This window comes from Toxotes jaculatrix, chromosome 15 (genome assembly GCF_017976425.1).
Source record: "Toxotes jaculatrix isolate fToxJac2 chromosome 15, fToxJac2.pri, whole genome shotgun sequence".
NCBI classification, from domain to species: Eukaryota; Metazoa; Chordata; class Actinopteri; family Toxotidae; genus Toxotes; species Toxotes jaculatrix.
The window spans coordinates 17,454,530-17,671,241 of record NC_054408.1 but is presented as its reverse complement, the minus strand read 5'-3'; the positions used below and the strand labels follow the sequence as shown (position 1 = coordinate 17,671,241).

The 216,712-nt window shown below is 39.2% G+C and overlaps 3 protein-coding genes and 1 long non-coding RNA gene across 5 annotated transcripts; all 4 read right to left on the bottom strand.

Moving 5' to 3' along the window:
• Positions 1 to 16,825: 16,825 nt before the first annotated feature.
• Positions 16,826 to 19,103, bottom strand: LOC121194684. Its single transcript, XR_005895404.1, has 3 exons — positions 18,982 to 19,103; positions 17,419 to 17,500; positions 16,826 to 16,910 (listed from the first exon to the last, which is right to left on the bottom strand). It is a non-coding gene; the product is annotated as an uncharacterized LOC121194684 (long non-coding RNA).
• A 7,877-nt stretch (positions 19,104 to 26,980) lies between these two features.
• LOC121194745 (histamine N-methyltransferase A-like) lies at positions 26,981 to 32,062 on the bottom strand. Its single transcript, XM_041057754.1, has 7 exons — positions 32,007 to 32,062; positions 31,690 to 31,832; positions 30,732 to 30,784; positions 30,105 to 30,212; positions 28,348 to 28,478; positions 27,879 to 27,972; positions 26,981 to 27,524 (listed from the first exon to the last, which is right to left on the bottom strand). Exons 2-7 carry the CDS (start codon positions 31,821 to 31,823, stop codon positions 27,172 to 27,174), a joined length of 873 nt encoding a protein of 290 aa, XP_040913688.1. The 5' UTR covers positions 31,824 to 31,832; positions 32,007 to 32,062; the 3' UTR covers positions 26,981 to 27,171.
• A 622-nt stretch (positions 32,063 to 32,684) lies between these two features.
• Positions 32,685 to 40,760, bottom strand: hnmt (histamine N-methyltransferase). Of its 2 annotated transcripts, none has more exons than XM_041057751.1 (7): positions 40,684 to 40,760; positions 39,737 to 39,883; positions 37,965 to 38,017; positions 36,976 to 37,083; positions 35,270 to 35,400; positions 35,007 to 35,100; positions 32,685 to 34,371 (listed from the first exon to the last, which is right to left on the bottom strand). In XM_041057751.1, exons 2-7 carry the CDS (start codon positions 39,871 to 39,873, stop codon positions 34,010 to 34,012), a joined length of 885 nt encoding a protein of 294 aa, XP_040913685.1. In that variant the 5' UTR covers positions 39,874 to 39,883; positions 40,684 to 40,760; the 3' UTR covers positions 32,685 to 34,009. The 2 variants fall into 2 exon arrangements, with proteins under 2 accessions (XP_040913685.1, XP_040913686.1); XM_041057752.1 differs by having other exon boundaries at positions 35,007 to 35,082.
• A 6,111-nt stretch (positions 40,761 to 46,871) lies between these two features.
• thsd7ba (thrombospondin, type I, domain containing 7Ba) lies at positions 46,872 to 165,889 on the bottom strand. Its single transcript, XM_041057347.1, has 29 exons — positions 165,772 to 165,889; positions 161,995 to 162,171; positions 130,953 to 131,814; positions 128,924 to 129,172; positions 127,891 to 128,060; positions 123,420 to 123,578; positions 116,337 to 116,537; positions 104,926 to 105,117; positions 102,754 to 102,985; positions 98,802 to 98,917; positions 97,876 to 98,008; positions 96,671 to 96,774; positions 88,383 to 88,574; positions 80,942 to 81,208; positions 79,724 to 79,902; positions 69,122 to 69,127; positions 66,988 to 67,121; positions 66,081 to 66,234; positions 60,681 to 60,825; positions 60,215 to 60,330; positions 59,039 to 59,156; positions 57,224 to 57,369; positions 56,280 to 56,448; positions 52,657 to 52,830; positions 49,860 to 49,955; positions 48,594 to 48,676; positions 47,765 to 47,960; positions 47,340 to 47,427; positions 46,872 to 47,005 (listed from the first exon to the last, which is right to left on the bottom strand). The coding sequence occupies exons 2-29, from the start codon at positions 162,152 to 162,154 to the stop codon at positions 46,924 to 46,926; spliced, it is 4,923 nt and encodes a 1,640-aa protein (XP_040913281.1). The 5' UTR covers positions 162,155 to 162,171; positions 165,772 to 165,889; the 3' UTR covers positions 46,872 to 46,923.
• Between the last annotated feature and the right edge of the window lie 50,823 nt (positions 165,890 to 216,712).

Genomic DNA, 216,712 nt, shown 5'->3' with positions numbered 1-216,712 from the left:
ATAAGGCACTTGATGCTGATACTTGATACCAAAAAATATATATATATTTTAGATGAAACAATTTAGATTTTAGCATTTACATCATAATTAATACTTTTAGAGGGAAAGAGAGATATGACAAAGGTCACAAATGTTATGTCATGTGGAAAAACTAAATAAGCAAATAAATCAGGCCACTTTTCTAAACATTAACCATGGCAAAATGAGGCTCTGATATCTGAGCAGGCACTGTTGAACAATCAGCGTCTCGTATTTGTAAACAACTTGCTGTCTGCCATGTCAGAAGTGCGGATGATTGGGTGCGAGAGCTGAGGTAGGAATAAGACATCATGACTTGATGACGAGGTGTCTCATTTCTCAAGCAGGGAGCTCATGATAACCTGTCGTTCCTCTGGTCTGCTACACCTGCACACTAACGGGCTGCTGGGACCGGCTTCTTCCTGACAAGCTCCTGTCTTCTCTGCCCTTTCATCTCCTCGCTCCACAAAAGAGAGTTTAGAAGTCTTTTATCTATGCCTGGGGGTACAGTTCCTTGTCTGCCAAGAGAGGAATTCAACCAATTAAGCCTGTGGTACTATGCTTATGAACCATGTATCACAGGAAGGGCTCTAAATGTTTTTCAGTATCTCCCTCTGCATAATTGGCAAACCTCTTGTGAATCACAGAAAACTTAAATAATAAAAAATTTAACACAACCTGTTGTTTTACTGTATGTAAATGTGGCTCCTGTTTTTCAGTCTCAAGGTCATAGTCTGCATTCTCATGACTAAAAAATTGGTTGCTCCCTTGACACCAGAATTTCATTCTTGGAAACAGGAGTAATCGAAAATCATTCCGGTTAGAAGTAACAGAACATTTTTCTCTCATGCCTGACTTTGTTAAGCAGGCTGACAGGTGTAACATCACATAAAGATCTTGCCAACGGGAACATCGTGGAAGCCCAGCAGTCTAGGATGCATGTAACCCTGACCTGCTCGATTCGAGGCTTTGCTCTCTCTCTCTTTGCATTCCCCTGTTACTCTGTACTAATAACTATCCAATGAAGGTGAAATGCTATTTAAATCTTGCCTTAAGTAACATTTTAAAGCTTAAAATATTCCTCTGTGGGATGGTACTTGAAATGCTCTGAGCTCTCTCCACCCCACTCTTTTCTCTCTCTTGTATTCACTCCTTGTATATTGCATTTGCAAAGCACATAGTTGTGTGCTGAAGAGATATCCAGCATGGATGCATTACTGAGAGACTGTCGGTGAGCAATTGCTGATCCTGGGGAGTGATAAAGAAAGCTGGGCTGTCTGAAACCTAAAAAAAAAAAAAAAAGAGGCTGGAGAGAGTCATGGAGCACATAGACCAGGAAGGTCACCAGCTGCCAAAGAAGGGCCAGACCATGTCCAGAATGTCCTCAGCTTCTCCTCTATTTACTGACACTAATGACATTGGGAGCCTGTGGTGGGGGAGTGTATCAGTAGAAGGAAGAAGTATGTTTAGGACAGAGAAAAAAACTGCAGTCTGAGGCAAATGAACACTCGACTGATTCGAAATCGCGACACAGTGATCTTGGCCTTTACACATGAACACCACAAGTGGATTGATTAGAAGATATGCAAACGTGATAATCCGCTGGACATCCTCACTATCGCTACCTTTGCATATGGTCATTTTAAGGACGCGCTTATCTCTGGCACCAGAATTTACCATGCTAATAGATTTATTTCCTTAAAACCCTTGAGAATCAGACCCCCACCTCACCCATCCATTTGCATTTGTTTGGGGATGCACGTCCAAAAGTCACATTTACTGAAGTGAGAATTTTACATTAAAATTGTAGAGCTCGTATAAAGCTTCTTGACTTACTGTCAGAGGCGCCCAGTGTGTTTCATAAATCATTATTTTCAACACGGTTTTAAATTCATCATACCTTCTCTTTCAGTCCTCTGTTTCCTTGGGATTTGACAGACAATTGGATCTGATTTTGGATCTCTGCTCTTGTTCTAGAGACCAGATTTTCAGCAGTGTTTAGTCAGTTGTTTATGTGCAGGCTTCCCCCAATCACACTTCTAGGCAGGTGCATGGCTGCCCTCCACAAATTACGTCCAGGATAATTTCATATTGATTAATGCAGATGCGTTCCTCTTGGCTCTCATACCCTACCTGCAGTCTATTTGGTATAAATTACTGAAGCCATTTTGCTGCACAAAGCCAGCCCTCTCCAATAAGGTGCTGGCTCATGTGTCGACTGGGGCCCCCAAACTACCCCTCTGCCTGCAGGAACCACTAAAGCTTTTAATTGCCTTCTGTGCAAATGGTCCTTATGCACTTGATAAAGTATCTGGAAAGTCAGGCACGGGTTGGTAGAGGCTTAGGGGAGTCTGTGCACTTGCAGTATGTGCGAACGAGATAGAAAGTGTGTGTGAGAGACAGGGAGAGAGAGAAAGATAGAGTGATACAAGTGTATGGATAGAAAGACTTAGTGATGGCTGGTTGGTGAATCCTAGCCATGATATTACAACCTTTACGAGCATGGTGTTAAAGTTACCCTTTATGAGCGCAGTTACCGCTCAGCAAAACACTTGAATAGCCCAGCTAGTGGCCCACAGGATTATTTCCTTCTGTGTACATTCTCTACAGTAGAGTGGCTGATAACCCTGGGTAAAGTGATAAACAATCAAAGTGCGGCTTCAGTGGAAATGATTGCATTCTGCACCCTGCCCCAGAGATGGGGGCCATTATTAACGTGGGTCCTGTCCTGACAATGCTATTTTCTGGAAGGTAATTGCAGATTCAGATCTCTGAGAGAGCCTGACTGAGAGTAAATGCCACCTCTTTAATTATGGTCTCCTCCACGTCTCCTCTATTGAGCCGCGGAGATGTCTATCGCTCCACGGGATCCAGGGCAAAATGACTCTAATGGGAAATGACCAGTGTCTGGGAAGCAAGCTCAGATTAGAAGCGACGTTTCTAATTGATGGCTAAAGAAATCCCTGGCCGGATGACTGGGAAAAGTCACTTTGGAGCAAATGTAATTGGAGTGATTGGAGTTCTAACAAGAATCTGTGGATAATCTCTCCTGATTTAAGCTTGTGCTAACGCAGACAACAAGCTCAACAACAGGCAGTGCAGCATGGACCATTGTAGAAATTCACAAAAGTCAGAGTCAGTTTGACAACCCTTATGCTTCACACTGTATAGGGCCAAGGTGACATACAAAGTTTAACGCAAGGTGACATGTAGGATGACTATGTTTGGGACCATCTGAGACCTCAGTGGAAATTATACACTAATATCTTACAAATGTAACAACAACATTTAAGGGGTTTTAAAGGAGACCTACATCACAAAAAAAGTGTTGTTATAGATATATTATGAACATGCAGCCATTTAGACGTGAATTGTCTAATTTGTATTGACATGAACAGAAACACGGATTGCTCATGGTTTGGTACTGATGTAAAACAGCCACACAAGGAAAAACACATTAAGAGGCAAAGATGGCAAACTAATAAAGGTTTTTGAATTTTACTCATTCACACATGATTAAGTGTGTGAGCTAATATGTATAATGCAATATCATGTATTTGAACTGGAGCTCCATGGTAGAACCATGGCTCTTACTCCATTTCAGACATTTTCATGTAGATCACTTTTATTCAATGCCTCACATTAACTTGAAGTATTGGCTAAACTAAAGTGACACAGAGCAGCTACGTGTATCAGGAATTTCTACTGAAAATTACAACTGAGGTTAATTTTGTAACATGTTCTAATGTATTGGATGGTGAGTTTTGAAAATGTGTTCCAAATGTGTTTGTAGGAGCAAATATTACAAACCACAAAGCAACTATTTTTTTTTTTTTTTTTTCCCACACGATTTTCAATAGTTTACAAGAGGACACTAATTAAACCAGTTAGGGAATACAATGTTTGTGGTTTTCCCATTGGTGTTTGTATGTAAGTAAACAAGGCAAGGTCAGAAAGAGCGAGTCTACCATTAATCTTTGAAGACATGAATGCAAAGGATTTCACAGTCTCTGCATACCACTGCCTCAAATCATTAATGTAGAAAACTATGAAAAGATCTTTGTCTATAATATGGGTTTGATTTATTAATGATAATATTTCAATTCATTTATGATTTCTGTTATTTCTGTTATTATTTTCTTGTATTAGGCATGTATTTATATCTGCAGTAACACCCTGTATAGCTACTGTGTCACTAGACCTTTAAGACAGTCTGCAGGCTGTTGTTTTGTGGATGTTCACCGGCTCTTGTATCCATCACTGCTTTCTGTCAGTGGTAACAAATTTGCTGCTCTTTTCCGACTGTCCGGTCATTAGTTGACATTCTGGTGCAGGGCAACAGGATCTCTGAGGTTCTCCAACTGGTGCGAAATGTTGAAATGACAAAGTAATAACAACATCTGTCTTGTGTCCAGTGGTATTGACGTAACATTACAGGTACCAAATTGTTTGTGTTGTGAAGTGTGTCTCGAAGATACCTCAAGCTTATGACTCTTAAAGCTCCAGACTGTGTCATATTTTCGAGAGCTGTTGGCTGATGGTTGGCTAGCAGACAAATATGAAATGGTGTGACTGGAGTTGACCGGATGACAATGTATGCAATGATATTTGATCGGCTTAAAAGTAATCAATGCAAGATTTTTATGTGAAAACACTGTGGTGGAGAAAAGACTCTCCACCCAGTTAAAAAACAAGCCAAAACTGTTTATACAAATGAAATTCCATTGTCCAACTATGCAATTTATCCATACCCAGCAGTCCTCCTCCAACCTGGAGGTCAGGACATCTTCAAAGGATTACAAGTGAAATCTGAGGAATCGCTAGACAGTTTACAGTTTGCTACACAGATTATCCAATCATAGCAACCGTAGCCAGGCACAGCATTTCTGTCAAGCTTTGGATTTCTCTAAATGCTGAAGTGGTGTACATTGGGCTGTAGTAAGTAGTTAGATACTGCAATCTAAAAAATTTGAAGGAGATATCTTTTTAAAAATGCTAACCAGCTCACTAGCTACGGCAGTGGGAACCTAACTCAGAATTATTTCCAAAACCAAAAAGCATTTTATTATTTAACTACATTACTTTAATGGGTCACATTAAAAAAAGTCACATTCACAATAGTGCATCTGCAGTTGTATTATACTCTCAATGTGCAAAAAATGTGTTTCAAAAATTAGTTGTGTTTGAACAAAACAAAGAAAAAAATTACTATGTGGTCGATGAAGCAATAAGCTATATCACATATGCAGCTGCTGTGGATCACAAGTAGACACTGCTTTATTTTAAGTGGTCACAAGCCAAAGAGGTGAGGAACCACTGTCCAACTGTCTAACCAATAACAATCTGGCCTCCTGAGAAAATGTGACTCACCAACAGTAGTTCAATTGCCTCACTCTTTGCCACTCTTTCATTGTTTTCCTTTAAAGCATCACCCAGGTGGTTGAACATGAGTGTGCTGTTTGCTGACATCACCAGGATCTCTGAAATCCAAGGTCAAAATTTTGAAATTTACCCCTCTCTGCCATTTGTAGAAGTCGATGCCGCGTGTGGCTTTAATCAATCGAAACTGCCCGTCAGCTTCGCTTCCAAAACTGAAATATGTGAACTCTGCTTCTCACATACACATTTTGAAATTATTCACAATTCTACCTGTTCACAAAGGTCAACATTCACGTCTGATTCAGTGAGTATTTACTGACCTTGTCACCTACTTTGTATTGTGTGTGGACAAATGAATTAAGATTCAAGAGCCCCGGTAATGGAAAAGTGTTTTAATTTCCCCCTGACATTAAGATGTTGTGCCTCATAGGCATTTGGTGGCACATTACTCGGCGCCTGCTCTCTGGCTCTGCCATTGCCCCCCATGTTCCACTTAAACACTTCAATCACAGCAAAAGATCAAAGGAGCTGTTAAACTAATCAAGTGGAGACACAAGAGATGAAACTCCCCTTGTATTCAGTGTTTTTCCTATTAGCACTCTCCCTTCCTCTCTCCCCTCCTATAACCCTATTAACGAACACTGTAAATTCAAAGAGGAGGTTTGCTGGCTCAATTGTCTGCAACATATATAGAGCAAACAATGATCCTAAACAAATGGGCGTGTATTCTCTATGAGCTGCATTATTGAACAAGGAGCGAGAATCATCTTGGGAGTGTTCTACCTCTGCAGTGCTTGGGGAACAACAATTTCACTGTCATCCTCTGCAGTCGACACATAGTAGCATGTACTACCTGTATAGTACTGCATAGAATGAACTTCCAGCTGTTACTGGTGACAGCTCCATTAAAACCAAATGCATTTCATTCTGCAACAACCAGTCAGCAATTGAATCAGATCAAAAAAAAAAAAAAAAAAAAAAAAAAATGCATGTACTTTCTAGTATTATTAAATTCTAATGATACAAATAAAACCATAGGCAAAAATGGGAAAAATGAAATGATCATATCTGACAGTAATACATTCATAGAATTCAAATCTATATCTCATCGCAGACAGCAAGCTTAAGAAGTGAAAGGTTTCCTCTGTAAAATAACCTGAGAAGACAAGACCCAAACTGAATCTGAAGCTGTATGGTTTCATAATAAAACACTCAGAGGTTGAAGGACAGTCTATAGCAGTCCTTAAGAGTCCATACGCCAGCTTAATAACACCCTGGTACAGACCCTCTGCCACTTTTCACTAGCTCTGAAAAGGCTGCCATATTGGATAATAACTTGTTATCAAGCACCTGAAAAAGAGGTACGTTTTGTAGAAAAAGGTCAGGGGGTGAGCTTCCTTTTATTTTCTCCCAGAGGAAAACAATCTCAGAGATCTAACACATCTCATTTGCTGTTAATTCAAAAAAAAAGGTTTAATAGAGGTCTGAAGAGGCAGAGAATCCCAACAAACCCAACAAAGCATGTGACCATTTTGCAACCTTAACACAAGTACAATATAAATTAGATCTGGGTTCAGTAATTCTCATAAACTCCTGAGTGTTGTGCTACATTTAATAAAGCAGGAGATGCGTTTTGTATATTACCTCTTTGCTGCAGGCCATTGCTCTTGTGCACAGTAGCACATGATGACATCTTTGAAAACCATTCTCTTTTTGAGAGCTTCATCAAGCCCAGACTTATCATTTGTTTCAAGTGTGACCTATATACTGATATCTTCTGCCAGTGTAAGAATTCATTTTGGTTTAATGCGGAAATGTAATGTACTGGAAAAAAGGGTTAATTTGACAGGTCTTTACGTTTCAATCACTAATTAAGTGGTTTCATTTAGAAGCCTAAACAAAGCAAACAATCAGTGAATATATGCTGTTGAAGAAACAAACATCTGCAGCAGAAATGAAGCAATTAATGGTGAAACGCAGAAACCCATTAGTTTAATGGGCAACAAAATAGAATAGCGCCTAGGGTGTTTATGCCATTGTCCGTTTGTTTGTTTTTACTGATGATAAATGTGCCTGCATTAATAATATGACCACAGTTTTGCTTTGTATTTTTAGTTGGTTTCTTAGCTCTGTTATCATAATTGCAATATTTGTTCTATTATTGAATGGTGTGCCAACGAGATTAATTCATTCATGAAACACTTTAAACAATTACCAAAATATTGCATTCCTAGCTCTCAGGGAAGGCTTTTCAGGACACTGTCTTCCATCCTAAGATAGAGAAGCCTGAGAACAACAATTAAAAGCAGAAAAAAAAAAGTACATAGAAGAAAGAGAAGTTTCAATCTGATTATAGAGGAGGGAAAGTAGCTCCTGACAAGGCACATAAACTCTTTGGAGCTCTGCTTTGAGTCTCCTTCTGCCAGTCCTTTCACAAGGAAGTTAATGATGCTGGCAAGAAGATGAATCACCTCAGACAGCACACAGAGCAGCTCTGACAAGTGAGCACCGGCGAGTCTGACACCTGCAAGTACCAGAAGAAAGACTAATAGTCATGTCAGCTGCTACCTGTAGGAGTTGAGCTATGTCTGTCTGTGCTGAAAGAAACTGTCCCTCTTATCGGAGGTGAAAAGCAGCCTGAGGGATATGGCTGGCTGGACTTTAACAAAACATAAAGTCATGTAGGCCGATGAGAAGAAATGTTGGGTGACTTTTATAATAGGTTTCAAAAGTAGTTTTAGGGAAAATATTTGACTCATGAAAGGTCCGAAAGGTATTTTAATTTAGTTATTTTTTATGCAAAATAGCTCGTTAGTGTGGTAGCAACAATTATGAGCAGCCAAACTCTCATATCTGAGACCCTGTCCTGTAGATTCATTTGCACTTTGCAAAATTAAATCTAAAAGTGACTCTAGATCAGCAGCAAATAAAGTTCATCTCAGAGAAAGCTTGACTCATAACAACTAAATCTGCATTTTGTGCATTAAGAATATTATGTTAAGTATGACAGATGGGTAAACATGGATGAGCTGTAGTTTATCTTCCTTAACCCTTCTTACCCATCAGTCCCTCATTACAAGTCTACAACACACAAGATTCAGTGAAGAGGTGATTGATGAACAATTCAACGAAATGTTGTAAGAGCCAGACACAGAATCCGAAATGCAAAGAAACCTATATGTAAGAGGGCGTTAAAGTCATATTAAATGAAATAGAGTAAATTCATCAAGTGGTTGTCATCATGCTAATTGATGTGGTTCAAAAATACCTACATGTCTATTTAAAGCACTTGGCTGTGTGTAGTTGATTGTGCTACAGTCACACAGTGGAAGCTGTAGTTGGTGGTTAAAGGTAAACAGAGAATGTGACAACTCCAACGACAGCTCAGGAAACAAAAACACAACGTGATAAATCCTTTGCAGTGTGTTGCTACTCCCCACAAATTTACTATTTGATTTAATGTTTCAAACTCAATTGTCATGTCCCCTACATTATTTTCTCTAAGTAGAAAATTTCACAAGGCAAAAGTAGAATTAATCAATTAAATAAAGAATTGTGCTCAGTGATTTCCCATTTTGTTACAGTAAAAATTTTATGTCAAAGATCAAAGATGTGTAGTGACTGATGAAGACTTTGTCCATGATAGTTTAAAAAATGAAAAATAAAGAAGCTTAAGCAACATCAATGTGCATACATCTCCCTAAGGGAGATTAGACATACTTTGTAAAATGAGAGTATAATAGCTTTGACACACAAGTACATGTACAAAATCATAAAGCATATACAGTGAGCAAGAAAATTTGCTCACAGTCTTGTCATCTTCATTTGTGTATAACAAACAAGTGCTAATGAAATTACACAACTAATGATTACATGAGCATTTTAGCTCTATCTATCTATAACATATATACTTAAACTATTAGGTAAAAGTTATCAAGTGGTATTGTTTAAAACCTGTTTGGTCATCTAACTGCTAGCCTTGTCTCATTTCTTTTTAGTAATGCTGCAACATTCCTCCACCTTTCTGTTTTATAGATGTTACTGAGCCATCCTAACAAATATAGCAAAGCTGAAAGACACTTCCGTCAAGGCTGTAAGTTTACAGTACCATGGGCGTGCACAAGCTTCAAGTCGCACTCACAATCTATGTACAGATAAACCTGTTGTATTTTAAAGTACTATAGTGCACAAACATATTCATAGCAGTCATGCAATAAATAGATGCAGAGATCCATTTGTAAGACATAAAACAGTAATACATTTTAAAGGACATATAAGTGGTTAAACAGTGTAAACAACGGTTTGCATGGAATCTTTCTTTAGCAATGGTTATCTAGTTGATCTTAGATAAAGTCTTCAGTTGCCATTGTCATAATGAGTTAAAAAAACCTACCTCAGATGTGTCACGGTGGGGGGCAAGGACTTGGACCCAAACGCAAAAACCCTCAAGACAGGCAGAATGGGAGACCTAAAAGTCTTTTAATTAACCAAAAATCATCCACAAGGGAGAAAAATACTCAAGACACAGGAACATGAATAAACACAGGGACTTGGCATAGTGCAGACTCGAGCATGGACACAGACATGGAAACAGACGAACAAACAAGAACACAAGGAAACAACGAGACTTAAATACACCAGGCAATGGGCAACAGGTGAAACCAATTAGGGCGGGGCAGACAATCACAAATGGAGGGAAACAAGACAAAGACAGGAAGTAGAACAAGACAAGATACACAAGTAGCATGATTTCAAAATAAAACAGGAACTATGAACAAAACTTAACAAACTAAACAAGAGTCCACAAAAGGGTTCCAAACAAAACAAGGGCTCAGAAAACAGATCCCTTAGGGTCTAGTCATGACAAGATGGTCTCATCTAAAATCTGAAGGCTGTGAGGGAAGCTACTGTTGCTGCAGTCAACCCTGCAGTTAGTCACCTGTAGATGCAGAGAAGACTAAAACTGAAATGTGTGATACTGAGAAAATTAATATTTTTGACTCAATGTTAATGATGTCACAAAATTTGTGGTATGGTTATTGCTGCTCTTAAACGGTATTCAGTCTAAATGTGAGTGATGTGAAGTCAAGCAGCTAGATGCACTCACAGTTCATTTTCACTTCAGCTGTAAAAGCTGAATGTGATCAGAAACTTTGTCACGCAACAATCATGAAGTCTTTAAGGCAAAGAAAAAGGCAGCATTTTAAACTACAGTCTGACTCAAAGTTATCCCCGGCAATCTTGTATCATATCATAATATTGATACTATCGATCCATTACATCTCCCTGCTCCAGGTTGAAATACTATATATTAAAGAAAAACAGGGAAATGCTTTTCTTCAGTTCTGTAATATGGTTTTCAGTGTAGAAATCTAACAGTAAATCTGTTCAGTAATTGTTAAATCAAGTTGTCCCTTAGGCTAAGTATAACCTTTTCTATATCAGTGAAACTGAGGTGGACTGATCCAACTTTGGAAACTATTTTGAACTGATACAGTATAATGAAATTTAGCTCCTGGTTCCACATGAAGGTGCAGGTAGCATGAACGACTCATTGTTAATCCCAGCTTCAAACATTTCATTTACAATGATTATCTGTATTCACAACTCAGAGAAATGGTCTCTACCAACTGAAACTAAACCTGTGCAAAACTAAAACTGAACTGAGTTTAAAATCAGGTCAATCAATTACAAATGAAACTCAAATTCTTCCCCAAACTACCCAGCACTTCCTCTCTTCCCCATTAGCAGGAAACATTTGTCAGAGACGCTTGCTCACTCTGCAGTTGAGTTTTATTATGTGATTATATTAATAGTATTAAAGGGTTTGATTATCCAGTCCCAGTCCCTAATTGAACTGGGATGGGTCTTGATGTGGCACCACATGAACAGAGGGCCGGTCTCCCTGGCGACTTTCCTGCTTCAGCACATGACCTAACCACTCTCGTGACCTGACACCTGCCTGCACAACTGTTTCCCATTTGCTGGTTTCCCACTACTAAAAACAGGCAGAATGTTTTTTAGAGAACTTTGTAAGATCATCTTAATACACACAAATGTCTTTTGACTTTACCAGATTTATCGCTCCATCTGTTTTTACTTCCAGACTCTTAGTGGTATTATCACATGACACAGATTTAGGTATAACTATGACACTAAAATTATTTTTTGCATCTGAGCATAACAGATGCACTGCCTCATCCCCAACATTTGGACAAACACACTCAGATATGCAATGTTTGCTTTCAAGCTGCCAAGTCACATGAACAGCAGTTTTTAAAAAGACATATTTTGGAGTCAGCTGGTGGCATTTCCCTTCTTTTTCTTGGGCTTATTGCATAGTTATTTTTGATGTAACCATAACAACAAACAAACAAACAAAATAACCATCTTTAACATCAGCTCTGCAAATATAACATCATGGCTTCACTCACAGAACAAGCTGCTGAGCAGTCTTAGTGAGATTAACAACAACCACTAAAGTTATGGTCTCAAAAACCAGTTACCTGTTTAGGCCAACTATTAGCTTCTTTTCAGTTTTTCTGATGTGACTTCCCAGTTTACTTTTATACAGTATAACAGGCTCAAGCCTGAACCAAATTGTGCCAACAAAAGCATGAAACACATTGTTGAAACCAATCTGTGACAGTCCAGTTTTATTAACATTAGAGGATGTCATCACAGCTAAAATCACAGCCATGTGTTAATGAGAAATTCCTGCGTGTATCATCTTTTTAAAGGGAGCCATTATCAAAAGCGGTAAAACAAATGTGACAGCCTCAAGAGCGTCCTTTCTCCCTGGACCCTCGTAAAGTCCCCACAGGGATGGTGTGATGAACGATTCAAGGCCAGCTCTGGCCCAGGGATGCTCCACTGAACCATGCTTTGATCTATCATCCGGCCTTCCCATATTAATGATGAGGTCACAGCGTTGAGGGTCACGGCATTGCTGATAAAAGCGCAAAGCCTGCTATTTGTTATGAGCCCAACTTGACTGATCATAACTCTTTTGATGAAAGGGGACATGATTTCACACCCCCGTGCTGTCACACCCAAGACATGCCCGTGTTCCTCATAATATAATGTCGTTTGAGAATCGCAGTGAATGAGCCCTATCATAGTCAATGTAGAACTAAATGAAGTGGTTGTCATCATTCATAGGGCAATGATTATGGTCTTCTGGGGACAGTTTGCTGCTTCAGCCCCGCTGATAAAACACATGTACTTAGTGTACACACTGCCACAAGTTTGTGTGAGAATTGCTGCTATAGCTTGTAGGTGTCTGACTGAGGAGACGGCAAAAACAGCTTTGAAAACTGTATGGAACCGCTGTCTCAACATTACTTTTGGAGCTGTATTTACATAGATTTTTTTTGTTTGTTTGTTTTATTTGGAACTGGTTGTAGGATTAAAAAGCATTACAAGATAAATGGTGTTGTATGCTGTACAGATTGTAAAGCCCTTTAAGGGCCCCTTAAATTTGTGATTTAGGAAATTGGACTATATACAGCTCACTTACTACACTACTCTAATTATTTTGTTCTTGTTTGAAGAAAAACATCTGATTCTTGCTTTCAAAGAGAGCGCAACAAAAACTTTCTAATGAAACAACGTAAAGAACATTTCTGGTTTATTCCACTTTGCCCTCAGTTTCATAGTTTTGGGCGTTCAACTTAATAGTAATATTAACGTACTACCCTTCAAGTTAACAGATTGTGGTAACCATATTGCTAAGAAAGAGAAGAAGAAAAGGAAAAAATAAAGGCGAATGATAAAATTTTGCTTAAACTGTCCACTGTTTACAGACCGGTGCCCTGATTCAACTTTGACTATATTTTACTGTAGTTCAGTGTGCAAGCTATTATTACAGTCACAGGCATACTCACTCTCACAAGTCAGTTAAATAATCTGGCTGAACAGTTGGTCTGTTTACAACATGTTCGATCAGCTAGTGTTTCTTGCCCTGACATTTTTGTTGCAATGCTGTTGTTGCCATTACTCTGTGTATAATGTTATATCATGACCAGTTAGTAAATCCTCTGTTGCATCCCTCAACAGAAACTGTAACTGTTCACTTTTCACTGTGCGGTTTGTCTGTGTTTGGCATTTGTTGATTTTCCCTTTACATGTTACATAAATGTGCAGTGCTTCTGACTGATGTTGCAGCAGTTTAAGCACAGATGATCTGGTTTTTTTGGAGTTCTTTCAGAAGTTATATGTTGTTTTAAAAGCTCACATATCAAAGTGCTGTTTGCTTCTAGCTGACAAATGCTGCTAACTGGCATTCAACCTAATCTGACTCACTTTAGTAGCAGCCGCTGATGGAAATGTGATTATGTTGCTTTGGGGTTTAATTCTTTTTTCTTGAAGTGTTTATTTTCTCTATAGATGCACATTCATTAGGGAGCAAAAATGATTGTATCTGCTGTAGAGGAATTGATTAACACAATTTTAGCTTTTCAATATTTGTGGTATAATTGTAAACGCTACACGTGTTGTTGGGTGTGTAGTATCCACCAGTGAGAAGTTGGTTAAATGTACAAATGTATCTCTAACCCACACTGATCAGTCTACTATGCTCGAGTCTACTATGTAAACAACCAGCACACAAAACAATTCACACACTCAACAATGTTACTGGTTACTAGTTTGAACTAGTATTTTGTGTATGTGTATATTTAACTTTCACCACCTACAAATGAACAACATTTCTTAATATTCAGTGCTTCTATAAGAATATATTAGCGTTTCACTGAAAATGAATATATTACACAGCATTTAAACACAGCACAGCGCTAGAAAGTTAAGAATTAGAATAGAAAACAGTCTGTATAAATATCCTCGAGAGCTATTTCAGAATACATTACGTAAGGTGAAGAGTTTCTCACTGACAACCTGCACAATATATGTATGTAATCATGCAAATCTGTGTCACATCCATGACACGGACTGCTTGTGGTCTCATATTTAAAAAAAAAAAAAAAAAGCAAAAAATTGTCCACAAGTGTGCGTATTTGTGCAGGTGTGTGTCCCATGCTGTGATGGGCAGCACTGTACCTGTAGCACCTGCAGCAAGCAGCTCCCTGTGGTCGGCTGTCAATCAGTTCACTGAGTGTCCGTGCCAACTACAGCAGTTTTGATTATTAAATCAACGTATCTAACATTAGATGTTGAGGTTGACTGTATACAGCCTGTTCTAACATATATATATATATTTACAGTTCTCCAGGGTCACGACTCTAAATGACTTCATGAGACTACATTGTGCATACATAAAGTCTACATCAAGTCTTTGCTTACTAAAGAAAACTGTGCAACAACAACACTGAGAGGGAAAAGTCTGACACTTGTGGCAAAGTGGGACCACACCATTTGCACCAATTTACACGTTTTTGTGTTTCTAACCATACTTGTCATCAGTTTGTCTAAACCAAAATTCCGTCATTAATCTCTCATTTTGCAAATGATAACACTTCCTTTTTCATGCATCTCCTCCTTAGTGATATCACTGGTTGTGCCAACTGTAGGGGGTTGGGTCTTTGGTTTAATGTTTAGTATTTGTTTGTCATCACTATTGTTTTCTTCGCAAAAAATGCGAGGAGTATTAAAGGCTTGCTGGTTCTGATATTGTTTACTGGTGTTGTCATTTGATTGTTCAGTAGACCGAAGGGCCTATTAAGGGAAGTGCACTTCATCAGCCAGGGGAGGGATGTTTGTGCAACTGTGTGCTTGTGATCACACCTTACTGTTTGACCTGAGTAATCATTAGCTGAGGCAAGCTTGCAATTCAGTTTTTTTTTGTTTTTTTTTTCCTTTACATTTTTGTTTCATGTGCGTTTTAGGTTGTCCTGAGTAAGTCACTGCTTGCTGGTCTGCCTACTATCACCTTCTGCTATCCTCTGGCCGGGCTTCCTCACACCATTATTCAGCTTTGGTTTGCATTTGTATCACAAGTTCTTTCTGCTATAATATTTAAATGTAAAATAACAGTGCAATTGGTGAAATGAACTTCTTAAGTGTCATGTCATCATCTGCCACTTATCTGGGTCCAGGCCCAGGTCGCGAGGGCGACTCCCGCCCAGTCCACAATGCACCGAATGAACTTCTGAAGTGCCTCTTTAAAATAACAAAGACCCTTAAGAGGAGGATGTGAAGTATTAGACAACTAAATTACGATGTGTTGAGTTATAAGCTTCCTGCACCCTTCCCTTTCCGTGCTCTTCCTGTGTCGGTGGTACAGTAGGTCAGGTCATATTTGAATTCTGGTTTTACTTAGTTTGCTAATGAAATGAAGAATAAAATGGCCTGCTCTGAATGTCAGCAGGGACAATAAATTAAAGCTGTGACATTCAGTAGCACCCTGACCAAAACACGTGTGCCTTCGAATCAAGTGCAAGTCATCGAACAGCTTCATTGCAATTTGTACACATGAACTCACTGCTGTTTGACATCCTCAGCTCTCAATACTATTGCTGTGTCTTGGCTAAACTCAGGACAGAGTACTCTTGAAAAATGCATGTCTTCCATGGAGCTGTTTGACAAAACAGTCCCTTTTCATCATCACACGCTTATGTTTCTGCATGCAAGCTTTACTGAAGGCATCCAGCAGGGCTGATTCAATTGCCCGAGACAACGTTAAAATGCTACCTGCATCGCTTTGTGAAATCAGGAGCTGTCTTCTATCTTACTATCCTTTCCAACTTCCAGTTTCAATATAGACTTTTAATGTGCCATAAAAACATGTGCATTTGTATTAACAGTAAAGTCAGCCATGAGCATGGCACCACTGAAAGCTGTTTTTTTCATCCATTCTCTATATTACCTTTCTTACAGCATAATCTTCATATGGATTAAACCACGTCTATCAGATCTCCCATAAACTGCAACCTATTCTCTCACCCTTAGGGATCTACTGGGGCTCATTGAATAAATCTCAAACATCAGAGCAATCACTATCCAGGCTGAGAGGCATTCCTCTCTGCACTCTCAGTCTAGTAGCCATGTTCCGCTTCATTTGAGCCGACATCCGGCCAGAGAATGATCTGAGCAGCCAGAGGAGTCTTCCCAGCCATTCTGTGGGCGTCTGGACGTCCTGGGCTCCTCTATATTCATTAGCAGGCTAGTCACAGCGGTGCGATGGAGCATATCCTCTCAGCGGTCCGCAGGGACTGTCAGCAGAGTGACGGAGACGGATCGCAGGTGGACCAGTGAGGAGACCTGCCATAGATTAACTCGTCTGCCAGCAGGGGGACTCCGTGGTACCATTTATTTTCAGCCCAACAGATAATTTTTCTAATTAACCTTTAAGTGCATTGCTTTATGTTGCATTCACAGAGTGGAAAGCACCTGACAGACTTTTATTCCTGGGTGTTTACAAAATAAGAAATGTCCTCTCTTTTCAAGTAAAAAAAAAAAAAAAAACACAAGCTCTTCAACTGTATCATCAGCGTCAGCTACTGTAGGTCAGGGGCCTGTGTATATTGTGTACACTCCAAAATGCCATCTTGGTTTTCCTGCAAAATAAAAACAATATATTGATCCAGCACATATATAGAGGGACCTAGACATCACAAATCTGGACTGTCTGTGTTATTTAGCCGGGGGTATAGCAATCAACACTATGTCAGTGTTTCTCTCTATCCACTCCAATCAGAGTAGTTTCACACATTTGATCATTCTAAACAGGTGCTTCAAAGCTCTGAGAGGGAAAACAGTTCTCCACTCAACACTTGTCAACTCCAAACACTTATCATAGAAAAATGATGTTGTTAGCAATGGAATGTGAAATGTGTACTGAAAAAAGACACAAAGACAGGGAGAAAAAACTAGTCAGGCTCAGTCCAACAGTGCCAGCATCTGCCTACCAGCACCTCTAAAACTCGCTAAATAACATGTTATTATTACATAATATGTCATTCATCTCCTTTGTTTAATTCATACAAAAATCAAAGTGTAAAAGCGGAAGTTTCCCATTTTACAGGGGGCAATGTGCAAGACTATTTCTTTGAGAGCAGTAATTACCTGGAGCCTCTGGTTGCCAAGAAACAGTCCAGCCTGTAACCCCCAGTAAAACACTGAATTCCCTGTGTTTCCAGTCTTTGTGCTAAGCAAAAAAAAAAGTAAGTTAGCAAAAAAATACATTTCCCAAAATATCCAAGCATTTATTTCAAGCATTTATGGACCTTTACATATTTATATATCCATACATAGGCTGAAGTGTATTTCAAACTAACCCGAGAGACAGCGTTTATTTGTCCAAATCACCAGACTCCATTTTCAGCATTCTGTGAAAGTTTGTGGATTCGACTTATCTCTGAGAGTATAACCAAGTGGACTCAGGACATTCAGTGTCAAACTTCATATTTACCATCAAATGTGGCCCCCGGGGCAAGAGACTGTCTCCTCTGCAAATAAATCCAACATGGCCATCCCAAGAAGATTTCCCCAAGCCTAGAGAGGTTCATGCTTTAGCTTGAAAAATGTGTAATTCCATAGCCATCTGGCTCGAGAAAAGGAATTTAAGAGCTGTGTGGATGCCAACCCGATGCCACATCTTGGAATGGGCTATTGCTTTCCAAATGGCTCTGGGCTGTGTCCCCTTCCATGTATTTGTGCAATAGCATTAGCTTGTTTTCTGCTGTCTGCCCTCCCCTCTTCCCAAAGTTTAAAAAGTAATCTTTTCTCAGCGCATGGCTGTTTTTTGATAAGGAATCTAAACTAGGCCAAGGACTCAGAGTAAAGTCATTGAACAGTAATTAAAGCACCCGGCGATGCTACAGTTCAAACTGTCTCCACCATGAGCTTTGAGATAGAAATCCATTCAAGGATTTGGAGAGCCATTGTTTCACTTTCCTCGTGAGTAAAATCATTTTCTTGATTTCTTTTTTATTTCTCTGGGAAGCTGAGTCTGTAATTAAGTGAGCTGAGTTATTATCAAGCCACTGGGGAGGACTGGAGAAGTGCTGCTGGATCACCTATAATGTGCAATGTCCACTTATTCAAATGAGTGGTGGTATGCTGGAGACAATGCTACAATGCTGTTGCTAAACCACCAGTACGCAGCAACCTCTGCTTGAAAACAGTGTGAACAGTACTTTTCCAATGTTATTATTTTATCCCAACACAGACCAACAGTCCTGTTAAAAGGTTTCATTTTGTGGGAGTTATATGTGCTCATCAAATAAAAGATATTTACAGAGTCGATTCTGTGATAATGAGCATTTGGTGACTTGCAGATATTTTATATTTTCTATATGTTGCAATGCAACACTTTTGTATAAAGCAATAAAACAGATATATCTGGGTCAGTTTTGTTGCCTAACATAAATACATAACCACTGTGTTTTACTGTTTAAACCACTATCTTTAATTTAGTTGGTTCCCCATCTAAGTCACATTGAGCACATCATAGAAATATTTTATATAAAAATGGTAAATTTTTATATAATATAATCTGCACAATGTGGTCCGTTTCAGAACTCGACCACTGCCATGAAGTTCTGAAAGTCAGGAAAAGAAAAAAAAATAAAAATAAATAGAAATATATGCAGATCTGGAAAACAATGTGTGAACTAATATTCTCACCAATGGGACCACCATAGCCTCGTGAAATTCATAATCACTCTCTGTAAGAAGATGATATTTGGCAGCCACCTCCATCTACTGTAACATCGTGCCTGTAGTCTTTTTGTTTCTTTAGGAGAGCCTCTGGCAGAGCATTTGAAGTTTTTAATCTGCCGCTCCAGAGACTAAGGTCACCTTTCGCAATCCCCCTCACTCTCTCTTTTATTTGCTCTTGCTTAGTTCTGGCAACCCTGCTATTTCACACACTATTAAAAGAAATCTGCTAATACAAGGAGCGAGGTCCTTGGCTTGTGGAATGGAAAATGATGGCATTTCTGAATTCTGTCCCTCTAAAAAGACCCTGGGCGTCTTGTGCAGGGTTTATGACCCTAAGATTAGTCACTTTTTGAGGCTGGATGTACTGCCCTGAGCTATTTCTGCCAGAAACTGATTTTCATATTGATGTGCGACGTTGAGCCCTCTCCAGTCCACATATTGGCTCATGCATCACCTGGACTCTGTAGCTGTCAAGCCTCAGTGATAGCAAGTGAAGCAGACAATTCCTCTGTTAATAAATAAACAAGTGAGACACTGCTAGTACATATTATATTGCTAAGGCTTGAGGCATCTGGCTACGCACCGCACATTTCATTACCATTAATATTGCATGATGTTCAATCTCAATTTTGTCCTGATTTCCTTTCACAAAGCATGATTATGACATTTTATGTATTACTTGCATGCTATCAAGAATGCTAATGAATAACTATACAATAGCACCTCATTCTGAGCTGCCATTACTTTCCCAGTGACTATTGTATTTTGGTCACATTTGTTTTTGATTTGGCTTTTTAAGCATCAGAAAATGGAATAAGAAAATATCGGCACAAACGTAAACCTGTGCCCCACTTGTACTTTTTTAGTTCTTGTTCTGTTTCATGTTTATATACTGTATAAGTAACGTTTGCGTGGACGAACGACTGACACTGCCAACAGCAAGAGTAGGTCAAAAAAAAAAAAACATGGCATATACAGTACTTCATATTACTGGTCTTTTTACCCTTGTCAAAGGAAAAGAAAAAAGAGCAGCTGGGGAATTACATGGAGCAGAGCTTTGCATGTATTACACAGCAGAAGACTAAGGAGAGATTATCCAAGGCCAGATGTGTCTCTCTCCAAGGAAAAAAACATGCCGTCCGCTAAGAAGCAGCCGTATCCTGCCGCTGGTAAGCGTCAAGCAGCAGGGCGTTGGCGGTCGGCTGTCTGGAGCATCACGCCGGCTGTCTCTGAATATGCAAGATTTCAGGTTTAGGAAGCGGTCGCCTTTTAATGTTGTCAACACATCATCCATCATACTTTAGACAAACATTTACCAAGTTGACTGATTGACGGTAATGCAGCATTAGCCTCTGTTTGCTCAGAGGCAAATGTCATGCCTGTTTATGCATTTTCTGAGAGGGTAAAATGTGGAGTTCAAATTTGCCTGTGAATAGACCTGTGAATTTCCCAGCAAGAAGACGAGAATTTGTCGCACTGAGCACGAGAGAGCATGACAGAACTGAACTCCTCTAAAACAGGACTGATATATCACTCTTTATTCCTAATATCAACACACCCACTTTTTTTTCTGGCTTAATTGTCAGGAGAAAACGTTCTTCAAGGAGCATCCCAAGGCAACGATACCCTGTAGTTCATGAGCTATGACTCCAGAGCAAAGAAACCAGCATGCTTCTCTCACCACAGATTGCATTTTATTGAACCAGGGCCTGTCAGCATTTTTTGGTGAGCTGGTAAAATATAATTGTGTCATCCTTTATAAAGCAGTGTTGGGGTGACAGCACCCACAGAAGCTTCATTACTCTGCTTTTTATTGGGGTGTGAAGAAGGGACATTCTCCTAGTGATGAATAACGTCTCTCTCGCATGAAGTCAAGGTAAAACACACTCACAGTGGTGGTGTGCTCCACTGGATGTACATGGATCATTTAAAATGAAATCAATTCAGCTGAAAAATTACAGCTGGTTGCCATAATGGTTTTATCTGACGCCCATCAATACCTGTATTGATTTGCTAGTAGTATCGAACCTTGTGAGAACTGAGAAGGGGAGAAAAAAATGCTGCACACACAAATATCTGAGCATAGCTGGAACAAATGTAGCAAGGTGCAGACTGACATCTGTTAATCCATCATGATATTCTTCATACTGCTCTGTAGCTCCAGATGCAGGGAAACCCAATCTAAATTTAAAACCTAAATCCCACCACATTTTTGATATAACGTCAGACACACACATATATTCAGAACTTGGTTGTCTGCTCATATGTGCTGCAATCATGTTTTCTGCAGGATTTAATTGTTGATTCAAGCAATCCAACAATTCACAAAAAATAGTGTATGCAGAGCAAAAATTGAATACCACCATTTGTGGTTCAGACTTCCATAGAAAATTTGCATAAGAAACACTGAACACAAATTTGCATTGATTCCTGCTGGTAGTCAGCGTTGCAAGGGAACTCCTCAAATTGCCTCTATCTCTATTAGAAGTGAGCCATCCTCAGAGCGACTCCCAGCTTCTAAACGAGCCAGCAAACACCCCCCTTCACCTGCACTGTGATTTATCAAGTTAAACAACTATCTTTATTGTGTTTGGGTTCTCACCAGGGCTGTAAACACCTTTTTTATGGATGGAAAACAGAACCGTTCGACAATTTAGCAGAACATTTCATTAGAATGGGTTTAGTCAGGAACACTGGCGAGGCAAAATAAAACGTAAGGACCCAGGGATCCTGATCATAAGTTATTAAGGCAGAGGGGTCGCTCCGGGGACGCGCACTTTAAATAGAGCTCCAAAAAGTTTCCAACTTCATTTCCTATGCACAATCAAGCTCACACCCATGAGAGGGAGGATATTTAAGAGACAATGAATTGATGTGAGCCAGAAACAGCATTTAATAAAAGCACAAGACGAGATACAAGTTGATTAGTGCACTGAAGAATAATAAAGCCAGAGTAGATCTGCAGGGAAATGTAAGGTCTTATTTTCTTTTTCTCATGACAGGGATTAAGTACAAATATCCCTGCTACTGGTATTAACTTCCAGCAGGATTGCTCTGTCATGATCAGTTTTTTAGTGCAAGTTCTGTATCTGTTCACATAGCTGCAGGAGAGACAGACATCATCCTCAGTAATAACAGTAATAAAACACAGCTGATAACATCTGCAGGGTTCAGCTGATAAGAGTTTTTAAAGACCTCTGCTGATACAGTGAAGTCACAGATAGTCAGTATGGCAATATTCAGTATCTTTAATTTGGCCATTTCAAGCCAGGATAGAATAATTTTATTAGTGTTTACAGATTTACATTCTCATCCTTTGCATGTAGAGAAAGACAGAGAGAGAAACTCTGAATCCTGATAACCAAACCAATATATCAATCTAAGCTTAGTCATTTGAGCATAAAACTTCATGAACAAAAAACAACTGACGTCGCATGAGGTTTTCTTGTTTTTTCTTTCACATCCCACAACAGTAAATGACAAGCACACCCCCAAACACAGCACCATGTGAGGGAAATTGGGGCGTTTGGTGAGGGTAAGCGTCACTGAGTGTAATTAAGGAGGATCTCACCCTCAGGAACTCTCCCGGTTGACAAAGTGAACAAGTGACAGTGACTCTTTTTTATCAAATGAGCAAATATGGGCTTAAAAGAGTATGGCTTAGAGTCAATATCAACTTGTTTCTCAAAATTGTTATCACCGTTTGTCAGGCACATATAAAATTCTTCTGAAGTAGCCTATTTTTCCCTTCAACTTTTCCTCTTGACAGGAGAAGTTTCACAGTTGCAGCACAAAAACAAAAGGCCTAACCTAGAATATATAATTTATGAATTCATTAATGTGACGTGTAATCTGTAATTGATCAACATACTGTGTGAACAGAAGGGGTCAATTAATGGCATTTTTGGTCTGGTTTATCTCTCACACTTCTGGTTCAATATGTGGTATGGAGAAAAAATATGGCGCCACTCTTTATCTGTGGCAATTCTCCATATTCACAAGCACAGGAACAATCCTGGAGATCAGACTATGAGACCGCAAATCACTCGATTAATGAGACAGACAAAGGTAAACTTGATTGGAGCAGAGTCCCCCCATTCCATCCTCTCTGATTTGTGGTTAATCGCATTGGATTGATTTAAGCCTGAGAGTCACTTCTCTGCAGGACAAATCAACATCTGTAAGAGAAAAAGACTGAATTGTGAAACTGGAATTTTCACCCTCCACCATGTTTTGTACTGATTCAATTGACTTTAGACAGAAGTTAAAAGAAGGAAAACAAATCCTTGCAATCATCAATCAAATGGCCATATTCTTCTGGACTGTAGAGGACAGCCCCTATATAACAGCAGCTGCTAAACAGGACTAATTCTCCAGAATGAAATATGCTGCAGAGGCCAGCCATTTACAGCACCGGTATCAGTGCTATATTTCAAGACCCGGCCGCAGCCTCTGCCCATTAAAGTGTGTGTGATGTATTTTAGGGCCAGTTTATGTCCTGCTCTGGTCTCAGAGAGGTCTAAACACGGACATGATGGCTGATAGAAGTCGCCTCTGGCCTGATACTAGCTCTCCGTACTGAGGGGACTAGGGGAGAGGTGCTGTATTAAAGAAGATGGACATCTGAAAAGTCACTTTGGCCAAAGAGTGAATTATCCAGCTTATAAAAAAAATACTAAAAATACCATCATTGTTTTGGTTTTGTAGGTAGTGGTTTAAATGTGCAGATGGTAGCCAGGATTAGGTTTAATCGTTGTACATTCTCATGAAAGATGTTTGATAATTTGGAAATGATAATTTGGAAATGATTTTAACAATGATGAATTTAGAAGAGAAAGTTCACATACGAAGCATAAAGCATTTATTTCTATATGATCTGTCAACACTGAGTACATTGTGGAGAATCAACATGCATTCAACATGTATTTTAAGTGCTATGAATAATATAAATGTTTTGTGCACGTTTTTAATAATATGCCCTCAGCTTTGTGTTACAATGGTGTAGGTGATTTTTTTTTTTTTACTTTTGATACGAAACCTCATTCATTTATTTCATGTAATCCTTTCCTTTATTTATTCGATTCCAGGAGAATTAAGGCACCCTGAAATCAAGTATCTTCTCTACATTAAGCCTCAACACTGAAAGGCAACAAGTAAGCATGCTGTAAAGACAAACCATGCTTACTATATAGGCAAATAGAATAAGCAGCATATACACATGCACCAGATTGTGGGAAATAAGTCAGTACATGAGTAAAGACATAGTAATAATGCTCATACTGTGAACACATGGCCTATTTTAAGTTGAAGTGAAGGTACACTGGTGAGCACCTTAAGGCCAGAGGTTAGAGGTTCAGATCTGGTAGCTGGCCAGATGGACTGAAGAAAGCTTTCTTGAAGAACCTTTTTTTAACCTTTTAACCTGGAACCAAGTCGACATTTTGGCCAAGCTGCAATGTCTGACCTGTATCGTGGTATTTATGTATTTATGGATTCAGTATTGTGCATTGCCTGCACAGTATCATGCTGATGAGGTTCACAGGGAAATGTAAATGTGCATCAGGCTCTCTGAAGAGACATGGCTTGTCTGGCTTGTCATTATGTCACCAGCTAATAAGCACGCCACAGACAGAAAATAAAAACAATTTCCAGCTAACAATATAACAATATCCAGCTGTTAAGCACTTCTATGTATAATCTATTACCTGGAAAACGAGGTGATCTGTTAACATTTCATCACATTTATCTAGCAGAGAACTTCTTCTTTGATAAGCCACCAAATGGCATGTGAAGTAAATAGTTCTTGATGAGCATTAGCGGCAAACAGTGTCTTGAGGTTGATTATCTCAGTGACTAATGCTCTGTCACTCTATGGTATGAGAGGGGCCCAGCAAGGACCCCTGGTAATGGAGCCTGAGCAGGTGCTGAAAGCCCACTGACATCAGGGGGGAGTGCACTGACAAGAATTTCTGATGAATTTCAATTACTGACCTATTAAAGCTAATGAGGTAAATGAGCAGCCAGAACACATTTGCTAGATAGCTTGAGACAAGACCTCAGCAGTTTGACGTGATTTTGTGTGCGTGCAGCCACAGCAGGTAGCGTGGTGTTTGTGCGACTCTTTGTGGAAATGTCTCTGTGTTAACCTGCTGAGTTGGGGTTTGAAATATTGTAGTCAGATAACAAATGATTCTAGAGAAATTATTTTTCCACACATCAGACATGCTGTTTTTGGTTATGGTGAATAAAAGTTGGTGGCTGTAATATCATATCTGAATGTTTGGTAAGTGTGCCATCTACTGGAGATACTGCAACAGAGCACAGACGCAGGCCGGCCTGAATATTCAGATACGTAGCACCATCTGCTGGCTTTATGGTGAACAGCATCATAAGGTTTCAACTCTGTTCTTCCAGGTCTCATTAATAATACTGAACATCTATAAGCATTACATTTGTAATAAAGAAATAAGTGAATTACTCACCTGAATTGTATACAGGTGAGTAATAAACTGTAAACAGTGGGTGTTTTGGTCAGACAACCAAAGGTTCTCAACTTCTGAGAAGACAAACTCTGTATTAACATGATAGAGTGGATACGGTTTCAGACTCTTGCTTTAGATTTCTTTTGACACAATGTACAAGTGAGTAAACATTTTTTGTTTGTTTGTTTTTTAATATCTAAGAGACACAAACTGCAACCTAGCTACCTAGCTAGTAGCCCTATTTATGGTCCCATGGAGTGCATGTGACAAACCTAGACAGGGCTACTACTTAATTGCTACAGACCCTTTTATGTTGATTTTGCAAACTTGTTAGGCAAACAGCTGCTTTCTTACACAACCAGCAGATACAGTGCAACATTAATATTCATTTGGAGCTATTTCTCTGACCACCTGATAAATGTCCAATATTCACTCTCCTTTTGGCTCTGCTTTTAGCCTCCACTAACTCCTGAGGGAAATATCTGGCTTTTTAGAAGTACTGAAAGCTCCCATAGAAAAGCGGCTGTGCGCTGCACTTAAATGGACGAGGGGGCTGTTAACCAGACACACATTTGGAAAACCAGTGAGTCAGTCCTCATGTCACTTCTCTTGTAAAACTGGAAAATGCTGTTTAAAAATGCTTCAGATAATCTTCAGCATAAATCTAGCCATTTGGTCTCTTGTCCAGATCAGCTCTCTAATGCTCTGTCTCCTCCTTATTGTGGTGCACCAAGCCATAATGGACACATTACTGAGGCTGGAGGCCCGCTGGTACTACATTTTTACAAGAGAAAGAAAGAAAGCAGACTAAGTATTTGGGTTTGAAAATGCATGTCTGGTTTATCACCCCACCTTTGTCAAATTGGAGTACATAGCCACTTTCTTGAGCTTTTCCATGTGGCCTTCTGGGACTGGTGCTATCTTTTTAGCTGCTAAATGTGCTACAATGTTTACCTGCTAGTTGCCTCATTTGGTAAGTGAGTAAAAATAAAATTAAAAACCTTTCAAGATAAGAAGGCAAACTTCACAATGAAAGAGAAAAGGAAGAGAAAATATAGAAACAATAACATAAAATAGGGATAGAAATGAATAATAATTAAGAATTAAAGGCATTGTTTTAAAGCTGTTCAAAGTGTCCAGTTCATAGTTCATAGTAGTAAACAACAGATTTTTGGGATTTAATCATAGTAAAGCTGTAGCACAGTAAAGCTGAGGGCCAAAAACACAAATAATGAGCCGCTATAGATCTGAGGGGAACTGCAGACTATGGTTATAACTCTGCAGGTCTATCACTACAAGCAACCACTTTCACATAAAATATAGATTATAGCTGTTTTAACGTGAAAGATCATAAACTTCTTCACGTGTTAGAAAGAGGTTCAACCATGAATGAAATCGATTCAAGACTCCTGCACTGAGTCAGTCAGTTAAGGCTACATCGTTGATTTTCTAAAGACATAAAACTCTGCAAAGCAAACAGACTGTGACACTGATTTTAATAACCAAATAGGGACTGAAATGTTTTCAATGATAATTTTGGAAAACATAAAAATGTTCTGCATACAGCAAACCTTAGCAACAGGCAAACATATTGTTTATCTGCTCAAATGTCAGGGTTAACTGAATGCAAGAGGAGAAATGAGAAAGTGTGGACATTTTCCACAGGACATCATCAAGCATAAACGAGTATGCAGCTCAAATTGCTGTTGAAGAATACCCTGCCATCTTTTTCAGTGCTGCACTTGTTTCTGAGGAGGTCTAACATGCCTGCCCTGATCTCTTGGGTGAAGGACTGGTAGAAGTGATCTTTGGCTGTCATGAAATTCAACAGACGTTCTCCAGTTGCGCTGTTTGGATCGAAGCACTCAGTGATGTCAAAGGCGTTGTGTATGGTGTGCTCCTCGTATTTCAGACCCTGGCTCTTCAGGCATGCAACCACCTCTGCTGATGAACGATACTCTGTGATGGCGTCGACGCAGAGCTCTTTCTTGTAAGTCTTCCACAGAGTGTCCCAGCCACCACCGGCTGGATAGGCGATTAAAAAATAAATTAATTAAAATACTGACAATAACAAAATGTTTATGTTACTTGTTCATCTTGAGGAAGAAATAATTAAGTATAGGTATTGGCCTGGGTAAATTAATTAAAAGGAAGACTGAACTATGTCTTTGCTCTTTAATAAAGATTGTTTTGGGAGGAAGAAGAGTGGGAAGCAATATGGCTTCTGGGAAACAAGGTCAAACTTTTCGTGGTTTAGTCACTTTGTCTCATGGTGTTACAGTAATTATATAAGTATAAATTGCAACAATACAAATGTGGCAGCTTTAAACTGTTGTATGGCAAATTAATTAAAGTGAATTAAAATCCAGTTTTACTTACCTGCTTCAATGATGATCATAAGTCTGCCGTTGTTTTTCAGAAGGCTGTGGTAGAACTTGATAGTTTTACCGAGGTTATCCACATAGTACAGCATCTGTTAAGAAGAGCATTGTGGGGAAACTTTAATTTGAATTTTCACATTGAAGATCGAATATATGCAAATCCACATTTTGAAGTGTTTTCACTCATGGTATGTATGAAAGGGATACTTGTACACTTTTGTTTGGCAGAAAAGGTTCTGCTCCCAAGGAGTTACCCAATGAATTCAAACAGTAGCAAAAGATATAGTGGGAAAATAATTAACTGGGCAGCTTACACAAAGTGAGACGCTGACATTCTGCTGTCGTGTTACTCAGTTTACCTCAGTTAAAGGGGGTAAACCAGGACAGCATGGAGAGAACATACAAAGTCCAGAGACCAGAAAATAAATCCACAATCTACTTGCCATTACAAAGCAAAGTCATTAGACCTGAACCATGTGTATGAAGTCAAATCTCTTCATGTCTCCCTTTGATTTCACTTCCTCCTCATAGTCCTCACTGTTCATGATATGCCAAGCAAATGGGGTCTTCTGAAGGTTTGTGGTCTTAGCTACCAAAGCTAAAAATAGCACATAAAAAAGAGAACAAAGAAACCAGTCAGTAACACTGAGATATATCAATATGTATAAACCCATAATGTACTGACCCAAAAAAATTCAAAATCTTCATTAGCAGATTTCTCAGTGCTATCAGAGAAGAAAATAATCCAGATCTCTTCACTTTTTGCACACTTTCTGATTTAATTTTGAATGGATGAAATTCTTTTTTGCTCATCCATCTACACTCAATAGCCTATAATGACAAAGTGAAAATATGTTTTTAGAAAACAAATTTATTAAAATCAAAACATTTAATCTCTCAGTTACAAAAATATTGAGACCCTAAATTCAAAAGCTTCTCTGACAGTAATTGCAGAGTGTGAGTTTATCCCATTCTTCCTGGCAGATCTTCTCAAGCATTTGTGAACTGCCATCTTCAAGTCTCTCCACAGATGTTCTTTGGGGTTTAAGTCTGGACTTTGGCTGGCCCATTCAAGGACAGTCAGAGACTTGTCCCAGAGACTTGTCCCAAAGCCATCCCCGGTGTTGTCTTGGCTGTATGCCTCGGCTCATTGACATGCTGAAAGGTGAACTGTTGCTCCAGTCTCAGGTCACGTGCACTTTTGATTTCTCTGTATTTGGCTGAATTCATCCTTCCCTCAATTCAGACCAGTCTCCCTGTCCCTGCTGCTAAGAAGCCCTCCCATTAGCATGATGCTGCCACCACCATGCTTCACTGTAGGGGTGGTATTAGCCAGGTGATGAGCACTGCCAGGTGTTCGCCAGAGACAGTGTTTGGAGCTCTGCCCAAAGAGTTCAAGTTTTGTTTCATCTTTTCCCTCATGCTCTCAGAGTCCTTTAAATACCATTTGACAAACTCTGAGCGGGCTGCCATATGCCTTTTACTCAAAGTGGCCCCCATCAAGCCACTCTGCCACAAAGGCCTGATTGATGGACTGCTGCTGAGATGGTTGTCAGACTCTCCCTTCTCTGCAAGGGACTTTGTTAGAGTGACCACTGAGCTCTAGGTCAACTGAAGAATGGCTAAGGTCATTCTTATGTGGTTCCTCAGTTTGGCCAGACAGCCAACTAAGAGTCCTGCTGGCTTGAAACTTGCCTGATCTATGCCTCACCACAATTTTATCACAGAGGGCTACAGACAGTTCTTTTTTGTGGGACCTTATATACACAGGTGTGTACTTTTCTAAATTATGTCCAATCAACTCAAACAACAACAGGTTTCCTCTGACCACAGATTGGAGAACAACAGTAAAAGGCCTGAAAACCTCTCTGATTTTTTATAAATTAAAAAAATGTTTTCATTTTGTCATTATGTGTTATTGAGTATTGATGAGAAAAAATGGCAATTGCACAGTAAAATGTACAAAAAGTGAAGCGGCCTGAATACTTTCTGAAGCCATGGCAGACAGTATCAGATTTGTCCTTTCTTTTAATACAGGGCAGTGTAAACATAGCCTTGCATCTGTGCAGTAGACCTTTCAGATTCTGTGTGCTATTCTGAACTGTGTTTCATGAGAAGATGCTTTTAAAGGCTTTTCTTTTAAGGCAGCTGAAACTGCTAAGGAACAAAAGGAAGAAGGAAAAATACACATATTTCACTGTGTGGTGTTTTGAATTGTTGATACCTTTGAAGTTGGCTGTGAGCTGAGAGCTGCCCTCCACAATGTCAGCAGTGATAGGAACAGCAGGGAATGAGGACTGCAGTAGAGAGAGCATCTGGACATCCAACTCCCCTGGAATAAACCCGGAAGCCTTTAGACTTTGAAATCCCACTGTCTCAGAGTACTGCTGCTTCAGTGTGAAAACCTCAGGCCGCAAAAAGTATCAGAATCAAATACAGCAAACATTTCAGAAACAATCAAAGACTGATTAAAGGTCGTCATGTCAAATACAGTACATTTATCTCAAGTGAGTAGATGCGTGTGACAGTGAGTGAGAGGCAGTGTGTCTTTGGCCCATAGTCTTATCATTACAAGGATTCTGATGTTGCTGCTGTGCAATGATCATTGTAATTTATGACCTGTGTTGATCACTAATAAACCTCAGGACAAACTGCAGTAACTTTGACAGAAGTGTCCTCCTTAAACAAATCGGTGTCCAACAAATGCTGTCCATTATCGTGAATTCTCCTTATTGTGCCCTTATGATGAGCTACATGATCAGTTTAAGAAGATGCCTTTGGGTTCACAGAAAGAAACTGAGCCTAAACTATCACAGAAAACCACTACAACAAGTTGTATTTAACCACATACCTCCACCACTGCCAACGCCAAGAACACTCAGGTCACTTTTACCTGCTCCAATTCTACATCAATACATGACAGAAGAAAAGCAATACAAAATGAATGAAAAGTGAAAATAGTCCAAATAAATAAACTGTGAATTACCTAATAGCACATAACACCTCTATTGAATCTGTGTGTTGCTAGTTTGTTAATTAATACCATCAATATTGCAATTCATTATGAGGTATTCACTGTGAATGTCTTATGTAACAGTTCAGAGAATTTATATTTGTTGTCTTTGTATATGTAATTTATGTAATTACGTAATATTCATTTCATTTGCGCACATCACTTTCTGTTTAACCCATGTGTATTTATAGCGAAACACAATTATAGTTACATAGTAGATAGAAAGCGCACATAACTCCTGATAAAATATGGAAACAGGAAATTACAAGGACTTAACAGTGCATCCTAAAAGCAGACATGGATGGCATTATTAGTGAGAATCACTCAGAACAAACTGGCTTAATCATATTTAAAGCTGTATTTTTTTTGTGCATTTAAAATCCTGCCACAGGCAAAACTCAAAAACAAAAATATTTCATGCCAAAATGGTAAAAAAAATGCACTGTGCAACCTCTGTGTTATCAGGATTATTTGGATGTGGGCACAAGCACAAAAAAATGGACTTTGGGCCAACGAAAATGACATTACAATTGTGTTATCAATACTGCCAGCTTCGTGCCAGCACGAAACCACTGGCAGTTTCATCTCCCTTTGAAAAGACATTCGCCAGCTTTTGAGAGAAGTAGCTGAGACCTCAGTCTGTGAACTAAATGATCCCTTTCCTTCAAAGAAAGCACAAAAACACAGAAAGAAGGCACCCATAACCTCTCTGCTGGGTCTGGGTAAGTAGGTAAAAATAATAAAACAGATGATAAAAGCAAGTTCAGTGTAGCACTCCAACCTTTCTTTGTTTTACCTTTTAAATTCTCCTGGCAGGATGCTGTGAACACACTGGAGAATGGCCTTGTGTTCTCCCGACTGTTCCAGGTAGAACTGAAAGCTTTGGACAGAGCTGCCCTCGTAACACGTCTGCTTTGCTTCTGCAGCCATGACTGATCACTGCAATGCATTACACACAGTGGTCAGAAATTGAATTAAAAAACATGGACTTCTACTGTATTTTTCTAGAGCTGACTGTCCAAAAAGTACATTAGTGTTTTTAAGAAGTTGCCGAGCTGAATTTAAATAACTTAAGTAAACACCTTCAGTGCATTGTAAGCATTTAACAATTACCTTGAACATGCGGAGGATAAGGACACGGAGTTGACTGCTCTCCCACTCTTTTAAGCTGGAGAGTTACAGTGCTCTCCCCTCCCACAACAGGGGCTGTCTCCCTTCCCATGAATGTCTGTTGCATAACCCCTGAAAGATGATCTTTGCCTGAGCTAGCTGCCGCCAGATTCCTATAGCAATCTCATGAGTTTTACCAAATCAGCCTTACGAGTGATCTTTTACAGGAATGCTACATTTCAGAAACATATTTCAAATGCTTAATGGTTAAACTTAGCAGAGCACATTATCATAATGCCTGACAGTAAACATTCAGTATGCTGCACATTTTTTTAACACTTTTACTGTCATTCATATATAAATATATATACACATACACACACACACACACATATTACACAAAGTCCCCATTTTTATGTAATAATCATAGGACGAACCTTGACTACTAAAATAGAAGGCTGAAGTAAACACTGCCTTGGTATTAGAGGCTCCTAAAAAGTAGCAGTTTGATTTTTAGTATTGCCATGGTTACATGGCTGTCATTGTCATTTTGTTTGGTGGTTGAATGTCAGGAAGAAAGATCTTATCTAATATTGACCCTGTCAGGTGTAGACAGGAAGGGAACACCAACACATTAAAGCCCCTGTCAGCAGCTCAGTAGCTTCACTGGAACGTGAGTGCTAATTGCCTTTCTCTGTTTTTTTTTTTCAAAGCACACTTTTCATGAGCTGACCTGGGGAGCTAAACCAGAATTTTCTGTCTCTGTCTTTATCAGATACAGTAAGATAAAGACACACATTAGGGTACAGTGGTCACCGCTTTCCCTAAAAAAGGGGACATTGACAGATCTGGGTTTCCGCTCCACTGCTTGTTGTCAATGTGGTGCAGTCAAAAACAATCTTTAAAAAAAATAACTGCTGCAGCCCCAGATGATCCCATTTTATTGCAGATACCTCTGTGTGTGTGTGTGTGTGTATGTGTGTGTGCCTGTATTTAATGTGTGTGCACAGGCAGCCTAGATATTCAATTTCAAAGACTCCAAGTGATTGTAGTTTTAAATTTTCCCATATTTTTGATTTTTGAAGTAGCTTACTTTTTTATTATAGTTTGTTGTCAAGTTGTGTGTTTGAGTGTGGTTTTTTTTTGTACTTGATAATAGAGGTGGTCAGTGATCTACTCACAGTCATTCAATTTGTCCAGAATCTGTATCCTTCATATGCCCACATTTCAAGGCTTAGTTACAGATGCTGCCCTCAAGATGGTGCCAACACTTCAGCTATACCAGGAATAATCATTCTGGGTGATGACAAACACTCACAGCGGCTGCTGCCATTGTGCCCGTGTTTATATAACCAATGCATTGCATGTGTCACCATGTACATAACTTCCACAACAGCTGCAGTGTATGCAAACTAGAATAGCTCCAGACACTCTCACAGGAGCATTCAGCTTATCTAAAATTAAGAGCTCAATCTCCGTGGAAAACACTAAATGCTCAATTTTCCATTTATTATTATATTTCCAAAGTAATATGATCCAATGAGAGCAGGACTGTGATGGGGTTGGCAGCACAGCCTGCCAACTGTAGCCCATTAAAATTATATGAAGCTACAATTTGAAGCTGATTAAAACTCTGATATTTACATTTGTTAGAAAATCAGAGTGGGTCATGGCAATGCAACAAACTGTGTTAATTACAATTAAGGAATTTTGATTTTGCACAAGCATAGAAGAATTAATATCAAATTAATAAATAATTAACCCCAAATACATGTTCTTAGAAAACCTATAAAATCAAAATCCTCTTAGAGATAGTTCAGGTTGTGTGGAATGTTTGTACCACTGACTATGTAAAACAAGGTATTTCCCACAAATACTAAAAGCTTCTTCATTATATACAGTTGATTATACAATGTAAACTATTGAACGATCATCCTGTTTAAAACTCAACAACTATGTTAGCAATATACTGCAAATTTCATGTTCACTGTACTAACTGACTGTTTTTAAGAGAGCTGATCTATGACTAATGCTCCGAGGTTGTTGTTAAAAATAACTCTGCCGTTGGACTCCACACTACAGTCTGGATGTCGAAGTAGCTCCATGACACCAGCTTTCAGCTCAGGTGAGGCTGTCTTACTGAAGTCCAGTACCTCAGTGAGAAAATCAAGGAGCAGCTCTCCCTTCTCATCCCCTTCAGTGAAACACTCTGTGATATCCATTTCAGATGGCAGCTCGTAGCTCTGGTAGCTCACTCCCTTGGAGTCCAGGACGCTTTTGATGTCTCCAGTGGTCACACACTGACTTATTTCTGTGTTACAAAGCTGGTCTCTGTAAGTCCGCCACAGCTTTCCCCAACCACTCTCCCCTGCAATAGATAATAATAAAACAAGACTATGAGTTGCATCCAAGTTTGCATCTCTGTGAGACTAGGCACACTGGTGCTTTGAGTTAAATACTAACATGCAATGATGATGTTTACATGCAGATGTTTGGCAGGTAATGTTCACCATTGTCACCACCTTAGTTTAGCGTGTTAGCATGTCTAACATTTGCTAATTGCCATTTACTGGATGATTTTAATGTTAGGACATACAGAATTACTAATAACTTTGACCTGTTGGTGGTACAAAAGAAAAACTCAGATGATGACCAAAGTCAGTAGGATTCACTGTCATGAATCCCTGTGCCAAATTTCATGAAAATCCACTCAATAATTGTTTATATATTTCAGTCTGGACCAAAGTGGTGGACCAACCAACTGACAGACCAACATCTCTTGAGCCATGGTGCAAGCAATGGGGGGTGGCTTACCAAAAGAAACAAAGCTATTGCTGAAATATTCTAATTACTGGTTTTCATCCCTGTATTTACTGTGTGTGTGTGTGTGTGTATATGTGTATAAAATATCAACAGGTAGTGACGACATACGGCATAGCTAACAACAACAAATCAGAGAGAAGAGAAAGGTTTAATGATTTAAGATCAGATCCAGCCTCTTACCAGACACTAGGATGATAAGAAGCTTCCCATTCTTATCCAGGAGACTCCTGAAGAAGTTGATGGTAGCTCCAGGATCCTGCACATAGTACAGCATCTGTCGATTTCACCACAGATAATGAGCTGGTAACTAGATTCACAGAGCAACTAATTATAACGCTATGCTAGACAGATGTTCTAATGGGATTAATTGCTGTGGAGCGCCATCCAATGAATATGACCTAGATGTGTCAAAAATATCAAACCGCTGTTTCGACACCACCAACCTGTATCATGTGAATGAAGTCAGCTTTCTTTGTCATCTTTTTCACTTTCCAGTGCTCCTCAAACTCAGAGGCAGTCATCTTGTTCCAGGTAAATTTGATGTAATCTAAACCTGGTTTCTGTGACACCAAAACTGCAGACAGGCAATAAATAGTTACTGTAATTCATGCATCACCATATGTACACAAAAATGTTACTGTCAAAAATCTGAATCTTTACAGCTAGTCTAACATGTCACTATATCACACTTTTTGAGGAAGTATAACATTTTAACTCAGTAAACAACTCCTCTATATTAATTAAAACTCACTATATTATACAGTAAAGTTAACACTGAAATAAATACAAAGGGATTTTACTGTCTGCACAGACTATTTTTTAGGCCACAATATTTGCAAAAGACACTTGTCACATTGTTGGAGAGAATCGGGGTAATTTGCACCTCAGCTATCAAAACAAACAACTCACTTGTTGTATCACACCTCATTAAAAGCAAGGGATACCACTTGGCACCAGCAAGAGCGAGTATATGTCATTTTTCCTTCTGATGAAGAGAAATAAGCTGAGAGAGAACTGCAACACACTAAAATTTCAAAGGCCAAAATTTTACTTTAAACTCCTGGTAGTGCACATACTGCAGTTTATCTTGAACTACTGTTTTTCATGAGAAAATATACAAATAAGATGTAAATTACTGTCTTTAACACCAGTATGTATGACTGACTAACAACTAAACAGTGATTCAATCATATAGCTATTTCATGGACTAATCAACTTTGTAACTTATGATATAAGCATCACAACAGAACCACCATTGACAGCACAGGAAAAAAAAATGAGGACAAGAGTAGTACAAATTTCTAGAAAGGCATTTCAAATTAAACTTAAGATAATTTACACCTGATGAACCGTGCCCTGTCTGCATGAGACTGAGTGCAGTCATAATTTTGAACGCCCTAGCAACACCATACTTGCACTAAAAACTCATGAATCAACTAACAAATTGTTTTGTTTCATCCGTGTCATGCAAACATCTGCAGCCATGACCTTTCCATGAGCTGCTGATTCACTGTACGCAAGTGCGAACAAGTCTTGAAATCACAAAGGATTTCAACATGCTTTTGAAAACACTAATTCTCAAAAATCGCTGTCAACAGCTGAGAGAAAGTCAAACAGAAAGTACAAACTGCACCAACAGGCAACCCAAGAGAAGTGAGGTTGTGCAAGAACATAATGAAGACTGAAGGCTTCAAAGACAGACCTAAAAGGTAGAAGTGAGAAACCTGAGGATCTCCACTTTAACTACAGATTTCTCTGGGATAGTTTTTGAATACATGATGCTTGTGTGAATAATTGGTGGTAACATAACTAAAAGTACGTGAATCTTCTGGTCAGAGAGCAGCAGACTGGGAGCTGGTAGGGATTCAGAGTTTTACACAAAGACACTTCAGAAGGGTGGACACTTGCTGACACAGGACCTTGAGTCTAGAACTAGTGGTTAAAGGACCTCCACCTACTAATACATGAATGACTGTATTACGCAGTAATGCAGTATGCAGTAGTGTGAAAGCCAAGGGCTACTTTAAAAGTTTTTTTTCAGCATTAAAAAGCTTTTTTCACTGATAAATTCAATACTGAAACATATTTTATAGCAGGTTAATATACAGATTCAGTATAAATCTGTGGTGTGCGAGCATAAAGGCTGTACCTCTGTAGTTATGTAGCTGCTGGCTGCTGGGCTCCACCACCTCGTTATCCACAGTCACCCCTGGGTGCTTCATACGGAGCTCGGAGAGCATCTCTAGGTCAATCTCACCTATGGGCAACAATATAGTTTTTATTTTGAAAACCTACCACTTCTTGCAAATAAATAAAAAAAAAAGAAAAAGAAAAATATTTGTACATTGACGCAACCAGCATATCATCACAATGCTCCAGTCCAAATGGTGCTGCAGATTTAAAGGAGGAAAAAACTAATAGCACTTTACAGTTTTGCAAATGATACATTTAATGCTGCAATACCAGGGGAGCGAGTTATCACCACAATATTCCTCTGAATATCATTTAGCCACAGGCAGATGATTTTGTTCTAGGTCTTACTGAAGCTGACAAGTTGCCATGTACAAAGGAGTAAATTTAAGCAAAGAAGCTGGTGTGGACAGATGCTGAATCTCTCTTGATTAGATTGAATAATACCTTACAGGGGAGTCTGTAGTCATTCAAATGAATTTTACAGTCCATTAGAGAATCTGTAACATCGCTCCATTATGATACCAACATGATAGCTCAAGCAAATTAAAAGGATTGGCTTTGACATAGGGGAAGGGTAATAGCACTCACGGGCAAGTAGTGGGTTTGCTCAGGAACAAATTAACCTTGATGTATCATGAGCACTGGAAACAATGTGCAGTAAAACTATAGACTGGTGAGGTCACTTTGTCTGCTGCTGAGGTTAAAGATTAATCTGACAAACTGGACAGATGCATACAAACCCTTGACAGTGATAATAAGGGTTAAAGGTTTTTACTGCTGCGGCCTTAAATGACAGCACAGCAATAGGAACAGTTACAGCAGGCTGATTCAACAACGCCCCCTCACCTTAGCTGTCTGCTGCAGAGGACGCTCAGCTATTTACTGCGTGACACAGAACGTAAGATAAGTTCAGCAGTAAAAGCGTTGTGTAATGTGTGTTCTTACCAGCTCCGCTTCCGACTCCAATGACATTTAGATGGGACTTTCCATCTCCAATGCTGTGGAGAAAGCAGGAAAAAAAACACTTTTAGAGTCTATGGAACAGTCAGGTCTTAAAATTCACATCCTGCAACCTGACAAATGTGGGCCACATTTCTGGGCTTGTAGCCGTCAATTCTGCCTGACGCTTGGGTATGTGAGATGTCCCGATCTAGTGTCTGAAACATCTCCAAATACCAAGGCTTTGATTGTTGCTATGGCATGTTCTGTCACTCACCATCTGATTTTTAACAACACTACTGCACTTTTTAATTTACGTGTGAGTCATATCTCTCCAGATTTCTGCCTGATCTGCTCTGAGGACATTCGCACAGAGCAGAGAGTTTGGTGTGGTTCCCTGCAGCATGACAACTACCTCCTACAGCTTATTTCAACATAGGGAAAAAAAAATGAAGCAAAAGATAAACACTGACTAATTGTCATTCACAGTTGCGCGCGCTTTGTTTAGCAGGTTAATATACGTACATTTGTGTAACAGTACTTACATTTCTGCTTCAGAATTCAGTTTAGTCCTGTTTTCAGCAGTAATGATTAGGACACAGCATGATGGTTGATTTGCACAGGCTATGTCACTTAATTGTTTGTGTGCACTGCTAAGTAGAATAATGACAATAACAATATACACTGATTACTGCAGAACCTATATGTCCTTTATCTGTATTTGGGTCATGGACATTTCTCTTTGAAGTTTGCATGTTTTTTTGATGGTTGCCTGCTAATGGCTAATGAGCGAAAAACTTTCAACTAAAGGTGTGCTATAAAATAATAAGAGGTGGTGTATGCAAATGATCTTCCTTAGTGTTTATCATTATTTATTGTGTTAATCATATTCCACAGGTTAATTTGGGATTAATTATTTTTTTCCCCTAATCTGCCTTCATCTATTCCTTGAATTCACACATACTGCACCTGTTCCATGTTTCCCCTCAGCACTGCTTCAACACTAAGACACTTTCCTGCCTTACAGTAATGTATTAGGCAACAATCATAAGTTATACGTTCTTTAGCATTCGATCCTCACTGAATTTTTCAGGCCTGTACCAATGTTTGAGAGTTCTGGTAATCTGGTAGTGAAATCTTGGCAATTATTCAATTCTCTACACAAACAAAAGCAACAGTCATAAGTTTTTGATAAGGACTCCTTTGTTAAGAACATACAGAGCTGGACATTTATAAAGATGAAAAATAAACTTGTCAGCACCTTCTAGTGGACAAACTATGCAAGGATGTAGTTTCTAAACTAGCTCAGACAAAACAGTATATTGCTTATTTTTGTACCAGTTTCTCGTTATTGGCTGCCATGTACGTCAATATCATTATATTGTCATTTAACTAATATCAGCAGTTATATCAGACTAGATCTAATGTTCACAAACTGCTGCTTTCCAAATAGAGTTTTAGTCTATATGGAAATCATAGTTTTGCCCTTCGTGTTTTAGTACTACTCCTTGAATGGGTTAAGATTGTATGAAGGACCACACTTAATTCCTCCAGATAAGTAAAGCTGTACATTTGCCTTCAGATAGAGGATGAAGACCTCACAGACTCTGTTCTGAAAATATTGAGGAGCTCAACTATACTAATATTTGCACAGTATCTCATTTAAAATGCTATCTACAATTCTATTCGAAAATGTGACATCCAGGTGTACTCTGATATACTCTATTGTCAATAGTGCGACCGTATGAATTCGCTCATATCATGTGTGGTATAAATACCTGGCCAGTATGTCTGGCAGCTTACTGTGGATGAAGTCCTGCATACACTGATGCTCAGAGGAACGCTCCAGAAAAAGCTGGAAGGATTTCTGGTACCTGCTATCATCATTAACCAGACTCTTCAGTGGAGATGCCATGGCAAATTCTCTGACAAAAAAAAAAAAGAAAAAAAAAAAATCAATCAACAGCTAAGAAGGTCAGAACGCCAATCTGAAACATACGTGAGAGCTTTTATATTTGGATTTTTATTTTTATTTTAGCTTAACCACACTTGATGATGCAGCAGTTACTCTTTTTCTAAGTCAAACTTGTTGGCTGTCACGTGTCATTTTAGAAATCACATGGGAGAAAAAAATAGATTTGAGTCAATTTACGTTTTAATTCTGCAACGTTTTGTTATCATACTATACATCACCTACTTTACAAAAAAAAAAAATCTACTTAACGATTACTTTCTCTGAAAAGAACTCAGCATCTAAAAACTCATTTTAATTTTCCAGTCTTTCCACACGCTGTTCTCAAGAGTGTTTGACCCTGTTCCTTCCCCCTCGCTGCAGAAAATCGAAAGGCGAATATCCACCGAGCCCCCGGTGCTTCAGTGTGGTGGACTGCTGCTATTACTCCTTGCCGTAGGAGCGCTGAGGCTGAACGAGTGTCTAGCAGCTGTATGCCGTATCTTTGCAATCATGGCAGAGCTGCCTGTGTGCTGAGAGACATGTCTCCTACAGCAGCAGCGGAAACACAGACAACCCCGCGTTCAGCTGCAAAGCGCTTGTCGCGAGCCCTCGACACGTGCACAGCTGATCAGAAGCGAGATCATTAAGTGCAAACAAGTTGTCGCTCGCCACAACGTCTGTCCGTTTGGCACTGTATTTATTGTGCACGTTGTGTTTAAGCTGTCGACAAAAGGCGACATATATATATAATTTTTTTTTTCTCCCACTTACATGTCGTGCAGAAGTGAGCTCGTCCGAGGAGATCTTGCAGGCTGGAAATAAAACCCTCCCACTGGAGTCACAGCTTCCTCTTCTAGGAGGGCCAAAGGTGGCAGAGAAAATCGCTCAAGAAAAAATAAAAACAACAACAACAACAACAATCCATCCATCAAACACGACACACTAAAGCGAAACCTTGAATCCTCAGTGACCTGAAACTCATTTTTTTAAACCACATGCAGCAGGTTACAGACACGTTGCCTGTTCATAAATATACCAGAAAAGGCTGACTTGATAAACATCTGCACTTTTTCAAAGGACTGCTAAAGTAGCCGGAATCTGAATTTTAAATAGCATTTGAAAGTATTAACAAGGACGATTTAGTCATTGCCCTGCTCTAATACTGTATGACTTGTCTTCCAGACTGACTTCCAGTCTGTGGTGCTGAGGTGACCTTTTAGTTTATGTTTGGATTATGACCTGTGCTTTAATAAAACAGGAAATACCAGAAGGACCATTACAGATACACCGGCACCAAAGGTGAAAAATATTCAGTATGAAAATGAAATGATAATGTGTATATTTGTGGAGTGTTTCCATTGGTTTCCATTTATTTCACCTTTGTATAAAATCAGCTGCTAAAAACTTGCTTGACTTAAGTAATCCATCATGCCACTTTTAATTTTGTCAAAGATACATTATTGTTGCATATCAGCACAGTACAGCCCTGCACTTCTGCATCAATGCACAAAGAAAATGTAACTTTGACGCAAATAAAAGCAGACATAGTATTTATTGTGATTTATTTCAAGTCTCAGGAAACTGATTTTCTCATTGCATCGAGAGAGAGTTCTTTTTTAAAATCAGAGAAACTTTAGTAATGCTTTGATAAGGCCATCAGAAATGTGTGGTGTGCTACAGGATAATTTGTAATATTCTCTAAAAGATTACTACAATAAAGGCAGACTATAAGCAATATGATATATTTTCACAATATAGGAGGTTCAGTTTGGGAAGAAAACAAGACTATATTGTTTAAAGGGAAGAGAAGGAAGGAAATGCCATGTCTTTGGTGTGTCTGTTACAGATTCCCCACTTGTTATAATGTCAGATGGAAAAGAACTAGGCCAAGAACCCAAATTAGACTGTAATTAGGCCACGTACCCCATCTGAAAAGATAATCCAGGGAGGGAATCCTGAGGAGAGTGTCTAGTCAGATATGATTGAGTAGCCTATAGTGGTCTATATGAATACGGGTGGGCCGTGGCTTAGGTGGTGGAGCAGGTTGTCCGGTGATCCCTGGCTCCTCCAAGCCAGCCACTGGGGATGCACAAGCCAGTGCATTGTTAGTGCCGGTCCCAAGCTCAGATAAAAGGGGTTGCATCAGGAAGGGCAATCCAGCATAGAAAACATATTCTGAATCAAAACATGGACCTGTTGTTCTGCCATATTGGAGACCCCCTAACAAGAGAAGCTGAAAAACAATAACAATATCCATTTTTAGACATTTCTCAAGGACCTCAGTGAATCCGCTATGACCCCAGGATGCAGATTGACCTTGATTTGTGCCACAGCTTTTCAGTGACACCTGGAGACTGGGACCATGAGAGAAGAAGAGAAGAAAAACAACGTCAAAGATATTTTGTTTTGCATAAATACATTTCTGCAATCCGCAAATTCAAAAAAATCACCATTGGCCATTACAACTTTTTATGGGACAGTTGAATGTATATCTTAATTTGTTCTGAAATCTTCTGCCAGTAAAAACTGACAGGAAAACAGGGACCAGTACATTGTAATTTTTCTTCCTTTAAGAAAACTCATTTCCATTGCAATGATCTATTATTTGACCTTTTTTGAAAATTAAAACATCAGCTTGTTCAAAAGGCTGCAGTCAGCATATGATAAATAAGTAGGGAACCTAATCTTATTACACCCATTTGTCCTTCATTCATTGGGTCTGAGTTCATGCCAGTCTGAACTTCAAAGTCCTTTTATTGATTACATGAGCTTGCACCATCTTATCTATCTGTTCTCCATGCTCTCAGATCCCATGGCGCTGTTCTTCATGTCATCAGGAAAATAGAGCCTAAATACAAGAAGACAAAAGTCAGTGGGTGGAAAAGTATTTTTCTACCAGGCTTCACATCTTTGGAATGAACTCCCCGTTGCTACAGCTGAAGCACAAAGCCAGGATGACTAAGACATTCTAATTCAGCACCAGATATTTGTTAGTAAATCAAACAACTGTCTCTTTCTCTAATACACACATGCACACACAATGCTCTTGCTATGCAAATAGGACATGGGAGCTAGACAACGTTACTTCTTTTGATTGTACAATTATATAATGCTGTACACAAAGGTCATCTATAACAAGAGTCCATGACCATGTTCACAACTCTGTGAGGCTGTACTTTGGCACAGTGGTGCAAGACTGAACTTAGTTGGGGTGATACAGATGCCATCACAATAAGGTCTACAGGGCACTGGCTGACATCTTGGAAAAGGAGAGACCAAAAAGGACCAGCCCCATTCCATCCCTACAGTTCATCAGGGTGGCATCCTGCAGCCGGCACAATCGTGGGAGATGGGGTGGAAGAAAACTACACTTTCCACAGGCTGTCCATACATCGTTGAGGCCTGGCATAGTCCTACTCCTACCGTCTGAGAAGGTGAAGAGGATCATCCTGATTGCAGTGAAGGTCCAGTGGGAAGACAAACTCAGAGAAGCCTAGGGGAGGAAGGCCACCAAGTACTGAGGTCTGGTACTTTGTCCCCAGCAATGCAGGGACAAAGTTTGACAGGCCTGAGGTTGGCTGTTGGTTGCCAATCCACCAACTGAAGGATGTTGAAATTCAGGGTCAAAATGTCCAAGGAAAGTTAGGCGCCACCTGACAACATCTTCTCCTGGCTGAAAGCTCCAGTCATAAGAAAGTGACTGAGGGTGTTAGCATCAGTGTCGAACAGTAGCAGTGGTAAAGGCTGTAACTGCACTTGCTGTTTGGCCTTCAAGACATTTCATCGTTCAACAAAGAGGCTTCATCTGTTCTATTGATTAATACTGAGTGGAAGGGAGTCTCAGGTGTGTAAATCGATGTATCATAAATTGATGTATCATTAAGGAGTATCCTGGTGGATCAGAGGTCTGCAACCCACAAACAACATGCAACTGTGATTCCAGGTTGAATTCCAGCTGATGACTTCTGCTTCTTCCCACTGAACCGTTCCCTTAGAAGCTGCTTTCTCTAAATTCCCTTAATATAATAATAAAAATTTGTGAATAATTTTTTCTGGAAAATTCAGTGACGGGTTCATTTTGGGAAAACAAAACATCCCCAGCAGAGTGAATGAAATCTGGAAGAATGTCATCACTCTGCTGGGGATGTTTTGCAAACAAGCACATGATACATCAGTAATAAATGATAATGAACATTCATTACTTTAAAAGGTTATGCATTGTTCCTACAAAATATTCATTAAGCTCTCACTCTACTCTGCTAAACCACAGCATACTGAATTTTATTAGAATGATCCAGCTTGCTTGCAACAGATGAATCCTGATTAAAACTAGAGACTGCCGTTGTCAACCTGTTCGCACTGCTTCACTGAAACCTGGAAATATGTCTTGAGAGCTACTAAAATGAGATGAATTGGACATGACAAGATCAGCCCACGTCTTTGCCACAGATCAGATGGCCATGACACAAGCATTTGAATTCAACCTTCTCTTAAGCAGAAGTGACAGTCTTAAATAAATGAATTAGATGGGACAAAAGATTTAAACACTGTTTCCCTCGCAACCTGCGAGCATCCTGGGACTATCGGACTGGGAATCTGACTGGAGGGCAAGATGAATCTTATCAGCTGCTCATCTATTCTGGGCTCTGCCTCGGAGCCTGTATCAGTAATTACAATTTATCAGGACTCCAGAGTCAAGGAGCTGATGAAGATCACAGCAGGACTGGAGCATCTCTCTCAAAAACATTTGACTCAGTTTGAACTCTGAGGATGTGCAGCAAAGAGGAAAACATACAGTGTTTTTTTTTTCACATTGCTTCACAATTTATTTGCATTTTTGTCCAGCTCTCCATGTACACACAATAGTAACACAAATAGCATGGCACTGTAAACAATGAATTAACATACTTTTAGATTTTCTGGGACATATATACCAATATTCCTCTTATCAGGTCTGAGGCTGTTCTTTATTTTATAATGTGAACGTGACCAAATAACTTGTTAATTAGTTGGTCACATTTTTCTAATAATTTAAAATATTTCACAATTTAGTTGTACATTGAACTCACATTACCATATGTCCCTTTATTGGCCAAATATTAGAAAGAAAGAAAAGCTTAAAATGAACTACTCTAAAATGTTTGGCAACTTGTAAAACAGGATCTTTGCAAGGCCACTTGGAGCACTTTCTGCCAAAATGGATCAAGCATGCCTACATACAATCAACTATTGAAATACAGTTGTTACACCATGTAACAACCATATATTCACAACCATTAAGATTATAGAGTTTCTGATAAAATACATTCAGAAGGAGGTCAGGTAACACAAGACCAAATCTTCAGTTTGTGGAGGCAGAAAGAGAAACAGCGTAAACTGTGGTCAGTGTTAAAACCACCAAGTATTAGGAACTTAATTCACCACTGGCTATTATGAATGATGCACAGGAGGATCCATGTCTCAATGATACTAAGGGTAAGAATTTACGATCATCCAAGATGATTTCAGATGAGGCTCTGGCACTGAAAATCATGGCTGCCTTGTGCTGTGACTGGAAACCTGAAAAAAAAAAAGTCTTGGGCAAAATAAAAGAAAAACCATTACTTTTGTGCATGAGCCAGAGAAATAGAAATGAGAAATAGCCCACTAAACTAATATTTGCTCTAAAATATTTGGTATTTGCTGTCTTTCATGTTTTGAGCCCCATTGTAAGGGTGGGAATAAAAACAGGAAGAAAAGCACTCAAAACTGGCAGAAACTAGTCTGCCAACCTTGTATTTAGATATAATTTATTAAATAAATGGTGTAAAATGAAAATGATTTAAGTATGACATCCTTGAGAAAGAAACAAAGCATGTTTACACTCAAATACAAAGAGTGTGTGATCCAGTGGATAATTCTTCCTTTCTTTTCTTGTATTTGTTTTGGTGATCAGTGCTTTCTTTGTTCTTTGATGAAAGTGAAGAGTGTATGAGGTATGATCATTATCATGCTGGTATTTGACAATTTGCATTAAAGGTCTGCCTGTGTTGTTCTCTCATGATTCAGGGTGGAATTTATCACCAAAACAGCCGTTTTAACATAGAATTTACACAATTCTGACATTTTTCCTTAATTTAATTCTCAGTGGCCGAGTGTCTTGTGAGCATCAGGGCGGAGAAGTTACTGCATCGTTGAATCGTTTAACTCAAGGCAAGCCTGCTTTTGGTTTCCACATATACACAACATATGGCATCATCAACAAAACACAATCCAACAGCAACAACTTGCATTACGATTGAAACACTAGAAAAGTCATTTGAAAGGAAAACCAAAAAAAAAAGTGAATCAGCACTAACGTAGTGCATAAAGCATCTTGTTTATTCTCAGAGATTCAAAAAAAGGCTGTCTGTTTACCCAAAAGGCTTGTGACATTTTTCTTTTACAAAGATCCAGCACTGATGAGACAAAGTCAAATGTCAATGTTCCATTGTCCTTTGAAAGTCATGAGTGACTGCTGACTCAAGATGTTTTGTATCCCTCACGACACAAAGATGAGACAAATAACCAGGTGGCCCCTCTGAACTCCAAGGTCAACACCTGTGGATCCACTTTGTCTTTGCTTTTGAGGAGACTTGATGTTTTGTGGGTTGCAAACAGTGCTTCAATTATGTGTTCATATTGCAAGCAGTTAGAAAAAAAAGAAACTAGAGGTCCTTTTGTTTCATCTGTCCAGAGACCTTTCCGGCCCCTTTTCACCTTGATCCGCTTTGGTTCCTCTTTTTCCTGGAGGAAAGATGGCTGCAGCCAAATTCTGCGCTACGTCACCCTTCAGCAGCGATTCAAACGCGAACTTCACTATTTGTCCATTTGCTCCATTTCTGCAATACTGTTGACACTAGAGCAAAAAAGTCACCCAGCTCAAAAAAGTCAGTAATCAGTGGTATGTGACGGACGTGCTTGCTAACAATCTGAACGCACTCAGGAGTCTGTCTGAGGCCGAGCGTGTCCTTGTGAGGTATAGCAGCCTGGTTACATATCCATGTCACCATCGTAGGCCAGGGTCAAGGGCTTCTGAGGTGGAGGAGAAGTCTTAGTGGTTTTGGATGGCTTACTGGAGAGAGAGAGAAAAGAAAAAAAAACCAAAACACAGACAAGAATGAAAAGCTGACAGTGTATCTGACTTAGTAGCACATGGAAGCCCAACTTGATTTCAAAGAATTCCATTATCTGATAGCAGCAGCACACAGCAGACAAAATGTTGTGCAGAATATAACTCATACTTGACTGGGTTCTGTTCAAGGAAAACTGATGGTTAGGAATTTTCTTTGCTTCCCTGCTTCTCAGATTTCAATCTGTTCTCATCTACAGTGTTTCATGCAATGAAAGTTTTGTTCTTTATTTTATGCATAGTGAGGAATCTCTTAAGAGAGTAATATAGCACATACCAGACCAGGAACGATAATGCAATAATGAAGAGTATTAAGATGAATCCAACGGCAGTCACGGCATAAACCCACAGCTTTACTCTTCCATCTGTGCAATAAAAAAGTTTTAATACAAAGTTTTAAATATGTGTATGTCTACATCTATTGTCTGGATATCTTCAAAACTATTTTTTTCACATTTAAAGAAATACAATTGAAAAAAAGCAGGTTTATTCTCTTTTCAAACATACTGCAGACGAGTGACTAGAATCTCTTGAAAGTTTTTTTTCTCTTTACAACATATAATGATAAGCCCAGTGAAAACATCAACCTCGAATGATGGCCACCCCCGGCCTACTGATCCTAGATCTACAGAGGCAGGTTCAAAGGCAGGAATGATCTCAGGCATGCTGGTTGAGCTGTAAAGATGATTTCCATTTCAGTACCTGGGCCAACAGGTCGTAAGGTCCACTCGTTGAAGAGGTCCTGGGCCTGAGACGGCCCGGGTTTTAATCTTCCAGAGTTAGTTTTCACATCAGCTTTCTTGTTGTTGTCCACCCCCGGGGTTCTGGTGCAGTAGTCCAAGAAGCCGTGCATGGTCATCACTTCAGTGTAACCCTTCTCACACCCACACACTCCGCTCTGCAAGGGGGTGGAGTGCAGGCCAAGAAGACCATCATTTATAGCCAACACAAGACAACTGTAATTGTTACTTTCCTGTTGCTAGAAAACACTACAGACAAAACAGTCTGCCATATATAGGGACTACTCTGCTTCACTCTAATAGACTTTCTGCTCGTAATGCAGGTTCATTCACCCCAACCCAACATTAAACTGGTGAGGGGTTATCTTTAAAGGCCTCATCTGCATTAAATAATCTAAAATACTGTTGAATAAAATAATTAAACTGAAAATCCTTCTTAAACGCACCAGTGCTTCATTGTTTTGCATTTTTAAGTGCAGTTACATGAAGGGTACTCTAAGGGGCAGTAAAACTTCAAGCTTTGACTATTATTTCTCATTTTTATTACCTCCTGTGTGCAGCTGCACCCCCCCCCCCCCCCCCTCCCATCTAGGTGTAGTCCCTAACTGAAACAGAGCCCACGTTCATTGGTATTATTGTGATTTTCCTTTAATGGCCTGTTCTTGACAATTAAAAATGTCATCCGTCAAAATCCATTTAACTCTCTACCTACACTGTGGGAGCAGCAGGAAACAGCAAAAACACACTGAGAATAATGGAGATCACAGCTGCCTGATCAAAGTAGTTCTTACCGGTGTGCAGTGTGAGAAGGGTTTAGTGCACGGAGGATGGCAGTGTCTGACTGTGGTCGGCCTTTTCTGTGGGAAACACCCCCCTGGAGAAAGACAACAGGTTCTACTTTCTGTTCCTTTACACACTGATCACTAAATTAATGTACTGTCACACCTGATTAATGGCCTCAGTTGCCTATCATGGTCCCTGATCAATCTGTGAACATTTTAATTCCAACATGGAAAATTGCATGTCAAAATATCAAAGAGTAATGCCTTGGGCTCTTGCCTTCTCTGCAGAGGGAGGTTATTCCTTCTGGGCTCATATTTGTCAGAAACACTTCCTTACAGCGATAAGATCACATTCACCCACTATTTACAGCACATCAAGCTCGCCTAAAGCTTTCGTTCCCACAGCAGTATTACCTTTGTTCTGTTTCTCTACGCCTGCTTTACTTCCCACAAATACAAATGCATGATTATATTTATATGGATTGAAAGCCTCCCAGCTCAGAGTCTGGCTTATTGATTACTTATGTTAAGAGGGAGAGGAGAAATCAATGGAGACTGCACAGAGAATAGGTAGCTCAAATAAGGTGTTAAATTCAACTAGAACAGTATGCTAAAATTATTCTTTGTCTGTTAGTGCCTGTTCACATTTGTGCAAGCGTGAAAGAGATAGAAAGTATGAAGTATGTTCACACTGCAGGCCCTCATGCACAAATCTGAATTGATGCCATCAGATTTATTTAAAGGAGGTAAAGTAACCGATGGTATCTATTGTAGGACATTACCCACATACAGAAAAATGTCATCGTAAACTGAGAAGAACAAGAGCAAAAAATATCACATCTGTACCCCGCTCACGTTTCAATTATCTCCTGAACCAAAGAGGAAAGCCATTCTAAATTTATTTTTAAACCACCTGCTACAACCACCTCTGCAAAAAAAAAAAAAATGCTGTGTGACAGCTTTGTCACATGAATGAAAGAAGATTCACTTACTGTTATGGCAGCATTTAACAAATTCCTTTTTGAGCGATCAAATAATCTGATATTGCAGCACATATCCATGTGATCCAGGCTGAATTGAAAAATGAGACTCCGTGCAGCTTTCTGCTGTTCACACTGATTCAGTTCCGTTGCGGGGGAACAAAAGCAGAACTTTCAGCTGAAGTCTGCAGTATGCCAGATATACATAGATATTCGTATTTATGTAACCATACGGGTCAGTTTGTGCTCCCATCAATGTCTCTGCATGGCCCATCTAGAGTGGCTGGAAACTCACCTGTGACATTGACGCCATCTGAGCGCTGACACCACACTACTCGCTCGTTGTTGCTCCATCCTCCTGTCTTCCACTGGTAACCGTGGCATTTTCCTTCTGTAGCGATGGCAGAGGGGATATTAACCACAACTTCCTCTGCTTCCCTGCTACTTCATCTTATAAGGTAAGACGGATTATGTTTGCAGTGAAGGGAAAAGAGGACCATTTCTGCTGGAGCAGTGGGCTATGAGAAAAGCATTTTCAGAGGAACTGAGATGATAGAGATGGTAGCAATTGGATGGAAATGAATAAAAGACAACTCTTGTGTTTTTTTTTTTCTCTCTTATTTTCCCAGTGCTATAGGGGAAAACTGATTTGAAGAGAGAAAGTCAAAAACACTTGAGTCTGATTTCATGCATTAAAGAAAATACGGTCACATGTGAAGTGCTGAGCTTCATGGCAAGATCACAAATAGAAGAAACACCACAGGAAAGGAGTTACAATTACACATGCAATATAAGCTACACAGGTGTGCAGTACCTGACAGTTACCGTTTTACATTAAAGCATTTTAAGCATCCAATTAATAAGGGAAAAGAGAGTGGGCAAGGCCATATGGTTGGTGGTTGATTAGACAGAGCTATACAGGCACAATCAATCAATCAAAAAGTACAAGGTCATTCTTATTTCTGTACATTTTAATTAATAACACAGAAATACTTATGTCGTTCTTGCCCATATTGAACACATAATTCAAACATTCACAGTGTTGTTGGAAAAACTATGTGAACTCCTCGGCTAATGACATTCAACAAGAGCTAAGTGGAGTCAGGAGTTAGCAAACCTGTCCAATTAATGAAACCAGATTGGAGGTGTGGGTTAGAGCTGCTTTGGCTTTAAAAAAAAAAAAAAAAACACTTTTTTTTTTTTTTTAAGGCATCTGATGATGTGAACCATATCTCACAAAAAAATAGATCCCCACTTACAATCAAAATTTGCCAAAATTGTTGATTTTCATGAAGCTGGAAACGGTTACTGTCTATAGAGGGAGAGAATTTTGATGAGTCTACCATACACAAATAATGGAGCATGGTTGCATGGTGTCCATGGCAGGACACCATGGAGGAAGCCTCTGCTAGCTGTGTGCTTGAAGAGTGCCAAAGAGCACCTTGACACTACACAATGCTACTGGGCAAATGTTTTTTGGACTGATGAAACTAAGGTTGAATTGTTTAGGAAGAACATGCAACGGTGAAAGAAAATCCACCTTTTGGAGTCAGAGCCCAGACCTTAACCCAACAAACATCATGTGGAATGAGCTCAAAAGAGCCATTCACACCAGACATAAGAAGAAGCAGTGGTTTTGTAGAAAAAAATGGTCCAAAATTCTTCTTGAACATTTTGCAGATGTGATCCACAGCTACTGGAAGCTCTTGTTTGAGGTTATTATTGCCAAAGGAGGCTTGACCACTTATTAAATCCAAAGGTTCACTTACTTTTTCCATCAGCACTGTGAATGTTTAATAGGTGTGTTCAATAAAGAAAGAAAGATTACAGTTTGTGTTTCAATCTTAAGCACATTGTCATTGTGCCATTCCAAAGGGTTCACATACTTTTTCTTACCACTGTATTACCTTTTGATGGTTCATCTGCTGACCCTTTAATGATAACCTTTTCATAGTATTTGTAATTTTTAAGCACTAACCATGCTATGACTCAGTTTCAATGATAACTTTTCCATGACCAACACAAAACTGCCACTTACAGCAGAGTTGGCCATTTAGAATGCACAAGTAATATCACCTTCTGGCCTTTTACCTTCATACAAACTGGTTAATGTTCAGTGAAACCCAAAAGAAGCCTTCAGTCCATAATGTCTGCTTTGAGCTGTGGCAGTGAGTGTTCTGTTCATGGTGCGAACACCACACTCATGAATTACCAAGGTAATAGTGCTCCTGCACATGCTGATAAATACTGGAGTGTAATTTCAAGGGCAGCAGGATTAAATAGAAATGTTTCTGTAGCCCTCATGAGCAGATCATAACTTTAATAAACATTTATCTGAAGACAACGTCCATTTCATTGATCCATTTTGAGGATCAGAGGTTTTAGGCAGAGTGACTGAAGCACAAGGTGAAACAAATTCAACAAATTTTTTTTTGTCCATTTATAGTGAAGGTCAACTTCACACACCTAGTTCTTGCTGACGTCCAGCCAGTGGCTTGGGTTCTCACATGGCTACAGTGCTCATTAAGCCTACATTAACTGATTAACTGTCAGCTCAGGAGCAGTGGAAACAAGCTGTTAACACAACACCGACATATTATTACCCTAGCAAACAATTGCTTATTAACACATCCAGCAGTTATGGAGCAACATCAACATTCATTTGGAGTCATGTTTCTGGGCACATGATGAATGTAACTCCATTATTCACACACTTTTAACTCTTTTTTTTGGACTCCAATACATCCTGAGGGAAATATCTGGCTTTTTAGCTGCTAAATGCTCCACTATGTTCAGCAGATACTAGTTAACCTTGTCGTTCTGTTGTGTGGTGCTGAGCGGTTAGTATACAGTGGGTTTATTAGAGCTTTGAAAGCTGTGAGAGTGAAGTAGAACAGTAAAGTTGCAGGTTGGAAAACCAAAACAATGAGCTGAAATATCCTATAAAGCTCTGTACAGTTGAGGGGAACTACTTAATGGTAATTATCACTGGGTTCGTCACAAGCAACCCATGTCATGCATTGTTGATATAAAAATATTGATGTAGCTACTTTAAATAGGGTTAAGGCTTAAGTGTGCATTTTCCTCAGTACCTTTACAGGGCTGGGTCTCAAACACTTGATGTGGGCAGCTGCCCTGGTTCTCCATGACCTGAATGATCACAGCTCTGGAGCGGGCTTGGCGACCGGTGGTCTCAAAGCTTCGCCCCTCCAGGCAGGTCAGCTGGCAAGAGCTCCAAGATGACCACTCAGTCAAATGGCAGTCTCCTGCGGCCCCAGAAAAAAAAAAAAAAAAAGAAAGAAAAAAGACAGGAAAAACATCACTGGTAGGCACATCTTGGTCAATAACACTGAGCCTTTTTTTTCAGATACTTGAGGGTGGTTTATATTCAGCTTGCCAACACTATTTCAGGGATCATTTTATTGGCTTCCCTGCTAGCTCCTGGAACATTTAGAGGAGATCGAAAACAACTTCAGCACACATCTGCGGCTGATAATGTACCAAATGCACAAACAAATTACTCAGACAGCCCAGTGGGTATTCAGGAGTAATAGACCAACCAGAGTTATAAATTATACAATACAAGCTATAATACAGAGCCCAACTGTAAAGTCAACACCCGGTACTGAAATGTTTCTCATAGGAGAAGCAAAATTCATTTGGTTTGGGAAATGTTTTTAGTGGATAAAGTTTAGCTCATGTACTTTGTCAGTCTTCAAATAAAACTTTAACTCTTGCTTCTTAGAAGGTCAAACATTAATATCCATTATATATAATCCTTGATAGGGTCATCTCGTAGTGATAATATCACCCGCTGCCACAGCTCCTCAGCCAGAACAACCCTCTGATTCTCTGCCCTGAACGTCCATTAGTGACTGTCTGAGGATTCACGCATCTCATTATCTTTCATCTTCATACGGATCCACTCTATCAGCTTCTCTCATGCTGCTCCGACTGTGGAAACACGCTGTGGCCAAAAGCCGCAGTGTACAGCAAACAGCAACACACATACACACTGCTGCACATCACATACATGTCGACAACCCCTCCCCTGGCCCCTACACTTCATCTGCCAACAGACACAGGAGCGCACAACACAAATACACACACATCTGCTCTGGCCATCAAACAGTCCTGATCCTGAGCCAAGGCTCACAGCAAAGGCGGTTTGAGTGATGAATCAAAGCGAGAATCAGAGGAGAGCGAGAGACAGATGAGCAAAAGCAAGCACTGCAAGATGGTGCCTCTTCATAGAGAAAGCTACAGCCTCATGTGGCAAGAGCCATGCTAACGGAGATCTGAGTAGTCTGTTTGTCAGATAATGACGATTGTGTTTCTCTTTTAAAAATGAGAAAAATTGAGATATGTTCAACAGTACGATTCCTGTGCAGCTGGTTTGTGCCTAAGGACAATAAAGCTTCATTAGTGATTCTCAAGGTGCGGAGTCTGACAGTGACAAGTGAAGCAGGTCATAGCTGTCAGCTGGCCAGCAGCCCTCCCTCACTTACAGCAAATGCTATATTCACACTGTGCCCTAAAAAGAGATAAAAGAAAAAGAAAAACACACACTTTGGCATCATAGGATGTCAGTCAGCTGTGATCCGCTGGGTTCTTGTTGCTATGGTGATTTTTATAATGATAAGTTTGACCATTTCAATGTGAACAGATACAATTAAAAACCAAGGTAACACTTTATCTTATGGGTCCCTAATTTCCTCACTAAAATCATTAATTAATAGCAGCGTGACAGCTTGATTTCTTGATTCCAATATTTCACTAAATTTGAAAATTTCTAAAATGTCACCTCTATTTCTGAGATACAATACAGCGCATAGGCAGCACCAAGCTGAAACAATATAGCCTATTTTCATTCCTTATTTTTATTTTATTTTAATTTTTTTTTAGCCAAGTTTAGCTACAGGCACCAGTCTGCCAACACTAGTGCTCTCTTTTCATTATCCATCACAGAAAACAGCATGTGGTACTGCAAACCAGTAACAGTGAATGCAGTAGCACTGTTAAAAGTGCAGGGGAAACAAGTTGATCTAGACCTGCTCCTGGCAGACTTTGCCAGCAATGACCGCAGCTGCACTGCTGGACAGATTTAAGCACCTGTATGAACCTGCATCGCCTTTCACTCAAGTTTTATGTGTAATCTGTGTGTAATAAGCATCTGATTAACTTAGTAATTACTCACTAGGACAGGTGATCTGAAATGATGCAGTTTAGTGATGGCAAACCAAAACAAAGATAAAGCTGAATAAAATCATGAGGCATAAATACAATTTTAATGACAGAAAAAAATATAATAAATTTCAAGATATATACAGATGTCAGCAAAACTACAAAAAGGCACAAAGTGCTCTATGTTTAGCTGATTACCAGATATATTTTAGGTATCAATGGGAATAATATTTCAGTATTTAATGTTGTCCACATATATACTGCTCTCATTTTTCATGCAGCTTTCAAACCTACATCGCATGCAGAGAACAAGATGTATTTGTTATTGGGCAGCTAAATAAACCATTTCCTAAACATTTTTTCCTTTTTTTTTTTTTTTTTAAAGATGATGGGCTGAGTACTTAAAGTAGTGTGTCTGGAGGACAATGGACCATCACAGGTAAACCAAATTAAAGCTGGTGAAAGCAAACAAAAGTTGCATTAAACTGTGATGAGGTTCATGACAACAGCAGCTGTTTTAGCTGATACATGGATAACCCGGCAACTCAGGTGATGCATTGCTTTTACATAGCCTCAGTCTTTCACTGCTGGATAACTTTACCACGCTGCCATCATCTTGTAAGGTCACCAATCCAAATTAGTTTTTAATTGTGATGAATGAACGAGAAATTAGGGTAAACCCAATAACCTAACAACAAATAATTGTTTTTTTTCATACACCTCAGGAATATCAGTAAATAAACATAAATGTAATCAAAGCTGTTCCTACTACTATTTTCATTTGATGTTGAACTGTCACCATTGGAAAATCATTGTGCTTACACAGGCATGCAGTCTTTCTCTATGCAGAATTCCTCTATTGCTGCTGTTAATTGCGTGGCTATGATAGGCAGAGTGATTGCTGTCAGCGGCGTGATCATTTATTTGTTTCAGTTAGGATGATTTTTCTCATTTCATTTATTCCTGAGTTGTTACACAATGTAGTGGAAAAATCAATAGTGCTGTCAAGTAATTGATCACAAAATCTCTTTTAGTTACGCAGTCCTGACGTTTGCATACTGCATTAATAAAAAAACTTAACTTTCTTTTATCCAAGTGGACATTGTGTCTTTTCTCTCTGGTCGTTACTGGACATGTCCCACCAGATAATGTAGAGCTAAAAGGGTCATTAGTTAATCTATGAGTTTTACTGATTTTGCAATTATTCTTCAGCAGCTGAAAATGTCAACCAGTTGGGAGAGGGGACAGTGTATTGGCAGACTCCAGCAAATGAGTTGGTATTCAAAAACAAGGTTATTGATTATAGAGTAAGTGGCTCAGGCCAAATAATTATTGACATTGTGAATCCAAAATGACAACTATAATAAATAATTAATGGAATCGTGTAGTTCTGCTCTATTGAAGCCGATAACAAAATTAAAATATACTATATATTTCATGCAATTCCATCAATAATAACCCTTAAAATATGCTTTGTCAATACAGTTGAACAGCAAAGATGTTAATTTAGTTTATATGAGTGCAGCTTTACCTGGGCAGGGAACGAAGCAGGGCTGCTCCATCTCCTGTTGAATCTGCTGCCTCAGTTTGTCTCCACAATGCTGCTCCTCTACAAACTGAGGAGGAGACTCAGGCCCGCTGCCCCAGTGGATGACACATGACAGGTTCCTTCTCCGAAGCCCCTCACCGCACTCTGCACCCTTCACACACACACACACACACACACAAATGTGACCTCGCCAAAATTCACCAACAGATGTTTCGTCACTATATCTTTGGAAAGAAGAAATTCCTCGCAGAAGCATTTATTCGATTTGGTTTGCTATTATGAGCACTTTGTGAGAGAATGCTGACAGTACAGACTGGTGACGACAATGACTGAAACTGATTAGAGTCGGGTGTTGTTCCTTTGTGGGATTAGAGTTAATAACAACTGGCCCACATTGGATTTCATGTGATATAATATCTAACATATGATTTAAAAGTTCCCTGTGGAGTTTTTGACCTCCAGTAGTGATATGGAGCTGTTTCTCTATGATTGGGTTTGCTTTTGGTTTATGTTGTGCATGCGCACGAGGATGCACATGCACGTACGCAGGTGATGCAATACATGGTCCTACCAATGGCGTCACATTAGTCCACTGATCAAAGTGGTAGTAACACACCAAGATAAGCTGCAATGCACCAACAAAGGCACGAAAGATTAGACCTTGAGGATACACACAATGCCTTTTGGTGAGTAATACTAACTGTAAACATTACTTTTGTTTGCTACTAAGAAAGCTCAGGATATCTTTATTAATAGTTAAGAGTTCATTTTCCATTCTGTATAAAAATATCACTTTTATAGTTTTATAGTTTATAGATGAGGTCCGTGAAAGTGTTGTGTTTGGTGCAAGCGAATGTGCAAATGAAACCTACTCATGCAAACATTGCTCCATAGTGCAAATACTAGAGGTAGAAACTTGGTCATACCTCTACAGTGCATGGGGACCAGTCACTCAGCAGCCATTTATAGCAAGGCCTTATGGGACATGGCTTGGTCTGGGTGAGCTGGCTGGGACAGGGACGACCCTCCTCGTGGGCCTCTTGCAGAATTCTCCGCATGCGCACAGTCAGACCTGTAGAACATCAAGGCCAACACATTGTTAGGAAGAAGAATATACCAGAGGAGACTCAAATGGATGGATGTTCAAGCTGAATACTGTTTTTTCTTGCACATGTGAGAAACTTAAAAGGAGTGACATTTTGCAGGTGTAATGTGCAGAGCTCACAGGAGAAAGAATAAAAACTGTGAATAAAGGACAAAGACACTGTGGGATTTATACACTAAACTCAAGAGACAGAAAGGCAACACGACACAAATATAAGATCCCATAAAATAACAGTTAATAAAACAGTTAGCTGCATTTATTTAGAAGTGAAAAGAGGCTGCACCTTCTCTTTAGGAACGGTAATATTAAAAATTACTCTCACGACAAAGAGGAATTAGTGCAACAGCACAAGACATCTGTGTTGCCGTGCCAATTTACGCTAAGATCTAACAGGAAGCTGTTAGAAACTGTTAGATCTAACAGTTTGCTTTGCTCAAAGGAGCCATTTATAATGTGTGACAGGAAATGTTTGGTAAATGGCAACAATAAAAAGAAGTGGCCACATAGCGACTTTGGTAGGTTGCGGAGCAGCTAAGTGTCTGGGTCCTGTGAGGCTCAGTGAAGGCATGGCCCCTCTCAGCCATCAAATAAAGACAGAAATTTTGTGTGTGCGTGTTTCACCAGGGGAGATGCTGAGCTCTGTGGGCCCCAGGCAGACACAGCAAAAGGACATTCAGCTCTGCCATCTCAAAAAATCAAACCGAAAACATTAACGGTCCCTTGGCATCCTGACAAAAAACAAGATTCTTGTATCGTCTGACACAGATACAACGCAAATCCCTCATCAGGGCTGACAGATGTGTTTCACAATGTGTGAGGATGAACTGAGCGAGTGGCAGAAACAGTCACAGCGGCAGTGACAGAGCTGTGAGAGACACAGAGAGAGAGAGAGAGAGAGTCTTGAGTTCAAATCCCCAGCTGAAAGCCTGTGTAAATGTGAGCTTACTGGAATGAGGGGTTAACTGTGAAGAAACAGACAGCTAACGACAAATTAAAATTGATGAACTTAAGAAGATACTCTAGACTCTTTAATTAACAGAATAACAAGCTTTCTCTCTGGGAGTTTGGCTTTGGGAGGCCGAAGAAACAATGTATGCATTCAGGTTGACTTCATTAACTTTTGTATATTGCATGAGGTTATACCCCGACTTTCTCAAAGTGATGCCGGGTCGATGCCACAGGTTGGTATTGCATTTTTGAAATCATGCAGAAGTAAAGTATATATTTTATTTAGGAACACTGAATCATTTATGACATCTGTAAAGGTGAGCAGTACGAATTTAGTTTTAATTAACATGCTATTCTTAAAATGTAACCTCACAAAGCAAAGTCTGTGCCTGTGTTAATGAAAAAACTGGGCTTCATACAGAATGATAATGAAGTGTGAATTTTAATTTATATATTATTGAAAAAAAAAAAACTTAGTACACTGTTTCCCTGTATAATAAGGCTTTGGATTACACATGCTTGTAAATATTTTAATGCATTTAAATGTATTCATGCACAATTCAACATCTTGGTGAAAGCCTGAGCAGAAGGAATAATGAGGCGCTGCACATGTGGTCGCCTGTGTGTCTGTTCGTCAGGTTGGTGCTCCCTTCGGTTTAAGTTAAGTTTGTTTGCTCATAATGTTTACCTTGGCTGCCACAGGTGTGCGAGCATTCCGCCCACGGCGACCAATCAGAGAGTATACAGCTGACAGGACAGTCAACCACGCAGCTCTCCGACAGCCTCCACTTGTTGATCAAACCAAACTGTAGAAAACAAGAGCAGAGAGCTGTGAGGAGGGTTGGCTAATTATTTCAACTAACAAGAAAGAGGGAGAGCCCGCATTTCCATATTTTAAATAGGCAGCAGTTCATTTCGGGACCGTGGATACGCAGCAATTAAACAATTTTACCATTAGTGTTGCTTTCAAATGTTGCTGAGCCGCAATTGTACATTTTTTGAATTTTTATTAGAGGCAATCACATTATTAATGAACATTATATTAAACACAGTGGCGAGAGCATCACAGTCTTCGTCCCAATAAAGCTCCCTTCACTCACTGTAATATGATTCTGGATATACCAGACGTTAAGTGCAGGCTGTAGAACAAGACTGATATCCAGTTTGCAATAACGCCAGTGAGGAATGTTGGAGCCACTACTGTTACTGAATTTACAATAACTTGCAGCATCTTCAAGACCACTATTTACCTGTGCACAAGTATGTCAAGGAAATAAAACTTAATTGTATTTGGCTTAGAAAACTGCTTGGTGAAACACGAAGGTGTTTAGCAGATTAGATACAAAATTTTCCCTTTCAGTCAACAAATTGGTCAGCTTGGCTTTCAATGTATGAGCAAATGGGAACAGGAGTGGAATTGGAATACAGTAGCATAAATCAATACTTTGTACTTCAAGATACTCTCCAGACAATTTAATTTTGAAGTACAATATTTCAACATTTCTGTTAAGGGTCTCTCTGCAATTTGGTGCAAATCACTTCTCGTTCACTCATTCCCATCTGTATTGGTTAAGTTTTCTAAATATACACCACATGAAAAGAAAAAACTGTAAGTCCAGTGCATTTCTGATTTTAAACAAAAATAGCTTGTATTATTATTTGTTTCAAAGGTCAGCCACAGCAAAAACCTTTGCACTATATTCTTTGCTGCACCACTTGTGTGGATTAGACTCATTTAACATTATTAAATCTCTGTAACCACCATAGTGAGAAAACGTTTACACAATAACTGTACAACTGTGAAAATTGGATTTTTCTCAGACAGTAATTGAAAGAACGAGAGGTCTCACAACACAGCGATTACCTGCTCACACTTCTGCAGCTCCACAATCTTGCCATCGCTACGAATACAGTCCAGGAGGCGCAAACGTGAACCCTGACCACAGATGGCATTTTCACTCAGCTGACATGTGCTCCAGTCTGCAGTTCACACACACACACACACACAGACACAGAAACAGAAACAGAAGCAGGGGAAAAAATCTGTACATTAGAGTCACAGTCAGCAGCTTGTATGCCAGATCGCTTACAGAATCACTGTCTATTTTATCCAGCAACATTGTGTAGACTAACCTGTACTACACCCAACCAGCTAAACTCACCCATTTTATTAGCCGACTCTCTACTGTTCTTAAACTTACTTAACACAGGCAAACTTGGTCAAATACAAAAGTCTTGTTTCACATTCATTTAATTAAATACATCCCCACTGGATGTAAACAACTCTGTCATACACTTGCAGCTCAGACCAACTCTATACATCGTCCTACCTGAGACTCTGTACTGGTAGGTGAAGCAGGTGCTATTGAGGATGCAGGGCTCTGACTGGACTAGCTCTGGACAGGCGGAGTTTTCCGAGGCAGGGAGACGGAGGATATGTCTACTCCTGTTCCTTGTTGTGCCTTGGTCACATTGCTGAACAACCATGACAGCACAAAAAAAGATAAAGAAAAGGTCTAGGTTTACTTTTAAGTTAAGAAACCCTTCAGCAGGCCAAAGGAACTGAAACCTGTCTCATGCATTTACCTTAATGACCTAAATATGATGAAATAAAAAAAGTTAGAAGAGTTAGAAAATCCTGTGTTAATATGTGAATATGCTCTAACCTTTTGCTACAACACATGTAGTTTTGTCAGTCTTACTAGTTTTATTTATAAACCGATAAATAAAAATCACTCTGTATTGTAAGATTACAGAGTGAAAACACATGGTGCTTCCAAACCCAAAACAACAAACCCCTTTTTAGAGCAATTAGATTAGACTAGATCCATTCAGTGCCTTTGCAATAGCCTGGGATTATACATTTCCTTGTCAGCTTTTCATATAATTAATTATCTTTTCCTGTACAAGGAGACTAAATGATAAACTCCAGGCAAACATATTCTAAAGCAGTGTAAGTGAATGATTGCTACTGTATGTGATGTACATAACATAGTACATACAGTTATGAAGAAGTTAGCTGGAAAAACCAAATATCCATGATAATGTGTTCTGTGTTTCAGTGGATTTTGAAATGTAGGAGAAATTAAGAGGGAATGTGTCTTTGTAATTAATAAATAGTCATAATTAATGAATCACAACTATTTATTGGTCCCTGACAATAAATAAAAGAAAAATAAAATGAGTGAACTCAAGTTGTTCTCATTGCATCTTCCTTGGACAAAATCTACTCAACATAATGTTTGTGAGGATGTAATTGAAACTATGAACTGCAATTGCTGCTCTTCTACAGTCCTATTCTTGTTTTTAAGACATATATGATATACACCAATCAGCCACAACATTAAAACCGTTTTTTAATGTTGTGGCTGATCGGTGTAAAAGTACTCTGACTTTAAACCAAATGACTTATATGACCCCTTTAAAATCACATTTTGTAATTAAAAAAAAAATGATGTCAAGAAATATGAGAAAATATTAGAATGTATCTGGTAGATTATCTTAAGTCAGCAATGATTTTTGAAATGCGAAAGGGAAAACTGCTATGGGTAGGTTAAAAATACCTTAAAAGAGTAGTTGCTACACAGATCACATGATACAGGTTATGTTTTTAAAGCCATGGGGAGATTTTATGACATTGGAAGGAGATGTTTTTGAGGTAGTAAAGACTGTAAAGACACTTGTTTCAATGTCATTCTCAGTGTATTGATGGGTTGATCTCCAAAATGTAATGCAGATTTACTGACACAAATCTGTACAAACATCATCTTACATTCCGCCATCTGAGGGCCTGGAAAGAACTAGGACATGTGCTCGAATGGAATTAAACATTATTTGATACATATATGGTTAATTGCTGCTGACTGTAAAGTAGGTAGACTGGGAGCAACCAGAATTTACAATCCTATAGACTGTTACATGGCCCATCTGAAGGCAGATAAAGACAAGTGTGATATCAATTAAGAGAGCAATTATTATAGCTGTCAGAATAGAGCATTTACCATATATCTACCGAGGGACAGGGGTAGCATGATGAGAATTTGCACATTGCTCGAGTTAGACCACAGAAGAAAGGAAACTGTGAACAGAGGCGCAAGGAATACGTGAATGTGGAGGAGGAACTGTCAGCTTAGTCTCACAGGAAAAGAGAAAGATTCTTCTGATGAAGGTCTTTGTATTGAGCTGCATTTGGCCCTCTGCTCCTGATACATCAGGAGCTGCACCTCAATCACTGTCACCTCCTAATGAGGGACCTCTGTGTGAGCCTCATGAATCAGCTGCAGTCAATGTACCCTTAATGTTTTCACAACGGTCTCACAGTCACGCTCACACATTTGTATGCTACAGACAACATAAGGTCGTGCAATCTGCCGGCTCAGTTGTGCCTTTGGCTGTTGAGAAATTAGGGCTGAGTTCAGAACAGTTTTCATACCATCTTAACTACTGTAAAATAACACGACCAATAAAAGTCACTAAGTTCACAGAATCAGTAAATTAAACCTGTTCATTTGTAATAAGCTACAAAGTTCTAATAAGTGATAAAACACAATTACAGTTCTGTTTCACTTACTACTTCACCGTTTCACTCGTTCTATGTCAGACAGAATAGCACACAGTCTGGAGATTCTTTGCTGGTGTTGCTCTTTATATATAAATGGAGCCAATCGTGCAATCCTGAATTTAAAAAAAAAAAAAAAGAAAAAAGTCTGTATGCAGACTGGAATAAAAAATAGCAGAACAAGTCACATTAGAACAATTTGTAAAACGGTGTGAAAGATGAACTAAACAGGTAGTAAACAACACTAAACCCAAAACTCTGCGATAACAGTTGAGTATCTCTTCAGAAAAACTGGATAGATTGGTGGACCCATCAGTCTGCTTGTTTGACTTGTGCCCATGCATTTCCTTCCTTTATAAAGACAGCAAAGAACACTTCTCCCTTACTTGGAACACCAACCTAGAGGGAGCAATTACATTTTGGCCACAGGGAGCTATGGCCTCTGTCTTGGAACTGTTGATTCTAATCATAACCATTTCAAAATCTGCCCCAAGCTGTGCTGAAGGAAACAGTTTATGAATAGACATGCTCTTGAATATAAATATGATGTTTGGTAAAGCACAAATGCATCACACGTTTGCTTCTAGAGAATTTGTCCAGATTTTTTGGTATTTGGAAGCTTATTAGCATTAAGCCCAAGTGCACCCTGAAATTCTCTGTTGTTCTAGACCAGTATTGTATCATGATTAAGCCTTACAACTTAAAATTTTGTTACTCAACTGCAAAATATCTTCCAAAGCATATTGTAGTGTTGAAATTTGTTGAATGTGGTTCCTTGCCGTCCAGGTCCAGGTAGCCATTGGTTCTCAGTTCATTTTGAATGTGATCAAAATATAAGACACAATAAAGCTGATGCTCACAAAAAACTGATTCTTAAAACTTGGCCAGCTTAGAGCATTACATTACAAAGGTCTAATTTCAAAGTACTTCAAAGTGAGTTAAAGAAGTGTGCTCAAGACGTTTCTGTGTAAACTATACTTGGCACTGTGTGGTTTATGTCTGTTGCAGAGAGTCTTGAAGCTAAATACAATCCCCCATAATTGCATTTTTATTGGCAAAGTTGGATTTAATATAACTAAAACAACGCTCTCTAAAGGAACATCATTGCCCATCATGCCATTGTGAAAGCATATACACAGTGTAGGGAATCATAACAGTGTTATTACCCAGGACGCTGCCCTTCATCACTATGCAACCTTTGGACCCCACAACACCACTGATCTCATCACATAACTGCACACACTTCACAACATCCTCTTTCCAGCTGAGCACAGGAACAGCCCAGGGCTATACAACTATCTCCAATTACACTGGACCAGCATATTTTAAATTAAGCACCTGTGTTTTTTCTAACATTATCCTTTTGTGAATTAGATTTCTCCTTACACAGCTTTAGGAATTTCCAAGATCTCTCAGTCAACACAGCTGACAGAGAAAGTGTCAAGAATGATTCAGCGAGCGTGTCTTCTCTGATTTGGTTGTTGAATTTTGCAAGGGTTAGGTGAAAGAAAAGAGCTAAATAGTGTGAGAACAGTTCAAAACCTCTGACTTTCCTAATTACAGTGGCATGTTGTAGTTGACAGTTCCTCTGAGCAGAGACTGCAAATCAGCTTAAATGTATGTGTAGGATGTATCAATGTGCAAATTCTTCATTCATTATTCAAATGCTTGCAATTGGCAGATCACTTTATTTATGCAGGTCATAGTACCTAGAATAATTTCAGGCTGATTTTTTTTTCTTGTTTGTAATCATTTAATGCTCAATTGGGTATATAAAAGGCAACATAACATTTTTTTTCCATGTGTAAAAACATCTTGAGCATGAGTTTCTCTGCTTCATAGTGTCCAAGAATAAGTTAATGCAGCCATAAAATTAAAGTCTAAACCACTCAGAATTCAGGAATTTGTCTGAACAAACATACAACTGCAAATCCCACCATCTCTGCTGTGCCACGTGTTGAAGTGTTTCAGGGTGCATTTAACTGTAGAAACAAATCATCTATAACCATTTTATATGGCTGTTACAGTTTAATTGGCTTTCAAGTTAACAGTTTTAAACACTGTTATATCACCAAACACATTAAATGGCTGATTTTTACCGATGTTAAGACTGCTGCCAAAGCTTACACACTAAATGACTGAATTAAACAAAATGTCTGTGGAGAAAACTCAGACTAATTAAGTAATCTCTCTATCTCTGTGCCCCAAACTATTCCTTCTCTGACTCCAATGTTCCAGTCCAATGAACTGTTATGTTTGACAGGAAACCTGTACCATGCCTACACGGCTGTGTGACCAGTTGCCTGTGGCTGCAATCACTGGGGAGCATATGCTACATAGTTCTAGCCTGAGGGCTAACCTTCATTGGAGAGCGAAGGTACACGAGTAAACTCGATTTAATTTGCAATAACCTACATTGCAGAGCAAACGTGATTTCAAACCACACAATGTAATGTAACAGCAAGATGAGCAAACACAGGAGCTCTTTATTTCTAACACCTCCCTGATGTGTAAAAGAGTGTTTTTTTTTTAAATTTAGAATATATTTAGAAGAAGCCTGATTAAACATCATGCTTTTTAAAGCACATTTCAACACTTTGCCTGAATCCATCAAAGAAGAGCTGTACTGGGGAGGCATTGCTTTTGTTTGATTTGTTCATAGTTGATTGAAAACAGCATTGAGGCTGTGAGTGGCATAGGTCTAATATTATTCTCAATAAATTATTATTCTCAAAGAGTCATAAAGCTGTATTATAGTTCTCTAAATTTACAAATAAATCATAACTCATTATTACAATACTACATGTCAAAATGTAAAAAAAAAGGTTCCTATTTTATCAATTATAAGCCTTAAGTATTAAGTATTAAGTAAAAGATGAAAACTGTATGTGAGTTATGCCGTATGTGTATTTCAAATAGTCTTCCAACTACACACACCCACAGATGTCAGACAAATTTTTATCATTATTAAATGAAGAAAAGGAAGACATTTGATCAGTGTATGTCATAACTGATGGATTATCTACCAATCTGTAACTGTTCCTTCTCCTATTAAAGCTTCAAAGCATTTGAAATGTTCACTTACTTGCTATGGATTATGGACATGCTCTCGATCACCTTGCTTGCTACACCACAATCTATCAATTCACCAAGGAAACAGTCGCCAACTTACCAGGGAGTAGTTGCTCCAAGGTCCCCAGGGTGTCACTACACAGTCGTTGGGGCAGGCCAGAAAGCAGACCTGGGCTCTGGGTGGCATTTCCTCCTGATCACAGAGACTGTCCTCCACACTGCTGGCTTCCCCACTCGCTCCCTTCTTCACACACCTAGCAGAACAGCAGATGCAGCTGTATAACTAGTCTCTGGGGCACTGATAACTGGGTCCTTTTTTGAGTTTCAAAACCTATTTCTAAGTTTCTGACTCAAAATAGATCACATTTTTTGCTTTCTCAGGGGAGATTTTGCAGCTCATTTATTTTTAAAGGGCCTCTACAATTTGTCCTCCTTGTTTGGCTTTTCTAAACATTTAGATGTATAAAAGTGAAACATAGGGTTGAAAAGTCTATTTACTGTGCTGTTTTCACACACACACACACACACACACACACACACACACACACACAGAAAGGTAGAATTAGCTGTTTGTTCCAATGACTTGAAATTATCCATATGCACAGTGTAAAAGGAGGAGGAAGACCAATTTTAGATTAATAAAGTATACTAAATAAGACCGTTTCAGTTGCTTTTGACACAGTGACATAGTCTCCCAATGTGGCATTTCTGATTTCTACTTTTTGCATAATCAAATACCAGTACCTGTACATGCTGCTTGCAGAAAAGGTCAACACTTCACAGCTTTCCTCTGTGGCTATTACTACACCACTGAAAATGCACTGCAAAAAATTAGCATTACACTCATTAGCAAGCAGTAGTTTGTTTTAACTGTTTATTTTCCCCTGGCATTGCAAGTGTTAGCACCAGTGGTGAGTGCCAGCTACAGGACGGTTGCCAGTCTGCCTCTCCCAGAGTGCATTGCAATGCCAGACTAGCAGTCTGCCAAGCCTAACCCACTCACTGACCTGATCTTGCGGCTTTGGACTCCCTCCCCGCAGGCTGGCAGGTCATCCACAGTGTTGATGGTACAAATGGACCAGGGCTCCATCCTCCACTCGAACTGGCTGCATTCACTGTGGCACGGCACAGCCTCGTACACCTGGACACGTGCATGTGCAAACACACGCATGAACAGACACACACATACAGAGAGGGACAAGGACACACATGAGGGATAATGGGAAGGAAGCAGCGGAATATGTAACCTGAAAAAAAATTGGCCATTTATATAAATCAGCTCATACGCAAGCCCCTCCCCCAGATACACAAACACTCACACAGACACACTCACACTCAAGGTAGATGTACAGATTAACACAGCTGGTGCGCACACTTGTAGAAAATGTAGAGGATATCAGGGACACTTTCTCCTTTCATCCTGTACAAATGACATGTCTCTAGGTAAAAAAAAGAAAAAACACTATTCCTTGTGGGTTTTCAGTTGCCAAATCTGACAAGAAAAAAAGAAAGAATACTTATTTTCTTCTCAGGTATAAATGCCTGCCTTAGTCTGGAAGTTATACATGTCTACACGTTGCTTTACATGACAAGACTCTCGCTTAAGAACACAAGGTGTGCTGGTATTCTTTTCTTATCGCGTTTATTTTTAACATTAAGGCTTTGTGCTGTTATATAGGCATGCCTAATGCTCCTTTGAGAGGTTCTGAAGTCTATGTATACTACTCCCAATTGAGAGAAGAAACATTTAGTGCTGCCAGAGATGTTGGAGTTTAATTTCAGAATGATGTCCCTTATATTTTCTACATTCAGAGTATGACAGGCTAAAAAGTACAACTTAAAGCTCTGGAATAGACTGTAAGAGAAGAAAGTTCACCTTTCACCACAAAGTAACTGATGGCGACTTAGCATGCTACTGCTGCAGAAAGAGACAAAAAGCTATTTTATTCACACTGAAATAAAACCTTTGCATGATATGGAGAAAACAGCATGGGGTGTGTGCAACAATAATGACCATGGCGATAAGCCCTTCAGCTGAGGATGTAATTGGCTGGATACTGAGACTATTCACCTCTCCCCACTCAACCAGTGACTCTGGCATGTCTGTATAACCAAGGGAGCAGCCAGCGCAATGCTCCTGTAAACACATGTTTACTCTCAATCTATGTAACAGTCTGCCACAGTAAAAGGTATACTCTAGAGGACAATTTGTGGAAAAAGCTATGACAAGCTGTAATGGGTGTCTGTAAAGTGTGTGTGTGTGCGTGTTTGTGAGTGTGTGCAGAGAGAGGGAGGGAGCGCTGAGTATTCCCTCCCCTACGGGCTACACAGATGCCTATTACACACCCTCATCATCTCCCATCTGTCCCTGCAGATGCCCCTGCTGGGTAAACTGGCAACTGCTCTGCTCCCACTTTCTCCAATACCGTAGAAACCCAGTTCCAACATAACAGCTAGTTTTCATCACCAGAAAAACGACTTTCGAGTCACTTTCCACAATACATACACTATTTATTGAGCACTTAACTGCATTTGTTCGGTGAGAAATCATGTGACCACAGCACTTACCAAGTGGATCACTGTACCATAAAACTTAAGCTGTCAGACAGATATTAAATCATTTGTCACGGAGCAGAAAAATACAGCATTTGCTCCAAAGTACATATTAGGTCACACACATTCACAACGAACAATGAATAGGTTATCAGTTAGAGTCATCTGCTACCAGATCTTCTGATTGGTTAAACATTTAGTGTGCACTCTCTATCTTCTCCTCTTTTGTTCCCTTATGGACACTTCTGAAATCAATTTTTTTTCGATAAGCAATTTGAGAATGATATTACCCCTGCTCAATTAGTTTGAGCACACTCTCACCATTCGGCAATATAACAGCGTCCTAGCGTTCTGTAGAAAATGTCAGCCTGAGTCCCTCCAGTTAAGAAGCAGACGGAATATCATCCAAGTGCACTTCACATAAATTATTTCCATCCGTGTAGCGCTCTCTCTCCAATCAAACTATTGTTCCTTCTCTCGACCAAAAGACCAAAGGGGTCACAGGAGTATGTGACGAGGACAGATCTGGCATGCAATTTCTCTTCATTAGCTAAAGCAGAGTATATGTACAGAATGAACAGCACTGACCTGAGCCTGCGTGGATGTCCATATTAGCAGTGCATGACAAGCCAGAAGTTGGGCAGGGGAGAGAAGAACAATGATATGATCATTAGTTTAGATTTTGCCTGCAGTGACAGAAATGTATAGTTTTTTTTGTTTGTTTTTTTTTTTAATCTGTAATTTGATTTAAAAATACTGCATTCTGCTCTGTCCTGCATTAATGAGGGTAAAGGAGGATTAAGCACTTCATCGTTTATAGTAAATCTAGCGGTCCTGGATATTTTGCAAAACTGAATGATTCATAGTGTTGAGAGTTTTAAAGTGCTGCAGTTGGCTGCAACAGCTGTGCAATGGGGAGACCAGCAGCTGAAGGCAACTCTCAGAAATTAATTTGTCTGGAGATGGTCAGAGGGAAGCTGGCATGAATGAGCATATGCTCAGAGACGCTGTGTGCTCTGTCTCTAAACAAGATTACTAAAAGTAACTGTTACTTTGTTGACAAGTAGCTCTTCAGTCTATCCTGAGTCTCCTAAGTAAAAAGCAACATTCAAATAAAATCCCCTGATCTAAGACAGTACAAACATAGGTATCGTTTAGCTGAACTTCTACTGAACTCAAAGAATGCTTGTTTGAAATAAATACTGTATGCTTTATGCAGTGACAAAAAGTCACAGCAAGAGCATGCATCCATGTATATTCTGTAAATCCCTCTTGATGGAAAAAGAGTCACTTTTTCCCTCTTCAATCATTCATTCATGACTCTGCACATCTGAGTGGGATTAAAAGCTCAGCATCAGGGCAAACTCATTTTCATTTGTGGTTAAGAGCCAATAGTTAATGATCACTGCATTTAAAGTCAGAGATTTATAGAAACAAATAATGTTTGTGAGTTGAAATTGCCTTGTGCATGACATGGAAAGTAAATGGCATTATTGTTAATATCTCTCATGCTCTGCTCTGTGAGATAATGGTTGTGGCTTTCATCCAAAAAACTGTACGATGATGCATGTGCATACATATAAAGACAACACACACACACACACACACCCAAACACCAATAAACACATTTCCAAAAGGACATGTGAAGCGCCAATAGGCCCTCCTGCAGGGATGGCATTTTATTGTAAACAGGGAGAAAATTGGACAGGAAGCCTTAAAGCGCTTATAAATCTCTCTAACTGTCATTGTGTAACTACAACTTCAAATAGACGGTGCTATTACTGTCAGCAGGCCCATGGATGAGCTAGAAAACAATAGCTTGTCTGAGAAACAGAGTGGGATCTGCTCCATGTGGTGATGACCTCTCAAATACACTCATGAGATGATAAGTTGAAAATGTGCCAACATATAATGCAGCTATTAGGATGACTGCCTCTCTAACTCATCAGGGTAAGACACCTATTTGTGCTTTTTAGAAAAGACATACAATACTGATGCAAAATGAATCCCTTGTGCTTTCTGAAAACTGAAATTCAAGCTACTGTAAATGATTCAAATGCGAGGATGTAAGATGAATTGCAGCCAAATCTCCTGAGGGCAGCAAGTCTCTGCCATCGGAAAAAAAAACATATTTTAGGCCTAAAAATCAACAACATAATCAGTGACCATGCTTTACTGACACACTGATCCCTTCACACTTTCTGACGATTTAAGACTGGGGGATAACATGGATGATCTCCTGAGGGGAGCACGTCTCTGCCATCAGAAAAGAATGGGATCAAAGCACACATTGTATTCTACTTGTAACTTGAAGTTTTTAAACATGTTATCCCGAAGAGGTGGATGAAAACCTCATTATACCTGTAATAAAGTGGGCTCGTTCCTACCACACATCTATAAATTATCCAGTCATGTTTAGACTCACTTAACCTGCAATTTCAGCTGTAATATTTCCATATTATCAGTATCAAACGAACACCCACACATGGCTTTGATAGACAAGACTATAACTGTTTTAAAATGAATTTCAATCTTTCCTCTGACCACTGAGTTGGCTTTGGTATCGTACTTTGTCTCCCTCTCTCTCCTCCACTGTCTTCCAGTTAGACATCAGTTACATCAATGAAAAAAAAAAGCCTTAGAACATTTATGTCTAACATCCTCCTTAGACCCACCGCTGTGTTGGCGCTACTGCAGGGAAATGGCGTGACTTCCCATAATTACACAAATTATTCGGCCATCAAGTTCTATTTCTAGCTCTGAAATAATCTTCTTTTCTCATTTACTTTGCAATCTATTACCAGGACAGAGCTCAATACGACAGGAATGCAGTAGTAGCAAGAAGTAGCAGAAAGGACAAGCACTTAACCCTACACCAGCTTTTAATAATAACATTGGCCAAAGGTCTTCTTCACATACTTAGAAAAAATTTGGAATGAGCTCAACTGTCATATTAGAGCCTATACCTTTATGTCACAGCTGGAATAAGTTCTGTTTATGATAGAGTCCTGCTTAAAGGAAGAAAAATAAAACACTGGCAAAGCCACAACACAGTTCACAGTCACAACAACAAATTAAGGCCCAATCCAAGCCCTTTCTGTATTTTATTATTATTATTATTTTGGTCTTACATTTCTCCTGTTAACTGTTAATTCTACTGTCTTTCTCTTTGTCTAGTATTGTTTTAACTGTATCTGGATTTTATCCAAATTATTATGGCTGGCACAAGAAATGTGTTGTTAAACAGTGAGAGAAATCGGGAAATAATTTTATCTCCAGTGGAGGTATTGCTAGATATTATGGTGTTAATAATATCAAACTATTAAACAGAATTAATATACAGACAAATTAAATATAAATAAGGGATCTTTTATTGAATTTATGTTGTACAAAAACTAGAACTTGGTGGCTGTATTTCAGGTTATTGGGTTACAAGCTCACAGAAACTGTGCAAAAATCTTGTCCTTAAAAAGTCACCCCAGTTATCAAATGATGAGCCTGTATTTAATATTCACCCAGCCACTCAATACAATTTGTTTTTCTAATTAGCAGATACAAGCTGTGATTAACCTTTGTCTCTGAAGTCAATGCTGTGTTCTGTTCGGGTGGCTAGAGGCTTTAGAGAGGCTCAAAGTGTAGCGTTTCTGGGTGGGAGCACTTCAGACTGCCTTAGCTAATATGCATGGTTTGTAATGCAGGGAGACACCTCGCTTTTTGGGCTGGGCTGGTGGGGCAGGGGGGGTAACACATGCCCAAGCACAGCTCTATGTTAATTACACCTCACTGGCCTTAGGTTGTTTCATCAGCATTTGGCTCCAAAAGTCTTTCGTTCTAATGAAGGAGAGAGCTGAGTTTAGCACCTGGGCGCAGTGAGGTAAAAATGAAGTCTAACATTTTTTTCTCTTTTATCTTTTTATGATGTTTAGTATTCATCAATTCTGTAGACTTGCTATGGGCTGTTATTGGCTACTGATGGAGGGACAGCATGCAAAGGGCATATATATATATATATGTTCAATATAAGAGATCAGTCAAAATTTGAACTCAGCGTTTATTTACTGTAAAACCTGAATGAGGTAATAAGCAAAGAAGTTCATATTGTTCAACAGCAGCTGTACTGCATACAGGTAACAGCAGATAATATATCTGGCGGATACCAGATGTTGAAAGGAAAATTGTGAGCAAAAACGTAGATGCAGTTTAAACACCTGGGTGTTATGGCTGTCTTATAGTTCAGGTGTTATTGTGGCCCACTGAGGTGAGAGGAGGGAGGAGGTGTTTTTTTTTTTTTTTCATATATAGGTGGAGCATCCTGGCACTGAAGGAACTGTCAAAAGCACTTATGGTGCACACAGTTGGTGGAAGGTGTAATAGACTCTACCACCCCCACATACTCTAGGGTAACGAAAAGAGCACCCCAGGACAGAAGTAACCTCCCTCATTAGTTTGCCACTGCCCCAATAGACCACAACGCTGGAGATAACTAATGCTGCCAAAAGCTGTACAGTGGATTTCGGGGTTACTTGCATTCTGCCTTAGTCTAAACTCTAGCTCTTCTTGTGTACAGTTTATCAATCCATGACATCAATACAGGACTGCAGTTACTGGACCACCAGGTGGTCATTCCCCAAGAATGCACCACCAACCATCAAGGGAAACATACTATCTAGTGAAATGAAGTGAGTATATCTACTATATGTGCCATAATGCTAAGCCAGATCAACTTGACAGCAGATAATTTATCAAATTCCTGAAATGACAAGATCAAGACTCTTGGCTTGGGGCAGACAAAATCTCTTCAGTGAAAAGCAGCACTGATAAACAGCAGATGGCCATGAGTTGATTGAGTGTGATCCTAGTCCAGCAGCTAACCCAGAGAAGTTTAACAAGAGCTCAGCTGTTTAGGCCCAATTTATGATATGTGAACTGCAAGGCACACTGTCACACATCTCACTGCATTTGAATTAATTAGGTTTTCCTAATGCTGAGCTAAATATGAAGTGTGTGGAGAAAATCTGAATGTGATGACCTAAAACCCATGCTGTGTTTCACTAGGAGCCAATTAAACAAGCAATATGTCAAAGGATTTAAAGGCAATCTAAAATTATAACCCTCTACTAGTAACCTCAGTTTACCAAGCACAAATTCACCATGATGATATCAGCAACATCTCAATACCTTGAAACTAAGCAAGTGCTGATATGATTAGTCAGAATTTGCTGCTGTTGTAATCAATAGCATGAAGCACCTCAATGTTCTGCCAAGGAAGAAATGCCCCAAAAGAGTGTACATGGGTAGACAGCAGCACCACAAGAGCTTAGCTTGGCACCCATATTAGTGGGCACCATGACGTTGCCCACAAGCAGATCTGTGGGGTAGAAATAAAAAACCCTTCAACAAATAAATGCCTACAATGAACTATATCAACTGCTTTCTACCCCACTCTTCTAAACAGGCAACAGAGCAAAGTTCAAACTTTCCTGAGAAAAGCAGCCAGCAGCATCAGCATGCTCACAGCTTATTGACATTTGCCAAGTACACAAACACCCAGCTGAACCGAGCCAAGACATCCAATCAAGGCATGTAAGCACCAAGAAAGCACCAAATGCTTAATTTTGGTGAAGCAAAACAGTGAGACTGGGAATTCAGCGTTGATCACAGTGATACCTATGGTGAACAAAATATATTTGTGACACTTAAAATGATCCTGAGCCACCAATAGCTCAGGCAGGAAAAACTGACTTCTGCCTTGAAGGGTGTGCTTGTGGGCAGTCACTAATATTGGATTGGTTATTGCCCAGAATTGCAAAATGCTGTCAGGAACAGTGGAATGTGGAGAGCAGACATGATTATATCCTCCATAAATCTGCCCTGGAGTGCATGATCAGACTGCTGGTGTACAAGCTTACTGATTAAAGACTATTTAAGAGCATCAGCAGCAAGAGAAACAGTGTGATGAGAGAAAAACAGCTTCAATCGATGGCAAAAAGTGTATTGTATGTATGTTGTAGGCAGTGGTATACTCCATGTCAGGTGTGAGTCTCACTTGATTTGTCTGTCTGAAGTTCACAGGCTTGCCACGAAGCAGCTCATGCCCTGATGCATTTTTCCACCTATATGTCAGTTATGTTTTTGATTTATGTATTGACATCCCCAGCAGCGACCAAATCTCACTGTCAAAACACAGCATCTCTTTTCATCTGAGACATTTTACACTTTATGATGCACAATTGGGTTTCCACACATGACTATTTATCCAAGACATATATCAATGTTCAAAAGTGATTTGAACCCCTGCACAATATTCCATGTGATACACACGATTCGTGGGTGAAAGGGGCTTAATTATCAAGTACTGGTAATTATCTGATAATCATGTCCTTCTCATCGCTCCTCTGGCTGAGTATTGCTCAAAAGAAGATTTAAAAAACTAAAATCTTAAAACTACTTACCAGAATTACATTAACAATGTAGCAGTTTGCAACTGCATCAAGGCACAAACTGCTACATTGTTAGTTAAAAGAGCCTTTATCCTCAAATAGGAACATATTCTCTGTTTATGTGGCACTGACAACATGAGACAAAAAGCATTGAGGTACTCCTCTGACCTATACATGCAACAAGCGGATTAACACATCAAAAGTACAAATGGGAAACATATTGATTTTGCTGTATTACACATATAGGATGATATAATTCTACAGAAATGAGGGTCTTCCAGTCACACGAGGAAGTGATTTTCTTTAAAGAGAAAAACTGGTGAACTGCTCCTCACAACCCAGTGAGCAAAATAAACAGGATGGTATGTTGAAATGACAAATCTGGCAATCCAATGCAGTCTTACAAGATGGTTTGAAAAACTTTCTGCAGGTATTCCTGCTGCTGATAATCAGTGATTAGTATGCTTTTAGTTGTTCATGTTTTATATAAGGAATTGATATTTAGCATCTAATTTTTGAGGGAGCTCAAAACAACCCCCCCCCCCCCAAAAAAAAAAAAAAAACAACTAATTTTAAAAAAGATAACACAAGTGGAGCAATAAACAATTAGCTCAATATTAATAATCATAAAGTAATATTATGTTATGTATTTTAACAGTTTAGAAAGCCCTTCCTTAGTGTCCACACAAACAAAGACACCTGTCTCTGCAGACGTCTCACACACACTTACAAACCTCTCACCACGTGCACAATGTACAGAAGAAGAGTGTTGGAGGTGGACAGGAAGGATGTTTCTCCATAGGACAGGGCCAGAGTGGCTGGAGCAGGCATTAACTGAATGAGAAATTACTATCTGACTGGCACACTGGCTGGCAGACAGTCAATTCAGACAATTCTGTTGTACTTTATGGAAATAATACATCTACCACTTGATATCTCAGCATTTGGCGGCAAACACTTGTGGGAATTACAATGAAATTCAAATGTCTCCTGTAATTATAGATCCAATTTGTGTGTTTCACTCTCTGGCTGACTTTTGAATGTTTCCATTGGACTCCTGATCCTGACAAAGGGACACTTGGTGGCTACATACATGATACTGTGCAGAAGGTGAAACATCAGGAACATGTTTCTGAAAAGACTTGTAAAAACTAAACCAAGACACCACCATCATTGTTATTACATCCACATGCGTGCTTCTTCAACATTTAGGAAAAAAAAACCTGCTGGGTCACTTACAGCTGCTAAGCTATGATTGGACAATCATTCTTTGGGGCTCCTTGAATACATATATACAATTAGTAATATTCCACTGGAAGATGGCTGTGTCTTCTTTTCCTGCTTGGACACAAGATGCTGAGTGGGCCAACAGATCCACAATGACAGGTTTTCATGATGGTGGTGATGCATGAATTATTTATCTTGATGAACTAGTTCTTAATCACACTACCTCATTAACAGCACACATACAGTTTACTTTACAGCCAAACTCCTACATATTCTTTTTGACAGTGTGGCCATTTTTGCTCATTATTTTCATGGTGGCACTTTCTCTCTCTCTCTCAATCTCCCTCTCTCTCTCTCTCTCTCTCTCTCTCTCTCTCTCTCTCTCTCTCTCTCTCTCTCAATCTCCATCTCTATCTCTCTCCCTATTTTTCTTGCTCACTCAACCATGTGACGAGAGGATGAGTTGTGGTGCACTGTAAATTTCATCCCTGTCAAGCCAGTCGCTTCTGGCTGCGGCTCGAGGGGGAACATCTGCTGGTGGGAGCAAGGCCAGACTTTGGCTAGAGAGTAGTTCACAGTGGGTGACAGGGGAGCAAGTGTTTGTTAGAGAAGAGGGCTGGCCATTAGGAATGAAAACATTCTCAGTCATGCTGAACCCTAACAGAGACTTAATGAAGTATAAGGACCAGATGTAAATATGAAAGCTGAACAGCGAAGTGCACTGGCTTGAAGACAGCTTTTTGAGACCATGTGGAGAAGTCAGTTGTGACCATCCAGTACTATAATAGTTTAGCACAGCAGCTGGAAGAGGTAACCTCATACCTACATGCCTATTGAACTAGAGTAGAGGTTATAGTATCTTTCCACCCACACCTCGGACAGATGCACTTCACTTTAAATGGCCAATTTGATGATGTTAACAATGAGCCCTAGTCCACCCTCAGGATAAATCCATGAGGGCATCGGCAGAAGCGAGCTCCAGTTTCAGTGGCAAAGGTTATTACAGGGCATTACAACAGGGACCATATAGACCTTGTTAGTGGGCACTTAACCATCTGTACACAAATCTCCACTAGAGCACACTGGAATATTTCTCACACAGCCGTGCCTCATCTCCATACTGACCTCTACAATCTAAAGTGTCCTTTCAAGCCCATTCATGCATACAGGCAGAATTCATAAAAGACTTCCCCTCTTTAAACAATGACCCCATGAGAGACATGCTGTCACAAAATATCCAGAGCTACTGATACAACTTGACTATGGAATATCAAAAGCTCCCATCTGTCCACTTCTCCCTCTCCAACCCGCTTCTTTTTGTTACTTAACACTGCCCTGCTTTTATGTCAAGGAAAGGGCATGTCTTGCAAGGCAAATGATTTGTTCAGACTAAAGACACCAGAAAACGAACAGGTCACCCAGGAGTCCCACTGGCTGATGGGTAATAAACCTTGTCATTGAAATGTGAGCAGAATGCAACAAGCCCACTGTGTATTTATGTGACAGCACGGTGCTGCAACACAACCAGGGCTGGAGGAAAATATATTCCAAAAGCATACTAGGGATCTGTTAAAACTCAGGATGTAAACTACTTCATACATCACACTATTGTTCCTAGTAAGAAAATGCTGAATGTTTGTGTAAACATGGAGCAATGTGGACACTTCTAGCATTCAGTAAACTAATCTCTCTACATCTAGCAACAGCCTTTCTCTTACATGTACACGTTGGTGAACACAGGTGGACTCAAAGTATAGATTGCCTTCATCTGCATTCTATTGTATGTGTCCCCTGGAAACAATCAAGTCCTTAAAGTAACTTGAGAACAATGGGCCTTACTCACCAATACCTTCCAAAGTTTTTCTTAAATTTGTTCTTCAGAAAGCTCCCAAGAAAGTCAAGTTAATTGTGACCCTTTATTTATAAATGAGCAATTAATTGCTGTTGATCTTGGACCACAAATCTGTTGTCTGGTACCAGGAGTGGGTCAGGATGCACATCTTCTTGTTGTCGTGTTGGTTGAGATGGTAGTGGTGCACTGCGCTTAATGGCAATATTGTGCAAGACCCAACAAACCATGACTATCCTACAAAGCTAAAACAATGAAAAGATGACCAAAGCAATAAAATGCAGAAAACTACAATAAAATTAGGCTCAGATAGTGTATAGAGTCTCTGTTTATGCAAGAATGAAACACAATTTGTCAACTGTTCTCTTTGTACACACCTTCTCTGGTTTGTAAAGCAGGTTGCTACCTGCTGCGTCCAAACATATCCAGTGCCCTGGCACTGATGAGCTTGATGGCTGAGCGAGTATGTGCATGCTGCTGATTGAAGGACACCTCCTGCTGATTCTGAGGACTGGTGAGTGCTGTTATTAACAAGGGGGCAGTGTATATCCTCAATAGAAGGATATGCCCACTGTTACTGGAATTTATAATTCCTCAAAGATTCGTACAAAGGAGCCATGCATCTCCAACAGCTTCTTTTTTGAGGTCCATACCCACAAAACTGTTTTGTAAAAATGTAGGAGTCATGTGCACCTCCTGGGAGGTAGGAAAACACATTCAGGGGGTGGTTCTGGGAGTCCCAGATGAGTCTCATTTATGGAGCAGTAGGCTTCTGCTTGCCGTTGAGAATTGGGCAAGCTCCCTCTCAAATGTCTCAGTGGCTAAAAAGCCCAAGGTGGAGAGTATCTGCACATGTGAGGTATACAGGACCGTCTACATTAAGACCGTCTGGCATGGCTCCACAGTGCCAAGGACAACTTTTGGTAGCCTAAAGCATCCTGAGAGGTACTTATCACTCTCTGCAAATAGATCTACATGGTCACAGAAGATGCATTTCTGCAACATCTTGAAGCAGCAGCAAATATGCCATTGTGCGAGAAGGCCAATGCTGCAGAAAAAGACTATAAACAGTGTGATCAATCACTGAATACCATGGTTTCCAGTTTACATAACTGATGTGAGCTGAAGTGTTAGTTTAGTGTTCATTTATTTTAAAAGCCATAATGACCATGATGCTGTGCAAAGTAATGAAAATAAGTGGAATACAATAAAACTATAATAACCAATTATTTTGCACATATGTCAGCACTCAAATGTACTCTTGAGTGCGCATAGATTCTGTTCTTACTTAAGTACAAATCCCAAATATGAAAACATTGGTGAATGCCCAAATCTTTATGCAGTGTAACTGCATAAGTGGGTTTTAAGAAGAAATTTCTTCTTAAGAACAGCTGGTGAATGAGGCCCAGTGTAGATGGATGAGGAGAGAAACCCTGTTTGCTCAATTTTACCACGTTTCAGTATGAAAATTCAAATGCATTATTCTAACGTCCAGATACTGTAGATGAGCAAGTGCCGGCTCTGAAGAATACATGCATGAATTAATTTCCACTATAAAGACAGACTCATAACAAAGGCATCAACATACTGTGAAAACAGTTACCTTCCACAATTTGTTTCCCTTTTGTACTGCACAGGATTTCATGTGTATAAAGCCAGTGGTGCAAGTCTTACCTGGTTTTTCAGATCCAGCTTGGGGCATGGGCGTCCCCCATTGAAAGGTTTCTCCCTGAGCCACTTGGACCTGATCTTCAACCCACTGCCACAGGAAGCACTGCAGGCTGACCAGGCTGACCAGTCACTGAGTTTACAGTCCAGGGGGCAAGGGATGTGGCAAGTCTCCATCATGTAGCCTGAAATTGAACATTGGCAGATGAGAGAGGGAGGCCTGATTTAGACTTGGTCAGCGGCTTCAGTGAGGGTCACATTAATAATGTCAGACAGACATGCCGCTGGCCTGCGCTGAGCCAGACCTTGGTCTTGCTCACTGTGACACCGAGAGCTAATTATCTGACTAATGAGTGTCTCATTCCTCCTCTGTGTCCACATGGCTCAGAGGAACAGCTTGAAGGGATTCACACCATTTAATGTTTTTTTGTTTACTAGTTTTGTTTGTTTACTATCTCAAATAACTAAATTACCATTATTCACCCAACTGTCTTTCACACTAAAATGAAATATGCAAATAAATAGGACAATGATATAGCAACTACACATTTCCAATAACCACCACCTACACTTTAACTTCTCTCACCAACAGAAAATTACATCAATGAGAGAGATAGGCTGTCAATCCATCCATCCATTTTCTATACCGCTTAATCCGTCAGGGTCGCGGGGAGCTGGAGTCTATCCCAGCTGACTATGGGCAAGAGGCGGGGTACACCCTGGACTGGTCACCAGTCAATTGCAGGGCTGACACACAAAGACAGACAACCACACACAAACACACTCACACCTACGGGCAATTTAGAGTAGCTAATGCACCTAATGTGCAGGTTATTTGAGATTGTGGAAGGAAGCCGGAGTACCCGGAGGAAACCCAAGCTGGCACAGGGAGAACATGCAAACTCCGCACAGAAGAGCCCAGACCGAGGTTCAAACCTGGAACCCTCTTGCTATAAAGCGACAGTGCTAACCACTGCACCACCGTGCCGCCCTAGGCTGTCAATCATGATTAATTATGATATAACAAACTAAATGACCCCCATTTCCAACAAGAAATCGGCTCACATGAACACACTGTCAGGTTCAATGAATGAAGAGAAGCAAAATGCAAATTATGTTTGATCACCAGGCTAATCCTACTGTATGTTTTGAGACAGCAAAGAGCCAATATGTTAAGCTGGTTAAAATTTCAAAATTCATGCCATATATTTCTGTTAGTCCTACCTGAGTCTGTACAGAGCGTAGGGTTCAGCAGGTGTCCCTGCTGGTCAATGCAGGCCACAGCTCTGTAGCGCAGACCTTGGCCACACTCCTTTACCTCCCGGTGGCTCATCCAGCCCTGCAGGGACCCTGGAACTGAAGGATCAGGAAGGATGCAAGCAGACCAGTTCCCATAGGGCTGGGACAAAAACTCATCACAGGAACAAGGCTTTGTCTCCTCCAACGGGTACAACTTCTCATTCAGGCAGTACTCCTTCTTTTTGCTGCGACCTGCGAGAGGAAACGGACAAAACAAAGGCAAGTTACTGTACACTGGGTGGGTAAGAAACGCTGCCTGAATCGAGCTTAAAGCAAACTTTTTTTTTCCAGTGTTGGAAATAGAGACAGATTCTGGATACAGAAATGGGTTTATTGTTTGATTTAAACATCAGTGAGAGAGAAAAAAAACACTTTGGTGAGCACAGATGGGTATAGTTTGATGAACACATTAAAACATGTTCATCGCACTGCTATGGCAAAGAGGGAAACCTGATCAAATATAAATACAAGTAAAAATTACACTGAAGACTTTTGCTCATTTCTTATTTACCACATACAGGCACCAGCAGTGATGTTATATTTAACACTGTATTCTCCATAAGTGTAAAACACATCTGCATATCTTTCTAGACTTCATCATTATCATCCTATTTGGTGACTTTTCCCCTCATGCTATCTAACATTATCTGCAACATCTCAACTGTAACTGTAAAAATATACTGTAAAAATGAAGTAAAGACAGCATCAGTCTAGCCCACTGTAAAATGTGCCATTATGCAGTTACATGTTGTAATGCTGCATTAACAGAGAGAATATGATAAGATAGCTGTTGGTATATGCTATTTCTTTATCCAGTGATTTAAAGTCACTTCAAGACAGTCCTGTCATTTCAAAAATGATCTGAGATACAGTGAGTAAAGAAAGTTCTTGCCTGCCATTTAAACACATTAATATTAACAAATGTGACATTTTCAGTAACAAAAGCAACGCAACAAAAAGCTAGGCTGTTTTCAACATTTTCCTATCACTTCTAAAAGGCAAGTGATCATATAAACAAAAGATTTTCCCCAGGACAACAACTCAATGTGAATACCAGTGAATAATGTATTTTTTATGACTAAAATGTCTTTGGTCCTTGCCTATCACTTGGCAGCTCGTGTTAATCTGATCTTTCTTATAGTTTGATTTAATTTTCTCTGGAGAAAATAAATGCAACAAGTTAATAGCCAATCATTAGAAACCGCTTCATGAACAGCAGCAAGGAAGCACTTTTCCTTGTGTGTACTCAAAAGGCACTCTGAACAACACCAGGGAATGAATAGCACTATTTACAAGCATATTAAACTTTAATTTTTGCGTTTTATTTTGAAGCTCCTTAAGGGAACTGTGTACGTTAAATATCTGTCTACAACTATATAAGCTCTAAAGGTTAGAACTTTTTTTTTTTATAATTTAGAAACAACATATGTGTAAGTGTTGTTTCTATATTATACAACACATTTTTAATATTTGTAATATTTTGTATGTCATTTGCATGCACAATATGTACCATATTTAGACATAGCACACATACACACATTGTGTGTTACCGTAAAGACAAGAAAGAGTGAAACCTGCTGCAGCTGCATGTTCTTCAAAGGAGGGGGAAACAGGGAAAGACAGTTTCTTTCCCTTAAAAAAATTCTACTGATGAACATTTATTCCCCTGCCTTTCATCCATGACTTCTCACCAGCTCACAGTGATCACAGTTTATTATTAATGATCAATGGTGCGCAGTCAGGCTTTGATTCCAGGGGTTGACAATAGTGGAGAAATGGCCAGACAATGGAAAGTAGTGCGGATACTCACACACTGTTATAACATTAGTCACTGATGTTCAGCTTAGGATTTTTTTTTTGTGATTAAGTGCTGTATTTCTCTTTTTGGAATATCCACTTTCCCTCAGTCTACCTCATCTCATTTTATGTCACTTAATCATTCCATATATTTCCCAGAATGCCTTATGGCGAAAATTATGGCAGCCCCTTGTCACTGCCCTACAATTGTGTTTTGTTTTTTTGCTGTGCTCTCCCTTATAACCCACAATCCACAACATGTCATGTGGATCACCACACATCTACCGAGACTTTTGCTGACAGAGAATTTGGTTCTAAAATGTTTCTGAGAAATCAAATGTGATTTTAGATATACTAGAAAAACATCATGTCAACAAGTATTAGAAATGAATATTAGAAAGTGGATGGAGAGCTAAGCCATGGATTGGCAGAAATTGATTCAGCTGTGATTTTTCCTTTAACACCAGTTCCAACTCCTTTGTCTAATGAGGGTGAAAATGATTTTTTTTATTTTTTTATTTCAATCTTAAGACCGCCATTAAGACCTCCATTATGACTATTAGAGCTCTCTGTATAGTTCACTTCAGGCTTCAAATAATTAGTTCTTTCCATTAGATCTCATAAGTATTCATATATAAGCATGAGCAGGAACGTAACTCTGCAGCTGAAAGGCATGTGTTCCTCTCAGACACTGTCACTTTTAATATCTGGACATGTAACAGATACAACCTGTCAAGCTGTCCATCTGTTCAAAAATCTTCCTCATGATTGATTGTCTGCTTCGCATCATGAGATATGAGATGAGACAGTTCTGTTGTTCTGTTCTCAACAGCTATAAATATCCTGCTATCGACACATTAATGCTGCTATAGTACATTGTTTAAAAGACTGAAAGCATCGCTGTCAACACTTCCTCGTGTACATGTCAAAGCTAAACAAATAATGCATTTGATAAGATCACTGGAACCCATGCAGGATTCACATTCAGTTCATAGAATGTAATATACAGAGGAAATCAAAGCTAATTGTAACTGACTGGTTTAGAGTTTGGCAGATGAAAGCATTTGACATATCTTCATGTTTCACTGTTTCACTATTCAACATCAGATCAAAAGTTTAAATTGCCCAAAACTTTATTTATGACTAAATGTGTACCTGCAAAACTAATGACCTTCAAATCAATCAGCTGTACTTGTACTATGTTAAAATGAACAACTGCTTAATGTTGGCATTGTCATTGTGGGCATGTTAGCAAACTAATCTTTGTTGAGTTTACTGTACTGAGCTAGGGTATGCTTTATTGTGTGTGAATTAAATTTTCCATTTGTAAGGCACAGGAGGTGTTATTTCTTCCTTATAAACTTTCTTTAAATAGAAACTAATAAGTTATATTATGGAAAAGCAGGTTTTATATTGCGTTTATGTTCATACAGTATTGCTTCCGAAGTGATTATTTTCTTGTTGTTTGGTTAAAATGAAACCTGCTGGTCCCAACAGAACAGAGCCAACAGAGTCAACACTTTGTGAAAAATGCCCAAGTGTGGCTTTAATGAACTGCAGTCCATAGAGAATAAGACAATTACTATGTAATTGTCATAATTAAAGTAAACACCTTGTTTCTGTAATGTAGAATAAAAGTGCTAACAAAATTCCTTGACCTGAGCCAGATGGAGAGAGAACAACGCAACTCCCTCCCTCACACACACACACACACACACACGCACATGCTCAAACAGGAAGCCTGGTGAAAGTCTTGCAGTTTTGCTAATCCTGCCACTCTTGTGCACCCATATTTGTTTCATGGATCCTGGGTGTCCACGGCCTCCTGTGTGCCAAGTGAGCAGCCCATCTGTTTCTGAAGTGGGTCTGATTGCAAACATTCCTCACAGAGTGCGAACTCACTGCCGTCGCAGTGCAATTCACCGACAATCTGTTCAATGTACACCACTGCTGGCAGCTGATTGAAGAGCACGGGTGCAACATCACTTCACTTTGACAACTATATTACTGGCAATAGCACCACATAGGCCTACAGGCACAACAAACAATCTGCATTTAAATCTGCAATATCCAACTTGTTTTAGCAGTATGTATTTTAATTAAACAGAATTTTTAAAATGATCTCTATACAGTATTTTCTGTGCTGACGTTCAGTTAGAGGCTACAACACCATGCCGTCTTCTTTGCCTCTGTTACACTGTCAAACGTGCTGAAAGGCATTTGCAGACATGGAATGAATGAAAGAGCTTTAGCTTACTCGCGGAATGGCAAGGTCACAGATGTTAACCAAACAGCAAAACTAAGTAAGTTTCAGTTTTACCATGGAGACTAATGTACAGAGGGAACGTACTGACTGGGTGTGAAAACTGGCCTTGAAACTGTTGGTCAAGGACAAACTGAAAGAAACAACTGTTCTAACAATGACGGGAGAAAATCTAAAGGAAGTTACAAAGGTACAAAGGTGCACAACAACCATTCAATCCCTGCAATATGTGCCCATATTGCAGACACAGTGTGACTTATAATATTATTAGACTTAACATTGCTACATTTTGCAAATGACAGTATCTATAGCTTAAAATGCATTGTGGTCCCAGAACACTGGAGAGTCATGTCATAGAAGAACAAGTCTCTCTATTATTGCAGTCCACCTCTCCTGTAATATAATACCTGATATTCAGTCTGTGTACTGTGAGACAGGTGTATAATAAATCCCCACACTCAACGTAGTGCTGTGTTCAATTGGTATAAATTTTTTTCCTCCCCTTTCTTGGAAGTTTGAGTGGATTTCGCTGGAGTTGATTTTAATCAATCAATCAATTTATAAATCTTCAGTTATACAGCATATATAATGAAATTAAATAAATATAAATAAATAAAATGAGCTTCACAATGGGAAAAAAAAACATTATAAGATGATTTAAGAGCAGAGACAAAACTAAATCTTGAAGCAATAAAACACCCATAAAGTAGAGAAGACATAAGAGCAAAGATAAAACTGAATCATAAAATAAAAACAAATAAATTCAGTTGAAGATAGTAAAGTGGCCATTAGAAGTGTAGTCTTTCTATAAAAGGCCAGGCTAAAATGACACACATGAGGTACTTACACTGCTTAAACTGACAAAGACGAGAATCTGAGCAGTTTTTGAAAGGCTCAGTAACAAAGCCGGATAGTGTAGCTAAACCATTTATCTGCAGTTAAGCTCTTACAGATACACACAAACTCTGCTCTCTGATCTGTGGTAGAAATAATTCACACAACTTAATGTCTGAATACCCATACAACACTCAACATGCAGCTTGGGAAAGAAATTAACTACGACTCAATACTTGCCAGTAAAGTAATGGCAAAAACGCTTATCCTTTCTGAACCTTTTTTCCAAGTCATGTCGTCGTTTATGCTGACAGGTGACAGATTCAGATTGCAGCAGCATCTCCTTAAATATGTTTCATTTAAACATCAATAAATTGTTACTCTATTAACGCTAAGACATCAATATAATCACATGGACTAAACAAATCAGAAGACTGGGATTCTCTGTGCTGTTTTTAAGTAAACAGTTTTCAGTTCTTGACAAGGGGTGGCATCGTAATTGCACCAGGAACCAAAAGCGTTTATTGAAAATGAGATCTTAATTTGTGTTTTGCTGATATAAGAAAGAGGCTTTCAGTCTTCTCTACGATGGTGTCATTTATTTGTTTTGTATATCAACATTGAAATCACTTAAATCAGTAAAGGATTATGACGTTTAAAATGTTACTTGCAGAAATGCTAAAGATACAAATCATCTGCCATGGATCATTTTAGTCTATAAAGGCAGCGACTGCCACTGTGGCTGAAAAGCCTGCATGTTTCATGGGCCTATTCCAGAATGCATTCAACAATTTATGCTGGGATAGCAACATGCTCCTCTGACCACTCTATTACTGTGCTAATACCAATCCATTCTCTAAACGCATATGCTTCACAAGGCGGAGAAGGGGGTCATATGTATCTGGCAATCTGCTCTTTATAAGTGTCTAGGTTATGGTAAGTCTCTAACATAAAGTAGATGCATGTGAGTGCAAGAAAACAGTAACGGCTACAGGAGAGAAATTGTGTGAGACCGTACAGTATCATCAGAATCACTAGTCTGCCCAATCTGCATGTCCTTGGACTGTGGGACAGAATCGCAGCACCTGGAGGAAATGTGCACAGGATGAACATGTAGATTCCTCCAGAACATTGTTACTTGAAAATGCCACTGCTAACTTTTGAGTCATCCATGCTGCCCTAACAGAGACAGAACATTACATGTATGCTCGAGCTCAAACCTTGGCAGCAGAAGGGAAACCAGTCAGACATGTAATATTAAACCTCAAAATGTGCAAACTAGAAAATTATATTCTTCATTGTCTGTGTTGTGTGCACCTTGCCAATTTTCAGTTTTATTTCTAGATATTTGTAACAGGGCTGTTGTGCTTATTATATTCACAATACAGGTCAGTTTTCTCTGTATGAATGCAACTGTAGCTGCCTTTACTTACCTACCATTGCACTGACAAATGCTGACTTTAGTCTCTGGGAATGGAGATTTTCTTTCTTTCTCTCCACATGCTCTACAACTTAACAGTATTTTGTTAAACAGCCTATTGGGTCTTCAAAATGACTTTCGGTTTAGATGCACAGAATATACTGTAATATAACTCAAGGAGGCTTTTAAGCATGGCTGTATTATCTAAGCAGAGGCCTTGGTAAGCTGCCAACTTTCTCAACCACACGCCAGAGCTTAAAACCCACAGTGGGTTCGCTTTCTATCCATTTACCTGACAGAGAAATTTAGGCAAGTGTTAAAGCTGGCATAAAAGAGTCGAAATTCTGACTTATTATGACCATTCCAAACCACTGAACATGAGCACACACTCTTCTCAAAGAAACCCACCACTGAGCTAAGGCTGATTTCATGTGCTGGATTCTAAGAGCATTATAGAAGGAGACAGGGTATGTTTACTACAGCCCCTCTGGCATCAGATCAAATATTCATGAAGACAAATAGTATCCAGCCTGGTCTGCAGCCACAGCATGTAATTCAGATTTTGCCATCTGCACTGAAATAACGGATTACAAGCAGCAAGAGACCTAATTTAGACCTGACATAACACTACTGGGACAGTAGAAAGTTACAGTAACAGACCTACAAAGAGGAAAGAGGTTGGACTGGATTGCAGTATGTTTTTTAAAGAGCAGGAGCTTTATAGCACAGGAAGAGCATGCTGCAGTTACAACAGTCCTGAAGATCAAGGAATGAGCTTGAATTACTTTTGGAATGACTGCACAAGGTGACTACTTCATGTTTCCAATTGTCTACATTACAAGGTTATATCAGTGTTTTGACACTGGCTGGCACTAGCTTTAGATGAATATAAACAGAAACCAATGTGTGCTTTTTACTAGTAGTAAAGAGTACTAAGTTTATTTGGAGTGAGCTTCTCCAATCAATATGAGAATGCTTGACCTAAGAGGGCAGGCAAAAGATGAAACTGTTGCCGTGAGTAGCATTTGTGTGAATAAAAGTAGAGACTTTACCTGTGAGTGAGCGCTTGCGACTTGTGTAAGTGCCACATCCAGTGCATTCAGAGAACTTGGACCATGCAGTTAGGGTGCAGTCATCCTTGCAAGCCACTCGGCACTCTCCGATCTGAGGGGGCAAGGAGCCAGCCCATCGCAGGCACTCCGTCATATTGGCCGACTCACTGTTCTCCCCAACACAACTGATTCCTGAAAACACGGGGGACAGTGAACCCATAACAAATCATAAGTCACCAAGTTAACATTCAGTCATTGTTATGATTCTAAAACTCCCTGCAGATGTTTTATTACAATCACCTGTGCTACAATAAGCCTGATGTACGCATGAGGTCACTTTCATATTCAAGGTTTTATGTTTGGTTGAATGGGCTCAGAAAGGTTTCTACAGGCCAGTCATAGCATAAGACATAGTTATAAAGAATATCCCTGTGCAGCTTTCATGTTAAGATCTATTGAAATGCTAATTCAACCTTCAAGCACAACACCTTTCTCAGACTTCTTCAGATAACTATGATTTATTGAATAAAACAAAGACATTTATTATAACAGATCAACAAGAAAGCTAAATAACTTCTGACAGAATGATGTACTGTATATTCTATGTAATCAAAGTATTGGTATCTGATTAAAGGGGATTAAAGACATCACACTGTAGCCGCAATATGTGATTATGTGTGCTTCGAATAATTATTTAGAACACACAGCAAGACCAGATGGGTTGCCTGGTCTGATGTAGCACTCAATTAACTGGAAGCAGACTTTCAGTCCAGTGTGGCTGCTTTTGATAACTTTGGAAAATACCCCTGAACAAATTCTTTTGCAATTTTTCCATATCTCTTAGGGCGAAATGAAAACTGTCATAGAAGTGAGACTGCTCTTTGTCAGAAAAGATGGAGCTGGTTGTAGTTAAGGAAAAAAGTATACACTTAATACAAGTTCTTGTACTCCTTCCTGATACATGACAGAGGCCTGAGCTCATCTAGACCAGGAAACTTCATTGCATTATGTTTTATTAAAATAAAACCAGTTAAATATCATTTCAGAGATGGACATATAAATCTTTTGTGCCCCCAACGTGTGTGTTTAGCCTTATAGAGTGTTTATCAGACAAAACAGCCTTTAACAAATGCTGAATGCATTATTAGTTTTTGGTCAAAATAAGAGCAGAATCTGAGACAAATAGGAGGTTTATGTATTGCTCAATATCCTGGTAGGGTAAATACAAACAGCTACGTAAATAACAAGTTAGTTCACACAATCGTCTTAAGAAAATACATCTTAAATGACATACTCATGTCACAGGAACTCTCATTACTATGCAAATACATGCAGTAAGGTGCTCCAAAATCAAATCATTTACTCTACAGAGGAAACCTGTGGTGGGAGAAGGACATTTCCATTGTTACTATTCTCAGGATGCAGTTCTCACAAAAACAGACACGACCTCCAAATTTCTTGCATTTCATATTTCATGGTATCGGGTCAAAATGAAAAAATTGAAATAATTTCCCTAATTTCCAATTCTTGATATTTCATTCTGCACAGCACTTGGAATGGGTGTCTGCAAGAATATTCGGTTAACGCTTGTTCAACCCTAGCTAAGAAGGGGCGCAACACAAATGACGATCCACAGAAACAGTTATAAATGCAGTCTGAGTTAATTAAAGAAATTAAATAAAAAGGAAAATGAAGAACGAGTAAGTGTGAAGACACTCTGTCCCTGCTGGCTGAGAAGAGAGGAGGAGGAGGAGGTGCAGGAAGGGTTTTCTGTACCTTTGTCAGGTGCCAGTGATTAGACAGGAGCAGCTAGCTGGACTGTAGCTTCCTTAAACAAGGAATAACAAAACTAGGTCAAATCCTAGTGTGAGGCTGGACCTTGTATGGTCAATGTACAAAACTGAGAAGGTATTTGAAAAGAGTTGTGGAACCACTGTGGATGGCTACTTTCAATGGAAAGTAGCTAAAGCCTCCTCCAAAAAAAATGTTTAATTGTCGCTAGATGACGTAATACAAACAATTAGCATTCATGTAGCAATCACGTCGGATTAGCATCCTGCCTACTATCAGCTGGTTTCAGCCCTTTATCTGTTTGTTTCTCTCCTGCTCTCGTTACTCACATGTACAGTAACATTTAATACAACTGAATTCCCAAGAAAGCTGTTCAACATTTACGTTTTGTTGTCAGACAATAGAACAAATAAAAATAAAATAGTGACTGAAATGCGGCCATTTAAGACAACATGTTAACCAGCAGTCACTTCCAAGTCATTTCCAAGCTGCTGCTCTACAAAATCCTTATTTTATGACCACGACGTCATCTGGCAAAATTACGATTAGTGAGTTAAAGACAATGACTGTAGCCTACTATGATTTCAACAATACTTACTAGTAAAATGATGACACAGAAAGTTCGAAGCTCATTCACATCTATGTCAGCTGCTATTCTGTCATTTCAATTAAAACGTGGAGCGTGTGCCTGCAGAGGGCAAGGCTATTAGTGACTCGTGACTCTTTTACAGAAAGTAGCTAACATTTTTCTTTGGTTTGTTTTTTGGAAAAAGAAAAAGTGGCTAAAGAGGTCTGAAAAGTTGGTAAATCAAGTGACAAAGGTGCTGCTACTTCTTTGTTTCTGACAACAGAGACGCTAAGTTGGCAACGTCGCCTATGAGCAGGCCCCTAATTACGTCATCAAAAATGTTCATGCTAATTTATTTTGAAAGCGCAACAGCTAATGGGAAAACTCATCCGACCGAACAGTAACGTATCTCCATCATTCAGTCGGTCACCGACATCACTCAACTGTGGATGTTCACGTTTGTCAGGCTGGCTTGGCTGTGACTGTCCAACAAACAGACACACAAAACACACTGCGCAGGACAAAATAATCTTCAAAAACACTGTTCTCTCATGCACTCACACGCCGGGATTTAAGTAACGCAAAGTTAACAGTGAAGGAAAGTTTTCCTCCTCCCAATGTCTTTGAGGATTCACTGATCTACAAACATGCCTTTCATCCATTTTATTGATTTCTATTTGACTTTTAAATTTTGCCCTCTGACAAACTGTTGGGTTTCTACATGCTGAGAATGTGTGGGATGGTCATTTACATACAAGGCCTCTACAAAGGCATTGCAAAGGAGATGATAGCTATGATGTGCCTTTATGTAACATTAACAGTCACAGCGATTGTGAATCACAGCAGAAAAAAAAATCTTTCATTTTGCAATGTATGTGTATAGCTTAAAACTGGTAATATTATGATGAACCCTTAAAGGCGAATTTCATTTTCCTTTTAACAAACCTGTTTGAAAAACAACTAACCATTAAGAGCTGCTATTACTCCAATTAGCACCACTGTGGGAATTACCATATGTCCCAGTTGGCATTTAGCTCTGTCCATTTACTTTGAATGGTATTCTTTCTTACCCAACCTCCTCCACCAGTGACAACCCCATTCTGTCATTACCAGTGTCTTTTATTAGCAGAGCCCAGCACAGCAAGTACTGACATTCTGATTTTGAACTGGGAGCCATCAATTTTTAACATAATTATTCCAGCCTCTTGTTGCCCAAGCCTATTTGTGTGGCCTTTCACATCATCTCCCCTCACAAATGGTAACATTTTTTGTCACAGTATCTCTGCCACTGACAGGGATCATCTTTAATTATACAGTTACTTAGAAAGGTGAATATCATTGAAGCCCAGCTGAAAGGGCCAGCTTTGAAGAGGCTTGTCACACTCCAGCTTTTCAAAATCTTTTCTGGGGTAATGTTAAAGGCTTTGAGATAAAAGGACATCAAGTTTCCTTTCGATTGTTATCTTTTGTCGGTCCAGCCCAGAACATGTTACATTTTCTATCATTACTTTTAATACTAGGTTCTTCATCCTCATAAAAGCCCCTCACATCACACACAATCTTCATGTTATTTCTTATTACTTGTATAATGTTCTTCTACAGTAGGTGATGCCTTGTGAAGAGCAATGTGGTTTGGCTTCATCATGGCCATTAAGTCACATTTTTCCTGCAGCAAAAGATCATCAGCATGACTCATTTTCTATTGAATAATTTCTCAAAACAGTTCCAGTCCTACTCAGGGAGGGATATAATACACCCAGCTGGTTATGAGCCACAAGTTGGCTGAATTAAGACACAAGTGTGTTGTAGTTAGTGTGAAATCCATTAGCTCATTGTTCGCTCCAAGTTATCAGCTTCAACTTCACACAGGTTTTCCAGAGTTGCTTGTTCTTTTTAGTAAAAATTCATCTTCTCAAACCCTCGCTCATTAAATTCCTCTTATCCGCGACCCCTGGCATGTCAGGTCAGTGCATGAACCACAATCTTCGCCTTATTCTACTCTCGGTCAGACATTAGCATTCATTCAACATGCTGCCTTGCGTCCAACATGGGGCCAGAAACGCGCTGAGACGGGAGGAAGCATTTATTCAAGCCAAGGGCATGTTGGCTTTGTAAACCACAAACCCAAATGCTTGCTTGTTTCTAAACCTTGGCCATGATTCCAACTTTACACCACAGGCCTGAGCCTGGCGGTCACTATGTATCAAGCAATCTGATTAGTTTTGACTGGGTTTAAAATCCGTGGTTGCTATTTGAACTCTTCTGCTAGTTGAAAGTTTTATCATCCCTAGCCACCTACCAGTTTCCCAGAGTTACAAAATATTTCTACTCGAATCCCCAATTTTCAACCAAAACTTCTATTCAGTAAAATTCACATGACACAAAGTTTATGGTTTGGTGCATTTACCTGCACCAGACCTCATCTCGATGCAGTTCCCCATTTCAGAGACAAATCAAAAATAGTTGTTCAAAGATATTTGGCGACAGAATGAATGCAAACAAAATCAGAGGAAACATGCAAATGGGGAGCAAATGCAGATGTGCATTGAGCAGCAAAAATAGAGGTAAAGGCAACCTGAAAATGTTACAACAACTAAGGTTCTGGCAACTTCTGAGATCAGCCTGTCTGAGCTGTGACACACAGAAATGCTGCTTATTACCACAGGAAATGTCAGAGCACTCAGACAGGAAACACTTCCATTGGCTGTTTGTGGCCACAAGACAGAAAGACATAATTACACCCCAAAGCACGGTGCTACTCTGCAGGACCATGTCACCACGTTAACACACAGTTTAAATAAAGTTGATAGGATAACGATTTTATGGATTTTTTTTTAATGTAATTTATTTTACAGTTATATTGTAATGTAATAAATATGTTTACAAATTAGCTCACAATGACTTATGACTTGTAAATGACATAACAGATGACTATATAAGACAGTTTATAAATTATTTACACATACGCTGCATAGTTAGTTAATGATTATTTTTATCATTATCTAATGGCTTATTAACGAACCTCAACAGGTTTGTGATGAGCTTCTGTAAAAGACCATTACTCTTCATTGCCTTTCAATCTGATGGTTTATCACTTTTGTTAGTCTGCCTAATTATTCAGCAAACATACAGTATGCTGATGAAGCAAGTCTGTTAGCACAGCAAGACTCACAGCAAAACACAGAGTGACTGCATCTATTACTCAGAAGGTTTATGTCACACTACCCTAAACTGTTGTTGCACTTAAGCACCTACTGCTGCAAACAAGTTTAATTTAAAGCTCTGCAGATGCATGGAATGTTTCTGCAGGGCGTCACTTATCCTGAGCAAAGTTTGCCAGACTATTTGATTGTGACTTGATGGGAACTGTGCAGAACCTCATAGATTCAAATACACCTTAGGCTTTATAAGAGTAAAAACACTCTCAGTGACTGACTCCATCACTGACTTTTGAAAGTTAGGATTTGGAAAGAAGTAAGGATTTGGGGGCATTAGTGAACACTATAATTAATTACTGATGCATATGTCTGTTATGATTTAAAGCCTACATTTTAATGTCTCACCGAATTGTGATTGTTTTCTCTTTGACACATTGCTGCCAATGGATACACAGTAAGTAATATGGAAAAGATCTTAGACAAAAAGGAGACCTTGCTCTAAGTGCAGCACTAAAAATGTATATTTAATATCTTTAAACGTCCTTGAATAAAATAACTAAGTAACCTACAACTATAAGTTTCTGTCATTAAGCTTTAATATGCCCTTATTCAATGTTCCTGGGATCCTAATATTGCCCTATTCCCAATTATTGTGCCCTAATTACATCCCAATTTGACATTTATGTGTCCTTTTCATTGAATTACTTCAGCCATCCACTGAGTGAAAGTAAACTCTGGGTAAAGTCTTTGTTGTTTAAAATCTACATTTAAATAGTGTTTCCTTTCCACTTTCCAAGTGCAAATTCCAAACTCATGCTTCAGTTTTTGAAATGTCACAGGTATTTAACTTAGTCATTTTCTAATCATATTCAAACAGATAGCTTTAAAGGTCAATGAGGCTTGCTCTTAACCTGGAAACACTACAGGCACTTTTCCCACCCTCACCAAAAAGTCATGGAAATTCAATTGAGAAATGTCAGTCATAATTATACGGCCAAGTAAAAGTGAGCAACAGTGAGAGCAAAAAAAAAATGCTAGAAAGTTCTCAAGGCAGCATAGTAAGCCACTGAAAACTTCACTTGAATTGCACCAGTAAATTAGATAGAACAGCCAGTTTCTGGGATTTATTGGGACATTTGGTCTCCACTAAACGAGTCTGAAATGATCCAATTAACGCCGTGGCTTTTTAACGATTCGGGCCAGTGGCATTCGTTTCCACAGCCCCACTCAGAGAGACGTAGTACTTCACGTAGAACGGTACACAGGAATCTTCACAGTTCGGAAACACACAACACATTCACATACACTCACAGAGCACAATCAATTAGGGGGTGGCGATCCCAGGGACACGATACAATCCTTATGATATGCTGCCAACAGTAATGATTGTGTCTTGATTCAGATAATTCTGCAATATGGAACATACTGCAGACATTCATCAACAACACATCATAATAAGTTGTATAACTGGAGAGGAAAACATTCCCCTAATGGGAAAAAAAATGTTTTTCATTAAGCAGGAATCATGCCATGCACAGCAGTGTGGAATGGCAGCGGTTTCAGACGACTGAGATAAAACATCTTTAAAAAACATTCCATTTCATTGTCTGACAGTCATAAATTGGCAAAAGGCCAGTAAACAGATCTGCCCCAGAGTTAAAATGTCAGCAGTAAAGGAAGAATTAATCTCTAAGGATAGCAAATCAGCAAAAAAAAAAAAGCACATTACATAAAAAAAACAAAACAGCAGTACTACTCAGTATATCATGAAAATGTTCAAGTACATTTTTCAGTGCAGATAAACAAACACACAATTAGAAAGGAAAAATTGTGATATCTGTACCAGTAAATCAATATAATTATATTAATACATATTGCAAATGGACTGTATATTTTTTGGTGTACACAAGCCACTGACTAGTGCCACATTCCACATCACTTACAGCCTAAGCTAGGTCTGTCCCTAACATAATACATAACATCACAAAGTATTTGCTTTTGTGTACATGTTATGTGTACCTTCAGCTTCATACAAATATTAATAACTGGAAAAAAATGTTTTAGAAAGAGATTCATTCTAATGCTGTGTCACTGCAGCTGCTTCAGTTAAAACTCTGTTTACTAACTGTAAGTAAAGTAGACTGGGAATTAATTCTGTGTGTGGCATTGGTCTTTTTGTGTTGCAGTATTATTGGATTGTGTTCTGTTAGTGTGAGTATTTTCATTCTTAATTTGTGAACTATGAATCACAGGGCTCTCTCAATGTCAGACTTTATGACCCCAGAATATCAAGCGATGAAGCATATATTCATCATTTCATCAAAAACACCTTATCAGAAAGGCACTGTGGCCAAACAGGCTTTATAAACTTTATTGAGCGAGTAAGTACACACACAAGTACACACAAGTGCCTGTAAGTACTGCACTGTGTGTGTATTCTGTACTAAGGCTGATTATTTCTTTCAACCTACTGCTAAGATGTGCTTATGGCCACCTGACTCGCAGCATCCATTAATAAGAAACCAGTGCTGTGATGAGCCCATCAAGACAACAAACAGAAAGGCTCATCTCATTACACTCTGTGGACAAATTGCCTTCTTCTTGACTTCTTTCATGTTTCCATCACTTGCTTGTTAAAGGGGCAGTTCTGAAAAGGCTATTAGGTTTCATTAAATAAGGAAAGAAAAGAGATGGAAAAGCAAAGCTTAAAACTGTCATATATAAGCAGCTGACATGTACAGACAGTGTAATAAGTCAGGGACAACACTTGCCTCTTGTTTCTAATCCATTTCCACAGGCTTCTCCTGGTCCAGTTAATCCACGTCGAACTGAATCAGGGACCAGAGTGCAACTGTGCCACTTGTGTGCCCTCCACCTACACAGAAACACAAACACAGGAACACTGTAGGATAGCAGTGTATCATCACAGTTTCATTTACACAGCAGGCAAACGTTTCATAATACATACATAATTTATGGTTTGTAATTATTGATCTGGACCACATGCAGCCAACATGCAACCTCTATATAAACAGGAACAGTTACAATTGTTATAATTGCTGCTAGAATGAAACTTCTTATGTCACTAAATTTGTGCAATTTGTGTTTCAAATTGCCACATGGATTGACTCTGGTGAAAACACTGCTGGAAACACAAATTGATGTGTTTCATTTTGTTGTTGCTACTCTGTGTGAATGTCTTTTCAGTGTCACTATCATGTCATACTGACCTTCAGCTTCTTGTGGTTGGAGCGCAGATTTAGATGTACTAGAGCTAAAATTGGTTTAACACAATAAACACTTACCAATCATTTATATCCTACTTATCCCTTAAGCAACCCTGATTATATCCTGTCTAACGGTATTTACATTAATGTGTATTGTTGTAATATACTGCATTATTGTGAAATGTTGCTGAATGGTTATCTTGCCTTTAAAATGTTGGTAGAGACTAAGACTGTTGTTTTCTGTTTTTGTTTGTTTTCTTTGTTGTTCGTCTCATATTTCATGTCATGTGTTTCATACATTTTCTAAAAACAGGTGGTGAATAATGAACTTTGAACTTTTATAAAACATTAACATTGTATATCTCGTTTCCTAATATGATTTGCTATTGGTTAGCAATAGCAAGAGTCTACCAACAATACATTGTTGTTGTTTTTTTTTTTATATTTGCACAATCTTATTCTAACTCAAGTAATTTCTCAAGTTTATCACCACTTAACACCAAACTGAACTAATTTAACTAATTGAATAAAGTGCAGCCATGTTTAATAACAGTACACTATAAGCAGCATGAGAGTATATGTCAAAAGCCGTGGCATCTGATGTTACATTAATGGACACTTGTGACACCTGCCATGAGATACTTCTCGCTTGCACTCTCCTCTCACCCTTTACTTTCATAGAGCAGATAAATGGAGATAATTTGTTCTTATGTAAGAAAAGGAATGGTTAGTTATAAATGTGGTATTACCTATACACTGGACAAACTGGAAGTGATTCACACTCTCTCTCTTCATACAGTGTGTCAGGACATTCTTGACCTCCATTAGCAGACCTTTGAATGATGGTCCTGTAGCGAGACTGTGTGGCGGCGGTTGCATTTTCTGTTGAACATGAAACACAATCTTCACAAAAGGCTGCATTCAGTGGCAGATTACTTGCACAGTTAAAGTTAAATGAATGTTTTCTAGAGGCAAGAGAAAGTAAAATGATACTGAGACAAATGGCTGACATTTAATGTCTGAGACAGAAAACAAATGGAGACACAATAACAGCAGTGCAGTCCAATATCTGGAGGAGATGGCTAGAAAACAAGTAGTCTCATAGTTGATCTGGTGTGCCCTTGTGGCTGTGATGTCCTCCACTTCACTGTGGTCTGTTTTTGGACACAACACACTGCAACAGCTTCATTTGGCTCACACTCCAAGCCTCATTACACAACACTAATTACTAAACATTGAAAATGGTGCAATTAAGAAAGTGATTACATCATCAGCGGACCCAATGGACTACAGCATATTTACAGAGACGAGATGCCTGCTCAATTCTTTTAAAAACAATTACATACTTTTTGATTTACAAGATATTTAAAATCCGCACATTGAAACCCATTAAATATCCATTTTCCTCTTGATGTGTTGGCTTAATGTAATGGACAGTTAACACTGTCACTTAAATATAATTATTCCATACACTAGAGACATGAGGGGGGGGGCACTTTTGTATGGCAACGTTTTGACAGGAAGTGATTTTGTGTCCAAAAACACTTCCTGTCTCTCACCAGCAAGGAACATGGGAGGCTGAATATATTTTCAAGTTAAATGTCTTGACTGGTTGTGGAGCTATTAGTCACTTATTGCTAAAACTGAGTTCAAAGAAATTTGTGGAAAGACGTACCTGGCGTACAGGTTGATGGGCAGGCTGTCCATTCACTGAAGGGTGTCACAATGCAGTCTTTCTTGCAGGGAAGCAAACAGGGTCGGACAGTTTCCGGACGAGAAGAATCTGAACACCTAAACATACGGACAAACAGTGGTCTTAAATTCTTCTCATCCCCCAGGCAATGAATGATAAACGTCCCAGTTCTCGCTGGTAACAGGACAGTGCAGTGAAACAACTGCCCTGTCCTTGACATCACACATCTCCCCACAGAAAACATGATTGATTATATGTCCCCTTGCCTGTACACTCAAGCAAAAGGTGGACAAATTTAAAAATTGACAGTCTTCTCACACATTCAGTCCAAGGTGGCAAATGGCTCTATGAAACGAGAAATTCTCCCACTATTCCAGCGTACAGTGCTTATGTTTTATGGTTCGTAACACATTTAAAGCTCAGTCGTTTTAAAACTGCACCAATCACCACCAATTTTTTTTTTTTTTTTTTTACACTACTTACTGAGAACTAAACTGCAGACAGGATTAGCTAGTGTTGGTGGAGACCAAAGCAAAGCACCAAATGAATGCTTAAGTTGCTCCATGTCTGCTGTGTGTTTGCATAGGTAATTCATTTGCTAACACATAAGATGATTAGATACCATTGTTGTGTTTTTAGCCTATTCTATTGCCCCTAGGTTGGCAAAAAATCATTTAATGCGGCTTTAAAAATTACATCTATGCATTATTAATCAACAATATTCACAGTATGGATTATTACAGTGCTTGTGTTTCTGGAATGATACATAATAAAATTACAACTGAATTTAGGTTCAGTTTAAATAGCTGTGTGTCTGCATTTATCTCCCTGTGTACATGTGCAGAACAGCACAGTGGTCTTCCATTCCTACCAAGGGGACCGAGTGTTCTGGGTGAAAAATCAATCAATCAATCCGCAGCATGGCTGCTAATTAAACCTGAGAAAAGTGAGAATATGCAAACTGTTTACCAATGAATCATTCCTCCCACGCCAAGGACACCAGTACCAGGTTTTCCGCAGAACTTCTGAGGCAGTTACTGATTTCTTTGTCATTAAATAGAAAGTAATCATGTATTTACATGACTACATTTCTCGTGTAACTTATTTGTAACGGGTCCTTCGGCTGTATTGTATTTTGTGTGTCATGCAATCTTGAAGAGGAGTGGATTAATGCAGCTTTGTAAAATCAAATAAGTCACAAGCTTTGATGTCTTCATCAGCCAGCAGGCTACACACACACACGCAGGCTACACACACACACGCACGCACACACACACACACACACGCAGGCACACACACACGTAACACATAGAAATTCTGATTCCTTTTCAGGGTGAGTGACTTTCTTCGCCCGACAACCAGATCCAGGTCTCACTAGAGACCCAGCATGGCGCCACATCCTACCAACTGCAGAAAGCCAGCACACACAGGAATGAGATCAAAGTGTGCCAATGCACAAGGAGGCAAGATACATTAAACTCATCCTTCCTCAGCCTTATCTCTTCTCTTCTCTTCTCTCTCCCTCTTTGCAGTGATGTATGCTAGAGGGCATGGCAATGCAACAGAGCAGCTGGGGGAATATTTGTGTGGTACTCCCAGAATGGGGGAGTCAGACTTACAGTCAAGGCCACGGTGCTCAACTCTGACATGGCTGGGAACATTAAATGTCTCCTTCTCAAACATTATTGATTAACTTGTCAAAAGTGCAATCACATACTCAATTAATCCCTCTCATTCAACTCTAACTTAAATACTTAATATTTAATGCTAAATATTAATGTGTGATAGTTTTTATTTGAGTCTGTTCTTGCAACCCAGTACTCACTGCTGTGCTTTGCCTATTCAGAACATTAACCTTTTAATAACAAAAGCAAAAATGATTAAAAACTAGATGTTGCTGGCAGATGACACTGGCAGTATTTTGTGGCCTCTCAAGTGTAGTATCATCTACACTATCTTTTCACTATGTGTGTATATGCAAAAAGATAATGTGGTACCCATATATAATAAAAAGCATTAGAGATTACACTCTTATTACCACTGCTTTTGTTTGTGAATGAAAATTGTATTTTGAATTTGTTACAATCCAATGGTTGCTTGAAGGTTCTGTGGTATTAGTTACCACAAGACCCACTGACCTTCTATTGAGCCACTACTTACTGTGGAGATTACTGCTAAGCATGAAATGCTTAGATGTTTGCTGACTGAAGAGACTCTTCTCAAAAAGCTTCTCATCAAATATATTCAGGGGGCATCTGCTCCTTGGATAGGAATGATTTATAGTAAGGACATTCCTGCATTTCAATCAAAGTTTAAGATAAACAGGGGCTGAAGAAATGGAAATGGTCAAGTCTGAACTTCTCTCTGCAGCCTGATTTTGTCCTTTTTCAGTCTAGGAAACATGCTACCATAGCACATGTGTCTTCTGTGTATTAATCTCACTATACTAGGCTTGTTAAGTTATGCCGAATCTGCGCTGTTCTATATAGAAACAATGAAATCCATATGTCCTACCCACAGAAATGCCCAACTTTGCCACATAAACACTCTGACTCACTTGTTACTGACTGTCAAAATCAACTATGATGAATAGCAACATGCAGGGCTATGTGTTAGGTGCTGTTCCATTAAATGAACACTTAAAGAAGTGATTGAATTCAGAGCATACTGTACAGGCGAGATCTGTTGGTGGAGCAGAAATGACAGTTTTCATTAAAGCCTCGGAGGTGGGAGATAGAACGGGCATAAGAAAAAAGCCTCTCCATAATCCACTTTATGGCCCTGTCAATAATATATCGAGCTAAAGAAGGGCAAACTTTGTGAATTATTTATAAATCTATCTTCCTGGTGTGGGCTAAAACATCATTACTGTGACAGCACAAAAGCCCTTAGCACTGTTTGATATTGTATTGCTGAAAGAGGAGTAGATAATGGTTGAGCATAAGCAAAATGAATCTCAGGTTCACACATACACATAAAAAAGTCCTAAAGACAAGCAGAAAGCACAAAAGAAGAGCTCAGTGTACAAATCTCTGGGGATATCATTTCACAGTGCATAAAGTCCTCTGGGTCATTTGTCAGTAAGTAAAAGCATATACTAGATATCTTCAAGTCAGACGCTATTGGATAATGGAGACTCTGTTCTTAAATGATTTTTCTGTAAGAGAAACATGATCACCTTTCAACTCCTCCCCTAGATTTTATGAATATCTTTTACTCCTCAACCATAATTTACCATTCATTTCTCTTGGGACCCATTTTCTGGTATCTAAAACTAAGGTATCTAAGCAAAACAGCAGGGTCAGATAAGGATAGGAGAAGAAAATATTCTGTTAAAAAGTGACATTTTTATGCTGGCTAAATGACTCACGAATAGACATCTTAGATCTTCAATCTATGTTTAGAATAGGAAAAATACTGAGCTTTGGGCTGAAACAACACACTTCATTTATTTAGGAGCAAGTGCATAGAGGTCAAATTGCTAGAGTGAAAACCTATATGTAAAAAACAAACCAAAATCTGACTGTAAATTCTCTCATGGAAAAATCAGGTGTTCCAGTAATGTAACCATCATGTGGGCACATCTGGCTCGATGTTATCCGGAGGTTAACAGGAAAATAAAAAAGGAGGCAACTTATTGATCGATGTCCCGACAGATTTTGAAAAACATGCCTGTAACAACATGCCTTCAGCCTAACACATCAAAACTGCAGGTGCTGTTCTAAACAAACTCCCACTTGTGATATAGAAAACCAAAGAGAGCCTCAACATATAAAGACATGTACAGCATATATACAGGGACCAATATCAAAAATGTAAAGTGATATTACAAAAAAAATTAACATTTAAATGCAAAATTTTAGAATCACAATATATAAAGCATTAACACTCTAATATATGCACATGAAAACTTATGGCCGGTCAGAAAGCTTACCTTTTACTTATGACAGGTCCAACGTTCATCTTTGTGCAGCTGACTTTGCGAATCTGGACACCCACGGCACAGGTGGGGGTCCCATTCCAAAAGCTGGTTCCATTGAGATCCATGGAGGTATCCTCAATACAGGGACCCCAGTCTGAGGCTTCCCAGTGGAACACCCCACAAGGATGGTCATTACAGACTCTCCACTCCTCCAGGGCTGGAGCTGTTGGACACGCCTTCCCTTCTGGCCATCAGCATAGAAGAATGAGGATCAAAGACATGAAGAATAAACAACTTAGAACTCTGAAAAAAAGCTGAGAAGACATGGTTCAGTGTTTCATTGTGTGTGACAATACATATGCTTGTTTTTGTGTTTAGATGCTTATGAGCGTGCTAATACTAGTGTTAGTCCAACAACGTGACATTATTAAGCAGAACACATGTAATTTGCACAAAAAATGAAAAAAAAAAAAGATCCTGAAGTACAAGATGTAGATAGTGACTAGAAGTCAGATGTTAATACTCATCATTGACTGCTGGCAGCTTAGCAACAAGACAAATGTTTGTTCAGGTTAGCTGAGCAGACACTTCACAGGTTCTAACTTGTAGAATTTGAATTACAAATGAAAAGTCACAGTAAGGTCACTGTTGGAGAGTTCACGGGCCAATTCAAACACAGCCCACAGCCTCACAACAACAGTCTTTTCCAGTCCCTGCTCCCTGTGCTCTGGTTGTCATATAGTTAGACAATATGTGGACACATACATTACACTTCCATATTCAACCTCAATAACAGTGAAATACTGAAAGCAAAAACATTTGCTATCCACACACTTCCATGATTCTGAGAAGGATGTGCAGTGAGCAACATGTAAAGTATGCTGGCACTGCATTGGTCAGGGCAAGGACTGTCCAATCTAAATGGAAGTAAAACAAGGGACAGTTCAATTGAAGTAGGATCATAGGTGTTGTCTGAGAGTGGTTTAGTGATTTAAAGTGTACTGTGGCTCACAGACCGGTATAGATGAGCTGGTCACTATCAGATAAACACCTGCACCTTCCAGTCTGTTTTGCATTCGCCACCTTCTCCATACTCTCACACACTCTTACAAACATGCAGGGATATGAAGACAAATTTAGTGACACACACACACTCGCGAAGCCCCTCTGCCAGCAAGCAGATAGCCAGCAACATGGTAATAAACAACACAGTGTGGAACCTGTTATTGCAGATATGCGTTTGGTTACAGGGATTAATGGGTAGTAGCTGGCTGCCAAGGCTCTGCTGTCTGACGTAAAAACACAACACTTTACAACACAGAGTCCGCAGAAGAAAAAAAAAAAAAAAAAATGCCAGAAAAAGAGCCCTCGATAATGGATGGCCAACTCAAACCTTAAATGTTTTGGAGATGAAAAATCTCCAAATAAGACTCTGAAATCTACAGAAATAACAGTTGAAGTAAAGCCACAGTGTCCGTAAAAGCACTCTGATAAAGCCTTTGGCCTTAAACAATCTTTTTTTTTTTTTTTTTTTGCTACGTTAAGTTTTCAGCTGGTTTCCTATTTTTGATTTCCAGTGACAATATTAATTTAATATATTCTGCAGTCCTCCCTCTTGAAAACAACAATAGTGTAATTTGTTTTCTTCTTTACTGTACACAGCAGTTATTGTAAATATAGTGACATTTAAAAGAGTATTTGGCTGATTTAGTGCTGCTGTGCAATAACAGTGTTGGACTTACAATGGACAAATGAAGAAAAAGTATCAAAATCAATGCAGCAGAACCAGAGATATTTTTTAATTCATTCTTCGTCCTTGTCAAAACCTGGGGCCTACAAAATAAAAACACACTTATAGTGCGATTTATTTCTGTCCTCCTTTGTATCTAAATTTTTGTATTTGTAACTTTGTAATGTAATTTTATTGCTTAATTAGTACCTTGTAAATAACAAAGCTACTCTCAGACAGCTATAAACTAAAGTATTTCCAGCAATGCCAGTTACGAACAGCTCTGCCTCAATTAACAACAGGTAAAGAAAAAAAATGTAAGGAAAATACCCCAGGCGTTACATTTTGATCGACTGAAAACTGTGAATTTCTGCACAAAAACACAGAAAACAATAAACACAGAAATAAGAACATAGGGTGAAAAGCCAAAGAAGTCACTGGGAATGATGCGTTACCTTTCCCTGGGATGGCCAGCACAGTACGAGTGCGGCTCTGTCGACCCTCTGAGGTCTTGGTGGCACAGCTGTGTGAGCAGGGAGACCAGGAGGACCAGGAGCTAACCACACAGTCTGCAGCACAGGCCACCTCGCAGACCACTTCTGTGGGGGGAGGGTCATCTGCACAGTGGGAGATGGGCACATCTTCCCCTGAGGAAGACAAGTTAAGATAATAAAACTAAAAAGAAGAAGTCGGCCTTAAAGGTTTAATCTGATCTCTAGAATCAAACTTCTGAGACCCATTGAACTTCATCTATCTAGGAACCAATACTCATAGGGACTGGATTAAAACCCACATCCAGATAAGGGACATGCATGAAATGATAAGTGTAAATGAGAAGCATAAAGGAAGTGTGACCCTATTTGTAACAAGCATTACTGTAATACATTCTGGCTGATCAGATTACAAGATTACTAGACAATTGTCGTACGTATTAAAAATGCAGATATCAAATGCAACCAAGAGGACACCCTCACTGTAATCCAAATACACAAATGTCCTCCAGAGGTGAGCAGATTTTCATTCTGATCACACTGAAAGTAAGTGTAAATGTAGTTCACATATAGTACAGTGCAACAACTAGAACTATGTGGTCAGCAACTTTGACATGCTCCACTTGTCTCTGTTCATGTGCGAGTTGTTTACCATTTTGTGTAGGGTCTGCATATACGTACAGAGGTAGAGGGGAATGTGCATCTGATGAGGTGTGCAGCTGTGACACGGGAAGAGCTCATGAGTGGTTCTTATCATTGCCAGGTTATTAATGCAATCAGGCTATACCATATCTAGATTCATCCTCAATATAAACACATGGTAATATAGGAGCATAAGATGCCTACAGGGTTGTAAATAGTGGCAAGTGCAAGATGCATATTTTGATGAATTGGATGTGATGTTTTTTTCTTACACTGGCAAAGTTTGCCAGATGCAAAACTATTTGATCCTTAGGGGGAAACGGATTTCCTCTTCAATAAAAGATTCACATCAAACATAAACAGGCATCCTTCCTAAGTGTTAAAAAAAATCCTGTCAAACACAAATAGCATTTCATTTTATTTAAAGAAAATTATAAAGCCAACCCATTGGTATTCTGAGCTAGATTTTAAAACTATCCTTCAGCCTTCAACTTGTAGCCATGTTATGAAATATTTATCACAGCTTCCAGTTAGCTCTTCTTTTAGGAGTCAAACAGAAAAGGAAAGACAGAGCTTTTTCTCTTTAAAGCACAGGATAATATGTCTCTTATATTGTGTGATTATACACTAAAATTACAGCAAAATATTCTCACATGAATGTTAATTGCTGAATTATACCCCCTACAAGAACCATTTCTTGTAATTATTTTTTTTGTTGAACCCTGCCCAGAGGCAGCAAAGTGCCACAGATATGTCTAAGGCCTCTCTGTCCATGAGAGAGAGAGATCAATTTCAGAAACAGGGATGCCGTCCTGATGTCAAAACAATGCCAGCAGCAGCCAAAGCATTGTTTTCGGATATACGCTCACACACAGAAGTATCATTAACTTGGCTGAACTCTGCCACTACATCATGGAACATGGTTTAACAATAACAACCCGAGGGCAGATTTGTCATCAATTTGTCTTTTTTTTTGTTGTCTTCAAGCGAATACCCTTGATGCAGAGGACGGCAGTGAAGAGAGCAAACATAGGTATCGGCTCTTTCAATAGATGTGAAAGATTCCCTTGGGGAGGTGGAAAATCTTTCGCCCGTAGAGTCAAAGCATCAGAGATTTCCAGTCATCAAAGTAACAGTGTGTATACAGAAGGAAACGTTAGTCCGCTTGAAGTGATGGTAAAGACCCACAGGCTACTATATGGGATGCATTGTCATTTTCATTAGTAGAGAAGCAAACGGACTCAGATGGAGAAACTGATGCTCAAACATCTGGCGTAACTGACACTTTTTCATTCTCAGCATTGACAACATGTTTATAGTTTGGGGCAAGTGAAGGAAATTGATGATAGAGTTAAGAAAAATACCTCAGGGGAACCAGAAATAATTTTTTATAATTATATGTCTCTAAATGTACCTAATGTAACAGAGATCTGGAGGCTGCAGCACTTGAATAGGAATTGTACTGATACTTTACATAACTGTTTTGAACTGACAGTAAGATTTTAAGCTGTGTGGGAATTCATTATCTTGGTTCACCATGGCTCTGAACCAGGTAACTGCAAAGTGAACATGAAATGAAAGAGGGTATGTGCCATAGATGCTGTGAATCAGCCTTTCTGATCAACATTCAGAGGGTTGGACACTGAGCACTGTATCTTTACCATGTATGTAGTTTCCATGTAGACGTTGAGCAATGTTGAAAATTAGTGACCTGTTGTGCACTTGCAATGTGAAAATAGACAATGAGACACTGCAAACAAATCTATAGTTTTGAGGTAGAAGGCATGGTAACAAAATACAGCATTGGTTTTCCCTGTAAGGTTCCATATTTACATATGCAACAATAAAATGACTGTTTATTTTAAATTATCTAACAGACTTGTCTTTCACCCACCACAAAGATATTTTTTCACACTGACATGGTCAATCATTGCCTGCTACATACTGTCATAAGGTTTTATGCTTTCAGCAAAATCCATTGCAAGAGGAAGCACAGAGCCAGCCAAAATCACCTGAGCTCAGTTTTCTCTGCAAAGTACTATGTAGTCTGGAAGTTGAACCATCATTGAACTTACAGGTAGGGATAACAGTAAGATGATGACATCCAGCAACATCATCTAGGTAAAGTCAGACAGTGCTTGCACTATATTTTATGACACAGTACAGTGCACAAACTGGTGTGATCATGGTTGTTAGAGCACAAACAGGTCCTATGTTCAGTTAATCCTGTTCGTACACAGGGAAGTATGGGATGTTATGCAAAACATAACAGGCTCTAGGCATATTTAACATTTAGTTTAGATGTATTACTGTCCAAAAGTCAAAGTTTGCTATCCATTTACAACAGTTGTTCTGCTTTAAAATCAAATTACACAGGACTAATGAATATGTTAGCAAACAAATCTAACAAAAGATTCACAAAGCTTTGCTCAGAAACACTGGCTAAAGAGAAAACGCATAATAACATGAGTCCAAAACTCACATCTTGTGTATGTGTGAGATCAGATGTGTGTGTGTGTGTGTGGGTGTGTGTGTGGGTGTGTGTGTGTGTGTGGCGGGGGAGTCGGGGGTGGGGTGGAACTCTGCAAATAGATGGTTGCCCCAGGGGTCCTTCTGCATTATTAATATAGGGATCTGTAGTTGTGGCTCTTACTCAGATATAATATCACTGCCTCCTGCATGCAATTTCACCATGATTTCTATTCTGCTCGCCCACCCACCTATTAATCTTCTTCATTGTTATTATTCAGGTAGATATAGAAAAAAAGGAAGTCCAAGCTTTTGCTTTAAAGTTAATAATCACATCCACTCTGTGCGGGCAGCTTTTAAGTCAAAGCCAGCGGGCAAAAGCAACAAGGCAAATTGGACAAAATCACTGTGAACATTAATGTGGGCTCTGACGCTGACAAACTAGCCTGGGTCACTAATTAATGTTTTTGCTGTATTTGTGTGTCAATCACGAATAGAACATTAGCTTTAGAACTTAATAACTTTAGAATTTCATTATTAGCGACAGTCACACAGCCAAGTTTAGGGCTGTTTTCCTGAGCTCACCATAACCTGAAAATTGTTGACCAGTAACGCAGCCAGAGTTCAGGATGATGGTAACCATACTGCTGGGTTACTGTCTGCTTAAGAAATGTCAGACTATCTGTGGGTTTGGAGTGGTTAGCCAGTATGTATCTACAAGGGGTCAAATCTGTCATGTCAGCTGTCAGTCACAGCTGCAGCCAGTAAGTTTGGCTGATAGTTAGTCTGGGAAATGGGACTGACTGCTCTGGTGTGTCTGGTCAGTGCAACGAGTGGGAGCTGTGGGAGCTGTCAAAACAACTTTACTAGGCCTGGGGCAAAAAGCCAGTGAGTTAGGCTAACACAGCACTTTTTATTTATTTTGGTGTAGCTACAGCCCAATAAAATCAATGTGGAATCCAACAAGTGCCCATTAGCCTACCTGTGTAAGAAGTCTTATTATTTCAACTCATTTTACAACAACTTTAGATTTACATCCATCTCCATGGATAAAATTATGATAATTGAGTTTTGAAGTTTGAAAGCTTTAGTCTATGCATGAATGGCACAAGAGTCAACACAAGACAGGGGGGGTTTCCTTAATTGGACATAACAACCAAACTTCTGCTGTCACCATAAGACCTGCCTTAGGTCAGTCATAACCCAGTCAAGGTAAAAGACAAACTGCCTCACAGTTGTATGCTTCCCCCAAACCTGTCAAGTTGGTGGAAGCATACAACCGGACACAATTTGCATCCATGTCGGTCCAGACCTATATATGTAGTGAAGGTATTAAGGGTATTTTATCATATCTAGCATGCAAAGTCTTGAGTTATGGCCAAAAGGGTGTTTTGTGATATCACAGAGACCTTGACCTTTCACCTTTGATGAGCAACTTCTAATCAGTTCAGCCTCGAGTACAAGTTAACATTTGTGCCAAATTTCAAGAAATTCCCTAAAGGAGTTCCTGAGATATCACGTTCATGAGAATGGGATAGCCGAACAGATGTACAACCTGAAAATATAAGGCCTTCAGCCCCAGCTGTCGCATGACATAATAAAAAGAAAAGCATATTTGATACTCAGAATTTTGCAAAGCACATACAGCTTGAGTTTTTTTTATTTCTTCCCTAAAGAATTTAAAAGTCTAAACAGAGATTATTTCAAAAAACTTCTTGTTGATTAAGAAAAAAGTATATTAGGTTCGAATAGAAAAGGAAGGTACTAATCTACCTACCTATCACAATTTTAATGAAATAAAATACTATTCATCATGGTACTGAACACATATACACTGATAGAGAACCAAGGGCCAAAAAAATCGCAAATTCAATTGCTGTGTAGTGGTTATGATTATGTGCTAAAAGAATTGCTAAATCACACCTTGGCACTCAAGCAATCATGGCAGATGCTGTCAGCCAATCAGCACTCCCACACATCATGTCTTAACAGGTAAATGTCTTACATATCTATGCCAGAAAGACTATGCCACTATTATGTTAATTATAATGGGACTTTGCTGACAGCTTTACAGATAAGGAGAAGGACAAATATTTGACACTGTGTCCAGAGTGTTTGATGCACCGGATTGATGGATTTTCTTTAAAAACAAAAAAGTAATACAGTTTTTGTTTTGTTTTTTTTGTTAGGTTTTTTTTGGTTAGATCCCTCTGGATCATCCTCCTGACTGAGCACCAAAATGTCCTTAAACACCCCTGTGCCAGTCCATTCCATTTCATCCGTACCTGAGTGGTTTTAGGAATTGCCCTGTGCTTTTGCTAAGCAATCAAAGCTGGTATTTAGGTGATAGAGGATACTTTCTGATTGCTTGAGCAGCCATAGATAATAATTTAAATCCCTATCAGATAACCTTTGCTGAAAAAGTGCTGTCTCTGACTCTTTACGGGTATAGACTTTTTGCCGGCAACTTCATGAATTTTCAGAATTGAAATACAGAGTTAGTTTTATGCTGAGAAATTGGAAAACAAATGCTTACTCAATCAGGAAGTAAAGTGAAGAAAACACCACACATCTCTGGGGCGCCTGTCACTTAATTGAGGTTCACAATCTTAAATGGTACTTGCCAGTGCACACACCCACTTCCCTTGTACCATCCGACTGTACATACAGTGTGTGTTAACATCAATTACAATTGTCCTCATGGCTCAAGATTTGTTTTCCTACTATTCTTTTTAATATCTGCCTTCAAAGCAGCAGCACACAGGGAGCATTTGTAAATCTGTGCTCAAAGTAACTTAGTACAGTGATGATAAACTGAATAATTTAAAAAAAAACATCAGCAATTCTTATGTTCAGAACATAAAAGCATGCTCCTAATGGAGCAACACCTAATGGATGGGTGATCAAACTCAGCAAAGAAAGCCTGGCCAAAGTTGACCTTTCCACAAGCTCTGGGCATTGGCAATCAATGAGAGTCGGGTTCTTGTATGTACTGTGAAAGATATTCAGCATCAAGGTGCCTATTCAGAGGTCTGAACACATAAAACAGATCTCAACGATTCTTTCACCAACAGCTCAGTCAGGATTCACCATTCAGAGCTCATGCTTTGTGAAATTATCTGTCAGGACAGTATCACACAGCAAACTTCATCTCATCAAAACAAAAACAACAATAGACAACAAACAATAAGCAATAAAAATAATGTTATCCAATAAAATAGCCTGGTTGTAAAAGGCTGAGTTTTTGATTGACCCAGCCATTCTTACACAGTGCAGCTAATTATTTCAGAGTTTAATGTCCAAAGCTGCAAATGCTGTATATGTACTCATGCTTTAGATGAGAGGTACAGCAGGTTTTAAGTGAATGAGAGAGAAATTCCGCTTGGAATGGGGGCAGTGCAAAACTAGACCAGGGTAATAGGCGCTGACTGACTGACTGACTGACTTACTTTGAGAGTTCCTTCCAATTAAAAAATGTCTTTCTATGAACAGTAAGACAGGCTAAGCCAAGATGAGCTGGACTGTAGACAGAGCCTGTCTTTCACTTCTTGTTCATCTAATCCACCGTGTGGACAATCTGTTATCCAGAAATAACTCTGAACTCCAGCTGCAACATTTTTTGGCGTCAGCTTCTTAAAATCAACATGAACTTTGTAGACAAAGACAGCTCAGTCAGCTAATGTATTTGTATGATTACAAGACAAGCTGCCACCAAAAAACAATAAATGTGCATCCACAGGTATCACAGATGATTACTCTTTATGACAACATATCAGATTATTGTAAACAATCCTTTCATCTCTGCAGATATGTCAGTCCCACCTCTCCCTTTTCTCTGCCTGTCTAACTCTGTCAAATACTTTCTGCACTTCTAGAAAAAAAGTGAAAATGATTGAAACCAAGAGATGTGCGTATGGAGGTACCATCCTCTCCACAGTCAGTCTAAACATCCCTGCCACAACAGCTCAGGCTCCCATTGCTCTCTCCACAGAAATGTAAAATACTGTAAAATATTACTGGAAACTCTTCACAGACAAAGCACCACAGGAAGCAAAAGATTTCGAAGATAACAACATTAGCATTCCACCTCCGAAGCTAGATGTAGCCCGCTTTGATAAGAGCTGTAGTGAGAGAAAAAAAAACAAAAACAAACAACAACAACAAAATAAAAGTGTTATGAATGGTGGCTGGGACAGTATATTTTATACTATTTGACTGTTATAAGTGTACTGAGTTCAGTCTTTAACCTAAGTCCTGGTACAAGGTGATAAATAAGTAAATTAGTAAATTCAGTCAAATTATTTCATCAAAATCTCTTAAATAGTAATTGTAAATGTCAATCTCATTGTTTGTCCTGAAACTGAGACTGAAATGATCTGATTGCTGTATTTATTTATTTATTTTTTTATCTTAATGAGTCCATAACGTACAAAAATGTCTGAGTCTTCACACTGTCACGTCTAGCCCCTGAATCAGGTTATGGCTTTCATTCCTGCTTGTCGTCCTATTTTGTGTGCCCCTGTTTTACTTTGTTGTTCTAACCTCTGTCTCGTTTCAGAATTACTTCCTGCGCTCCTGTGTTTCCCGCCTGTTTGATTACCTGGCCCCGCCCTAATATGTTGCACCTATTTCCCATTGTCTCTCCACCCCCTCTTGTATTTAGTTTTGTCTTCCCCTTTGTTCTCTGCCAGTTCGTCTTCGTCCTTAGTGGCAAGCGTTCCAGCAGTATTATCCTTGTGTGTTTTCCAGTGATTTTCGACCCAGTTTTTCCCCTTGTGTTTCTCGAGTTTGCCTAACGATTTGGATACCTTTGCCTTATTCTTCTGACTACCGTGTACCGACCCCTGCCTGTGAATAAACCAGCCTTTACTCACCTGAGCTGAGTTGTTGCATTTGAGTCCCCGGTCCGAGCCCGGCCTGATAGACACCTCTATGGACATTTTCTCAAAATCTTATGCAATATTTCTTAATTTGTTTGAGAAAACTAAGGTGCTACATGACTTGAAATGAATCTATGTTTTGATAATTGAGAATTTAAAATTGTGTGGAAAAAGAAATATGTAGAAATATTTATAATACATAATATTATTACATATAATAATAACTTTCACACAGTTTTTGACAAATTGAAAGGAAGGATCCAAATAATAAATGGAACAAATGACCAGTTCTAGAGAGAACTGCTACACTGACAATGTGTAATGGTAAGAGCATGCAAGTAATAATGCGAAGCACTATTTGTAGTGAGTTAGACCAATTTACCACAATGTTCTTGATTTGGCTATTTATATTCCTCATTTGCCCTGAGGGACATAAGAGAAGAGTGGTTGAAGGCCAGGCTAACATGCAGGTAATTCACTGTAATATCTCCTCTGTGGACTGAATTTAGCTTTTTTTATGTATTCATTTTGTTTTGTTTAGAATTTTGAATCTTTAGGGGGTAAAACTATGGAGGCTTTGAATAAATCCTGACCTTGAAAGACCTGAAATACAATTAGTACAGAAACTTTCGTGACTGGCAAAAGCTTAAACTTTATTTTTCCTTGGAGAGAAGCATGTCTTCTTGCCTTTTTTCCAACATTTCAGTATAGCACAGACAAAGTGTCCATCATCTTTACTTGTGTAACTGCCGGGAAGGAGAGCTTGAATGTGTTGAGACTAAATGTGCAGACAGACTGGCAATTAGAGGCTGCTTTCTCCAAGGTCCTCAAAATTCACATGTCAAGCTTAACAGGAAGTAACTAAAAGCATATTCTGTCTAGAGCAAAACTTGACCATGATCAAAAGGGGTCACTGAGATGCTTGCACAAAATATTATAAGCATAGAAACAGGCTTATTCTGCCAATCTAATTATCTGTTTTTCCATCTGTCCACAATCTGATTCATTAAAGAGAAAAATAGCAGCACTGGGTTTTAAAACATTACTTGATGTGGGTTTAATCAAGTGTAATGTGAATATAGATGGTGCATTTTCTTTGAATAAAGTGAATGTAGATTGTCAACTGTGTAAAATCCTTGGCACAAGGATCATCATCCTGCCAAATATCTTTTCTCATTAGTCATTTTATCAGAACTACTTCAAAAAAAAGTCTAATAAAAAAGCAGAAAAAACATCATGTCTCCAGCAACATGTTTTTATCACAGAGACTGCCCTGTTGTAAAAAAAGAAAAAGAGGCCATAGGTTGTCTCCGCCGCACCTTATTATGACCCATAATTACGTTTTATTGTTAGGCGACCTCTAGAGGCTGTAGTAATTATGACGGGAGCAACAGAGGAAGTAATGTGATATGGTATAAAGAGTGATAAAGTCCTCATAAGGAGGAGGTTGGAATGGGTGGATGGATGCTGTTTGTTTCCTGTGTGAAACTGATAGTCAGTGCTGTTTCTTTTATCTGTGTGTTCATTATTGTATCCATGATGAAGAAGGTCCTTTAACCTTAATGAACTACTCATTTTAACTCAAACTTTTAAGTAGCTTTTGTACTTGACCCTAACCAATCCATGACACAAACCTATGTCTTTATTAATGTAACCATGACAACAAAGGTCCAGTATGCCCACCACTGGTACACTCCGATGGGTCATTTCCAAAGGTAGGGACAAGTGACCTATATGGTCATTTAAGTTCAAAGGCTTTTTTGATATGGTACAGCAATTAAATTCGTTTTTAATATAATTTTGCATTTTCTTTGTATAGATATGACTAAGATTTCAGCAGACCTTATTAGATATAAAAAGACAATATGTAGGTTTGATTTGACACTTTTCAAATTCAGTTCAGCTCAACCCCACTCAGAATCTACCATTTATTTTAACAATTGCAAGGATCTAAAATGGAAATCCTCTCCTACAAAACCTGTAAGTGCTTTTCATTATTATCTGTGAGATTGTGAATCACACTGGCATGCTTAGTGAGGCTTGTCGTCAGTAGTATATCACTGCTATTCCAGTCTGCAGAGCTCCTTACAATAGTTTGCATCACTTAGCAACTTTGCCCTGACACTGTTGTGACTATGTGTGAAAATAACCCTACATGCTTGAACGGTAAGTCAGACAAGCCAATTAAGGAAGCAACAGAGAACAACTTGTCGACATTCTCCAACAATAAATATGCCGCAGATAATTTCATAAGACTTTTTTCCTCAAACCCGCCAAAGATCACATTCTTAGTTGTCCTGTCAAAACTCATTAGACTCTCCCATTGGCTAATATATTTAGATCCTCTTCTGCCTTCCTGATAAACATACACATGATCCATTGTGACAGGATAATAAAACACAGGCAAAAAAGGGTACAATTAGGTTTATAATCTATGGAAATGAGCAATTAATGCCTGGTAGGAAGCTGTGATTTTGACTTTTAATCAGGTCAGTGTTTTCTGTGCCCATAAACTCGGCAACGGTCCCTCATGAATAATGCATGCTCCGTTAAAGCTGATGTTCCTATCACCCAATGTAATGATATGGCTGAGCACAATGGATCACATTATACCTGATAGTTCATGCATCACAATGCTATTGATAACATTATGTGTTGGGACCACAGCACTGGTGACTCCACTATGGTCTTGATGAATTTTACAGCTGGTTGCAGCTCTAGTCTAATTATATTCCTGGAGAAGTGTTGCAGTCTATGGTTAGCACCATTATAAAATTATGAAAAAATACATGAACCACTACTAATACTGAGCAATGATGAATGAGCGTGGCTGTTATTTAAATCAGAGCAGATACTGACTGTTATACAATGATTTGACTACTGAATACATGGACTGTGGGTAAGAGTTGTATTGCAACTGATTGTCATTTTATGAGATTTATAAATTGTGGAAGGAATAGTTTAACATCTGGGAAATATGCTTTTTGCTATCAATTTGTGTCAGTGAAGTATCGAACTACAGCCAGGAAGTGGTTAGTTTAGCACACCTTAGACATAAAGACCAGAAATAGAGGGAAAAAGCTACCCTGGGTCTTGTTGTGCCAGTACCTCTAAAGGCCACTGTATGGTTTGTTTAATCCATAAAAAATAAAAAATAAAAAAACGACAGAAAGTGATATTGATTTTCTCATCTAACTCTTGACAAGTAAGCATATTTCCCAAAATGTCAAAATATTCCCTCAAGTAGGCTTTAGCTGAAAGAAGAACAAATGGAATGAACTAGAAAAATTCTGTGTTAAGTGACTGGACAGAAGTCCAGGTGAATGAGAAGCACTTTCATTTTAATGTGAACTGTTCCTTTATGATGCAAATCCAGGACAGTACCTTCAGAGCTGACGCAGGTCACATTCTGGACTGCAGTTCCAGGACCACAGGAGTGTTGATTGGGAATACAGCTTCCCTCTTGTTGAACCTGCCACAGGTAGCAGGCGGGATCCTCACAGGGGATGGACTCAGCTAGATGAGGACAGGTCTCTGGGGAACTGCTGGACTCCCACAGCACCTCTCTTCTCCTCTGTCTGAAACCTGACAGAAAGCAAGTGGAGAGACAGAAATAGGTTCTCAGAGAAGCCACTGATATTCCTGTACAAAACATTAATCATGTTGTCTCACACAAATAATATGAATAACAATGATTGAAAAACAGCATTCTGATGGATTCATATAAACTGTACATGCAACACTGTGGCTGAGAGGTTACCACTATCGAACTCATACCAAAAGGCACAGGGATCAAACCAGGTCCTTCTGTGTGAGGTTTACATGCAAAAAAAGGTCTAAATTCAGGCTTCAGTTTGGTCCTTGTATATGAGCAGAGCTCCAAATTATTGCTGCTGCAATATAGTTAGACCTAATGTTCTGACGAATCTGGAGATTATCTCTGTGATGAATTATTTAGGTTTCTCATTAACTATACTATAGTGGGCAGCAGTATCTCCATGAATCATTAAAATTAAAGGTGAATACTGAAAACACAACTTTCAAAGAAGGAATTGTATGTGTTTGTTTCACCCTCGTTTACCAGTGCAAGGCCACTGTGGCTTTTTTACAGCAAAACTGTTCTCGTAAGAAAAGAATATCGTTTTGTTATAATTCCTTTTTGGTATAATAACATTTTGGAAATGAAATGATATAGGTATGGCCTAAATTAAAGTGGCTTTGTTATTCATCTGCTGACTTAGTCACCTCTTTAAGAAACCCCAGTAGCAGTTAATGAGATATCTTGTAATGGAGGATCAAGTGCTACATCTATTTTTTAGACTCAATTTCAGCACCAGCAGTTTTTTTTTCACAGTATCTATTAAATAGCTTGGTGCTGAGAGAGACCCAGAATCATCTGTTTCCAAGACTCACTCTCATACTTGAAAAGTAGACTTGAAAATTGTTTTGACGTAAAGGGGGAATTTTGGATTTCATTTTCACTTTGGTAAATGGCCAGATTTGTCCTACAAGCAGGTAGTTGTCAACTCACACCCTTCTCATTCCCATCCCTTTTCCACAGCCAGTCTGGGGTACCAAACTGATGACCGTCACCAGCTTTATTATGCACTGGCTTCTGCCACCCTCATATTTCCTGCAGATTTTATTAAACTTGTCAGTGGTATGATCAGTGGGTATGTTACACTGGCATAATCATTGTCACTTCTACCAAAAAATGCCAACATTTTTCAAAACTTTTCCTGCATGCATCCAGAAGTTGTTGCTTCCTGCAGGAGATGCTGTTCAGTGTAGTGTTTTACAGTTTACAGTGTCCATTGTGCTCATTACATGAGATGGATATAAAAAAAAAAACAAAGATAAAAGTTAGATGGAAATGAAAATGAGCTGCTGAATATTCATCAACTAACTAAACTAGGTAACTAAAAACAAAGCATGGTTAACCTACAAAATACTCAAACTGCAAAATTAAGAAAAATAATTGAAAATAGAATAGAAAATAGAAAATAAATAAGTAAAGAAAAATAAAGAACAAAGTGTAGGCAAAGAGCAACAAGGGGAAGTGAGGGTGTTAATGAGCAAAATGGCACAGCAAAGGAGAAGGTGTTTTAAAAAAGAAAATGTGGAAAAGCGTGAGTGATTGGGATCAAGTAACAGTAGTTGGCAAGACTTTCACGGTGACACCTGTCTCCCCAATTACTGACTCTCACTGCTTTTCACTGCTACTGCTGTTTCTGTTACTAAATTGGGGTCTATCTGCTGAGGTGTACTGGCTCCACACTGGCACCTGCTGAACACCTCTGCAGTGGAAATGAAATGAAATGCCCAACATAACGACTCGTTCCAATCTCAAACGTTATATCATATTTTCTATACTTCCATGGAACGTGCATAGTCAGTGCATAGTGGTTAATTACGAAAAAAAAAACATTGTGTTGTTCCAAGGTGTTAATTAACACCACTATTTCCTCCTTTATGTTATCTGTACACTGCAGTGTGGGTTTCGAATACATGTAGAGTAGACCGCTGAATATAGCTAGAAACAAAACATGCACACATGATTATGCCTATGATATAATTTAGATATGAGTAAAATCAAGACCCAAGGCTTAATCAAGAAGTTAATCATATCTGACGGTGATATTTACTGAGCCTACTGCAAATTACCATCAGGGGTGCAGAACTTTGGGTCACTGCAAATTTTTCAGTTTAGCAAAAAATAAAACTACAGATGTAAATGAGCCCAGCTGCAGTTTACCAGATTTGTATTAAGTCTGCCTTAAAAAAAAAAAAAAAGGAAAAAAAAGTAAGGTGTCTGAAGCTGATACAAAGATTCAGCAGCCAGAGTTAGATAAATAAAGAGCACAGAGTCTTCTTAGTACAGAAACGTCCTGTTTTTGTTACCATCCTTCCACTGCAGCTCAACAAGTAAACACTGTCTTGGCAAACAGAAAGAAGGGATTTCAAACAGAGAAGGCAGCAATTTGGAAAGATACCCACTTGATTTGTGTAAGTGACTGCTAAAGCCTCATGTTGGCTTGGTTTCAGATAAACTTTGGAAAACATTTTTTTGCACAGAACAATGAAGGTAAATTTTGTCCCCCATCCCTTAGATTGGAAGCACATTAGAACATCAATGAAATAAAAAAGGTCTTGTTGAGTTATGACAAATCACTGTGGGAGACTTTCTTAAAAAGTCCTATGGCTGAATTCTTGTTGTAAATAAAAAGCTAACCATCCTTCCTTCCTACAGTGGACCAGCACAGGAGCCATTAACAGTCAGGAGAACTACACAATCAAGCAGGAACAAACGGGGCAGTTTTTGAAGATGGAAACTAACATTCTTTTGCATCACTTTGGTATTACAATGTTGTGGTCCTGAACACAGCTCCTGTGAAATGACCTGTGCAATTGCCAAATAATTGTGTGTTTTGTAATTTTGTCTTACTCATCACTAAGAAAACTGAGCATGGACTTGTCTGATTGAACCTGGGTCAAAAAAGTGCCAGAGATTCTATACCTGTTGATATTAAATTTTCAGATAGCAAAGACTCAGACCTCTGAGTCAGTTAGTAATGATAAATCAGGTGCAGCAGCTATTTGTATGAATTTCTTTTCCCTCCTCCTGTGTTTTGTGCCTCAAGCACTTACTGGAATTTTTAGAGGTGCCGCTTTTCCAGTGCTTTACCAGCACAAAACCTCAGTGTGTGACTTTAGTAAATATGGACAAACACAAACACGACTGCTAACAAAAGAAGAATTCCCCTTTGACTGGCATCTTAAACACTGGTTTAACACATCGCCCTGCGTGCCAGCTTTTAGTAACACACTTTCTGTTTGGTTTCCCTCTGTGTCCGTGGACACATTGTTGGATGGTATGTTTTCCACAGACAAAAAGGACAATGGCCGTGAAATCTAAAAGAAGACACAACATGACATGAACAATAAATGGCTCCAAAACTGGTTTAAATGTATGATTAGCAAATTGTCCAAAAACATGGTCAATATTTTGACATATTCATCATATTAAGCCAGCTACCTAATCAGTTACCTAAGAGGCCCATAATTTGATTGATGTTCCCCACTCTAAAACACTGATTCTCTCAAAGCAGAACGCTTCATAAAATATTTTTTTCTTCATTAGTGAGTGGACACCTCATTTTCTAATCTACAGTCTCTATCGACTACTGAGCTCTTCCAATTCCCCAGTGACACCAAAAAAAAAAAAAAAAAAAGTACTGGTAGATGAAAAGCGGTAGAATAAAAATACTTTCTAGGCTCAAGCACTTCTGCCAGTAAATGTCAGTGACACTTGAGCAGTAGCAGCTTTTCTTTTGGAGCCATACTCATTTTACCACAGCGCTGACACTTGGCAGAAAGGTCTCACATTCTTTCCCTCCACAGGTGGAACTGTCTAACCCCAGGATGCCCACTCTACAAATTACATCCCTCGACCATCTACTGGCGTGAGGCACCAGTTCAGGAGCCTGATCTGAGTCGTGCTGCCCGAGCGTGCTCTTGAAGAGTAAAGAGACTGTGGATCGATTACAGTATTGCCCAGAGCACTTAGTGCTACTCACATCCAAACCACAAAAAAACAATTTGGCACGGGCATGCCCCCATGGATATTAATAATTGAAAGGTTTCTTGGTCATACCAGGTTTATTTCAGGGAAACAAGGGCTATCCAGTGATTTCAGGACACCGTTGTTCAGAAATATCCCTCCCTCCAGTGCGGTGACTTCTAGTAGAGGCATTACAAAAATTCTATCCAGTAACCTCCCGTGTTCAATTCATTTTCCCGCATAGCTGCAAAATGTGATAGGCCATGATAATATGAAAAAAAAAATGAGAAAAGCACATAAAGATACTGTGAGGCAATTTAAATTTGTAATTTTCCAGAGAGCAAAGCTGGGGCAGCTCAAGCATCTTGGCTGGTTGGCTCCTCTACCTGAAAAGTGGGATCCCGCGAGCCTCTCGGTTAGAAACGGATCACAGTTTATTCTGACGTTGTGAAACATAAAGGCTAAGTGCACATTCAATAGGAGCGAGAAATTCTCTGCAGCTCAAGGACCACAGGCGAACGACTTGGATCATAACAATACTCTACTACTCAATAACTGTTCATTGCCTCCCAGGCAACAGAGCTCACTGTGGGTGATTTTCTCGGTTTCATACTGCTCTGGGTCTTCATGAATGCCATCAAAAGACAGTATGCCACAAGAGACCCCTGTGCAAAACAGCAGATGCTGTATTTTCCACTCCTTGAAATATATTAATGACACTGTCTGTGAGAGGAGCCGGCTCATCCCATAGAGATCCAGTGTTGGGGAGTGTGGGCACTGACCTGAACAATCCACCCTTCAGTTGCTCCCCGGGGCGCTTTCATGCACATTTACTCACGGCAGGGACGAGGTCATGCTGCCCTTTTAGCACAGCACTAACACACTAACAGCCTCCGCCACTGCCATCACACTGACTGAAACAAACACACTACACTCCACACACAATGTGCAGCCTTTCTAAAGCAGTCAGATATGACACGCGCTCACCTGTGCAAAAAGACAAGAACATTCAGACAGCACAAGCGTGCTGACTACGCACACACTACACACACACACACACACGCACACACTAAACACACACACAGACAGGAAGCATCTTATCTGCTGATACTCATATCACCCTCCTAGGGACTGAGAGTTGAACTACGGTTGTGCTCTTTGTCTGTCTTTCGTTTGCTCTGGTTTGTACGTGTACCTGCCTTCTTCCACAGCGCGCCTCCTCTCAGCCAGCCGCTTATCAACAAACAATTTTTACAATTCGAACATATACAGCCTCTCTCTCCTGCTCTGACAACACTGCTCTCTGGCATTGTCATTCTCTCTCTCAGCCTCCGTCGATATAATACTTCTCTCTCTCTCTCTTTGAGTTTCAGTCTGTCAGCCAAAGCACAGCAACAATCTATTGTTTAGACATTCAAAGCACGTTGCAGTGCTAAATTGAAAACATGTACATGTGTAATAGCTTTCAGGTTAGTGTAAAGCCCCTTGTTGACCATATTGAGGGTACTCATCTCTTAGGCAACGATTGCTGTGAACAGCTGATTGTAAATGTACAAATGCAATAAAACTCAACAGTTAATTATTATTTAAATTATTTTTGACTGAGTGCTTATAATTTCTCTGGTCCATCTGTGCAATTATGAGTTTCTATGGTGTCCATGGTGTTTATAATGATAGAGTTCTCCTAACTCTATGATGCTGGCCATCTTGAATTGAGAGTGTAGGCATGCACACAATGCTGCTATTAAACTGTTACTCAGAGGTAAACTTGCATATCTTTTATTCATATTATATCTATTGTATTTGTTCAAAGATTATTTAAATTAGCTTATATTATTATGAGTTATTTGTACTCTGCTGTTTGTTAGATACTGTATGTTGATCATTTTGTATCTGAGGAGACTGAGCATGAACTGAGAAAGAGTTTATAAAAAAAAGTGAGAAATAACGTGACATAACATAAAAAGGACATTAAATTCCTTATTGCCTGCTGTGGTTTGGATAATAAAAAAACAATCTGAAGCTGATGTAATGAAATGATTACATCAGCTTGTTGATTAGCTCTGTCTGTAGTATCTTTTTTGATGGTCTGTGTCCGTCCACCTGTCAAACATGGTTCTCAGAGAACATGACTTTGCCTTTGAAGACAGCTGGAAGGATGACGCATGTTGGAACCATTTCTTGGCACTGACAATACTCCTACTTTTTACATCTTGTTACAATGGCTTTCATGATGTTGTCTTATGTGTACACCAGTTAGCTGGTGATAACTGTGTCACACAGTAACCAGGATGCATTTCACACACTGAAATGTGGAATATGTTCCCTGGACACGTTTTGTTCACCACATATGGGATTATATGATGATTACTAAAGATTTTACATGCCCCTTTCATTTAATAATATTGTAATGTTACTTCTGCAAAAATCAGAAGGTGGATGATAAATGAAAGATGAAAGGTTTGGCTAATAAAACATATTTGGTGGGGTGTGCGGTATTGATTTGGTGACGTAAGAATGCGATTTAAAAGTATAAGTTAAAACAATAGAGAATGAGCACAGGAGTTCGGGGTTGGAGGTAAGTGTGAGCACTCCACAAATCCTCTTCCTTATGTGAGTCATCGGTGATGGGAAAGTGTTTCTCTCCATGGGAGATATATTTTAAGACACTGTGCTCTTTTGAAGACATTTTTGGAGAACATGCACGGCCTTGTAAGGTTATTCATGTCACAGTACTTCTGTTCTTGTACTGTACTTCTGGTGCTTTCGTTGAAATTAAATGAACTGACCACAGCAATCATCATTATAAACATCCATCTCATACACACACATATATACTGTATATATACTGATTTCCCTAAATCTTTCACTCTCTCTTACTCCACTCCAGTTTACCCCCATCATACCTTTCTTCCCCTGTGGTTCTTTGCAGTTGTCATGTAGGCAGGCACCCCAGGTTGACCACTGGGAGAGCACGCAGTGGTTCTGGCAGGGGATGGAACACTGCTGGACAGCCGAGGGGGGCTCTTCACCGGCACACAGCCTGGCATTCACAGGCCTGGACACTGAACAAACAAAAGGAACACAGGCAAGGATAAACCAGGCTTAAGTCAAGCTCAGACACAAGCAGCCGGCGGTGAAGTGTGTGCATGTGTGTCTCTGTGTGTCCTTGTGTATGTGTGTGCGATTGCAGTCAAGTAATATGTTTGGAATTGGAATCCAAACAGAAGATTGTGCTAGATGCTGTGAAGTAAGTGAACAAGATGAAGATGTATCACTGTCATCGGATTGAAAAGTATGGATGTAATTTAGTTTTGACTGGGAAGACAGTAGTGTATATATTAGTAAAGCCTACCACCTCAAATCTTGTACACTGTGATAAAAAGCAGGATAGATCTAGCAATGCTTTTTGTGGAGTAAAACAAAATTTTAAAAAAGCAGAAAATAGAAAGAACAGAGGGAAAATTGCTCTTCTCATCTCATGCCTGGCTCAGGAGGATATTAAATGGAGGGTAGCCGCCAGCTAAGGGAGTGGACATGAGCTGAAAAGGGAGATATTAAGGCACGACACGGTATAACCAATTCACTGCTAAGCATGGCTGGCATCATTTGTAGATCACAGAAAGCTCTGCCACCTGTAATGGGTTCTGACATTAGTCTCTCACACAGAATAAGAGGGGTTTTTTTTGCCCATCCATAACAGGGGGATTTGTTCAATCTAATATTCCATTTTGATGCACCTCCGCAAATCACTGAGACGCAAATTTCCATTTAAATGAGAGCCCAGAGAGGAATTCACTAAATGTCCGTTGTGCGCATTTTGTCTTCTTCCCAAAAGTAATTTACATGGTTTTTGATCTCCTTTGTGAAAATGAAATGTTTGCTTAAACACACTGACAAAGTGACTCGTACAGATCTTTCTGCTGTGTTGCCTAAATGGTGATTTCTTGTGTTTATCAATTGCATTACTTCAGTAGACGTCCAAAAGGAGCAAATTGTTTTCCACGTTACCAGACCAAGTAGCTCTCCATATTGCAAGCATACAGCCACATCTGTTTACATTAGCTAAAGCTGTGTGGGTCATGTCAAGGTAAACATTACAGCTTACATATTGATCTTTGTCCCTCTCATCCACTGGTTCAGAGAGCTACCTTCATTGATATTCTATACTCAGCCAACATATTCACTGTCCAAATACATCTCTGATCTTCTAGCATTTCTCTGCACACATCTGGTGAGCTAAAGGGACGTCCCACAGCAAGTATGAAAACACACCCTCTATGAAATGATGCCACCCAGCACTCATCAAGTAGCCACCGTAACAAAAAAATGGAATGGAGGCAACATTAATATGTTATTATTAAATAAATGGTTATGTTTATTAGACAGGAAAAAGCTTATAGTTAAAAGAAAACTACCCACTGTGCTTAATTAAAAAGATAAATGAAATACTTGGTATGCATGTGTTCCCCTGATTTTTTTATTATTTTTTTTTTACTGTAGAGATGTAGCGATTTTATAAGCCTAAAACTTTAATTTTGTTTAATTTAAATTTTGGGAAAGAGTATCACTTTTTAGCACAACTATTTAGAGTTCATCAGTAACACTGGTTGCCTTGGTGAGTCTGGCAAATTTTGCTTTTTTTTTTTCATCACTATGCTCTTTAATCTCTATCTATATTAATGTATTTACCAAAAGCAATTCACTTTTTCTTCATGTAAAAAACACAGATCCTGGGTTGTTAACTCATCTTATGACGCAAACTCCTTAAAGTTTTGAGTATCTGGTGCTACTCCCCCTGCACTGGGTGATACAGACATTTATGATTCAACTTAGAGCAAGCCTTTGACAGTTTTTAAAGTTTCTCCTTTATGCCTAATTTCTACTCTACCACTTCCACCACACAGGAAGTAATGGGTTTTATGATTCTGACTGTAGGAAAAAAGGCCGTGTAGCATGCTGAGTGAGCAGAGCCACTGCTCCTGAGCAGACAAAGGGGAGTGTGGCACATAACAAAACTCAAATTTAGGAAACTCAATCTCAGACTTTGTGGGAATGGAAAATGCCACAAGGGTTTGGTCAAACTTTCACACTGTAAAAAGCTCATCAGGGCTGGAGTTTATTTCCTTTGTTTGTTTGTTGCATCAAATTAAACATGGGCGAGGTGCCAAGTGCAAAACAATGAAAACACAGCAGCAAATGTTTTCCTCACTGTGTAGTTAAGAGCTGCAAACAAATCACTCTCTAATATGTTCTCATATAATAAAGGGATCACAACCAGCTAAGCTGATTTGGGGAAGCCAGGGAAAGCCCCCAGGTACATTAGATTAGATACAAAATTTAAATCAATTTTACCAACAACTGACTATAATGTTATTTCATCTGGATCATGACATGCTTTGCTTTGCGTTTGCTAAATAATACACATTAACTAGGTTCTACTCTGTGTTCAAAGTAAACTAATTCATCCTCTGTAATACCATATTTTTGATTTACTGTGGAAACACAGTGCACTTCAAGTCTGCATCAACCATATTTATTTCTCAATCTCATAAAACTATTTTACTTGTTTTCTGAAAGTACCTGTTTTCTCTTTCAGTCCAGGCCAGACATAATTACACAGATGCTTGTACAATATAATGCAATCCTAGATGTTACTGTGTCCACCCCCACACTAAAGTGATTTAGCTGGTTAGATTTCCACCCTAACAGTGATAGGAGGAGGTAAGAATGAAAACACTAATGAAAATACTCTCTTAAGCTCAGGCTGTAATAATGCCTGTCTCTGTGTGCGTTTTGAGATCATCCGTGTGTGACTACAGTGGCAGAGTTAAGGAATTATCAGCTACTGTATCTTGTGCAGTTTTTAATTACATTTCCAAGAACATATAAACAGGGACTCTTGTGCCAAGCTAGTTGCTCATTACCAAAGCCCACTGGGCAGCTGTCTGTCCCTTTTTTCCTGATGACTATGTGCATGCATGCAGCTGCTTCTTCTAGACTTGGAGGACGCACATACTAGGTGCAACTGGTTGACAATAATGGCCTTGCCTAGAGGTAGTATTAGTCGTAGCAATGGTTTTTCTTTTTTCTACACTTCACCCCAAAAAGGGTATTTTCACTAAGATTCTAAAAGGTCCTGTTATATAAAAAGGAAATAACAGTTTGAAAAAACACCCTTGTATTGCAGGTAAAATGATGGTTATGGCTACATTAATAGAGCAACTTTACCCATTAGCTTCACAGTTCTCATTCACCCCATTCACACACACGTTGAAACACAGTCATTGACTTCAAGCTACCATGCAAGATGCTGGTCCATCGGGAGATGGGGTTAAGCATCTTGTTCAATGACACTGACATTTAGACAGGAGGAGCTGGGGATCTAACCGGCAAGACTGCTATTTCACTTCTTATTAACATATAATCATCATCGAAAAAGCCCTCATTTTGGTTTTAGGCTCTTCCTAAGCACATAAGAAAAGTGAAAGTGCCTGTTCATTTTTCATGGTCAGCGGTATTTTTCTTAATATACCACTTTTCAACCTGAGCAGGACAAAGCCATGATTCCTCTTAGTCACCTGCAAGAGCAGCGAAGCTGCTGTGCTCATTTGGAATAATTTGGGCCTCAGTGACTTGCTCTTTTATTTTCTTGTGTGAACTTTCTTGCCTCACAAAGCTGCTAGGGTGGCTGTAGATTTTTAATCCTGTTCATTTTGGGGGCAACTCCAAAGACACACTTATGTGTTTCATGAAGAGGTGTACTCCCTGTAGCCTTACACAGCAGTCCATCTATAGAGGTAGAAATAGTAGTAAGGTTTAGAAAGAATGGACAGTTTCTCTTCATCTCCAACATGATTAGTGACATGCCACTCCTGTATGCTGCTCTGTGGTCCGCTAACTTTGAACATGGAAAAAAAACATGTACATTTCATATGTATCTGATTTATTAAATGCTACAACTGCTCATAATGTCAGTACTATCAAATAGTTACTTGCAAATCCTTGAAATGAAAAATTTTCCACCTTTAGAGGTAAAAAGAGCTATTTCACATGCAGAGTAGTGGGTCCTTGTTGTTCAAAGCCTTAGCTTCAGCACATTGTAGCACAAGAAGTTTGAATATGACGATGGATCCCTACTGTCCTCTGCACGATAAATGATGCTTTAGCTACATCATCACTTGTACTTTATGGTCTTCTTTTGTTCCCACATAACCAAAATAACCTGCTGTTAACTTTCACCTTAGTAATTTATGCGCATAGCTTATATCAAAACACACCACTGAGTTTGTGTGGAATTTATTTACGGTACATCTCCTGAGTCACCATTTGCTTCCAGCGAGCCCCGGGTCAACTATGATGGAGTTTTTCTCTTACCCTCCTTCCTGTGATGTGGTGCTGAGTCATCAGGAACTTGAACACAGTAGGTCTTCCTGGTCTGGATCCCGTCTCCGCACAGAATACTGATGTTAACCAGCCGCCGGTCCTGCTGGCTCAGTAAGGGGAGGATGCGACATTCGCCCCAGTCAGTAGTCCTCCACACATACCTTACAGAGCGCAGAGACACGCAAATACAGTTTGCAAGAAATCTGTATCATAGATCTGACGTATCATGTATTAAAATTCCATGAGAATTTGCAGTGCGAACAAGCAAACAGCTGTTAAATGGAGTCTTGGGAAGTACACATGAGTATTGTGTTCATGTGTTTTCTCAAAGAAAGCTGCAATGCATCCAGGAACATACTCATAAATGAATGTGTTTAAAAAGGACAAAATAGAGTTTCAGTTGTTTCAAAAAAGTCACACAAAGCAAGAGAAAAATTAGCAAGAGCAAGAGCCTCTCTCACAGTATGTCGGAAGGAGGGAGGCATGATTATTTTAATTTCAAAACTTTTAAACAAATGTTTGGTTTCAACTATGAAATATGCAGCGATGCAGAAAGCAATAATATTGGAGGAGTTTACCAGAACAACAGCCTGTAGTGATCTATCAAATGCTTAATTTCCGTAATGAGTTTTCCCTAATCATGTAAATCCTCTGCTCTCAGGCACTCCATGTAGATTTAGCAAATAAAACAAAATCTACCAGCAGGGAAAATAATTCTCTATTGACTACTTTGTTTACTGCATGTAATATTAGGTAAAGTCTATCTTAGCTCAAACAACCCTAAAACAATGAGCTTCTGTCAGACACTGTTTGTCATCTGTGTCATGTCCACTGGGTCAGGAGCTCTCAACAGAGCATGAGGTTATTGTAGATGTCACAAGATAATTGAGGTAATGCCAAATAATATTCACAAAGTAAATCAAAAGAAGAATGATGATTGTTTGCAGCCTCCAGGCTTTCTTTCATAATTATTCAGGTGAAAAAGCACAGAGAAGCAAAATTAAAAATCATTATTAAGAACTACCTGGGGCAGTTTGGAAGTAAATCTCCTATGATGTTGCAAGCCTCTTTTTCCTCAAGGGCAGGACATTGTTTCCCCCCGCCAACTGGGATCTGCGTCATGATCCGTGACCGGAGGCGGTAACCAGGAGACAGGTCGGTGGACCGGCAGGTTTTAGAGCATGGGTTCCACGATGACCAATCAGACGTCTGACAGTCTTTGGGCATCACACATGCCTGGAAGGTCAGGGGGGAGTTGTCCTTGGTACAGAGACTGTAGATTCAGAAAAGAAAAAAAGGAGTTAAAGAAGAAAATACTACAATTGTGACAAAATGACAAACAATAGAGGACAATAGAGATGCTGTATACACAGCAAACGAAAGTCAGGTGCGGTTGGGATTTAAATAGACTGGTAGACAGATTATTATACATGGACTAAAAATGACAAATTTTAAGAAATACCACCTCATTGGAGAACCTATTGATCTGGATCTCTTGATTTCCTGATGATCAAATGACCTTGCAGTTTCCACTCTTGAATGACAAAATTCAAAGCTATCATACGTCCTAACAGTAAAGGTATCATGGTATAAAGTCAAGCTTTTACAGAGAAATGCGATACTTAAAAATGCGAAACAAATGCATTAGTCATGCAATTAGAGCTCCCATTGTTTAATTTGAACAATGTAATTAGTTAGGTTATTAAGATGTGAGTACAATGCTCATTTTAGAATTTTACTTTGTAATTAGGCTGCAATTAGAATAGCAGAATGAGGCAGAAGTCAGGTGGGAAATCCATATTCAAAAGCTCCAATCCCACTTCTCAGTAAATACCACGATAATCAGGCACTGTACAGTAAATGGTCCCTTCACACTCGAGCCATAAAGCCAATGAACCTGCCTGGAAAGGGATAATAACATGCAAATATCAAATGCATAACAAGATACCCAGTTTTAAGCTCCTTCAGCCCAAACAGCGTGGGACAAACAAAACTCATCATATAAAAACTGGCAGGATACTTAATTCAATACTGTACATGAGTTTAAATCCCAAAAGCTGAACACAATTCCAATAAATTGCTCGTGACTATAAATTTAAAAAAAAAAGCAATGTCAAACAGTAAAAATGCATCATTCCACCAGGATATTATCGATAGGTGGTTTCTGATACAATGGCTTCCATGAATGGCAGTCACTGATTGATTTTAACAGTCAGCTAATAGTGTCACTTTACACCAACTAGATGCTATGGTGGCATTTAGTCAATATAATATACATGCAACGATTTTCTCTCTCCTTGAAGAGAAAGCACAAGATGGAATATTGTTTATGACTGTATGTGCAGGTTTGTGTGTGTGTGTGTGTGTGTGTGTGTGTGTGTGTGTTTGCTCTGTGTGTGAGCCTATGCAGAAAAAAAAAATCCATTCTTATCAAATCCAAATACCAGGGTTAGCTCAAACAGCAGGAACAGGAGGGGAGCAGCACTTGACATTTAACACAATAGTGGCTCACCACCATGCCACCATGCCAGTGAAACACCAGCTCTCACATAATTTCGTTATAATTGAATAAATAACCACTATCTGTAAAAACCTTTTTAGTTCACTGAATACACCCACGCTGGAAAAAAATCGTTCCACTGGGATCATCAATGGTCATCGGGGGGGGATGACCATTGATTGTGTCACAAACAATACGAGTGTGGAAGAACCATAAAAACAATCATTACTCCAAACTCCATTAAGACTATTTCACCTGACAGAGACCCACGCTCAACCACAGAGCATTTTTACTGCTCACCACATGCTACATCAGTGGAAAAAGAGATTAATGTAAGATTAATCCAGTTATCTGTACAGGTCTGTTCCCAGGACCAACTGCAAACCAGCTCATCTCACACTGCCACCTTGCTTTTGTTATAATCTCGGTCTTATCTTGAACCTTAAGAAATGCTCTATTTTTCACTTTGTGCTTGTTTCCCATGCATTCATTTCAGGTTCAATTTTTCTTTATGTTCACTGTATGAAAGGTGCTGTGCTTGTGAATGGTTTACCTCAGCATAGCATTCTTGCCATCACTCCTTGTGCAGCGGACTTGTCGTGTCTGGTATCCCACCTCTAGTTCCCATGACATGGGGTATTTGTTGTGCGCATGAGCATGGTGATGGTGGTGGTTGTGATGGGGGTGGTGGTGAGAAGCCAACGTGTGCAACACGACAGTGTTGTTCTCATTGGAGCTGGTGCTGAAGTCCACTGTGGTCCTTCCACTTAACAGGGCATCCTTGTGATGGGGTAGTCGGCACTCGCTCCAGGCCCCTACTTTAAGGCTGTACTGGTACTCGCTCTCCCCAGCAGGGCAGTTGATTGGGCTAGAACAAGTCCTAGTCTCGGTCAGGTTTGGGCAATTTGCCCCTCCATACATTGGTGTGGCCAGGACGTGTCGAGTCCGATGCTGAAGGCCAGCACCACAGGTTTTGCTGCAAGTTGACCAGGAGGTGAAGTCCGAGACCACACAGTCCTGGGGGCAGGGGACGAGGCAAGCCTGCTCCACAGGTGGTTTCTGAGAAAAGAATTCACATATCCTCGAGGTGACTGTGGTACGGTTTGAAGTACGTACACAGTGGACATGGCGCCTCTGGATGCCATGCTGTGCTGTAATGCATTCAGCTGTCCTCAGTTTGAGCTCACTGGAAAAGAAAGGGACGAGGACACAGCTCCCCCAGTCAGACACCTCCCACTCAAAGAGGTCCTGGTGCCAGTCACAGACCTTAAAGCAGTGCCGCTGGCTTTCTGGTTTGTCCACTCGCTGGCAGTGGGAGTGGTGGGTAGTCCAGCCCTCCATGTGGACACACCATATTGTCCTTGACTGAATCCCACCAGTACCACACTCCTCCCCGATACACTGACCCCACTGACCTGCAACCAAAAAAAAAAAAAAAAAAAAAAAAAAACAGAGAGGACATTTTCATTAAAAATTGGGGCTTTAGAAAAAAAATGATGATTTAAATTGCAGCTATCTGGCAGCTTGCAATCAAGCACAATTCAAGGCCATTCACTTAACCTTCATGATTGCTTTATTCATGAACTGAGGAAGAAAGGAACAAAGAAGCACAAAGTAATCAAACCACTGGCGGACATCAATATAAAAAAAATACAAGGTTCGTTTCTTGGTCACACAGGACCAGATTCACTTTGGATCTTTATCCCAAACTGATCAATACCTCAGGCTATGGAAGGCATGGCCAGCTAATGGGTATGCCACTGAATTCTTTAAATCTGCCTTAAGAACGATATTTGGGGTTTAATTAAAAAAAAAATTCTTAGTAATTTTATCTAAACTTTTTCAGCAGTGAAAACATCCTGTCTGCAAAGATGAGACTCTTCACATGGAAGCCTTTCTTTTTTTTTTTTTTTTTTTTTCAAAGACTAATGATTTTCATTAAAAATAACCCAAACCAACCAAAGACATGAAAGTCATTTTGCTGTGGTCTGGCTCCTCGCTCACAGCTTGATTTGAGTTATCTTGATGTGCGTGTGCAATGCTAGCTGGAATAATTTAAGAATACAATCAAGACCTGTCTTGAAAAGAATTTCAGGAAGTAGGAATTCTCTGTATGTTGAAAAAGAAAAAAACTTATAATAACATCATGATGCCCTTTACACCGTATTTCACAGTGCACAGGGCAAAAGCCCAAAGCGAAACACAATTTTCTTTTTGTACTTTAGGAGCTGCTAACAATATCTCAGTTTAAAAAGGTCAACTGACAAACATACGCTTAATTACGTTTCATATCTCACAAGGCCTGACAGCTGATTCAGCCGATGCCTGATTGGCCTGTTTGCACAAAGAGAAGTTAAAAACAGGGTAACTGCTGAGTTAACAGTCAAGTTGACAGGCTAATCCCCTTCTCACAACAGCTGCTTCAAAAATATATTTTCCTCATAAATAAACTGTTTTTAGTATTCTGGAATAAAACTGTAATTTCTGCTCCAGTTACATTTTATATAACAAACATAGAAACATAAATATTGTGAACACAAATTATGCAAACATTATGTTCAGTTATATTGACAGTTGAAGCTTGGGGCCACACTCAGTGTTATGCACGGGGGTTAAAGTGGGATTTGGACCTGATCTTAGGGTATTAGGATCTTAGAATGCCTTTCCGGATCGTTCTGGTTCCAGCCCACTTTAACCCCTGGTTATGCAACTAAAATGAACAAAGCAGCCAAGTTAGGCTACAGTCATAAATGCACAAGAAGATGCCCAAAATCCTGCTTTCATTCCCCATAAAAATTTAAATTATGAAAGAGAGTGGCAACTTCATTTTCAGGTATTCACCATCATACCTGAGTGGTGATGTGGTTCATATCTGCAGCATGAAACAGAACCGTACTTGACAGTCACTACTTGGTAACATCAAAGAATGTGTGACAAAAGCACAGCACCTACATGCAATTTTCCACCCCTTACAAATAGCGGAAAGTCGAAGTACTCTGTGGTCAGAGACGCAACAAAACTGCTGATACCTTTTTACCACTGTGAAAACCTGCATCAGCTTCAAAATGTGGCTTAAAATGCAAAATGTTCTACTTACATGAATTCAAGCTGACCACAGCCTCTATTTCTGTGAAGAGGGGAACTGCAAACTTTCACAGTCAATTTCAAGCCGACAGATTTGGAACTGAGAATAGCTGTTTTTTAAAAATACATGTTAAAAGCTATGTGCATAAAGAGCCAAAACACCCAAATCCAATTAATAAGCAGAACTGTCAATCCCAACGCTGACAACACAAACATGCTGTTGTTTGTCGCATTTTTTTAACAAGAGGCCGACGCTTGAGTCTGATGAATAACAATAAACTCGAAAACTACAACTTCACAGACAGGCAGCCCCCTACTGCACCGCTTCTTTGATTGCTGTAATTCTTTTATGAAGCAGATTTCTCCCATTGATTATGCATGAAGCACCTGTTGAATAATAATGCCCATTTATGCGAAATACTTGCATCAGAATCAAAGTCCACGTCCTTGATTTAATATGTTCTGAAATCAATCCCGGAATATGTCGTGATACACTGTTCCACTCGTGTGTTAATATCTGCAGAAAGTGTAAATTCATGCCATTACAAAGGCTAATCACTTTGCAATTTTTTAATAAAATGATAAATTAATTTGTGATTCCGAAAACCCAACCCAAAACTGTATATATGTCCTGTTAATTTAGTTTTTGACCTTTTCTACTCATTTTCAAAAGCAGTAGACATTAATCAGAATTTAAAAAAAAAAAGAAAAAAAAGAAATCAATTTGCTGATATGATGTGGTTATCAACGTCGGTCACGTTTCCTTCTCATCCAGTTATTTTGCCACATGCTATGAAAAGGATAATTTGATTCATTTCTTCTAATTGGAATTAAATTGACGTAATAATGAGATCCTACTGCTTCCTAAATTGCTTTCGAATGACAACTCGCTGAAAATGTTTTATGCCTTTTCGTGCCAGTTGTTAACACTTTGTTCCCTGGCCAATCATCGACACGACAATGCTGCTTTGAAGCTGTTGCTTTCTGTTTAAGGGGGCATATTTCAAACTGCTGAATAGTTTCATAGTTCATCGAAGCACATCATTGAGTTTCTTCATCTTGGCTTTGCAATGTTAATGAGGGCTTACAGTGTAACTAACATCATTACCATTCATTCATGTGATCTTTCTGTCTTATGCACTTATTTTGTTTTGGTGCAATTTCAATGCAGCGAACTAAAAATGTGCTTGATGACAAAGCTCAAAGGCAAGGGATTTACATGGTTTATTTCTTTTATTTACTGAGATTTTTTTTTTTTTTTTTTTTAACATTGGAAAGGAGATCACATGATTTGTCCATTGGGCTGGAACAGATAAGACCTGCATCTACACATACAGAGGTGCAATGTGACTGTCTGAACATCACTGTCTTTGTGTGACACAGCGTAAAACACACCTGGGTTCTTCCAGCTGAATAGCCCAGGTGTTTTGGGTAGTTCTGCTGAAGGCAATAGTGGAGTGGTCATTGAGGTAACTGGGACTTTTGCTGGGAGGCCACTACACAAACTGTGCCGGTGGCTCAATGAGAAATAAAAAGAAAAAAAAGGTAAAATGTCGGTGAGAGACAGTAAAAAGAGAGAGGGAGAGAGAGACAGCTGTGGCTGTGAACAGGCCCCACTGTTGGTTCTACGTGGCCATCGTCTCCCTCCCCAGCTTCCTACATTAGGTTCGGTCCCGCAGCTAACTGAGGTAAAGCTGAGGCAGCCAGCAGTAGACTGCCGCTCAATCGCTTTTCATGAATAATAAAGTTTTAAAAAAACAAGGTCTGTCTGAAGAGCTCAGAGAAAAGAAGTTAAAATTCAAAAAAAAAAAAAAAATCCACATGCTTTAAATAGCTGTGCATCTAGCAGCAGCAACTCCACAGACAATAGAGAGGAGGAGCAGAGCAGCAGAGAGGGTTCAGCACAAACACCGGTCACGTTTAACAGCAGAAGTGGCTGGCAGACGATAACAAGAAGCTAGTCTGAGTTTATTTAGCAGGATAATGTTGTTTAGCTGTGTTGTCTGTCTGCTCTGGTTTCATCAGAAATTCTAATATGCTAATTAAAATATTCTGTGTGATCAGCTCAGATCTACAGAATTTTATTACAGAAACAACCAGTAAAGGCAGAAATCCACTGAAATTAAAATGTTTTTGTCGCTGTAGTTACAGCTGAACTGTCCAGTTCATATACATTCTCTATAGCTACTAACTAGTGGGAAGTGAAAAACAGAAACGTATTAACAAAATGCCAGTTGAACAGCAGTAAATAGCAGTTTCCTTACCCATTAATGTGTGCTGACTCAGGTAAATGGTAATTTAGCTGCGTACAAACAGCTACTTTGTCGTCGTAGCTGTGGACTGTATTATGAAAAGGTGTTTCCAAAACAGTTCACCTTCATGTATTGGTCCACAAACACTCATAGTTAATTTCACCTCGGTTTACTATGTGATTTTTATTCTCATTCTGCCCCTGGTCCTCAGTCAGACTTTTGCCAGTACCAACATGAAAAACATAATAATGCAGGGAAAACCACACATCAGCTTGACTGGAGACACAGCAAAATGATTTAGGATGGAGTCGGGGTCCTTCGGGGAGGGACCATTGTTGGTTTTACCTCTTATACTGCTGCAAACTGACAACTCTAAGATGCATAGCTTGATGGATTTTTTTTATACTTTCTGTTTTCTTTCTTTTTAATTCATATTTTTTTTTTGTAGATTACAGTTTTATTTAGAGGCCAAATCACATGCCTTTGCAGGCAAAAAAAAAAGTAAGATTATGTTATCTGTAAATGAAGGCTGGCTATTTCATATAGGCCTGCTTGAAAGTGGCTGCATTAAACACGAGGCCAAACAAAAACAGAAACATAGGTGCATGCCCAGACTGGAGCAGACTGTCATTCATTATTTTGTGTTTTTGAATGTATATTTAGGCTGACGCACGTCTTAGTAAACTGAACTAATCTCATTTTCCTTCAATTTGAACCAATAGTTTGAGCTCTGTCTTAAGATGTTGTGAACTGCCAGGTTATTTGTTTACAACTTCAGAGATGCTTGATGCGATTTGAACGAGAGAGACATCATGTTTCTGTCAGAGGAGAGAAGAGGCTATGAAAAATCACTCACATCACACAAGCAATGTAAACATCTAAGTATACAAAAACATTTTAATTAGACTAATTAGACGGTAGACGGACAGTCAAATTTAATTTCAATAAGCATCATCGTACTCACTCTTCCAGCGTTACTGCTTGGTACTGTGCTTAAAGAGACGTTCTCAATTCAATCAAAGCTGAAAAGACCAAACAAATCTTATATGGGTTATATCCTAAAATAGACATGAAAGCCCTCCACAAAAATAAGATATGAGCAGCAATTCACAGTTGAGTTTAAAGACCTTCAGTGTCAACACAGCACATGTCCTTCCTGCTCTCTCAGCTGAGCGCACTGCTCTCGTGGTCACTGATGGCACTCTTTCATGATAACCACTCTTTCATTACGCTTGCTCAATGGTGCTGTTTTCAAACTGTGCCAGGATATGTGTGCGTGATTTATGGAGCTGTGATTGGGAGTGATTCTGCTGCCAGGGGAGCCAGCTAACACAAGCACCAGTTCATCTGCTAAGCTCTGAATAATCACTCTCTCGATCTGTCAGCATCAGCATCTGTCAGGCCCTCAGGAGGAGCCAGTCGCCCACAGCTCCTTCATTCCTGTCGCACTTAGTCGCCTTGCTTACACCTTCAGGGGCTCCAGTACCCGTGAGGCCCCAGCTATATTTACTATTCCGTTTACGTCCCAGTACAAGGGAAAAACTGAATTGGCAAAGGGCTGAGCAAATTATACTACAATACAGGAAAAGACAGAAATTAAACCCTGCCAGTGCTGCATGACTAAACACGTATTCTCTTTTTCAGCAGTGTTCAGTTGAACCCTTAAGTTGGACAAATGATAGCAAAGCTGTGCGACAATAACAAGCAACACAACAAAAGCAATCTCTACTATGCCCCAAAACCAGACAGACGGAGACAAAGGGGAAGCAAACAGCAAAGCAGTAAAGTGTATCCTAAACAGCAGCGAGCAACGCTTCGTCAAAAAAGAAAAAAAAGAAAAAGAAAAAAACCTGCATTCACCGCTGTGAAATCTTTTGCCCCTCTGGTCCCTTTAAATACATTTGGTAAAAGCATCACTGAGTCATGTCGGTGCACATCTTATAGGATTTTTGGCTGCTGAATTTTGCAATTTCATGCAACCATTTTGGGCATGTTCATGTGAGATGTTTACTAGTGCCACTTAAAACTTTTACACCCACACATCTTGTTGTTTGCTGAATTAAACACCATTTCAACCTTGTAATTTCTGCCAGTTTAATGCATTAACTATTGAAGAAAGTGGATTTTAGCCACCCAAACTCTCCACTGAAATGACAGCTTTTTTGAGCATTTACTGATCATATTGATTCTGTCTCGGTGGACTGCACTGTCCCGAGCACTTAATTTAGCGTGGATTGTCTAAGAAATGTGTCAGTTGCCTCAGTTCAGGAAAGGCCTCTTCGTTAACGACATTCAGTACCGTAACTTGAACAGAACAACAGATTCAATGAGATTCGGTTGGTAGTTCACTATGATGGCGCATTCAAAGAGAACATAGTGTTTTTCTCTCTGTGCTGCAGCGTTTTGTGCTTTTTCTCCGCAAACATCTGCTGAGTTTACTCGCCATCCGTCTTCAGCTTCTCTCCCTCAGTTAAGTTTGACTGTTTGGATACATGCATCCTTTGTCAAAACACTTTTTAATTAAATGATACCTATGCCACCGAGCCTCATTATGCACTGAGCCGTCCCCCATGCCACACTTCCATCAGGTGTAATTTATGAGCAGCGAGGTGCATCCTCAATTACAACATTCATATATGCAGAAATTCATCAGATTATCATCAGGCAGTCAATCCATCTCCAGAAGGCCTGAATCAGCTCATTTTAACCAAGTGTTTACGTGGCAGGTTAGAAGGAAATTTGTGAAATGTGAGCCAAAGAAGTTAAAAATCATCGCCAGGGGACAATTCGCAAGCAAATTAAGTGACAAGAACTCACTCGTCACCTAGAGCTAAAAATGAAATTTGTGTGTGGATAAACAGGCTGAGCAGCTACTGTGAGAAGTTTGACCTTCCTGCTTGAATATAAATCATGTATTTCCATAAATGCTCAATAAGTGAATGCATTACAGTATTAGTGTTTTGGCTTAAAATGCTTATTGCAGATTATATTTGAGGAACAGCATCAAATGCAGCTTCAATATTTTGCTCTAATGAATTACGTACCTTGAGGCTGTAATACTGTACACATGACCCCAATGGGCTTTTGTTATAATTTAGAATACAGCCTTCTAACGCCCATGCCAGACCTACTTAAGAGCCTTATCATTAACTGAACGGCCAGAAGTATAAACAAAACAAGACTAACACATGTTGTGCCCTTTGAGTGATCTAATACCCATTTGGTCCAACCGGTAACTAACCAAATAAGCACTGTAATGCACACCGCTGTTCAGCCAAAAGAGCATTTTAAAATGCCAAAGTGTAGCGATGAGACTCATTTCCTTCCATTAATGAAAATCTGATTAGTGGAGATTTTATGTTTGGTAAATGGACAAATAAATACACAGGGACTGACCCTAGAGCATCCAGCCAATTAGTGTGATGGTTCAAAGAGAAAGGTCTCACATTCTGTATGAGCCAAAATGCAGGACCTACAAACTCCTCTGCTCTGATTTAGATCAAATCAATGCCACTGTAAATCATGAAGAGGATCATTTTAATGCCAGCACGAGGGCTTCTCAGTAAACAGTCAATCATCTTTAGTCAGTATTAGCATGATTCCCTCAGAGAGTTATCACACTATGGGGTCAGGATAGTATTTAAATTGCACAGCAGTGAGAAAATAGAATAAGTCAGACTGACAGATGTTCTAAGGAAGCACTGACCTTTCTGATATATTCATATTCTGTTTTATGTGAATATTTTCTCCTTCAGCTTGTGCAAAAAAAAACAAAAAACAAACGAAATAGTGCTGGTTCAGGCTGCGTGATTATTCCAATGAAAGTTTGTCACTTCGACCCATGTTTCTTTGCAGTTTACAATCATGGAAGGTTATAATTCAGCAGCTTTTGATATAACTAAGAGCTAACATGGTTCATGTGTCAAACTTACATTCATTATGCACAAACACAATGATCTTGACATAACATAAGGTTACATCTCCAGTTATACAGTCAATACAGTTTTACAAAACCCATGGTAGCAGAGAAGCTTCTCTGATCCAAACACCATGATATTGACAGTGAAGTTGTGTTACAGTCACAGCACCTCAATACAGCATATCTACAAACCTGAGGCATCACTTGCAACATGCATGCAGGCTGTTCTCGTGTTATTTAAGTCAGAAGTATGGAGTTGTTGCTCACTGGAAGTTTCAGGCTATGTTTCAAGAACTTTTTAGGCCACTTTTTATGCTAATATAGTACTTTCTGCTACACAAGAGTGACTTTGCACTAACATCAATTATAGACAAAGCTACAAAGATAAATCGTAGGTCTACAGTATATCACATCATCATCTTACATCCAAAGATGCACTTGTGCAATAGTTATGTTTAAATTTTTATGTAAAGATAAGAACAAATGCTAACTGAAATGAATATACATTCATGCTTGAGCCATAGATTTGCTGCCATAGTGCTGTGTTGAACTTTGTCAGTCATTAGAGCATATCCACCTTCACCTGATGTACGAAGCTTTGCTCACTGGCAGCTTGAAAACCATCGCCTGTACGTGTGACTGCATAGGTACAGATGAAGAATTAGTTTGCATTTCTTATTTTCTTCTCTGCCAGATATTTTTCCCGGGTCATTGCTTGAGTCACATTTGTCTTTGTGCTTCTACTCTGTATTTCTAACCTGCCCACAGCAGTGGGCTGTCAGAGAGTTTCAAATGGGTGCTGCTGAAAACACAGGCCCCTTTCTGTTAAGTCAAGAAAACAAACAAGCTAAGGTAGGTTTTGTGAATAATTTAAAAACAGCTGACATGGACATCATTTTTTTCTGGGCTCTCGTGCCTTCATGATAAAGATCCTGGACTAACTCACTACAGGAAACCGATCGACTGAATTTTGTCAATGAGCTTGGTTCAATTTTTTTGCCACAAATTTGTCTTGTTTTTGCAGATTTGGCTGTGAAATCTACAGGTTATGATAACGTTTTGTTTGCAGTACAGTTAAACTGAGCGCTTGTTTCAAACGTGTCTAATTAGTCCTGTTGCTTTCCCTGACAGACTCTGTTGTAAATCAATTAACTTGGTGAGTAAAGTGTTACCGGAATCAAGAGGTATAATGTCCAAAACTGTAAAAAAAAAAAAAACAAAGGTAACAGGTTGACAAAAGATATTCAGTTATGTGTAACACTATGTCAGCACACAGCACAGCAGGGCACTAGTTCTTCTGTACTCAGGTTCCATAATAAATCTCATTCCAGTGACATTTCCTTTTTTCCCTCTCTTAGCGATTGTGGCATGTCCTGCTGTCTCACCAAAAAATATGCTCATGGTCAAATCTAGCCAGGACCTCTTCTTCCACTGAAATCAATGTTTGACTGTTCTATTATCTAGCCTCAGGAGACCTGGCAGTTGATCTACAAAGAATATATTGTATTTCCTCTAAGATCTCATTTATACACACAGATCTTACTTTGGTTTTAGGCTGGAAAACCCCTTTGGGGGTTTCTCTGAGAATCAATGTGTTTACACTTATAAATGCCACAGTGCTTTAGTCGGTATCACTTTAAGACATGAAGACTACAGTGGGGGCCAGCCAGAGGTGTGCTCTACCTCTGCGGTGATGAGAATCTTTTTCCGTGTAATTGCTTGTCTCATGTGGTCTCCTCAAGTCCCTGCACCAGCCTGTGTAGAGGTGACAAGTAATTGGATAGGATGTCATTCACTCCTCTGTCTCACTGTCTTCCGCTGACCTGGGATTTCTCTCCCGTAAGCACGGGAGCAGAACTAATGGCCATATCTACAGGCAGCAACCTGAGGAAAGACCCTAGTGTTTTGATAATGCAGGTGACCAGGGCCGTGGCAGGACAGAGATAAAGTGACAATTGTATCTCTGGCAATGCAGCACAGTCCGCATGATATATCTGCTCATTCTGTTACAAAACAAAACAAAAAAAAAAAAAAAAATACAAAATGTAAAATTCAGCAGTGCAGTCATGGGAGCTGTTGTGATGCTTTTCCACTCTGCTAGTTTGTGTCAATTAATATTTCATCCACTGAAAACCACCAAAAGATTATATTTAAATTATTTATTTTTCCACCATACAGGATAATTTGACATTGTCACCTGGCATGTGCTCAAATGTTTTAAATTTAATGATTTTATGATAATGCAGATAAGAAACTTGAAAAAAAAAAAACAAAATAGAGAGATCTGTTGGCTGCTTTGGGAATAACATCATGAAGAATGGGGAATAAACTGACTGGATATGAGGCTATGAAGAAAGAGTCATCTTATGTGTTTGAGAAGAGCTTTGACAAGGTTGTCTTCATGGCTGAACATCTGCTGTAACTTTATTTGAGTGCTGATTACTGATGCAGACCCCAGAGGTTTTTTTTCCCTCTCTCTCTCTCTCTCTCTGTCACCCTCTCTCCCTCTCTCTCTCTCTCTCTCTCTCTCCTGAGCTGCTCTCAGATTGAGCAGCAATTCTTGAAGTGCTGCTTTATTTCTGCTCAACTGGGAGGTGAAACCACTTAAAATTGTGGGAGGCAGGTTTCATCTGCCAGAACAATGTAAACTACAACCAGCAAGTTGCAAATAAATAAATAAATAAAACGCACTCTTTCCAACCTACAGCATGCGCTTATACCTTACACATACCTGTAACTAAACTTACTTAAATGGTTAAAGCTACACTAATTTTTCTGTTAACAATTTAAATGACCACACGTAAAGTGATGGGAGCTGCTATCAGTGAATTTTCACCCAAATGTGCAGCTTCCTTCAGCTGATTTAAGGAACAACTGATATAATTGTGAATGGAAAGTAGCATTTACTGTTACAAGAGACAGGATTTAATCTCGGGGCTCCAGTGTCAAAGTCACTTTCTTCACATATCCATCCACCTTGACCTTCGCATCCTCACTTTTCCTGAGGTTACCTTGTGTCGTGGCATTGTTGAAGAGGACAGTCCGAGTTTGACACATTGCTTGATTTTTACATCCATTATATTTCAAAGTATTTGTATTTGTACTTTGTTTTCTTTGTTTTCTGTTTAATAATCCTGTTAACATGTCTATTTGCTCAGTGTTGTTCTATTAATTGTCAGTATTCATCTTTTACCACACTTGTTACTAACAGTATCGTAACTAAACTCAAAAGGGAATTTAACAGTTTGTGTAAGTAGCTCCAAAGCATGCTTTGTATTCTTTCTGCCATTACAGCGGAGCAGCACTTGAACCTGCATTCACACCATCTACTTGCCTTTTTTTGTCCATATTTCTGAGTGCATGCCTTGTAGATGGAAAGAGCTGGAGAAGTATTGTTCCTGTCTTAGATTATTATTGGCTACTCTTCAAAATATTTTGTTTTGTGATTATTTTGAACTAGAATGACTTGTAAAGAAAAAAGTGCTTGGTGTAAAATATTTCTGTATGGGATGATTCTCAAAAGAAGACATCAGGATCAGAAGTAAAAAATATTGATCCAGTCTCAAGATACAGCTGCCTTTCTGTCCTTGAGAATCAATTACACTTCATGAATACACTGCCGTTTTTATTTTTCTGAGGGTTTTTCATGTTAAAGCTTCATTTCATGGTACAGTCTTAGATAAGAACAATTTGTTTTTCCTTTAATCAACCGCAAAATGGTCCTGGAGCTGAGTTGAGGACCAATTCTATGAGGACACTGTGCCAAGAGAGTTTCTCTGGCAGAAGAAGTGATTACCCAAGCCAGGTAGCCTGCAGAGTGTAACCTGCAGAGGCTAAAGACTTCACCTATCCTCCATCTGTCATCTCTGTTCCCTTTGTCCCTCAATTATTAATCAGATGGTCCCTCATTTTACGGTCATCGGTGGGAGGTCAAATAAATAATGATTGGACAGAATAACATTTACCAGCATCCCTATCACTGCTCAGCCAAACTTTGCTAATGATATGTGGCAATAGAGGAAAGCACAGGAAAGGACTTCTGTGTCTAGCAAAAACACCAACAAGAAACCAGCCACAGCTACAAAAAAATGTACCTTTCTTTCCTTTCTTTTTTCTTCTTCATCTTCTTTTGTACCGCAAGTACAATTTAAAAATAATACAGTATGCTTTCAAATGTGAAACCGAGAAGTTGCTCAGTTCACTCTGTCAGGTTGCTGCATATTGATACCCACACGATCACCGCAGCCAAAACACAAAACACAGTCTCTGGCCTGTCTTTATCAGGGATCCAAACAAAGCCATCAGCCACTGTGCAGCCAAGGTAGCTGTTATCACTGAGTCCATTAGAGATGTGCAGACGCCTCAAATTCCTTTCCTCCGGGGGACTTATTGGAAAGGACAGAAAAGTAATAGACAGTTTGGGAGTTCTTATAGTTGGGGATGTACCTTCCTTCATCTCCCTCAGATATCATGAAGGAAACTCCTGCTGTGGTGTGCAAATAAGCCAAAGGTATGGGAGAAATGATTGAGTGGTAGAAATGATTTTTGGTATTCTTGGCTGGTTTGTTGGCCTGTGCAGTGGCTCGGTCCACTGTTCTGCTCCTGATTAAAACATCTTTATTGAGAGACAATAAATAAACTGTTGAGAGATTATAATAGTTAAAACAGTTATTGGATGGGTTGCCATAAAATTTTGTTCAGACGATCATGTTCTATAGCATCATCATTGGGCCGTTAATGGGTTAAAATGTAACCCTAGCTACAAAACACTACCCCTCACCTCTTCTACATTACACTGATACGCACAAAATGTGATGCAACTGTGTGTATCGAGTTCTTGACTGATCTCCTGTCAGAGAGCAAGGATTTGTTTTTCTTTTTTTTTTTTTTTGAAGCACTTTTAGAAAAACAGTTAAAGGAATAATAACATGCGAGAGTGAAAACAATAACTGCACCACTTGTTGATCATGATCTTCATTTTTGAATACGCACAAAATAAGAGAGGCAGTTATACAAGTACGGGCCCACATCGGGGGGAGACGTGGGTGTGACGCACAGATTTTAAACGAGATTAAACCTGCCGCAGCCCACCCTGAAAGGCAGCTTATGTGGCTTAGATTTTGTGGCTCATAACTCATGGCTAAAATTGAGACAAGGCATTCGCAGCTCTGAGTGTAAATTGAATAATCATGGCTATGCACTGATGCTGCCAAATTATTAGGTACACCTGTGATCAAATTCAATTCAACAGCCCTGGCATACTTTATGAAGTATTATACATTGATACTGTGTGGATGAGATGTTGAATCAGTTTCACCTCAGCTGTCAGTTTGGAAGCTGGGATCTGCAGTGCTGCTGAATTGTATAGTGTTGTACTAAGACTTGTTTCTAAAATGTAATTGTATATAGTACAACACCCATACAGCCAAATGATTTTGAAAAAAAAAAGGACTATTAGTCATCTAAAGCAGTGGGTACACCTCTCTCTTTGATGTGACCTGGAACATCCTGCAGCATAGTTTTATTTGTTTGATGTGAACACTCTTAGGACGCGTCTTGGTCTTGAACCTTGAATTGCCCCCAGGGGACAAATAAAGTTCTTTGATTTGATTTGATTTGATTTGATTTGATTTGATCAAATTGAGATGCACAAAATGCACAATAAGTAATCTTATCATTTGCGCCACTGAAGCAGTACATGGTGAATAAACTGGAAGGAAAAGTTAGTGTTGCTGTGACACTTGCTCATGCTTTCTTGCACAACTGTTCTGCACCCATGGTGCTCTCAGCTCATGAGGGAAACAGTATGGAGAATAGAGCAGCAGAAGAAGAAAAAGAAAACTACAGGAAAGCTATTTCTCTCCACTGAAATCCATAAGACAACAGAAAGCTCTGTACGCACTGTACTCTCAACAGTATCCATCTGAAGTCTAAGCTATGTTGTTTGAGTGCTCTTTTTACACTATGATTATTTCTAATTGCAGGACACACATGAAAGAAATCACAGATTGAGTGGCATAAAGTGTCAAGAGTGACTGAATGAATGTGGTCAGACCTGTATTCAGTTCTGTAGCAGCAGAATAGAGAAGCATAATTTAGAATGGGCATGGGACTATATATACTATAGTACCAATTGGTGTGGTCCCATGCTACACCACAGCCGGGTGTGGACACTTGAACTTACCCGGTGGTGATGTTGAGTGGGGTCAGAGGTACGAGAGGCTTATGTTTTTCCTCCTCCCTGCATCTAATGTGGAGTTACTGTTTAAGATTATATTAATATAATGCATTTAGAAGATATTTTCTTTCTTTGGCATTCCTGAGTTGTCCCACAACTCAGGAATTAAAAACTCAGTCCTACTGTTGGTGGTAATAAGCAATCCGAGACTGAAAACACACTCTGGGATCTCCTTTGAGTCAGTGCTGTGCCAGCTTTTTGGATCACAAAGACTCATTTAAAACAATCACAGACAGAGAGTGGGTGGGTGGGGGAGTGTTCTTTCTTCTGATATTTTAGGGTCCATTGGACATAAAGAGTAAAAGATTAAAGAAACTCCATGACCCGTTTTCTCACCCAGGTACTGAAACAGTTTTAGAGCCAATTATGTTTTTTGAAATCTTTAGCCGTCATGTCGTAATAAATCAGACAGATTCAAAGGAAGTTGGATGATGAAAAGTCTTAAATATCCCTTTCTGATATGAAGGTAGCAGCTGCTATTTGCAAAACCCTAAAACGAACATGACTTGTCATTTCATTTTCCGTTCCTTCCCAGTACACTCAGCTCTTCCATTCCCCAAAAGGAATGCTTGAAAACTACAGCACAACTATAATAATTAATCAGCTTCTGCAAACACGGCAGAAGATTATTTCGGGATCAAAGACTGAGAAATAAAAACTACAAGACAGAAATCAACTCAATGCATAACTTTAAAACTCCAAAGGTACCATTACTGTCTTTGTTACTGTTCTAAGAGGAAAGGTCACAGGGTCAATATGTTGCCTCATCAGCCCTGTGCATTTGTACCTGGATGAGGAATCATTCAGGAGACACAGTTTAGATTCTTGGTGGCACCAGGCAGTTATATGGTCACTAAAGGTGTCTTCCTTTGAATGTTTGCAGCAAGGTTTAACATAGATAGACAAAAGCCATCCTATTACCTTCACAGTGGAGGTAGTAAAAGATCAAACATCACTCCACCAATCAACATTCAAGATCCAAGATCCTAATTAAAAGTTCACCCGGCCTCTTTCCTCGTGATTAAGCACTGGGCGTCTGGTGTAGGAAAATGATGCATGGTGTATACAGCATATATTAATTATGTGCTATGAGTTCCTCTGACATCCTGCAAAACCTAAAGTGTCTTTCCTTGTATCCCATTTTCGCAGAACAGCCCAAACATCAACTTCAGACAATCTGGTGAAGAAAAGATGTTCAATTCTTTTCAGAAAACAATGAAGCTGACAGGGGAGCTGGGGCCATTATTCTGATAAACACAAGATGTTAGCATTATGGGGAAACACATCTCCAAAGAGAATATGAAGCACATTGTTATTTGTAATATACTGTAGCAGTGATAGGATGAAACAGTACTGAACAAGTACCTTGAGAAACCAAGTTATTTACAGTGAAATAAATAGAATTTTTTCTTTAACATAATGAGTGACTATCAATGCAACAAAATGGCTCTCTTGAAACAGTCTTGACTGTTTTCCATGTTAGTTTTTTTTTTTTTTTCATTTTTCCATTCCATCCAAAAAAGAAATAAAACTGGCAGCTGCAAATTAGACTGTACAGGCTACACACCATGTACTGGCAATAGTCTACTTCTGTTCCCATAATGAGTGCAGCTTGTTACATCTGCACACACGTTCACTCCTTGTAGCATCTTTGGTCAAATTATGACTAGAATGATCTGATTGCCGCCAGATATCTGTGTGATGGTCTTGTCGTAACTGTGAATACTGAGCAGAACTGTACGTCAGTCGGTATCTGCCAAAAATAAATGTAATTATAGTCATGCTTTCATCCAGAACATAACACAATGTTTAACAGGCCTTCTATTGTTAAATTAACAGCTCTCACGGTTTAGAAAATTATTTCTTTTTTGAATCATAGTTATCTTGTTCAGTTAGACCAAGTGCTGTATTGAATGTGAGCCTGTTTAAAGGTGTAAAAATAGGTTGTGTTTTTGTGTCAAGGCTGTGTTTGGTTATCATTATCCGTGAGGTGTAATTTGAAGTCAACAAAAAAGCAGGAGCCTTTGGAAAAATACTGCATCCGCATTTACTCTATTCTTGTAAAATAAATTATGAGCGCAGAGGAATAGCAGAGACAGAAAATCTCTTATTGTTCTCATGATAATACATCTCATAACATGTCATACTATTCTTATCTGTGGCAATATGACACCTCTCCATATATGGATATGGATGGTTGGGTCATTTTTCCACAGCTGCTGTAAAATACTGCTTAGAGACTCAAGGAGCCACCGCAGTCTGGGCTTCAAACAAACTGACTACCAGTGACAGCAGTACACAAGCTCAGCTAACACGTGAGGCGGATATATGCTGTAACTTTAGCAAGTTTCTGCCTTAACTAGCTTATGATGCCTCACTTCATTTATGATGAGTAGCTGCTCTGGATATTCTGACTTTGTCATTGAGTTGCTTCTGCCACTCACTGGCTCAGGCCTCATGCTGCCAAATCAGCCAGTCTGAGAGTGTGATCCCTGATCAAGGAAAGGCCCCCAAGCACCCCTAGAGCAAAACCCACCAGCGCCCTTTTCCCATCGCTGTCTGTTTATCATTACACCAGTGTTCTCTCCCCTAGTTACATCTTATTGAAATGCAACTTCATGTGCGCCTCATTTAAATCTCTGTGAACTGCACTCCCTCTTGAGTTCCACACAAGTTCAACATTACAACTTCAGGTTTATGAAATTCAATAATATTTTTTTTTCAACAGGATCCAGGGTTTGAAGGCTGGAGAGATGTAGTCCCGGGGTAAAGTCACTTTGCTGAGATGAATAATTATAAAACCATTTTGTGCAAACTCCCCTGAAGACATTAAGAGACTTCTAAAGATCTGCAATGTGGTATTAATTTCAACATAATTGCAATTTCTGGGTTAGGAAATTTTAGAATTACTCTTATTTTTACAAAAATACTCTTATTTTAACAATAAATAAATTTACTGTAATACTGTTACAAAGACTTGTTTTTAATCACACTAGAGGTTTAGCTCTAGGTAATGTTTGTCTCTCAGTTAGTCAGTCGGTTTGTCTTTGACCCAGACTGAAACATCTCAACAACTATTTCACAAATTGCAATGAAATTTAGCTCAGTCATTCGTGGTCACCAGAAGATGAATCCTAATGACTTTGGTGATCCTCTGACTTTTCCTCTTACGTGATCTTGAGATTGATATTTTTGGTATTGAGTTATTGAGTTAGGTATTGTTAACAACTGTTTTGCTGAATTGCCATGAAATTTGGTAAAGGCGTTCGTTTCTCCCTTCAGATGAATTGTAATAACTTCAATGGTCACCTGACTTTCATCTAGCACCACCTTAAGATCAAAAATTAAATATGCATGTTATTATGAATTTAGATCATTGAACTGATAGACATAGCTGGAGAACACACAATAGCATCTCAATATAAGCAGAAATACTAAATTAAAACAATCTGCTGGTGGTGTTTTACATCACCGTCACAAAGATGATTTGATCTAGTGAATACGATCCAGCCTGGCACGGCTGAATATTTGTTCTTATTTGTTAGAGCTGTTTGTTAAAACCCTTTTATGCATAATGCACAGTATTGCATTTGTTTTATTCTAAAATAAAAGATAGAGTCAGAATGTTTCAAGCATGTCTTAATACAGTACTTATTCATTGAAAGACTTAATGCTCATGCCCCCCTTGGCTGTGAAGTGGTCCTTCTCTACTACAACTACACGGCCCTTGTTATGTATTTTTAAAAAATCATTTTAAAGTTGAGCCAAAGCTAATAGGAGGCTTCAGCAGCCTGCGTTAGCCAAATGAAATGACCCATGTCTACCAGTATTAAATCTCATAATCATCTTGCAAAAAGGAAGCAATTACAGTGTAAGTGCTAGTGTTTATTTTGCCAGAAAATGATCCTGATATCTTTGGATTGCAATAGCAGAAATGTCTTGTTTATTTATTTATTTTATTAATTTATTCATATTGCCCATTTAGCAAATGGCTCTCTTTCACCTCATGAGTAAAACAGAAAATTGAAAACTGTGGAGTCCAGACTGTGATTAAGATGTCACTCCAAAAAATGGATTCAACAGCCTTGCTAAACAAAAAAAAGAAGGATGGCAGCCAAGCATTAGCAGAATTAATTACATTGGTTTGCTGTGCCCATTGAGTCCAACAGGTCAATCAAGCCCTTCCTCTACTTTCAACAAGGAAGAATTATTCAGCTGCTCATCCCAGGGCAAGACAAATGAAAATGAACAAGTGGTAAGACTGAATTAAAACGAATGGCTTGTCACAGAGACACTATGAGGGACTGGCCAAACTCACAAACAAAACCTTAATGCAAATGAAATAATGCTCCATGCAATCCCCAAACCCCAAATATAAGTTACTGTACCAGTCATGTGTGGGAATATCTGAACATTGTAACAATGAGTGATTAATGATTAAAGAAGCCAACCTCAGCTACTCCTACAACATGTATCATCAGTCATTGGTTGCCATTACAGTCAGTAAGAGGGATAATATGTAAGAATTGGTAAGTTGTTTTCTTTGGTCATTGTTTTACTGATGACGATGATTTTGCAAGCAGTCCACCCAATCAGAGAGACTGGGAAGACACAATGGTTAGAGGAGTAGAGGATGAGCCACGACAGGTCGAAGAACACGAGGGAGAAGGAGAGCAGCTAGAGCAGCAGCATCAATAGCTCAGCTTGAGGAAAAAGTGTTGCCAAGAGAGGATGGCTCCAACAGAGGTTCATGGCCCTCTGACAGTTACTACTATTTCTTCCTCTCATGTTGGACTGAGAGCAGACTGAATGCTACAGTGACTCACTTTCACCTCTTGAAGTACAAAGTGGTATTAGTATTGAGTATTAAAGTGGGACAGGTCAGGGCTAGCTGGTTAGCATGCTGATGTTAGTAGATATGTCTGCAACACAACACATAGTGTTGATAATCTTAATTAATTTTTACTTGCAAATTCTCCCTTTAATAAGCACAAATATGCTAATGGGAAAGACAAATCAAATACCAAGTGTCCCCTTGTGACTCCGTGTGTGACTGCTAGAAATCAGTGAAGAAGCAGGAAGCCCTGTGTAACCGCGGGGACATCAAAATTTGACATTTTGAGGGTATAATGGTAATTATAGCTCAACAATGTGCTACTAAACCCCATATTAGCCATGGTAGAATCTCAAATGGACTCTGGAATTTATGATCCATCTCTAGTGGGTATTGGGCACAGGTTGGTCCCGCCGTTCAAAATAAAGAAAGTAAATAAATAAATGTAAATAAAAATGATTAAACGTTTATACTGGTATCTTCAGCATGTTGTATTCTTTCTGAAGTCAAATTGATATGACTGAAGCTTTCTGTGACTCAGAAGACACTATCTTATCAACCTGATTAATGTGATAGACATACAAAGCCCTCACAGGTTAGAGTCAGGGTTATTAAAACACAACCATGGTAAACTCACACAGGTAATTTAATTATTTGGGCTAATTAGACCTCTTCTCAGAACTGTGTGTGTACAACCCACTTGGCACCTGCCAGGCTCAACTGTTACAACTGTTTGGGTGGAACAAATTGTTTAATTTGCAGACGCACTGGATTTCTCTCCCATTTTGATTTCTGTTTGGAGCGGAGAAAGCCGGATTTGACCTGCCTGGATTGTGCTTGCAAGAAAGGTTTTTTTTTTTTTTTTTTTTTTTTTTTTTCAAATGAAGGAAGCACTTCTTTTTGTACAGTTCATCAGTCAAAGGGATAGAGAGTTTGGGTAGAGAGTGTACACTTTGACTGAGATTCACATCATGATTGTGTAATTAGGCTTAGGCAACAAAAGCACTTTAGTAAAGGTCAGGAAAAGATCATGTTTTGTATTAATATTACTAAAGTTAAAATGTCTCATGCTTGAGGGCATGGTGGACTTTTTCTCCATTAAGAAGCCAGAAAAGATGATCTCTCCTTAACCTTAACCAAGTGCTGTGACTGCTCACACTTAACCATAAAAATGTTTAATCATGTTCTCTTTGCTATATGAACAAACACTGTACTGCAATAGCAGTTGTTATATTGAAAATAAATTAAATACAGTGTCCATAGAAATTTTGAAATCAACATTTTGCAACATACCCGAAACACAGATTAACGTTTCCCCTTCATGTTGCAGCATTATCTTTCCTCCGATTAGTAGTATCTGAATGTCATTTAATTGAGACAGGATCAGCCCAGGGTTACTCAACAAAGACATCCAGATAACAGAAATGTCTGACTGTGCAAAGCCGAACCACTGCCACACTACTGTCCTCTTTTGGCACCAAGTCCTCATGCCGCTAGCTTACATTTAATTGTTTTTCAAATACAGCAAGCATGAAAGAGACCCTGTGATAGAGACATGTGATATAATCTGGACAATCAGCACCCCCATCTAGTAGGGAATGATTCTGTTGGTTTGTGAATGTAGCATGGTTCTTAGGGTTCTTAGTGTAGACCGAGTACAATTGGTTTAATGGCAAAATGTGCCAATCTCTGCAATTCACTTGAAATGTACATTGTATTCTCAGTCCTATATTTTCTGTTAGATGAGTGACATGTCATAATTCAAAATGTATATTTTGTATTGACTACCACATTAATAGTGGCAGGATAATTCCTCCACAATCCCTTCCCTTAGGCCTCTCTCAGCTCTCATCCACTTGCCTCTTGTATATCCTGTTTTGAAAAGCCTGTTTCAGCACAGGAGTTGATCAAAGGGTAAAATAAAACAAGCACTCTTGATAGACAGCACTCTGCAATCAGAAAATTACTCATATGGGAGTGTTTCTCAGGTAAGAATAAAATCCATTTGGTTTCACCTCGCTGTCTCTCCAGTGTGTTCCCCACTGGGTCAAATACACAGTAAACAGAGGAGGCTATTTTAACAGGTCTCTGTAGAAGCTGCTGTTCAAACACCGAGAACATTATTAACATTTTCCTTTTTCTCAAGTGGGGTGGTGCACCAGTAAGGAGTTCCCATCCTCCATAATTCTGACGAGATCTTTTAAGTGAAATGAAACATCCACCGCAGGCACCAAATATCATGTCATTAATTATCAAACAAAGGAGGATTTCGTGATAGAAACAGAGTGGAACTTGCAAGGAGAAATGGGAAATCTTATCAGTTGGTAACCTATTTACTTCTAGCTCTGTCTGCAGTAGGGGGTATGAGCACTTGTGCTGACAAAGACATAGCACTCCAGCATGGAGAGCAGTTTGTCAAGGAAACTGCACCATGAAGAAGATGAACACAAAACAGTTTTTTTTTTTTTTAAACCATTTTTAGCATTTAGGTTTGAGCTCATCCCATATCTTCTGCAGCTTCTCCCTGAACTCCTACTGAGTCAGTCTGGCTGAGACCTTCAGGCTTACAGTTTTTCTAAAGCAAAGAGGAGTTCATCTCATTAAAACTATTGTAATTACAACAGGCGTGTCATGTTTTGTTAAAGCAGCAAATAGCCTTTTTTTTTTTTTATGAAGGGGAATTACAAGGAAGCTTCCTCACTAGAGAGCAATTACAGAGCATATTAAGAACCCAGACAAAAATGAGGAACAGAATGATAGAGTAATAATGCTATGTGACACTGAGGCTTAATTTATTTTGTAGTGTGCAGCAGTGGATGTCAGATGCTTTGTCAGTTCATTCCAAGCAGTGACAAATTACTTTTACCTGACCTTCACTCAGACATGCGTAACGCACAAAGTACAAGGTCAAAACTCAATACTCCCAACTTCTACTAAAGCATCAAAGAACAGGACACGCTCCCGCCTGATTCTCCTTGCTGCTGATTTACTAAAATCTTTGCACTTGAGCCAGTTTGCAGCAGTGGAACAGGAGAACCTCCTGTCAGCAGGTTTACCTCATTTGCATTAAAGGAGCTGAAGTTGTTGACTAATCAAATTTCCGTATTGTGACTTTTCTTTTCTTTTTTGCGCTCATGCGCTACCACTATATTCTAAGTAAGTAATTCAGTTGAAACTTTATTTGAACTACACTTATCTGCAAAAATTACTGTCCTTGAGTCATCTAATGTGGTTTGATTTGTGCAGTCAGCTAAAACAGACACTACATTAAACAGGCCACATGCTTATTGGTACTGCACATGCATCACTGTACTGAATGGCATCTGACTGTGTATTTGTTCCTTTTCAAAGGGTGTTTGCCCCACAAAGTTGAATTTGCATTCAATTTTTTCATCAGCCATCACAATATCCACATTTGACTGTGATGCATTAAGGAATCTAGTCTACACACATAGGGCTTAATCAGACAAAAAATCAGATGCTCAAGAGATGCCTTTTATGTATTTCAATATTAGTATTAATTGAAGCTGCAGGAGCCATTCAGTAATGAGATGACCTATCTTTGATTCCCCTCAGTTACACAATGGCACTCCAGGCTGGATATTTCAGTAGCCACAGGAACTCTTTATAATTACATCCATCCACAGTTACAAACTAGTCATGGTTTTGTATCTTTCCCTATTCCTCCCTCTAATTCAGCTGTGGGAGATTTATCCAGAAATAGGACGTTTTGTATAAGGGTTGTGTAAAAGCCCTGCGCTGCTTGAAAGGGACTTCTGATCGGAGAGGCACTCTGAAAGCTTTCTGTTCTGTGAGAATATTCTCATGAGATTAAGAGTCTGACTGCTAGGAATCTCCTGCCTTGTGGCTCTCATGAGACTAGCCTCCAGCTTTTATGACAACCTCTATCAGCGCCCTGCTAGTCAGAAGGAAAGACATGAGATCTCAATTGCATAATCAATGTAAAGGCCTTTTGAAGAGACACTTCAATTTTTGCCAAGCTGGAATGTGCAGTATACATTACAAATATGGTGTGTTCAATGATGATTAAATTTAAATGAGACAAAGCAGAACACCCATTTGTCATTCACTTTACTGTTATTGTGTTCTGTCAATGGGATCACCAAGGCACTATTTTAAAAATGCAGAGTGGATATGTGTGGGTTTAAAAAAAAAAAAAAAAAGCTTGGGATGTAGTTAATCTAATTGGAGCAATTTATTTCCGCCTCATATCAATAGTCAGCTTTGAATTTTACTCAACTTGATCATGATCAGGCTGATTTTGGTGTGCTAGACTTAGCCTATCCAAAGGAGATTTTCATGGAGGCAGATGATAAACTACATTTCTTTATTTCAGATTTTAATGAGACAACATTTGTGCACATTTGCAGGAATTTGCTGAGTTGTAATGCCAAGCTGCATAATTGATAGTGTATGACTGGAACAAGGGAAACATCTTGAAAGCTTTACAGTGTTTGCAAAAGGCAGCGAGAAAACACTTAAATGAAGTGTTAGTCACAACAAATGGTTGTGTGAGACGAAACAAAAGCTTGAGTGGATAAAAGTGTTGTAACAAACCTCCTCAGTGGTCATGTGTTCATACTGAAGTTGTTGGGTTTGGTCAAGCATAATTTTAAGAAAAACCCACGTGATTCGTTAATGTACATATGAATCGATAGCTAGCTCGCTAAAGAGATACAATGCGTTACAAACAGTTTATGAGTGTTCATTTCTATATACACATTTTTTAAATATATAATGACTTAAGTAAAATGCTTTTCTTTACTTCCAGTCTTTGTGGTAAACTATATTAAACATGTCTGGACTTATACATTTTAAACCCACAGCCTCTGTTCTTATCTGCTACAAAACTGTTTGGATGGCATTTTTGCATATTTTCTCTTATCGATCACATTCATTTTTTTTTCACATGTGCATCTGATGTACAAAATTATTCAAGATCTGACACCAGTGCCCTCATAAAAATAATGTACTCATCCCTTGAGTTAGAGAGAAGCGGCCTTAATGAAAGGGAATTGCTTGATATTTATGTGCGGTTGCAGTTAAAACTTATTGCTAATATCACACTTCCAATCTTATCTAAAATTAATCTTTACTGACTGTAACGCCGCACCATGACATCACTGATCGGTTTGTCGCGGAGCACAGAGAGCGGTGCGACAGCAGGAGTTTCCTGCCCCATGTGTATCATTGCTTATTTACCTTTAAAACTCTACATATTCAGCAGGAGAAATCCCACGCTGACAGGGACGACACAGCTGTTGTCAAACTGCTGACAACACCAGAGCCCGCAGGAAAAATCACCTGGCAGCATTCATCGATGTGATTATGTTCAAATAAATAAATACATTATGAAGGCCTGAAAATTTTACCTTCTGTCTCAAACACGTTTTGTATCTTTCCTTCAAAATGTCTATAGTTCTTCCAGAAAAATAATATCAGAGTGAATGATGAATGACTGTGTGCAAACACTGTTACGCAGTATCAATATCAGCAAAGAGCCTATAGCCATTCCTGCTGGATCTGAGAAATTACTGTAGGCTGGAAGTGATTTCTAGCAATGACATAACACAATACCATAATTTAAGATCATAGCTAAAGGCAAGATTACAGCAATTAGCATTCTACAAGCTCATATAACATGTTATTTGTCCACTGAGCAAAGCTATTTAGGTCATTAAGGGGAAAAGAAACTTGTGAGGCTTGCCGTAACACTGCTATTAACAAGCTATTATTATTAATTTCATTCTTAAATAAATTAACTATTAATTAAATAATTAACTATTCTAGAGCAGGGACCATTTCTATTGCAGTGATTGAAATGTGAGCAAGTAAACACACAAACCTAAGGAAACATGAAACTGAGATTCACACACGTATTACTACAACCAGTAAGTCTGACAAAACTGACACATATACAAGAGAAAATGTAGTGCATATAAAAGTACTTTGGTCAAGGTTGTTAGCTGATATACAGCAGATTGGTAACGCAATAGAAGTAGTGTATGATGCTAACATGGAGTAAATTAGTCCAGTGTGAGAGTAAAAAGACTATAGCTCCAAGGTTGCCAGTGACTGAATAAAAGCTTGCTACTTGCACATTTCCTGGATTAAGTCGTCAGGATATGTGGCTTCATTGGGGATGAAATCAGCTGGAACAGCTGGATAAAGGGGGAGGATCTGTGTGAGCTACTCTGCAAAACAGCACATAGGAATTTAGTGGGATCCACTACTCTGACTTATACAGACATATACGTTTTATTCATTTCAAGTTGGTTCAGCTTAAAATTTGCACAGACCACTTCTGTACTTACTTTGCAAAACTGAGTTAAATTAAATCGTGTCAAGAAATACGATCTGCACAACACTGTTTGAGAGTTAAAACTCCATAAAGACCCTATGTTTTGAAGTCTGAATAGGTGATGATGAATGAAACTTGTTTTGTGTCTTTATTACATTAAGATAAATCATTGTCATTCACTTTCATAATAATTCATAGCAACTGTCACTGTTACTGAACAATTGTTGATTGATCTTAGGGATAATAATATTTATATTTGGATCATTTTTAAGGCAGCAGGAAAACTTGAAGAAGCAAACTGGGGGAGCTTTCCTGCAGTAAGTACCTTTCAAGTCACGTGGGACGTCCCGTCACTGGGATTGGAGCAGATGTTTGGGGCCTAATGACGTTGTCAGTTCATTAGCCTTGTTTGTGTTGTGTTCAGGGCCAGGTGGTGCAAGATTGAAAAATATTTCTTACGTCCATCAAAATGTTTTTCCTATAATACTTGCAAACTTTGTGCAACATTTAATCATGTCCTTCTTTAAATTCTTTCTTGTTAATCAACTAGCTGTGAAAGTTGTAGGACTGATGTATATTTCACATCGTATTTATTATAGAGTTTTTTGGCCTCTATTGATCTCTGTTACTGGGGAAACTGAAAGAAAGGTTGCAAATGTGTTTTTGTGTGTGCGTTCTTGCACACACTGCCCCACGACTTTTCTTTGAGTGACTCATTTTCATGAATCATCTTTTCAAGGTGTGTGAAAATGCCTGTTTGGTGTGGATGGAAAAGCAAAACAGAAAGGAAAATGATGTGTTTGTAAATTTAGCGGCCTTTGTAGGACATTTCTATGACAAAGCTATGTATAGGAAAAGTACTAGCAGGACAGTAGTGCAGAGAACTGAAAAGAAACGCCACTCAGCTGTGTATCAAGATCTTTTAAATCCAGCAGAACAGAAATGTAAATATACAAGTCTAAATAAGGCGTCAGACACATACACACAGTAAGGAAAAACTGTGCTCATTTTAGGGTTTGGATGTGCCATCTTCAATCTGAACTCAGCTCCACGTGATTAATCCGATGACAGCAGTGCATGTAAACACATCCTCTGACTTTGTTTTCTGTTGAACGTGTCATTTGTTTGTTATAGCTGATCAGCTCTGTCAAGAGTCTTTATGCACTGCCTAAATTACACCTTAATGTATGATTTATCATTTGTGTAACTCTCTTCGTTCAAAGTCTCACATTTTAGTGAAGACATATACTGGCCGGTTCTTTGAATTACCAATTGTTATAACGGCGCAGTATGTTATTGCTCCCAAGAAGAAGGGATTCATAGGTTTCCTTGACCACCATAAAACAGCTCTAACATTCAATACGTGCAGGATTGATGTTCAAGGTAACAACTGACAGGGTGGTGTGTCAGCAGAGAAAAGCAATGCGAGGATAACTAGATATTGTCTAACTGGCTGAAAAACACATTTGCCTATTGTGACTTTTTTTTCTTTGTCATCATAAAGCAAATAAAGCGCCCTGTAAATTATTCAGTGCCATTTGATTAAATGTAAAATCCTCCTAGCCTCAACCGTTGCACACTCTCTCCTTTGAGCTTATTTTTCAGAAACAACAGACGCTCACTGCAGCAGTGATGTTTGATTTCAGCTTTGATGGTGCAACAGTGTGGTGACATTGCAAGTAAATACACTGAAACCCTGAAATGAAATGTAAATGTTGCCTGACTGTATCACTGCACACATGAGTTCATCTTTTTTTTTTTTTTTCTTACAGTCACAAGGCCTCCGGTAAGATCGGGTCCTGGGGCTCCAGCCGGTAAGATCAGGTCCTGGGGCTCCAGCCTCGTAAGCTCTTTGAATAATCCAGCAAGAGCTGAAATCCCTCTCATTAAGGAAAACCTTTATTGATTTCTCAATCTTTTGAAAATCATTGCCCCTCAGCTGATTCTTACAGCTGAAAGTTCCCACATAATTTAGATGAACAGTAGGCAGCTTAATTATTCAATTCTCCAGAGGGCTCCAGGCAACTACACATGAAATAATATTTTTTGTAGCCAAAAAAAATGAAAAAATATGAATGAAACAAGAAAGCCTAAATGAGGAAATACATAGTCACTAAACAAATACAAATGTATCCCTGCAATCATAGCACTCACTACACTCCCAATGCTGTATACAGTCTCCATTGTGTTGTTAAAATGATGTATGAACGTTCCATGTTTCCATTTTTTCCTCAGAGATAAAGATACCTTCCTTTCATGGACTATTTGGATTCCCCACTCAAAAAAAAGAAAAACTTTTTTTTTTTTTTTTGTGAAGCTTTGATGCACATCTGGGATGAGCTCTCACTTGTATCTAAGAATAAAGCAGCTCTTTTCCTGTTTGCTGAACTCAGCTATATAAGCCATAAATAACTTCTGATAGGTGAGTCCTAGCATTTTAAATATTTTTACATAAAAAAAGAAATGCTCATATGAAAGATGACAAATGAAAACCTGGGAGAGGAGATCTTGCTTCTTCAGTAGTCTAAAGCTGACACTGGATGAGCACGGTGTCTCGCTGTCATGTTTAAATGCAGATGCTTCTGGAGGCCAAAATAAATCCAATTTAAACGCTCTGTTTCAGAGGATATCAGCATCCTGAAGCTAACAGGACTGTACAGTATATGATCCCTTGAATTTCAAAGACAAAAATTTAAGAGGAAAAAGCTTCAGCGTGCATAAAAACTTTCTCTTGCCTGCCTTGATATTCTAAAATCAATTTCTCCAACACACAAACTAGTTATATGTAATCAACTCTAATAAAACAACTCGACTGTAATGGAATAAAACAAACCACACACAGAGCAATCACTCTGTGCTGTGCAGTGTATTACACAAAGAACTAATCGCTACCCTCTGTATCTGAGCAAAAAGCCTTAGAACCACAGCCCCTCACAACTCATATTACCATCTTCATCATCTGTTCTGATGTGCTGCTTTTCAGTGTGTGCTCTGAGTTAATGGTAAATGTGTAGTCGGCTGTTAAAAAGGGCAAGTATGGCCGTTTAAAAGGAATCGTATTTGAACAGTCACTTTAAAGAGTTAAATAATAGTCCCATTAGTCGCAGCGTTTCAGCGCTCTATTCTGCTCCCCAAGACACTGATGAAGGTCAAGCTTAAATGACTCCAGCTCTCTGTCTGAGCCAGAGACTCCCGGCTCAGCCACAGCTCGGAACTGGCTCAAACAAAAGATTTGCCCCCACAATGCTGCTGGCCTAGATAAACGCACTAAACACACAATAGGGCGGCTGTGCGTAATTTAGAGCACATCTTCCTTACATTGACAAGTCCAAAATTAAAAGGGAGCTCGTCAGCCAAACTACGAATTCAAATATTGTTTATCATGTCCACAGTGGACATAGGGAAGTTAAATCAATATTTGCCAACACGAACGTAAGACTCAGGCTCGTAACATTAAGCCTGGAGCTGCTGAGTAGACAGTGAATGTGAGACAGATGTGTGGCCCCGAGGAATGTTTGCTCATTTAAACCAAACTATACTGAATACGTCCTCGTAACACAACATGTTTTATCGTACAATTGACTGTTCTTTTGTTGTGAGATTAAACTTCTGAGGATTGCGGTGCCAATTGTTACAGTCCCTCGGTTTTCCCCGGAGTCACGCAGACACGAGGATGATTTATTCAGAGGTGAGGCATGTTAAGTTTGAGATTTCCTTTCTTGTTTGTAAAGTGATTTTCATTTCCAGTTAACCAACAACACATAAGCTATCTTAGCCCTGCAAGGATGTCAAATCCTCACACTTGGTGTCCCGGTTACATCCCTTTTGAACATACGCTCTTTCAAGTGAAATTAATCAATCTCTTTATCACTTGGGCAGTGTCATTACCCAACCACAGAGTGAGAAATGAAAGTGCTAATCGCACAGCAAGTGGGGCTTTTGTGTGGGAAGGCCGAGCTTTCCTCCTCAAGCTGCCTTGGAAATGCATTTTCAATTCAATTTGTGAAGCAAGTGAAGGATGAATCAAGAGATTACTTCAAACTCCCTTCATGGGGGAACATCAGATTTCAAAACGGTTTTCCAAAGGTGACTCAGTCACAAATATGGTGTTTGTATAAAAATACTCCGAAGATGCATACAAAGGTATTTGTAACGTAAAAAAAAACACTTTGAAAATCTATAGTGTACATTTATACTCAGTGTTCACAGAATAATTCCACTATAGTGTGGCTCATGCTGTTCAATGAATCCATGTCCACCAGTTGTAACCAGGACCATGAATCCACAACAGGACAAATCACGACACGATTATTTACTGCGCAACAATGTCTCATTAACCGCTTCACATTACCACAGCATACACATCATTACAGTGAAAATCCTTCCCCTGCTTGTCACCACAGGGATGGGGATGGAAAGAAGGTATTATTATGCTAACTGCCTGGTCGTACTGGATTGACAGCTTGATGATGTCCAATAGCAGCCCGACGTTTATGCTCCCCAACAATGTGTGTCAGAAAGACGAGGATTTTTTCCCCCACAGAAACAGTTGCACTGAAAATGAATGTAGTTACTGTACAGTATGTTTTTTTTTTCCTATAATGAGAAGCAGTAATGACTCTCTGACTCTGGTGTGTGTGTTCCCTACAGTCTGTATATTGGAATCCATGTGTGCTCACACATGCAGCATATCCAGTTGTATGAACCAGAACAGGCTCAGAGACATATGTTTTGTTAAATCCTCATGCTTGAACGGTAAGAAACATAAAAATATTTCATCGAATAGCACTAAAGCAAATCCTCACAAATGTGGAGAAACAAACTGTGATTGTATTTCCCAACGTATGGAATTTTTAACTGACTTCTATTATGATTTTGCATCGAGGTTGAGAATTTGAATAGTGATAAATGCATCTATAGCAAAGAGGAATAATTAAACATTTTACCTGTTTTCCATGAGAAACGATGGTCCTTAGGAAACACTACGTCTGACTGGACTGGAATGGAAAAGAGAGACAAGAGGAGGAAGAGGCTGAGGTAGTTCCCAGCTAGCCGTGTCCAGGCAATGACCCCACAGTCATCTTTTAGAATCATAGTCCAGCCCATTGCTTCCTCTCTTACTCCTGTGGGAAGAACATGAAATTCATCATTAACTCACTCATGGAAGTGGTCGCAGACGTGGGCCGGAGGAACCCGAGGAAGAGATTGTGTGTAGCTCTTAAAAAATGGGGGAAAGTGAAGAAGGTCTGAGAGATCCCACTGAAACCTCTAGCCCAGAAACTTGACATTCAGTGTCACCTTCCAAAGTGCATCACATTGTTTCACACTTGAATAGTGTCATAGTGTTTCAGTATTTCATTCTTCTTTTTTTTTTTTTCTAATCCAGCACATGAGTGGGACACCACGCCTGCTTCTTCTCCCACATAGACCAAAAATAATTAGTCAGAGAGGCTTGAGCATCTCAGCCTCCCAAGGTAGATGTGGTAACATGTATTGAAGGAAAGGAAGACTTTAAGCTTGAAATAATACAGGGTATTAGTACCTTTTTATTGCAGCTCATTTATTCCTATCTCCAGCTACTGTAATTCATGTCCTAGGAGTGTTAGGGATTAGTCCTGGATTCACTAGGCCTCTAATTGTGTTGCACCAACAGCAAAATTAATGAATATGGAATTGAATTTGTAACACCTGATGCTTTGAGAGACTGATGTTTAGTGTTCAGGACTGTGGTGATTCATTTTCCAAAAACAAATTTTGCTGCACTGTAGCACTCGGGTATTGTGAGATTTGTTATTATTGGCTTATCATCCCACAGAGCACTCCCCGCAGTTCGTCATTCTGCAATCAAGAAAGTTGACGCAAAAATACTTTTGGCATAAAATGAAACACAAAAAATACTCACACAAAAAAAAACAAACAGCTGAAGAAGTGAAAAAGTTAACAAGTTCATGCAAAATGAGAGATACTTTGATGGAGATTCACAAGTTAGGATCAGTGACATGCACATCAGACGATGAATTTATGGAGCGTTTTATTTTCAGATTTTCATTTTGAAGTCAGTATCCAACTGTCAAGAGATAGATGTGTTCTATGGTGCCGTTTTAGTTTTTTTCACCAAAAAGCAATTTTATCTAACCTACTGAACTTGATCATGAACTTCATGACAATTTGAAGATCTATTTTTAATTTAATTTTTCTCGTAACGTTGCAGATCGCTGCATTGTGGCGGGTTTTTACTCTTGATAACTAAGTTTCACACAGTATCTGATGGTAGATTAACTACCGAGCTGGCATTTGAGATGTAAGATTATTTACACATGGTGAATGCTGAATTAGTATTGCCTGATTTCATTCACGGAAATTAAATTTTGACTTTGCTGCTTTAGCTGTGTTTTGGTGGGGGGGAGGCAAATTTTGTTTAACGAGAAAAAACCGCGAGGGCGGAGATGGCTTGGTGCCCAGAAGTGAGATGCCAGATGCCCACTTTTTGATGGACTGTCCAATTTTCCTGTGGGTTTGATGATTATTCTATAAAGTCAAAAGCGTTTTGGTGTCTTTTGTGTCAGAGGAGCTTTAAAATTCAATGTAAACACAAAATTCAGGGTTTGGCATTTCAGTATACAACTCCTACTATTATCTCTCCTCAGTACCATTCTGCAGCACAGGTTTCACACAAACCATGCAAGCACAGGCATGGAATAACATTTGAAATCTGTCAAGACAAAGAATAACGATAGTGTTAACAGTGCTCACTCTATTTTAAAGAACCCATCCACTTTGAATAGAATGAATGTAGTTTTTTTTTTTTTTTTTTAGTAAAGCCTTTGTCTCACACTTTTTTGCTAGCCAGAAAATTTATTCTATTTGGATGAGTGAGCAGAGTAGTCTGGCACTTACGCAGCCATATGCCAATTAGACACCTCTGGCTGCTGATTACTAGCCAAGCTCTAGGGCTGCACTGCTCTGGAAGCCATACCTGACTGCACCCAGATTACATCCTCCCTCTAGCCAGTCTAATTTGACTATTCATGGGACAAGAAGCACTCTCCATAGACTGACAGAACATGTCACTACTGATTGGAAAATGTGGTCCTGAGCAGAAACAAGCAATGAAAACAAGCATGACCCCGAGGCATCCTCATATTGTTTTTTCAAAGTGCACAAAGGCAGACATTTAAGATTTTCCTTGTTTAAGATACATTTGCAAAAAGTCAGATGAATGGCTGCTTTTCTTCAAGCCTATCGGTTTGAGGAGATGGTGGCAATTGTGTTCACATGGCTCAGGCTTGGGCTCATCCGGTCTGTGGCTGTCAGTAAAGGACGAATACAGGCTATCCCTAAAATCTTAAAAAAGAAAAGCTCTTAAGCTGCTAAATATCTAGGTCAAAGGATTCATGCCAGCTTCTCAGTGGCCACAGAAACCCTGGCAAACAGCAGCGTGGCTCAGATGCTGCTGTGCATCCTATTAGATACTCCATGATCTGATGGAATGCAATCTGCTTCTCTGTCTCCTGTGGTCCTTGTTTGGGGCTCACTCACTGGATTCAGAGACTAAGGACCCTGCAGCTACCATAAGGGAACAGATGAGCAACGCTCAACAGCCTTCCCTTTCACAGGTGGTCACAATAATTAATGTTTGATTAGATCTTTCCAAATGAATGTCAAAAGCTAATTTGGTGTGCCAAGGCTCTGAACAATCACCAAGCCATCCCCCATCCTCTCTTTAAATAAGCCAAACACCCAGTTCTGTCTGGAGTGGAAACAAAGGCATTTGATCCCAGCCCGTTTACCAGAGATGCAGCCTTCTTCCCTGGATTTCCACACAATTATGTGGCCAACCCGCTAAGTCTCTCTTCACATTCTCAGCTTAAATTCCTGCCCATATCCCTGTGCCCTTCTTTGTGTACTGCATCCAGTGTATTCAGGTTAACACAGCTGCAAGTATTTTCTCCATGTTGTGGTGCATGTAATTGTTTTTGATTGGGTTTGGCAATATAAAAACAGAAAGCCATCTTCATCCAAACAAGCTGATTTTTGCAGATGTTTTCATTGGCAGGAGTGACCATGACAGCACCGAAAAAATCTGAAATGCGAAGCACAGAACAGTGTTGTGTGTGTGTGTGTGTGTGTGTGTGTGTGTGTTCCTTTGATCACGGGCATGTGGGAGCAGCTGCATTCAGCTGTCACAATCCAGACTTATATTTAAGAACATTGCTGTCCATCTTCATTTTATTCTTGATTTCTTTTGACACTATGTGCATTATTCTATTTCAGAACTGTAACAAAGACAATTCCTCAGTTTTATTGGCTGAACCGGTGGTGACAGCATTGAAACATACAATGTACTGTATTCATTATTTCCTAAAGGCTGAGCCTCTTGGGATTTTGCATCATAAATGTACAACAAATGGACACCTGTGACCGAAAAGTAACCAAAATCAAATATCTGTGAAGAGACTGACAGGAGCAAGTAGTTTGCCTTATAGGTGCTGAGGTAGAATGTAATGGCGTGGAAGCCTGGGTGGTGGGAGTGGAGCAAATTTGACTTTAATGCAGGAGATCAGTTTGCATCCCATCACAGACCATAACTTAGATCTTTCCCTAACCTTGCTTTGGTTACCTAACTTTAGCCTATAGTTGGTCTGATATAAATAAAAACACAAAAATGGCTAACTATCCTCATGAACTGCAGGCACACTTAAATCCATAATATCTGTACACACCTGAGCAAGATGACTGCCAGTCATCCCTTTGGGTGTTCTGGTTGGTGCAGTGGCAGATGCTTTTCACTAGTTTTTTTCCACAGAAGACAGGAGCAGGGCAGAGGAGGCCTCCAAAGACGTTAAGCCTGACAGGGATGGTAAATCAGCTGTGCCAGGCCTTCCGCCTGAAGCATCATGCAGTGGCTTAATCCTGTGTGAATCAATGTGTAGAGGGCCGGGACTATGTCACACCTCCAGCAGCACTGACTGGTATTAACTCCCTGGCGCTGTCTCAGTCAAGTACCCACCCACTGATGTTCCTTGCGGGGTTAGCACAGGAGTCAGCCTGGAATACAGGGTCTGAGGTAGAGGAAGAAAAAAAAAAAAAAGACAGAGAGACACTGATATAAACATGTGATACTGCTGCACACTAAAATCTGACTCTTTATGCAATGACATTCTCAAGATGATATTTCTTTCACATGATGCATTGTTGATTGCTATCTTGCATCGCAGAGATGTGCAAAAGCTACCACCGGCAAAAAGGAATGAATGACAGTGTGTAGATCCAGGGAGGCTTCATAAAGATGCACGACCTGAAGGCAGCGTCATTTTATACACTATCAGCACGCATTGGTCCAGAGGTATGACTTTCCTGTGATTTATAATCTATTCATCTGTTCTCTTGTAATAATTCTAACATTCATCTTAGGGGAAAAATCTCAGACAAAGTTTCTGTGCATATAAAAAAGGATTATCGTGTTTCCCAAATTTAGACTTGCTGCAGTCACATGCGGGGAAGGGCAATGTCACTTATGCATCGTATTAGCAGCACATTGGTTGTTGTTTGTGAATTTTACATAAAACTGCAAGGCTTACAGGGATGATTTGTCACTGCCTGCGTCACACTCTGACAGTGATACCCAAGACAAGATTGCAGTCCGAGAACAGCAGCTCTGGGTTTTGCTCTCCTATGACATTCAGTGATTACCTGTCAACCCTCCAGCCAAGCCTGTTCTGAGGGCTCATCCAGAGAAAACTCTGATTCAGTTAACAACTCCTGCTTTTGTCTCCCATCCACCCCCTACCCCCTTCTTCAGTGCCCCCCGCTCTCAGCTCTGCTTCCTTATTGACCTTCCCGGCCAAACACCTGAAAACCCCATATCCAAGTGACTCAGACTTTATTTCCCAAGGCTTTTAAGTACTTTCCCTTGCCATTCCATTGTAGCTTGAATGAGCTTGTCTCTGGAGCTGCACTTCTCTGCCTGCAGCTGGCAACTAACTAAGTAAAAGCCAACAAACAGGATGGGAGAAAGGGGCTCCTGGTGGATGAAGTAAAATCAATTGCGAACATGTGGTTTCAGGTAGGGACAAACAATTCATTTAATCTTTATTCAATCTCAACTTTAGACTTCTATTACAGTCAAAGTGTACGTGGAGTACTGTTTTCCCACCTCTTGTGGATTTCTACATCTCTTTGACAAAGCAGTAATTTTTGTTGTCTGCTCAAAAAAACATAGCCAGCTTCTAATAAACAAGAATAAATTGTTTGCACAGAGACTTTCTAAGTTTTTGTAGGGATGCTAAAAACATAATCATAAGGTACCTTGTCAGGTTGACTAAATAAAAATACGCACTGCTAGCAAAGTGGCTCTAGGGACTACACTGTCGTCTGTTGGTCGATCAGTCCACTACTTTGGTCCAGACTCAAACAAATGTCTGACAACCTCTGTTGTGCCAACTGTCACCACCAACCTTAATCTGCCTCATGCTTCTCACCTTCCTTCAGGAGCTGGTTACCTCACCTGGCTTGGCACTATCCTGCAGTCTCACTGCCAAAAGCCCTCTTGTCACGACTACAGAGCTTTTGCTTTACGTCAAGTGTTGGTTTTGCTTAACATCCATTCAGAGAATGTGTTCAGCCATATACCCTGTCTCTGTGGTGTGTCGCCATCTCATTGCATATGTACTGTAGTTGCGAAACATTTCTTCCTTTTTTTAAAAGAACCTCTGCAAGTTTAAACATTTGGAGACATCTGCAAGTTGGTACAAAACAATCTCACAAAATCCTAACATTGCCCAGCTTAGATTTTTATGTTGAATAGACATAAGAAAAAAATGACAACCTGTACTAAAAAAAAAAACAAAAAACTGTTTAAACACCACACCAAAGTGAAAATGAATATTTCTTCCTGCTCTGCTACCTGCCTCACTCTGGGAGCTAAAGACCTAAATGTTTTGCTGATACCAATGAAGTACTGTTACATATAATATTATAATACTGTGGTAATCCTCTGCTCATGGGGGTGGATGTTGAACTTAATCATCTCTTGCATATTACCATCTGTCAAATTATTTCCATTTGCCTTTTCTTACAATTCACAATTCAAATGATGAAGATTTTAGGGCTAAGACCCTGATCAGGATATGAATTCTCATTCACATTATCCAAATGTGTCTCAAAATAAACTCTGAACAAGTGTAAACTGAATGAACAAGTTTGGTAGCGTTCACAGGCTCAAACCTTTCTCTGTATCATGAACCCGTGTCCACACCCGTACCTCAGCTTACAAACATCAAACACAACTCATCACTAAAACAGGCCACATATTTTTGAAATGCTTCCAGAAATTGGAAATCACGTTCCCAGACAGTTAAGATGTTGTATGTGGCTGTATCTGAAAGAGAGAGGTATCTCTACTCTGCCAGCACCTCAAACAGTCTGGCAGCCCAAGCAGCTGCTCCTGAAGTTGGGGTTGTGAACTCAATCAGCTGCATGTTTATCGTTGTGGTACCGAACATACTATGGCTCTTTCTACCTTCCTCCATGTGCTGTAGGTGCAGTGTTATGGCTAGTTAAGCAAGCTGACAGGGTCACAGCAGTGATAATGGCGGGAGAGAATTTTAAGTCAGCAGTGCCCACCCAACCTCACCACACAAAGATCAGTTAAAAGATACCATCCATCTACCCCTGAGTAGCTTTTTTCTTTCTCATAAAATTGGGAAATTGGCTTTAAATCTTTTTAATCTCTATATTGTGACATTTTCTCTTTTTTCCCTCAGTTTCTGAAAGCTTATAAAAAATAGCTTTGGGTTGAATAGGAAATGGAATAATTGAATTAGCCGGCCTGGAAGCACATGCTTCTTTAGAAGATTGCTGAATTACAGTGATTAATTACAAAGCAAATGTGATCAGACAGGGTAAATTTGAAAAACGAAAAAAAAAAGTGGTACCGGGATGTTTAAATATGGACGAGCTGCAGAGAATCTCTTAATCAAATTAGTTACATCAAATACTATTACAGAGAGGAAATCTTTACTTCAGTACACTTAAGTATGTTTTTAATTTGAGTCACAATCTGCAGAGTCCTAAATCATCACAATTATAGTATATCTTGGTAAATGATTAACATCGGATGAAAATGAAAAAAATCAAACCAGGCAAAGCTGAAGCCCACAGCTGTGTTAATGTACAAGCTAGTGTTGTGTGTTGCTCAGAAAAAGAATCACTGCACCATGTGATCGATTGCAGCTCGGCCTCATATGTTTATCAAAACAGTCAGTCAGACACAGGCACGCTTTCCGGAAGATAAATTGATGTACTGTGCCTCAATGTTAAGAGACCCTGATGTTTAACAGAGAATACCTCCATGCATCAAAAGCTGCTTTAGGCATATAAAAGGTGTTTAATTTCATAGCAAGATATTTATGCACCATTTACTCGCTCACACAGTTCCCTGTTCAAAGTGAATCATTAGCCTTTAGAGAAAAATGACGTTAATTGATGTGATGCCTAAAACAAAGCTACAGAGCATTGTGTCGTTAGCCAGATAATTCTCGCTGAATATTTTTTTTACACCATAAATAATTTATGAAAGACATGAAAAGGGATATCAGAGAATGTCAAATTAGCGCAGAACAATAGGAGTACAAAAGCTGCAAGATGATAAGCCTTTTTCTATTTATTGGTGTGAACATGCTCAGTAAGACTCAGCCAAGTCTCCACGGGAAAAAAAAAAAAGTGGAAACAGCTGAAGTTGCTTTGGGTGAAAGGACATCTCTCATCTTTCTTACGCAGAATTTTAATTGGTTATGTTTCAGGTTGTTCACCCTCAATCAAAATAAAGTAACTACATCCCCTCGAGAAGCTGCGACAGCATCTGCAAAATAGAGCAAAAAAGGATTTGGAGCAGAAACAGACACCAGAAACAAATGTATCTGCCTTCTGGAGCAGAGCTGGGAAATTATTCCACAAAAGACAGAATGAGAGGGATGGAGAGCTTGAAAGAGAAACAAACCGTTTCTGGATAATCGGATTTGTTTTGTGCGGCTGTTCCACCTGGCCTCCTACCTCCCCTTCATTAAAAAAGCTTATAATTAACGCTGCACTGGCTATAATCCTGGTCACTCTGTCTCCCCTTTTCAATTGATAAGAGCGTCTGGTGGGACTGGGGTAAGCAGGTGAGCGTGTCTGAGTCCCCGACTGCTGAGGATCCAGAGGGGATTGTCGCCCAGAAACGCGGCCATGTGAGTTGGGGAGGTTGGAGGGGGGCTGTGACTGCGTCAGGATTAATTTTGAGGAGTCCTGGTTGCTGAGGCTGGCTGATAACATGGGTCAGTGGTGCCAGAGACACCTGGACCCTGAAGCCACAAGTGTCCCTGTGGAAAATAACTGTTAATGTACCGAGAGCTGTGTGCATTTAGCTTTGCATGTGGCTGTGTTTTGTGTGTGTGTGTGTGGGGGGGGGTGGGGTAGGAGGGGTAGGAGGAGCTGATACCTGCTTAGCCTGCTGAAGATGACCAGAGATGGCTGAAACCTGTAAAAAGTCAATTATACAGAGGGAAAAAATGTGGAGGAGAGGGGAACCATGGGTGAAATTAAAAGCCTGGTTCTTGTGATAAGTGATGATGATGGGAAGTCTGTTCCTTTTTCAAGGTGGTGATCTAGGGTTGAGTAAAAAATGTCAAAATGTTCCAGCGTGTTGGAGGAAGAAGAGGTTTCGTGATGTGTGAAAAGGAGAGCTGGAAATGCAGCACCATGGTTTAACATCAGACTATGTAGCTTCCTTTCTTTGGAAAAACCAACACAATGTCAACAATTAGCCACAAACCTTCACTGATTTTATTTTCCATGAATACATTAGACTACAATACGCTGATCTATTCACTGTCCAATTTGTGCTGCAGCCTGACAATAAGAGATGTAAAAGGAAATTTCTGTATGACCAAATTCCCCTATGTCAGTTCAAAGCAGGCTTTGCATAATAAATGTGTAAATTTTAGTCTTTAAAGCAGAATTGCATATTTTTAGATCAAGGCGCAGTCGAGAAGTTGTGAAGATTTGAAAATAGAAAGTCTGTCAACAAAGCAGTTACAGGTTAACCAGCACAAGCCAGTGCTAAAAACAAAACAAACTCGGGCTTGAAAATATAAGTTATGACTAAATATTCAAATATTACTTTGCAGATTCTAAGACAAATTATTATCTTTTCCTCTCTCTCAGTTTTAAATGTCAGAACATTATGTTCACTTTGTTCACTGACCTTTCCAAACCCATCAACACTGCCAGCAGCACTAATAACCCAGACACACACAGCTATGTTTTCTATCTCATACTGTGCTATCTACATATTTGAAACAATGAGCCGATTGCTATGCGATGAACTATTGTGTTTATTAATGTGCTGAAAGTCAACATGTGTGACATTATCAAACCAAAGCTGTGGGGTGGTAGAGATGCTACCAGACACAAGGGATGCACAACCATTTTTCACCTAATTGAAAAAGCACTTTATCAGAGGTTTGCTTTGAACATTCATAACTGTTCATTGGTTTAGTTTTTTTTTTTTAAAAAAAAGCAACGACACATGTAAAGCATTTGTCCACAAGGACCCTCACATACTCAAACACAATTTTCAATTAACCGTGAAGACATGTTCTCATAGACACAGGTAGACTGACACACACAAACACACACTTTTTTTGACTTTTGAAGTCTCTTCTGTTAAAATGGGTAGAGTCTAACTCCACAGCATCAGAGCTCAAAGTTCACATTTTGAGAGATGAAGGGGAACAAGTTGGCGCTTTGTGCTTTAAGAAGGCACCAGCATTGTGCAGAGTGATAAGGGCTCAGGACAATAGAGAAAGGCTGCCTGAGAGACCGGATGCTGAGTCTGTAGCCATCTGGATTATCAGAGTGCAGCCATGGATGGAGGGGGGGGGGGGAGAGAAAACGAGGGGAGGCTGGCCCAGCGTTTGTGACTGGGAATTATGGTTCCATGTAGAGGAAAGGCACTCAAACGGGTGACTTCCTGTATTGATTGATGGGCGTTCCAGGGATTAAACCTTAACCTTATATTGATCCAGTTCACTTTGCAAGTGTGGATACAGGGGAAAGGCACTGGTCTCAAGATAGCTGTTACACTTGCCTTCACCGGTTTCTTAATTTTAAATGCATAAACGGCTGCTTAAGGGCCTATTTGTCTGGTTTATGTGCATGGACAAATAGACAGCAGGCTCAAAATAACAAGGAGAAATCCTGAGGTAGACTAGATGAATGAATTGTGGTGCTATAGTAAACTCCACCTGTCAGGTTCTCCAGCAAAGAGAAAAAAATATTATTTACAAACAATGTCTGACCCAGATCTGACAGGCACCCATGTGCACTGCAAATAAGGCAGCGCTGTTAGCTCGCCAATAAGATAACTGATGTCACTCACAAGTGTTGGCGCTACACAAGGCTGATGAGCAGGAAATGGAGATGATAGAATGCAATTTGTCACTCACTCCATGGGTGTTTGTGTAGAGCGTAGCATGAAAGGGAGTAAGTACCTACTCTACTATCAAGTACACACACAATATTTTGGCAGCCGCAATTAGGCTCTTTGCTGAGCCTGTGAGCATTTGAAAGAAACTGTCTTCACTGCTCGCAGGCTTTGAAAGAATAAACAATAATTTGTGAAGATTAAGTCTGTGAATGATGGCACCATAATGATGACAGGAGAGGAGGCAACTCTTGAACGATGGCAATATATACGTTAAATCGTTCATGTGTCCCTGCTCAGTGATTGGCTCCACCGTTCCATACTAACTCTAACTATGGCTAAATCGCATTTGCAAGAACAAGTGGATCGTGATTTTGATCATGGTTTTGCTGTTGTTGATTTTAGAATAGCCTGAAGCTTTTTGGAGGGTTTTGTACAGTTTGTGTCCATGATTCTAAATGCAGCCCTATCCATCTGTTCTGTCTTCTCTCGTTTAAGTGCTTCAAACCTCATTTCCTCTGCAGCTAAAATCTGGCTCCAATCACACTGCACTATTCAGTGATATACTATTTACTTAACTGCATTTTGTGTATTGCAGTGGCTCCTTTTTGCCATGGGCTGGGAGGAAGCAAAAGGACTGAAAATAGTCATACTGAATAACTAAAATTATCTTAAATGTGAGGCTGTGTGTGGATGAATGGCTATAAATCCATTTAGAAATCATATTTGAAAGGCACTCATTAATCTTGTCTCCTAATCAGATTCACATTTTTTTTTGCGGTGTCAGAGTGATTCAACATGACAGACAAAGCAGCAGCACTTTTTAAAAAACTTTTTTAAAAACGTAAAAAAAAAAAAAGAAAAATCTATTAGGCTAAAATCATGGAGGTGTGGGCAGGTTTGACATTCAGCAATGTTTGACCCCAAAAACTTGTCAGTGGTTTTCGCCAGATTAGTAGTTCAGAGCAGGATAAAGTCTGATTTCAATTCCACAGATGGTATGTTTAACTCATGATCTGATGTTGAAGGCTGCACTATGTGCAACTTGTCAGAAGACAGGAAACTGAGGAGCTGAAGTTAGGGACCTTTTCATATGCATGCTAATGGGCAAAGGGAGCTTTTCAAATTTTTGTCAAAAGCTGTCTAATTTTTCTTTAAATAGACATTTCAGCAGCGTTTATTTTAATTGGGACCTCCTCCTTCTGCATGCACAGTTTCTTTTATTGCGTGAAAATGTGCAAAAGGGCACAATAAGCTACAACGGCATGAAGGTACAGAATATCTTAATGTCATATCATAGCTTAGAAAAGATAGATGTCAAAAAATATTATATATAGAATCAGAAATTTTGGAGGTGGTTTGGAAAAGCTCTGAAGTGGTTTCAGCTCTCTGTATTCCAGACCCTTTCAATCTTGCACCAGTTACAATGTGCAAAGTACGAGGGTTTGACAGGCAGCTGTCAGCCTTTTCTTTTGTGTTTAAAACTGGGTAACAGATGAGATATTTCTGAAATTCCATCGTGAAGTGGTTTGAGAAAAAGAAATTATGGCTTTAGATCTAGGTTAAAGAAAGCAACGCTGAATAAAAAATAATAACTTGGCAGCTGGTTGAGACAACTATACAGTAAAAAGAACTGCTGTGCACTGGGAGGGCAGGAAGGAGAAACTGGCACCTTTAACTTGTAACAATGCATCAGAAATCACAAAACATGGTATCTGAGAACTTTGAAAGGATAAACCTGAGAGTCAGATGACGAAGACGACACCTACATTATAAAGTGAATGATTTTTTTTCATACTGAACTCACCATCAAAGTCCATTTTCGAAATCAATACAAACAGTCCTATTTCATGTCATGACCCTTGTGCCCACAGGATGGATTGCAGTGGGATGGTGCAGCTGTACTGCCAGCTTTCTGGACACAGTCATGGTAAAGACCAGCCTTATTTTCCTACTTTTTGTGCTTCTTCACTTATAATAATAATAAACACTCAAAGTGATTCTAAAAGGCACCACGTATTGTAAAGAGCGCTAACAACATCTGATTACAAAAATGTCAGCATAAGGAAAGTTAACACTGAGTAGTAGACCAAAGACACACACAGGACCACATTAGTGTCGATATACTCATCACAGCTAAACTGAGAAATGGGACAACTTAATTAACTGTAATAAACATGAAAACAGTATGTTTCTCTAAGTATGCAACACAATAATGTTGCTGAAATGTGTACAGTGCTCTAGTAGCTACAGTTTCTTCATTACATAGTTTTTTAAGTTCTGCTAGTGTGGAGGCAGTTGTAAACAGTATATATCCCTGTCCTGAAAAATAAAATCCTGGTAGAGTTTAGTACAGTGGCTAAAATAATTGCTACATTGGAAGTGCTCTGGGACGCCAGGGGGAGTGATGGGCTTGAGCCTGCTCATGCCAAAAAGACGGCACATGATGACTGGCCACACATCCCAGGCAATGAACTGCACGTTGCTGAGATGACTGGCCCGTCTCACCCAGCAGACTGGTCCTCGCATCCCCAAAAATGCCAGAGCAAATTTCCAAACAGACATGATCTGGACAAACTGACCACATGCTCGAAAACTTTACTGGTTAGGTTAGGTACACAAAGCCTGATAGACTGGATAAATTACTTGTATTGCTGCTGCTTATTCAAACCCTAGCCTCCCAGAGCAGTTCTTGTCATATGTATTTTCCATATTTGCATGTGTTTCTGTTTTTGTTGCATTTATGGATTGGGAGTGTGTTTCCCTCAGTGTTTGTTTGTTCAGGGGCCACCAAAGATTAGGATTTAGGAAAGGGTACACCAATTCTGGTCCAAATCAAGCCAGTATGTTTTTTTTTTCCCTCTCTCTGTACTTCATGTTACAAAAATAGCACATATTGTGTTTGGTGTAGAGACTGGTACAAAGCAAACAGGACACACAAAGAAAGGTTTTCTTTTCTAACCAGTTAATCCGCCACACTGCCAAGTCAGAGCATGAAAGACAGAATACCACAGAAATTCAAGCGTTTTCAGTGAGAAACAGTGTTTTCAGTGCAGAAATGGCACACTGATACAGCCATACAGCCATGGCATGCTGGAAGAATGCAGAAGCTGAAACCATTTTTATGTCAGAGATTGATCGGTTATTTGATTTTGATTGGAAATGCAACTTTAAAACGACCTTTCATTTTTAATTTCACTTAATGTGTATGTCACTATTAATTTAACAAGTAACTGTGATGTAATAGGAAACCCACAGTATATCATAATCTGACTTCTGCATTCATCATCCCATATGAGACATTTTAACAATCAATTATATATTAGTAACAGCTTAACCTTTATATAAGACATTCTGCATCTCTAATCCACGTCATCTTCAAATAAGATCCATTCCTTGTCAAAGAATAACAATCTACATATTCTTCCATAAAAGACACAGCCATGCCACTGTGCTGCATGATTTCATCAGATCTCTAAACCAACCAGAGGATTCATACCTCAGCTGTACCAGATTTGTCCCATAGGTCTGATGTAGATTTAAATATGTTGCTGTTTCAACAAAGGATAAACGGGAGAGACATTTTTTGACAAAATGTAAATCTGAAACGTATAATCAGTAATTACAGAAATGATCCTACGTTTTTTAAAAGGATCATTAGACAGCTTTCCCTACACTACTGCTTCCACTGGGACTCTACACACATTAACTTGATTACAACCAGGTAAATGAGTTGAATACAGGGAAGACAGTTTCTCATATCACATCTGTTAGATATAAACCAAATGGTTTGTAGCATGCAACAAGTTTACTCACATGGTCACTATGTGGAGCATATAGACATTTTTGTCTAGACATACAGATGTCACAAATGTCAGAATTTCAGTCAAAGGCCAAAGATTTCAGACCATAAAGCAATTAGTAAAAAGACCATGTGTTGCCAAATCCTGTATTTGTTGAGTTATGTAAAGGGAAGGCTCTACACCTTAACCTGTCTTTCATTTCAACATGACTTTAAATCAGATAAAGGCAAAAAAAGGGCTTAGCTGTGCTACCACCTGGCAGTGATGTCAATCTTCACAATGCAAACTTCTTGTGGTAGAGAGCACAAAGGTCAGTGACACAACTTAAAAGTTACTCCTGTTGACATGTATTTGTGAACTGGGCCATGTTTATCAAGCTTCTCAGAATCTCTCCTTGGAATCATGCTGGAAGTAAAAGTAGGGCTGAAAATACTTCTACCTCTGACTTAGAAATGACAACAACCAGGTGATGCAACAGCACAGCATGAGCTGGGACATGAGTCTATACAAACATGCAAAATGTGCAGCTCTGACCAGGGGGGGCTCCATCACAGCATACATCATTCACAGCTCCTACTTTACAGTACAACCCAGAATTCAAAGGCTCTTTTATAGAAGTAGCTGTTGTTGTTGTACAGAAAGGCTCCCAATGCCAGCGAGACAAAACAGAATCAGTTACAGCTGGTCAAACTATTCCTGCAATAACTGCACCACGGTCACTAGCATTGTGATTCTCTGACTCATAAAAATGACTCTCTGATCTTGTGGCAATGATCCATGAAATCTTTTTGAATCCTCAAACACGAGTCGAGCTCGGAGGATAATTCATGGTGCTTTGAGGCGTGAGCACAAAGATGAACGGCTATGCTAGTGCTGGAGCTGACTGTCCCACCTGAGTTGGTTTGGGATGTTGTGCGGCACACAGCAGTTTGTCCTAGTTTGAACAATTTGTTAGTACAAGACAGACAGACCTCTAACCATCTGAATTTCCCTGTTAGAAATCAATAAAGTCTGTCTCATTCTATCAAGGTGTTAGTAAATATTAAAGCATGGGAAATTAGCAAACAATTTCATTTTTCTGTGATTTGCACTATATGCAGTTATTTCATACTGTCAATTATGTAATTGGGTAAACATGCCACCAGGGTCACAGTTTCATCTAATTTACAGTAAATCAATTCTTCCAATTCTACACCTTATTTAGTCACAGTCTGATGAATGTCCAAGGACTGTAATGGAACTTAAGTTATTCACATGCGAAGGATTTCCTTTCAAATTCTCTGCTGAACTGTATAAACTGCACAAATAATTAAAAAATAAAAATAAAAATCACACCACAAGTTTGTGTCATATATTTACTGTGCAAGTTAAAATGGGAGGGAAGAGAAACTAGGTAGTCAAAAGATGAGTCTAGCAGCAAGAAAAAAAATACTAAGCATATTTTGAGAGCATTTCAATTTGAAAGCCGCTGCACTGCTGTGTTAGTCAATGGGCTGCACTAGCAAAGGCCTGGCTGGGGCAGCAATGCAGGTTAAATGGCTGGACATCCCTACCCTGCTACTGTGGCTACCACATGGAGACCAGCTGCCAAGAATCACTGCCTGGTTTAAAGTGGGATCTGTGAGCGAAAACACAGTGTCAACACAGTGGCACCATACCAATGCATACCCTGAAACAACATTTCAAATTTCTCCAGCAATTAAGGCTTGGAGCAAATTCATGTATTGGTAATACAGGATTATGAATTTCTAACTTTTAAATGAACTTGATTTTCAATTATTTAGCATTGCATGAGCAGAAATGAAGGGATTGTCTGATATGTAAAAACTCATATCGGCCTGATATTGGTCTAACCCGTGAGAGGAGCTGAAAAGTTTCTGGGTGTGTTGTGTATAGGTTCTGACAGGGGCTGTGCATCAGCAGAGCACTCGGTCTGACCTTCCCTGCTGTTGAGCCCATTACGCTTCAATTAACGACAGCGGCCTGCTGCGACCAGAAGGAACAGCTGCTGGGCCCACATGGTGGTAATTCAATGAGAGTCCCAGACAGGGGGACACAAAACTTGATCCACCAATCAGACACACCTATGCACAAGGGGATACAAATTTACTCTGCTGTACTGGGCCTTAAGATGGAAGAGCGAGAACTGTGACCTGGACACCATGAGGATCTCACAGTATGCGAGAGCTAGTTGGAAATATTGCTGAGCTTCACCATATGGGTAATTTGATTTCACGGGCAACAAAAAAAAAAAAAATCAGATTAGCGGCTATGCTCTCAGCTAATGGATACTCAAGGTTCATGTTAAAGCACCACAGAGATTCTTTTCAATTTTGATTTTATAATCATTTGAATCGGTAATTATGCTCCAGAGTTTAATTTTAATCTTATTCTGTTAAAGTCAGAAAGGTTTTAATACTACATATACTGAAGATGCTTTAAACGCAAGGAGCAAGGCGGTCTGTACAAGGTTGGATTAATGGGTGATTCTTACCAATAATGTCTTGTACAACTGCTTATATATCATTTACATTATAAGACCCATCTTTTTCAAATGATTAAATAAAGTTTCATCCACAGTCTCCATTTTAAGGAATGTGCAAGGAATGACATAGTACGCATGCGTTCACTGATTAGGTAAAACTTTCTTCAAAACATAAGGCTCTAAAATTGGTATAGGACACTGAACGTTGGATTAGACTGCTTTTCTGCACAAGTGTGTGCAGTGAAAACATACAGTTTAGTAAGTTTTCCTAGATTGCATCTTGAGCTACATCAAGATATCATAAAATTTATGCTTTAAGCAAATCTTCAATACATTCACACTAAATGGCCAAATTAAGATTTTTTGCATGGTCACAAACCATGAGTTATTGCACCCAAGTCCGTCGCCCCTGGGAGCATTTAGTGAGCCAGATGAGAGGGTCCATAGAGTATGTGCAATAGTAGACACATATCTGTCACACAAGGACATCAACTTGTGGTGCAAAAAAGTCACCTTGAAACTTTGTGCTTGTGATGCAAAGCTCTACCAATTCCTGACAATGCAATTAACATGAAAAATGTGAAACAATATGTTTGTGTAGACAAGGTTTCCCCAAGTCCCCTAACAATGCCCACACCTTATCTGTAACTTCACCAGGAGTCTCGGAGAGTGTAATTACACCGGGACCCGCCAGCCTGGGATGGTGCTGTGGTCTGATTGGATCTCACCTTGACTTGACCTCTCCAACCTGGGGTGACTGAACCAACTCTCTACATCTCAACAAGGAACAATGCATTAGTTAATCAACTGATAAAAACTCCAGATAAAAGTGTCCTGATCCCATTAGAGCTGGAAATAACTCTCTACTCTCTGCTGGCAGTTTTACTGTTGCTAAGGATGTAGTGTAGCATCCAGTAGAGCCGGTGTACTTCAACAAAGGTTGGGCTCTTAATGAGCAACATTTTTGAATGCAGAGTCAGCAGAACTTGCTCAGAGGGCAGAAAGACGCAGAAATGAAACTTTGTTCATCTTATCAGTGTTGTCTCGGATCTAGGTCACCTGAGAAAAATACAGCTGTGTGTACACATCCATCCAGATAAAATGGAAAGATTATTACTTTTTAGATATACACAGTGGATTGTGAGCTAACTCGATTGTACCTGTTGGTGCATTTGTACTTCTTTGTCCCCACATATTCAAGATTTTCCAGAGCTACTGCACACCGACACAAGACAAGAAGCTGTTGCTTGCATAAACAGTGTAAATGGAAGAAATACCAGCACATCCACATACTTATCCTCCACTCAGAGTTGCTGTTTACTAAAACGTTTACACAATAAACTGGTTGATTGCAACTGAGTTAAGAGAGTGATTTCTTTTCATTGTCACCACATGCACAAAAAATGTTTCTGAAGAAATTAGCAAAACCCTGAACCAGTTACCAGATTATTACAAAAATCATTTAAACTGTATGGAGTTTCTTTCCAATTCTTGTTCAAGAGCAGGGTCTTTCAATTTGAGAGCATTATTTCTTCATTTCACGTTCAGATTTTCAAAACCCTGCCCTCTCTCTCAAACAGTCCCTCAAGCACAAGCTGCTGAAAACTGTCTGCACTCAGAAATACTGTCGCTGCACAAATGTCCTGTGCTTCAGTTTGTCCTTCCCTTTGCACTCAGGCAGCTTCTGTGCACTCATGAAACTTTTGCTCTCAGATTTCTGTTCTCATTTCAAGACCCTGTCAAAATTCCCCAACCAATTGGATGCCAGGTTTAATATTGACCAATGAAATCGTCACTGCCTCATTGCGTGTTCGCTTTACTTCTTACAGTGTCCCCTTTAACCTTGTTTAGTGGATCACTTGCCAACATGGATCGTCCAAGTCAAGGTCCTGAGGTCAGTATTTTACTTCAATGATGCTAAACTTTCTTCACATTATTATTGGTAAAGCCATATTTGTGGCATGGGAATACATTCATGTTAATTATGATTAATTATGCAAACATTGTTGCTAGGCAACAACAAAATGCAAGCCAATGTGTTTCTCTGTTATCCATATTTTAGTGTTTATGAATGGGAAAAGAACAAACAGCAACTAGCTAACACAGTGCACGTAAGTTCTCTGGGTTTGTTGAGACCGTGTAGAAGAAAATCCTGCAATGTTATAAATGAATATACAGCATCAGGTAATTTATGAGTTAAGGCAGTATGTTGACCACATCATTTGCATAATAGATTTATTTTTCTTTTTGTTTTTCACAAAATTATGTAACATGAACATGATGAACATGATGTGCCAATATTTTTGCGATCAGTGTGTAACTAAGAAGGTATGAAACAAACAATTAATTCCAGGAAAATAGCATCATCCTGCCATTGTTTGTGGATGAGGCCTTGTTAGAAAGATGCAGGTGAATGTGCTCTGGGGGACTTCACCGACATGCCACTCATCTGTCTGACAACAGTCGACGTTATGGGGATGGGACTGTCTTTGTCTCTTTAAATCTTATAATCTACTCAGACCTTCAGTAACAGAGTGTTAAGACAGCTCCTTCCCAACTGTCACATTTGAATAAACAAATCTGAAAGAGGAAATGCAGTCTTGGATCAATAAGCACTAACCGAAAACCGCTGTACTGAATAATGCATTCCTCATAACAACAATGTGCCACAAAGACATGTGAAACCGGATAGTGTGTACTGCTGTGAATTAGATGGTAATTGAAAACTTCACAAGAGACTCTGCTCTCAGTCTCCTAGAAACACCTTTGAAATACAGAAATTATACATTGTTGACAGACAAATAAAAAAAGGTTGTGTGGCCACTTAGAGCATTGTTTCATGTATTTTAACACAACTAAAAATTCCTCGAATCAGACTGTCATACACTTTTTCTAACCAAAGCAGAGCTTCACAGATATAACAAGTGATAAGAGAAAGTGAGATAAATACACACAAAGAAAACATAAAAAGATATTTTAAAGGGCAGCTAAATAAGTACCACGTTTACAAAAAAAAAAGTCTTTAAGGACAACAAAGTTCTCTCCTGATCTCCAACAACTTACTATTAAAAAACGTTGGCGTCCTGACCGCAAACTGCCCTCATGCCTTCTGTTTGCAGAATGACCCTGGTGGCAATGACCAGCAAGAGATCAACAGACCTCAGGCTGTGAACAGAAACCTAAGGACAAAAGGTGCCAAGTAGATCCAATGTTTGTAAGTCTTTAAAAGTGAGTCTACAAGCAAAAGAAAACCAGCAAAGACAAAATATGGCAAATGCTACTGAAGATTTGATCAGAAAGAAAAATCAGCCGTATACTCGCTCTATATTCTAAGATCCCATTTCTCACACAGTTCATCTTGCCTGCATTTGATTTTAAGTGCCAGCATTAAAGATTTGTCCACAATGTAAAATGCAAATTTTGATGTTTCATCTTTCCAACTGTTCCATCATATTTACTCATGTAAGCGAGGACCTATAGTCATGAAAATGACAGCCCTGTCTGAATCAATACATTGCTTAATTATTTCATTCATTATTTAAACTCAGTTTCCATTTTCTTTATCTATATATAATGTTTTGCTTTAATCAATCTCTTTTACAAGTAAAATGAGATGATTATACTTTATGCTCTCGGTTAGTGAAAACTGCAGCACACATATATTGATTAATAAAGACTCCTTGAAAGAAATAAAGCAAATAAAGGTAGAGAAATGTGGTATTTACCAACTAAATTAAAAAAAAAAACATGATCAACTATAGATCAGGTAAATATCAAATGATCTGGGTGTTATACTATGGAAACGTAATTAAACTGAGAGCAGCTGACATTCATTAAACATGAGGTACGGTTCACGAAGCCTGGATTAGCTGTTTAAGTCTTTGTGAATGATGGACGTCCTTGGGAAGCTATTTTAAACATAAAAATAAGACCTGAGGAATGAGGACTATTTATTTAATGATGTCTATACTGTTCACATACACCATGTTTCACTACATCATTTTCATTCCATTTACAGTGCAAGCATCAAATAATTAAGTCTCTTGACCAGAGACTTGACTGTGGTATTGATTCAGCTCTCTCAACTACCCTGTTAAGTATCTGTCTGACCCAGTGGCTGAGATTCAACTTGTGACCCTCGTTCCTCTTTGTTGACACTCTTTGTTGTCCGTGTTTGGCATTGTACTGTCTTGTCATTGGGACTGTTAAATAATTCAGCAGTTTTTGTAACCTGTGACTATGAGTGTCTGGGCCCTTTGTTTTGCCCACCACCTTTACCTCCATGTGAATCATTTTTATCATCCGCACCCTGATGTTATCAATTAAATGATCTGGACAAACTCATACTTTTCCACTCACCACTAACTAACCCAGGCTACTTTACAGATTAATAAAATGAAAAGTAATTCCTACAACTTGAGTTTTCACAGTTTAACTAAACACCTATGGAGCCACTATATTTCCCATCCATTTTACATGTGCCCAAGTTGCTAAAACCCGTTACACAATCAAGAAAGATGACCTTTGATGTGCAGTTTTAATATTTTAGTTAAGATTAAATATTAAATTTCTCTCAGCTCCAAAGTGGACTATATTCAGAAATTTGCTGATTACACAGATACTGTCCCATTGAATAAATGCGTGCTAATAAAGTGTTAGCCGGCAGCATGAAACTTAACAGAAAAGATATAGCCACAAATGGTCCTCCATTCTAACTGCATCATAATTAAATGTGGTACTTTGATAGAAAGCCCTCAGGACAATATTACACATTGATAACAACTTAAAGAATATTTAACCTTCCACCCTAGAGATCTAATTGTTGCTCTGCTCCGTTTCTGGGTGGGAAGATGCTGCATGACATATGGACTCGCAGTGTGAGTGCAAATCTCCTTTGTTGGGTGAGGCACTTATCTGATTGTGCTTCCCGGATAAGAGAGGAAGGAGAAGGGGAAGGCTGAAAGTGGGACTTTATTGAACATTCTGTCTCTGTGGAGAACCCTGGGCTGGCTCACTTTGTGAAAGCAGAGACCTCACCGTGGCCAAATCCAATCAAATGTTTTGAGGGCTGACAGGTCCAATCAGTCAGCGGCTGGTTGCTGCTCACCTCTTGGGTTCAGTTTAGGAGGTTAAGACTTTCACAAATGTAGAACTAAAACACTGTTGGAGAACGGGATAAAACTGAAAAGACGAAAATGTATCTTTTACTCTTCCGCTATCGTCGCTATCTTAATTTTTTTTTTTTTTTTTTTTTTTATTGCATCATAAAATTGCACAGTTCAATCATTCTAACAAGGCAGTTTGCTTGTAACACAGCAATAGTATTCAGGGAATGTTCACCAAAAATATTTTAAGCACAAACATAATATTTTTCATATGTGTAAACCTTAACTGTAGATTTATGCAGTAAAATCACTCTAGCAATTCTAAGCCATTCATGGAGGATCCTTTAAATATCTCTGTGCTGATGCTGTGCCAGATAACGCCCCTACAGACTTTTCATCAATGCTTTTGATTAACAACGCCTCTGGCCATGAATGCACTTGCACATACAGAAGAACGGAACCCATCTTTGAAATGCATTTCAAAATACAGTACAGATCAGCAGATGAGTATTTTATCTTTCCCGAGCTACAGCAGATGCAGTTTGAGGTCTGCAGCAGAGATGCATTCCCGTGGGCTTATTCGAAGTCACTTCCTTTTCAGTTTGGTACAACTGAAAAACATTTTGTCACGTGCACTGGGATGGTGAAAGATGCAAGCCTTCGTCCTCTTTCAAAAGACCTGTGGTGCAGTTCATAGAGACTGAAAATGCTATCCAAAAATACAACAGGAAGTGGCAGTAAAATGAAAGGGCTTGGAGACAGATCGTAGCATTTCACAGCACAGTGACTTCTTGGAGTCTGAATTGTTTGGACAGTCACAGTCCTGCATCCTTTCAGCCAAAACACCTGACCAGATTGTCAGAACTTTTCTCTAATAAGGTTGACTACAACTGAACAACATGATCCTACACAAGCCAAACACAAAATTGCAACAACAGGTTTTGATGGAGAAAACAGACTTGTGTGGGTGTTGGTGTGATCACACCCTGCTGAACACCATTGATAAAAGGTCTAATAACAGACCACAGTGTGGACAACAGTTCTCATTTCCAAATAGGTGGCAAAGGAAGCCAGAAAAAGAAAAAAATAATAATCACTGCATGTGAGTCAGGGCATACTCAAGTCAATCACTTAATGACTCACTTAATAAATTAACACCCTGATGATTTTGTTAACAATAAAGTTGTGTAATCATTACAATATCCTTATTATTGTCATTTTATTAATTACTTTATCACATAATGCTTGGTAGCTGTTAATATATGGATGGTGATTGTCATATACAGTCAATAATAACAACAACCCTGTTGTTTTTGCAATACATTTTTATGCCACACAGTGCATCACATAGAGCACAGCAGAAGAGATACATTCAGATGTGTAGGAATAATAAATTCTATCAATAATCATAAATAATCAAAAACACTTATGGCATAGTTTTTACATCAGATTAAATGCTGATGTTCCATCTGTCAGTTATACTGAACCTGAACCATAATCAATGGACATGCTAATCTAGATTCACATACCATCTGTGGCTTCAACATGACTGCTTGAAATTTTCCCGGCTCACCAAGGACAGTGATAAAATCAGTCTATCCTCAGAGACAGTGGCACAAAGAGGGGCAACGATTTTCTGCTATGCTTCATCCACCTCTGACGGCTGTGTAAAGACAAGAACTTGAAAGAGCTGTAACAAAATAATTTGCTGTGTGTGATGAAATGCAAAGAGTTTCAAACTGACACATTATGTAACTTGTCTAATCAATGGCGAGCCAGGCTTTTGTACTTCAGTGTGATGTATGGGAAATAGAGAAAATGCAGTGTAGAACTGTAAGACAATTAGGTTCAGCGCAGTAACACAACTGGCAGAGAGACACTCCATTAAATCCAGGATTTTACCACAACTGAACTTGTAACCTAGCAACACCCCAATGTGATATATGTCATGTCAGTTATAGAAATATCAACTGCTCCTTTTGATCACTGAGTAATAACTTTTTTTTTTTTTTTTTTTTGAATTGACACAATTGTATTTGGCTTCTCTGATTAGAATCTGCAGAAACAACAGTACAAGCTAAGCTTCTCAAAGCACAGTAAAGTCTGGGAGTTAAAGATTTGAACTGCACGTAAACTACAAAGCAACACCTGGGGGTTGGTGGCATCCTTACACATTCATTGCAAGTGAATATTTTGCTTAACTCAAGTAAATTTTTCTCATATTGATGTTACCAGCAAAATAAGTGTGAAGCAAGCGTTCATGATGAATTTGTAAGGATTAACCTAAATGTGAGTGTCGTGTTATTATACATCATTTATTAATGGATTATTATTATTGGTACAGTGATTACCTCTCATCACAGTTTAGCTTTTTAAATATTGTTGGGTAGTATGACGTACACACGTACAATGTATTTTATAGAGTTGTTAGTCTTCGCACACCTTCCACCACTACAGGCTATATCAAGTTTCTGTTTCTATCATCCAACCATATGAGCACACTATGTGGCAGCTATTACTTTTTTCAGGTAAGCATTTACTGTGTTTGTTGGCCTGGTGGCAATACAGTCTGTGTGAAAATGGGGTGTTATCTGGTCATATATGCATTGAATTTAACAGCAAATTTAACACACAATTTGGATCACACTGTATATGTATTACACTAGATCACCTGTAGTAACATCACAGTATACAATTCATTAATCATGAATGAAATGTTGCCCTGTTATTGCAATGCAGTGCAAGTGATAGTAACTATTTCACATTTTATTATTTAACTATTAATATACTTTACAGAGTTTGTGGAGACACCATGGTGGAAGTTAGGAGCTTACACTGTACACCTGATGCAGAGTGCATCTGTGTGTGACAGCAATCTCACACACACACACACACACACACACACACAACCTTGTAGCTTCCATGATTAAAGTAATAGATACAAATGATGTTCCCAGAACAACCTTTCTTTGTGGTTTCCTAAGAGATTCACCTCTTATTGTTTGCATCACACAAACAATCTCCTAAATGAACCTGAGTCGCATACTGTATTCTCAATGCTGTTTGTTCAAAACAATGTACCGTGTGTAGCGAGACATGACGGAGTTGCTAATTTGCTATTCAAGGACACGAGGTCATACCCACTTTGTTTTTGATGATGTATAAATATGTCTGGGGTGCATTTTTGTTATCCATTTCAAATTTCGTAGCTAAAACAGCAGATGATGTTATTACTTTGTTACTGACAGCAGAAGGCCAGTGTTTGTTTTGGATGTGGACTGTGTGATCATAGCTTGGAGGAGGTGTTTCTCACCAAGGTTACAAAGGATCAACTTACTTATATACTTGTCAGCCATTGGATGTCACCGTTTGGAGCACTGTGCACTATTAATGCTCATTTTATACCAGGGCAAAACAAATTCATATCATGCTGCATGGCTATACAGGTTTGATATTCATACTAATTAAAATCCATATCCGTCTCTCATAGACATCCAGATTAGAAATGCCTGATTAGTCAATTCAAACAAATCCGACCTATGGACTGGAAACCACTTTAGCTACTGGATACTGCAGCTAAACTGATGAGACTGCAAAAGCATGATACAGAGCCAATGAAAGCCAATGACATTTTTAATGTGTGCAGATTTTAATAAAACATCATGCCTAAGGCTTATTGGAAAATTCCTTCGATGAAAGGGTAAGACCTGGGGTAATACATTATAACTATTTGAGCATGTAAAATAATGTGAAAATTCAATAAAGCCCTGATTGATCTCACTGGCTACAGACTATGATTTCTGTGTCTGTATGTTGTATGAGACCTTTAGCATATGAGACTCTGTCAACCAAAATGTTTAGTTTAAAGGGATAATAAGCCCAATATTTCTTTACATGTGGCAATTTCTGTTCAAAGAAGAATCTAGAACTTGTATGAGGCAAGGTTAAGAAGTGTTAGCCAGAAATTAGCAGAGAAATACACTGTCAGCGGGTGAAAACATGTCTCATTTGCTTCTAATAGGTATCTGCCCCAACAACAGCTGTATTCCACAGTGAAGCATAAGCACTGTTGTTTTGGCTATAAGCAGCCTTATAGTCGAAATTCAATCTGAAATAAAACAGCGTGTTATTGTTTGAACTGGTCACAAATGTCAGTATGCGGTTACATTTACCAGCAACCCAATGCACATGGTTTCATTTTTAAATGTCTTTCAGGGTAATCTAAATATCCGATTAAAAATAATAAAGGATTTATGAGCCTGGGAAAAGATTTTGCCCTGGAGGAGAAAAAGTTATTTGAAAGGGAATCCCCAGGGCTCCATATTTTCCGTGAAAGACCAAGGAATCTAATCCTCACATGCCCATATCGTTTATCGAGGTTAGCCATTGGCATTGTAAGGAGAGCTGAAACAATAACCCAGGACTTATTTTCATATGGAAATTTTGTATGCCTTTTCATAAGGGCAGGCATATTTTGTACAGTAATAAAACAGTCCAACACTAAACCCACATCAGTCACAGCAGAAACCTGCAGGTGTGGAAAGTCGATGAATTGCCCTGCAATAGCTCTCAAAAGTCAAAATTACCCATGATTAGCCAAAATTACTGTAGTTAATTATGTGGCCTGAGATCAAATGAGGGCATTTTTTTTCACTGCGTGATGCTTTGTATCTGTCAATCATTTTTATAGAAACAGCATGCTAAGAAATTAACGGCCTTGAATTTTATACCAAGCAAACGAGTGCTAAAAGATTGAAATTGAAGATTTAAAATGAAGGGACATGTCAAAGTATCTTGCAGACAGAAGATACACCCTTAACATAACCCGCTGGCTTTTTCTTTTTTTAAAAAAACAAGATAACGTTTTCCAACCTACATCACATCAACAGACAAGATCTGATCAGCCACAAGCTAAAAAATATAAATTAACACACCACATTCCAAACCCACTTTTCTCCAAAAATTTTCATGCAATACAAAGTATTGCAACAACCAATCCAAAGCCCCTCCAGAGCCCAGGAAGTGATGTGGATAACCAATAAGAACCATCATGCCCTGGCACTCAACTCATAACTGTGCCATATTTGTGCATTTCAAGGCTCTGGCACTTGGCCAGGAGGTACTCAGCACCAGTACACGACACCAGCCAGTGCCAGTCATTATCCCATTGTTTGGAGGCACACAGCCTGTCCTAATTAGATGCAAAAGAGCAGAGAAACTGTATCTAGTGGCTCTGCAAATGAGGATAGAGAACCACGTCACACTGCCTGCTGCTGCAGGTTGGAGTGTAATGAAATAATGAACTACCATGGGATTGTCTCCTGTGGAGAGCAAAGCGCATCAACAGGCGGCCTTTTGAAACAGGCAACTGCTGTAGAGCAAGAGGCCATCACCAAAAAAAAGGCCTGCAACACTGATCTTTGCAGCCTGGGGGTCAGGGCATGAGGGTGAAATGTGATCGATAAAAACTGATCCTCACAGCAGCTCTTGAAAAGACCAAAGCAGCAATAAATTAAAACAGCTGTAAATAGAAGCATCAGCCTGCTGACGGCAAAGACGTTTATGTGATGTTGGCTCGATTCCTCCCCAGACTTGGCATCAGGAGAGGCATAATTTCATTGTCTTTCCTGCAACTTCATATGGCTCTTGCCCCTTGACTGAGCATCACAATAAACGAGATGATCACTGATCTGGCATCCATTTTTACGAGTGCCAGAATGTTTCATCGCATACAAAACATTCAAACACCATAAGCACACTGTGAAATTGTAACTAGGTTGTGTCTGTCAGTTCTGCTTGCCATTTAGGCAGGTAGCCAAGACTTTGTTCAGTCTGTTTATTCGTATGAGTTTTTTTTTTTTTTTTTGTTGCTAAATTTAACTTGTAAAAGAAATTCTACATCCACTTGTCACTGTGGATAGCTGATTAAAGCATTTCATGGCCTGGTTAAATGTACTCATATTTTCATCTTTAAAGACTAGTAAGCATTTTAAATCTACATGTCAGAAAGTGTGAGGATGGGGCTGGATTTGATAGAAATATTCATAAATGGTCCATGAAACTCTCTCCTGCATTATGTTATTATGATTGTGACATTCTTGAATTCTTAGAATTTAATGCGTGTCTGCCGTTCACCACATGCAGAAGGCCAAGAAAGAGACGCAGGGATGGAGAGAGACATCAGTAGAATACTAGCTTTTAAACACCAAGGCCCTGGGCTACCAAAGCCATCACACTAATGTTCACACATGCTTTCTTTTTTTTTTTTTTTTTAAACACACGCACACACACACACGCACACACACGCACACGCACACGCACACACACACACATATATATATATATATATATATATATATATATATATATATATATATATATATATATGTTTAAAAAAAAAATATATATATATATATATATATATATATATATATATATATATATTTTTTTTTTTTTTTTTTTTTTTTTTTTTTTTTTTTTACTGTTAAAACTAAAGATGAGGTCTCAGTGCCACTCACATTATATAAAATGTCCCTTCCAAAGTCGGAAAATATGAGGGTCGTTAAAAAGGATTAAGTGTGCATCTGTGCGTGGGTGTGTTTGTCTGTTTACACATCATGACACAGTGCCAGAAATGTGGATGGCAATTAGGTATAAATGAATAAATAGAATGATGTGGACTACATAAACTCAAGCAATATAGCCACGCACATCCCAGCTTACATAAAGGATTGGAAACCAGGAAAAAGACTAACAATCTCGTGAAGAAAAGAGGAAGAAGAGCGTCATCAGAATCATCCTGTCAGTTATTGTTCTTTTGATTTTTGAGAATGATTGTGATTTTATAAATAAGAGTACAGTAAAACACTAAGGCATTTTTTTTACCCAATTCATTATTAACATGGCAATTTGCATCTCCAGCTCTAAAGGGTAAGGCTGGCCATAGTTTCTATGTTTGTTATTCCCAACAAATCCAATGAGAAGATGTGCATGATATAACGTATTCCATTGTTGTCCAAGAAACATTAAAAACACACCAATGAGACAAACACTTCTGGTGCTTTCATAAGATTTGCTGACAATTAGAAAAATAATAAATAACACCAGCCTTAGCGTCTTGGGAATGACAATTGCAAAAAAAACATTTTTCCTGGTTTCATTATGCACTCTAAAAAACTAAAACAATAGTGAGAGAAATTGTGAGTTAACACTCAACAGTTAAACATGGATGGTATGTCAAATACATATATTACTTGTTTCGAATAGTTTTATTGTGGCCCTGTCCTCTAGTGAAGCCATCCTAACCAACAAGTCCAGTCAACACTAAATATCTAATATAAAACATATAAAACTTATTTATAATATTTGTGATAGCCCTGACTCAAGCTTTCTGTCTCTTCCCATTTCATGTTAGATGTTGTTTTCACTCACTACAAGTAGGGACGTCTGTAAATGTCAAGACACTGGATGAGATAGGCAGTGACATCCCTTCCAAAGGGAATCCTCTTTGGCCCTTATAACACCAAGTGTGCAGACCCAAGACTCAAGATTCACAAATTACATGTTCTCATCCTATTTATAATTTCCACATGGAGACAGCTACTTATCATGGAAAATCAGACAAGACGCAACAGTGGCATTAAAAAGTCAAAAGAACTTTCCTCTCAAGCAGCTCCAATGGGATCACTCTGTGCTCTCACCTCTTCAATCTAAGTCTGCATCACTAAGTGGTAAAGTACGCATCTTCTACTTGCCAGTCATTACTTGTGACATCCACTCGTGTAAAATATCAACTCTTTCTAAATCCATAGGACAAAAGCGTGTGTGAATTCAAAACTGACGCTAACCCCTGAATATCAAAGTGGCATCAGATCAAATCCGAATGACTGCAGCTGCACATTTCCATTAGAGCGATGGCAGGAACAGCATGTTTTCAACAAAGGTCATGTGTTCTCTTCAGGTGAACAAATCCTTTCCTTTCTCATTAGATGTAATTACTGCTGACACCTCAAAGACAGCAGGAGAATAACAAAAAAAAAAAAAGAGAGTCAATTGAGACAGAAAAGACTGTACAGGAGGTGAAAAAAAGACACATCTGACCATTATGAGAAGCGTATTGCTGCACTAATTCTATTACGTGCGAGGAAGATTTAGTGAATATAGCCAGTGATCCAAAGTTAATAGGGGTGATGGAAGCAGGAGATCCAAGCTAAAGGTCAATGGGCCGTCAGGAGGCTGACCAGGTTTTGTGACAGCTTCCTTCAGCTGCCTGACAACTGCATAACACCCAAAGAATAACCTGCGTGGCCAGATGGAAAGAGCAGCAGACAAATAAGCCGGCTACTTGACAAAGACCCTTGAGATAAGACTTGCTCAAGCTCCTGCATTTGTATTCCAAGTGGGGTTGGGGGGGCGGGGGCTAATGTAATTGAAAACTGTTGGGGTGTTTGGGGGTCAGCAAATTCAATAGACTTGAGAAAAAAAAAAAGAAGTGTTTGTGTTCTGAGTAGCAATGTGAAGTAGCAATAGCCCAGCTGAGCATAATGATTCTTCTGCCCAAATAATAGCTTTGAGATCCCACCCTCTATCAGACTGATGTGAAGAGGGTGGGAGTATGAAATCATCATCGCTAACTATGTCAAGGGTAGCGCTCACTAAAAGAGGTTTCCTCTAAGAAAGATTTCTTTATTTAAAGGTATTCAGGTATTTTTAAACCACAGTGAAAAAGGTTGAGAATTGTTTTCCATAACCAGGTTTAGGTAGAATTTGTCTCTATCACCGTTCTGCAAAACTGCAGCAGTGAGTGACAAAACAACATCAATCATTTTAAGAGGTTTGTCAAGTGAAATACTTGCTGCTTGACTAAAAAGAATTCAAATAAATGAATGAAACATACAACAGATTAAAATAGTGAGCATCACTAAAGGTCAGTCACCTTGAGTGATTTGACCTTCATCTGATGTCGATATGATACTTTACTGACCTGTGCCAGCAGAGGTAATGAGATCAAGGGATCCCTCGACGCTCCCAGCATGGTTAATCACTTGACAAGCACACTCACACACACATAAAAGCCCACATGTACACACACAAAATGTGTTCATATAAGGAATCTAGTCATCCGCCCTGAGAGAAATCCCAGTCCGCACAAAGGTGCTACTGTTTTTCCAATGTTAACCATCATAGCACTTTGTGAAGGTGCTCACTCATTAAAATCTACATCGATCAGCCACAGCATTAAAACCAGCGGCTGATTGGTGTAGATTTTAATAAGTGAGAGCCTTCACAACCTGCTTTGATGGTTAACACTGGAAACATGCTTATGCATGTTACCCAGGACGAATGTAGCGCATATTGAAATATGTGATAATTATTCAGTTTCTGCGTATATTGTATATTTACACTAGAAGACCCGCATGTGGTGTGAAAATATTCTCTGTGGTTATTCCAGAAAATTGGGTTTTAAGTTTTAAACTAAAATCGTAAGGCACTTCTACAAGGGACGGACAGCCTTTCAGATTCAGACGGAAGCGGTGCATTTTTCTAAGACACTATAGCAATCCATTACAGTGTAAGCAGGAATTCTAGCTGACCACAGCCTTAGTTCTCCACAAAAGAACAAGGATTAGAATAACCCCTACTTGGACAATTTTTAAAGCCACCTCTTTAGTCTGCAGGGAGTAAATAGTTGATACCAGAAAGACTTTTTAGGCAGCAAATTGCTCTAAACACCATGTTCAGACTTGGTACTAAAATGTATCCTGGATGATCACAGGTGTGCAGTTATAAAGAGCTGAATGTGAATTATTTTTCCCATGAACGAAACAAAAGAAACAGCCTCAAAATAAATAAATGGCAGCCAGCAGTTTAATGATATGACTCCATGCGTCAGCAAGACATGCACGTAAAGCTGTGATGAGTAAACTAAAAAAAAGAAAAAAAAGGAAGCAATCACTGTTAAGCGACATTTTGCACCAAGCCTCTGCAGTGCTCCTGTTGGTTTTAAACTGCATTTTATACTTCAGTAATTTGTTTATTCTGGAGATGAAGAGGTTGTCACAACAGATCCACACTGGCACTCCTCTGCACAATGCATTAAAGATAAACATCAAAGGAAAGCTGTGACCCAGGTCATATTTTCTTAATTCAGATCTGTCAAACAGAGTTTAGTTTAAAAAATCTTAAGATATGCTGACTTACTTTGGATTCACTGTGCAGACATATTATCCAGGAAAAAAAATAAACAATAAGATTTAAACATTTTCTGGTTCGTTTAAAAAACAAAAAGCATATATATCTCATATATCTATATCTATCTATATCTATATCTATATATATATATGAGATTGAGACATCTCCCTTCACACAAAGTAACCAGTGAACCATTTTCAAATTTTTTGTCAGTGCTGACATTGATGACTGCTTGCCTGACAAGAAATTTCTGTATTTCTTTTTCTATGGTCCTAGTCAATTTCCTATGTCTGGTTTCATTATGGGAGATGAGTGAATCAGTAAACTGAGCTCAAACTGACACAAAGATGATCTGGTAGAGAGCAAAAGCATTAGAAAAAAAGAAGGAAAGAAGCACAATGTCTTTGAGAGACCTTTGGCTGGTAGCTACCATTTGTTCAGTAGGTACAACAAGCAAGTTAGAAACTGGGAAAGTCTGTGTTGAAATTGGGCCAATGCAAATTGCTTAAAAATCGCTATAGTGTGTGGGTGTCGATTCTGATCGATGCCTCAGTATCACTGTTTAACTTTGGGTGGAGTTATATTACAACAGTATGATCATATAATGATTCCAGTGGGACACAATTCTTTGCTTTAACCATCAATTTGACTAGTTTATGCGATATTGAATCCAACTTTCACATCATGACACAGTATACAGTATATCAACACTGGAAAACAACTTTCACTAATATTGTCATACGTAATATTGCACAACGGTAGATTAGCAGTGTGATCACGTATTGATTCACAGCTGTGAGTTCCCACCCCTGACATTGGCCTTCCCTCATTGGTTAGAAGGGGCGAGGCTCACTCAAAAAGTTTTTGCTTTGCTACCAGGCTGTTCAGTGTGTCTGCATCACAGAAGTCTGTGACAGCACCTCTCCACATTAAGATATGTTATGGAGAATATTTCAGTTAAAAAAAAAGTTACACACTGCAGCTTTAAGAAAGCTGACATATAGACTTAACAATAAAATGACATAGATTCACATTTTGCATTCACTGACCAATAACTGACATTAAACATTACACTGTTAAACAGAATAGCCAATAATCAATTTTCCTACTGAGAAAAATGGTTTCAAAATGTATTTACCCAAAGCCTACATGAGCTCTGTATCTGTTATTCAGCATCATTGCAGTGATGTGCATAGTCACTGCATACAGCCCCTTTGAGTGCTTTTCAGATGCATCTAATCCTATTAGCAGAAGGATGTCATTGACAAATAGCCTCCTACTTGCTCTGCCCTTTCATTGCATCATATCAGGACAGAGATGTACTATAATACAGAAAGCCCTTAGTGCTGAATGTGTGCGATCTACAGCATTTGTCCCCTGTTCAGCTTTTTTGTAACAAGTACAGCTCTCACATAAAGAAAACAGTTGTGTAACATTTCATCTAAGGCAGAGAACACCTGGTCATAGCTCATAGCTCATTGTTCTGTATAGAGTATAACTGGAATCTTTTTGCCCTTTTGCAGTGGTTACTCTTAAGACAAGAAACTGGGTCAATGCCTGTAAAAGCTCAAAGAAATATCCAAAGGTGCCATAGATTTACTTTATTAAAATGACTTTCATTGGCCCTATTTATTTGATAACACACTGGGGCAGTCAGAGATTACATTCACCTCCACAATATGGACTGGAATAAGACAAGACTGTTAATGATTGTGAAAGTGATGTTAAAAAGGCTTTGCTTATGCAGCAGTTTCTACTTTGTAATTAGTTATTTTCATGTTCTGTACATAAATAGAAAATGTGCCATCATTCTCATACACCAATGGCAACTGCCAACCAGTTTTTGCTAGTGGCGTGGTTCTAAGGATGGCACTGTCTGACTTTCAGTCAGTTGGTCCAACACTTTGGTCCAGACCGAAAAACTACGGAGTGGATTGCCATGATGCTGTGTATAGACATTCATTGTCCCCAGAGAATGAATCCTAATGATTTTAGTGATCCTCTGACTTTTCATCCAGTGCAGTGAGCAGTTCAAAATTTTCGCTTATCCTGTAAAATATCTATCAGATCAGTTGGAACAAAATTTTGAATGGACATACATGGTTCCCAGATGATGTATCTTAATCACCGTTATCAGGTCAAAATTGTTATTTGACCAATATGTTAGTTTATGACCAAAAACCAATGATAATTAATGACATTCCCATCAGCCTTGGTTGTACTTTGTGCTTAGCGCTGATTAGCAAATGTTAGTAGACTAAACTGTAACGGTGAATACAGCAAACATTATACATACTTAAGTTAGAATTCTTATTGTGAGCGTGTTAGCATATTGGCATTAGCATTAGATAGATAGATAGATAGATAGATAGATAGATAGAGATGCTTTATTAATCCCCGTGGGTAAATTCGTTTGTAGCAGCAGTCACGAGGAGACAATAAATACACTCTATAAAGGAAAAATAAATTTGTATTTGTATTTGTATAATAAATACAATATCTAGCACTGCTGTGCTACAGTATAACTACCACCTAACAGAGCCACTGGCATGGCTGCAGGCTTGTTTGTATGCTGTAAATTATACTTTAAATTTTAACCTATGTTAACATTAATTAGGATGAATACCATGATTGTATTATTAATTGTAGTGTGTTTGACACACTGCATTGACAAAATTAATGAAAAGTGGAGAGTGACAACAAGATCAAATCCCTTAAATGCTCATTTCATTAAATGAGCCAGAGTATGTGGGCTTTTCCAGATGGATCTGTAAAGTGAAACTGTACGTGGTTTTCAAATCATAAAGAGATCCACAAGGGAGAAACACATAGTAACCAGGAGAGTTCATCCCTCTATTGGCTCCTCTCTGAACAGATTGGCTGACAGATGAAGTCTGTTTGCCAAGAAACACTGCACTCTACTGTACAAACTGTAATGTAATGTCTTGGCCTTGGCTCCTGGTTATGTGCCCTGATAGGCTTATAAAAGATTAATTATCACATAAAGTCTCCAATATTAGTACAAATCCCCCATGATGCTGTAGCAATGAAATCAGCACATACACAAACACACATATAAACACACCATCCATGCAGAAATCATGCTTTTCATTGAAAATACTTATTTTCTGAAAACAAATGATCGATTGCTCATACTTGGAGGGTCACCCTGCCTGCAACTTGACCACCAGCCTCAGTGGGTGCAACACTCCGCCTGCCTCCAGAATACCAATATACCACCCTCATATTTCAATCAATAATTAGTATGGGGTGCAATTAGTAACTTGGAAGGGTTGTAAGAGTCACATGTCAGATCAATCAAGCAGAGAGGTGGCACACTCATTGGGGTGATTCACAGCCCAACAGTTTGTCCCCCCGCTCAGCCTGAATCCATGCCGTCTATCTTTTTTATATGAAGCATTCAAGGCTGGAAATATGCATCTGTCAAACATCCCCCATTACTCTCGGTGCCTGTCACACCTGGGGCAGCTCACAACCAACCAGAAAAAAAAAAGACAGAGTGTAGCTGTCAGAAGAGAACCCTCAGCGGACTGAAAAGGCACCAGCTTCCCCCATTTCTCTGACTCTAATTTCCTCAAAAACGTGGATATTTTTCTGGAACTCTGGCTGAGTGCTGGGTTAATGACAGAGGTTGTGTCAGGCAAGTAGCTGAAGCAGCTTCTTTTTGCTCCAGATAACATTCAAACATTGTTTTATATCACGGCATGGTAAACCAGATGCTCAATATACTATGTAATGCACAACGCTACATTAGTATTACATCTCTGGGCTGGTGGCTGTGTAGCTGAAAATGAAGAATGTGTCACTGATAGTCGTGTGAAAGCCCATATGCCATGGGTACTTTTTCACTTCTGTGTGCAGTGTGTGCCACCAAATGGAATCAGTGCTACAGAACTGCAACACAGTGGCTCTGTGTCTGTGGACTGTGGCCAGAGTAGTTAAAATAAGCAAGTTTCAGTGTGGGTCCTTACGATTAAAGTACAGGGTGGTTCAGCTCCTGCTGTTAATGTTCCCACTGCAGCGTGTCTGGATGTTCTCTCACCTCAACAACCAATGTCCTTTCACATCAGAAAGCTATTTCTCTCATTTCTCTCCACAGTCCAAGAAGAGCACTGCAAACTATGTCATTAATGAAATATAAGCACACCGCTGTATTACTTATGAGACCTAAAGCAGCTTTGCTCTGAGCTATTTTCAGATTTCATTTAAATTCATCAGTGTGATGAATATTCTTATACCACAGACAGGCAACTGTGCGTCAGCCCACAAGAAAATATTAGCTAAAGATGAACTTCAGAGATTGCTTATCGGCAAAGACCACCTTTCAACTAACCAATAATGTCGACATCAATCATCAATCAAAAGTCTTCTTGCAAGGTTCCTCCAAGCAGTTCTAAGGCAGTGTAAATAGCCGCCAAGCCCACAACGAGACGTGATTCAAGTGACACTAATGTGCTTCACTGTTGAATTTCAAATGTAACATTGCATGGTCCTATTGTTTATTTAAAGTTACAAGGCTGAACATTGCTCATGGGTAATCTTAAACTCTAAATGATTGAGACAAGAAGAAAGGGCTACTTAAGTCATTTATGCAAATTCAAATATTCGTTTCAAGGAATTACAGTTTGAAAGACAACTATTTTTCACCGGTGCTATAAATATCAGTGAATAACAATTACTATATAACCTCCACTATGACCTAACCTCTCCCTGTATCACAAAGGAGTGGGCTGAATCTAATTATCCTCTTTTTTTGCAGTTTCCAGCACATTAGAGTTAATGTTCCGTGCACACAGATTTACAGTTTGTGTCAATTAGTCAGAAGCAGAAAATCCATTCAAAAATACAGCCACACTTGTTCAGACACACAGAGGGTCTGGCAATGAGTGCAACTGTCCTGCATCCTTTATTCATGCACCAAACAGACAGACTCCCCAGCAGATTCTGTTTGCTGTATATGAAGTCCCATCTGAACACTCTATAAATATACCAAAGAGACAATCTCTCACACAATCTCTGGATTTAGCCTCAGCTTAGTTCTGGGAGGACGCCAGCTCCAGATCAATAAGGAGTCCACTCGTCACCTGCTGATATGTGAACGAACACCTGAGCTCACGCTCCCGCAACTCTTAACTCACTTCCTACCACCAGCTTTAATCAGTGAAAGCCCATTTACCTTTCTGTCTTGTTCTGCCTTTGGATTTTTCTCATTCCCTCTGCCTCTTTCTATCTCTGTCTCTGTACACTGTCCTACATGCTCCTCTCAGGTCCACTTTTCTGACTAAAGCCAAATTCCTAAAGTTGTCATTGTCACAGCTTACTAGCAATAAAAGCTAGCTAGTTTGCCTCACAAACGTATGGAACAACTTAGCTCTCACTGTTTTGCTAAAGAAAATCAGATCTCCACTTCAAATTCGTCACAGCAAAACAGAGCAAGGAGAAACTAGAAATGTAGAGAAATCAATTTGTGCACATTGGACAGCGAGCAATGAGGTTTTCCAGTTTCAGTGTTATAGCCCCTCAGTGCAAAGTGAATAAATCACAAAAAAAAGGTCTTACCTGGGCTCTTGGCGAAGCTGCTGCTGTTTGTAACAGATCCTATCTTTGCTTATGGGACAGAGTCAGAGAGAAAAAGGAAGAAAAGAAGAAAGGAGAGAGAGAGAGGGGAGGGCGAGGAGAGGGAGCGCAGAGAAAGCGAGGGAGTGAGAGAGATCAGAGGGATAGCGAGAAAGTGTCTGTGAACAACGAGGGAGAAACACAGACAGAGAGGAGAGAGCAGTGACAGCGGTGCTCTCACACGGCGCTGCCTTACACTGAGGGGGATATGCTGGCTCTGGGAGGTGGTACTTCTCAGTCAAATGACATCTGCCTCTCTCTTAAAAACCATTGGCTAAGAGAGATGATTTTCTAATAAGCCATCCCTGCTGTCTCCAAGAGAACACACCCTCTTTCTTTCCCACCGCACATGCACAAGCAGATGTGTATTCACACACACCCATAAACACATGCACATATAGTCGCTTTCTGTGCAGCCTATAAAAGATTGTCTTTGTCACTCCTTTTGTCTTCTCACTCCTCTTCCTACTCTCTACCCCAGCACTTTCCCATCTCTTTATTCTCTCAGGTCGTCTCCTATATGTGCACTGTCATTTTTCACAATTTTTGCAGGAAGTGTTTCAAAATTGCTTCAGCTTTCAATTGTGCCCTCTTTTAAAGGATATTTCCATCCTTTTCCAATAGCTTTTAAAACTGAAAAACAATGGTTAGCTTTTCATGTTATGTATAATTTATAGATCTACCACATAAAGTATGTCATTTTTCAGCTTTTATGAACAGAACCACTCTTGGTAATGACCATGATCATATCGAGCAACCATTTTGGAGTGAAGGTGCTCATTCCTTTCATCCACCCCCCGCCCCAACTGGTCGACAGATTCATTTAATCTAGCCACTAACTACATTCTTGCTGCTGCTGTTACCACTGATGTACTATTACTATTTCAAATGTGTGGGAGGTAAAACTTAATGTTAGATATGAATGCACAAATCAATTCAAGTTTTGAAGTAGTGTAATTGACTATAATGGGTAATTATACAGAAGCTGTTATCGCCTACTCACTAAGCAACTGTTATTGGAAGATCTGGGAGAAAATGTGTTTTAATGCCCTTTCACAATAAAAACTCTTAGGCTTATTTATGAGATGTTACAGACATAAGCTGAATAAATTGCATATCTGCGTATTCTTTTGCTGTATCTTGTACCTAAAGTTAAAAAAAAAAAAGTTTTTTTTAATATTCTTTAAATTATCTTTCTAACTAGGTTTCCATGTTGATATGAGGTGCAAGCTGCAATAATACTGCAAAATATTATTATAGTAGAGAAAAATCATCAGAACTTTACTGCTTTGGTTCAGCACGCCGATCAGTAGCAGCAGGCATTTGTTTGTGACAACACTGCAAGTTTTCTTTAGGAGTTGGTGGAGACCAAAACAGAGCAAAAAGCTGAGCCAAAGCTGAGCCAAACTGACCCAATCCCAGCAGTATACACTCTGAATATGGTCGCCAGTCTATCACAGGGCTGACATAGAGAGACAAACATTCATTCACACTCAAATTCACACCTATGGACAATGTTCAAAGAGGAAGCACGTGGGAACCCATGCAAGTATGGGGAGAACATGCAAATTCCACAGAGAAAGGCCCCGGTCAGCAGATTCGAACCCAGAAACTTCTTGCTGTGAGGCAGCTAACCACTGCCACCCTATGTTCTCTTCTATTCTCCAATTTTTTTGTTTTTTCTTATCCCCCCAAAAACTTTCACAAATGGCATTGCAAAGACTGTCCATGTTATGTAGAGTGCTATTTAGCAGTACTTAGCAGTCAACTATTAAAAGATGTCAAAACTCAACCAATGACAGCCAAATGGTTGGTTTCCAAAGGTGTGTCACTAACAAGAACTACAAAATTAGTTTATGTCGCATAGCCCAACTTCTACCTGATTAGACGTCTGATCAGGTAGACATTTAAAACATCTGCGTGGGTGTGCAAGGCCTACAACAACTGGCACCGTTTCAATTCATTTCGAGCATGCCATCATCAACCATTACCCCAGAAGCCGCCCCAAGACCACAATATCCTCAATAATTTTCAGCAGTCTTACAATAAAACTCCCCTTCTTGGCCAAGGGTTGGAAAAATAGTAGCAGACAAGCTTGTTGCTCTTATGAATGTGAATGGTTTCTTGAACTAAAGTTTCACTCATTTTAGAGCCAAATAACACTGAGGCCTCTCTAGAATGATGAATGAATTGTTTCTAGCTGCTGATACAGGTGAATCCTCAGTAATGTTTTTTAGACTGTACTGCATTTTATCCTCCTTGAAAGTCTAAAAGATTTAATTGCTTTTAATCTACAGCCTGCGTAACAAGCCTTTTTGAGTCGCTGTACTAGTCCTAGTACTGGTTTTGGCGCCAATCTTGTTTCCTATCAGTCATTCACAAATACAATGTGAATTTTCATTGTTGGATGACACATGATTATACTTCACAAATAAACACAAATTATAAACAGTTTCCTCTTTAAATCAAAATTATAATTTCAAAGAGTGCAGTCGGCCAATTGCATAATCCTCCCTGACTGGAAAATCCCCATGACTAGTAAACTGATCTTGATGTATGAAATCAGTGCAGTTACTTCTGAGCAAATATGTCGTTGATTCATTTGCCATTAGCCTTACAAATCACACACACACACACACACACACACACACACACACATACACACACGTGTGTAAGGGTAATGTTATCCAGTTTGCTGCAATTATCAGCTTAGTGTATTTTCATTCTCTTTTTCTGTTCTATCTTTATTCCATAATTTGCAATTTATTATTCTTATTAATGACCGAATGGGTTGAGGCATCACCACTGTATCGATTGTGCTGTTGGAATATTTTACTCGGGGGGCAGGAGCTTATCTGTTGGCAGTTTCATGTCCTCCATTATTGCATTTTTGATGGACTCCTTTTGTTTGACCCACACTTTTCTCTCTGACCCATTGTGGGATAATTGGCTGTGCCAGTGATAACCCCCTTGAGTTCCTGTCATTCTGTCCTGACATCCCTCTACCACCCCATACTTTTATCCAGAGAGAAATATAACCTAGGATAATTGGAAATTTTCTCTTTCTTCAGTATCCGTCAACTTGCTCTTCAGAAACTAGAAACTTCCCCTTGACAACAGCCATAAAACAGCTGACCCATCATGCAGCCATGTGTGTACTGCACTGTATCTAACAGGATGATTAAAAACAGGATAATTCTAATTACTCTGACAGGAAATTAGCCTTTCCTTACCTCAGGTGTAGCAGGCCAAAAGATTTATTTTATCACTTCCTGAAAGAACAAGTTTGCTAATTTATCAAGTGGAAAGAATAATCAGACAATGCTTTCATCCTCAAGCAGTGAATAAAGGATCAGAGCTGACTTCCAGTGTTGTCCTCTCTCATTATTTCACTTTCAGATTCACATGCAACTAGGTTGTACTCAGTAGTGCAAGTGCAAGGCAGTGCTTTCTTGAGGTTTCTCCCCCACAAAAGGGCACACAAAGAGAAGTCCCACAGTACTCTGCCTAGCTGCAGACTGGAAAACACTCTCTCAATAATCAGTCACAAACTGAAAAGCCACAGACCAAATCGAAATCTGGGGATGGCATTAATCCTGACAGTAAATTCAAATCACCCCACGCTGCTGGGGCTGATAGCTGACTCTCTGAATCTCAGCTTTTGGATTCTTGTTTCCAGCCATGGAATCACACAGCGTACTATGGCTAACTACTTGCAGTTTGCTATCTGATTATGCGTTTTATTTAAAGCTGTTCTTTCCAAGTACCAATCAGGGTTTCCATCAGGTTGCCTGTCTGTTTGCCTTTGAAGCATTTAACCTCACATGTCAGAGTCAGCCAGAGGCAAGCTCCTGGAGCCACATCTTAAAATGGTTGTGGTTAAATTCCCTTATCATGGTAAGTACTATTGGAATTCATTGCTATCAGCTTCTTCACGCAATGGAATATAAAATGGTGCCTTTTGTTGCCTAAACTAAACTACAGACGGTAATCTGGTATCCCTGCTCTCTGTGTTACAGGCGTTTGATTTGTGTGCCTGAAATCCAGCCCAACCACCTCCAACAGCAGCAACTCTGCGGCAGTTAATAAATCTAGTGTTTCATTCATTCAAAAATATGTTTTTCAAATTAACTTAGTGATCTAAGCATGGAATTTCAATCCCTTATATACTACTTACAATATTGACAATGAATCTTCAAGCCCAGCCCTACTACACATTTTGTAGCAGACTTGAGGTGTAAAGGAAATGCTGACATGATTAATGGGGCAAGGGGATAGTCTTTAATGTTCCTTTGAACTGTGTGTAATGGATTGTGGTCAGTTAGAGAGGGCCGCACCATGTGTGCTGTCATAGTGGTGTGATTTGGCGATGACTGAGCGAGACCACCAACATGCTTAAACAACAACATGGTGGCTTAAGATTTTGGCCTCAGTGACGTTAGGGACAGTAGATAAACTGTGCCATGCTGGATGATGCTCTGCATTTTGTTCTTGAACTAGACAGTTATGGTGAAGAAGATGATTCATTCTTTTATGGCCATGTAAAACTGAACCAATGCTAGCCCAAAGACGTCAAATATGCAATGAAAGGTTCTTTTGATTCGGTTATGTCCACCACTTGAACATCTTGAGGTCCTCTCATGTTTGAACAATGGTGGCAGTGGTGGTCGTTAACAAAGAACTGAATCGAGGGAAAGGAGTTTAATTAATATTTAATGTGAACTGGATGGTTAGCTTTTTCAGAGAGCAAAAAATTGCCAAAAATTTTAAAAATTAGTGTGTGTTTCCAGTAAAATGCTGCATGATTCCTTATTGCATGTGCTTTACTTGCATGAATTAACTTGTTTCTGTCCACTTATGTGGTTTTTTTAATTTTTGAGCTTTGCAGTGGAGCAAAGGCAGATAATGACAGGTAGCAAAGGTGGTAGAACAAGTAGTAAAGTCCATTATCTTTTTGAATGTTCTTTTTACCAGTACACGTTCACCTCAGCCAAGCATGAAAACCTTTATGCAATATTTAGCTGTTTTTCTCTTCCATTTTCACAACTGAAATGCACAAATTCCAAATGAGTCTATCATCCATGCAGTATTCAACTTTCTATGTCTGCCCTGGACAATTTGGCCGTCTCTGCAATTTTACATAAAATAGCAGGTCTATGCATTTACTGTAAGGTAGAGCACCAACTTACAGGGATTGCACTGCAGCAGCAAAAGTGAGAACAGCAATGACTGTCATTCAAAATGCATAATAAGCATGAACTAAACACAGACACTGGAAAATTATACAAAAAAGAAGAAAGCTCAAGCTAGAGCTGAAATTACTCTAAATTACTCATTTGTTTGGAGAATGGGACAATTAGACCCAAGCAATTTTCAGACAATTTTAAAGTCCGATCAATCTTTTTTTTTTTTTTTAAATCAACATTTTTATCACATTTTGAAAGTTCAGTTTTCTAATTGCAAAATCTGAAAATCTGTAAACAACCTGCAATTTCTTTGACTAGTTGCCGACACATTTGGTAAATTGTAACTAATCAAGCAGGATTTATATTCTGTCCAGACCACATTTTGGATGGTCAGGTGTCTGTATCAAACATTTTCTGTAACTTTCCAAAAACTGCCAATCTAACGTTCACACCCACTTCACTCCATGATTGGTCAGCTGTGTAGAGGTGAGAGAGGAGCCAGGTGTTGCACTTCACTCTCTAGCTTTATGTGTCTTGTGGGGGACAATGATGTTAAAGCTGAAGGTGCAGTTACTGTTAGCTTATGGATTGTACACCTTTCTCATGAAGACGGAGTTAACTGAGTTCTAGCTAACAGTCAGCTGGTAACTATCTGGCTGGGAACAGTAATGGCTGATACCATTACATACAGTTATCATATCATAGTTACATGTGCAGTGGTTTAATATTAAATTATTGATTGGTTTAAAATACACAGCAGCTATATGCCAATTAGCATATTGATACTGTTCATGGAGCACCGACTGTATCTAAAGTAGATGCTGTGCTCTCAACAAAACAACAAAACCTTGTTTGTCTATGAAACCTACTGAAAGTGGCTTTTGCTGAGAATAATACTCACACCAGGAGAACTGTGTAGCAAGTTTTTTCAAAGCCAAGCCTTCTGTGAAGAGACAAGCTGTATATGGATGATTAAAATTACCTGATGACAATAAGCCACAAAGGCCACCAGCTACCAGTCTTCTTTAAATTACTCTGGTCTATTTTCACTATTCGTGTTATACACACACACCTCAGACCTGTAGGCCTTTTTCTTAGACATGTAACAGTTTACAAAAAAAAAAAAAGAGAGAGAGAAAAGAAGCAGGTGTAATTGTTAAAATTGAATTTAGCTGCTTCAGTTTCAGGGTCCTGACACAGACCTTTTTCACGGCAGACATTTTGATTTTTCATAGCAGGAAAAGCACAAGTGGGACAAATTTCTTCAAGTTCCATCAAGTGTAAACCGTGGTAGTGAGCCAGCATGCACAATACCAGGACCCTGGAACTACCTTACCTAAATGTCATTTTTAACATTGTCAAATACCAGGAGCTGTGCTTTTTTCTGCTATTACAAACCAAAATGTTTGTTGTTATAGGTGTTTTGTGCATCGCTGTGGTTCACTGTCAAACTGTCTTGGCTTACTGGGACATTTGAATTGAGCAGAGCTGTCATTAATGGTATTAACAACAACCAAACCTGATCTACTCTAAAAAGTCAAAATGTCTGCTGTGACAAAGGCCTATACCAAGACCCTGAAACTGAAGCAGCTAAATGGAATTTGGCCATCCTTCAGTAAAATAGTAATGTGACAACTGAGAATTCTTTTTCAATGTTTAATCTTAAAAGATGAATAAATTCCTTTCTTACTGGATTAGTATGTGATTCTTAAACATGCTTTTAATTTTTTTCCCCATTCTCTAATACACATTGCATTTTTTTTTTTATTCCGTGTCACACTTTAAAGAATTGGATTTAATCCTTTTTTATTTTTTTATTTTTTTATTTTTTTTGGAGCTTGATTAAAAACTTTAAGTTTAAGATGTGGCTGAAGAGGTTTGATCCTTCTTCATCAAAACATCAACATAAATAGCCCCCCCCCCATTTTTTCTTTAAAGGGTATAATGAAAACAGTGAAGGTGAGAGACAGTGAGTAATTGCAGGCTTGGCAGTGTTATCCATTACAGCCGAGAGTACAGGGAGGAGGGTAAGCTCACCCAGAAACGCTGTTCCTATTTACATTTAGACAAGCCTCCTTCTGATGCCAAACCCCCACTCCCTCATGACAGGGTTAACAGTCTTTTAATCTGCTGTCGACAGGCAAAGTCATGAGACTGATAAGCTAAGGTTCAGGACAGTCTACATGGTGGCAGTGGTGCTGGGGAAAGTAATAAATGGATATAACACCTGTAAAATATAGGTCTTCCTCACTCACTCTAAGTCATTCTTCCCTCTTATTATTTTCACAAACATATTAAAAGGAGCCTGCAGAGTCATACTGATAAGCTGATGAATACAATCCATCATTACACATTTCCAGGTACAGTTTATAAGGTCATTCATAATCATTGCAGTTGCATCAAAATTTCTTTCATAAGCATGCTATTTTCCATTGTGCCTTAAGTTTTCATCACTAAGTTTCACTCTCTCACTAAACAGAGACTGTTACTTCAAGTCTAAATATATAGCTACTTTTTAAAAAATATAGTTTTTAGTGCAAAATACAAATTTAGCAAGTTCATCAGTGAAAAAAAGCAGCTTTATTTAGAATAAAGCAAAGCCAAAGAACCAAAGTACCAATTCAGGATGAAAATGTCTCCATAAAGACAAACAACTGTGTTAAAGACCTTTAACACAGCTCAATTAGCTGTTTAGTTTAAGCAACTTCCCAAACTGATTTCAGATTTTGGACAAAGACATTTTAAAAAACAAAGACACAGTCTTAATGGACAGCGTTTGACTGTAGAGTGCATTAGCATTTCATGCATGCCAAAAGGTAGCTCCGTACAGTACATATACTCCACTGGCATGTTTGCCTTTGTCTTTCATAACCAATATAAGCAAATAGACTGTAGTTATGTGCAGGAAAAGTGAGCCATATTTTTTAAGCTGAATGAATGAAAGGATGAATGTTTGGTAGAGGTGAGCCATTTTTTACAACAAAGAACAAAGTAAATGGTAATTGCCCCTATCCCTCTCCATCTGGATACAATTTAAGAGTACACACACACACACACACACACACACACACACACACACACACACACACACACACACACACACACACACACACACACACACACACACACACACACACACACACACACACACACACACACACACACACACACACACACACAGCATACAGGCTGAGTAGACAAATCAATCTAAAAATGCATTCAGTGCAACAAAGACAAGATTCTTCTGCAATATCAGCCTCCATTATATCTAAGTAATTAGCCTTGATGTTCCCTTGATCAAGACTAATACATGGCAAAAGTATGTTTCGGTCCAGTATCAAAGCTAAGTAAGTTGCATGGACTGAAAATAGTGGAGCCTTCACCAAATATTAAGCGAAAGGGGAACACAGTCAAAATTTTAAAACCCCTTTTTCAATGATAAAATTGGCCTTAAACAAATTAAATGATTAATCAGAAAGTAACGTCTTACTAAAATTGCAGCTGAATCACCAGTTTGCCCTGATGTGAGAGGAGCATGTGTAGAAATAAAAGTATGTGTAAAAGTATTTTGTTCTTGGGTGGGCTCTTTCAGGCTCTATGGTTTGACAACATTTGTACCAGCTCTTCTTCGCTTCTCACCTTTGCCTTTCGTTCTTTTATTCCCTTGCATGACTATCGAGGGGGCTCTTCCACAATTATCTATGAGCTCTATTGTAAATATGTACAGCAAAAATAGCAATCTTTTCCACTTTTTCGCTACCTGAGTTCTCCCAGAATTAAACCTCGTCCTTTCTTGAGCTGAGTAATTAAATCTCCCTGATTTACTGTCCTGTCCTCTCACCAATGATCCACCAAATCTGCTTAAAATCATGAACATCAATCAAAACATGAGTTTATATTTCATTTTTTAACACGATCACCTGCCATACTGTACTTGTGCTTTATATTTCTTTATATCCCTTTCATCTGTAACTACAGATATAATACAGGTAAACTCACAAAAAACAGAGCTAAAATAACATGTACATATAAGTATTGGACTTACATTTATCTGGTGGACAGAAACAAGACTTCAAATCAATAACACTGTTGCTCCGTGTCTGCTGTCTCTCTGTGTGGGTATCTGTGCCTGTCTCTCAGCATGGCAGCCATTCCTGCACCTCACCTGCTCTAATCAGCTCCACCTATTGATTGCATCAGCCAACACACCTGCCTCTCATCAGCTTATCAGCCAAGCAGTATTTAAACCCTGGTTCTCCAGCTGGTCTTTGACTGATTGTTCAGTCTTCTACAGTGGTAAAACCTCAGGCATCCTGACACTGTGAAAATTGTCCTAACCTTTAGCTAACCCTGTTCCTAAGTGTCATCTCCTATCCTTCAGGATACTGCTCACCTGCCTGCCTACCACTCTCCAGTCAGACTGCTTACATCTTCAGTCTCACCAGTTGCCTTCCTGCTTGCAAAGTCTCTCTCCTACCTGGATTCCCCTCATCTGTCTCACTGCCCTGCCACTCACGGCCTGCCCAGCTCTCACTAAAATCATCAGTCTTTATGTCTTTGAATAAAATTCATCTACAAAACTACTCCAGCAGGAATGTTTACAAAATCTACTAACAACTCAGTCTTTTAAAAGAATATTACAGTGGTTGTGAAGATAGATTGGAAATAATCAGTCTGGCAAAAACATCACATATTGTCACATTTTTAGCCCCTGACCCAAGTAAGTTTGTACTTTTAATGGCAATAAAGTCAGTGGAGAAATCCTTACATCAGTTCATGGAAGTTTTTGGGGGAAACTGACACCCACATGCTCCCAGACAATAAATTAATTATTGGCTGTGCCTCTATAAACCATTACAATAAGGTAACTGGGCTGTTAATAGCAGCCAGTAGTAGTAGTCACAAGCCACAGAAATCCCGCTATATCACTGTTAAGAAGATCCCTCATTATGCCAGCTTTGCTTGTTTACAGTGAACCAAACAAAGGCGGTGTAATACCACCCCTGTGGCAGCAGGCTGGTGGTCCGGAATCAGAGGCACGACATGTAACACAGTGGTGGCGGCAGCGGCGTCTGTCCTGCCATGCCAGCTCTCCCTTCAACACGCATCTCGATTCATCTCTGTGACTTTCTCTGCTGCCAGCTTATTGCCAGAACAACAATACCCCCCATTTCCACAATTGTAACTTTTATACAGAATGGCAAGGTGGAATAAAGGCTCAACATTCCCACCTTAAACACGTTGTATAAAAGAATTTAAGGATCCGTGCGAGGTAAATCGTGGGAATCTTTGTGCATGCATGCATGATATTCTTTTTGAGAAGAGCCATTTGCTATGATTGTACCATGTCCATGTCCTAAGTACTTTGACAGGTATGAAACCTATGCGGGGAAAGAGCTCTAATGGATACTTTCAACTTCCACTTTCCATAATAGTACACTTACACAGAGTTCCACATTTAGCACAGATATATTGTCTGTGCACCCCATGATATGTGTCCTTGGTGATGCAAATGCTGTCACTGAGCGGTACACAGAGCTCATTCCTTTTTGAAGATCTAGATCAAGATTTGAGATCTTATTGAACACTACGGTGTCCTTGCAGCATCATAACTCTGCAGTTGGACGTTGGGAGAACAGCTGGGTGCTGTGTTTAAATTCAGATTCAGTGAGCTGTAATTCGTAAAACACAGACATCCATTTTCTGAGTGAGCACAATTACAAATGTGTTTACAGGGAAAGTACTGTAGCCATTCCAATTAATCCAATGTACCAGAAAATAACTTCTATTAAATAACTACTCTGTCTTACTTGCATGGGTGCCTCTGAATCAGAAATTCATCCTCTTTGTTCTGTGGAGGATTAGTATTCCTTTGGGAAACATAAGAGACACAGTGAAGTATGAGGTATGAGTCCCTCAGAGGCCAATGGTGAGATGATTAAAGTGCTCCATCTCAAGGAATCGTGTTGAAAAACAAAAACGCTGACAACTCCAAGTAGTCTTAGTATCTGTGGAGCATTATTGAATATTTCATTTAGATAAAACGTATTGTAGCTACATATCCATGCAAATTTATGGAAGTGCAATGCATTCACAACAAAAATTTTGGAGACTATGTCGACTAGTTAACAATAACAAAAGATCTCATAAAAGAAGAAGTAACGAGCTAACGAGAGCTGGATAATTACAAGTTCTTAAGAAGCGGATGGGCCATGAAATGAGTGAGGGAATTCCCTTCTATTATGCTTTAAAATTATCACACTGAAACAACCAACGAATTATTGAAAAATATTTTTAAAAAACAATTATTAGCTAAGTAGTCCAGCACAGCACCATTGATAGTGTGTTTTTATTTCAGGTGGTTCAATCTAGCATCGTGATGAAAATTATGTGGGTCTGTACATATTGAAAAAAAAAATACCATCAACAGTGTAAAAAGATTTTTTTTCTAAATTGAAGAAAGGCCCATTTTTATTCTGCAGCCACATACTGCTGGACAACACAAAGTGCTTTTTGTGGCCACTAAAAGCACAGTTGCTGTCAAAGAGGTCTGGTGTCACACAGTGTGATGCTGTGTTTATGCTATGAGAGACATTGCAAACAAAAACACAGACTGTAGACTGAAATGAAGCTAAAAGAAATGCCTTAAAATGGACGACACTTGAATGGTTCAAATACGTTTCTGCATGAAAATTCTGACGATAACTCTGCGGTTCACTTTTTGAGCGAAAACATCAGAACGCCGGCGGCACATTCAAGGTGATGTCTCTTGAGTGATATTCTCAACAGTAAAATGAGGAAGACGGTCACTAGTTTGTTCCCACGGCAGGAGCACAGAGCTTTCTTTCCTGGTACGATATTGGAGAGATCAGTGAGCTCAGAACATCACACGGAGGGATGAAATTTGGTTGAAGTTATTCAGCTAGTCTAATTTTCACCCGGTGTGGGTGGCTGCCTGCAGTATCTGCTATGTCAAGCTTGCATCAGCAGTTTAAACACACTAAGAATGGGAGAGGAGAACACATGCAGTCTACTTGAAAGTCAAGACTAATTTATAGATTTTCCTTGTGAGAGCCTGTGGATGACGGCTGTTGTGAAAACCAAAATATGAAATTTTCTCTTCCACACCCTCCACACAGCCACAAAGGTTCTCCATCTTGTGTACGGTTTATCTCACTCCTTCCACGAAGCTCCTTCTGAAAAATTACTGTTTAATCGATGTCCCAGAAGAACTTTGGTCATATCAGCAGATCCAGCTGCCCCTCATCTCCCCTGACAGTTTCTAGGCGACTGTTTGTCCCATTATTTCATCTCTGATAGCTCCTCCCATGTCAGGTTGGTCCACAACAAAATTCACACTGCAGTCAATCTCACCTTTGTCTTGATGCTGCACTGAGCAAGCTGGGACTAGTCTGTGAAAGCGACGTGAAGAGAGAGAATGACAAGTGAAGGAGAAATAATCTGAGGTCACAAGGTGTGATAACATGACAGGGAGTGAGCACCAAACAAACATCCTGTAAACACACACTGGGGAGCAGCACTGACTCTGACATACCACCTAAGAGCTTCAATTCACATGGAAATAAAAAAAAAAAAAAGATGAGTTGATGGAGTTAGATATGACAGAGCTCTCTGCACAATTCCTCTGTGAAGGACAGAAGAAATACCACAGATGGATACTTTTATGGCCTCTTCATTTCCACGGGCCAGCTGCTGTATGAAGACACGCACACAAGAATACATGCACACACCCACACACACACACATCCTCTCGCATACATACAGTCACTCTCCCATGCAAACCTATTACCACACAGCTTCCTTTGATGAAACATGAGATTAGCAAATGCCATGTAGCTCTGTCTCCCTGTAACCCCTCCATGACAGATGGTGTTTTACAGAGTGTGTGTGACACCTCCTTTTTTCCCCCTGACATCATTCACTATTACAGATCACAATGGAGAGAGTCTCATCTGCAGCTACAGCCACAGCAAGGCAACACGGAGCTGGAATTAGAAATGTGACATGCATCTCTGGAAATGCCCATTTATAAATTGTAGAGGGACTTAAATTTAGGAAATGCCCTCCTAGTGCTTCTTCACCCTGCCAAAGCAATTTCCTGCAGAAAAGGGTGGTAGTAAATATAGTTAATGTGCTGAGGCGGCAATGTTACACCAACATGCTGTTAAAACACGACATGAGATACTCGAGTGATTCTTCCAACAATTGGAATGTGAAATTCCTGAGCCATAAATTAGGCTTGGATAGGATTAACCAAGAAAGGACCACCAAGGGGGTAAGCATTGAGTCCCCATCCAAAAACACATCAAATATTCAAAGTGAGACAAGACTGAATTCATGGCTCTCTACAAAGGGAACCAGCAGGGAAAGTCTTAAAATGATCTACACTCAAAATCATGTGCAGCGCTATCAGTCACAGTGCACACAGGATGCTAATGCTGTCGAAATCAGCTGCTCAGAAAAGACCAAAGAGACCAGAGAGGTAAGAGATCAAACGTTGTCAAGGGCTGCTTCCTGTGGAAGGAGAGCTGATAGCTTTTCAGGCAAAAGATTTGGGCTCAAGATTTGAACTGAAATTTAAATTGGGCAATTAAGGTGACTTTAAAACATCTCACGCTATTTTTCGTTGCCACCTTGGTGAAATAGATTTTTTTAAGGTGGCAGTTTTATAAGGAAATCTTGCTCAGAGCAGCTTTACCATTTTTGTACCATTTTAAGCTATAATGCAATTCATTTTTTGTCAAATTCAGCAAACATCTCCTCACAGTTTGCTAGCTGTCCGTTCAGTGTGTGCTGAAAAAACATCTAATGTGTGTGCACAGCCCTGGATCTGTAAATGGGAAACAAATCAAAGTGACTCAGACCACAGTTAATCATGAAAGGGTTGAAAGGCAGAGACTGGACTTTGGATGGTTGTACGAGACATGAATATTCAACACTGACTACACTGTTTCAATTTTATTTTATTTATTTATTTATTTTTTTTTACCATCGTACGTAATTTGTAAAAAAAAAAAAAAAAAGAAATTGTTCTGATGCTTACAGCCTCCTGCCAGGCATCAAATGTTTTCTATTCTTTAAGGACATTAAAAGTAAATCTAACCCTATTTGTATCTCATTTACTAACATCACTTCCACAAGGTTTACCCCCTAATCAGTCTGCCTCTCAGCGTGCCTTTGTTGTTGACTTGGTTTTGACTCTTGATTTTTAGTACAGAATTAAATTTTACACTCGTTGAATATGTTTTCCTGACTCTGTCTTGTTTCCTAGTTAATACTGTTAATTTCCTTTTCCCCCACACCTGCACTGCAGCCAGTTTTTGCTGCCAGCATAACCACTAGTACCTGCACTAACCTTGCTTTAATCATCTGGATCATAGTCCAAATTTTCTAAATGCCCTGAAATGAAGCAAAAGGAGACGACATAAACCTAACGAAGGAGATCCAAAGTTTGAAACACTGAGAGAAGAGAAAACACTGAGAGTATGTCTTGTTTCATTCACACTGCACAGGCTGTCTGAGATATTCTGTAGAATTTCTCCTCTTCTGGACTCCCAAGCTTTAATCCATGTGGCTGGAGGTGGTGATCAGAGACCCCAAGAACTGAGCATTCTGAGCTGTTTCATCCTGGGGATTAAATCTTTCCAGACCTCTTGTGATGCTACAGAGCACTGCTTGGTTCATCACGCTGGTGTCTCAGGAGTGGAAACAAGCCAACTTCTTATGACTGGGGATTCCAACTGTCAGGAGGCGAAAAACACCTCAGACCTCCCATCAACTGCCACCATCTTCAGAAGACAACTCCTTCCCCCTAATCATCTTTGGTCTGGCTTATCCTCTCGTCTGAAGCACACTGCCTGAATGTGAGTTATCAAGCTGGAGATTCTACCATGAACTGTGTGACCAAACTGCAGCTTCTTCTATTCCCATATCCCAAAAAAACCCAACCATATTAACTTTCAGCTCTCTAGAAAGGGTACAAGAGTGAGGCTCCCTGCTGTTCTTCAATAAAAACTGTACCAACCAGGATCTTTGCTTGTTTCTCTGCCATGGAACTTTTAAGTACAGCCACTTCTTTCAACTCCAGCTCTGTTTAAAAGGAAATCATAACAGTTATCATTCATAGAGTATCTTTTGTGGTGCATTATACTGCAGTTTTAGAAAAAGATGGATTACATCCTAGAAGATCTACTTTTTGGGAGCATAGACCTGTCTTTGAATCTCAGTAAGATTTGCAAAATCTGATGCCTAGTTACCTCATTCTGTTTAGACAGCGTCTGTGAGGAATGACTGGCAATGATCACTGAAACTGGAAATCTCTTTTAAGGTTACTGAGGTTATTTTGTTGTTTTTTAATTAGACCTTTAAGTCAACACAGTGGCACAGTAAATGTTTTATCTTGTGGTAATTTCACAGCTTCTTTGACATGAGTTAACTTATGAATCAGCCTTGGAACTTGAATAATGGTATATAACAGGACTGTACAGGGTGAAGGCTAAGCTAATCCTAGCTGTGCACAGTGTGATACAACTACCTCCTTTCTCAGGGTCTGTTCGGATGAGTTCTCTGTAGCTGGGTACGATGCATCTCAGTGACAGGAGACAGATGGTGTTTGACATCGGTCACCCACGCTGCACAATCATGTGTCTTCTCCAACTGTGGCAGTTCTCAACTTGTCCACCTATTCATTATTCATAAACAAGTCACTGGAAAGAGTGTAATTGCCACAAATTACAGCCTACTGAAGCTTAAAGATGATGCAATTTAAATTTTGAGACACTGTATTAATGACTCATCAAATTACGGCAGTGCAAGCTGGCATATGGCTAATGTGGATTCAGAAAGGCCATTAAACTATTGTCATTTCACTCTATTTCATCATGAAAGGCACTGTTCAGTTCGAAACAGTTTCTCCCTAATAGGGGGAAATCAGTGTGATTTATTTATTTATTTATTTATTTATTTATTTATTTATTGACAGGACTGTACAAAATGTTGAAAAACATGCAGTGACAGGAGTGAAACAAGGTATTTCACCTTCACTTCATTAAATGCGGAAAGCTGGAGTATCTTGTGTGGAATATTTTGAATATCTTTTAGTGACAATGATCCTGCCTGCACTAACCACAAACTCAAAAAAGTGTTCATATTCAAGGTTTTTCCCTCTGTTTAATAGCATAGAAAGAAATTACAGATTCTAGAGCCACTACAGTAACACTGTGTGCCAAATTCACCTTCAGTTTTGAATGACCTTGTTATGTCTGCTTCCATTTTTCTCATGAGTTTTAGTGTATTTCTTTGCTAAGTGCATAAGTGAATAAAATGTTAGCTGACCAGGGGCATGGCAGGTCAAACTGTAGGCCAGAAGCCCGAAAACTTGGAACAAAACCTTTCAACAATCAGTCAACAAAGGGAGCCACCTTCAATTATGTTTTTATATCACCATTACTGGTCTTTCCAAATGGTGTGGAAACAATGAGCCTTTCCTCAATTTCACAGCAACCTTATGGCACCTCCCAGCATTAGCAGCCATTTGTGATTGTGCCTGGTCAGCGTTTCAGTGCCAACTTTGCTCATGTTTTTACAATAAAGGGAAATGAAAACAGCTGAATCTGGATCTGATAATAGCCTGTACAGCTGCTAAAGGGGGGTACATGAGTGAATGGGAGATAACAGCCTATAGCCACCAGAAGAGCTATTTAAGAGTTGCGGCAAGATACAAGGGGACTGTGACGATGGCAGGCCTTTTGTTCCCAACCTTCAATGCAGC

What these genes read in the sequence shown, in the direction of transcription:
- LOC121194745 (XM_041057754.1), bottom strand. Translation starts at nt 31,823, where the DNA reads ATGGCTGCAGAAGCAAAGCAGACGTGTTACGAGGGCAGCTCTGTCCAA. An exon ending in CTGCCAGGAGAATTTAAAAG is followed by an intron (nt 30,785 to 31,689) that starts GTAAAACAAAGA and finishes GTATTGATGTAG; the next exon opens with AATTGGAGCAGGTAAAAGTG. An exon ending in TATGATCATCATTGAAGCAG is followed by an intron (nt 27,525 to 27,878) that starts GTAAGTAAAACT and finishes TCGCCTATCCAG; the next exon opens with CCGGTGGTGGCTGGGACACT.
- hnmt (XM_041057751.1), bottom strand. Translation starts at nt 39,873, where the DNA reads ATGGCATCTCCACTGAAGAGTCTGGTTAATGATGATAGCAGGTACCAG. An exon ending in CTGCCAGACATACTGGCCAG is followed by an intron (nt 38,018 to 39,736) that starts GTATTTATACCA and finishes CTTTCTCCACAG; the next exon opens with CATTGGAGATGGAAAGTCCC. An exon ending in ACTTCATTCACATGATACAG is followed by an intron (nt 35,101 to 35,269) that starts GTTGGTGGTGTC and finishes TGAAATCGACAG; the next exon opens with ATGCTGTACTATGTGCAGGA.
- thsd7ba (XM_041057347.1), bottom strand. Translation starts at nt 162,154, where the DNA reads ATGGGCTGGACTATGATTCTAAAAGATGACTGTGGGGTCATTGCCTGG. An exon ending in TCGTTTCTCATGGAAAACAG is followed by an intron (nt 131,815 to 161,994) that starts GTAAAATGTTTA and finishes TTTTGGTTGCAG; the next exon opens with GTCAGTGGGGTCAGTGTATC. An exon ending in TGAGACCCAGCCCTGTAAAG is followed by an intron (nt 49,956 to 52,656) that starts GTACTGAGGAAA and finishes CCATCGCTACAG; the next exon opens with AAGGAAAATGCCACGGTTAC.